General features: G+C 41.6%; 1 protein-coding gene across 1 annotated transcript; it reads left to right on the top strand.

Annotated features, from left to right (window-relative positions):
- Positions 1-66,140: 66,140 nt before the first annotated feature.
- On the top strand, positions 66,141-231,392 carry nxph2a (neurexophilin 2a). Its single transcript, XM_059969131.1, has 3 exons — positions 66,141-66,256; positions 66,427-66,584; positions 230,643-231,392. The coding sequence occupies exons 2-3, from the start codon at positions 66,528-66,530 to the stop codon at positions 231,390-231,392; spliced, it is 807 nt and encodes a 268-aa protein (XP_059825114.1). The 5' UTR covers positions 66,141-66,256; positions 66,427-66,527.
- Positions 231,393-288,358: the final 56,966 nt, after the last annotated feature.

The following is a 288,358-nucleotide window of genomic DNA, read 5'->3' as shown; positions in this document are numbered from 1 at the left end:
TGAACCTTGACTGTGCTTTCTCCTGTATGACACACGGATATGAACCATGACTATGCTTTTCCCTGTATGACACATGGATATGAACCTTGACTGTGCATCCCCTGTATGACACATGGATATGAACCTTGGCAGTGCTTCCCCCTGCATGACACACGGATAAGAACCTTGGCAGTGCTTCCCCCTGCATGACACAGGGATATGACCCTTGGCTGTCCTTTCTCCTGTATGACACACGGAGATGAACCTTGGCTGTGCACACCCCTGTATTACACACGGATATGAACCTTGGCTGTGCATCCCCTGTATGACACACGGATATGAACCTTGGCAGTGCTTCCCCCTGCATGACACACGGATATGACCCTTGGCTGTCCTTCCTCCTGTATGACACACGGATATGAACCTTGACTGTGCTTTCTCCTGTATGTCACATGGATATGGACCTAGTCTGTGCTTTCACCTGTATGACACTCCGATATGAACCTTGACCGTGCTTTCCCCTGTATGAGACACAGATATGAACCTTGACTGTGCATTCCCCTGTATGACACACGGATATGAACCTTGGCTGTGCTCTCCCCTGTATGACCCACAGATATGAACCTTGGCTGTGCTTTCCCCTGTATGACACACGGATATGAACCTTGACTGTTCTCTCCCCGTATGACACACGGATATGAACCTTGACTGTGCTTTCTCCTGTATGACACACAGATATGAACCTTGGCTGTGCGTTCTCCTGTATGACACACAAGGATATGAACCTTGACTGTGCTTTCTCCTGTATGACACATGGATATGAACCTCGACTGTGCTTTCTCCTGTATGACACACGGAGATGAACCTTGGCTGTGCTCACCCCTGTATTACACACGGATATGAACCTTGGCTGTTCATCCCCTGTATGACACATGGATATGAACCTTGGCAGTGCTTCCCCCTGCATGACACATGGATATGACCCTTGGCTGTGCTTCCTCCTGTACGACACACGGATATGAATCTTGACTGTGCTTTCTCCTGTATGTCACACGGAGATGAACCTTGGCTGTGCTTCCCCCTGTATGACAGACGGATATTAACCTTGGCAGTGCTTTCCCCTGTATGACACACGGATATGAACCTTGACTGTGCTTTCCCCTGTATGACACACGGATATGAACCTTGGCTGTGCTCTCCCCTGTATGACCCACAGATATGAACCTTGGCTGTGCTTTCCCCTGTATGACACACGGATATGAACCTTGACTGTTCTCTCCCCGTATGACACACGGATATGAACCTTGACTGTGCTTTCTCCTGTATGACACACGGATATGAACCTTGGCTGTGCGTTGTCCTGTATTGCACACAGATATGAACCTTGGCTGTGATTTTTCATGTATGACACACTGATATGAACCTTGGCTGTGCTCTCCCCTGTATGACACACGGATATGAACCGTGACTGTGCTTTCTCCTGTTTGACACATGGATATGAGCCTTGGCTGTGCTTCCCCCTGTATGACACACGGATATGAACCTTGGCTGTGCTTTCCACTGTATGACACACGTATATGAACCTTGGCTGTGCTTTCCCCGGTATGACACATGGATATGAACCTTGACTGTGCTCTCCCCTGTATGACACACAGATATGAACCTTGACAGTGCTCTCCCCTGTATGACACTCGGAATTGAACCTTGACTGTGCTTTCCCCTGTATGACACACGGATATGAACCTTGGCTGTGCATTCCCCTGTTTGACACACGGATATGAACCTTGGCTGTGCTTTCCCCTGTTTGACACACGGATATGAACCTTGGCTGTGCTTTCTCCTGTATGACACTCGGATATGAACCTTGACTGTGCTTTCCCCTGTATGACAGACGGATATTAACCTTGGCTGTGCTTTCCCCTGTATGACACACGTATATGAACCTTGGCTGTGCTCTCCCCTGTATGACACATGGATATGAACCTTGACTGTGCTCTCCCCTGTATGACGCACAAATATGAACCTTGACAGTGCTCTCCCCTGTATGACACTCGGAATTGAACCTTGACTGTGCTTTCCCCTGTATGACACACGGTTATGAACCTTGGCTGTGCTTTCCCCTGTTTGACACACGGATATGAACCTTGGCTGAGTCTTCTCCTGTATGGCACACGGATATGAACCTAGACTGTGTTTTCTCCTGTATGACACACGGATATGAACCTTGACTGTGCGTTCTCCTGTATGGCACACGGATATGAACCTTGACTGTGCTTTCTCCTGTATGACACACGGATATGAACCTTGACTGTGCTTTCTCCTGTATGACACACGGAGATGAACCTTGGCTGTGCTCACCCCTGTATGACAGAGGGATATTAACCTTGGCTGTGCTTTCCCCTGTATGACACACGGATATGAACCTTGACTGTGCATTCCCCTGTATGACACACGGATATGAACCTTGGCTGTGCGTTCTCCTGTATGGCACACGGATATGAACCTTGACTGTGCTTTCTCCTGTATGACACACGGATATGAACCTTGACTATGCTTTCTCCTGTATGACACACGGATATGAACCATGACTATGCTTTTCCCTGTATGACACATGGATATGAACCTTGACTGTGCATCCCCTGTATGACACATGGATATGAACCTTGGCAGTGCTTCCCCCTGCATGACACACGGATATGACCCTTGGCTGTCCTTCCTCCTGTATGACAGAGGGATATTAACCTTGGCTGTGCTTTCCCCTGTATGACACACGGATATGAACCTTGATAGTGCATTCCCCTGTATGACACACGGATATGAACCTAGGCTGTGCGTTCTCCTGTATGGCACACGGATATGAACCTTGACTGTGCTTTCTCCTGTATGACACATGGATATGAACCTTGACTGTGCTTTCTCCTGTATGACACACGGATATGAACCATGACTATGCTTTTCCCTGTATGACACATGGATATGAACCTTGACTGTGCATCCCCTGTATGACACATGGATATGAACCTTGGCAGTGCTTCCCCCTGCATGACACACGGATAAGAACCTTGGCAGTGCTTCCCCCTGCATGACACATGGATATGACCCTTGGCTGTCCTTTCTCCTGTATGACACACGGAGATGAACCTTGGCTGTGCACACCCCTGTATTACACACGGATATGAACCTTGGCTGTGCATCCCCTGTATGACACATGGATATGAACCTTGGCAGTGCTTCCCCCTGCATGACACACGGATATGACCCTTGGCTGTCCTTCCTCCTGTATGACACACGGATATGAACCTTGACTGTGCTTTCTCCTGTATGTCACATGGATATGGACCTAGTCTGTGCTTTCACCTGTATGACACTCCGATATGAACCTTGACCGTGCTTTCCCCTGTATGACACTCCGATATGAACCTTGACCGTGCTTTCCCCTGTATGAGACACAGATATGAACCTTGACTGTGCAATCCCCTGTATGACACACGGATATGAACCTTGGCTGTGCTCTCCCCTGTATGACCCACAGATATGAACCTTGGCTGTGCTTTCCCCTGTATGACACACGGATATGAACCTTGACTGTTCTCTCCCCGTATGACACACGGATATGAACCTTGACTGTGCTTTCTCCTGTATGACACAGAGATATGAACCTTGGCTGTGCGTTCTCCTGTATGACACACAAGGATATGAACCTTGACTGTGCTTTCTCCTGTATGACACATGGATATGAACCTCGACTGTGCTTTCTCCTGTATGACACACGGAGATGAACCTTGGCTGTGCTCACCCCTGTATGACACATGGATATGAACCTTGGCTGTGCTTCCCCCTGCATGACACATGGATATGACCCTTGGCTGTGCCTCCTCCTGTACGACACACGGATATGAATCTTGACTGTGCTTTCTCCTGTATGTCACACGGAGATGAACCTTGGCTGTGCTTCCCCCTGTATGACAGACGGATATTAACCTTGGCAGTGCTTTCCCCTGTATGACACACGGATATGAACCTTGACTGTGCTTTCCCCTGTATGTCACACGGATATGAACCTTGGCTGTGCTCTCCCCTGTATGACCCACAGATATGAACCTTGGCTGTGCTTTCCCCTGTATGACACACGGATATGAACCTTGACTGTTCTCTCCCCGTATGACACATGGATATGAACCTTGACTGTGCTTTCTCCTGTATGACACACAGATATGTACCTTGGCTGTGCGTTCTCCTGTATGGCACACGGATATGTACCATGACTCTGCTTTCTCCTGTATGACACACGGATATGAACCTTGACTGTGCTTTCTCCTGTATGACACACGGATATGAACCATGAATATGCTTTTCCCTGTATGACACATGGATATGAACCTTGACTGTGCTTTCTCCTGTATGACACACGGCTATGAACACTTGGCTGTGCTTTCTCCTGTATGAGACACGGATATGCGCCTTGGCTGTGCTTACCCAGTGTATGACCCACGGATATGAACCTTGGCTGTGCTTCCCCCTGTATGACACACGGATATGAGCATTGGCTGTGATCCCCCTGTATGACACACGGATATGAACCTTTACTGTGCTTTCTCCTGTACGAAACATGGATATGAACTTTGACTGTGCTTTCTCCTGTATGACACTCCGATATGAACCTTGACTGTGGTTTCCCCTGTATGACACACGGATGTGAACCTTGACTGCTTTCTCCTGTAGGACACACGGATATGAACCTTGGCTGTGCATCCCCTGTATGACACTCCGATATGAACCTTGTCTGTGCTTTCCCCTGTATGACACACGGATATGAACCTCAGCTGTGCTTTCCCCTGTATGACAAACGGATATGAACCTTGCCTGTGCTTTCCCCTGTATGACACACGGATGTGAACCTTGACTGCTTTCTCCTGTAGGACACACGGATATGAACCTTGACTGTGCTTTATCGTGTATGACACACGGATACGAACCTTGGCATTGCTTCCCCCTGTATGACACACGGATATGAACATTGACTGTGCGTTCTCCTGTATGGCACACGGATATGAACCTTGACTGTGCTTTCTCCTGTATGACACACGGATATGAACCTTGACTGTGCTTTCTCCTGTATGACACACGGAGATGAACCTTGGCTGTGCTCACCCCTGTATAACACACGGATATGAACCTTGGCTGTACTTTCTCCTGTATGACACTCTGATATGAACCTTGGCTGTGCATCCCCTGTATGACATACGGATATGAACCTTGGCTGTGCTTTCCCCTGTATGACACACAGATATGAACCTTGGCTGTGCATCCCCTGTATGACACATGGATATGAACCTTGGCTGTACTTTCTCCTGTATGACACTCTGATATGAACCTTGGCTGTGCATCCCCTGTATGACATACGGATATGAACCTTGGCTGTGCTTTCTCCTGTGTGACACATGGATATGAACCTTGGCTGTGCTTTCTCCTGTATGACACACGGATATGAACCTTGGCTGTGCTTCCACCTGTATGAAACATGGATATAAATCTTGAATGTGATTTCTCCTGTATGACACACTGATATAAACCTTGACTGTGCTCTCCCCTGTATGACACACGGATATGAACCTTAGCTGTGCTTCCTCCTGTATGACACACGGATATGAACCTTGACTGTGCTTTCTCCTGTATGACACACGGATATGAACATTGACTGTGCTTTCTCCTGTATGATACACGGATATGAACCTTGGCTGTGCTCTCCCTTGTATGACACATGGATATGAACCTTGGCTGTTGCTTTCTCCTGTATGACACTCGGATATGAACCTTGGCTGTGCTTTCCCCTCTATGACACACGGATATGAACCTTGGCTGTGCTTTCCCCTGTATGACACACGGATATGAACCTTGGCTGTGCTTTCCCCTGTATGACACACGGATATGAAACTTGGCTGTGCTTTCCCCTGTTTGACACACGGATATGAACCTTGGCTGTGCTTTCCCCTGTTTGACACACGGATATGAACCTTGGCTGTGCTTCCCCCTGTATGACACACGGATATGAACCTTGACTGCTTTCTCCTGTAGGACACACGGATATGAACCTTGGCTGTGCATCCCCTGTATGACACTCCCATATGAACCTTGTCTGTGCTTTCCCCTGTATGACACACGGATATGAACCTCAGCTGTGCTTTCCCCTGTATGACAAACGGATATGAACCTTGCCTGTGCTTTCCCCTGTATGACACACGGATGTGAACCTTGACTGCTTTCTCCTGTAGGACACACGGATATGAACCTTGACTGTGCTTTATCGTGTATGACACACGGATACGAACCTTGGCAGTGCTTCCCCCTGTATGACACACGGATATGAACATTGACTGTGCGTTCTCCTGTATGGCACACGGATATGAACCTTGACTGTGCTTTCTCCTGTATGACACACGGATATGAACCTTGACTGTGCTTTGTCCTGTATGACATACGGATATGAAGCATGACTGTGCTTTTCCGTTTGACACATGGATATGAACCTTGACTGTGCTTTCTCCTGTATGACACACGGAGATGAACCTTGGCTGTGCTCACCCCTGTATAACACACGGATATGAACCTTGGCTGTACTTTCTCCTGTATGACACTCTGATATGAACCTTGGCTGTGCATCCCCTGTATGACATACGGATATGAACCTTGGCTGTGCTTTCCCCTGTATGACACACAGATATGAACCTTGGCTGTGCATCCCCTGTATGACACATGGATATGAACCTTGGCTGTACTTTCTCCTGTATGACACTCTGATATGAACCTTGGCTGTGCATCCCCTGTATGACATACGGATATGAACCTTGGCTGTGCTTTCTCCTGTGTGACACATGGATATGAACCTTGGCTGTGCTTTCTCCTGTATGACACACGGATATGAACCTTGGCTGTGCTTCCACCTGTATGAAACATGGATATAAATCTTGAATGTGATTTCTCCTGTATGACACACTGATATAAACCTTGACTGTGCTCTCCCCTGTATGACACACGGATATGAACCTTAGCTGTGCTTCCTCCTGTATGACACACGGATATGAACCTTGACTGTGCTTTCTCCTGTATGACACACGGATATGAACATTGACTGTGCTTTCTCCTGTATGATACACGGATATGAACCTTGGCTGTGCTCTCCCTTGTATGACACATGGATATGAACCTTGGCTGTTGCTTTCTCCTGTATGACACTCGGATATGAACCTTGGCTGTGCTTTCCCCTCTATGACACACGGATATGAACCTTGGCTGTGCTTTCCCCTGTATGACACACGGATATGAACCTTGGCTGTGCTTTCCCTTGTATGACACACGGATATGAAACTTGGCTGTGCTTTCCCCTGTTTGACACACGGATATGAACCTTGGCTGTGCTTTCCCCTGTTTGACACACGGATATGAACCTTGGCTGTGCTTCCCCCTGTATGACACACGGATATGAACCTTGGCTGTGCTCTCCCATGTATGACACACGGATATGAACATTGGCTGTGCTTTCCCCTGTATGACACATGGATATGAACCTTGGCTGTGCTTCCCCCTGTATGACACACGGATATGAACCTTGACTGTGCTTTCTCCTGTATGACACACGGATATGAACCTTGACAGTGCATTCCCCTCTATGACACATGGATATGAACCTTGACTGTGCATCCCCTGTATGACACATGGATATGAACCTTGGCAGTGCTTCCCCCTGCATGACACACGAATATGATCCTTGGCAGTGCTTCCCCCTGCATGACACACGGATATGACCCTTGGCTGTCCTTTCTCCTGTATGACACACGGAGATGAACCTTGGCTGTGCACACCCCTGTATTACACACGGATATGAACCTTGGCTGTGCATCCCCTGTATGACACATGGATATGAACCTTGACCGTGCTTTCCCCTGTATGAGACACAGATATGAACCTTGACTGTGCATTCCCCTGTATGACACACGGATATGAACCTTGACTGTTCTCTCCCCGTATGACACACGGATATGAACCTTGACTGTGCTTTCTCCTGTATGACACACAGATATGAACCTTGGCTGTGCGTTCTCCGGTATGACACACAAGGATATGAACCTTGACTCTGCTTTCTCCTGTATGACACATGGATATGAACCTCGACTGTGCTTTCTCCTGTATGACACACGGAGATGAACCTTGGCTGTGCTCACCCCTGTATTACACACGGATATGAACCTTGGCTGTTCATCCCCGGTATGACACATGGATATGAACCTTGGCAGTGCTTCCCCCTGCATGAAACATGGATATGACCCTTGGCTGTGCTTCCTCCTGTATGACACACGGATATGAATCTTGACTGTGCTTTCTCCTGTATGTCACACGGAGATGAACCTTGGCTGTGCTTTCCCCTGTACGACAGACGGATATTAACCTTGGCAGTGCTTTTCCCTGTATGACACACGGATATGAACCTTGACTGTGCTTTCCCCTGTATGACACACGGATATGAACCTTGGCTGTGCTCTCCCCTGTATGACCCACAGATATGAAACTTGGCTGTGCTTTCCCCTGTATGACACACGGATATGAACCTTGACTGTTCTCTCCCCGTATGACACACGGATATGAACCTTGACTGTGCTTTCCCCTGTATGACACACGGATATGAAACTTGGCTGTGCATCCCCTGTATGACACTTGGATATGAACCTTGACTGTGCGTTCCCCTGTATGACACACAGATATGAACCTTGGCTGTGCATCCCCTGTATGACACATGGATATGAACCTTGGCTGTACTTTCTCCTGTATGACACTCTGATATGAACCTTGGCTGTGCATCCCCTGTATGACACACGGATATGAACCTTGGCTGTGCTTCCTGCTGTATGACACATGGATATGAACCTTGGCTGTTCTTCCCCCTGTATGACACACGGATATGAACCTTGGCAGTGCTTCCCCCTGCATGACACACGGATATGACCCTTGGCTGTGCTTCCTCCTGTATGAGACACGGATATGAACCTTGGCTGTGCTTTCCCCTGTATGACACACTGATATTATCCTTGGCTGTGCTTTCTCCTGTATGACACACGGATAGAAATCTTGAATGTGCTTTCCCCTGTATGACACATGGATATGAACCTTGACTGTGCTTTCTCCTGTATGACACACGGATATGAACCTAGGCTGTGCTTTCCCCTGTATGACACACGGATATGAACCTTGACTGCTTTCTCCTGTAGGACACACGGATATGAACCTTGACTGTGCTTTCTCCTGTATGACACACGTATACGATCCTTGACTGTGCTTTCTCCTGTATGCCACACGGATATGAACACTTGACTGTGCTTTCTCCTGTATGACACACGGATATGAACCTTGACTGTGCTTTCTCCTGTATGACACACGGATATGAACATTGACTGTGCTTTCTCCTGTATGACACACGGATATGAACCTTGGCTGTGCTTTCCCCTGTATGACACACGGATATGAAACTTGGCTGTGCTTTCCCCTGTTTGACACACGGATATGAACCTTGGCTGTGCTTTCCCCTGTTTGACACACGGATATGAACCTTGGCTGTGCTTCCCCCTGTATGACACACGGATATGAACCTTGGCTGTGCTCTCCCCTGTATGACACACGGATATGAACATTGGCTGTGCTTTCCCCTGTATGACACATGGATATGAACCTTGGCTGTGCTTCCCCCTGTATGACACACGGATATGAACCTTGGCTGTTCTTCCCCCTGTATGACACATGGATATGAACCTTGGCTGTGCTCTCCCCTGTATGACACTCGGATATAAATCTTGAATGTGCTTTCTCCTGTATGACACATGGATATGAGCCTTGGCTGTGCTTCCCCAGTGTATGACCCACAGATATGAACCTTGGCTGTGCTTCCCCCTGTATGACACACGGATATGAACATTGGCTGTGATCCCCCTGTATGACACACGGATATGAACCTTTACTGTGCTTTCTCCTGTATGACACATGGATATGAACCTTGACTGTGCTTTCTCCTGTATGACACACGGATATGAACCATGACTATGCTTTTCCCTGTATGACACCTGGATATGAACCTTGACTCTGCTTTCTCCTGTATGACACACGGATATGAACCTTGACTGTGCTTTCTCCTGTATGACACACGGATATGAACCATGACTATGCTTTTCCCTGTATGACACCTGGATATGAACCTTGACTGTGCATCCCCTGTATGACACATGGATATGAACCTTGGCAGTGCTTCCCCCTGCATGACACACGGATATGACCCTTGGCTGTCCTTCCTCCTGTATGACAGAGGGATATTAACCTTGGCTGTACTTTCCCCTGTATGACACACGGATATGAACCTTGACTGTGCATTCCCCTGTATGACACACGGATATGAACCTTGGCTGTGCGTTCTCCTGTATGGCAGACGGATATGAACCTTGACTGTGCTTTCTCCTGTATGACACACGGATATGAACCTTGACTGTGCTTTCTCCTGTATGACACACGGATATGAACCATGACTATGCTTTTCCCTGTATGACACATGGATATGAACCTTGACTGTGCATCCCCTGTATGACACATGGATATGAACCTTGGCAGTGCTTCCCCCTGCATGACACACGGATATGAACCTTGGCAGTGCTTCCCCCTGCATGACACACGGATATGACCCTTGGCTGTCCTTTCTCCTGTATGACACACGGAGATGAACCTTGGCTGTGCACACCCCTGTATTACACACGGATATGAACCTTGGATGTGCATCCCCTGTATGACACATGGATATGAACCTTGGCAGTGCTTCCCACTGCATGACACACGGATATGACCCTTGGCTGTCCTTCCTCCTGTATGACACACGGATATGAACCTTGACTGTGCTTTCTCCTGTATGTCACATGGATATGGACCTAGTCTGTGCTTTCACCTGTATGACACTCCGATATGAACCTTGACCGTGCTTTCCCCTGTATGAGACACAGATATGAACCTAGACGGTGCATTCCCCTGTATGACACACGGATATGAACCTTGGCTGTGCTCTCCCCTGTATGACCCACAGATATGAACCTTGGCTGTGCTTTCCCCTGTATGACACACGGATATGAACCTTGACTGTTCTCTCCCCGTATGACACACGGATATGAACCTTGACTGTGCTTTCTCCTGTATGACACACAGATATGAACCTTGGCTGTGCGTTCTCCTGTAAGACACACATGGATATGAACCTCGACTGTGCTTTCTCCTGTATGACACACGGATATGAACCTTGGCTGTGCTCTCCCCTGTATGACACACGGATATGAACATTGGCTGTGCTTTCCCCTGTATGACACATGGATATGAACATTGACTGTGCTCTCCCCTGTATGACACTCGGATATAAATCTTGAATGTGCTTTCTCCTGTATGACACATGGATATGAGCCTTGGCTGTGCTTCCCCAGTGTATGACCCACGGATATGAACCTTGGCTGTGCTTCCCCCTGTATGACACACGGATATGAACATTGGCTGTGATCCCCCTGTATGACACACGGATATGAACCTTTACTGTGCTTTCTCCTGTATGACACATGGATATGAACCTTGACTGTGCTTTCTCCTGTATGACACTCCGATATGAACCTTGACTGTGCTTTCCCCTGTATGACACACGGATATGAACCTTGACTCTGCTTTCTCCTGTATGACACACGGATATGAACCTTGACTGTGCTTTCTCCTGTATGACACACGGATATGAACCATGACTATGCTTTTCCCTGTATGACACCTGGATATGAACCTTGACTGTGCATCCCCTGTATGACACATGGATATGAACCTTGGCAGTGCTTCCCCCTGCATGACACACGGATATGACCCTTGGCTGTCCTTCCTCCTGTATGACAGAGGGATATTAACCTTGGCTGTACTTTCCCCTGTATGACACACGGATATGAACCTTGACTGTGCATTCCCCTGTATGACACACGGATATGAACCTTGGCTGTGCGTTCTCCTGTATGGCAGACGGATATGAACCTTGACTGTGCTTTCTCCTGTATGACACACGGATATGAACCTTGACTGTGCTTTCTCCTGTATGACACACGGATATGAACCATGACTATGCTTTTCCCTGTATGACACACGGATATGACCCTTGGCTGTCCTTTCTCCTGTATGACACACGGAGATGAACCTTGGCTGTGCACACCCCTGTATTACACACGGATATGAACCTTGGCTGTGCATCCCCTGTATGACACATGGATATGAACCTTGGCAGTGCTTCCCCCTGCATGACACACGGATATGACCCTTGGCTGTCCTTCCTCCTGTATGACACACGGATATGAACCTTGACTGTGCTTTCTCCTGTATGTCACATGGATATGGACCTAGTCTGTGCTTTCACCTGTATGACACTCCGATATGAACCTTGACCGTGCTTTCCCCTGTATGAGACACAGATATGAACCTTGACGGTGCATTCCCCTGTATGACACACGGATATGAACCTTGGCTGTGCTCTCCCCTGTATGACCCACAGATATGAAACTTGGCTGTGCTTTCCCCTGTATGACACACGGATATGAACCTTGACTGTTCTCTCCCCGTATGACACACGGATATGAACCTTGACTGTGCTTTCTCCTGTATGACACACAGATATGAACCTTGGCTGTGCGTTCTCCTGTATGACACACAAGGATATGAACATTGACTGTGCTTTCTCCTGTATGACACATGGATATGAACCTCGACTGTGCTTTCTCCTGTATGACACACGGAGATGAACCTTGGCTGTGCTCACCCCTGTATTACACTCGGATATGAACCATGACTATGCTTTTCCCTGTATGACACATGGATATGAACCTTGACTGTGCTTTCTCCTGTATGACACACGGAGATGAACCTTGGCTGTGCTCACCCCTGTATTACACATGGATATGAACTTTGGCTGTGCTTCCTGCTGTATGACACATGGATATGAACCTTGGCTGTTCTTCCCCCTGTATGACACACGGATATGAACCTTGGCAGTGCTTCCCCCTGCATGACACACGGATATGACCCTTGGCTGTGCTTCCTCCTGTATGACACACGGATATGAACCTTGGCTGTGCTTTCCCCTGTATGACACACTGATATTATCCTTGGCTGTGCTTTCTCCTGTATGACACACGGATAGAAATCTTGAATGTGCTTTCTCCTGTATGACACACGGATATGAACACTTGGCTGTGCTTTCTCCTGTATGAGACACGGATATGCGCCTTGGCTGTGCTTCCCCAGTGTATGACCCACGGATATGATCCTTGGCTGTGCTTCCCCCTGTATGACACACGGATATGAGCATTGGCTGTGATCCCCCTGTATGACACACGGATATGAACCTTTACTGTGCTTTCTCCTGTATGACACTCCGATATGAACCTTGTCTGTGCTTTCTCCTGTATGACACACGGATATGAACCTTGCCTGTGCTCTCCCCTGTATGACACACGGATATGAACCTTGCCTGTGCTTTCCCCTGTATGACACACGGATGTGAACCTTGACTGCTTTCTCCTGTAGGACACACGGATATGAACCTTGACTGTGCTTTATCGTGTATGACACATGGATATGAACCTTGACTGTGCTTTCTCCTGTATGACACACGGATACGAACCTTGGCAGTGCTTCCCCCTGTATGACACACGGTTATGAACCTTGACTGTGCGTTCTCCTGTATGGCACACGGATATGAACCTTGACTGTGCTTTCTCCTGTATGACACACGGATATGAACCTTGACTGTGCTTTCTCCTGTATGACATACGGATATGAACCATGACTGTGCTTTTCCCTGTATGACACATGGATATGAACCTTGACTGTGCTTTCTCCTGTATGACACACGGAGATGAACATTGGCTGTGCTCACCCCTGTATAACACACGGATATGAACCTTGGCTGTGCATCCCCTGTATGACACACTGTTATGAACCTTGGCTGTGCATCCCCTGTATGACACACGGAGATGAACCTTGGCTGTGCTCACCCCTGTATAACACACGGATATGAACCTTGGCTGTGCATCCCCTGTATGACACTTGGATATGAACCTTGACTGTGCTTTCCCCTGTATGACACACAGATATGAACCTTGGCTGTGCATCCCCTGTATGACACATGGATATGAACCTTGGCTGTACTTTCTCCTGTATGACACTCTGATATGAACCTTGGCTGTGCATCCCCTGTATGACACATGGATATGAACCTTGGCTGGGCTTTCTCCTGTATGACACACGGATATGAACCATGGCTGTGCTTCCACCTGTATGAAACATGGATATAAATCTTGAATGTGATTTCTCCTGTATGACACACTGATATGAACCTTGACTGTGCTCTCCCCTGTATGACACACGGATATGAACCTTAGCTGTGCTTCCTCCTGTATGAGACACGGATATGAACCTTGACTGTGCTTTCTCCTCTATGATACACGGATATGAACCTTGGCTGTGCTCTCCCCTGTATGACACACGGATATGAACCTTGGCTGTTGCTTTCTCCTGTATGACACTCGGATATGAACCTTGGCTGTGCTTTCCTCTCTATGACACACGGATATGAACCTTGGCTGTGCTTTCCCCTGTATGACACACGGATATGAACCTTGGCTGTGCTTTCCCCTGTATGACACACGGATATGAAACTTGGCTGTGCTTTCCCCTGTTTGACACACGGATATGAACCTTGGCTGTGCTTTCCCCTGTTTGACACACGGATATGAACCTTGGCTGTGCTTCCCCCTGTATGACACACGGATATGAACCTTGGCTGTGCTCTCCCCTGTATGACACACGGATATGAACATTGGCTGTGCTTTCCCCTGTATGACACATGGATATGAACCTTGGCTGTGCTTCCCCCTGTATGACACACGGATATGAACCTTGGCTGTGCTTCCCCCTGTATGACACATGGATATGAACCTTGGCTGTGCTCTCCCCTGTATGACACTCGGATATAAATCTTGAATGTGCTTTCTCCTGTATGACACATGGATATGAGCCTTGGCTGTGCTTCCCCAGTGTATGACCCACGGATAAGAACCTTGGCTGTGCTTCCCCCTGTATGACACATAGAAATGAAACCTGACTGTGCTTTACCCTGTTTGACACATGGATATGAACCTTGGCTGTGCTTCCTCCTGTCTGACACTCGGATATGAACCTTGGCTGTGTTTTCCCCTGTATGACACACGGATATGAACCTTGGCTGTGCTTTCGGTTATGACGTTTGTATGTTCTTAAGCATGACCAGGTATGATGAATGTACTTTAGCAAAGATCAGTTTGTGTTCTTTGAGCATTTACATTTATCCATCGATCATATCCTAATGGTGGAAGGTTTTAAATGCTCAGAAACATTATGCATATTTAAATTGCCAATATCTTTCAGTCTTGACCAAACTAAGACCTCAAAGAATGATTTAAATAGGTTAGAGGAAGAGGGATTGGAAATAAAGCAAGCAAATTGCTAGATATCTGAAATAATACAATAAATCATTGGAAAAACTCTGCAGGTCAGGAAGCATCTTTGCCAAGTGTAACACAATTAATGTTTCCTGTCAATTAATCTTCATTAAAACTTGACGTAGCTTTCTGTTTTTCATTTTCAAGTTAGAAACACCCATGGCCTTAGCTCCCTCAAAGTTGCTGCGTAAGTTGATGGGATGTTTAGGATGGTGTGTGGCCTGTTGTCCTTTATTAGGCAGAAGATTGAGTCAAGAGCCATAAGGATAATGTTTCAGCTTTATAAAACTCTGGTTAGGCCACACTCAGAGTATTGCGATCAACTGTAGTTCAGGTGAATTTAGTAGGATAATGTCTGGATCAGAGAGCGTCTTATGAGGAACAGTTGAGCAAGCTAAGGCTTTACACTTCGGAGCAAAAGAGGATAATAAGTGATTGAATAGAGGTGTATAAGATGATAAGAGGCATAGGTCAAGTGGAGTACCACAGACATGTTCCCATGATGGAAATGGCTGATATGAGGGGGCATATTTTGTGGTGTTTGGAGGAAAACATAAGGGGTTGTCAGAGGTATGTTTTTAAATTCAGGGAATAATGAGTGGGTAGAATGTGCTGCTAGAGATAGTAACATTAGGGACATTAAAGGGATTCTTAGATAGGAAAATGGATGAAAGAAAAATGGAAGGTTATGGGGGAGGGAAAGGTTAGATTCATGGCTTGAAGGACCTGTACTATGCTGTAGTAGATCAGGGATCATAAGACATAGGGGCAGAATTAGGCCATTCTGTCCATTGGCTTTGCTCCACCATTCCACCATGGCTGATTTATTACCCCTCTCAACCCCATTCTTCTGCGATATCCCTATAACATTTGACATCTTTTCAGCCCTAGCTGAAAAGGGTGCCCTTACTTTGAAGAGGTCTGCTGGGTTGGAAGATGAGGTTGTTTCAGCCCGCGGGGTTGAGTTTACTCCGGAAGGGAGTTGCCCAGAGAGTAGCTGGGAGAATCAGGGGAATTTAGAATTTGGACCGGGTACGGGTATTGAAAGCCTGAAAGAGGCAAATGTCCTGTTTGAGTGTGTCCAAGATGTGGATGCACGTGGTACTGAACCTAGTAATGGAGCTCAGAAAAAGTCTGAGGTATTTGATTCAGCTGAAAAGGAAGGCCGTCCTTGTGGGTAAGATAGACTTGGTTCAGTGAAGAAAGGGTTAACCTTGGTAATAGTGGGAAGTGAGAGTTCCCAGGTGTTTGTGCTCGACGGTGTGTTAAAAGTTAATGCGCAGATCAAAAGTGGGGAGGTGAATATTATTATTGAAGGAAATGGGAAATATGTAGTTCCCAAATCGAATGAAGAAAATTTAAAGCCTGCGGATCGCTTACAGATTGAGTTGGAAGATGACAGGGCCCCCCATGCTATTGTTATTCCAGAGTGTAGTGTGAAAAGGCAGAATTTGAAATGCTGCTTGAACCAAGAGTTCGAACTGAAAACTAATAGCCTGAAGGATCCTGAAGAGAAAGCTAGCAACTTGTGTAAAATTAAAGAATTGGGTGGAAATTCAGAAGACGGTCTAAGTTTGGGACACAGTGTTGATAAAATAACTCCTATGAAAGAAGCGGGTGAAAGCCTATTTCGCCAGGGTACCCAAGCTCCCCACGTGGGGATTAACCGGAAAAGAGGCGAGGGTTAATGGGGACGCCATTTTTAAATAGCAAAAGCCGGTTCTACAGGATTTCGACAAAGCATGTGAATAATAAAGACAACCCCATGGAAGCCTGCCTGTTAAGTTTGAAAGCAACAGAAAGATTAGTATTTGCATGAACTTTTGTAGTATACATGTAAGCTAAGATCACAACTCTTTAGTTTTTGTTTGCTGAAGGAAAGAAATAAAAAATAGGTGGTTATTAAATTGAAGTCTGATGCTACAAGACTTTAGTAAGGTACAAGATGTTAAGGTATTAAAGGAAGTGACACTGTAATTGTTAACTGTTTAGATGCTGAATTGAATGTATAACTGTATTACTCTGTAGTGAAAAGGAAAAGCTTTTGTATTGGGTTAGATTCTACAATCCTGTAAGACTCTGTATTACTTCATTTTCACCGGTGGTGAAAACGCATTGAAGAAAGGGGGTGTTACGCCTGCAGCCCCCTCCTTTTTGAGAATCGCAGGATCGCTATTGATTTTAGTCAGGAGACCCAGGAAATGAGAGAGAGACGTTCGGAATGTCTTGACCCCCCCCCCCACCCCGGCGATATAAAGCTACTGGAAACGGCCATTGTCTCTTGGAGACGAACTTGTGTATTGCAATACTGTGCTACGTGGAAGCCCTCAGGCAAAGTGGGCTGGTTGAGGGAGGGATTGCATCATCCCAACCTGATTGACATCTGAGACCCTGTGAGTCAGGATAAAAGAGCGTCTGTGGGAACAGCCCCTCAGACGCACCAGAAGAAACGCTAGCGATCCCGTAATAGCAGAAGCCAGTGGGGAGGCCACGTGCGTTCGGTTCCATTTGCCCCAGAACCGGTGTCCTTTACCACGGAAGAACGGTTTTTAGCTAACAATGGGGAAACCAACTCCCAATGACTCTCGAAGGATTGACATCATGAAAGGACTGGGCAAGTTTTAACCCGTCTTTCTCTCAAACCAAAACGCTGCAGCTTGAACGAACTAACAATGACTTTTATATTTCCATTGGACCATACATTATCCCCTAGACAACGATAAAGCTATTTCTTATTGATTATTATTATACCCGCGCTTTTAGATTTAGTATTGACGACGTATATTATCTGTATGTTTGCATTGATATTATTTTGTGTATTTTTATCAATAAATACTGTTAAAATAGTACCATCAGACTTCAACGGACCTCCCTATCTTTGCTGGTAAGTGACCCAGTTACGGGGTTTGTAACACTAATCAAGAAACTATCAATCTTTTCTTTAAATATGCCCACTGATTTGGCCTCCACAGCCAACTGCAGCAATTAATTCTACAGATTCATCACCCTCTGGCTAAAGGAATTCCTTCTCATTTCTGTTTTAAATGAATATTCCTCTTCTGAAACTGTGCCCTCTGGTCCTAGACACACCCATTATAGGAAACATCCTCTCCATATCCATTTTCTCTGGGCTGTTCAATGGGAGACTCCTTCTTTCAACAAAACTCCAAAAAGTACAGAGCCATCAAACACTCCTCATATGTTAATCCTTTCATTCTTGGAGTCATCCTCATGAACCTGTGGACCCTCTCCAAAGATTTTCTTCACCACTGAATGGACATTCTGTAAGAACAATCAGAAAAACAAAGAATTTGTAAAAATATGTACAATAGTTTTCCTTTTGAATGAAATCAATAGGGAATCTGTGTATATGTTTTTTTATGAATCAGTATATAATTCACTGCAAACTAGGTAGTCTTTCACATTCTACTGTGCTCATTAATGGCATCTGTCCTTTATTGTACCTGGGTTTAAGATCTAGCACATCCTACCCAAAATACCTTTATCAGAAGGAATGCTGTTATTCACAAAGGTCATTCACTACCATTCTCTGAGGGATAATTATATATATGTAAAGTACTAAAAGGATGATATAGCCAGTTAGTTTGGCTTAATAAATGAGAAGGTTACATTAACCTTTCAATAAGTAATAGTAATATTGCAATAATCTGCATCAAAGCTACGAATGATAAAGACCATAAGACATATGAGCAGAATAAGGCCATGTGGCCTATCAAAACTTCTCCTCCACTCCATCATCACTGATATATTAACCTTCTCAATCCCATTCTCCTTCCTTCTCCCAATAATCTTTGACACTCTGACTAATCAAGAACTTACCAACTCCACTTTAAATATACTCAATGATTTGTCCTCCACAGCCTTCCGTGGCAATGAATTCCACTGATTCAACATCCTCAAGTTAACAAAATTTCTTCTCATATCTGTTCTAAAGGGATGTCCTTCTATTCTGAGGCTGTGCCCTCTAGTCCTACACGACTATAATACAGGAAATATCCTCTCCAATTCCACTCTTTTGAGGCCTTTTAATATTTGAAAGGTTTCAAAAAGATCCCTCATTCTTCTAAACTCCAATGAATACAGGCCCAGAGCCATGAAGCGTCTCTCTTACGTTAACCTTTTCATTCACAGAATTATTCTCACGAACCTCCTCTGGATCCTCTCCAATTCCTGCACCTCTTTTCTTCAAAAAGAGGCCCCAAACTGCTCACAACACTCCAAATACAGCCTGACCAATGCCTTATAAAGCCTCAGCATTACATCCTTGCCTTTATATTCTGGTCATCTAGAAATGAATGCTAACTTTGTATTTGTCTTCCATACCACTGACTCAGCCTTAACCTTCAGGGATCCTGCACGAGGACTCTCAAGTACCTTTACACCTCGGATTTCTGATTTTTATCCCCTGTTAGAGAATAGTCTATGCCTTTATTTCTTCTCCCAACGTGTATGACCATACCATTTCCTACATTACATTCCATCTGCCACTTCTTTGCCCATTCTCCAAATCTGTCCAAGTCCTTCTGCAGACTGTCTGCTTCCTCAAAAGTACCTGTCCCTTCACCTGTCCCCCAAAGCAGCAAGTCCATCATCCAAATCATTGACATGTAAGGTGAAGGGAAGTAGTTCCAACACCAGTCCCTTTCGAACACACTTGTCACCAGCAGCCAACCAGAAAGACTCCCTTTATTCCCACTCTTTGCCTTATGCCAAGCTGCCAATCTTCTACCCCTGCTAGTATCTTTTCTGTAATACCATGGTGTCTTACCATGTTTAGCAAGCTCATGTGTGGCACCTCGTCAAAGACCTTCTGAAAATCCAAGTAAACAATATCCATTGACTCTCCTTTGTCTATCCTGCCTGTTATTTCCTCAAAGAATTCCAACAGATTTGTCAGGCAAGATTTCCTCTTAAGGAAAATATATTGACTTTTGGCATCTGTCCCAAGTACCCTGAAACCTCATCCATAATAAAGGACTGCAACATCTTCCCATCCACGGAAATCAGGAAAAACGGGCCTATAATTTTATTTCTTTTCCCGCCCTCTCTTCTCAGAGTGGAGTGACATTTGTAACTCCTCTATATTCTATATTCCAAATAAGACTTTTTTTCTCAAATGAGGAACAGATATTGGCAAAATTAAATATGTTCTAAAATATATTAACAATACAAGTAAGAACAAAAATAACATCCATCTCCTTACAACATTAATTAAATCATTTTTATTTCTGGTAAAAAAAAACCTGTAGTTGTTCAAAATTAGAAAAAAGAACTTCAGGTAGCTAGAAAGAACAACATTGGCCAGGATATGAGGAAACTTTCCTAAATTTTGAAAATTGCCTTCAACTCTTTTATGCATGTCTTAGGTAACTGGCTGATCTTGCTGAAAAACAATACACAATTATATTTTGAAATTGCTATATACTTTGATGAAATACACCATATACCTCTAGTGTATGCATATGTAAACTCTAACTACAAAAACTTCATCTGCTTCCCTCCTGCAATTTTCAACCACTTGAGGGCACTAGTTAGTTGATTCTTAACTCTACAGCCCTTTACAGAATCTGATGCTATAGTTCTCTCTCTCAGAATGATGGTAATTTCTGACAGGAGAGCATGTCAAAGCAGAACTGTATTGCATGATGTTTTTCTATTGAAAAAAAAAAGTCAGATTTTGTCTGATCTTTCTGATCTTGTTCTTTTGCCAACTCATTCTGATTCAAGTAGATTTCTTGCCACGCTTACATACAGTTCTCAATATTTAAACAGAGATTGGAGTTCAACAATAATTGGTTTTGTCTCTTCCCTACTCAAACAATGTGGATACCTCGACTTTTTCACCTGCTCTCACTCGGTGTCCGTTGGAAATCAAATCACTTAGTAGAGATGTTGTGGTTAAACTTTAATGTTGGTTACCAGCAGTTGGAAGAGAATGATGTGTGTGTCTTGGATTAAAAAAAATAAGGGTGAAAGAAGCAGAAGCAGAAATAAGCCATTTAGCCTCTCAATTCTGCTCTTCCATTTAAGTTATACTTCTCTCCCAACATCATTTCCATAAAACCATAAGACATAGAGGCAGAATTAGTCTATTTGACCCATCGAGTCTGCTCTGCCATTCAATCATGGCTGGTCATTTTTCTCATCTCCTCAGTCCCACTCCCCAGACTTCTCCCTGTAACCTTTGATGCCATGTCCAATCAAGTACTTAACAAGCTCTGCCTTAAATACATCCAATGACCTGGCCTGTGGTAGTAAGTTCAACAAATTCACCATCCTCTGGCTAAAGAAATCTCTCCACAACTTTGTTTTAAATAGACAACCCTCTATCCTGAAGCAGTGCCCTCTTGTCCTAGACTCTCCCACCATGGGAAGCACCCTTTCCACATCTACTCTGTCTAGGTCTTCAACATGCGAAAGGTTGCAATGACATACCCTCCATCCTTCTAAATTTCAAAGAGTACAGACCCAGAGCCATCAAACATCCCTTGAATGATAACCTTTTCATTCCTGGAATCATCCTTGTGAACATCCCATGAACCCTCTCCAATGCCAGCATATCTTTTCTTAGACGAGGAGCCCAAAACTGTTCATAATGCTCCAGGTGAGGCCTCACCAGCGAAGCCCCAGCATCGCATCCCTGCTCTTGTATTCTAGACCTCTTGAACTGATTGCCTTCATCATCACCGACTCTAACTGCAAGTGTTCTGCATAAGGACTCCCAAGTCCTTTTCCATCTCAGATTTTTGGATTTTGATAGGGAGAAAGTAAAGTATGACATAGCAGTATTTCAGTGGTGTAAAGGAAATTACAATGGTGAGAGAGAGGAGTTGGCCAAAGTGAGTTGGAAGGAGAGGCTGGCAGGGATGATAGCAGAGCAGCAATGGCTTGAGTTTCTGGGAAATGAAGAGGGTGCAGGAGAGATGTATTCGAAAAACAAAGCATTACTCAAATGGCAAAATAGTACAATCATGGCAGACAAGGGGAGTCAAAACTAATTATTAGCAAAAGAGAGCATACAACAAAGTAAAAATTAGTGAGAAGACAGAGGAATGGAAAACTTCTACGTTAAGCTCCCTAACCATCTCCAGTTCATTACATAACACCCAATCCGGTATAGCTGATCCCCTAGTAGGCTCAATGACAAACTGCTCTGAAAAGCCATCTTGTAGGCATTCAACAAACTCACACTTTTGGGATCCATTTCCAATCTGCTTTTCCAATCAACTGGCATGTTGAAATATCCCATGACTACCATAACATTGCCCGTTTGACTCGCCTTTTCTATTTCCCATTGTAATCTGTGGTCCACATCCCAGCTACTATTGGGAGGCCTGTATGTAACTGCCATCAGGGCCCTTTTACCCTTCTAGTTTCTTAACTCAACCCACAAGAATTCAGCATCTTCCAATCCTATGTCACTTCGTTCCACTGATTTGATGGCATCGTTTACCAGCAGAGCCACACCACCCCCTCTGCAGACCTTCTTATCCCTCCGATACAATGTGTAACCTTCGATATTCAGCTCCCAACTACAGCCATCCTTCAGCCACGATCAGTGATGGCCACAAAATCATATCCGACAATCTATAATCGTGCATCAAGATCATCCACCTTATTTCTTATTCTCCGTGCATTGAGATATAACACTCTGAGTACTGTATTTGCTCCCTTTTTGATTCTGCATCCCTAATGCTCTGAGATCCACTCTGCTGGCTACATTTATGTCCTATCATCTGCCAGCCCTTCCTGACAGTCTGATTGCATGCTATCTTTGCTTTTTTGCTATCTATCCCATCCTTAGTCCCTTCACCCTGGTTTTCAGCCCTATCTCTTGGTACCGCTAATATAAAAAAATCTACCATCAACATGAACACCTACAGAAGCTGGCAAACCACACAGCATTGATAGAAATGAATAAACCGTCAACGTTTCAGACCGAGAGTCTTCCACTGTCAATCTGTTTTGAACGCATTCCATGGCTGAGCCTTGGCAGCTCTGTTGAGTTGAGAAAATCAAAGATTGACCAATCTCTGAATAAAGAAATTCCTCCTCATCTCATCACAAATAGCCTAGTTTTTGTTATTTCATGACCATGACCAGAATTTCTAGACAGTTTAGCCATCTCCTGGCGACACCCATGCCCCTCACCATACCACCTCCAGCCCATGATCATCCACAATTTTGATTCCTCTTTAATATTTATGCCATTTGCATTCCGTACTTTGTATTTTGCTCTAATTACATCTAGTGAGATTATGAATGACCCATACTAGCCAGAGTAAAACTTAAAACAGATGAATCACCACTGCATATTTAATTCTGCACAACTTGGGAAAATTACTTCTGCATAGTATGTAATATCATACTCATTTTTTTCTGTTTTATTGCTTTAACAATTATTTATGACTAGACATTGAAGTAGCCTAATAGCACTTGTTCTTCCTTCCAGAAACAAGTAGGAATTGAATATTATTTTTTTGAAATTGTTAACTTTGAGAATGTTAGCTTGAGAACTGGTGGACTCACGAGGGAACAAAAAGCCTAAGTCTGAATGTGGGGAACACCAAAGAAATGATTGTGGGCTTTAGGAAGGTGCAGATGAATCATCGCCTCTGCACATATATGGCTTCTCTATAGAGAGAGTCAGTGCTCTAAGTTCCTGGGAGTTCACGTCACAGACAGCTTCACCTGGTTGCTCAATATTGCCTCCTTAAATAAGAAGGCAGAGCAGCATCCCAAATTCCTGAGGAGATTGAGGCAAGTGAGGCTCCAACACCATCTTAACAGAATTTTACAAGAGCACCATTGGGAACATCCTGACAAACTGCATCTCCATCTGGTATAGGAGCAACAGAGCATCTGACGAGAAATCCCTACAAAGGAATGTGAGAGCAGCCGAGAGCATTATAGTGGTCTCCCTGCTACCCTTTGGGGACATTTATCAATAGCTTTGCATACACAGGGCCCTTGGTATTATCCAGGATTTCACCCATCTATCCAGCATCCTCTTTAACATTTTACCATCAGGCAGGAGACCTCGATGCATAAAGACAGGTATGATCAGGATGGAAAACAGCTTCTTTTCTCAGGCTATAAGGCTTTTGAGCTCTCTGCTACATTGCACTCGAAGTGTCACCTGATAATTTGTACTGTACACTACAATATTTAATTTTTGCACTTTCCTTTGTTTATCTATGTGTAGTTCATTTTATTCTTACTTTCCTAAGTTATTGTGTGTTATGTATACGACAGTAGAGGTGTGCTACACGCAGCGCTGAAATAATGACACGGAGTCAGTGAGCTGCAGTTACAAAAGAGGTTTATTCAAACTTTGCGGCCTCGCTTTAAAGCCTTTCTGATCCCACCCTCCCCAGGCGGGAATGCTGTAGGGGGCACGTATTCACAGTCCCGTCCCGCACATGGGCTTTTCCCCTTGCTGGTGAAGCAGGCTTGGCGCCCTCTTTGGGTCCAGCCTCAATGCCGGCGCGCGCCACTTTGTGAGCCGGTTCGAGTGCGCTGGGAAGTGGGTCGCCACATAAACCACCCCCCCCAGAACCGGCAATACACCCCCCCAATGTCCACAGTCTGGGCCGGATTCTGTTTGGGAGGTCTGCCTCCGCGCCACGGTGCCGGAATCTCGACCGGCTGCGCCAAGTCCACATGGGCCGGTTTGAGTCAGTCCACCGTGAAAACCTCCTCTCTCCCCCCAATGTCCAGCATGAATGTGGACCCGTTGCTTCTGATCACTGTAAACGACCCCTTGTAGGGCCGCTGTAGTGGTGCCCGATGTCTGCCCCATCGTACAAAAACTAACTTACAGTTCTGCAGGTCTTTGGGTACACAGGTTGGGTTCTGCCCATGCTGTGAAGTGGGTATGGGGGCCAGGTTACCAAGCCTCTCGTGTAGTCTGCCCAGGACTGCTGCGGGTTCTTCCTCTTGCCCCCTTGGGGCTGGTATGAACTCTCCTGGAACGACCAGGGGTGCGCCGTACACCAACTTGGTCGACGAGATGTGCAGATCCTCTTTGGGCACCATGCGGATTCCGAGCAGGACCCAGGGAAGCTCGTCCACCCAGTTAGGCCCTGTGAGGCGGGCCACAAGAGCTGACTTCAGGTGACAGTGGAAACGCTCCACTAGTCCGTTAGACTGTGGGTGGTAGGCTGTTGTGTAGTGCAGCTGTGTCCCCAAAAGGCTGGCCATAGCTGACCACAGGCTGGAGGTGAACTGGGCGCCTCTGTCAGAGGTAATGTGGGTCGGTACACCAAAGCGAGATACCCAGGTGGCAATCAATGCCCGGGCCCAATATTCGGAGGTGGTGTCGGTGAGCGGGACCGCCTCTGGCCATCTTGTGAACTGGTCCACGATAGTCAGGAGGTGCCGCGCTCCTTGTGACACTGGCCCATGATATCCATATGAATGTGGTCGAAACGCCGGTGGGTGGGGTGGAACTGCTGCGGCAGAGCTTTGGTGTGCCGCTGCACCTTGACTGTTTGGCATTGCATGCACGTTTTGGCCCATTCACTGACCTGCTTGCGGAGTCCGTGCCAAATGAACCTGTTGGCTACCATCCACACGGTTGTCCTGATGGAAGGGTGTGCTAAGTTGTGAATGGAGTTGAAAGCGTGCCGCCGCCAGGCTGCCGTGATGACGGGATGGGGTTGGCCAGTGGTGATGTCATAGAGTGGGGTCCTCTCACCTGGGCCTACGGGGAAGTCCTGGAGCTGCAAACCAGAGACTGCAGTCCTGTAGCTAGGGATCTCCTCGTCTGCCTGCTGCGCCTCCGCCAGTGTTTCATAGTCTACCCCCTGGGACAGGGCTTGGATGTTAGGGTGGGAGAGAGCATCCGCCACAACATTGTCCTTTTCCGAGACATGCCGGACATCCGTCATGTACTCGGAGATGTAGGACAGATGTCGCTGCTGGCGGGACGACCAGGGGTCGGATACTTTCGTGAAAGCAAAGGTAAGTGGTTTGTGGTCTGTGAATGCGGTGAAGGGCCTACCTTCTAAGAAGTACCTGAAATGCCGGATTGCCAGGTATAGCGCCAACAGTTCCCAGTCGAAAGCACTGTATTTGAGCTCGGGTGGTTGTAGGTGTTTGCTGAAAAACGCCAGGGGTTGCCAGCGACCCTCGATGAGTTGTTCCAGCACCACCGACTGCCATGTCAGATGCGTCCACTGTGAGGGTGGTAGGGACGTCCGTTCTGGGGCGCAGTAGCATCATGGCGTTTGTCAAGGCTTCTTTCGTTGTAATGAAACTGGCGGTGGACTCCTCATCCCAGGTAATGTCCTTGCCCTTACCCAACATCAGGGCAAACAGGGCGCACATGATTCGGGCAGCTGAAGGGAGGAAGCGGTGGTAGAAATTCACCATACCCACAAATTCCTGAAGGCCTTTGATTGTATTGGGTCTGGGGAAATGGCAGACCGTCTACTTTAGCGGGCAGAGGGGTTGCCCCGTCTTTAGTAATCCTGTGGCCCAGGAAGTCGATGGAGTCGAGCCCGAACTGGCATTTGGCCAGGTTGATTGTCAGGCCGTATTCATTCAGTCGGGCATAGAGTTGACGGAGGTGGGACAGATGCTCCTGATGACTGCTGCTGGCTATGAGGATGTCGTCCAGATAGATGAAAGCAAAGTCCAGGTTGCATCCCACCGCGTCCATTAACCGCTGGAATGTCTGTGCGGCATTCTTTAGGCCAAATGGCATGTGGAGGAACTCGAAAAGGCCGAACAGGGTGATGAGTGCCGTTTCGGGGACGTCGTCCGGATGCATCATGATTTGATGGTATCCCGGGACGAAGTCTACCTTGGAGAAGATCTGTGCGCAGTGCAGGTTTGCTGCAAGGTCCTGAATGTGTGGCATAGGGTAGCGGTCCGGTGTGGTAGCCTCGTTCAGCCTGCGGTAGTCGCCGCACGGTCTCCAGCCCCCTGTCACTTTGGGCACCATGTGCAGGGGTGAGGCCCAAGGGCTGTCGGACCGCCGTATGATCCCCAATTCCTCCATCCTCTTGAACTCCTCCTTCGCCAGCCGGAGCTTGTCCAGGGGAAGCCTTCGAGCATGGGCGTGGAGGGATGGTCCTTGTGTTGGGATGTGGTGCTGTACGCTGTGTCTGGGCATGGCTGCCATGAACTGCAGTGCCAGAACTGATGGGAAATCTGCCAGGACTCTGGTGAAGTCATTGTCGGACAGCGTGATGGAGTCTAGGTATGGGGCTGGCAACTGGGCTTCACCCAGGGAGAATGTTTGAAAAGTCTCGGCGTGGACCAGTCTCTTCCTGGGCAGGTCGACCAGTAGGCTGTGAGCTCGCAAAAAATCCGCACCCAGGAGCAGTTGGGCTACGGCGGCCAGTGTGAAGTCCCATGTGAACTGGCTGGAGCCGAACTGTAGCCGTATGGGTGCCGTAGGTCCTTACTGTGCTGCCGTTCGCGGCCCTCAGGGTGGGACCTGGTGCCCTGTTGTGGGTGTCGTAACTTGTCGGAGGTAAGACGCTGATCTCAGCTCCAGTGTCAACCAAAAAACGGCGTCCCGACTGCTTGTCCCAGACATACAGGAGGCTATCCCGATGGCCAGCCGCCGTAGCCATCAGCGGTGGCTGGCCCTGGCGTTTCCCGGGAACTTGCAGGGCGGGCTACAGTGGCAGGATTCTGCGCCCCACCACTGGTGGTAGAAGCACCATTGTTTGTTGGTCTCCTCACCCTTGCCTCTGGGGTTAGCGGGCTCTGCGGCTGGGCCTGGTCTGGTTTGCTGCCGGGAGCGTGGCCTGGTGATCTGTGTGACAGACGCCCCACTCCCCTTCTTGGCTTTCCACAGCACATCCGCCCGGGACGCCACCTTCCGGGGGTCGCTGAAATCCACGTTGGACAAGGAGCAGGCGTATATCCTCGGGCAGCTGCTCCAGGAATGCTTGCTCAAACCTCCGGCCAGGAACAGTATCTCGTTCATCAAAGCCGACGGTGGCCTGTCCCCCAAACCATCGAGGTGCAGTAAGCGGGCATCTCGCTCGCGCCGTGAGAGTCCGAAAGTCCTTGTGAGCAGGGCTTTGAATACTGTGTATTTGCTGTCCACTGGGGGAGATTGTATGAACACCTCAACCTGGGCAGCTGTCTCCTGGTCGAGGGAGCTCACCACGTAGTAGTAATGTGTGGCATCCGAGGTTATCTGCCGAATGTGGAATTGGGCTTCTGCTTGCTGGAACCAGAGGTGAGGTCGCAGCGTCCAGAAGCTTGGCAGTTTTAATGAAACTGCATGAACAGATGCGGCGTCATTCATCTCCGTTCCAAATATCGTTTGGGCCGTCGGGGTCACCAATTGTAGTGGTGCGCTACACGCAGCGCTGCAATAATGACACGGAGTCGGTGAGCTGCAGTTACAAAGAGGTTTATTCAAACTTGGCGGCCTCACTTTAAAGCCTTCCTGATCCCGCCCTCCCTGGGCGGGAATGCTGTAGGGGCTGCGTATTCACAGTCCTGTCCCGCGCGCGGGCTTTTCCCCTTGCTGGTGAAGCAGACTTGGCGCCCTCTTTGGGACCCGCCTCAATGCTGGCGCGCGCCGCTTTGTGAGCCGGTTCGAGTGCGCTGGGAAATGGGTTGCCACACTACCATACTTTAAACCCTGGTCCAGAGAAATGTTTTCTTATTTGGCAGCAGACTCCTATATTGAAAAATGACAATAAACTTGACTTGACTTGAATTGACTTCCTCTGTCTTGTGTGTGGAGTTCAGAGGTAAATACAGGGTTTGTCGAAACAGGATATTTGCAGCATGGTACACTTTACAGTACAGGCGACCAAGGTTCAATTCCTGTCGCTGCCTGTAGGGGTTTTGTAGGTTCTTCCTGTGACCATGTGGGTTTTCTCCAGGTGCTCCGGTTTCCTGCCACAGTCCAAAGGCGGACCAATTGGCAGATTAATTGGTCATTGTAAATTGTCCCGTGATTAGACTAAGATTAAATCGTGGGAGTGCTGAATGGCGGAAAGGCATATTCTTTGCTGTATCTCAATAAGTAAATTAAAGAATGCTGTCAGACTTGGAAGGTGACCTGTAGGTGGTGATGTTTACATATATCTGCTGCCCTTGGCCTTCCTACTGTGGCACAGGTTTGGGAGATGGTATCCTAAGTAGCTTAGCCTGGTGACTTGAGAGCACTAAATAGCTGATACATGCCGCAGCTAAGAAGTAATTGTAGGACTTCAGTACCAGTGTTAACTGCTTAGGCTAACAAAATGGCTTTTCTGTATTGTAATAATGAAATGGCTTCTCTGTAATGTTATTTAATGCTGTAATGGGTTTCTGTGTCTGGAATGTTTGGGTTATGACTGCTAATAAGGGGGGAACTAACCGATGGAAAATTGTTATGCTATCTTGTATCTGTGAGCTGAGTGGGAGTTTGCGGTCTTTTTCGGAGGAGAGCGAGGAGGACGGACGTGTGAGGAGCGGACAGCGGTTCCAGGGCGGAGGATACTGGATGTCTGCGGTTCGGACGGTGGCCGAAGGCTTGGAAGATCATTGTGGATGGAACCAGAGGCATGAGCTCCAATGTATTAAAATATTATGTGCACAAATTGATAAACTTACTGATTTGGTGCCTTTAGGTTATCTGTTTCTACTAACCCATCACTCAGAAATAACTATAAAGTTGCAATTATTTACTCGCCTTTGGTGTATTGTCTGATATTTGTGTTGTGAGCATGTACTGGAGGGGTGGGGCATTACACCGTACTTACAATGAAGTATTGCACTGTTGGCTGGGTGACAGCGGGGTGACCCTAGGCGAATGGGGGTAAATTGAGGGCATGGATGCTACATAAAGATGATGGAGTGAATTAATGTGTACATTGGCACCAATCAAGCAAGTTACTTTGTCTGACTTCTGGAGTGTTACCAAAGTTGTGCACATTCATAGGTGTGGACTGTTCCATCAGAATCTCCCAACTTCTGCCTCGTGGATGGTGAAACGACTTTGATGTCAGAAAGTGAGCTACTCAACGCAGGATACCCATTTTCTGACCTTCTTGATGCTGCAATACAACTTAAATTTTCTGAGCTGGCTAGTTCATCTGACCCACGTGACCTAAACTGCTCTGTAAATGAAATGGTTGATTCTTTCAACAATAACTTGACAATTATATTACACACAGCTGCCCTTCTTAGGGTTAAAAAGAAACCATTTTTTTTTTGTAAAGCATTTCCATGGTTAAACAATTCAGTTCGCTAACTCAAGAGAACATGCAGAGTAGCTGGGAGAAAATGGTGGAAGCACAAGCTTGAAGTCCACAGTAACATTTTCAAGGAAAAACTAACCTCTTTTAATGCTGCTATACATTCTGCAAGAAGAGCCCATTTTTCCAAAATTATTACAGAGAATATTGGTGATTCAAGAATATTGTTCTCAATTATAAACTGATTGTTGAACGCTGCTCCAACCAATAGTGTCCTCAGTCAAGCATCTGCCACAAAATGTGAGGAGTTTGCAACAAAATTACTTCCATTAGGGAGAGCATAACTACAGATGCTGGTAACCTCTACAGCAAATCTCTTAAAAAGATGGCAACCATATCAAAATTTACAAACATTTCTGCTTCAGAACTCTGTAAGATTTTAACTAAGAGTAAGCCATCTATTTGCTTCTCAACCCTGTCCCTACAACATTTTAAGGTACTCTTCTAACAGTGTTTTTAATTCTGTTAGAAAAATTATGAACACATCCCTTAAAACTAGAGGTTTTTTCCCAGATGCCTTCAAAAGTGCAGCTGTTGGAAACCTACTTAAACAGCCAAACTTTGACAGTGAGGTTCTAGCTAACAACGGGCCTATGTCAAATCTTCCCCCAGCCCCGAGCAATATTCTTGTGAAAGTCTCTTTCAACCACCTCAACAACTCTCTGAATGAGAACAATATTCTAGAAATGTTTCAGTCAGGTTTTACAGCAAACCACAACACAAAATTGTCAGGGTCTTATGCCCAGCACTGATGCCAACAGGGTTCTAATTCTCCAAGATCTAAGTGCTGTCTTTGACCCAATTGACCACAGCTTTCTCCTAGATTGCCTTGAGAACTGGGTTGGTCTCTCTGTAAGTGCCCCCAATTGGTTTTGCTTGTATATCTTAGAGAGAATTTTTTTTCATCTATCTTGATGAATTTTCTAAGATGTATCTTTTGGCTTTGCTCAAATAAGCTCTCTTGGTCCCCTACTCTACTCCTTATACAAACTTCCCTTAGGAGACATTATCAGAGATCATGAACTTGATTTCCACAGTTAGGCAGATGGCACACAATTGTCTTTCTCAGTTGCCCTAATGATAACACTCTATCTTCTCTGACTTCTGGTTTGGCTGTAATAAACAAATGGATGAGCAATTATTTCCTAAAACTAAATGAAGATAAAACTGAAATGGTCCCAAAGCCAAAAGGGATAAGTTTCTGGATAAACTTGGGAACTTGTAAAACAGAAGAAACAACACTGGGTGCTATCGATGATTCAGATTTGAATGTTAAATTCCACATAAAGTAAATTACCAAAAGCAGCATTTCTACACTTAAGAAATATTGCAAAGGTATATCCATTTCTGTCATGTAACAATGCTGAAAAACTAATTTGTGCCTTAAATTGAATAGCCTAGATTACTGCAGTGCACTTTTTTACTGGTCCTCCAAACCAATCTATTGACAAAGTTCAGCTTATTCAGAATGTCACCACTAGATTGTTAACCAAAACCAGGATGAGGGAACATATTACTCCCATACTAGCTACCCTGTATTGAACTCCTGTATCTTTTAGAGCTGATATTACGATTCTCTTACTTGGGACCAGAGAACCATTGTATAATCATTGTATAATCCTACTTGAGCTCTCAGGTCTTCTTCCACAGATCTCTTAAATTTAAACAGTTTCCCAAAAAAAGCAGGTCAGCTTTTTTGAACTATGCTCCTAAACTGTGAAACTCAATGTTTAAAAGTATAAGGGATGCAGACTCAATCGACAGTTTTAAACATCAGCTCAAACCTATTTATTTAGACTTGCTCTTAACTAGCATCCTTTTTGACTTTTATTTTCATATTTGCTCTTTAGCCCTTTATAAAGCACTTTGAGTTTGTATGAAGAGTGCTGTATAAATAGATCTATGAATAGTAGAATTCTGCTTGCAGCCACAGTATTACGTAGCTGATGCAGTATTCCTTCTGGGTATTGCTGACTCCAAAAATATTGACGGTGGACAAATCAGCAATTTTAATACCATTGAATGTCTAAAGAATGTTCAAGTGAACTCCCTTGTTGGCAATGGATATTTTTTGCTGTTTTTGTTTGGACTGCACATGTCACCTACCTGCAAAATTAAGCCATGCTAGAATATTGTTTGGATCTTGCAGGCACGGATTGCTTCATTTGGTGAGGAACTGAATCAGGTTGATCATTATGTGATCATCAGTGAAATTGTTTACTTCTGAACTTATAAAGGAAAGGAAGTCTTATAAAGGAAGGAAGGTGATTGGGCATAGTACATTGCCCTGAAGAATTCCTGCAACAATGTTCAGTGATTGGGATGAATTATCTCCAATAGTCACCACCATCATTTTTATTTATCAGAGATTGACTCCAGTCATTGGCACATTATCTCCTTTGATTTTAGTGGTACCACGATTCCTTGATGCAACACTACATCACTCTTACCAAACCTCTGAAACTGAGCTCCTTGATCCAAGTTTTGACCAAATTGGTCTGGACCCATTCGGTCCAGAAAAAAACTCAAAGTGGCCAACTGTGAGCAGATAATACATGAATAAGGAATGCTGATAACACTGTCAATAACACTTTGCTGATGACTGAGAAAACATGACTTCGATAGTAGTCAACTGGAATGGGATTTTTCTGTTAAAGTAATTGGTACCTAGGACATCATTACTTGTCACGATGTTGTTACAATGAGCATAGTAATAAATTTGTTAAGCATTTATCAGTTTGACAACAATATTTTCCAGATGTTCACACTAACTAGTACAGGCTAAGTAACTTAATTGATCTGCTTTTCCTAGTATGAATCCAAACATTATGGTAGTCACCTCACTGAAGATTTATTGAAGTTTTTAAAAGGTCATTTATTTTTATGCACTAACCTAGACATAAGGATAGGGGAAGGAAGAGAAATATGAGGTGATAGTTTTTTCTCTCAGGGGGTCATGATTGAATATGTTTAGTTAGTCAATTTCAGTATCAACATTGCTACCTCAGAAGGGGATTTGTACATAAAGATCAATGAACGAGATTGGACGTTCTTTGAACAAATCCGCACATGGGCACCCTGATCTTTTGTAAAATTAATGATAGGCTGGATAGTTAGATTTATTCTAATGCTCAGCACTTACAAATTCTCTATCTGTTATAGATTACTTCAGTTGATTGCCAAATATCGAAATTATCACCACTCAAATCTGACTTCATGGCTGTGATGTGGAGTAAACATTAACCTCCTAATCTCTGAGTTTTCAAGCTCAATCAGCCAAATATTATTCAAATAAAGGGTCAGTCATTCAGTACTGAATTAGAAAATAGGTCTTTGTGAAGTGGTGAGTGAATCACAGGGCTTCTGTACTCAAAAGGGGTGAGGAAGATTGGTTGCTGTCTATATTTACGACAGGGATCAGTAGATTTTTGAACATCAACAGAATCAAGGTACATAGAGTAATTCTAAGAATGTAATCCTGAGGTAAAAGACCAGCTTTGTACTTACTGAATGGCTGAGCAGACGTTAAAGTCAAAATGGCCTATTTCTGGTTTTACTTACTATATTCTTATGTTATGTTCTTAGATCCCAGGGGTCTACATTTCAAATTATTTAGGTATTTTTTACCTCACTTTTGACTTGTTGCTCCTTGTTATTATAATTTAGACTGCAATCTAAAATTGAACCAAGCCTACAGTGGGACTTAGATCTTGATATACTGTAGCACGTATGGCAAATCTGTAAATTGGCCAGAGCACGAGAAAACAGACTGCTGGGTTTATTCATTTATAAAATGTGAGCTGCATAAACCCAGGTGAAACCAGATTTAACTGGCCCCGACTGAAATGAGGATTTTACACTGGAAAATGTTGAGGGAGGGCTGCTGCATCCTAAGCATTGGCTCCTGACGTTCACAGCTACATTTGGTTTGAATAATAGATATTCTTTATTCAAACTGGAAAGAGTTATTTTTTACAAGCAATCATTCAAGACCTGATCTTCAAATGCTATTCAAGACTCAAGATTGTTTAATGTCATTTCCAGTTCACAAGCGTAAAAAAGAATGGAATAATTGTTACTCCAGATCCGATGCAGCACAAAAAAAGAATACAATAAGATAAAGGACACATTAATAATAAAAACCATAGCAAATATAAATTCATGAGCTAACTTATATACATAGATGATGCCAGCTCATCTCTTCATCTCCTGTTCTCAATATTTACTCCATATTTCTTTTAAATTTATTTTTTCTTTTGTACGTATTTGCACAGTTTATTGAATTTTGCGCATTGGTTGTTTGCCTATCCTGTTGTGTGGTCTTTCATCGATTCTATTGTATTTCTTGGATTTACTGTGCATGCCCACAAGAAAAAGAATCTCAAGGTTGTACATGGTGGCATATAGTTTGATAACACTGGACAACAAAAATTTTGCTTCCTGTATACTCTTGGATGTATCTAATGCTGACTGTGAAAATTATCATGAAACTTCCCTATCTACTCACCATGTTTTTGAAATCACCTATATTAGTTATTTCAATTCATTAGTCACATAAATTAAAATATTGCCCACAATGTAAGCTAAAAAGTTTTCTATCTTGTCCAGGAATACCTGGGTATGCTTAGGCAGGGTGGATGCTGCATGGTGGGACAGGTTTTAGCCAGGCTATAAAAGCAACTCACACACACCATTCTATGCATTGTGTTCACGTGTGTAGCAGTTTGTCATCACATTGATGGTCTATCTGCATAGCAAATTGTGTATAACTCATTATAGTAAAGTAGCTGTATTTTCAGGAGTATTTGTGATAGCAAAATGTCTTGCCAATGCTGCAACAGCTGTGATTCTCTCTGCTATATTTGTGATTGAATATACATTTAAATCTCAAAGAGCATAACTCCTCATATTAAGAAAGCCTATGAGTTGGGGGTAAAATTGGTGACCAAGACAAAGCCTAATCTCCTCACAGCACAACATGCACTGTCGATCTTAGAACTTGGCTGAGTGGTACTCAGAAGTTAATGTAATTCACTGTCCCAATGATAAGGTGGGTGCAGAAGAGCCATGAGACAGACTGCTACTTCTGTCTGAGTAGTATGTCTGGTTTCTCCGTTAAAAACAAGAAATCCATTGAAAACCCCAAATTCCCTTCAGCTATGAAGCCTGTACAATACATGACAATCGTCTTCCAGTACTGAAGCCATCAGAGACTTGGAGTCCAGAGGAGGCAGATGAAGATGCCATGATGCACAAGCCAGAAATGGAAAACAATATGGATACTGATACAGATTTTGAATCCATTAGGATGAGTGAGCCTCATCTGATAACTCAGTCTAAGTTAAATGACCTGGTCAGAGCTTTGGGTTTGTCAAAAGCATAAGCAGAATCACTGGGTTCAAGACTGAAAGGATGGAATATGCTGTCACCAGGCACAAAAATTTCAGTGAAGGCTTTCAATACTTGAGACAGATGTTCCCCAGAACAAGAGGCAAAGATTAAGGAAGGCATTTTTTTGTTGATCCACAAATCAAACAGGTCACCAATGACGAGCAAGTCAAAGTTCTAGTGGGACCGGAGAAAGTTACAAGGAAGGCATTTAAGGATGTTCTTGAACATTTCCTTAGCAACTACAGAGCACCAAACTACATGCATATAGTGATAGCATACTTCAAGCATAAAAAACCATGAAGTGCAACATGTCAATAAAGATACATTTGCTGCATTCCCAACTAGATTTCTTCCCTGCAAACCTGTTAGCGATGAGCATGGGGAAGGGTTTCAGCAGGACATTATGGTAATTGGGAAATGGCATCAGGGCAACTGGAATGCATCAATACTGATTATTGTTGGACAATTAAGTGGGAAGCTTCAGACACTGAGTACAAACAAAAATCATCAACAAAACATTTTTAGTTAAGTTGAACGATTGCACCATTATATAATTATGCAATTAAACACATTATATTCAATAAAAGTTAATTTCTTGTTTCTACACGTTTCTCCATGTTACAAGTAGTCTGAAATTATACTTGTGTTCAGCCTCAAGCGGTCTACCATACCCAAAAAAAAGTTCCAGAGAAAGAAGCACTTTCAAAAAAAATTGCTGTCTAGAGCAATAAATTTACTTTAAACTTTCTCTGTGAAGTGAGTGACAGGAAATGATAAAGTAGTGTTGAATGGGGGTTTATTGTGATGGGTTACTGAATGGAGGAAGTGATTAGTTTTTCTGCTTGGGAAAGTAACAGCTTTTGAATTTGGTGGTCCTGGCATGGATGCTATTTGCCTCCATCCTGATGGGAGTGGGGCAAACAGTCCATAAGCAGGTGAGTGGGATCCTTTATGATGCTACTGGCTCTTTTCTGGCACCTTTCTGTATATATGTCCTTGATGGTAGGTAGGTTGATGCCAATGTTGCATTGGGCAGCTTTGACTACTCGTTGTTGAGCCTTTCTCTCTGCTGCAGTACCAGGCAATGATGCAGCTTGTTAGGATGCTCTCTACTCCACTTCTGTAGAATGATATGCATATGGATGTACAACTGCATTTGCAATGTTTTATCCTTCATTTAATCAGAAGTAAAATAGTATTTATCTTCTTTCCACATGCACACATACTGAGTGTAGATTTTTTCCATCACATGGGGTTTCGGGAAGCAAATATAATTTAAGTCTGGAAACAAAATGGCAGACAGAACTTGTGAAGTTTAAAATTGCGAGGATAGTTTGATTCTATTTGCTATCCTATTTTACTTAGCTCTGTATTTAAATAGGAAGATGTTATAATCAGTCTTTAATGAATCTCATAGAATATTGAAAGATTCATCTATTTCTTAGGGTATTCCTATATCCCTATAATGACAACAACTCTTTCCACCTATCACTGAAACCTCATCTACACCATAACTTTGTTATTTTAGCTGTGATTATTCCAATGCAAACTTGGTCAGTTTCCCACAGTCCACCCTCCATAAACTTAAGGTCAGTCATAATGCCACTGTTCTGTTGTACCAAACTCATCACACATCAAGTATGTGCTCACTAACCAGCATTATCTTCCAATTAAGCAATATCTTAACTTAAAAGTTTCCATCCATTGTTTAGAAATCCCTGTAAATTTGTCCAAAGCAGTACTTATCCAATATCGTACACTTGTTCATTACGTATACTTATTCAAAGTAGTACACTTTTTCATTACAGTACACTTACCCAATACAGATTATTTTTTGAAGCAATTCCTTTGATGAAGCTTTGAGTCCTTTCTCTAATACACTCTTATATACAGTAGCTCTGTGACAAATATATTTGATAATTCTCCTATGAATAGCTCGGGAATGTTTAACTACTTTAGAGTTGGTGTTATATAAAAGTGGATTCAAAACATTGAATGATTACTTCCATATATTTCAGATGCTGCTTGGCATTTCAAGAGTTGAACTTAATTGTATTTTATATATTGGGTTATTGAGATAGTTGAATTACTTTTCCATTACATTCAGAAAAACAAGTCTTTAAGGTACCGTGATCAATCCTCCATAGGTTGTGAGCACTAGACTAATTCAATATCACGGACAAGAGAAAATCTGCAGTTGCCAAGAATCCAAGCAACACACACAAAATGCTGGAGGAACTCAGCAGGCCAGGCAGCATCTATGGAAAAAAGTACAGTTGATGTTTTGAGCTGAGCTGAGACCCTTGTGTTGCTTCAATATCACAGTCCAGACCATCACAGGTAAAGCTCTCCCCACCACTGAGCACATCTGCAAAGAACGCTGCCACAAGAAAGCAGCACCCATCATCAAAGACTACCCCCATCCAGGCCATGCTCTCTTCCCACTGCTGCCACTGGGATGGAGGTAAAGGAGCCTTAAGTCCCACAACAGCAAATGATTATTACCTTTCAACAATCAGGCTCCCTGATTATGGATATCAATCCACTCCCAATCAGTGTGGATAACTTCACTCGACATTGAACTGATTCCACAACCTATGGTCCTAATGAGGGGCATCTGCCCTAAACCTTGACTGTTTATTCCATTCCATAGATGCTGTCTGACCTGCTGAGCTCCTCCAGCATTTTGTATATGTTACCTATCCCACAACCTCACTTTCATGGATGCCACAACTCATGTTCTTAATATTATTTAATTTCTCATATATTTATTATTACTTTTGTTTCTTTAACATTGCAGTTTACCTTCTTTCACATATTGGTTGGTCATCAATCTTTGTATGTAGTTTTTCGGTGATTCTATTGTACTTTGTTCCACTGTGAATGCCTGGAAGGAAAAGGATTTCAAGGCAGGATGTGGGGTCGTGTAGTTACTTTGATAATAAATTTGCTTTGAACTTACTTTGAACATTTATGTTATAGTCAAAATGAACACCATAAATACAGAGTTATCACATTCAATAATCAAGGAAGTAGTAGCACAGGAAATGAAACACAGCAAACATAAATAACCTCAGTATCATAAATTAGCTTCTAAAAATTTAAAATTATAATGAACTCAATTAAACATAGCATTAGTAACAATGGTGAAAGACCTAGATAGTTGTGTAAGAGAAGCAGATAGAAAAACAAGCACACTTGATCTATTATTTGACCGTTTACTTCTGGCATTGTGCCATGAGCAAATGGCTTTTGACATCTTAGTTGAAGGGTGACAAACAATCTGTCATGCTTCCAAACAGCATGCACAGAATGTACCCATAAGGAGGATGAAGATAGATCCTTATCAAATTATGCTGAACCCCTTTGAAGAGCATATCAGTGTTCCCTGACCAGCCTTGTTCAGCCATTAACATGGGAGGGGGATGTAGTGGTGGAGTGTAGGCATCAACTATTTCCATTAACTTTCACTACCCTCCACTCCAATCCTACAGCCTCACTCAAACCACTGCCCTTCTCTCCACTCACCCCCAGGAATAAAAAAAAACATCTTTAGGCCCTGATTGCAACTTAGAACAGGGGTAGCAAGGTTCCAGATGCTGTTTTACACTTCAAAAACCTAGGAAGAATAGGCCTTTCCTCTATATTTAACCTCAGAGCCAGGTTAAAATATTTGTATATTCCAACACAAAAAGATGGCTAGTGACACTAATGGCACCAAGCAGCAGGCCAGGCAGAAAGGAGAGAATGGATTCAAAGGCCCAGAAGTAAATAGCGCTTCATGGACATCATAAGGGGAACAATTATGAGCATTGGAGAAGGGCAGAATCAAAATGGTACAGGGAAGCAGGAGTTTACTTTTCCTTTGTCTTTCTACCTACATATTTCCAACATGTCCAATATGATGCCACCATCAGACACATCTTCCCTCTTCTTAACCATTCCAGGTTCAGTCTCAACCAATTACATCACCCCTTCCCGTACAGTCAGGTGAAACCCCACATCGGCCTTTTTTATTTCCTTCTTTCCTACCAACCAGTGTCTCAAACATTCTCTGCAAGCAAAGCAATGATTCCATTTTGTTTGTTTGAGATTAAGGAGATATTCGTCATGATCCTTCAAGAATCACTAGAGTCAGGAATGGTTGCGCAGCACTCGAAAATCACAAATGTCACTCCTCTCTTTAAGAGAATGAGGCAAAAAACTGAGAAAGTATAGGCCAGTTAGCCTGACTTCAGTGATTGATAGGATGTTGGAGTCCATTATTAAGATGAAGTTTTGTGGTTCTTGGAGCCACATGATAAAATAGGCTGGAGTTACACAAGAGCGTAAGGAGAATGAAGTGATCGCTGCTCCGGATCTGATGTATTACAACAAAAACACACACACACAAAAGATAAAGAACGCAATAATGATAATTAAAAAACACACCATAAATATAAACATATAAGATAACATATATACATAGATTGATTGTATGTCCCAGAAGTGAAGCTAGGTAGTGATAGATGGGAAATAATAAAGTAGTTAAGCAGCTAGTGGGTAGTGGTGTTGATCAGCCTTCCCGCTTGAGGAAAGTAACCGTTCTGAGTCTGGTGGTCTTGACGTAGGTGCGATGTGGCCTCCACCTTGACGGGAATGGGACAAACAGTCCATAAGCAGGGTGAGTGGGATCCTTTATGATGCTTCTGGCCCTTTCCCGTCACCTTTCTGTATATACATCTTTGAAGGCAGGTAGGCTTGTGCCAGAGATGTGCTGAGAAATTCTGACTACCTGTTGTAGAGCTTTCCTGCCCACCGCAGTGCAGTTTCAGTACCAGGCAGTGATGCAGCTTGTGAGGATGCTCTGTACTGTGCAATGACCTGAGTATGGATGTGCAAAGTCCAGCTCCCCTCAGCCTACTCAGAAGTATATTTGTCAGTAAGCTTCCTGATTTGTGTAGGGTGTGTTCTGGGACCATGAGAGGTTGTGTGTTTTGAGCACACCCAGAGGTTTGAAATTGCCTGCAGTTTCATCTGCTGTGCCACCGATTTAACGGTGGTGCGAGTTCTCCTGAAGTTAGTAACCATCTCCTTTGTCTTGTTGACATTAAGGATGAGGATATTTGCCTGTCACCAGGCCTTGAACTCTTCCACCATCTCTCTGCAGGCCAACTTAACACTGTTGGGAATGAGCCCCACCACTGGCATGTCATCAGTGAACTTGACAATGTGGGCATGATTTCTCTAAGGGGAAATCTTGCCTGCCAGATTTGATAGAAGTCTTCGATGAAAAAATAAGCAGAACAGACAAAGGAGAGTCACTGGATGGTGCTTACTTTGATTTTCAGAAGTCTGCACTTAAGGCTGCTAAACTGGATAAGAGACCAGATATTGAAATCAAAGAAACTAGCATGGATAGAGCATTGTCTGATCGGCAGGAAGCAAAGAGTGGTAATAAAGGGGGGCCTTTCTGTTTGGCTGCTTGTGACTAGTGTTCCACATGTGTTGGCATTGGACTACTTCTTTTCTTGTTATACCATATGTCAATGATCTGAATGATGGAATTAATGGGTTTGTGGTCAAATTTGTGAATGATACAAAGTCAGGTGGAGGGGCAGGTTGCATTGAGGAAGCAGGGAGTCTACAGAAGGACTTACGTAGATTAGAACAGGCAAAGAAGATGGAATTAAGTATGGGGAAGTATATGGCTGTGCACTCTGATAGAAGGAATCGATTTGTAGACTATTTTCTAAACAGTGAGCTAATTCCCGAAATCTTACTATGGCAGTTACAATGGTTGGTTGGCAGAAAGAACAAATAAATCATCTGCTCGAGCAGAAATGATCCTGTACCCTATAGGAGGAGCAATCTTATTTTCTGTAACAACCCATTGGGAACTTTATAGAGCCCCTTATCTATGAAAAGATGTGCTAGCATTGGAGAGGGTCCAGAGGAGGATCCTGGGAATGAAAGTGTTAATGTATAAGGAACGTTTGATGGCTCTAGGCCTATACTCACTGGAGTTTAGAAGAATGAGGAGTAAATCTCGGTGAAACCAACAGAATATTAAAAGGCCTAGCTAGAGTGGATGTGGTGAGGATGTTTCCTATTGCAGGGGAATCTAGGACCAAAGGGTTAAACCTCAGAATACAGGGATGTCTATCCCTTTAGAGTGGAGATTAGGAGGAGTTTCTTTAACCAGAATGTGGTGAATCTATGAAATTTACTGCCACAGAGAGTGGTGGAGGCCATGTTATTGGGTATATTTAAAGTGGAGGTTGTTAAGTTCTTGGTAAGTAAGGGTGTCAAAGATTATGGAGAGAAAGAAGGAGAACGGGGTTGAGCAGGAAAATAAATCAGCCATGATTGAATGGTGGAGCAGATTCATGGTCCAAATGGCCTAATCCTGCTTCCATGTCTTGAGGTTTTATCTGAGATATGTTATTTGTTGTTATTACATAATCTCCTTAACAATGGGAACACAAAATATAGAATGGGTGATTGCCTTGCAGAACACTTCATTTCATTTGGAAGGACAACCCAGAGCTTCCTGTCTCCTGTTACTCATGATTCTTTGTGGAGTTTATCTGCCAAGCTTTGTGTGACTGCAGACCACCAAGATGGTTGACTCTAAAGTAGTCTAACAAGCCCATCAATTCATGGACAACAGTAAAACCTCACGGACAACAGTAAAACCTTGGCAGAGATATAGAAATTCTGAAAAATGAATAATAAAAGAACATAGAAAAGGAAGAAAGAGTAGGCCATTCTGCCCTTGTGTCATGCAACTTTCATATAATGACCTCATGTCCTTTGATTCCTTCAAAGCTAAATGTCTCTTGGTATTTGTCTAAAATATCATCAGTAACTGAGCTTTCATAGCCTTCCTGGGTGGAGAATTATAAATATTTACAAACCCATAAGCAAAGAAATTTATTTCCATTCCACTCCTGAATGTGACTGGTTTTATTTTGTCATGCTCAACTATTGACTTCATGCCAAGCATAAATCCAAAACACATCCATATTTATTAGGTCTGACACAGCATTCAGGTATCTGAAGAGTTTAATTCCTTGCTTGTCCCAAAACAACATTTGCTCTGTTTGGTTTACAAACAATAGAAACTTGTTCAGAATCCCAAAATTTCCACTGCTTGTTGTACAATCACTTATACTTTTGTCAAGATGTTTTTGGCAATTATGAGCATATTTCTGGGTTAATGCCTAATTGAGTAACTTGCTCTTCTAGAATATAAGTGCAAAATATATATTACAGATCATTCAGATTACAGAAACTCACCCTTACAGATCACTACTAAATCACAAATCACTACTAAAAATCCTAGTTAAGGAATAAAATTCACTTTTCCAGAATTTGTAGGGGGAAATATAAACACAAAGTATGAAAGAAACAACATTATTTTTGGTATGGTTCACTTTGCTCTCAAGTAGCTTTTTCTTCTGAAGGGTTTTCCTTATTAATTATCCTGAAGATGTCCAAAACATGGATAGCAAGTTTAAGTACAGATTGTAAACCTGATGAGCATTGTTCTTTGTTGTGAGTTATATCACTAAACTATCTTACAATTTAAAATGCCCGTTTAAGGATGTCTCTATGTAAATTGGAGGCTAGAATATTACAATGGTCTGCAGGCACTTGAGTCTTCAAACACAGCTGCTCGCCACTTAAGAGATTGCCTTGTCAGTTTCCAGGATGATCCCTTAACTGCACCCCCCAGGGTGAACCAGCTGCTCTCCTCATCATTACTGTTGAGAGAAAACATCCTGTAGGAATGCATCTCCACTTATAACATGGAATTCAACGGGAAACATGGTTTCGGGTTACAGAAGGTCACGATACAGATGGTTTTCTGAGAATGCAATCTTTAAGAATACCAGGGTTGTTGCCTGTACATGAGTACATTTATATAATACAATGTGACTTAGGCAGCTATCTCATTTTGTTTGATAATAGGCACAGCTATCCATTGCCATTCATAATTTTCCTAAATTATATATCCAATTCCATTTTTAAATTCATCCCTTATTGCTTTCTCATAATAAAGTGTGACTCTTTTTACTGTTTAGTTAACTTGCCCTGATATATAAATGGATTTTCTCTATATCTAGTCCATTCTATGCAGCCCAGCTACGACCTAAATCTGGAATGAATGTTCCCAGGCATGAATGCACTGAAATATTTCCCTCTCTGCTTCCCAAGATGTTTTAGCACACAGTTAAAAAACTAATCCCTCCTTATTTGAGCACTGGTTTAGCCTAATCTACATAATGATTATTGTACCCTCTCCAAGGTAATGACATACTTATTAAATCAATTACAGCAGTAAATTTCAATTTTGAACAGATGACTTGATATGTGACCTATTAGTTGGTCCATTTATAAAGTAAGCTCCATCAAACATTGTTTCTTCGGTCTGAGTTAATTGTATTAGAGGACCTGATAGAATCTGAAAAATTGCTGTTTACCATAAAGTTGATCAACATGATGTGTGCATGTAGTCCAATTCCAACAGTTATACTGTCACGGTAACTCTGATAGATGAGGACGAAGGAAGCCACGAAGACTGTATGTACTTTTCTTTTGTGAAGAATGTCCTGCAGGACTGTTGTAGTTTTAAAATCTAAGGATATCTCCTCCCCACTGCACTTCTCGGATAAAGGGCACTTTGGAATTATCTTTGGAAATGTAATGTGATATAGGAAGATGCAGAAAACCTTCCTGAGAAGAAAGGGAGAAATCACTAAAGATTGAGTCACTATTTACCTTCCTGATGCAGAAAGAATGTATCATCATCCTATGCATATCTAATGTCCACATTCCCATTGTGGATGAATTGGTGCAATTGCCCAGATACATTGAGGGAGCAAGAAACTCAATGTCATCAATTTCTTTTGGATCTGGAAGAGCAAGAACCAAGTCAAGTTCACATAGAAATTTACTGAGATGAGACCATCTTCTATCCACTCAATATTTTCACATTTGGAGGAAAATGTGACTACATTGTTAATTTAGGATGACTCAGACTGTATCATAGAAATACAAAAGGTTGCAGATGCTGGAATATGGAACAAAAACAAACTGCTTGTGGAACTCACTGAATCAAGCAGTAAAGGGGCAGTTGAAATTTCAGGTTGAGAGCCTGTATCAGGAGAGTGTTTCTGAGAGTGTACTGTAGATAAGGAGGTGAGAGAAATGGTGAGACAGGCCTGGCAGGAGATAAGTTGGCATGATGGGCAGATGGATCCAGATGGTGAAAGGAGTTAAGGAAATTAGAGATAGGCTAACGGTGATAAATAGAAACAGATAAGGGATGGGATGATCGGCAGATAGAACCAGGTGGGGATAGGGGTAGCTGAAAGAAAAGCCAAAGAAGAAACTCAAAGTGTACAATAACTGCAGTAAACCAGGGCAAAAGCCATTCTGATGCAGTAAGCTCACCTGGAAAAGTTGCAAGTAGCAATGCCCTCACGCCAAAAAATGCATTGACATTAGGTGCTGCAAGCTGTAGGGAACTAGCTCAAACATTCCTGAACTTACACCAAACTAATCCTCCACAAAAAGGGACACTTCCTCTTTCCATAGTGAGTTCCAGCAAAGAATGTTCCCAAGGAAATGAAGTAGCGTCCAATACTGACAAACTGATAAGCCCCTATCAGTGCTCAGCCTTTCAGTGTCACTATCAGTGCTTAGCCTTTTCCCTAAAGACAGAATCAGTGAAGAAGAAGACCATAGGGGAACAAGTGAGGAAATGGTAGGTGGTGAAGAGAAAGAAATTGCAGCAAACAACTTCCAGAAGGCAAGTGACCCTTAGAGAACATCAAAGTGAGTAGAAAATCTAAGAGGTCAGCAATTTCTACTTGTCTATAGATTAGCAGATAAACACTACAGACAGAAATGTCTGAACAGAATAGACGGAACTCAGAAATCCAAGAACATGTGAGGGATGGATTCTGCCCAGTGATCACCAGCTGTGGAAGATCAGAAGCAGTACCGTACCTAGTACCACCCAGGTCTCGGGGAGACCAAGGATGCCAACAAAGAGCAGAAACAGATTGTGTCAATGGTGATGGTCTCCCCTTAAACACAGTGGAACCCAAACTGTAACTTAGCCTGGAACATATGCTACAGTTTAGACAAACCTGGGGCATGTCCAGGACAATTGATCAAGGAAATACGACTTTAGGCTGTTCTGCATTAAATAGGATCTGTGGCAGACCACAAGTGCACTGAGCTTCTATTGGTACCTGGGATTATAAAGAATGAGCCTGACTGTTCCATTCTGTGGAGCTTGTTAGACTTCCTGTCCTCTGTAAAACTGTTACTGTGAGGAATCAGATTTGACCTTATGCTCTCCAAACACGGGTCAGCACGGAGTGTTCTGGAGGCACTTGGGGAGAAGACAAAGGATCCTGTAGGATGGTTGCCGAGCAGACTGTCAATATAATTCATCACAATGCTTCTTCTCCATAGATCATAAACAAGCACCAAGAACTTTCTAGTGCAGTCTGAACCTCAGTCCCACCACTGGCTGACCTCAGGCAGAACAATAGTTGGACTGCGTGTTTCACTCACAGACTGTGTGTCAAGTAGGACGAGAAGTGGTGTTGGCACATTGTACAGGAATATTTTGATTTGCCGTCACAATAACTATAAAAAAGGCATGCCACCTTTAACTTTGGACATTACGAATAAGGTGTATTTTGTGGGAAAAAATAACCTATCAATTTGTTGCTGGATCAAACAAACAATACCATCAAATAACAGAAAATCTATTACACAATGTAAGGCTTTTGGTGCTATTGATTTATCTGCTCATACATATTACTTTTAGTATTTTTAGTCATTAATGGTGTGTTGACCACTACCAGTGCCAAACTCTAATATCCTTCTTTCTTCCAATCTTGACTATCTCTCACTAAGGCTTCTTGTCACCACTTTTGGCAAACTACCTTGTGTTGGGGTAACCATTCTCACAGCACCTCTGGAATTCATCTCTTTTGTCCCTATAAAACCACAATGGAAGCTCCAATGCCAATGGTTCTTGTGGAACCGATTAGCTCTGGATAATTGTTATTATAACTACAATGTTACTACTAACAGAAATAGAGAGGTATGGCAAGTTATTGGATCTTGACTTGTTTGTCATTAACCCCACATGATACTCTTCCAAGCTATTAAGCCGAAATAAACTAATTGTATTTGTTTCTTCATTATAAAATTTTCAATTCACTAATCCATTAATTTATCTCATTTGCCACTCACAATCAATATAATACCAAACCCAGCTCATAATTTACACCAACGCTGTTTGCCTTTTAAGAAAGAAAACAGATGTTAATAGATAGCAACTAGTCTACCTAAGTTCCTACAATGTCACTGTGCAATTATTATTTCCCAAGCTCAGGACCGCATTCATGCCTATGGCTGGCCCCTCATATCCCAATCACTCTCACTCAGCTCTTCTAGCCTTCATATCCCAACATGGAATATAAAGGATTCATTATTTCAAAAGACATTTATGGAAACTTAGAATATTTACAAGAATACATAGGTGGATATCAATTAATTAGTTTAATCGATCTTATTTGTCTCTTGGGCTTCTGTTTCAGGCCAATATTTGATAGCCCAGTTTCTAGACATTCTCTTACATAATGCATGGATGTTGCTTCAGGTGCAATGAAGATTTCTCATATTTTCTTTAGACACAGAAAGAGGTGATTTGGTCTATCAACCCTGTGGCAAATCACAAACGCACTCTCACGCTTCTATTGGCTTACACTTTTTAAACAATCTCAGACTATCTGTGGGCATCTTTCTGCCTTTTCTTTTGCCTTTCCTGCAATCGTACTGGGTGCTATTCTTGTGCCTGGTTTGTAGTTCCTCCTTTTCTCGTTTTCTCTGCCAGCTCATCCTTACTGTCAGTCAATCCTGGCCCAAGTGTGGTTTCGTTAATCACTTCAATGCAGCAACATAAATTGAGAAAACAAATAACAGCAGCAAATCACATCCAGAGGATATATAATCTGCTGACCTTAATCCTGTCTGCAGAAATTCTCAAAGAATATATTTCCATAGATCTGGAAATGCTAACATGTTATAGCTTTCCATTAGATTTATTTCCATTAGCAAATCATTACAATATTTGTACCTGTTGAAAACATACTGACTGCTTTTATGTTATCTTCATATTTCTAGATTGAAGATACAGTTAAAATGACCACATGATAAAATGAAATGGCCAAGCCTATTAGTTTCTCCACCCTCGTTAGTTTAACCATTTACAAGCATTGGTCATGCTCCGACCTTCCTGTCAAAGCATTAAGTTATCACCTTTGTATTCTAAATACGTCTATTTTAAATACAATCTGCAGATTACCTAAAAACAAGGATGATTGTTCTTCCTTTGCTTGCCCTTCCCCTCCCTCTACAGCTGGAACCATTGTCTCAGTCTTCCCCAAAACAACTAAAACTAAGATGAATTGATATTTTGTTGTGGGACTGAGTTACTACATTTACCTGTATAATAAAAGTGAATATATTTCATTGAACAGAGAGCATTTGGAAATCTCATGGGTGAGGTTGCTAAATATGCGGTAACATTTCTGTCTCTGTCAAGATAGAATTTATTGATTGGATAACACTTTGGTACAACCTGATGCTGTGATAAGGTACTGAATTAATGTAAGCCTTCCTTTCTTTAAGAATAATCTTATTTCTCTCAATCACCATATTAAATAAAAAAATTCCCCAGATTTCCCTGCAGTTCAGCAGAAATTAAATGAAACATTATTGAAGTGAGATAGTATGATTTTATTTTGCGTATTATTTTCAGCACCTCACAATTTTGGTAATTCCTGAAATAATATGTAGTTGGTAGTGTTAACTCAATTTTCCAGTTGTAAATAGCAGATAAATATTTATTTGGTGAAATACAAACATGATAAATAAATTGCGAGCTAGTCACCTTCACAGGATTTCCAATTCATGCTTTTGGTATGGCTAATACTTAAAAATTACCACTGTAATCACCACTATATTGCTGTACATTTCAATATATTTTGTTATCTTAATCCAAATTTCTGATTTTTTCAATTTTATCTCCTATTCAATATATTCGAGTAACAATGTAAATTATAAATCATCAATCCAAAACTACAAATTACAATATGTCATGAATAATAGAATAGGTCTTAAATGATAACCATTTTATTGTCAATTAATATACCCATTACATTGTATCCCAAGGGTGATATTCTGTTCAATACCACTTAACATTCATTGACAGCTGGTTAAAAGCAAGTGTTAATTTAACTATTATTTTGGGAACAGTAGCTTGAATTACTACCATTTTGCAAAAACAATGAATACATTACTTGAGGAAAATGCAATACTTTTCATTTCAGAAAAGCTCTTCTTTGTCTCGGATAAAATCTTGCTTATTAATTTCCTTCCTTCTCAAGAGAATTGCACCTACTCCACAAACTTCAGTACAAAAGAAATGAGATTTTCATGAAAATGTAATTCAAACAATAATCTTCAACAAAAAACTCTCAATAAAATAAAAACAATTGAGCTGAATGTTACGTATGATATTGCAGATAGAAGTTCTTTAACCTTTTGGTGTAATATTTAATTACAATCTGTTGAAATATTTAATTAGAATCTGTTCATTATATTGCACTCTAGTAAATTGTCTTTATTCTCTATTTTTCCCCAATGGTTAGGCACATATTCACACTGACAACGACCTAAGATTAATATCTAGCACGTAGCACTGCAGTTGGAAAGTACCTGCATTAATCTGAAATCACCATTAATATGACAGAACACCGGTGGTGATGTATTTATTCCTTAACATTTTTTTCCTTTAAAAGCTTGGTGCTTAAGTTGAAGAATGTGAACATAGGGAACTGAACGCTCTTTTCAGTGTCTTGTGGCAGTATCAGCATCAAACACTGTGACGTTTACACAAAAATAGAAAATAGTGAAGGACTCAGCAGGTCAGACAACATCAGAGGGAAATAAAACAGTCAATATTCCAGGTCAAGGTCTCTTTCTCAGAAATGGTGAAGTGAGAATTCATGGTTTTTTTAAGTTGCAGAGAGGAAAGAAGTGGTGAAAATAAAGGGAATAGCTGTGATAGGGTGTGGACAGAAGTTGTCAGTGTAGCAATTACTTTTAAAACTGGCAGTTAGAGACAAATTGAAACAGAAACAAGTTAAAACAGAAGGAAACTATAGCCGGGTCCATAGAGAGAGTGGAAAATAAGTAGCTACCTGAAATTGCTACATACAATATTATTCCTGAGGGCTTCAACAACCCTCAAAAAGAGATGCAATTGGGCAACACTGGAGAAACGTGAGGTCAAAGATAGAGAGTAAGAACAGCTGATTATTTTTTCTTGACTTACTTTGGACTGTGGCTCGAAGCCTCCACCCAACTCCAAACTGATCTTCCAGGAATTTTGAAGTTTATAAAGTTTGGCCCAGAGATGGAATGCAGCAATTCCTAACCAAAGTAACTCATCAAAACTCCAAAAAACTCTCAATTGCCCTTCTTATGCGAAGACTCCTGAAGCACAAGGGTAAAATGGTTATTTTAGTGATTATGTTAGTCATATTGTTCATTTCCAATTCCAAAATATTAATTGCATCCTAGAGTACAGATGGCCACATAAGTATATTGAAAGTTATTTCTTCCATAATGTTGAAACTAACCTTGGTCATTACGATGCGACATGAAAATAATTTACAGCCTTATAGATGATATTTTCCTCACGATTATATCCATTTTCTATCAGTCAACTTGCCAGAGGCAACAATACTAAAACTATCCAAGTATTCTATCATTGTAATTATTGCACATTATTTTCAGAACTGTACTTGGATGCCTAAATGTCATCCAAAACCAATGGTTATAATAACATTTAAGAGGGTGATGGTAGATTTTTTATTCTCCATAACTTAAACCCCTGGTCCCATGCAGGACCCACTTTCTTGTCAACCTTTCAATTTTTCTCTTCCCTTTCTGAACAGGGTTACAGATCCTCCAAGAGCTTGTCCAATTGACCATTAGTCACATTTCAGTCTGGACAGGTTTCTGAATGCCTCACTCGGACATCATCTCTTAATTGAGATGTGATACTGGTGTCTGCTCAATTAAAAAAGTAAGTAATCGAATCATCAAATTCAAACTTCATGACTGCCATTTTTCATAAGTCCATCTTAATTCAGTGTTCTCTTTCCACTCCCTCCATCCTGAGTGTCCAGGCATACCAACTACACTGCCAGTGTCATGCAGAAATATACACTGTCATGATAGCAGAAACCACCTCACTATTTTGGCTGCTATCACTTCCAGCAGGGTGCCACAAAGCACACCATGAATTGCCAAAAATAAATGAAGCTATTACATGTAGCAAGCAATAATCTAACCTATTTCTAGATTAGACCCTGACAGGTTCACTGTGATTAGCTGTTTGGGAACCTCTTGCTGAAAAAATCTCACAACCTGGACCCTGAACCACTAAATGCAGACAAGAATAAAAGTGATAAAATAGAAGTATAATATATTCAAAACACTCAGAAGATCTGCTTTATGAATAGTGAGAGAAAAACAGAGTTCAAGTTAGATTACTTTAGACTAGAATAAATAATAGTTCCTCATAAAAGCTAGAAATATGTTAAGTAAAGTTTATAATGGCTGGAGAAACTTTGCAAAGTGTGTTCCCCCAAACAACTTTCAAAGAAGAAGTGACACACTGAATCCTGGAGAAGCTCCACATGTCAGGCCGTATCAGTGGAAGCAAATGAATAGTCAATGGTTTGCACTGAGATTCTTTATCAGACCTTACATTTCTAATATGTACACTATGAACTAAGATTCTTAGTATTTCAACCTTACTACTATAAACCTGAGTGTCTGACAAAGAGGTCAAAAGTGAAATAGCGTCTGAGCCTGCGAGAAAAATGGGAGCAGTCCTGTTTAAAGTTTTAAAAAAAACAATCTAAAGAGAAGCATTCATTATATTTTTGGTAGCACCGAGATGATGATGTGAAAAAAATCGGGATTTCAACAAAATTGGAGAAGAAATCCTTATCAGTTAATTGGAGTTAGGATTTGAGCTGACGACCGGTTTGGGGGTGAATTCTGTGGATGTACAGTGGAGACACAAAGGGGAAAGATAAAGTTTGGATGACAAGTATTGGATTTATCTTACCGCAGACACAGCTTAGGATTGTACCAGGAAAGCATAGTTGTCGTTGGTAGGGTTATGTAGGCATCTCTTGACTTGCCACCAAAATCTTATCACTGCCGACTGAATTTCCAGACTGACACAAAAATGAGTCAGAAATAGTCATCCACTAAACTTTAATCCATCTAAAGTGTCTTTTTAATTGTGTTGTGTTGAAAGAAACGGGACTGCATGATATTATTTCCAGGTCACACACATTTAACAAAATTCTGATCAGATTTCCAATGGACTCCAGCACATGCAAACAACAAAAGTTACACAAAGGATGCAGGGCACAGGAGTTTACATTCTGTATTTTTGTATGACAAAAAGGTAACTTTTTGCGAGAGTGGGAGTTGAGCCACTATATGAAGCCATTTATTCATTTTAATCCTGCAATTGATGAAATGGCATTACTACTTCTTTATATAGTGGTTCCAGACACACAATATCAAGAAGAGTACGTACATTTTATTAAGCAATTGAATTAAACTGGTGGACTTACAGGAAGTATAGGGGAGGAGAAGCATGTCTGCAGCCCCATCAGTAAACAGAGAAGGAACAGGCAGAAAATGTGAGTCAGGAGGCTTCCGTTGGTCAGAATCGACCATGAATGTTGTGGCCTGGCTGACTAGGTATAGCGAGAAAGCTGTTGCCCATGTAGCAAGCTCACCATCTCCACACATCTGATGAACCCAAAGGAACGGCGGAGACCGATAGAGCTTGGCACTAACAGTATTGCAGGAGTTGCCAGTCAGTGTTGAACTTAATGTTGGACTGCCTTAGGGACTCCAGCTCTAGACTTTTCCCTGGCGGGTTTATTCTTGAAGCACTCCCCGTGAGTGGGTATAGCTGCAAGGCAGTGGAGGCTTGAGACCAGAGTTTTCCTTCTCCTAGATCAGCTGCCAACCATGGCTGACAAGTTCCAGCTGCCCAAAGTGATTGACTTTAAGGCCTTTGCTCCTCCTGTCAATAGAATCTGTTTTGCTGGGCTTAGTAGCTAAGCCACATGTGAAGGCCAGGAGCTGGACACGGTTGTCAGAGGCTATTTGAGGTGAACGCCACGGGGAGCATTTAATAGGTAGTAGGAGCTTATCCCCATTACCACCCCTAGTTATAACAACCTTAAGGAATCTGAGTCACATGTACTGGGACAAACAGCATGCAGGCACTTCAACCTTGTGAGCTATATCACGTCTTTCCACACAAAGAAAATTCTACTGCTTAAAAGAACATGTAGAAAAATTTTGAAGTTAAACTAAAATAAAATATCATCTTACAAACAGTACTATTGAAACATACATACAAGATAGAAATTGATAATATCTTTCAAGTCTGCAACTGTCAAGAGGTACATTCACAAAATGCTGAAGGAACTCAGCAAGTCAGGTAGTATCTATGGAGGGGAATAAATAAACACTCAGGCTGAGATCCTTTGTCAGGGCTGGAAAGGCAGGGGCAGAAGCCAGAATGAGAAGGTGTGGGAGGCGGGAGTACAAATTCAGAATCAGAATCATGCATCTGTCATGAAATTTGTTAAGTTAGCAGCAGCAGTTCAATGCAATACATAATATAGAAGGAAAAAAAATCAGTAAATCAATTATAATATATGTATATTGAATAAATTTAAAATTGTTCAAAAGCAGAAATAATATATATTTAAAAAGTGAGGTATTGTTCATGGGTTCAATGTCCATTTAGGAATCAGATGGCAGAGGGGAAGAAGCTGTTCCTGAATCACTGAGTGTGTGCCTTCAGGCTTCTGTACCTCCTCCCCGATGGCAACAGTGAGAAAAGAGCATGCATCCCGAATCTCTTCTTTAATAATGGACACTTTCTTTCTGAGACACTGCTCCTCGAAGATGTCCTGGGTACTTTGTAGGCTAGTACCCAAGATGGAGCCAACTAAATTTATGACCCTCTGCAGCTTGTAGCTTGCAGTTGGTAGATATAAGTCAGATCAGGTGAGAAGGAAGGTTGTTGGGTGGAAGAATGGAGAAGTGAGAAGCTGGGTGGAAGAGGTAAATGGCTAAAGTAAAAGGAATCTAATGGGTGAGGGAAAAGGAAGGAGGAGGAGATCCGGAGGGAGGGAATGGACAGGTGAGGAGAAGAGAAGGGGTGAGAGTACAACCAAATCAGGGAATGGAAAAAGAGAGAAGATGGGAGAGGGGAGTAATTACTGAAAAATAGATTAATTGATGCTCATACTATCCGATTAGAGGTTACCTTGACAGTAAAAGAGGCATTGGACAGGCACGTAGGAATGGGAATGGCAAGTGAAATTGAAATGGGTAGCTTCTGCCAGATGGAGCGAAAAGGCTCAATGAAGTGGTCCCTTAATCTCTGTTGGGTCTCCTGTATGTAGAAGAAGCCACTCTGGAAGAACTGGATCGAATAGATGACCCTAGCAGACTCATGGGTGAAGAGGCATCTCACTTGAAAAGACTTGACCCTGAATGGTGGTGAGGGATGAGATGTCGGGGTAGATGTAGCACACATCACACTTGCAGAGGTAATTCCTCCAACATTTTGTGTGTGTGTTACTCAAGATTTCCAGCACCTGCAGGATCTCTTGTGTTTAGGAGTTGATATTTATTGCTTTGGAAGATGGTGACAGATTAGTTGGTGCTCCAGCCTGTACTTAAGAAGTGGCCTCAGTCTCAGAATGTGGTTTCTGGACAGATCACCAGCATTAATAAACTCTTAGCAATTCCTAGAATGCAAGGTGTTTCTGACTTCACATCACAATTTCTATACTCCACCAGGTGTACATGTTCCAATGGTTCAATTATCTCAGTTAGGTTCTTTCATCTAAACTTTGCTATCATGTGGTTGTGGTTAAAGTACTCAAACACACCTGGTGGAATAATACTGCTGGCATCATTTCATGTCAGCAAACACCCTATTGTCTTCTGTGATCAAATATCAAAGGTACAAAGAATAATGGCCTGCATTCTAGGAGGTTTAGACTGGTCAAGACTGGTACCTCCACTTTCATTCAACGCCATATTTCAATCTAATAAAGCCAGAGGCTCCTGCCGACTGGGCTTGCAAAGAATCTTTTCATGACATTAATGGATTCTTGGATTTGCTACAGGATTCCAGTTGTGCAAAAATGTTGTTATGCAATCTCCATTTCTTGCCAAACCCTCAGTACGTAAGTCATATACCACCTGGCATTACTAGAACACATTCCAGCCATTTCCAGTGGTAAATGAATTGACACTGCTAATTTGACAATTACCACAGGAGTGACACAGAACTAACAGGAAGCAGTAATTTTGGTCAGTGAGAATCACCAAAACGAAGAAAACTTTGTGTCCCAGAAATCTAGGAAACTGAAGAGAAAACTACCACATCTTGTAAAGCATTACTGTGAAAATCTTGGACAAATGGTGGTTGTTGCAAACTCTATAGACACAATTTTTTTAACCAATACATGCGGAATGAGCCGTTGATGTTAATTCCTCATGCAATACAGCTGGTACCACAAGTTGCTGTCCCTTGTTTACAAAATCCCCTTGGACAGTTCATTCAGTGAGGTGGAGAGATTCAGGTACTTCTGCCTTGATCCTGGACCAGCCTAGATGAATGATTAAACACAGCTGCTCCTAAACCAGATGATCAGCTGTAACATAATTAAATTGTTGCCACTGGGGTTCTTCAACAAGAAGTGATTTGCTTTAATTTCTTTCTCATGTGTAAAACTATAGATATATGACAGATGTTCTCTACTGAATGTATCCGCCACGACCACTTCTCCCCTTTTATATGAAACTCACAGATTGGATGTTTTAACCACACATTAGAGGGGAAAGTTCACGCTGGAGTAGTATAAAAACCCTAGCTCGGTCTCAACTCGAGTACTGGAAACATTTCTGATCATTGAGAGTAAGTGTCCGGCACGGACTAGAAGGGCCGAGATGGCCTGTTTCCGTGCTGTAATTGTTATATGGTTATTGCAACACAGAGAAGATGCAATTTCAATGCAGAGGCAGCAGAAAAGATTTGTAAGAAAGTTGCTAAGGTTACAGAATAATAGATTTACCAGGGTAGGGTTATTTTCTTCATAACAGAGAAGATTGGGAAGAGATCTAATTAAGATGTAAAACATTGTAAGGGCTCTGAGCAGGATAAACAGATAGGATATATTCTCCTCAGCAGTGAATTTTATAACTTAAGAGTCCCAGATTTTAGTTAATTGGTGGAGGGATCAGCGGGTAGTTAAGAAAGAAAAAGAATCACCTAAAATGTTGATGGTCTCTAAAAACCACTCCCATAAAGGGTAGAAGAGCCAGAAATCCTCTATACATTTATAAAGTGCTTCGATGAACATTTGAAGGCAAATAACTTGCAAGGCAAATGCCATTTTTAGCCAACAGCAACTGAATGGTTTTCCACTGAGTACATTCACAATGAGTGCTGCCACAAGAACGCAACATCCATCATCAAGAACACCGCCATGCACAATCCCTGCTGCTGCCATCAGCAAGGGGGAAGAGGAGCCTTAGGTCACACACCACCAGGTTCAGGATCAGTTATTACCCTTCAGCAATCAGGCTTCAGAACCAGCGTGGATAACTTTACTCATCTTAACTCTGAATGGATTCCGTAAACGTTATTGAGCTCACAACTCGTCCATTGATTGATTGATTGATTGATCAATTAAACTATTTATTTATTTACTTACTTGCACAGTTTGTCTTCTTTTTTCAGTCTTTATATTTGATCTTCATTGATTCTATTGTATATCTCTTTTCTACAGTGAATGCCTGCAAAAAAACTAATCTCAGTGTAGTAAATCTAGTGGGTTTTCCCCCCCCTGAATATCAAACAAATCTGATGTGTTTTTTTCCTAAAACACTTCTTCTTCTTTTGTGATAAATTTATGACTTGTTTGCTATGTTTGACAGATACAGGAAAGTGTACTCAGTGCTGAGTAATCTAATCACATGCACTGTTTTGAATCAATCAACTCCTAGTGGCTTCTTCAACATTGCTTTAATTTGGGCTCGATCAACACAATGACAAAATATTAGAAAAGATACGTTTCTTCCATACATAATTCAGTTTTGACCTATGTTCATCATCCTTTAGAGGCATTGCATCAATGTAAAAAAAATTCTTTTATGTTTGTCATGGTTTCAATTTGTTACTTAAAGACCTATTTTTTCTGAAAACCAAGCATTGAAAAAAGCATGAGGGATGGATTACTAAACTCAAAGGAGACCAATATTCTTGCAGGTAGTTTTGCTAGAGCTGTTCAGAAGGGTTTGAACTTATTTACCAGGGGGACGGGAACTGGAGTGATAGGGCTGAGAATGGGGCAGTTTGTTGACAAACAGAGGCTGTGTGTAGTGAGAATGCTAGCAAGGAGAAGCTGGTGAAAGGGCAAAATTGCAGTCAATAGGATGGGTTGCAATGTAAAAGGGGGACAAAATTAAAAAGGGTGATGTACACAGGACTGAACGTGTTAATATTTGAATACATGCAGTATAAGTAATAAGGTAGATGAACCTGTAGCACTTTTACAAACTGGCATGTATGATGGTGTGGGCCTCACTGAATTGAAAGAAGATTATAGCTGGGAGCTTAATGACCATGGAGGTACTTCGTATTGAAAGTGCAGGCAAGTAGGCAGAGGGTTGGGTTGGATCTGTTTTTTTTTAAATTAAATCAAATCAATAGAAAGAGGTGATATAGAATTGGAAGCTGTTGAATCATTGTGGGTAGGACTAAGAAACTGTTGGGGTAAAATATCCTTAATGAAGTTATATACACACCTTCAAACAGTAGCAAAGATATGGTCTACAAATTACAACAGAAGCTTGAAGATGAACGTCAAAAGGGAAATGTTATGATAGTCCTGGGGCATTTCAATATGAAGATAGAGAGGGAAATTCAGATTGGTGCTGGATCCCAAGAGCAGGAGCTAGTAGAAGGCCTATGAGATGGTCTTTGGAGCAGATCATGGTCGAGCCCACGAGGAAATCAGCCATTCTGAATTGGGTGTTGTACAGTGAATCAGAATTGATTAGAGAGCTTAAGGTAAATGAACCCTTAGGGTGAGTGATCACAATAAGTCACCCCACAATTTGAAAAGGAGAAGCTTAAGTCAAATGTATCAGACTACAGTGGAGTAAATGGAACTTAGAGGCATGAGAGAGGAACTGGCTAAAATTGGATTGAAGGGAACACTAGCAGGGATGATGGCAGAGCAGCAATGACTGGAGTTTCTGGGAGCAACTCATGAGGCACAGGATAGTTACATCAAAAATGAAGTATGCTAAATGCAGGATGCATCAACTGTGGCTGATAAGAGAAATTAAAGCCAACATAAAAACCAAAGAGCGGGCATATAATAGAGCAAAAATTAGTGGGAAATTAGAGAATAGTGAAAGGCATAAAGAAGGAAAAGATAGAATATGAAGGTAAGTTCGTCAATAATACTAAAGAGGATACCAAATTTCTACTGATATATAAAGTGTAAACGAGATGCAAGAGTAGATATTGGAGCACTGGAAAATGACATTGGAGAGGTAGTAATGGGGGACAAGGAAACGGCAGATGAGATGAGTAAGTATTTTACATCACTGTAGAAGACACTAGCAGTCTGCTAGAAATTCAAGAGTGGTGGGGGCAGTAGTAAGTGAATTTATCCTTCTAGGGTTCTGAAAGAGGTAGCTAAAAAGATTTTGGAGGCATTAGTAATGATCTTTCCAGAATCAATAGATTCTGGCATGGTTACAGAGGACTATAAAGATGTAAATGTCACTCCTCTCTTCAAGAATGGAGAGAGGCAGAAGAAGGGAAGTTATAGGCCAGTTAGTTTGGACCTCAGTGGTTGGAAAGATGTTGGAGTCAATCGTTAAGAATGAGGTTTTGGGGTACTTGGAGGTACATGATAAAATTGGCTGAAGTCAGCATGGTTTCCTTAAGGGAAAATCATGTCTAAGAAATCTGTTGGAGTTCTTTGAAGAAATAACAAACAGGATAGACAAAAGATAATCAGTGGATGTTGTGTACTTGGATTTTCAGAAGGCCTTTGACAGAGTGTCACATATAGGGCCATAAGACATAGAAGCAGAATTAGGCCATCTGGCCTTTCGAGTCTGCTCCACCATTCAATCATGGTTGATCCATTTTTTTTCCTCCTCCTCAACTCCAGTTCCCAGCCTTCTCCCCACAACCTTTGATACCATGTCCATTCAAGAACTTATCAATCTCTGCCTTAAATACACACAACGATCTGACCTCCACAGCTGCATGTGGCAACAAATTCCACAAATTCACCACCCTTGGGATAAAGAAATTTCTCTGCATCTCTGTTTTGAAAGGGCGCCCTTTATCCTGAAGTACTGCCCTCCTGTCCTGGTCTCTCCACCATGGGAAACATTCTTTCTACATCTACTCTGTCTAGGCCTTTCAACATTCAAAAGGTTTCAATTAGATCCCCTACATCCTTCTAAGTTCCAGCGAGTACAGACACAGAGCCATCAAACGTTCCTTGTATGATAACCCTTTTATCCCTGGAATCATTCTTGTGAACCTCCTCTGGATCCTTTCCAATGCCAGCACATCTTTTCTAAGATGAGGGGCTCAAAAGTGTTCACAATACTCAAAGTGAAGCCTCACCAGTGCCTTATAAAGCCTCAGCATCACTTTCTTGCTGTTGTATTCTAGACCTCTTGAAATGAATGTTAACATGGCATTTGCCTTCCTCACTAACAACTCAACCTGCAAGTTAACCTTTAGGGTGTTCTGCACATGGACTCCCAAGACCCTTTGCATCACAGATTTTTGGATTTTCTCCCCATTAAGAAAATAATCCACATATTTATTTCTACTACCAAAGTGCATGACTATGCATTTTCTGATATTGTATTTCATTTGCTACTTTCTTGTCCATTCTCCTAATCTGTCTAAGTCCCTTTGCATCTACCTGTTTCGTCAACACTATCTGGCCCTCCATCAATCTTCGTATCATCTGCAAACTTGGCAATAATGCCATCTATTCCATCATCTAAATCATTTATATACAGCACTAAAAAAAAACAATCCCAACACCGACCCCTGCTGAACACTACTAGTCTCTGGCAGCCAACCAGAAAAGGATTATTTTATTCCCACTCACTGCCTCCTACCAATCAGCCAATGCTGTAACCATGTTAGTAACTTCCCTGTAATACCATGGGCTCTTAACATAGTAAGCAGCGTCATGTGTGGCACCGAGTCAAAGACCTTCTTAAAGTCCAAATATACACCATCCACTGTATCCCATTTATCTATCCTACTTGTAATCTCCTCAAAGAATTCCAACAGGTTCATCAAGCAGGATTTTCCCTGAAGGAAATCATGCTGACTTCATGCTATCTTGTCCTATGTCACCAAGTTCTCCATCACCTCAACCTTTACAATTGACTCCAGCATCTTCCCAACTACTGAGATCGGGCTAACTGGTCTACAATTTCCGTTCTGCTGCCTTCCCTCTTTCTTAAAGAGAGGAGTAACATTTGTAATTTTCCAGTCCTCTGGCACCATGCCAGAGTCCAATGATTTTTGAAAGATCATTTCTAATGCCACCACAATCTCTAACGCTACCTCTTTCAGAATCCTGGGGTGCAGTTTCAGCTTTTTGAGCACCTTCTCTCTTGTAATAGTAACTGCACTCACTTCTCTTCCTTCACACACTATATCATCAGGCATACTACTAGTGTCTTCCACAGCGAAGGCTGATGCAAAATACTCATTCAGTTCATCAGCCATCTCCTTATCTCCTGTTATTATTTCTCCAGCGTCATTTTCTAGCTGTCTTAATCCACACTCAACTCTTTTACAATATTTTTAACATATTTGAAAAATCTTTTACAATCCACTTTGATATTATTTGTTAACTTGCTTTTATGTTTTCTCTTTTCCCTTCTAATGATATTTTAGTTGCTCTCTATAGGTTTTTATAAACTTCCCAATCCCCACAATCCTCTTATCTTCCCACTAATTTTTGTTTGCTGTATGCCCTTTCTTTTGCTTTTACAATAGCTTTGACTTCCCTTGTCAGCCATCATTGTACTATTTTACCATTTGAGTCTTTCTTCATTTTTGGAATACAGATGTCATGCGCCTTCCTCATTTTTCCCTGACGTACACATCATCGCTGCTCTGTTGACATTCCTGCCAGCAGCTTCTTCCATTTTACTTCAGCCAACTCCTCTCTCATACCACTGTAATTTCCCTTACTCCACTGAAATACTGCAACATCAGACTTTACGTTCTCCCTATCAAATTTCAAGTTAAACTCAATCATATTGTGCTCACTGGTTCCGAAGGATTCTTTTACCTTAAGCTCACAAATCCCCTCTGGTTCATTACATTACACTCAATCCAGTATAGCTGATCCCCTAGTAGGCTAAATGACAAACTGCTCTAAAAAGCCATCTCTTCAACAAACTCACTCTCTTGAGATCCATTACCAACCTGATTTTCCCAATCGACCTGCATGTTAACATCTCCCATGACTAACATAACATTGAAAGAGATGGCTGACAAGATTGTGGAGGCATTAGTAATGATCTTTCCAGAATCAATGGATTCTGACATGATTCTGGAAGCTGCTTAGCAAGATAAGTGCCCATGGTATTACAGAAAATATAGAGCATTGCCTGATAGGCAGGAGGAAAAGAGTGGGAATAAATTGAGCCTTTTCTAGTTGGCTGCCAGTTACTAGTGGTGTTCCACACAGGGGCTGTATTGGGGCCACTTTTTCTTATGTCAATGATTTGGATGATGTATGCTTGGTGGCATGCTTGTGTGGATGATACTAAGACAAGTGGAAGGGCAGGTGGTTTCTAGGAAGCAGAGAGACTACAGAAGGACTTAGACAGATTAAGAGAATAAGCAATGAAGTGGCAGATGGAATACAATGTCGGGAAGTGTACGGTCATGCACTTTGGTAGATGAAATAAAAGTGTAGACTGTTTTTTTAAAGGAAAGGAAATTCAAAATTAGAGGTGCAAAGGACTTGGGTGTCCTCATGTAAGATTCCCTGAAGGTTAATTTGCAGGTTGAATCCATGATGAGGAAGGCAAATGCAATGTTAGCATTCATTTCAAGAGGATTACTCTATAAAAGCAAGAATGTAATGTTATGTTCAATTTATAAGGCACTGGAGAGGATTCACTTGGATTACTGTGAATAGTTTTGGGCACCTTATCTAAGAAAGGATGTGCTGATATTGGAAAGGGTTCAAAGGACGTTCACAAAAAATGATTCTGGGATTGAAAGACATCAAATGAGAAGTGTTTGAGACTCGGGGACTGTACTCACCAGAATTCAGAAGAATGGGAGGGGGGTGGTGTGGTCTGATTGAAACCTGTTGAATGTTGAAAGACTTTAATACAGTGGATGTGGAGAAAATGTTTCCCATGGAGGAGGAGTCTAAGAACAGACCCTCAGAATGGAGGGACATCCTTTTAGAACAGAGATGAGGAGGAATTTCTTTAGCCAGAAAGTGGTGAATCTATGGAATTCACTGTCATAGGCAGCTGTGGAATCCAAGTCATTGGGTATATTTAAGGCAGAGGTTGATAGATACTTGGTTAGTCAGAGCATGAAGGGATATGGGGAGAAGGCAGGAGATTGCTGAGAGTGAAGTGGTGGTGCAGATTCATTAGACTAAATGGCCTAATTCTGCTCCTCTATCTCATGGCCGTATGGTCTTGTGGTCTTAAGTTTTTCTATTAATGCAGAGATTAGTGCTGGAAGGCCTCTGATTTTAACATGTGAAGGTTTTGAATGTTGGCATCCAAAACGTAAGTGGAATGTGACTTGCTATGACTGGCAAAATCAAATGCAGACTTCAAGAACAAAGGCTTTAAGATTAAGTCAAAGATAATACTTCTGGTTGGCAGTCTTTGTTGGAACCTAAGCTGCTGAACGTGATTAGTAATTGTGATTTTCATTACAAGTAAGCATAGCAAATCACCATCAAGCTGAGCTAGAAGCTCAACGTTGCTACATGTCCCTGGTGTCCTTTAGTTTGTCCCTTAAAGCTGCAGGTTTTCATTGTAGGACATATTGTATTGGGTCTGTTGAAATGTTGGACCTGACTTGGTACTCTCGCTCAGCTTATCCTTTCCATTACTGAGTACTCTAACAAATTTCAGTGGTAAACCATCCTTGGCTAGAAGCTTGTAATCACTGATCATGTGTACTATTGAACCTGAGGGATATTGTATTAATTTTACTGAGCCAAATTGTTCTTGCTTTATGCTGCCAGTTCCAAAGCGAATCATCAGCTATGTGCTCCTCACAGCTTAGCAGGGCTGTGACTGTACAAAGGAATACCAAAGTCAGAAGCAAGCTACAGGTCAGATGCCAGCAGATTTGATCTCCCCCTCTTACTGCAGGATTCACCACAGTGCCCAATGTTAGAGCATTAACAGTGAGCTGATACGCTCCTCAAGCTGCCCCTTGGCTTTACGCCAGCCATGGGTATCTTGTAAAAGCACTTCAATTTCAAGCCTGTATGTAGAACAAATAATATCTGTGGAGAGAGAAATATAGTGAAAGCTTCAGGTTGATGGGCTTTTATTACAGCTCAGTAATTCAGGTATTTTCTGTTTCTCTCAATTCTCGCACCTTAGTTATCTTTTTAATCTAAGCAACAGAGACTAAATGCTGGAGGAACTCAGCAGGCCAGGCAGCATTTATGAAGAAGAGTAAAGGGTTGACGTTTCCGGCCCAGACCCATCATCAGGATAGATTTCCAGCATCTACAGATTTTCTGGTGTTTGCTATTTTTATCTAGGTTGACTCAAGGAAATAAACCACATTTATTTCTGTTTAATTATTTCAGTTAAAACCATCTCGTTTTATAATTGGCGTGAACCAGCTTAATTTTTTCTGAAGGAGGTTTTCAAGATATTTCCCAACCAATCACAAAAACAGGATTCAGACCCAGACGTTCATGTGATCTGCTAAGGATTATTGAGGCGCTTTGCACGGCATAATGCTCCTCAATGCAGTTGAATGTAAACAAATTATTTGTATAATTAAGCATATGTTGTCCATAATGCTAACGTGAAACCTTGGAGCATTGAATTTTTCGATTCCACATGAAATCCCTTGCTATCGACTGAGTTATGGCTATAATGTGTCTGGTCTTCTTTATCGGGGATTTACTGAAATTCAGTTAGATACTCTGCGGTTCTCCGCTGAATAGGCTCTATTCATCAGAGCACAACGACATAAATAAAAAAAAAATTGCAGAATCAACAAAAAAAGTCCGTAATAAATTTCTCCGACTGGCCAGCGAAAGTCAAAATGAATGTAAAGCATAACTTGATATGACCACTAGAATGCGCTGATGGAATACCTTCTGTTATCAAGGACGTTTTCTGCCCGGTTGAATTAACAATTCCCAATCCCACCATACTTTCTCTTTAAAATATAGTGGTTTTGCTGGGCTGGGTGTCTGAGTTCGAGGCATTTGCAACGTCCAAATCTGTGATGAAGGTTTGATTTAGATAAACGAACCCTCTGTAGCGTTTCACATCATTAACATGATATGCAATAGCAGGAGGCAAGAAAGTTTGTGCTGAGTAGCACCGGCTTCTAAATTGCCGGAGATTTAGGGAATGCAGATTTTCTTCTTCATTTCTTGGAGAGCTCAATGCCAGTTGGACGGATAAATAACACTATCTTCGGATGACTTTTATACTTTCCTAACCGGACGGATATTTAGTACGGTGAATTTGACGTCCACGTTGCAAATTTGAAATATTAAACCCATAAAAGCTCGCATACGTTTAGTAAGCTTAAAGCATTCCGACAGTGCGCGTCCGAGAAACTACTCAAAGAACGTTGCACAGATCCGGACGGATGGACAGACAAGAACTTCCTTGTGGTCAATAAAAGATCCCAGACGAACACCTGAGTCAGGGACGGAGGAATCGCGCGAGGAAAATTGTGGGTCCGCAAACTGAGTCAAGTGTTTATGCTTCTTTTTTATTTTGTAATAACGTGAAGTAGGAAGTCTCATTCGGATTAGGAGATTCTATGGGAGTATTTGAGGAGTTTCCTTTTGCTCCGAGGAATATCATAGACTGTTTGTTTAATGGAGAGATTTTATAAACAATGACTTTCCGCGCTTCCTCTCCCTCTTTTTATTTGCAACACTCTGCTCACCTTTTGAGACCTTCATTCTAGTGGAGTGAATCGGTACTTTCAGCACTTAAAGCGCAGGCGAACAGGAAGATTTGCTGGGAGCCTTGGCCGGCAGACCACCGCCGATCGCCGATTAACGTCCCTTCCACACATTTTATGCATAGATATCATTTATATTTTATGGGCGGGCTGGCAAAATGCTTCGTGGGTCAGGTTAAACTGCAGGGGTCATAAATCATTCGATTCGAGCCGTTGTGCCGGCGTGCAGCGGGACTTGGAAGACTCGTGGAAGGAGCTGAAGTAAGGGAAGCTTTCATTTTTATTTGGTATCTGATCAATTTCAGCCGACCACGTGGCGTGTTTCAAAGCCTCTAAAGCGCAAGTGGGAATCGGCAACATCTGCGGGCTACACGGAGACGGTCGCATGGACAAACTCAACCTACGCTGCCTGAGTCCAAGTGAGGGCGGGGGGGGGGGCGTTTGAAAACATAAGCCTACTCTCAGTCCGCCTAGTGCATAGTTAAATAAAAGCGAAACTGCGCGGGGTGGCCAGATGCGACTAGCTAACTTGTTGGATCGCGAAGAGCGGGGGCAAAGATTTAAAATCTGGGGGGATATTCACGTCCTCAAGCGCACTTAAAGGCAGAACATTTTTCAAATTGGAAGTGACGGTAAGGTTGCCAAGGAGTTACATTTGTGTTAAAAAAAAGTAATCCTCCATTGCTATTAATGAAGCTTTAGACTCCAGTCGTTTCAGGGGAAGCCGAGAAATGTGTGGTGTTATTCGTAATGTTTGATGCTCTCCCCTGCTCTTTCACATTCTTCCATTTACTCTACGCAGGGCCGTGTTCGGAGTTCGCTTCTTTTGCCCCAATCCATCCCCAACACTGGATATATGCGAGAGCCAAGTGAGAGGAGTCGCTTCATAGAAAACAAGCCAGGATGAGGTACTCATTTCATCCGCTCCTTCTTGTTCTGCTGCAATGCCTTCTGCACACGGTGAGTGGGCATTTATGTATTGTTTCTCTTTAGGAACTTTTTGATTAGTGTGAAAAGAGCATCACTCTCCGCAGCCTGGCCGAAGCTCGGGGCGAGCAGATTGCCGGAGGTGCATCCGAACGTCGTTCATGCAGATTTCGTCGCTTTGTTAAATACTTCACTGAAATAATAGCGGTTGGGGTCTCGGGCTCGCTGTTAGACGAATTTCACCCCACTTTGCTTAGTTGTGTCGGGTACAGTTAACGTTAAGAGGCCAAGTCATCACTGAAGTCTCGGCACGTTGATTTGGCTGAATATTATAGAACGAGCATACATACAATATTGCAGAATGGGCGAAATCCGCTTTTTTTTGCGTTTAATGTGTACTACTGGGTTGCAGGGATTTGCTGAAAGTTAGGATCACGGTGAAGTGTTCTCTCTCTTGAGTCAACGTTGTTTAATTATGCGGGATTCGAAAAGGGTAAATAAATTAATAGTCTGAATATATTCGCGAACTTAATTTCAATCCCTGGAGACTTCTCCAATGCAACGTTTTCTTCTGAACAGAACACGCTCGGTGGTAATTCAGTAATACAACTTGCGAAGATTAAGCACTCCACTTAAGCACTAGCTTCTGATGTTACAGCAAGGAGTTGATTGATTAGTTTTTGAGTAAGCTTGTGTCAGAATCTAATCCGTTTTCGGATTGTGTCAGTGTTGTAATGTTTTCAACTGTGGTGCTTTATCATTGCAATGAATTACAGAGCTGCAGCGGGGAGATAAGACATTCAATGCTTCACACCATGCCCTTCCTTTCAACGAGCCATCCCTTTGTTCCATCCTGTTCCACACCAAAGTTTCAAATCGCATAGCTTTAAATTATAAGCAGATTTATGGAGACCAAAAATAAAGCCTAATTTAAAAGATTTTCATTTTGATAATTGACATGAAGTACATGCAGATTTAAACCACGGCTGGTCTCAGAATGCAGACGTCTGTCACCTTAATTCCGCAGCCAGAAGCGTTCCGAAACTGGGCCTATACTGTGCCCAAATTTAAACGGAGTCCATCCTGGATGATATATGATTGAGTCTACATAAATGCAAAAAGTGCCAGCATTATTCATTAGCTTCAGGCATCACAACCCTTCCAAGTGATCGTCCCGGAACGATTTGAATCAGAAAAAAGAACAGATTAAACAGTTAAGTTTTTTTAGTGTAACCAACCACTAACTTCTAATGAGTCTTAATGATTGTAGGGCTACTTAGAACTTATAGGCTAAATTCTTGCTTTCAAGTCAAACCTTGAGAAGGGTAGTTGTTGTACCATTTCGCAAATACATTTCATCAGATCAATTAAGAGAAAGGTGCACTGGTGCCTCAGTCACTACCCAACATGCATTGTACTCCAATGCATTCATTACTTCACTCTTAATTAAAAATCACGGCTGAAAATATAAAATTTGCATTATTAAATTTTAAATTGCAACCAATATAATACCTGTGAAAAACTAAGTCTCCCACAGTGATGTCATGAAGATCAGAATGTCTAAAAGTCACATATTCCTCAAAGCAAGACAGTTTTCATTAAAGGATAGGCCCCATAACCCCTCAAGTCTGCTCTGTCATTGTGTAAGATCGCAACTGATTCTCTGCCTCAATAATTCTGCTGCTTAATTCAGATTCGCTAATTCCGCCTCTGTGAAATAGATGAACTCCAGCTATGCTTCTGGTTTAGCTCATCATCAGTCCCACTCCCAGCAACTGAGCTCACACCAAGCCTTGATCCCTACACTTACTGCCTGTGGCGGTTCATTTCGGGGAGATTCTGACTATTAGGTTTTCAAGTCTCTCTGAAGGCTCACCTCTCCATCACTGAAATTTCCTCCAAATCTACAAACTGGTGAGATGAGCAGAAGAGTTCCAAATGGCTGGAGATCCAAAAATAAAAACGACAATGATGGAGGTGCTCAGGAGAAAGAAGCAAAGCTGATGTGTCATCTACTGTGGTGAAACTTTCTGAAATACTTGTGTTCCTCTAAATCTGGCATTTAAATGTCTTTTAAGATCTGACAGTTCCTTTCTTTCTATTCTCTTGCATGCCTCCCCCTCATTAGAACTTCTTTCTTTGAAAATGTTTGCTTGGGAATGTGCCCTCCTCTATGGTTTAGTACTGGTTTCATAATACTCTGCTGGTATTCCCTGTGTGAAAGGCACTTTATAAATACAGATTTTATTGTTGTTGATCTCCAGATTCTTTGAATCACCAGAGATCATCTATTCCTGAACATCCACATATTCTGGGGTCAAACATTCCACAGTTTCACGAGGCACTGCCTCTTCTTAGTCCTCACTGATGAAGCACTAATTCTTAAATCAGCTATCCACTCCTTGAGTTCCAGATCTTCTCACCAGCGCAAAGAAGCTCCCACTATCTCACCTGCCAAACCTTCGTAGCATCTTACGTATTTCAATGAGATCTTAGTCTTTCATGAGAATACTCACATCCCATTTAATTTATCCCACCCCAGCCCTCCACCCTTACTATAAGATAATGCTCACACCAAGGATCATTCCACCCTGCCTTCTGTTGTACAAATTCTATGTTAACATATTCATCCTGTTTAGAGTGAGCAGAACTGTTAATGTAGGTTCAATTGCAGCAAGATTTGTTTACTCTCTTGCATCAGTACCCTTGAAGTACTTTTGTCTCTCTGTGACCTTCTAGGAACCTCTTGCTGTGATGGACGACAGAGTAGAGTGTGTATAGTGATAGGTGTGGCCTGTTCACCAGTTATGGTTGAGTACCAGCAAGACCTACATGCATGAGGCATATCACTGGGGGATGATGCTGACAAATATTTCTTAGTCCTTCCAGTGGATTTGATCATTTTGTAGAGGTAACAGTTAAAGTGCTTTTCCAATGCTTTGAGATATGAGAGAATAGGTCTTACAATAAATATTCAGAAGGCAACAATTAGCTACCAACCTGCAACAACCACACCGTACTGCCCATGATCCACAATGACGCCCTGGAAAATGCGAACCGACTTTTATGTCTCAGAAGTCACCCATCAGCAAACATAGACATTGATGGTGGACCTCAGCTTCATCCTCAGATAGCACAGCCTTCATGCCTTCAACTAAAGAAGCAACAGTTTGCTCAAAGACCCTTACTTGAGGAAATGGACAGCCTGCTGCATAATTCCTCCCAAAGTGAGTAATTTCATCTAAAACGAAAAATGATGGAAGCATATATCCATGGAGGCTTTATGACCTGCTGAGTATCCAGCATCTGTAGAATATTGCTTCTGAATATATTTCCTCACATTATACTCTATCTGCATTTTCTTACCAATTCACTTAACCCATCTTTATCTAGTTACAGATCACATAGAATGATGGAAAGTACAGCACAGTACAGGCCAGTTCATCCATGATGTTGTGTCGACCATATAACCTACACTAATATCAACCTAACTCTTCCCTCCTCCATAGCCCTCCATATTTTTGTCATCCATGTGCCAGATTCTTTGCATTCTTACCACACCATAATGCCCCACTTGGCTATATTATATCAAATGATCAGTTAATTGATTCTTTGTTCCATCATCTAAGTTCCTACAATGAAATGTTAAAAATTAAAATCCCATTATTGAAAATAAAATATAGCAGATGCTGGGCATCTGAAACAAAATCAGAGAACGCTGGAAACGCTGAGCAGCTCAGGCAACATCTGCAGAGAAGTGATCTGGTCAACTCTCAAGAAGCCCAGTTAGTACACTGGTAATGCGGTCCAGAAACCTGAAAATTGAACATTTATTTGTTTTTCTTCCATTCGCTACTCAAGCTAATATATTACTCTTAAACCTAACCAAGAACACCTATGTTTGTGTAAGACTTCATCAAATTCAAAATCCATATGGATTCAATTCATTGGTTTTCATTAGACATAACTGGAAAGAAAACTTCATTAGAATTATTAAATGTGATTTCTCTTTCATTAAAACCATGTTATCTCTGCTTAATCATATTATAATTATTTTAAGTAGATTGTAACCTTAAATAATTGCGAGTATTCTCCATGACTGATGCCATGCTAATTGATCTATAATTTCTTATTTTATCTCTTTTGAATAGTGGTGCTACAGTTCCAGTCTTCCTGTCCACTGCAATCTATATAGAATATGGGGAATTTTGTAAAATCATGTCCACTATCTCTACAGCTGTCTTTCTCTTGGAACCAAAGGTTATAAGCTATCTTTTTCTGGACAACATTTACCTTCTATTACTATTATTCATTCTATATTTTTAGACCATATGACCATAAGATATAGGAACAGAGATAGGCCATTTGGCCCATTGAGTCTGCTCTGCCATTTAATCAAGGCCTGATCCAATTCTTCCAGTCATCCCCACTCCCCTGCTTTCACCCCATACCTTTTGATGCCCTGGCTAAACAAGGGCCTGTCTATCTCTGCCTTAAATACACCCAATGACTTGGCCTCCACAGCCGCTCGTGGCAACAAGTTCCTCAGACTTACCACCCTTTGACTAAAGTAATTTCTCTGCATCTCAATTCTAAAAGGATGTCCTTCAATTCTGAAGTCATGCCCTCTTGTCCTAGAATACCTGACCATGGGAAATAACTTTGCCATTTCTAATCTGTTCAGGCCTTTTAACATTCGGAATGTTTCTGTGAGATCCCCCCTCATGCTCCTGAACTCCAGGGAATACAGCCCAAGAGCTGCCAGACATTCCTGATACGGTAACCCTTTCATCCCTGGAATCATTCTTTTGAATCTTCTCTGAACCGTCTCCAATGTCAGTATATCCTTTCTAAAATAAGGAGCCTAAAACAGTACACAATACTCCAAGTGTGGTCGCAGAGGTGCCTTATAAAGCCTCAACATCACATCCCTGCTGTTATATTTTATACCTCTAGAAATGAATGCCAACATTGTATTTGCCGTCTTCACTACCGACTCAACCTGGTGGTTAACCTTTAAGGTATCCTGCACAAGGACTTACAAGTCCCTTTGCATCTCTGCATTTTGAATTCTCGCCCATCAAAATGCTGGTAGAACACAGCAGGCCAGGCAGCATCTATAGGGAGAAGCGCTGTCGATGTTTCGGGCCGAGACCCTTCGACTGCCTGTTTATTTCTGCCACTAAAGTGCATGACCATACATTTTCCAGCATCGTTTTTCATTTGCCACTTCTTTACCTATTCTCCTAAACAATCTAAGTCTCTCCATAGGCTCTCTGTTTCCTCAACACTACCCGCTCCTCCACCTATCTTTGTATCATTGATAAATTTTAGCGACAAATCCATTAATACGGTAGTCCAGATCATTGACATTCATCACAAAAAGCAGCGGTTCCAACTTTGACCTTTGTGGAACTCCACTGGTAACCAGCAGCCAGCCAGAATAGGATCCCTTTATTTCCACTTTCTGTTTTCTGCCGACCAGCCAACGCTCCATCCACACTAGTAACTTCACTGTAATTCCATGGGCTCTTATCTTGCTAGGTAGCCTCATGTGCGGTACTTTGTCAAAGGCCTTCTGAAAATCCAAGTATGCCATGTCTACTGCATCTTCTTTGTCTACCCTGCTTGTAATTTCCTCATTGCAGTAGATTTGTCAGGCAGGATTTTCCTTTCAGGAAACCATACTGGCTTTGGTCTATCTTGACATGTGCCTCCAGGTACTCCGTAATCTCATCCTTAGCAATCAATTCCAACAACTTCCTAACCACTGATGTCAGGTTAACAGGTCTATAGTTTCCTTTCTGCTGCCTCCCACCCTTCTTAAATAGCAGAGTAACATTTGCAATTTTCCAGTCATTCGGTACAATGCCGGAATCTATTGATTCTTGCAAGATCTTTGTTAATGCCTTCACAATCTCTCCAGCTATCTCCTTCAAAACCTGAGGGTGCATTCCATCAGGTCCAGGAGATTTATCCACCCTCGGACCATTCAGCTTCCTGAGCACCTACTCAGTCGTAATTCTCACTGCACAAACTTCACTTCCCTGACACTATTGAAAATCCAGTATTCTGCAGATGTCTTCCGCTCTGAAGACTGATGCAAGATATGCATTCAGTTCCTCTGCCACCTCTGCATCTCTCATTAAAACTGAAAAGGAATATACATATAATATCTTTCACTATATCATTACAATATCTTTCACTATTTGTAAAGTTTTTTTTTAATGTTCTTCACTCCCTTTAGGCCTTTGTATACATATTTGTATGTGTATTTCTTGTTACGTGGAATACAGAATTCAGCTACTTTATAATTTCTCCTGTGACTGCACCTAAGAGATTTTCAAATTGTTTTCTTTCCTCTTCAGTTTTAAGAATTTCAGCACTTTGCAAATATATAATACATTGAATGGCCTGTCCTGATGTTAACACCAAGAAAATGCAATATTCCTATGATGGATATCAGCAGTGTTTAACAATTTTGGAACTAACCCATCAATGACATGGCTACACTCGTTTTTCCCCACACCATCTCCTCGACTCACCAAAAGAAGATCAATGGTGAACTTCTCTGGTGAGCTATGCAAGTTTCGTGAGACTTATGAAACTGCTCCAGCACAAGGGCCATAACTTTCTTTTCCACATAAGGAGAGCCTGCTTGACTAAAAAGAAACATAAAAACTGAAAGTCTGCTCATTCGATCAATAGCTTAATGGCTCATGTAATTAAGTCACTCTCCTGCTTGATCTCCAGAACCCTTGGCTTCCTAATTGAACTAGAAACTTTCTTGGACTTGAATATGTTCTGGGATTCAGCTTCCATAGCTCTCTGGAATGATGGAATCCAAAGTGTAAGTCACCTGAATGGAGCAATTCTTTCACACCTCTGCCACAAATGGATGATGCTGTATTCTGAAACTATATACTTCTCAATTCTCCCAAGAGGGGAAATATTATTTCACCATTTACTTTGTCAAGCTGTGTAAGAGCACTTTATACTATACAGGTTTCCCTTGCTATCCGAAGGTAGAACATTCCTGTGAAACCTTTCGTAAGTTGAAATGACGTAAGGCAAAGAAGCAATTACCGTTAATTTATATGGGAAAAAATTTTTGAGCGTTCCCAGACTCAAAAAATAACCTACCAAATCATACCAAATAGCACATAAAACCTAATATAACACTAACATATAGTAAAAGCAGGAATGATATGATAAATAGACAGCCTATATAAAGTAGAAATAATGTATGTACAGTGTAGTTTCACTTATCAGAATCGGGATGATTTAGCCAAAACTGAATTGTAGGAAAAAATCGGCAGGTACACACCTGCGCACATACCTGCCCCGTGCAAGGCTTCAAAGTCATGGTAGTCTTTCTTGGGGTAAACACAAGTTTAAAGCGGGCGCCTTTTTTCGTAAAAGCAAAAATCCTCTTTGGATTTCTTTTGGTTAGTGAAAACAGGTACTAATGTAGGTATAAAAGCGAAGTGTTGTAAAGTGAACTTTCATAAAGCGGGGGTACCTGTATTTCATTGAGATGAATTCTCACTTTTATAAACTTTGCATCCTTGTTTTCCAAGCCATCATCTTTTCTGGCTTTTGTACACTCAGTCACTATCGTTTATAAACTGACAAGAAAGCAACACTGATCATTGTAACACTACAGTTGTTTGTCAACCTGGAGAATACTCCTTTATTTTGATTCATTGATTCAGTTGACAACCATTCCTTTTCGTATCTTACCCTCAGTAGAGTGGTCTTTTAACATCTGATTAAATAAACACTCATCATAATAAAATGACTGGCTTTTCCAACCTACCAAAAACAGGACAACTGAATAACCTCAACCTATGCACCATCAATGGGTATGAGGAAAGTAAACGCATTGATTGGTTCTTCCAAACATTGGGGATGATTTTCAATTGTCTTCATCAGTAGCTCCATTTAAACCAGGGGTTCCCAACCTTTTTTATGCCATGGAACAATACCATTAAGCAAGGGGCCCATGGTCCATAGGTTGCAAACCCTTGATTTAAGCACATCCAATCATGCAGAGTCACTGGCCATCATACATACAATGTTACTAGTTCCTTTTGTGGAGCATCAAGATGAACTTGTACTTCATGTTGGTTGAGTATCTGAGATCCATTCACTGCAAGGCAAAGTAGACTGAAAACTTAGGCAATCTGTTGCTATGGCAATGGCATTCTTCTTATTTATTTAACTGAAATTTCTGTTTTAAATTTCCCTCTTATGCATTCCATTTCTGTGAGTTTCTCCCCCTGAAGGCAGCACCTTATATGGTGCTTTGCGGGCTGAAGAAATAATATTCTTTTAAACTCAAAGATTCTTCAGATGCTGGAAATCTAATGTAATACACACAAAATGCTGGAGGAACTCAGCAAGTCAGGCAGCATCTATGGGGAGGAATAAACAGTCAATGATTCAGGCCAAGGCTCTTCATCAGGACTGGAAAAGAAGGGGCAGAAGCCAGAATAAGAAGGGGGGTGGGGAGGAGAACAAGCTCACAGCTGATAGGTGAGACCAGGTGAGGGGTAGCTGAGTAGGTGGGGGGGGGGGGGATGAACTAAGAAACTGGGAGGTGATAGATGGAAGAGGTAAAGGCCTGAAGAAGATGGAATCTAATAGGAATGGACATGGAGGAAAGGGAAGGAGGAGGGGATCCAGAGAGGGGTGATGGGTAGCTGAGGAGAAGAGAAGGGGTAACTGGAATGAGAAATGGAAAAAAGAGAGAAGAATGGAGGAGGAGAAATTACTGGAAGTTAGAGAAATCAATCTCCCATGTACCTTTCCTCAAATATTTGATGGATATGCACAATTTACTTTCTGTGCTGACAGATAGTAATCAACTCTGGCAATACCATATTTTCTCACCTGCAATCAGTAACTCAACACGAAGCAGGTTCTTTAAGGGAGATGGGTCACGTCCCTTCTAGCATTATTACAAACAATCTATATTTTATATTCCAAAAATGTTCATCCCCGAGTATACAGTTCACATTGTATTTGTCAGCTTCAAGCTGCGATGAAGAGTCTTTCAAATTCCACCTGGCTGTGTCCAAATGCATGTCTACTTGTTACTATTATTTTAAAATCTGTGAGACTTAGCTGCAAGTTTATTCAACACTGCAGGCTAGTCGGTTGCTTATCTTTCAATATTAGAAATATTGCACAATTTAATGACCAATTTTGCAAGATTAATCTTTGAACACTATATCAATTAATGTAAATCTGTAGTAAGAGTGCTGTTTCGTGTTTGTGCTCAATGGTTGATCGTCACATGTCAATGTGATTTAAAATGATCACATGATATAAAAATATTTATCAAGAAATAAATGCATTTATTGCAAAAATACCAGGCAAAAATGAATCCTCATGCTATCTAATAAATTAATAATTACCAATCTAAGAGTTTTGATGCCGAAATTTTGACGTTATATCTGAGAAATAGTTTGGAGTAAAATATAAAAAAACACATATGCTTTCAATTCATCCCTATTATTTTGCAAAGGAACAAGGCAACTAAAAATAAGGAAGGTTGAAAATAATAAAGTACAGATTTTTTCAATACAGTAATCAAAACTAGCGATCAAAAATCATGAGTGAATTTTATGATAAGGTACTCGGCTTAAGCAGAAAATTCTGGGATTGTTGCATCATATATATATGTATTTATATTTATGCACTAAATTACAAAGTTATAGTTGTTTGCTTTTAGTGTAAGGATAAAGAAAAATGTGTTTGCAGTACCAGATTCTGAAATAATTCAGCAACAATGAGCTGAAAAGATGAGTTGATATTCATAGGTTGTAGCACCCAAGGGAATTGTTGTTAGACAAGGAAAAGCCAACAGTAAAAATGGACCCTGCTGCACAAAAACATGGATAATTGCATGCCTTTGAAGTGGCTCATTATGGATTTGTGGTATTTTACATTTACTGATAGAATTTTGCATTCATTTTGCATTGAGGATTAATTGCTATCTTTTAACTTTACCGTAGCAGTTCGGATATAGAACAATGAGATACACTAAGTCTGAATGAAATAGACTATTTGTCACTTTTTTAATGGTTGTCATCCAATCGGAACCTTCCTCTTAGGCCACCTTTAAGCTAAGTCTGTAGTCATTTCATTCAGGGATAATAACCATTTGTGATGCATTCCAATTCTGAAAGCAGTCCTTTACCTTTTGCTCCTAACAGCATTTCTGTTTACAGTTAACTGTTTTGACTGCTGAAAATGAATACAAGTGAAGGTTTCTCCTAGAACTATTACTCGTTTAATATAGGACCACGGAAATATTGTCAGTTGTGATGACAAAATAATGACAAATTTGTTCTAAATGATTTCAAATATTTTTAAAAACAATGTAACTTATTTTTGATCTGATGCAGAAGATATTTTGATATCTTTTGGAAAAATATCTTGTTATTAATTGAGAATTGTACAAGAAAAGCTTTTGGGCATTTTTGAAATTACTGGGACCATAATCAAAAATATGATGTTAAAAGGAAAATACTTCAAATCAGAAATGAAGAGATGGTAAAGAGTTTTCAGTATATATAAACAAAATCACAGCACGAATTATCTTCCTTGATCTCTTGAAATTGGGATGACAAAATGATGGCTAATGTTACAGTACAAAGCCAGCTTTTTTACCCGAGATGATTTATATCTTGCTGAATTTTCTTGTATAATAAATGTATTCTGATGGCTTTTTATTATCTCTTGTAGATGAAAGGCAAACACTGCAATACCAATTATTTTAAATAGCAACCAGAAATTTGAACAGTTGTGTATTTTTAAAAGGATATGTCAGACAATATTTGGTTTTGTTTCAATTATCTTCTATATTTGCAGACATCTATATTTTGGGTTGTGTGTTAGGTATAGAAAATAAATTATGAAATCTTTAGTAAATAAGCTTTAGTGAACTATGTTTGTTAAATCATCTCTTCACTTGTGGAGTAATATTAAACTCAGTGTCAGGATCGCTGTTATACATATGTCAGTATACCCATCGACACTCTAAAATGTACACTTTGTAGACTCTCTGTATTCTCTTCTGGCCACAAAACCATTTCTAATTTTATAATAATTTGTATGTGCAGAAGATCATTTTTTGAAGTACTCTTTGGATTATTTGCCTCATTCTAATACCCCACTCTATAATTCTAATCCTTTGAATTTTTTATATACATTTGTCTACGTCCAGTGAAACCATTGTAAAAATAATGATTTAACATTGTGAACCTAAAAACGACAAACTTATCAGAGATTGTTTACATTGCTGTTTCATTCCTATGGACTCCAGTAGCAGGCATTCCACAGATTTGACTGTTTGCATTTTGTAGTTAGATTATCAACCATCCAAGACAAAATTGAATGTGGACTTGTTTGGGTCTGAATCTTCTTGATTGTGATTGAATAAAACCTACCTTTCCTGAACGAAAATTTGCTGCATCTGTTTGTACATATATTTGACAATCAAGCTCTTCTAAAATACACCTTAAATTTCTTTATTTAAAGCTGGTACTGAGGAATTATTACAAATCTTTCGGAGGGTTTGTGATGGTGAAACTGCCTCAAAAACGATCACTGTAATAATGGGTGGTTTTTCTGACATGTCCATGTTCAACATAGAAGTGACTTCTCTTTTGGGACTTCCTGTATGATTTAAGAGAAAATTGCATCCTTTCCCTGCTATTCTTGCTCCTCTTCAAAAGTGGTGCCAATACTGTTTTGTGGTGATTGGCAGCCTTCTGTGTCTTGCTCAAGTGATCATTCTTCCTGTATAAATCCGGAGACTAATAAGTGTCAGCAAGCATTTTGACCCTCTGTCACAATACAGCTGAGCTTAAGCATATCATTTGCTGGTATCCATGGTCGGACGTTTTGCAGCAGACAGCTGTCACAGGAAAATCGTCAGAAACAGGAATGCTAGCTGAATATTCTTTCTCAGCCTCTCCTAGTGCTTGGCTGCAGAGGTTACTGCTCTTACTGAGATTATCTAACAGAAAAAGACAGTGCAGTTATTGAAAATACTAAGTGGAATTAGAACTAATTACAAATATTCTTATTTCAGATTTTGGCAAGAAAAATGGTCACAAATGTGGTAAATTTAACTCTTACCTATCAACAGACATAAGTATTCAATCAAATTCCATGGAATGTATGGCTTTGATGCCAGAGCAACATGGATAACCTGCCAGGAAGAGGCAGTTCGTTCAAATATAGAAGTATGCCTTCAATCAGTCACAGCCGAAAGAGATTGTAGAAAGACAAAACTGAAAGATCCCTATCTGAATGAGGAAATTGTAACGTCTAGTGAATTAATGGCACAACTAAACATAAATAAGTAGAGTATAATGGTCATGATCGAGATGGGGTTGCAAAGAAACCAAAAATGAAAATTAAATGCTACATGTCAGTGTTTACTAAGAATAACAAAAGAGGAAAGTGAAGCGGGATAGCCTTGATATTAATGAAAGGGATAAGGGCTGTAGAGTGGAAGGATCTTGGTTGAGAAAATTATCTGCTCAGGTGGAGTTAACAGTAGCAAGAAGCAGAAAGCGTTGGTGGTGGCTGTATATATGATTTCAATACAAAATAAGGCACAGAATAAATCGGGAAACTAGAGTTGCATATTAACAAGGATAATACATGGGAGACTGTAATCTGGACAAAACAATTTAGCAGTAATAGTGTGGCTGATTAATGGAGTGTGTAAGACATGGCTTTTGAGTACAGTATTGTTGATAAACCCAGTGAGGGAACAGACTATGTTAGATCTAATATTGTGTAATGAGATGAATTAATTGAGAAAGCTGTAACTGAAGGATATTAAAGGAACATCGATCACAAGAAGGTAGAAGATTGAAAGTGATTTAGTTCATATTGAAACCAGGTCTTAAATCTGAATAAAACAAACAACAAAGACTAAAAGCATGGTAGTAGATTGAAAACTACATTAAAAAGTATGACACTAAATGTGCAATGGTTAGCATTAAAGAATCAATACATTATTTAATATCTATCCCTGTAGGAATTAGTAGGAAATGTGATCCAGCCGTGGATATCAAGAGAAATTATTAGATCTAAGAAAGAAACATAAAACTACTGAAGAAAGGCAGCAAGTCAGAGGATCGGGGACCGTTCTGCATTTAATTCAGGATTAGCACTTTTATGAAAGGGAAAGTAGATTATAAGAGTAGACTAGCAAGAAACATTAAAAATTGTGAGGGATTCTATGGCTATGTAAAAAGGAAAATATACCTATTAATTTGGGTTCCTTACACACTAGGTCAGAAAAAATTATATTGTGGGGACTAAGGAATTTGCATGAAAATTAAATTTAGCAGAGAAAATACAGAAAAATAATCCCAGAAATAATAGAGGATGACAGATCAAGAGTAAATTCAGAGCTCTAATAAATAAATATTAGTTAAAAAATACATGGTTTTGGAGAAATTTATTCAGTGAGATACAGCGTGGAACAGGCCTTTCTGGCCCTATGAGCCTCACTGCCCAGCATTCCCCTGATTTAATCCTAGCCTAATTACAGGACAATTTACAGTGACCAATTAACCTATCAAATAGTATGTCTTCGGACTGAGGGAGGAAACTGGAGCACCCGAAGGAAACCAACGTGGGTACAAATTCCTTACAGGCAGCAACGGGAACTGAACCCAGATCGTCTGTACTGAAAAGCGTTGTGCTGACTGTTATGCTACCATTCCACCAATTTATGGCTCGAACAGGTGATAAATTTCCAAGATGCAATGACCTGCATTTTGGGGTGTGAAAGAGGTGACAATAGGAATAATGGATACACTGGATGTCATCTTTAAAAACACAATAGATTCTGGGATGGTTCTAATGGACTGAATAGATCAAAAATAACTGCATGATTTAAGAAAGGAGAGAGAGAAAACAAAAAACATAATTAAAAAAGGAAAGTATGAAATTTATTCATAAGGAAGTAGCAGGGCACGTGGAAAACAATGATGGTTTTGAGTAGCATCAATGTGGTTTTATGAAAGGAAAATCATGTTTGATAAACTTGTTGATATCTTATGAAGTTGTGACTAGTAAAATAGCTTAGGGTATATGATTCATGTCATGTAGCTGGACTTTCAGAAACTTTTGATAAGGTGTCTCACAGAAGATTGTTAAAGCAAATTGGGGTGTAGGGAACTGGGAGAAGCTGAATGGCATGGATTGAGGATAGGTTAACAGACAGAAGACAAAGAGATTGGTGTTTGAACAATGGAGGACAATGGGATCAACGCTGGAGCCCCCAACTGTTCACAATGTATATTAATAATTACATTGTTATTATAATGTAATATAATAATTAGATTATATAATAATAAAGGAGACCTGGTGTAATATATCAAGGTTTGCTAATGATAAAGTACTAGACGGCAGTTAGTGTACAGAGAAGCTTCCTGGGATGTGCTAAATGATACCAATCTGATAGAATATAATGCAGAAAATGTGAGCTCATTCATTTTGGTAAAAAAAATAGAAAGGTGAGAGTGGTGAGAGAGTAAGAAGTATTGGTGCACCAAGGAATCTAAGTCCCCTTGTACGAAATGACAGAAAATCAGTAGACAGATATAGGAAACAACTAAGGTGGCAAACGATAGGTTGATATTTATTACACAAGTATATTTTGCTTTAATAGTATTTGGCTCTAGTGAGATTCCATCTGGATTTATATGTACAGTATGTGTGATCTTTATATTTGACATAGGATATACTTATGAAAAAGACAGTGAAACAAAGGTTCACCTGACTGATTCTGTGATGGATGGCTCGTTATATCTGGATAGATTGAGTACTCTGAGTCTGTACTCTGTGGAATTTAGAGGGGTGATCTTGGTGAAATGTATAAAATTCTTACTGTACTTTCTAGAGTTCTCAGTTCCCCTCCTTAGGGGCCAAGAATCAAACGGAAAGTTTCAAAATGGCCATTTAAGGCTGGGGTAAAAAGAAATGCTCTCACTGAGCGAGGAAATAAGAAAGGTAGGAGATTGGGTATAATGTTAAATCGTGTAAGGGGTCAAATGACATAACTGTGGCTTCTGACCAACATGGGTGTGAATTTTCCCCATGGCTATTTTGCTACCATTCTGCGTCTTAACTCAATAGTTTGTAATTAAACAAAAAACTGTGATGAATAAAAGTCTATGTGTTGGTTATTTGAACCAATTTAAATTCAAACAGATGAAAGAAACGGATTATTTATTGCTGCCTTTCTTGAATGGCAATGGAAGAAAATAGTTTTGAGGGCAAAGATGTATAGAAAGTTGATCCGCATGGGTAGACAGGAGTGCAGAATTGAGGTTACAGTAAGATTAATGATGATTATATTAAAAGGCAAAGAAGGCTTAGGGGCTGGATGGCCTATTCCAGCTCCTAATTTATATATTTATGTCATCATAAACATTAACTATGCTCCTGATAAAAACAATTTTTGATTTTTCAGATACTGTTTATGCAACAAAATCTAAAGATCCCATTAGAAGCGTAATTACACTGAATTTTTCCTTTCTAGTTGGCCAACAGAGCAATATTTCCAATTTGAATTCCATGGAACACTGAAGTCTATATTTTTTTAAATTACTGCATGTTGTGTTCATAAGCATGTGATGAGCTTTGAAGGAGTTCAGATCATATTACTTAATACACCAGTAATATAAAGCTGTTAGTACCAAATGGCTGTAAATGATAGTTGCAGTTTTCAAATTACAGCTTGAATATTCCTAAACCGTTCACCTGCATATCTGATTCATTTCTTTAAAACAAAAATCTAAACTTGTCACGACACAATATGGTAATGATAATAAACCGTTCAACGTGAAGACTAACCAAAACTGGGTGGGACCAGCATCATTTGTGAGTCAGCAGTTAATGTATCTAATTTAATACACAGCAATCGTTATCTCAAATGTATATTTTAAGTTGTCTATTGAAACAGTCTATCTTTGAAAAAGTTTCCTTAAATTTCCTTAAAACAACACTCCAGTTTGAAACATTGAATAAGAAACCTCACTTTTCTGTACTCTCTTCAGCTGGTTGCTGTATGTCTATTAGTCTAATAATGAAAATTTATGGGCTATTCGATTATCATGGGCTATACAGTAAGACCAATACTCTCTCTATGATTCACGATTACACCTGCTAGAGAATTACTTGATTACACAGAAGTACTTTGACAAATTTCCTGATCTTTAATCTGAGGTTTGGTGGGGGGGGGGGGGGGGGGGGAGGAGTCAATGTTCTTGTTACATTTTTGTTAGTCTTTTGTGTGGAAGATGGGGGTTTGGGGGCCAATGTTCTTCTTGTGTTTTGTGCAGGTGGGGGAGGATTTGGGGGCTGATATCTCATGCATTTTGTGCAGGGGATGGGGGTTTGGGGGCCAATGTTCTGTTCCGTATTGTGCAGAGGAGGGGGGATTTTGGGACTTGATGATCGTGTTACTGTTCTGCTTTTTGTGTGTGGGAGGTGGGTGGGTTTTGCTGTTTCTCTTTGAACTTCCAATGTTTTCTTTGTTTCGTGGTTATCTGGAGAAGATAAACCTCAGAGTTGTATATTGCATGCATACTTTGATAATAAATGAACATATGAACTTTTGAATGTTTGAGGCAGTGTTAATTATAGGACCTTAATTCAGTCACTCAGTGGTAGAATTGGGATCCTACAATTAACAGTGTTCTTCTTTCATCTCCTTGATGTTAGTACTCTTTAGAAGCTTTGAAGTTTTACTTTATCTTTGTTACCTTCGTTGTTCATGTTAGCATAACCTTATTCACATTCACTCTTGCAATTAGTGTTCTCCTACAGATGGTTGGTCCTCATGGAGATGATGGTTGGAGTTGGGAGACAGTGTGGAATGTTGACATTTCCTTTTGCCCCACAGATGTTGCTCAACTTGCTGAGTTCCTCCAGCTGGTTATTTGCTCTTGTGTCTCTGTTTTAACTAAATTGAAAGGGGCACGTATTAATAAAACAAAGAGGACAAAGTGCAGAAAGGTATGACAGTATTGAACATATGAGGGAAGTAAGCACTAACCTAGTAAATAGGAGCAGACTAAGAAGAATTATGAACATGTGATGTGCTCAGAATGTTTATACGTAAGCATATAGAGAGGTGCGTGGCAGATGAAGAATGGGGAAGAGGATAGAACATGGAAGGAGCAGGGAGAAGTGTGAAGGTGTAGATAGCTGCTGGAGAGTGATAAGATGGAATACAACATGTTCTAGTGCTGGAATCGTATAAATAAGGAAAGTGACAGTGGGAGAGCTGTAAAGCAAATGGAGTTGAGTGAAATGTGTAGGTGGAACTGAGAAGGGAAGGGCACAAAAAAAGAGTTAAGCTGAGCTGAAGGAGCGGTATGGATAGGGGACAAAAGTGCTGCATTAAGGACCCTCCTGAGTCATACTCTTGAACTTCTTCTCAAACATATTGGTCCTGGTCCCATCAAAGGGCAACCATTTTCTTTTGAATTGGTGTGACCTACCTCAGGAGCTGCCCCTCTATTACCGCTTACTAGATCATTATTTTTCTACTTGTACACTTCTGCCTGGCAATGTAGAGAAGGATTGAAAAGTTAAACTGTTTGGGTTCTATTTTCAACATCTTTACAGTTCTTGAAAGTTTCAATGAAATATCTGAACGCCTACTGTCTCTCTGTTGTTGTATCCACAACCTCTGGATCTCTCCCTTCCTCCAGAGTGCTATGTTTACTTTCCATGCTGTTTTGTTCCCCTGCATCAAGGAGTTGGAGCACCAGATGGGAATCACTATGACAGTTACAGAAACACTTACCTGCACCCTAACTGTAGAACCTCTTATCGTTATTACATTTTTACGCTTTGCTCTGTCCCCTTGTGTCAGCTGGGATTGTGGTCTGGGTCGCACTCTTTGGAAGTGTTGTCAACCTAAGTAATATCCGATGCCGATTACTGGTTTTCTTTTCAAATCTTTTTATTACTATTATTATTCAAAAATAGCACAAGTACATCGAAGTAACAACACTTACAATGCCTCAAAAAAGAAGAAATTATCTTAAAGATTGAAAATTTTTGTGAATAAAAAAAACCCTGCTAAGCAAGAAAAGTGAGAAAAAAAGAAACCCGTTGGGGGCACAACCCCGGAGCCCTGCGTCATACAGAAAGCTTCTAAAAATAAACATTAAACCGCCAACAAGAAAGATATATCAAAACAAAATTTACATTTAGATCGTGGAGGAAATCTATCAGTTAGCTGAAATGATAATAATGAGCAAATGAGCCCCATCCCTTCTCAAAATCAAATAAAGGTTCAAAGGTTTGGCATAATTTTCTCCAAACTGAGACACAGAATCACTTGAGAGAACCGTTGTGACGAAGTAGGAGCTGATATATCCTTCCATTTCAACAAAATGGCCCTCCTAGCTATCAATGTAACAAACGCAATAACATGTTGGTCAGACACAGAAATACCATGGATATTTTGAGGAATTATTTCAAAAAGCACAGTCAATTTATTAGGTTGTAAGCTGATTCTGAGTGCTTTAGAAATAGTCAAAAAGACTGACTTCCAAAACTGTTTTAATATAGAACATGAGCAGACCATATGTGTCAGTGTAGCTATCTCAGTTTTACATCTATCACAATACTTGTCAACATTGGGAAATGTTTTAGAAAGTCTCTCCTTCATCAAGTGATAACGATGTACAATTTTAAATTGAATCAGCGAATGACTAGCACAGATCAAAGAAGAGTTAACCAGCTTTAGAATCCACGTCCAATCCTCCCATATAAAAGTCAAATTTAGTTCCTTCTCCCAATCCTGTTTAATCTTAAGTAAAGGACTCTTATCCCATTGTAATAATAAATTATAAATTCTTCCAATAGAACCTTTCATCGAGGGGATCATATTCATAGTAGTATCTAATAAGTCAGCCTCCAATATGAAGGAAAATTACTTAAATATTTTTGTAAAAAATCTCTAACTTGAAGATATTGTAAGAAGTGTGAATATGAGAGAGAATACTTATCGACTAATTGTTCAAAAGACATCAATCTGCCTTCTTTAAATAAATCCAAAAATGAATTAATACCTTTATTTATCCAAAGAAAAAAAAATTGGATCACTCTAAGAAGGTTTAAAGTAATTATGATAAATTATACTACAAAGTTAAAGTTTTTTAAGATTAAAAAAATTGCGGAACTGGAGCCAAATTTGTAAAGAGTGCTTAACCACAGGATATAGGTTTAAATTAGCAACTTTAGCTAATTGTATAGGTGAAGCAACTCCTAATAATGAAGTTAAATAAAACTGTTTCACAGTTCTCAGTTCCAGGTCTACCCAGATTGGCCGATGATTACTGGTTTGAAGGGGCACACACTCTCAACACTCCAGTGTTTCCTACCTCTTCCTGATTTTCAAGATTTCTACTCATTCATTAATTATCCTGAACCCTTTGTCAGTGAGGAAGGCCACATTCTGGGAATCATAATCCAGGAAATTCAGTCTTCCTAATACTCCATTCCAACTCCCAGTGCTCCTCAGTCCTGGAGCTCAGGCTGCTGGAGACACAGGGGCCCTTTGACACATGAAATGCCTGAGGATTCAAGGACTGCAAGCAACAAATCTCTATTAGCACTTCGACACGGTTAAACTATTTGCTTAAAATTTCATGTTAATTAACACCTCTTGATGTTAGTTCTCAGGCTTGACAATCCCCTGATCTCTCGCAGTTTGCTGTTTATTTTATAAAGCAACGAAGAACATCCTCTTCCCTGAGCAACAGATTTACCACTAACCATATTACCACCTACTGTGTTCTGTGTTTAACACTGAGTGGAGCTCTACTCCATACTATCTCGCTCGTTCATTATGTGCATGTTTTGTGACATGGGTGATTGTGATTAATCCATGACTATGATTGTTCTTGGCAATTTTTACTACAGAAGTGGCTTGGCGTTACAAGACAGGAAACCACAGCTATTATCAATAGTCTTTAGCGTTTGCCTGCCTGGTGTTAGCAGTCACATAACCAGGAATTGTGATATGCACCAGCTGCTCCCATGGACTTATGTGACCCTGATCGGGGGGCTAAGCAGGTGCTACACCTTGCCAAGGGTGACCTATAGGCTAACACCTTCTTTGGTAGAGACGTATCTCCGACCTGCCACCATCCCCTCCCCCCCACCACTTGCTATTCTGTGGATTACCAAAAGTCTCCTGTGTATATTCCAGAAAAAATTCCAAAGGACTTTGTAGATAAGCTTACTTTTTAGGCAAATATTTATACATACCATGCACTATTTTAATTAAACTGTTTAAAAATATTAACCATTTTTGTGCTAGTAGCCAATAAGTTAATTACACTTGGTTAGTAATGTAAAGGAGTAATAATACATAATGTAACATTTATTAATAAGCAAATTAATTTTGCTGGAGGAAAGGTAAGTATTATTTCACTGCCAATCCCTTTACCACTCACTCCATATACAAATTTGCAAAATCTTTGCACTCACAATTTGAAGAAAAAGATATGGAAACAGTCCATCTGCTGATGACCAGACTTTTGGTTCAGATGGTTCTGTTTATTATCAGAGTATGTATACAGTACACAATCTAAAATGCTTGTCTTCGCAGACATCCATGAAAAACAGAACCCCGAAAGAATGAACGACACAAAAATGTTGGAACCCCAAAGCCCACTCTTCCCCTCCCCTGTGCAAGCAGCAGCAAGCATCAACCTCCCCCCCACCCATTTCAGCAGAAAGTGTCAGTGCCCACCACCCAGCAAATAACAGCAGAGCTCCCAATGAGAGACCATGATCTGCGTCAACAAAAACTATTGTTTACCCGATAGACCCACAGACTCTCTCTCTCTTACTAACAAGGCACAGAGAGATATCACCCGTTTTCACAGCGAAAGGGAGACCAACAGTTGCTGTTGCGATATCACAATCTGCTGGATTGCTTTTTATTCCGAGATTCTCTGACTTGAGAATCAGCATCACCGTCAAGGAAAAGAGAGGGAGAGAGAGAGACTAGTTGACCAGAGCGACCATCGTCCATACATCAACCATAGCAAAATCCTGATTTCCATCACCCACGAGTACCTCAGTCAGCAACACCAGCCTGGAATCAGTCATCCACAGGGCTACATCCCAGAGGCACCATCTTTCAAGCCGCCCCTGGAGAAGATCAGAAAACTGTCAGCCGGTGAGCTCTAGGAATGAGTGAGACTTGAGCTCCAGGAACTCATTGGCCATAAAAAGCAGTTTGAGTGCCACTTGCAGATCAGGGCCTCAATAGAACCCTGACCACCCTGAAAAGGGAAACGAGACATTAAAGAGAGGAATTTAAACTGTTTCCGCAGATGAGCTTGAAGAGGCAGACACCTGACTCCATGTTAACTCTGCCTCGTTGTCATCAAGTCTCACTCATTTGGAACGAGTTGCTATCATTTTGATTTGTTCATGCAAAATATGTTAATGCTTATAGTAGTTCCTGTGTTTGAATAGGTTTCTGATCATAATATTCTCTGATTCTGACTGTGATACAACAGTGAATTTGCAAACAGTAGTCCAAACATATTAGGAGATCCACAATCTAAGGGAATGCAGCAAAAATAATAAAAACTGAAACTCTATTGCTTCAGTCATTTCATTTTCATTTATTTAGGAGATTATTTTAATCAATAATTCAAAGTCAGAGCTGCTATAAATATGAGTGAAATGAAACTCATTGTTAACTTGACTGGCACCTTAAACCATTCATTATTAAATTATCATTATTAACAGACTAAAATGCTTTTTATTATTAATTATCATTAATCACAGATTAAAATGATTTACAGAATTTTAATAGCTTGGAGGCATGAGATAACTCATGGTTAGGTAGATCTTATACGACGAAGTTTCTTTCCCCTGTAAGCTGTAGATAATGACAGGAAGGGAGCAACAGGCATCTCCCAACTTGGTGAAGAATAAACCCAAATATCCTGGTCCTTATCTCATGCAATTTAAGGATTTAAATGTAAGATGTAGGAAGAGTGGTAGAAAAAGTGATTTAGAATGGATGACTCCAATGTCAAATTGGTTATAGGAAGCGGAAAAAAAGAGGGAAGCTCAAATTGAGTAAGGAATTATTAAATAAACATTCATGTCTTTTAAAAAATTTCCAAGCAACAATTGACAAACTGAAAGAATGAATCTTCTTTGTCATGACGGATTTTGACCAGGACAGTTGATTGGCAGTCATTAACAATGACCACATAATTAAATGTTGCTTGTGGTATGTATCTCTGTACATATTTAATGTTTTTGTGAATGATTTATTTATGGTGATCCACAAATTAACAGGGGGTCTTTTGAACTCCATAATTTGTTAGCTAACTTTCACAATAATGATGGTGTGTGTTTGAAAGCTCTTATTTTTCAAGATCTTCTTGCCCAGTGGATTAATTTCTTAAATTTATTGGTAAATGGGTAGGAATGACTAAATTTAGTTCTGAAGTTCAAAGATTCAAAGTATATTTGTTATCAACCTTGTATGCAGTATACAACCCTGAGATTCGCCCTCCTGCAGGCAGACAGAAAACAAAGAAACACCATGGAACCCCATTTCTAGAAAATATCAAGTTCCCAATTCATGAAAAAAGAACAAATCATGCAAACAGCAAAAAGCAAGCAACTAACACACAGAATATTAAACATCAAACCACAGAGTCCTCAAAAAAGTCGAAGAGTGTTCAGTTCAATTCAGTTCAGTTTAGCATTTGTTGTTTGTTGGCTGCAGTTTGCAGAGCCAGCCCATGCCAATGTGTCCCAATGAAGTTGCACAAAATAGCAACAAGGAAGAAAACTGCAGAGTCCTCCACAAAAGTGTTCATAACCACAAGCAGTGCCTATCAGCCCTTATAGCATAAGACCCAAGACTCCTGCACATTCCTCTGGATAGTGAGTAACAGGGAGCGGAAGACTGGGCGAATGCAGGCAGATGGCGCTGAACATCCACTCACCTTACAAAATATGCTGAAGGGCGGTGAAGTTAATTTCACTTTTTTTCTCTTAACTACATCAGAGACTCGCTGGTTTCTTTTACTGTGATCTTCTTCAGAGATTTGTATTTCACGTCTGCTTCCAGTCTCATGCTTTCTATGTCATGGGAATCCTGAATACAGTAGTTCTGGCTCTTTTTTTGTGAATGAGTCCTTTGGCTTAGCCTCAAAAGCTTTTTACTTTGGTTTGATGGGGGGGGAGCAGGAGCCGTGAAAATCATGTAAACACATGGCTTAATGATGCTTTGGCCCCACTCAAGGTCTGAGGGACAAGCCCTTCTGCTGCTGCAAACTTGCTATCTGGATAGTTTCTCCTTTAGCTGCACCACACCAACAGGTTAGAAACCTCTTACCTGTATAACCACACAGGCTCATAGAATGTGTTTAAAAAACAGTTCCAGTACAGTTAACCAAATTGTAGGTTGTTTTTTATGACTTTATGTCCACAATATTCATAGGATAACTCTCACAATTAGCAGAAAGTTATAAATAGGACACCCATCCCCCAAAATATCTCTGAAAGTTCCGTTTGCTGCTAATGTTTCTTCTTCGGATTTAGCAATTCTATTTTGTCTAGTTGTTTCTAATGGTGTGAATACATTATGTATGTTCTGTCTGTAACAGTAAACATTGGATCTTCACTAATTGCTTGATTTGTGGAATTCCTGCTTCAAATTCCACTTCTTATTCACTTTTTATTCTTGGCTGCAAGACAGGTTTAGCTTGCACTACAAATGTTCAATGAGATTCAGTGAGAAGCAGCCAAAATTTGATTTGTCAAATATTACAGCTCATTACCATTATTGCAAAATAGTGCATGTGTGTGTGTGTGTGTGTGTGTGTGTGTGTGTGTGTGTGTGTGTGTGTGTGTGTGTGTGTGTGTGTGTGTGTGTGTGTGTGTGTGTGTGTGCGCGTGCGTGCGTGCGTGCGTGTGTAAATCTGTCCAGGAACCTTTCAGAATAAAGCTGCATAAAAGTCCTATAGTTATGATTGGAGACACCATAGCAGGTGCCTGAGTAATAAAAGAAGATCCAGAACTTTACCTTCAGTGTTTTCATCATTATTTTTTTTTGTCTTGAGAATTCAGTTATTTTTATTGCTTTATGCTGCTTACCATATAAAATATGAAGGCTTGTTATTAAGTAGTGATTTTGTTTCTGACAGAAGTATTTAGGAAAATGTCACACTATTTGTGGTATTTTATTTGTTATCCATGGTATTTTATCCCTTATCCACTAACCATAGTGGAAAGTACTGTGGTCAGTGAGGTCTATGCCCGTCCTAACTTGAGGCACCAATACTGATCCACACATTGCTGGACCTTCTTTTTGTACATCTAACAATCCCTTTAAAGTGATTCAAGTAGACGATAATTATACTGGCTCTACTCCAAACTGCTAAAGAGGAGCTTCCTTGTTTAACTTAAGCATCAACTTCTTGTTTAATGCATTTCATAATGCATAATCAGTCACTAGAAGATATATCATATAAAATAATGTGATAATTATGAAAGAAAATAACAGCACAATAATGCTTCAGTGGAAAGCTTTTCATTGGTTCTGCTAATATTGGAAACAAATACAATAGTAAATGTGCTCCAATGAACCACTAAGAGGTCCATAAAGGTGTAAATTAATGAATTATTTCACTCCTGGCTCCCTAATGCTTTTCCATGATGTGCAAATTACAAGTCGGGGGGCATGATGGAATTCTTCCACTTACTTAGATGAGCACAGTTCCAAAACCATTCTTGATGCTTGAGCAAAGGAATGAGATGCAGACTCCCTCCACCAAAACATTTATTCCCTCGACCAGCAGGTCAGAATAGCCACATTATGTGCTATCTGCAAAATGTGCTTCAAGGATCTACTAAGGCTTCTCCCATTGCACCTCTCAGACTAGTAACCTCTATCATCTGATGTAGGGTCTCAACTGTAAGTGTCAGCCACCTCTTTTCCTCCACAGTTTCTGCTCAACCTGCTGAGTTCCTCCGGCTGTTTGTCTCTTTTTTTTTCACTCCAGATACCAGCATCTGCTGTCTTTTTTTGTCTCTATTTTACCACTCCATTCTGAATTCTCAAAAAGGCATGCTGACTTTGAAGAAGAAGTCTAGCAGGTGTTCTGAGATTCCATCGCTCACTGCTCTCCCATTATCGTTCCTTATGCTATTTTTCTCTTTGAAAATGTTCTTTCCAAGACTTGGTACTACAGTCATGTGTTCTTCCTTGGTAACTGTTCATTGATACCTTATTCCATATGATTTCCACCTGTTTTGATGCAGGGTCTCAATCATCCTTTTACATCTACAGATTCTGCCTTACCCCACTGAGTTCCTCCTGCAAGTTGTTTTCTTGTTCCAGATTCCAGCATCTGAAGTCTCTTATGACTCCAACCTCTATCACCTTGAAGGAGAAGAACAGCTGCATGTGAACACTACTACCTGTGTGTTTTCCACCAAGGTGCAAACAAATCTGCCTTGAAAATACTGTATATTGGCATTCTTTTGCTAAATTCCTGGCACCCTTAAATAACGCTGCAGGGGTTCACAAAGGCAACACGTGTCAAGGAAAGGAAAATTGATGTTTGATTTGTCAGTGACAACTATTTTCTGTGGATTAATAAGAGAATGTTTTCCCAATTTAAAATTATGCGAAATGTCATGATATGCACTGGCAATGTCGGAACCGAAGTGCTGAGGAATGACAGACTCCCAATGTAGAGATGGCAACAAGAGTTTATTCAGAGGAATTCCAACAGAACACTGGTAGCTCTGCTGAGCGACACCGAGAGACGCAGCTTTCTAAGAACTAGGACCCCCGCAAGAAGCACTGATTGGTTGTCTGCTTAATTAGTACAAGTAACACGGAATTCCCAGAGCCTCTCTAAATAAACTTAACAGTTTAAACCAAACGCACCAGAAGATAGCATTGCAAAGTGCAAGTCATGCGAGAAAAAATGCAAGGAACGCTAAATAATCGTCGCCTTCTGTAAAACAACAATTGACAAATTCGGGTGCTCTAAACATGTCAGTGCTCTCTGGGTCCCCATACAGGTCTGAAGGGCTCATTAGAGTGAAACATGGAAGAGTTTACTGTGGAACTCACCTGTACAAACCCATTAATGAAAGAATGTTAGCCATGTTTAAAATGATATGAAATATCACAAAGTGTGACGTGTGCTGGGAATCTTGGAACCCACGTGTGGAGGAAAGATAGACTCCCAATGTACAGGTGGTGACCAGAGATTTTTCCTAAGAATTTCACCAGAACATCGGCGGCTCAGCTGAGCAACACCGCGAGACCTAACTGCGAGATTCCAGTATTGGTCTTGACCTTAAGCTAGTGATGGCATCATCCAGCCCTGCTACAGCTAATCATGGCAGCCATTGTGTCTCTTCAGTGAATGTCAGATGGAGTTTCAGTGGATGGATTTTTTTTTTATTTCCAGCGCAAAAGATGCTATTCTTTAATAGTATTTTTTTTTTATTTTCTACCCTGACCTAGGTGCTACTAAAATCACAAGTATTCATTGGGCTGATCACACTGACAGCATTGGGACCCTGTTAGTTGGAGAGGAAAGGTTATAGGAGCCAGAGGTTACGGGGTCTCACTGACTGCTGGAGCTGTTGTGTGAGTCCGGGAAGCTGTCCATACTGCACACCATCACAGAGCGATAGTGCAGTGCTGGTCCTGCGGAGGCATGGTCACCATAACAAGCGATTTTTGTGTACTTTCTACTTGCAGACAAAAATCAATTTATGGATAGAAGTCAGAATGGAACCTCCTTGTTATGCAGAGATGGCCTTTACTCAGTTTTGTTCACTGTTTGTACAAGTGTAGATAAATGTCTATATCAAACTGAACATTCATTACAGTTAAAAGACCTTAATATAAAGAAAATCATTGGTGCAGGACTATAAACATTTACTCATAGTGTCATTCGCTATTTGTTCAATCTTATGTTCTGGTTTGATCGGATACTGGGTAATTTTGATGCCGAGCAGATTGTCAACAGGCTTCTGCGACAGTCCGTGATGATTGTCACATTGAAGGATTAGCAATTGTATGTTATGCATTTGCAAATACATATTAAACAAAGATTTCCTTTAGCAATCAACCGCTGATTCTTTCTCAGTAATCATTCTTTATGTAAATGACACTGAAATCAAGGTCGCAAAATAAAGAAACAGCTGGCAATTTTGTTAAGTGACACTGAGTAATAGTACGTAAATGAACTCAAAATGGAAAATTACTATTAATACAACCACCATTAATAGCCTGTCTTCACCAATATGACAACAAGTCAAAGGATGTACATTTACCTTAAACTGGACTAGTAGTGTGAATGCATGGCTGAGGAACTGGTGCAAGGGGCATGCTTTCAGATTTTTGGATCTCTCTTGGTATCACTTGCACAAAAAGGGCAGGTTACACCTGAACCCGAGGGGGACCAATATCCTTGTTGGCAGGTTTGTTAGAGCTGTTGGGGAGGGTTTAATATAATTTGGCTGCGGGATGGCAATCAGAGGGATAGGGCTGAGGTATACAAATAAATACAGTGTGTAGTAAGACTAATGATTAGTCTAATGATTAATGAAAATCAGACTAATGATTGCAGTCAGTGGGATGAGTTGAAGTGCGACATGGGGGCAAAATCAAAAAGGATAATGAATACAGGACTAAATACGTTATATTGGAATGCACACAGTGTGCGGAATAAAGGTAGATGATCTTGTAGTGCGGTTACAGATTGGCAGGTATGACATTGTGGGCCTCACTGAATCATGGCTGAAAGAAGGTTATAGTTCAGAGCTTAACATCCAAGGATACACAATGTATCAAAAGGACGGGTGGGTAGACAAAGGGGTGGAGTGGCTCTGAAGTCAAATCCTCAGAAAGAGGAACATGGGGTCAGGAGATGTAGAGTCCTTGTGGGTAGAATTAAGAAACTGCAAGGGTTAAAAGACTCTGATAGAAATTTGGTCTCTGAACAGTAGCCAGGATGTGGGTTTTAAATTACAACAGGAGATAGAAAATGCATGTAAAAAGGCAATATTACAAAGCTCATGTGGGAATTAATTTACTACAGTATTCACTATGGAAAAGGATCTTTGTGATTATATTGATGACTTGCAGTGGACTGCAAAGCTTGAGCATGTAGATATTAAGAAAGTGGCTATAATGGAGCTTTTGGAAAGCATCAAATTGGATATGTCGCTGGGACTGGAAGAGATGTAGGATGCGAGGGAGCAGATTGCTGAGCCTCTGGCGATGATCTTTGCATCATCAATGGGGACAGGAGAGGTTCCAGAGGATTGGAGGGTTGCGTATGTTGTTCCATTATTCAAGAAAGGGAGTAGAGATAGGCCAGGAAATTATAGACCAGTGAATCTTACATCAATGGTTGGTATGTTGATGAAGAAGATCGTGAGAGGCAGGATTTATGAACATTTGGAGAGGTATAATAAGATTACAAATAGTCAGCATGGCTTTGTCAAGGGCAGGTCATGCCTTACAAATCTGATTGAATTTTTTGAGGATGTGACTGAACACATTGGTGAAGGAAGAGCAGTAGATGTAGTGTATATGGATTTCAGCAAGACATTTGATAAGGTACCCCATGAAAGGCTTATTGAGAATGTAAGGAGGCATGGGATCCAAGGGGGCATTGCTTTGTGGATGCAAAACTGGCTTGCCCACAGAAGACAAAGAGTGGTTGTAGACGGGTCATATTCTGTATGGAGGTTGGTGACCAGTGGAGTGCCTCAGGGATCTGTTCTGGGACTCCTACTCTTTGTGATTGTTATAAATGACCTGGATGAGGAAGTGGAAGGATGGTTTAGTAAGTTTGCTGGTGACACAAAGAATGGGAGTGTTGAGGATAGTGTGGAGGACTGTCAGAGTTTATGGTGGGACTTTGATAGGATGCAAAACTGGGCTGAGAAGTGGCAGATGGAGTTCAACCCAGATAAGTCTGAGGTGGTTCATTTTGGTAGGTCAAATATGATAACAGAATATAATATTAATGGTAAAACTCTTGGCAGTGTGGAGGATCAGAGGGATCTTGGGGTCAGAGCAGCTGTGCAGGTCGACTTTGTGGTTAGGAAGACATATGGTGTTTTGGTCGCCTCACTACAGGAAGATTGTGGAAACCATGGAAAGTGTGCAGAGGAGATTTACAAGGATGTTTTTACAAAGATGTTGCCTGGATTGGGGAGCATGCCTTATGAAAACAGGTTGAGTGAACTCGGCCTTTTCTCCTTGGAGCGACGGAGGATGAGAGGTGACCTGATAGAAGTGTATAAGATGATGAGAGGCATTGATCATGTGGTTAGTCAGAAGCTTTTTCCCAGGGCTGAAATGGTTACCACAAGAGGGCACAGGTTTAAGGTGCTGGGGTGTAGGTACAGAGGAGATGTCAGGGGTAAGTTTTTTTTACGCAGAGTGTGGTGAATGCATGGAACGGGCTGCTGGCAACGGTGGTGGAGACGGATACGATAGGGTCTTTTAGGAGACTTTTGGATAGCTACATGGAGCTTAGAAAAATAGAGGGCTATGTGTAACCCTAGTAATTTCTAATGTCAGGACATGTTCGGCAGAACTTTGTGGGCCAAAAGGCCTGTATTGTGCTGTAGGTTTTCTGTGTTTCTATGTTTTCTAATTCACCGTGCAGGTAGACTGGAAAAGTTAATGCTGGATCCCAAGAGAAGGATTTTATAGAATGCTTATGGGATGGTTTTTTAGTGTCCACAAGGGAAAATGTAATTCTGTAATAGATGTTGTGTAGTGAACGAGATTTGATTAGGGAGCTTATGGTAAAGGAGACAGTGATGATAAGATGATAGAATGCACCCTAAAGTTTGAGAGGGAGAAGATAATGTCAGATGTATCAGTATCACAGTGGAGTAAAGGGGTACAGAGGCATGAGAGAACAGCCTGCCAAAGTTGATGGGAATGAGGTGATGACAGTATAACTATGGCTGGAGTTTCTGGGGAAATTTCGGAGGTGCAGTATAGATACATCCCAAGGATGAGGAAGTATTCTAAGGGGAGGCTGAGGCGACCATAGCTAATAATGGAAGTCAAAGACAGCGTAAAAGGGAAAGAGAGGACATATAATACAGCAAAAAAATTAGTTGAAAGAGATTTGGGAAGCTTTTAAAAAAAACAACAGAAAGCAACGAAAAAGCTATAAGGAGAGAAAGATGGAATATGATGGCAAGCTAGCCGATTACATAAAGAGGTAAAATTACGTAAAAGATTTTTCAGATATATGAAAGACTAAAAGAGAGGTGAGAGTAGATATCTACTGGTGGAAAATGGTGCCAGAAAGGTAGTAATGGGGGACAAGGAAATGGCGAATGAACTGAATAAGTACTTTGCATCAGTCTTCACTGTGTAAAACATGAGCAGTATGCCAGGGGTTTCAGAGTGTAGGGGAGCAGGAGTGTAGTTGCAATTACTAAGGAGAAGGTGCTTGAGAAGCTGAAAGGTCTGAAGGTAGAAAAGTCACCTGGACTAGATGGACTACAATCAGAGTTCTGAAAGAGGTGGCTGAAGAGATTGTGGAGGCATTATTAATGATTCTTCAAGAATCACATGATTCTGGAATTGTTCTTGAGCACTGGAAAATTGGAAATGTCACTCCACTCTTTAAGGAGGGAGGGAGGCAGAAGAAAAGAAATTATAGGCAAGTTAGCCTAATTTCAGTTGTTGGGAAGATGTTGAAGTCCATTATTAAGGATGAGGTTTCGGGGTAATTGGAGGCACATGATAAAGTATGCCAAAGTCAGCATGGTTTCCTTAAGGGGAGGTCATGGACAATGAACCTGTTGGAACTCTTTGAAGAATTGACAAGCAGGATAGATAAAGAAGAGTCAGTGGATATTGTTTACTTTGATTTTCAGAAGGCCTTTGACAGGTTGCTGTACATGCAGCTACTTTACAAGATAAGAATCCATATCCATGGTATTATAAGAAAGATAAAAGATTGGCTGACTGGGAGGAGGCAAACATGAGAATAGAGGGTGACTTTTCTGGTTGGCTGCCAATCACTAGTGGTGTTCCACAGGGGTCAGTATTGGTACTCTTTCTTTTCACATATATCAATGATTTGGAAGATGGAATTATTGACTTTGTGGACAGTTTTGTGGATGATACGAAGATCAGTGGAGGGGCAGAGAGTGGGCAAAGAAGTGGCAGATGGAATGTAGTGTAGGAAAGTGCATGGTCATGCACATTGGTAGAAGGAATAAAGGCATAAACTATTTTCTAAATGGAGAGAAAATTCAAAAGTCAGGGGTGCAAAGGGACTTGGGAGCCCTCATGCAGGGTGCCTTAAAAATTAACTTGCAGGTTGATTTGGTGGTGAGGAAGGCAAATGCAATGTTAGCATTCATTTCAAGAGGATGAGAACATAAAAGTAAGGATGTAATGCTGAGGAGATGTGCTGGCAATGGAGAGGGTCCAGAGGATGTCCGCAAGAATGATTCCAGTAATGAAGGAGTTAATGTACGAAGAGCATCTTATAGCTCTGTATTCTATAACATTTAGAAGAATGAGGGGGAATCTCATTGAAACCAATCAAATATCGAATGATCTAGGTAGAATGGATGTGGAAAGGATATTTCTTATAGTGGGACAAGAGGGCAGGGCTTCAGACTAGAGGGACATTCATTTAGAACAAAGATTAGGAGGAGTTTCTTAGCTAGAGGGTAGTGAATCTGCGGAATTCATTGCCATAGATGGTTGTGGAGGCCAAATCATTAAGAATATTTAAAGCAGAAGTTGTTGGGTTCTTCATTAGTAAGAGTGTCAAAGGTTACAGGAAGAAGGCAGGAGAATGGGGTTGAGAGGGATAACAAAACTCCCATGATAGAATGGCTGAATGAGCTCAATGGGCTGAATAGCCTTATTCTGCTCCTATGTCCTATGGTCTTTTTGATGTTCCAATTGTCTATGAAATCAGTTTTATGCATGTTTCAGTATGTTTGTACCCATTTGCAGTTGAAGTCCCATTGAAAAACTGAACCAAGCACTTTCTGACATAATTCAACCTCGCAGCACTGTAATCTTCCCAGTATTATTCTCATTTGTTACGATGAAATCAATGTCTGCAAAAGTTCATCTCTCTTACAGAAATTGGTTAATTATGTGCAGCCTACAACCTTTGTTTTTAACTTCCTGTGAAATCAGGGGCAGAGCCTGCAGAAAGTTGTCAGGCAAACATACATTTTCCTAACACCAAAATCCTTGTATACTTCTGCACAGTTCTGTACAATGCAAAGCTCATTGCTGAATCTCACAGTCCCTCATGACTGTAATCTGCAGATTTATTCACCTGTGTATTGAGTCTTAGAGCAAGTTGCTTAATGGAACTTGGTTGACGCTCGCAGCGAGGGAGGGATAGTGGATGTGTCCTGAAGCTTTCTGGTCAGATGCCTGCCCTATCGCTCTCTCCACCTCATTTCTTTGTCACAGGGAGTGTAGATTTAGATGCTTTCGTACAGTTCGTGTAGCTTCAAGCTCTCAGTACCACTGCTATCAAGAAACAGATAGGAAGCACATTAACCAAAGAATGACTTTTACTAATTTGATGATTACGTTGTGGGTGCCCTGCTTGAGCACTAGAGCTAAATGCAATATCCAATTATTTTTTCAAAAATGGATGTAATCCATTTTTTAGGTATGAGTGTACTTTGTGATGTGGTTCCCAAGTCAGTGAATCATTGAGTTTGTTTACTTGAATTTTTTGGAAGGGGATTGGTGGGGGTTGGGGTGGAGGGTAATGGTATTTTTAGGTTTTGAGAAGGGAGCAAAAATTGGGGCCTTCACTGCAGCAACTATTCATATTATTGAATATCTCCTGCATTCTTGAGGCTGTCTTATAAAGTAGTTTTATTCAATCACTTTTTTAGATGTGGCTTTAACATTTCTTGCTCATCATAACTTCCTCTTAAGAAGATGGTAAACTGCTGAAATCCTTCTGAAGGATATTGCATTTTACTATTGGATAAAAGATAGGGGAATTTAGACCTAGAAAGATTGAATGAATAACAAAACATTTTTAAGACCATAAGTCATAGGAGCTGAATTAGGCTATTTGGTCCATTGAGTCTGTTCTACCATTTCATCAAGGCTGATCCATTTCCTTCTCAGCCCCAATCTCCTGTCCTCTCCCTGTATCGCTTCATGCCCTGACTAAACAAGAACATACCAACCTCTGCCTCAAATATACACAATGACTTGGCCCCCACAGCTGCCTGCGGCAACATATTCTACAGATTCACCACCCTCTGGCTAAAGAAATTCCTCTTCATCTCTGTTCTAGATAGACGCCCCTCTGTTCTGAGGCTGTGCCCTCTGGTCCGAGACTCCCCCATCATTGGAAACATCCTTTGCACATCCACTCTATCGAGGCCTTTCAGCATTTGATAAAATTCCTGGAATCATTCTTGTGAACCTCCTCTGAACCCTCTCCGACGTCAGCATGTCCATTCTTCGATAAGGGATCTGAAACTGCTCACAGTACTCCAATTGAGGCCACACCAGTGCCTTATAAAGCCTCAACATTACATCCTTGCTTTGATATACTCGTCCTCTAGATTGGAAAGCTAACATTGCAACATTAAGTGCAGCTGATGTGCAAATTGGAGGAGAATGTGCAGATGTTGATGGATGTCCTTGATGGAAGAGCATTGTGGTTTGAGGAGGTATTTTCTGAATCATGTTTGTGAGCAACTCCAGTGCATTTTGCAGATGGTATACACTACAGCCAGAATGAATGGAATAAATAGCTGAAGTGGCAGATGTGGCATCTACAAAGCAAACTGCTTTGTCCTGAATGGTGTCAATTTCAGAGAGTTAGGTTTATATCTGTGCTCTAGTGCTCTGTGACTATAACCAGAACCACCTTCTTTATGTGAGATACGATTACAACTACTGGAGCATTTTGCCTTTGATGCCAATTGACTTAGAATTTACCTGAGAGTAACATTCAAAGGCAATAACTCCCATCTACTCTACAAGATAAAGTACATGTCCCTGTTACCTAGATAAGGTTACCATCCTTGGTTTGCTCTTCTTCATTTCTAATCCTCTACTCAAGAACAGAGGGTAGAGGTCATAATAACCTACAAGAACAGCACATTCAGCACAGTTCACACAAGACTGATTTCTCCCAATTTCTATTGCATTCAAGAAGTTTCATAACATGTCAAGCCACATTTTGAGGTGAACTTTAGACAAAATATTTTAACCAAAACAATCTTTGACAGGATACCCAGAATTCTACTTAATTCTGGGCTAATGGCACGGCACCTCAGCAGATGGTGCTTCTATTCTATACAATCAGTTCATTATGCTCCGTAACCACATATATAAAATAACTATGCCACGTGAACTGTGGGCCTAGTTGAAATTTTATGTTATTGTGTAAAGGGTCACATAATTTGTTCATCTTTTACTATTTAACTGTAAGACAAATCAGCTGTCAAGAACCTTAAAGCAAAACAAATAATTTTTATATACTTAAAATTGAAGTTGCACAATCAGAATCTAAAACCAATTAAAATAGGTGAAGTGGGCTTTTTACTAACAAGGCTGCTTTGAACAGCTGATATTTCCTCTTTCATGAAATATTATTAACAAAGATTGAAGAGATCACGCATCTTAGAATAGATTATTCATTCAACCTCGGTTTTCGAAAACAAATTGCAATATTCATTAATATCAGGCAAGAATTCATTTAAATGTTATTTCATAAGAAAGGTCTGAAGCAAAGCAAAGTTTGATTGGCAACCATTGCAATTAAGTAAATATCACCCTGTTCTCCACTAATTAGAGCACTTTTTTAATATTACCAAAAATGCTCTGTTAATGCTAAGAGGTGTGTACAGGTTAGGACATTAAAAAGAGCACTCTGATCGCAACAAGCTTGCATATATTCCTCCTCATTATTTTTCTGTTGCACTAGATTCTTATTAACCCTTATGCTGCCAACTCCTATAGGGTTTTGATCAATTTAGTTCTGCTCTGTCCATGTTCCCATTCCCCTTTTCTCAATTTTCTTTACCTGCTTTCTTCTCATCTGAGCCCTTCCTGCCCCACTCCGTTTCTATGCTCTTATCCTTACCTCCTACTCTGCCACTACGATATCCTCGACTTCCTCTTATCATCACCTCTACTCTGTTCCCACACACTTCTTCATCCCTCTCTTTTCTCAAATTATTTCCACATGGCCCTCTTGTCTCTCCCATCTTCCATTTACCTCTATATCCCATCTTTCTCTTCTCAGCTGGTTTCCTTGTCTGATCACCTTCTTTTATCTCTTCGTGCCCCTTTGGTCTTCCAACCTGGGGTCCATGCTCAATGGTATTGATATTTGTCCCTGGCATAAAAAAGGTTGGGAGCCCCTGTTGTAATGCTGAATGCCAATAAAGTGTGATGTGCCAATATGCAGCATTACCAAAGGGAAATTGGAATATAAATCACACCCTGAGCACATACCAAACCGTTCTGAAACCTACCTGAGAATCTCATTGTGTGGTCCATTTGCATAATGTAAAACCTGCTCTGTTTTGTATATTCCATTAATAGCCAGAATACCAATTAATAATTTATCAAGGCCCAAGGATAATTCTAGCTGTTACATTGAATGCTTTAAGGACTTCTGATACATATCTTGTTCTGTGCCAAGTATTCACACAGGTATTTATTAAAGTGACCTATTAAAATAGAATCACATTCATATCACTTTTGACATTTAGGTGCCATTTGACTGACATCCAATTCTTTTCACTGAATATTGGGCAGAGTATTCAATTTTGACCATTGGATTTTACCATTTATTTTCTTTTTAAATGTCAAAGTGCATGCCGAGGTTTTCCTAATAAAATGCAAATTTGTTACCTTGGTATATCTTGGTTACGGGTTTTCCAGGTGATCTTGTACGGTTGTCAAATACATTGGTACTTCTTTTTAGATTTGCACTACCAGTTTTCTTCTCAGTCTGGACAGTTAACTTCCAGACTAAGATGTGATGATATCCGATAAGTTGAAATCAGCAGAAATGGTAGAACATGAAGGAATGAACATCAAATTAATTGTATCACTTCATTTGTTTATTCTCCTTTTTATCAATACAAATCGTATTTATACTGGAATATTTGGAGTGAATATTTTTTGGAATAAAATCTGATTAAATCTTAGAACTCATTTTAGTTATAACTGTATTTATTGAGCTTTAAAACATTTTGGCTGCTGAAGTAATCATAATGATTGACTGGAAACCCTATGACCACTTGACAGAGCTGGATTATCCACAGCAGAGACTCATTTATTAATCCAGGCTGATCAGTGACCCCTCAGTTATGCGCTTGCTCTTTCCACTCCTTTAGAGAATGACTTCTCCACTGACATTATTAAAATAAAAATATGCCAAAATGACAGTTAGAAAGGATGCTGTAAATAAAAAATATATTTTATTGTTTGACTTAAAATATGCAGTCAATATGATGCAATAGGTTAATGTTATTTTAGTTGGAGATCTAGCATTGCATCCTTCAAAAGCAAGCTTTTATATACGTGAGAAAGTCTGCAGATGCTGGAAATGCAAAGTAACACAAAATGTTGGAGGAACTCAGCAGGACAGGCCATGAAAAAGAGCTTTTACATAGATGGTCAAATATTAGGGTTGTGCACAATTTTGAAATATTCTCCAATGCAGTTGCAGTCCATTTCACTTTGAAGTAGAAATGAACAATGTCTAATAGGTTGATTTTGGTTCTTTTACACAATTGCTGAAAGTCACAATTATTCGTTGCAAAAGCCCTGCGAGAATGTATATGTTTCCCTCCTTAAAGAGGTCTATACTGGAAAAAAAAACCTTACTGGTTTGGCTTTAAATTGCTGAAGAGAAAGATTTCCTGCTATAATCTTCCTTTATGCACAGTTCAATTTAGCTGTGGAAGTTGGAATTTGCTAAACACATTAAACACATTGTGAATAGATGAGTTACAGCTGTGCTCGATCATTCACATCTTTATGCATAGAACTGTCTTCACATAGAACAAAACCAGCCTAACTGTTCCATCATATTCAGAGTTATGACTGTGCAAATTACACAATTCATCTGAAATCCACATGAGGTTTGACTATACATACTAGAACATGAAATGAATTTCACATAAATCCTTCTGCAATCATTTGTGACTTCTATTTGATTTCTATGTGATCACTGCCAAGGACATTTAGATTCCAGAAAACATCTTTTATAGGCCTGGCATTTTAGTAAATAAAACATTCATTTCACAACTAAATGTGGTTCTGTTAATGTCAAACTGAAGGAAAAATAAATCTTTCGGCATGAATCACAGATAAAACTACCTTTACAATACTGTGTACTGTTTCTACTTTAGGAAGCTGTCATTGATTTCTCTCAGCTGAAGGGAAACAGCAAAATTCTGACTTTTTGTTACATTTTCCATTACATGGCTGCTATCTACTTTTCTGATGGCATACAGCTGGTATATTGCAAGCAGGCGTCATCTTTATAAACAATCAAATGAATAAATGCCATAGAGATGGCAAAGTTACTGGTTAACTTTCTCTGTTGACCAATAGCAATATAGGACACAGAATACACTGGAACACAAAGATTTTGCTTCCTGAATACAGTTGGGTGCTTCTTTGGGCTGCTGATCATGAAAATCATCATAAAATTTCCCTACCATGCACCATTTTTTAAAAATTCATCTATATTTGTTATTTCAGCTCATAATTCAAGTCAGAATAACTGATGCCAAGATTAAGGAAGGCATTTTTGTTGGTCCACAAATCAAACAGGTCAACACTGACAGGTAATTCACAGAAGTTCTAGAGGGGCTGGAGAAAATTGCATGGAAGGAATTCAAGGATGTTGTTGAAAAATTTCTTGGTAACTACAGAGCACCAAATTATGTGCTGCTGGTTGACAACATGCTTCAAGCATACAAAACCATGAAGTGCAACATTTCACTAAAGATTCATTTTCTGCATTCCCATTTAGACTCATTCACTGCAAATCTTGGCACTGTCAGTGAGGAGCACGGTGAAAGGTTTCACCAGGACATTGTGATCATGGAGAAACAGTATCAGGGCAACTGGGATCCATAAATCCTGGCTGATTGTTGTTGGTCTCTTACAGCAAGAAGTCTCAGACACTGAATACAAATGAAAATCATCAACAAAATATCTTTAGCTTAGTGAACTATTGCAGTGTTATGCAATTAAACATATTATTTTCAATAAAAGTTAATTTCTTGTTTATCCCAATTCCTATGTGATACAAGTAGTCTGAAATTATATTTCCGTTCAGCTTCAAGTGGACTATCATAAACAAAAACCAAAAATTCTGAGGAAGCAACAATTTTGAAAATAATCGTTGTCCAGTGATATAGAACATTGAGCATTTCAGCACAGTACTGGGCCCTTTGCCCCATGGTGTTCTGCTGACCTTTTAATCTACTCTAAAATTAATCTAAACCTTCCCTCCAACATAACCTTCCATTTTTCTATCATTCATGTGTCTATCTAAGAGATCCTTAAATGCCCCTAATGTACCTGCCTCCCACCTCGGCAAAACATACCACGTACTCAAAGACATTTAAAAATAAAAGCTTGCCCGATCAGCACTAAAACAGTAATGCTTAGGAGGCATTAAAATATTCGTATTATCCTCCCACTGCAGCAGAGTATACACTTTATTAGGCACAGGAGTGCAACACGGTGTGGTCTTCTGCTGTTGCTGCCCATCCACTTTAAGGTTCATTATGCTCTGCATTCAGAGATGCTCTTCTGCAAACCACTGTTGCAATGTGTGGTTATATGAGTGACTGACAGTCTGCTGTCAGCTTGAACCAGTCTGACATTCTCCTCTGACCTGTCTCCTCAACACAGCATTTTCGGCCTCAGAGCTGTTGCTCAATCAATGGAGATATTTTTGCTTTTCACTCCGTTACCTGTAAACTTTAGAGACAGTTGTGCATCAAAATCCCAGGAGATCAGCAGTTTCTGAGATACTCAACTCACCCATTCTAGCACCATCAATCATTCCGGGGTTACTGTCACAGGTCACATTTCTTCCCCATTCTGATATTTGGTCTGAACCACAACTGAACCTCTTGACCGTGTTTGCATGCTTTTAAGCATTGAGTTGCTGCCACATGACTGGCTGATTAGATTATTTGCTTTAATGAGAAGGTGTACCTAATAAAGTGGCCTCTGAATGTTCACTTCTGTGCTGGATCACTTAAACTTAGACCGCTGTTAATTAACATTGTATTTATGTACCCTTTTCACATAATGCAGTAGATAGCTTGAAGCTTGCTTATGCAGAAGCCATATGTCAATTTCATCTTCTCCCATCGAGCAAAGCTATTTCTTCATTGCAGGTAGTTCTATATTGATTGTGGCTATTATAAGGGCACTTAATAAATCACAACAGCTTCAACTGCAAAGTAGTTACCAGACATTTCCCTAGAACTTTTCTTATTAGCTTGTCTTATTTTGACTGATTCTTTCCATGATTAAGCATTCACCCAGGAGAAATAGAAAGTCGCTGTCAGCCCATCTAGCATGTTCTATTTGGCCCATTCATTTAATAATATTTTTATTGAAAAAGCTATTTGCTTTAGGAGCCAAGGCTATTTTTCATAGGGGAGAGTAATGCTGCTCTAAGCATATGCTTAGACAATAACACCACAAAAGGTCCTACCTCAAAGAGTGCCATGGTATTGTAGCTGTTGCTGCAATACCGTTACAACTCAGGGCATTTTGGAGTGTGGAGTTCAATTCCAGTGCCATTCTGTAAGGAGTCTCTGTAGGTCCTCCCAGTGGAATACGCAGCTATTCCCCAGGTCCTCTGCATTCCTTCCGAAGTCCAACGCCACAGCGGGTAGGTTAATTGGTTGTTGCAGATTGTCCCATAATTACATTAGGGTTCATCGGGTTTGACAGGGGTTGCTGGGGTGGTGTGTCTCGAAGGCCCAGAAGGACCCACTCTGTGCTGGGTAGAACAAACTTTCATCCTCCACCCCACCTCAATGGGCCAACAAACTAAAGAAGCCAAACCTCTGTGTGAACTTTATGCAAGCACCCCACAGAGAAAATTCCAATTCTCCATTCATTGCAATAATTCAGAATGTAGAAATTGCTGTGTTTCGTAAGATCAGAAGTTTATTTCTTTATTGTACTTGCACATTTATTTTTTGAGCTAATCCATTTCATGAGAAAAGACACAGGCTGCCTTGTCCTAAAACGTATAGAGTTCTGACTTTCCTTTAGTTGGAAACATTTTGTTATTCTCACCTGGATGAATTTTACCCTGAACTTAGTGCTGTCTGATCAACTATATCTGGTATATTATGTTAGGAAAACTAAATGCAATGAGAAAGGAAAAAAAAATGTTTAATAGTAGGGATCCTGTGCTGTAGTTTTAGCATGATATTTCACCCTAGGTAAATGAATAGGGATTTTCTTGCATAAATGGATCATATTAATATTTCGATCAATACATGCATCATTTCCAGCAGATCAGTCATTGATCGGTTGGCTACTTATGAATTGATTTGTATCCAATAGGAATGTTTGCAAAACATATTTTGCATCATTAGATTAATTAATTTGACAATAATTTGAATCACATTGGCCAAAATTGACTTGTGATTTTGGGGGAATATAAGGTACAATTCCATTCTGGGATAAAGGATATTTATAATCTTGGTAACTTTGATATAATTTTGTCTTTATTTGTAAAATATTGTTTATTTGATAAAAATTAGCAAGGTTTTGTGTCAATATCTGATTTGATGAACCATTCGGTATACAATTACTTACCTGTGGACATATCTGTATGTGTGCCATCATACTTAATCACTTGCTGAGAGTTACGTATGTATTGACGGAAAACTAATAATGGTTCCTCCAGATATAAAAATTCCTACACCTTAGCCATGGATGAAGTCTCAGTAATATCATTTATATTATTATTCTTATTATTATTCTATAGACAAAATCCAATATAGTGACAACTGCACATTGCCCCCTGCTGCTGAAACTCATTTCAGTTAAAGTCATCGGTACAGATTTTTGTATCAAAGATCAATGTGCAAGTGCTATGATAATGATTATTTAATATGTACACACAGACACACAAACAAAAACTCTGTTGTCATATGGCTATCATCTTCACCTCAACTGTTTTCAGAGTTTGTATCTTCATGTTAAGGATAAGTTTTATTGGACCAATTTCTGATAACTTTTGAATGAGGCAGTGGAAACAATTAATAAAGCAAATCTGATTGATGTAGTCTAGGAGGACTATAGGGGGCTTATGTTAAGATGTTGCATTAAACATGTTTCAGGAAAGTTAATATAGTGCATGAAATTCACATTGGTAGCATGGACATAAAGCTGGCTAAGTAGCAGGCAACAGAGATATGAGACAAAGGGTTGCTTTTTCATCTAGAGGAAAAAGAATACTGGCATTTGGTTAAATCAGTACTAATGATCATGGCTTAGAGGCTCTGAGTTTGCAAATGGCATAAAAGAAGGGAGTTTTCAATAGTGCACAAGGGTACAAAGAGGTTCTTGGAGGCACACAAAATTCTGACGTTTATCAAATGATATGGGATACATACATTGGGAAATCAGGGTGAACCTTTATAAAACAGTAGGAGTATTGTACAATTTCTTCATTTATTTAGCAGTACAGTGTGGAGTAGGCCCTTCTGGCCCTGTGGAGCAGCTGCCGGGGTAAACACATGTATTCCACGGGGAGGACGTACAGAAACTCCTTAAAAAGATGCTGGAATCAAACTCCAATCTCCAGAATTGCCTCGAGCTATAAGAACGTGACACTAACCGCCGTGATACTGTGGCGCCATAGAAGGTCATATGCCATATAAGAAGCATGTACAGGCATTGCAGATGGTCTAGTGGAGATTTATAAAAAAGATTCACAGTATGAAGATCTATGATTGCAAAGTAGGTTGTAAAAGTTGAATCACATATCTACAGTGGGAGACACCTCTGAATTCTTAAACATCCTGCTGACAAAGAAATTGACATCAATATTCAAAGTACATTTATCATCAAAGAATGCTTGAATTATACAACCATGACATTTGTTTTCTTACAGGCAGTTGCAAAGGAAGGAACCTGAAAAAAAAACAATAAATAAAGACCAACCCCCAATGTTCACAGAGAAAAAGAAAAAAAACAAATCATGCAAACCTTAGAAGTGAACAACAACGGCATTCTGAGCCAGATTGAGTCCTTCGATCCAAATCCCCAGGGCAGCCAGAGTAGGCCCAAAGCCTTGGTATTCAGTTCATCATTTTAGCAGGGCGAACTGCTGCAAAGTTCACAGAGGTGAAGCATAGCAGAGCGGGGGGCAGTCTTATAGCATTGCGGAGGGAGGAGCCCAAAGTCTATCTGGACCAGTGTTTAACTTGTCCGAACAGCAGATCGTAATTTGCATTAGGACCCAGGCTCCACTACAGCAAATTGTTCCGGGCCTAGATTTCACTGCCAAAGAAGCCGTTCCTGACCTCTCCAAGTTGTTTGGGCACCCAGAGTGATACAACCTTGCCCAACTCTCAACATCCTACCTTTCCAGACGATCTGACCCTGCATTTAAATTGTCCAAACTGCAGATCATGCCTAGCATTAGGACCAGGCTCTGCCACAGGAACCACTCCAGGCCTAGTACGTGCCACCCAGCGATTTGCTTTGGATCTAGATTTTACTGCTGAAGAAACCATTCATGTCTTCTCCAAACTGTCTCAGCACTTAGAGAGATTCAGCCTCACATAGGGGTTAGTTGGATGGGCATCCAAACTCCTCTGCCTTGTCTTCTCCTCTCTGAATTATTCACTTCCACTAGCGTGGCTCCAACTCAAAGTGCGTCAATTTTGCAGCACACTAGCAGGGCACATCTCTCAACTTCACCTTGCCTTTGCTTGCTTCTTCATTGTTTGCAAAGATAGTTCCTAAAAACTTCTGAAGACAGAGAGCCGTGGCCTAAAGGATTGGTATTTGATTCAGGCCAATTAAAACAACCCCATTGTCTTAACATTTGGCTGATGCATATACAAATGTCTCATGGCCTCACTTTTGCAAAGATGAGCTTTTAACATCAATGTATTGCTTGCAATTTACAATGCTGGTTCTTGTTTGAGTTAATTTCCTATGTTCACGTAACTCCAGGATGCTCCCAAACAGGCTTATTATTCCTTTAAGTGTTGCACCTCAGAGCCAGTTGTAGAATACTCCTTCTGGTGCTACTTGGACACATCCTCAGTGATGAAACTAGGGTCGTAGGATGTTACGGGTCTTTAATCATCAGACACCCTCGCCTGGTCGACCCAGCTGGCGGTGATCAGCCCCCGACTTGTGTCCAAGTGGCGTACTAATCCACGGATCCCCCTCCGGATCCACAGCTACCGCGACGCCTTTTCAGCAGCCTCCATAATGTTCTTGGTGGCTCTTCTGCACTGTAGTCCTTTTACTCCAAGGAGTTTAAGAGCCCGCTGTAATGAATAGCCAGCAAAGCCCCAGCACTCAACTTCGACTGGCTCACAGCGAGCTCTCCGGCCATTGCACCCAGCTTCGACTGGCTCACAGCAAGCTCTCCAGCCATTGCACCCAGCTTCGACTGGCTCACAGCGAGCTCTCCGCCCATTGCACCCAGCTTCGACTGGCTCACAGCAAGCTCTCCAGCCATTGCACCCAGCTTCGACTGGCTCACAGCGAGCTCTCCGGCCATTGCACCCAGCTTCGACTGGCTCACAGCGAGCTCTCCGCCCATTGCACCCAGCTTCGACTGGCTCACAGCGAGCTCTCCGCCCATTGCACCCAGCTTCGACTGACTCACAGTGAGCTCTCCGGCCATTGCACCCAGCTTCGACTGGCTCACAGTGAGCTGTCCAGCCATTGCACCCAGCTTCGACTGGCTCACAGCGAGCTCTCCGGCCATTGCACCCAGCTTCGACTGGCTCACAGTGAGCTCTCCGGCCATTGCACCCAGCTTCGACTGGCTCACAGTGAGCTGTCCAGCCATTGCACCCAGCTTCGACTGGCTCACAGTGAGCTCTCCGGCCATTGCACCCAGCTTCGACTGGCTCACAGCGAGCTCTCCGCCCATTGCACCCAGCTTCGACTGGCTCACAGCAAGCTCTCCAGCCATTGCACCCAGCTTCGACTGGCTCACAGCGAGCTGTCCAGCCATTGCACCCAGCTTCGACTGGCTCACAGCGAGCTGTCCAGCCATTGCACCCAGCTTCGACTGGCTCACAGCGAGCTCTCCGCCCATTGCACCCAGCTTCGACTGGCTCACAGCGAGCTCTCCGCCCATTGCACCCAGCTTCGACTGGCTCACAGCGAGCTCTCTGGCCATTGCACCCAGCTTCGACTGACTCACAGTGAGCTCTCCGGCCATTGCACCCAGCTTCGACTGGCTCACAGCAAGCTGTCCAGCCATTGCACCCAGCTTCGACTGGCTCACAGTGAGCTCTCCGGCCATTGCACCCAGCTTCGACTGGCTCACAGCGAGCTGTCCAGCCATTGCACCCAGCTTCGACTGGCTCACAGTGAGCTCTCCGGCCATTGCACCCAGCTTCGACTGGCTCACAGTGAGCTGTCCGGCCATTGCACCCAGCTTCGACTGGCTCACAGTGAGCTGTCCAGCCATTGCACCCAGCTTCGACTGGCTCACAGCGAGCTCTCCGGCCATTGCACCCAGCTTCGACTGGCTCACAGTGAGCTCTCCGGCCATTGCACCCAGCTTCGACTGGCTCACAGCGAGCTGTCCAGCCATTGCACCCAGCTTCGACTGGCTCACAGCGAGCTCTCCGGCCATTGCACCCAGCTTCGACTGGCTCACAGCGAGCTCTCCAGCCATTGCACCCAGCTTCGACTGGCTCACAGCGAGCTCTCCAGCCATTGCACCCAGCTTCGACTGGCTCACAGCGAGCTCTCCGGCCATTGCACCCAGCTTCGACTGGCTCACAGCGAGCTCTCCGGTCATTGCACCCAGCTTCGACTGGCTCACAGCGAGCTCTCCGCCCATTGCACCCAGCTTCGACTGACTCACAGTGAGCTCTCCGCCCATTGCACCCAGCTTCGACTGGCTCACAGCGAGCTCTCCGGCCATTGCACCCAGCTTCGACTGGCTCACAGCAAGCTCTCCGGCCATTGCACCCAGCTTCGACTGGCTCACAGCGAGCTCTCCGGCCATTGCACCCAGCTTCGACTGGCTCACAGCAAGCTCTCCGCCCATTGCACCCAGCTTCGACTGGCTCACAGCGAGCTGTCCAGCCATTGCACCCAGCTTCGACTGGCTCACAGCGAGCTCTCCGGCCATTGCACCCAGCTTCGACTGGCTCACAGCGAGCTCTCCGCCCTTTGCACCCAGCTTCGACTGGCTCACAGCGAGCTCTCCGGCCATTGCATCCAGCTTTGACTGGCTCACAGCGAGCTCTCCGGCCATTGCTCTAGCATTCCGCCACAGGATCTGCGTATCTAGCCCTCTTGCGCTCGTTGGCCTCTTCAATCTGGTCTTCCCAGGGGACAGTGATTTCCAGCAGGACTACTTGCTTTGTGGACTCCGATATTAACATAATGTCCAGGTGGAGCGGAGTGACTGCAATTATCTCTGGGAACTTGAGCTGCCTCCCTAGGTTGATCTGGAGGTGCCAGACTTGTGCAGTGGCAAGACGCCCTCTGGAGGAGCTAGGCCAATGATAAGCCTTCTCCCCACTCTAGTAAATGTGACGGACTGTTTGGAAGCATGCTGATTTTTGCTGTCTTGAATCGCTGTGCTGATTGCGTCTGCCATAGACCTTAAGACTTGGTCATGGCACCAGTGGTATCGATCTTCCCCGAACACCTTCAGGCAGTAACTGAGGATATGCTCCCAAGTGCCCCTGTTCTGGCACAGTTGGCATGCTGGAGTTAAGGGTTTTTTTAAGTTAAAAAATTATCTTTTGCACAGTGTTATTTTTAATTTTTCCTTTGTCGAAATGTGGAAAATTCTTAAATCAAAGTAAGTACATATTTGCATGAAAATGTATACTACAGATCATCCCATTTTCTGTAAGACAGGTCTCAGCATCTAGAACTGCAAATACTTGGAGTCAACAAATAACAACAAAGCCCCATTCTCTCTTCTCCCCCCACCCACACAAATATTTCATATAAAGAATTCTAAGATATTAAATATAAACAGAAATTGCTGGAAATACTTCATAGGTCAAGCAGAAACTGTGTTCTGAAAGAAGTATTAATGTTTCACACCAGTGACCTTTCATCAAAATGACTTAGAAATGTTTGTCATATTACTCACCTGAATGTAACTTAGGCTCCAATCCTCCAGCAAATGTTTTCTTGTTATTATAAACGTTTTACTAAAGTCGGGAAAATTCAATAGTTGTTTTAGAAAATGTTGTTGAGAAGATTTTTTGTTTAAAAAATGCTTATCATTGATTGAGAAGTATTTTAATACATGTGTTTTAATCCCAAAAAATGATGCTTACCTCTTCCATCAAAGATATAAATGCATCTTGGAGATGTCATCATTAATTCCTCTTTGATCAAGTTGGCAGGAAGATTTAACTTATCATTGTTGAGCATTAAACTAGTATTTGAAAGGTCGTGGATATATGCAGAAATTGTTGATGGGAGTAGCAACAATGAGAAACAGATTTTACACAATTTTCCAGTGTTTTCTCGTTGGTGGAGATGACGGCTGGACAGACCACCATATTACTGGCATAGCCAAAAGTCTCAGAACTTGTTCTTGAGAAGTCAAAAAAACATGACTTTAAGAAGATTCTTCATTCAGAAAGCCACTTGAGTATTCATGTGAAATATCTGTAATTTGCCATAACATCTAAATATGTGCTCTGGATTACAATTGTCAAATTTCCATGTCTGTGAGGCCAGAGAAATAGAGATGTGTGCAGTACTGAAGGAGGCCATTTGGCCCTTCCTGCAAGTGCAGAATGCCAAAAATAAGCTACGCAACCAACTTTACTTTTCCCTCCTTTGGTCTATGTAGACCTTCTAGATTACAGCACATCAAGCATACTTTTGGATATTCTTTAAATGTGACAAATCATTCTACCTCATTAATTTTTTTAGGTAATCTGTTCCAGATCCTCAACTGTTTTTGGGTGAAAAGAAAAGACTCCTGAGTTTGTTTTTCCTCGGGTCCATTCAGGAATGTAGATACTATAGTAGCAGTTTCCATTGAGGTCTTAAAGAGGACTTGGATAAATATATTATGAAGAAAATTTCTATGTGCCATGCTTTGCATTTAGTATATATCTCAGCATTAGTCACTGGAGGAGTACTTGATAGTATGAGCATTCCTATGATTCTGATTGGAGAGTGGAATAACTGTTGCACTCTACATGGGATGTGTTGGAGGCAGATACATTTACTAAGGGAAGAGATGTGGCTGTGGAAGTGAGTTTTGTTCTTTGGTCTTTGATCTATCAAAATGTCTTTTTGTAGATAAGAGAAATTGAAGGAGAACAAATTAGCTATGGTTTAATAAGTTTCCTTTTGCACTTCTAGTATAACATCTCAGCCCATTGATGTTATGCCTTGACCTCTATTAATTTATCTAATTCTTTTGTTACAGTATGAGCAGTTTTGAGCCCTGTGTTTAAGAAAGGATGTGCTGGCAGTGATGGTTCAAGGGAATGATCCTGGGACTTAAAAGGACTAAATATAAGGAGAGTTTGATGGTTATGGGTCTGTACTTTGCTGGGGTTTAGAAGAATGAGGGGAGATCTCATTGAAACCTCCCAGAGACTGGAGTGTCTAGATAGAATGGACATGAAGAGAGTGTTTCCAGTAGTGGGAGAGTCAAAGACCAGAGGGCGTAGCCTTAGAACAGACGGAAGTCCCTTTAGAACAGAGATGTGGAGCAATTTCTTCAGCCAGAGAGTCCTGAATCTGTTGAATTCATAGCCACAAAAGGCAGAGGATGCCAATTCATTTGGTATATATATCACAAGGAGGTTGATGGGTACTTAATTAATAGGTGTGTCAAAGGTTACAGGAAGAAGGCAAGAGAATGGGGTGGAGAGGGAAAGTAAATAAGCCATGACAGAATGCCAGAGCAGACTCCAGGCTATATGGCGTAATTCTCCATCTACGTCTTATTTGGGACTTTTTGGAGCTGTATTACAAGGTTACACAATTTCTACTTAGCATGTTGCTTAGCAATATCACAAAAATCAAGGCCCACCAATGGAATCCATGAGGTCTAGCGGATTCAGCACCTTAATTTGTCAGCTTGTGCTCGACTTAGTTTGGATATCTGGTAATGCCACGCTACAGCCAGCAAGCTTCAGCCTGTTATCTCACTCTTCTGATTGAATTCCATTTATCTTCACACTGGACTGTTGCTGGCAACTTCGAATGTTTTCAAAATTATCAGCCATGCATTTAAATTTATAATATCTGTAAACTTAATTATGATCTTATACTTATATCTTCAATGTACAGTATATAATTAAAAACTAAGGCTTGTGGAACCCTAAAAGTAATTAGCTTCTAACCACAGCAACTGTCAACCATTATACTTCGTCACTGAGCTAGTTACTGGATGTTATCAGTTCCCTTAGATCCTATGCACGTTTACAGATTGTGTAAAATCTTGAAAAACTCTGCTAAAATCCATGTAGGGCATGTTAATCATTTCCCTCATCACTCCTTACTACCTCATGAAAAGAATATTAAATTGTTTGTCAGGCACAACAATTACTTTAACAATGATATGTACACCATTGAGTTTAGGCTAATCATCCAGAAATCACCACAGATATAAGTTCTATAACTGCAGTACAATAGTAACAGTTCTCTAATCTTCTAACATGTAGCTAAGATTGCAAAATAATGATGAATCTCCAGCACTCTTCCCTTGCTCCTTTTATTATTGTGCAATAGATTTTTTTCCAAGCTAGTAAATTACTGAACCTGTTAATATTTCCTCTCTCATTATATTCATTTCATCCATTATTTTACAACTCCCCTTCCTTGATCACAACATTTGCATTGTTCTCCAGATGCACGTCAAGGTTTACGTTCATTAGAAAAGATTCTGGCTGCCCAGTATCTTTTCACTGAGTTAGCAAAGCAAAGAAAACTGTGACTAAATCTTACAAAAAGTGATCTGAAATTTCAGTTTCCTTAGCCGAAAAGTTGTGAACTAACCTCATCAATCAGCCCCCAAGGAAATTTGTATTGCTGTCAGCTGAGCTAGTCCTCAACATATTTTTTAAAATGGGAACATCTTTAAAATTGTAATCAGAAAATGTGTTCATGAAAACCTGACTTGTTTTGGATCCAGTTTTCAATTTATGTTAAAGAAAATGGTTGAAATGATCTGACAATTCAAATTTAATCCACAAATGCAATGTATAGCTGGGAATAAAGTCAATATATAACAATATCAGCTGCAAAGCTGCAATAAAATCAGTTGTTTGAGATTACTATTGTGTTTTGATTGATCACTTCCATGAAACATACAGGCAGTAAGCAATATTGTAGCTCTGATGTTTTAAAGAGGACTTCAGTAAAAAGAGCAAAACAGAAAACAGATATGTTTATGCATGCACATTCTTCTTTAAATGTCTGAACAACCTTATTCATGGTAGGTATCTTATATTAAGAGAATCTCACTACTATTGTGTTCAGGGTTCCTCTTTCTGCATCACCAGGAAGTACATGGACAAACTACTTTGAAAGTAAAATAAAGAACAGTACAGCACAGTTACAGCCCCATCGAGCCCACCATGTACCAACCATGATCAGGATCAGAATCAGGTTGAATATCACCAGAATGTGTCATGAAATATGTTGTTGTGCAGCAGTAGTACATAGAATTCATAAATTAAAAAACTGTAAATTACAGTAAGATAACTTAAGATAAATAAATAGTGCAAAAAGACAAAAAAAATTGCGGTAGTAAACACAAAGTACACTGCAGATGCTGTTGTCAAATCAACATGTACAAACAAGCTGGATGAACTCAGCAGGTCGGGCAGCATCCGTTGAAATGAGCAGTCAACGTTTTGGGCCAAGACTCTTCGTCAGGACTGAAGAAGAAGGGGGCAGGGGCCCTATAAAGAAGGTGGGGGGAGGGGGGAAGGTGTCAGAGGAAAGATCAAGGGGTGGGGGAGGGGAAGCAGGGAGGGGATAGGATGGAGAAGTGAAGAAGAAATTTAAGGGGAAAGCACTATGGGTAGCAGAAGAAGGCAGAATCATGAGAGAGGTGATAGGCAGCTAGAAGAGGAGGCAGAGTGAAAGTGTGATGGGGAAGGGAGAGGGAGGGAATTACCGGGAGTTGGAGAATTCGATGTTCATACCAAGGGGCTGGAGACTACCCAGACGGTATATGAGGTGTTGAAAATTGAGGTAGTGTTCATGGGTTTGATGACCATTCGGAAATCTGATATGGGAGGGGAAGAAGCTGTTCCTGAATCATTGAGTGTGTACCTTCAGGGTCCTCTATCTCCTCCTTAATGGTATCAAAGAGAAGAGGACATGTCCTGGGTGATGGGGATCCTTAATGATGGCTGTCACCTTTTTGAGGCCTTGTTCCTTGAAGGTGTCCAAGATGCTGGGGAGGCTAGTGCCATGATAGAGCTGATTGCCAATCTAATTAATCTCATCTTCCTGCACACAGTCCTCATCCATCCATTCCCTTCCTGTTCATGTGTCTATCTAAATGTCTTTTAAATATTGCTACTGCATATGCTTGTGCACCTCGCCTGGTAGTGCAAGACAGGCATTTACTGGACTTGCTTTGCAAGTTTCCTTTAAACCTGTCCCCCGCCTGTAACTTGAACCTGTGCCCTTTGGTATTTGCTATCTCCATCCTGGGAAAATGACTGATTATCTACCCTATCTATGCCTTCCTATAGCTTATGTTTTTATCAGGATGTCCTTGAACCTCTGATGCTTCAAAGTATTAGATGTCATGTCGAATCTGCACAAACTTCTAAGAAAGTAGAAGCCCTGCTGTGCTTTCTTCATAATGGCACTTACGTGCTGGATCCAGGACAGATCCTTTGAAAAGATAACACTGAGAAATTTAAAGTTGCTGGTGCTCTCCATCTTTGAGGACTGGCTCATGGACCTCCAATTTCCTCCTCCTGAACTCAATAATTAGCTCCCTGGTCTAACTGACATTGAGTAAGTGGTTGTTGTTGTGGCACCACTCAGCCAGATTTTCAATCATCTTCCTATATACTGATTCTTCACCACCGATGATTTGGCATACGGCTGTGGTGTCATCAGCAAACTTAAATATGGCTTTGGAGCTGTTCTTAGACACATAGTCAGTAGAGCATGGGGCCAAGCATTTGATTATGTCGCTCCAGAAGATCCCTCCATGTTTTGAGGGTCAAAGCGAGCATAGAAAACATAGCACTTATCTGGAAGTGAAGCCTTGATTGCACTGTGTAAGAGGTATTAGCAATGAAGTTATTACCTCTTACAAAACTATCAAGGTGGTGTAGGTGAACCATGGTGACTTTCTGTGGGCTGCTTACAAAACTTTACATAGCTACAACTTAATTTCCAAACCTTTATACTCAATGTCCCAATGGATAAGAGCAAGCACACTGTGTGTCTTCTCTCCACTTGTTATCCACTTTATGGGAACTATGGATTTGCAATCCAAGATACCTCTGTACATGAATGATCCTAAGATCCTGCCATTTACTGCTCCCTTTCCACCTTCATTTGATCATCCAAAATGCATTATCTCACAGTTAACCCGATTAAGTGCCATTTTCCTTTACTCCACCCAAATTTCCAAATGATCAATAGGGTTTTGTATCCTTCGACAAGCCTTCACCCTTATCCATAAGTCCATTGATTCTTATGTTGTCTACAAACTTACTAATTAGCCCACTACATTTTCATTCAAAGATTCCATCAAGTGCTGCAAAGACAGGAACTCAGCACATTAAGCAGGAACAGGGACAGGAAGAAATTGCTAACGTTTGAGGTTAAGATCCTGCTCAGGCATGACATGATGCATGTGTTTGACCTGAAATATTGCCAATTCTTTGTTACTCAGCCCACTGAGTTCCTCCCACATGTTGTTTGTCACTACACCTTTGTCCAAATCATTTAGCTATGTTATAAGAAAAGGTGACCATGGAAAAGCTCAGAATAGAGTGTGAGCAGAAAAACAGCATTGTCAATCCGTTCTGACATTGCCAGGCTTTCTCCTGCCAATGTACTGCGTACAACTCCGTATCTTTTTTGATTGCCAACAGAGAGATGAAAATCTTCCCTCTTCTTCCATCAGTACAATAATATGTCCCCTTGAGTACACCCATCAGAGAGATTTCCATCAGGAGCTGAGGCATCACTGAAGACAACAAGCCACAGTGAGCTATCTTTTCCAAGCTGTTGAAACTTAAGGATTTTTTTTTCAGATTGAATTATGTGCCTCATTTAAAGTTCATACTGTGGCATTTTTTGTGCTGGATACAAGGTACAGGCATCAAACATGGTGTCAGGTCTGCTCTGCCTGGCCATCCATAGAGTCTGACCCATCTTTGACCTGAGCTGCTCAGCTTCAGCTTCACTCATCGTGCTGTATAGCACTTGGGGATTCTGTGTGGATTGTCTGAAGATTCCTGAGGAAGCTTCCTTGTTGCAGTTGTGCTGTTCCATCAACAGCAAGGATGTCTATCCCTGTATAGCAGAATCTGTCACGTTCCTCCTGTCCAAGCTGAAAGTCTGACCTTAGCTGAGGGATGACTGTTGTGGCAAAGTTTTGTGAGCCTTCACATATGAAGTTATCTACATAACAGTCAAGTACTCCAATCACATTTTATCCTGAATTTCGCCTGTAAAACTAACAGCTGAGTCCACTTGGGACATTATCCACCTGTTTTCAGCATTACTTCCTTGAACTTTTTTACCAGTAGAGTGATGCACCCGCTGGACCATACACACTCTTTTTTGAGTTTACACGCCATTTCTTTGCTTCTGGCTTCAGGCGGGGCTTGAATGTAAATGTCACGTGACAGCTCCATTCTCTGTCAGAACGTAGATTTTATGTCCATGAAATGGGGTTGCCAATGCTTTTGACTTGTCACCGAGAGGAGTAGTTGGAAAGACTCTGATGCACATGTTGGAGAGTCTTTTTGGAGTCCTTCTGTGATCAGTTCCTCAAAACTTCTAGCCACCAGGTGTGCTTTTGGTATAATTCCTGTTGAGGTTTCTTTCGGGGTGCACACTCATCTTGTAGACACTGAATACTGGCTGATGTCTCTGGCTTCCTCAAACACTCCACTATTTCTCCAACAATTGATTTTATCCAGTTTTGCAGACTCAAATGACACCTCCTTAGTTACTAAGACATCTTCATCTTGATATTTCTCAGATGATCCAGCCTGATTATGAAATCTTTCTAAACATGGTATGTCTACTGAGCTTGCTGTGCCAGTGACTGTGACTGGCTCCAGCTAATTCAATTTGTACAAATTTTGTTTCTCCCTGTGGCTTTGCCTGCTTACCATCAGGCTTCAACTTTGTATGAGGTACCAGTGTCCTGGTCTACAAATCTCACAGTCTGCCCTGTTCTGAGACTGAAACTTCCTTGTCATCTTGGCACTTGTGATCATTTCTGTTCAGGGAAGTCAGTTGAGTTCTCAACTAAGTTCTCTTCAGCACTATCTGTGTCACTGTTGAGCAGCTCCGTTGGGTCCTCAGCTGCAGACTCCTCATCCCTGTCTGTGCTCTGTGACCATGTGCCAGGTAAGTGCTTTTCAGTTTTTGTGTCACTCACCATAGAATTCTAATGGTCTTCAGTTTGTGCTTTACGTAGTTTGGAATGATGTACTCTCACATATATACCTCCATGTCTCATGAATACCACAGCTCCATCCTAACCAATGGCAGCTCCAGGACAATTTCTATTCTGTACAATCTGCCCTTTTGTAATACACTTTGTCCTTTGTCTCATATTTTTCATCTGTAGGATGGAACTGTGCCCTCAGTGCTCGTCAAATTTTCTCTGAACACTCTGCTTCAGTGAAAACCTTTCTTGAACTACATTTCCCAACCCACTCACTCCTTGCAGTGCCCTCTGGAGTCAGCCCGTACAGAGGGAAGGTTAGGATTGTGGCTGCAAACCGATTGATATGGCCTATCGCCATGTACATTGTGCATGGTATTCTTCACAATAAGGGCCTAGTCCAGGGCTGTGTTCCAATCACAGCATTTGCTTTCCTTTACCTTCAGCATTATTTGAGCAAGCATTTGTTTGTGTCGCTCCAGTAGTCCACTACTCCAAGGACAATATGACACTGCTGTCTTTGTTTCTCTGCCATATCTCTGAATTCATGATTATAACTTACCATCATTATCACTGAATATTTTACATGGTGGGTTATTTGCTTTTATCCAGAAATGGATGAAGTATTTTTCTCTATCTCTGAGGGTCTCTTTGTACTTACAATGCTACCCGCACTGAAACGTGCGAACTCATCAATGATGTGGAGATACCACATGCCTGTGGTGATATCACATGCAATGATGTGCCAGTACATGATTGGACAGAACACTGAGCATGCACGGGATTGCCAGAATGTTCCAGCACGTGGCTGGGTTAAGACGTGTTTGTTTATTACCGTAAATGAATGTTCTCTTAATTCTTCCAGAATATGATTCTTCATTGTTAACCCATGGTATATTTAAACAGAAGTAACATAACGTGGTGTCAGGAGTGGTTCTGGAAGAATAATACGGGAGAATCGAAGATAATCGGGAAAAAAAAAGAAAAAAGTTCGAACTGTAAACAGTGAAATAGAAGGTTTACAACCTTCACCAAAATTTCAGCTGACTGGCAATGTAGCTGAGAATTGGAGGATATTCAAGCAACAGTTTGAACTGTACTTATCAGTGATCGATTATGAAGAAAAATCAGAAAAAAGCAAAGCTGCGCTTTTGCTCCATGTAATCGGGAATGATGCAGTAGAGGTATATAATAATTTTGTCTTTGAAGATGGAGATAATTTCAATTTACAGTCAATAATGGACAGAATTGAAGTATTTTGTATACATAAGCGTAATTAACGTATGAACAATATAAATTCTTCACATGTGCACAGAGAACTGGTGAAACAATTGATCAGTAAGTTACTGAGTTAAGAAAGTGTAGTAGAATGTGTGAGTTTTGGATTGCTCATGGAATCTCTCATTAAAGGTAGAATTGTTTGTGGCATTCAGAATCAGAATCAGACTTTAATCGCCAAGTACCTGTACACATACCAGGAATTTGCTTCCGGCAGATGTTGTCTCTCTGCTCATAACAGATGATAAATATAAATGAAAATATAGATTATACATACAAGTAGTGCAATCCAAGTAATAGTTAGCCGACAGTTAACCAGCATTTAACTGTTCAGCAAAGTGACCGCAGTAGGGAAAAAACTTCTCCAGTGCCTATTAGTCTTAGTCTGGAGGGATCTGAAGCGCCTACCAGATGGAAGCAGTTCAAACAGTCCATGCGCAGGATGGGAGGAGTCCTTTATGATGTTCCCTGCCCTCTTCTTCAACCTGGAAGAGTACAGGTCCACAATAGAGGGCAGGGAGGCTCCAATGATGCGCTCGGCAGTCCTCACTGTGCGCTGTAGTCTGGTTCTATCCTGCTTGGTGTCGGCTCCAAGCCACACAGTGATGGAGGTGCACAGGGCAGACTCAGTGACTGCAGTATAGAACTGCAGCAGCAATTCCTGAGGCAGACCATATTTCCTCAAGAGCCGCAGGAAGTCCATCCGCTGCTGGGCCTTCTTCAGGATGGAGATAATGCTCTGAGAGAAAGACTGTTGAGAGAGCAAGATTTAAATTTTGAAAAAGCTTTGGTGCTTTGCAAAGCTTCTGAGACCGTGACATTGAAGGCTGAAGAGCTTTTTGTCGAAAACTGCAATGTAAACGCTGTAAAAAAGTGTGAATACATCAAGAAATATAATTATACGTCAAAGAAACCAACCAAGAGTTAGACGGCATTTGAAAGAAAAAGGTCATGTGATTGCTGTGCGCGGGAGTATCGTCCAAATCAGTGTCCTGCATATAGCAAAATTTGCAATGGCTGCGGTGAGATTAATCATTTTTCACGCTGTTGTAAAGGTAGAAAGAAGGAAAATATAATGAAACAAGTAAATGCTGTGCTTGAAGATGAATGTGAGGAAATTTACATCGATATGCTTTGTGAAAATAAACAAAGTAAGAATGACTGGACTATTCCATTGCAAGTGAATCAAAACAATATTCTGTTTAAATATGATACTGGAGTGCAAGTAAATGTTCTTGCAAAATCTAAGTTTAAAGTTTTAAAGCCAAGACCGAAGTTACATCAGACGAATATAAAAGTGACTGAGTGTTCAGGTGCAGACATTCCAGTTAAAGGAACTTGCGTGGTAAAAGTATCACACGAAAATATCCTGCACACGCTTTCATTTGTGATTGCGCCAAAAAATGTACAGTCAATTCTGGGTTTACCTGCCTGTGAAAGACTTAATTTGGTGAAAAGAGTTTTAGTCTTGGATGGTGACACAGAGCTGAAGAGACAGAATGTTGCATTTCAGTCGGCAGAAGGTGATGTAATTCGACTGCAGGGCCAGTTCATGGAGGCAAATGCTGACATGGAGAATATAAAAACAGTAGCTGCAGTGTCTGAGACAACCAAACAGGAGGCAATTGATGATATGAAAAAGCAATGACAGGAGGAGGTTGCTTCAATGCAAGCAATAATGAAAGAGACACTGAGAGAATATGACATTCAGTTTCATCACCATTTAGAGTAAGAACGCTCACAGTGGGCACAGTATAAGGAAGAAGTGAAAGCACAAGTGAAGGAATTGGGAAGTTTTATTGAAATGATAAAGTCTCAGCATAAAAAAGAGATTACACAGTTAATGAATGAAAGAGATGAAGAAAAGAAGATCCGTATTTCATTACAAATGGAAGTGGAACATGAATTGACTGATCTAAGGAGACGTTTGTCTGAAGGACAAGGAGACAAAGTGAGGACCCAAGATAAAATGAACGCATGGACACAGAGCAGATCATACATGGTCCAAACAGAGGAGGGAGCAGTGTTAAGAAGAAATCGCAAAGACCTTAAGAAAGAGCCAACTTCAGAGTTTCAGTTATTTGATATAGATGCGTTTTGAATAACGTTAATTGTTTTTCTTTTTACGGAAAGGAAGATGTGATGATATCACGTGCAATGATGTGCCAGTACATGGTTGGACAGAGCACTGAGCATGCACGGGATTGCCAGAATGTTCCAGCACGTGACTGGGTTAAGACATGTTTGTTTATTACTGTAAATAAAAGTTCTCTAATTCTTCCAGAATATGATTCTTCATTGTTAACCCACAGTACCTTTAAACAGAAGTAACATAACAACTCCTTGCTCCGGTTCATATAGGCCTACGGTTACTGTTTCAGTGTATTTAGGTGCTAGTGGCAGACTAACTGTAGACTTGAGTTTGGGCTTTCCAAACATCTGGCATGTCTCCCAGCTGTCAATTATCTGCTTTAGAATGGAAAAATAATCTGTATCTTTGTTTCCTGAACTCCTGAGCAGTTTCTGAAGTATACCAATTGAAGTGTGTCCAAACTGCTTGTGAAGTTTTAGCAGCACATTGCATTTCTCATCTATATTCACATTATGTGAGACAGTTAGTAGTTCATCCTCACATTGATTCTCAGTAAAGTCTTTATATAGAATGGTCACACAGTAATGTCCAGAGTTGGTGAGCTCAAGAGACACTTACTGTTGAAACATCTTTGGTCATTCTCCATATCCAGAACTGCTCCTGCTTTCTTTAGGGAAGACTTACTCAAAAGTAATGGAATGATCACTGGTACCACCTCCGTTTCAATGTAACTTTTTGTCTCGAACATCCAGTAATGCCCCCCGCCCCCCCTTCACCATTCCCCATCCCCTTTTCCTTCTCTCACCTTTTCTCCTTACCTGCCCATCACCTCTCTCTGGTGCTCTTCCCCCTTTTCTTTCTTCCATGGCCTTCTGTCTTCTTCTATTAGATCCCCTCCTTTTCCAGCCCTGTATCTCTTTCACCAATCAACTTCCCACCTCTTTACTTCACCGCTCTCCTCCCCTCGCAGTTTTACCCGTCACCTTGTGTTTCTCCTTTCCCTCTGACCACATTTCAAATCCACTTCTCATCTTTTTCTCTTCAGTCCTGCTGAAGGGTCTCAGCCCAAAATATCGACTTTTTTCCATAGATGCTGCCTAGTCTGCTGAGCTCCTCCAGCATTTTGTGTGTGTTGCTTGAATTTGCAGCATCTGCAGATTTTCTCTTGTTTAACATTGTGTCTGCCCTGTATTTTTGCAGGAATTTTCACTGTTGGTGGAATGTACAATCTTTCCATCTCCAAATTTGAATGCTTTGTATATCTGTATTCACCAATTTCTGCACTTCATTCTGGTTCAGTTCACTTACGTAGTTTTCAAGCCATTTTTCTCCACATACTGTGCATACACATGCTGTATCAATAACAGTAAATCCTAGAGATTCTATCATCAAAATCACTACCTCAGATGTCTCTGCATTAGTAAGTGGTATGGCACTATTCTACATCTTCAGATTTCTTATTTTCTTCAGTTAGCCTTATTTGTTCATTTCTGTGCAGACAATTTCTTGCCCAGTGGTAAATACTTTGATGTACTGCACATTCCAATCTCCTGCCATACTTGTATATTGGATACGTGCCTGGTAATAGTACCTTTGTCCAGTCCCTCTGAGATCTACACTTGCTATCCTTTCGTTTCTGCTCAGTGAAGTATGCTGTTTCCTGAGTCAAACTAGTTCTCACTGTTGTCTTAGAGCCCTTTTCTCTGAAAATCCTCTTCAGTTCTGATTTCATAGATGCAAATATAAATTCTGTACATGCAGTTAATGCTAACTATCTGTCCTTTAAGTCTAGACGCACAATATCCAACAATTTAATACATCTAGTACAGCATCAGTACGTTCAGTTCACACGTTCACACACATGCGAGTGTACTTTTGTTCAAAATCAATATTATTATTAGCCATATTTTTAGAATTGTCTCTGTAAATTTTGTCAAAGTCAGAATATGCTTCATAAATCCAATTCTTTTCTTCCTTCAACAAAAAACAGAGTCAAGTGTATTTATTAGCATATTCATATCAACTTTGTTCAAGTCTTCCACCGAAATTCCCATCCTGGCCTCTCTGGTTCTTCCCGAAAGTGACGACACAACAGCCAAGACTTGCTTCATCTTCTCCAGTTCTGTAATATGAGTGCATATTCCAATTTCATTTTTCCAGCTTTCGTAAGGCTTACTCTTGTCAAATGCCAGCTGGATTCTATGATCGGAAACCATCCTCTGCTACCATTACATGGTTAATGCTCAACCAACAAGGTCACATTTTTCTTTTGTTTAGACAACCTTACTTTTAATATCTCAGCTCAGTACCTTAGGACCGCCCTTTACATCCCACAATTCCCCCTTCTCCTCCTGCATGCACATACATAACAGGGAGAGTGTGCATCTGTACTGAATACTTACACAGCCCAAATGAACAGAACTCAACACCCTCTGGTGTACTTGTCTTGAATATGAACGAAGAGGAGATGTTATTACTGATCTGTACTACCTATGGTCTCCCAATGAGGAATTTGCAGAGGGAGGTACATGAAACATTTGTGGAAAGAGAAACCAGTTAACTTTTCAGCTCAGTGATCTTTCCTCAGAAGCCAACCTAGGGACTGTCTCATATCTGTAACTTCACATCCCAGCGGAGCAGAGAAGACTGGCAATAATTTTAGCACCTACAGAACACACCAATTATCAGCTGGAAGATATCAGCTGGCAAAAGGAAGTCCCTTTACATCCTTTCATGGGGTGCACAGAATGCACCAATGCTTCAATTAATACAAATCCTTGCAACAACATTTCATTGTTCCCTGAAAAGAAATATCAATCTGAGATTATTGTCACTCCACTGGCCTCCTCCTTCCATCAACATGATGTAGGTACTTCTCTGATATGGTGAACTTCCTGGCATACAGTATAACTTATTTACCAGGATGTGCATCTCTCCCCCCACCCCTCTCTCCCTTTCCCTCTCCCTCCCCTCCCCCCACTCTGTCCCCCTCTCTCCTCCTTCCCCCCTCTCTTTCTCCTCTCCACTGCCCCTCCCTCCCTCCCTCCTTCTCTTATTCTTGCTCTCATTCTCTAGCTCTCTAATATATACATACTATATATTAGTATAATACCTGTATAAAGAGGAGGGAGAAGAGGTGAGACAGAGACTGGTTGGTGATAGATGGAACAAGGATGGTGAGGAATTACAGGTAGATGGAACCAGGTGATAGAGGAGGAGAGACAGTTGTGATAGGTGGAAGCTGACAAAGGAAAACAAAGAGAAACAATAATCCTCCATTCACAGATCCCTATCATCCATTTCTGTTCCTCTCTGCTTCCTGGTTCCATCCACCTATACCCAGACACTTCACCCAATGATCTCCCCTATCTAGTGCCATTAATCTTGCTTATCAGATTCCAGCGCTCGGAGTCTTTATGTTCTAACTGATCACACACCAGCTCCTGTCTCCGCCTTCACCCATCTCTCCGTTTGTCGCCATCTGCCCATCACTCTCCTCAGTCCATCTCCCACCTACCAACCCCATCACACCCCTCTCATTCTTTTCTTTATAATGGCTACTTTTCCACTCCACTCTCAGTTCTGATGCAGGGCCCCCTTCATAGATGCTGCTTGATTCAATGCCGCAGTTTGGTTTTTTTAACTTTATAAAATATTGGGTGCTTTATAGCTAGACTGTCGCATCAATTATAGATCACCATGCTTTCATAAAGATCCCAGAGAAGAGCAGAGTGATTGACTTCTAGGAAGAGAGATTCGAGTATGTACATACAACGAAAAAACATAATGGCATTTAAAATAAAGACAGAAATGCAGCATGTAACCCCTTTCACCGGCTTTGTCATTTAATCAGAATATGGCGAACCTTTTTACTTCAGCAGCACTTTCCTGCACTAATTTTCTATCCTCTGATTTGCATCATAACTCATAACACATCATTTTTTTTCTGGAGTAGAGAACATCAAAGATTCTGTACCCACTGTGTAAGGAAATGTCTCCTTATCTCTTTCCTGAGTAGATGACCCCTATTTTGAGATAGCGACCAAGTCCTACGCACCATATCTGGATCTGTTGGGCATTTGCAGCTTTCTGCTTTTGAATGAGTTCCTCTCTGTAAAACCAATTGGGATTCTTCTGGATTGCAATAACTCTGTACTTACGTGCTTTCAGTGTTGCCATTTCAAGTACTTGCAGGAAGCATGTATATTAAAGTGGATAATTACAGGAAATAACGAATGCAAGATAAAGCAAAACTGAAGATTAAGAGCAAAGAAAATTTATATTTCTGAGAAAGGCTAAGCGTCACTGATGGATATAGAACACCCAGCAGCAGATTGCAGGCAGGCTCCTTCAATACAGATGGTATTGCCTGTAAGGGACCTAAATTAAATGTACGTAAAATGCAAATGAGCTTTGTGCTTGGTGGTAATACTGCTTCACTGGAACCCCGATAGGCACTGGTTGTAAAGCTTTGTTCAATGCAAATTAGACACACACAGTCACAGGGCTAATTTAGTGATGCCTGCCCTTTCCAGCAAAGCTTAAGATAATCAGATCTAGTCTGCCTTTTGGAGATGATTTCTGGGTAAATTGTTGTGCAGTGAATGAAAGCAGTTTAAGTTCATTTGTGTTCGCCTCGCAAAAGGTATGAAAGTCAGAATGGAATGATGTTGCCACTTTCATCAATTAAAAAGGGATTCTGTTACTAAACAGGGAAAGATCAATTGGAACACGAGTGAATCTGCGGATGCTGGCAATAATTACAAACACAAAATGCTGGCAGGACTCAGCCGGCCAGACAGCATCTATGGGAGGAGGTAGTGACGACGTTTCAGGCCAAAACCCTTCATCAGGAGTTCAATTGGAATGCAATTTTTGACTTTTAGAAATAATAAATTATATATAAACATGTAGATTATTCACACATGTTAAACATGCAAGATTTATGTGAGATTTTCATGCTAATCATATCAAACCTGACAACAGCAAGAGAATATATCATTGATGGTTGATTTCAAAATTTTGCTTCTATGATCATATTGCTACTGTTTATCATTTAGAACTACTTTTTTCTTTGTGATTTTAATAAAATTCAAAACTATTCCACAAAATTGCGTTGGGTAAAGGGAAACTTCCACTTTCATGGCCTTTCAGTTGAAATGACAGAAAATGACAAGATGTGTCTGTATGCCTGAAGCTTCAGTGTATAACAAGTGACAGCAAACCAGAATTGACAATAAAATGGTGACTTGTCAGATCAGAAATGAATGAGGATTATATTACGAGAAGAATCAGAACTTGATAAAGGAAAGATGACAGTAGACAGGCCGCAGTAATAAGGGATGGCAGTCGTTCTACTAGCCTGCATGGAGGGACCAAAGTCAGCTTCACTTTCTCTGTAGACTGTCATAAGCAACATGACTGTCGACTACATCATCTGTGAATTCATTTTAATATATATGCTTGGAATGCCATTTTTCCTTAAGATTTTCTACTGTCAAACCTTGTAGTGCTGGGTTTTATTTGATCAATTATCGAGTCAACTGTGGAAAATCCTGGCTTTCAATGATTTTGGGAAATAGGAAAAATGGATTGTCATACAGCAGAGAAACTAACAGCAGTCTCCCAACCAATTCACTTATGGTAGTCTTTCTCTAATTTCCTTATTTTCTCCTCATATTCCCATCAACTACACTCATATACTGTTGTGCTTGTTATTGAGGCATAGTGCAGAGCACTTCAGGATGCCAGCATGTAGGATACTATATAGTACGTGAATGTCTCCCATGTGGGAGTGGCTAACTGAGTGGCTTAGGAATAACACTATTAACTACTACTACATTTACTTAGTAGGGGAGATTTACAGTGGCACGTTGACAGCATCAGTGGACAGGTTCCAGTGGTTGTTAGGGCATTGTGATGGTATTGGGTCTGCTGGCTGCGAAGTACTCAACTCAAAGGAAAACCTTATGCCCTAGCGAATATAAATAGCTGTGGATACTCTCACAAAGAGATGTTATACTGTAACTGTCCTATCCTCAAAGACCAGTTTACTTCCATGTATATGCTCCATGGCAAGGTTAATGACCTATACCCACTATTTGAGTGGTGAGTCCTCTCTCCCTATGAAGGAGAAGATAACTAACAAAGTGGTTTAAAATGCAGTTCATTTATTTTTAGTGATACATGTTTGTATCCACAATTCCCAAAACACATCTCAAACTCGCAGAGGATTTCCATCTTAAACATTTCCCAAATCCCCTCTGAGGATTTCTAAACCACAAAACATTTCCAAAGAATAAAGTGCAAAAGATTTCAAAAACAGGTGCAATTCCTATAAACCAGAAAAAAATACCAAAGAGTTGCAAATAGACAAGTTGTCTATTGGAGACACCAAAGCTGGAGAAATGCACTCACTCCATGTTTCTTCCAGGTTTCTACTTGATGTTCCTTATCCCATTTGTAATAAGCCTGAATGACTCTCTATATTTATATCCCATTTCTCCAACTTGGGTGACTTCATACACGTGTGATGTTTCTCAGATATTCTTTTAACACAAATGGTCAAAAAGCATCTTTTGAAGATATGCATCTCAGTTTAGTGTTCGTAGTTCATAATTAATGCTGGAAAGCTAACATCTTTGAGTGTATAAAACTCTCAACTATAAACACATCTCTTATTGATATGTTAAATTATATTATCCATTTATTCTGCAAGCTTCCTTAAACAAAACAACTTGGAGTCAGCTTGTCTGTTTGAAACAGCCCAAATTAAACAACCCATTGGTTTATACTGCATTTCAAGCAGTAATAACTCTTTGTACAGTATACTATAGTGCAGTGACTCTTTACAGACAGAGCTTCTTCAAATTACAGAGCGTGTTTGCAAAGCTGTGCTTTTAACATCAAGCTGATTACTGCTTAACATTTACATTTTTTTTAAACTGAAGACTGACTTCCGCTTATGACCAGAAACCAAACAGACTGTTGGTTGGAGGTTTACTTACATCTGTTTTTGATCTGTGGCAGCTGCTGTGTGTTTAGAAAGCAAGTTTATCAAATATGAGACCACCTGTCCCAGGACAGTGAAGATCCATCACACCAACAAATTGTGCCATTTACCACCACAATGTGTTATGGGTTGAAGTGAATCAGAACATCTTCAAAAAAGAAAATGAATCTCAGGGTTGTATATGGTGACATACAGTATATGTACTTTAATAATAAATTTGCTTTGAACTTCTGAACTTTGGCATCAAGGCTTTGATGGCACACTTGACCAAATGTAGAATCAAGAGAATTGTTGAAACAGAAATTGATAGGGAAAGAATACAGATGACTCTGCTAGTTAGAAGTCAATGATCCCAGCCCCGGGTCATCATTGCAAGACAACATTTTAGTCCCAATTATCTTTAGCTGCTCCGTTAATGACCTTCCCTTATTGTTGTGTATGTTCAATTCATTTTCAGCTCATTGTAGGAATGAACAGATCTGGAGTCAGTCATGATCTGTTTCAGTGGTGCAGAAGGCACACGGGGAAATTGTTCACACTTGCTTCTTTTTCTTATGTTTTCACATTCTTAGCAAATGAAGCAGTGTATACCTGCATGCAGCAAGACCTGGACAATAATCAGGCATGGAACAAAAAATTGCAAGTAATGTTTGTATCAGAAAATTTCCAGACTATGATCAGTCACAACAAGAGAGAATTTAACCATCTGTCTTTTTCATTCAATAATATTACCATCACCAATTTTTTTTCCCCATGTGTGTATATTTTCCCCATAGAGGGGATCACAAGGTGGGAGTGACAATCTGACTCGGCTGAGAAAGATGCATAAATATTGTGGAGATCTCAGATGTAGAGATGAAACACTCGGTAATGATTCTTAATAAAACTATTTGTTATAACCCAGCAATAGTCCACTATAACAAAACAACAGAAATTGGATCTAAATAAATAGTTAAAAACACTCAACAGCTTAAAAACTGCAAATGCAGAAATTACTCAGCAGTAGCTGTGGAGAAATAAACAGAATTTACATTAAGGACCGGAGCTCCTATTATATACTTTGATTAAAAGACTATTCAAAATTATACTTCATGCAATTTAAAATATTGTCAATATTGATTTTAGCATTCATTTTAATTCATTAATGAAGTTACTTATAATATTTTAATAAATTTATTCCAGGAAATATCTTAGTCAGAATTTTGTGTGAACATGACCATTCTGAGCCCTTGGAAGTATATGCACTTCTCATTGTCAATGGGACGATTCAAATATAGAACAGTAGCTATCCTCATGAAAAATAAGGAGTTTGAAACAATGTGTTTTGAAGGATGAAATAATTAAATGTATGAAATTTATCATACATTTATCAAATATGAATTCATATTTGTATTGCAGTTAATCAAATTCTAAGAACCAATTGTGCAAAGCCACAATTACTTGTGAGAAAATATACTAGCTAATTTACCTGAAAATTATTCTACAATTAGCAATTGAATTCCAGGGCTTTGATGTTTTAGAAAAGATAGGGAGGTCAAAGAGAGTGGGAAAGAGGTGTACTACTAATCGGGGACAGTATTACAGCCACACTCCAAGGGGACTTAATGCAATGCTCTCTATTATCTATACCACAGACTCCTAATAGCCATTGGGATATTGAGTAACAGGAATGCAGATTAAGGAAAGGTACAAAAACAATAGGATCATTGTATTGAGGACTTCAACTTCCCTAATATAAACTGGGGCATTTTTAGTGCAAATGGGTTAGATGGGTAGAATTGGTTAAATCAATATGTAGATAGTCTAACAAGAGGAGGGGCTGTACTGGAACTAGTGTTGTGTGATGAACCTGGACAGATGACTTATTTTTGATGGGTGAGCAGTTAGAAAACAGTGACCACAGCTCCTTATGTTTTAAGGTAGCTATGTATAAGGGTAAGTATGGACTTTGTGGGAGAGAATCAAATTGGAGCAGGGAATTAGGCAAGAACTTGGAGATCAAGCTATGAAAGTATTAGGCAAGAATTAGGGAGAGTTAATTGGGATTGGTTCTTTTAGGGCAAGTCCACACCTGACATGTGGAAGGTGCTTAAAGACCAACTGCACAGAGTACAGGGCCAGTATGTTCCAGTCAGAAGGATGACAAGGTAAGAGACCTTTGGATGTCAAAAGAGGTGATGAATTTAGTCAAGAATAAAATGGAAAAGTATGTAAATCTTGGGAAGCTAGAATCAAACAGAGCCCCTGAGGATTATAAAGAAACCAAAAAAGAACTCAAGATCAGAATTAGGAAAACAGGAGTGGCCATGACATGTCTTTGGCAAGTAGGATTAAAGAGAATCCCAAGGTATTCTATACATAAATTAGGAGTAACTCAAGAATGAAACTGGGGGTGGGGGGGAAGCATTTGTTTGAATGTGAAGGATGTTGGTTAAATTCTTAATGAGTACTTTAAATCACTATTTACCAAGGAGAGGGATGTGGAGGATAGAGAGATCAGTGATAAGAGAATTAACATACTAGGGCATTTCAAAGTTAAGGAGAAGGTAGTGTTGGGTCTCTTGAAGATCATTAATGTGGATGTCCGCAGGTTACTGAGGGAAGTGAGTGAAGAGATTGTTGGCGCTTTGATCAATATATTTGTGTTCTCTCTAGTCACAGGCAAAATCCTGGAGGACTGGCGTGCAGCTAATGTTTTTCCATTACTCATGAAGGGAACAAGGAATAATCTTAGAAACTATAGACAAGTGAGTCACATGTCAGTTGTAGGGAAATTATTGGAGAGAATTCTTAGGGGTAGGATTTGGAGAACCATGGCCTAATTGGAGAAAGCCAGCATAGCTTTGTGCGGGTAAGTTATATCGTACTAACTTGATTGAGTTTTCTATTGAGGTGATGAGGGTGATATGGGAAGGTTGAGCTATGGGCATTATCAACACGGATTTTAGTAAAGCATTTGATGAGATGCGTCATGGGAGGCTCATCCAGAAGATTAAGATGCAAGGGATCAACGGTGAATTGGCCGTTTGGATTGAGACCTGGCTTGTTCATAGACGACAGAGGGTAGTGGTCAAAGTGACTTATTCTAGCTGAAGGTCTGTGATTATTGTTATTCTGCAGGGATCTGCACTGGGATCTCTTCTGTTTGTAAGGTATAACAATGACCTGAATGAAAATGTCAATGGGTAAGTTTGCAGATGATACAAAGATGGATGGTGCTGTGAATAACAAAGCTGACTGGCAAAGAATACAGTGGGATATAGATCAATTGCAATATGGTTGAGGGTGGGGGGAGTGTGGGAATGGCAGGTGGAATATAACCCAGCCAAATGTGATGCATTCCACCTTGGTAGGTCAAATGTAAAGCGACAGTATACCCTCAAGGAAAAATCCTTAACAGTGTTGAAGATGTAGGGGCAAAGTTCATAGCACCCTGAAAGAGGCTACACCTGATGGTAGGATGGTTAACAAAGCATATGGCGTGTTTGTCTTTACTAGTTGAGGAAATGAGTTTAAAGATCAGGAAGCTATGTTGCAACATATAACATTAGTTAGGTCATATTGACTATTGCACACAGTTCAGGTCACCCTATTTTTAGGAAGATGTTGAGGCTTTGGAGAGAGTGCTGAAGAGGTTCACCAGGATACTGTCTGGATTAGAGGGCATGTGCTAAAACAAGAGGTTGGACAACTTTTGGGTTGCTTTCTCTGGAGCAGCAGAGGTTGATGGGAGATCTGATAGAAGTTTATAAAATTATGAGAGGCATGCAGTAGATAGAGTAGACAGACAGCATCATTTTCCCAGGGTTGAAATGTCTAATACAGAGGGTAAAGGGTATACATTTAAGGTGAGGGTCAGTAAGTTCAAAGGAGATGTGAAGGGCAAGTGGTGGGTATCTGGAATGCATGTCTGGGTTGGTGGTAGAAGCAGATACTTGAGAGACTTTTATGAGATTTTTATATAGGCTCATGAATCTGAGGGTGTGCTCCTGTGGTGTGCTGTTCTATGAATGAAAAGTTTGTATTAGTAGGGGGAGGAACATGGTCTATAGACTTACTAGTCTGCAATAGCACAATAGAATCTTCCCAATCACCCAAGTAACAAACATCAGTTCACATTGATTCAGAACACCACCAGACAGCAATACTTCACTACTGTAATTAAGTCTCAGTCAAAATTTTGTGGCCATGCGCTGGAAAAGGATTTCAGCTTTGAACTTTTTAACTCAGAAAACACTACCATCAATGAAGCTAAATTGAAACAAAGTGTTTAACAAAACCAGTCTCAGTTTTGAACATGAGCCTCTGTTGAAGTTTTTTGGTTAGGAATTAATTATTAAGAAGAAACCATTCATATACAGCAATAGCCTCTTCATGTGATAATAATTAAAAGTCAAATTAGATGTTGAAGTCATCACATTATCTGATTCATAAAAACATCTGTGTTTACATGTGTTTTATTTTAAATCAAAACATTTACATCTATAAGAGAAGAAGCAGTCACTTAAAATGTTTATTTCACTCATGTTCCACTAAAGAGAGGCATAAACGATAATTCACTTGCCTCAAAGTTTTTCGTATCGAAATTACTTGTGGAATCTACACTATGGACTAGAAATTTGTTTCCACAAGTTTAAACAAATGGTGCTCTGCTGTTGAAATTGAATTAACCAAAAGTGGAGTATTATAGTGCTTGTGTCTTGGCATCTATCCTCATTTTTCAACAGGATTTTCATTCTCTTTTTATTAAATATAAGACTCCTCCAAATGGCACCAATGACAGTGGGCAACTTAAATTAATTTGCAGTAAAATTTTCACATTCAATCTTATTACTTGCAGACCAATCCGATTTTACTAACCATACTTTCCATTGGAAGGTGCTATTGTGACATGAGCACCCAAGCTTCATTCTGTGTCCTCACTGAGGTCTATGACTTGCTGTGGAATCACGGTAGTGTAGTTGTTAGCACAATGTTATTACAGCTTGCAGCTCAGCTTGCAATTCTGGCATCCTCCGTAAGGACTCTCTGTAGATCCGCCCTCATGGAATGCGTGGGTTGTTCCTGGGTGTGTCTCTTTTTCTCCCACTGTCCAGAGACGTACTGGGTAGTTTAATTAGTCATTGTAAATTGTCCCATGATCAGGGTTGTCAGGAGTTGCTGGGGTTGCTTAGCGCAGCTCGAAAGACCAGAAGGGCCTACTCCATGCTGCAGCTCTGAAATAAAGTAAGGAATTAGCTGATGCTGTGTTTTCACTAGTTTGCCAATGGAGATCAGGGTCAGGCTAAATCTAACCTTCCTGGGCAGAGGGTCATACCAGGCTATTGATAGTGACCTCTGCCACGTAACACCTTTGCTTCTCCATACTCAACCTTCATACTCAGCAATTCCATTCAGATCTTCGCAACAAATGATGCAGTCCCTGTTTGTATGAATCAAGATCCAATAAGTATACAAGTGTGGGCTAATAAATGACAAGTAACATTGACGCCACACTAGTGCCAGGCAAAAGACCATCTCCAACGTTAGAATCTAACTGCTTATGCTTGGCATTCGGTGACATCACAATAACTAGGATTTATCATCACAATAACTAGGGCAGAACAAGGAAACTGCAGCAATCTTCTGGTGTTATTAAATTGTTATCATTACCTTTTTTTAGGAATAAGCGAGGTAAGTGATCAATATTTTAAGTTTGAAACGTATGTTTTAAATGTCATGTTCCAGTACAGTGGACAGCAGGTTGACAAGATTTTCAGCTGGACCAGCAGTATTAATCGTGTACCTTCCAAGAGTAGGTCAGAGTTTTGATGTCTTACTGTGAGTGATTCAGCCCTTGACACTCCAGAGCCTATCCACCATCTACAGGTCACAGAGCAGGCATGTGATGGAGTACGCCAACTATCGAAATAAGCTTCGACACCATTCAGAAGAAAGCAGCCCACTTGATGGGTACCGAATCGACTACCTTAAAATTTATTTGTCTTCCTCACAGTGGTTTAGTGTGTTCCAATTTCAATTCGCACTGCACTTCATCTCCAGTCTACTCCAAAAGCGCCTCACAAATCTTCAATCACTACCACCATTGAGTACATGGACAGCAGGAGCAAGGGGACCCCTCCCCCTGCTGGTGCCTCTGGAAGTTCATGGCATAGCTTTGAAAATATATTGCCATTCCCTCATCAATGCTGGGTCTCAATCCTGAACCTCCGTAACCTACGACATTGTGTGGGTATCCTCAGATGAAGTGCTGTGGCAGTTCAAGATGGTGCTCATCATCTCCTCAGTGTTGTTAGATATGGGAAATAAACACTTGTTATGTCAGCACACAGGCTGGTCCCAAACAAGTGAGGAGAACTATTATAGAAAGAATTGGTGCTCTGTCATTGTTCTGAATAATTTCTTCCTCCATATATTAATCATTATAAATCTCATCAGTATAATTAACTCCAAATGAAAGACACCATTGAGACTCAGGGTAATATGGTAAACCTGCTGCCCCTGTGGTGACAATTAGATTCCATAATGAATTATTAACAATATTTTCATGATGATCTTCTGTCTTCCTATAAAGTATATTTGTAATGTGCTGGGTTTAGCTTCTTCTTAATGAGCAGGTAATATCATTGACAGTATTTTATTCCAATGCACTAGGGTGATAAAAATTAATATTTCATTGCCAGCTCACAGCGTTCATTTGAATGTCATAAACAAAAGATAACAGGAGCTGAGAAGGTGGACCTTTTGCACACATATTTTATGTGCAAATCATCCATAAAAGTAGTCATTCTGGGATTTGACCATGCTGGCTATCATAACTTGCTCAAATAGCACTCATTGGGAAATTGGATTAGGCAATTCTGTGCATGTTTACCTTAATGTATATAATAGTCACAGTGGTCACAAATCTAATGATTCATGCAGAGAGACCATTTCCGTGGTTATTGGCATGATGCACAGAATTGCAACTTAAATCTTTTGTTTATTAGTCACAAGAAAACAATGCAGCAGATCAGATTAGAAGAGATTGGAATTAAAGGGGCCCCCATGTGATACCAAATTTTGGCTCACACCATCTGCCAGGCTCACTTTCTGTGCTCAATATAAACGCAGAATCAACACTATTTATTCCCTTGCTTACTGCAACAATTTCATGTTAGCACATTAAGTGGTGCTACAATGTTGGTACTTTTCAGTGATATGGGGCTACTCACAGCACAGGACTCTATCAGAGCATGGGGAGGGGAAGCAGTGAGTAGAAACTGTTGGGAGTGCAGAGGCATAGCAGACAGCACTGTTGCCCCAAAGCCCCTTAGGTGTTTTTTATGTGGAGTTTGCATGTTCTTCCCAGGGACTGCATGGGCTTCCTACACTTGTCAAAGACTTGCTTGACAGTGAGGTAGGTGGCAGGTATGTTCGAGGATGGGTGAGACAGAATAGCAATGTAAGATGTGAAAAAATGGTATTAGTGAAGAAGCGTGCTTGATGTTAAATCTGAATACCCTGGACAGAAAGATTTGTTTCCATGCTGTGTGTCACTATATAAGGATGAAATTCACAATGCTTTATCCAATCACTCTGCTCCCTTTCTCTTTTCTTCATCTTTCCAATAGTCAGTTGCTTAATGTAGATGTATTAATCAGCATATTACCTAATTGTTCAGCTCTTATTTTTACTGATACCATTAGAATTCTTTTCAGTGAATCCGAATATACAAATTAATGCTCTGGTTGTCATGACTTGTTAATTGTTAGGTGCCTGTAGTCATCATTCTCCTATTTAAATTACAACTATTCATAAGTGGGATCTGGTTTGGATTGTCTAAATCATTTTCAATCAATTTTAATTCTTTAACTCTTAAGTCCATCTATTTGTTAGTTTTTATATGAACCATTCTTCGAAAATCTCTGTCCAATGCCTTCCAATGCAAAATGTAATTGAAATTATTACATCTTCATTTGACATTCAGTTGAATTTCTGGAATTTTAAATAAATTCAATAGGCACAGCCTTCCTTCAATTAATCCATCATTTCTTCCATTCATTGTGTGAAAATCTGAACTATTTTAATAGACATCCATTACTTTGAATTCCTGGTACTTTAATCAGTTTTTGTTATTAAATTTTAGGTTTTTAACCTAATAAAACCAAAGGAGCAAATGGCTTCAACTAATGCCACTTACACTAGGACAAATTTATTTTTTTAACTGAGAAAAGTTAAATTATAAACATGAGAAATTCTGCAAATGCTGAAAATCCAAAGCAACACACAAAATACTGGAGAAACTCAACAGGTCCGGCGGCATCTATGGAAACACATAAATTGCTGACATTTTGAGCCAAGACCCCTCTTCCGAACTGTGTTTCTTTTTATATGATACAAGCTGCTTAAAATATATCATGTACACCGGAGTTTCTACAGATCCTGAGCAACAGCAAAATGTTGGAGGAACTAAGCAAGTTAGGCAGCATCTGTGGAGAGGAATAAACAGCTGATGTTTCAGGTCAAGACTCTTTTTCATGTACATTGGAATATTATAACATTAGAAAGGTTTTTGAAAAGAACAGGCCATTCAGCCCAACAAAGCCAGCCAAATTACTATTTTCATAATGTTGTGAAATAACTATCAAGTTTAGATTTGAAAATCTCTTCGCATCCCTCACAAAATATGGATACAGAAACGGTATTTAGTACCCAAGACGTTGCCTCACAAGCACATTATATAGCTTAAGGAGAATGTCTCTGGACTTGAACTCCACTGAATGCATAATATAGCCCAACATTCTATTAGCATTCATAATCACTTATGTGCATTGTCCAGATGTTGCTAGTGATAAATCCACCAAGACACCCAAATCCTTCTCTTACAGTACACTTTCTAACTCAAGACCCCCCCCCCCCCATTGTATATTTATATGACTGGAAAAGAAGGAAAGAGCAGCCAGAACAAGAGGGTGAAACGGGGAAGAAGTATAAGCTGGCAAGTGATAGGTGAAAGAATACGTACACAATACTGGAAGAACTCAGCTGGCCAGGCAGCATCCATGAGAAAAGAGGAGCCAACACTTCCCCCCATTCCTGATGAAGGGTCTTGGCCCGAAACGTTGGCTACTCTTTTATCACAGATGCTGCCTGGCCTGCTGAGTTCTTCCAGCGTTGTGTACGTATTCTTTGATCCCCAGCATCTGCAGTTGTATTTTTGAGGTGATAGGTGAAAGCAGCTGAGGGGGAAGATGTGTGGGTGGGGAGGGTGGATGAAGTGAGAAGCTGGGAGGTGATAGGTGGAGGAGATAATGGTTGGAAAAAGGAGGAAACTGATAGGAGAGGACAGAGATCTATGGAAGAAAGGGAAAGAGGGGAACCTGTAGGGAAAATGAGGAGAAGGAACGAAGGAATGAGAGGAGAATCTGAATGTGGAATAGAAAGTTGAAAATTGGGTAGGGGGGAGATATTATTGGAAGTTAGAAATATCAATACTTATGCCATCAGATTGGAGGTTGCCTAGAATGGAATATGAGGTGTTACTCCTCCCAGCTGAGTGTGGCCTCTTCATCACAGTAGAGGAGACCATGGAGAGACATGTCGAAATGGAAATAGGAAGACAAATTGAAATGGATAACCATGAAAATACTTGTCTTTTCTGGCAGATGGAATGAAGGTTCTCGAAGGAGCTCTCTGCCATCTCTCTGATGTAGAGGAGGCCACCCCAATACAATAGATGATCCCAATAAATTGTTGCCTCACTGGGAAAGGCTCTGTGGGGCCCTGAGTGGTGGTGAGAGAGGAGGAGTAGGGGCAGGTACAGCACTTGTCCGGCTAGAAGGGCTAAGTGCCAGGAGGGAGATCAGTGGGGAGGGATGAGTGGACAAGGGAGTTCCTTAGTGAGTGATCCCTACTGAAAGCAGAGAGTGGTAGGGGAGGGTAAGATGTACTTAGTGATTGGATCCTGTTGTAGAACAGAGAATGATCTGTATAGAAGGTGTATGGTGACTCATGGGATGGTAGATAAGGACCAGGGGAACCCAATCACTGTTAAGAAAGGTGGAAGAAGGACTGCAGGTAGTTGTGTGGGAAATGGTGGAGATGCTGATAAGGACAGCATTGATAGTTGATAAACCATATTGAATCGAATTGGATTTATTACTTACATCCTTCATATACATGAAGAGTAAAAATCTTTACATTACATCTCTGTCTAAGTGTGCAATGTGCAATTTATAGTAATTTATAATTAATAGTATGTACAACAGGACAGTCAATATAACGTAGAAATACAATTGTATCAGCATGAATTAAGCAGTCTGATGGCCTTGTGGTAAAAGCTGTCCCAGAGCCTGTTGGTCCTAGGTTTTGTGCTATGGTACCATTTCCAGGATGGTAGCAGCTGGAATAGTTTGTGGTTGGGGTGACTCGGGTCCCCAATGATCCTTTGGGCCCTTTTTACACACCTGTCTTTGTAAATGTCCTGAATAGTGGGAAGTTCACAACGACAGATGAGCTGGGCTGTCTGCACCACTCTCTGCAGAGTCCTGAGATTCAGAGAAGTGCAGTTCCCCTACCAGGCAGTAATGCAGCCTGTCAGGATGCTCCCAATTGTGCCCCTATAGAAAGTTCTTAGGATTTGGGAGCCCATACCAAATTTCCTCAACCATCTGAGGTAAAAGAGGTGCTATTGTGCTTTTTTCACCATACGGCTGGTATGTACAGATCAAGTGAGATCCTCAGTGATGTGGATGCCGAGGAACTTAAAGCTGTTCACCCTCTCAACCCCAGATCCATTGATGACTATAGGCATTGGCCTATCTCCATTCCTCCTGTAGTGTAATATATTTCAACTGTTTATTTGGACTTTTCCATTTACTTACAGAAATATTATTTTAAACGCAAACCTTACTTATTCTTGATTGATACTACTGGACATGTTAAATAATTGTGTCAATACATAATTTTCTACCTCAAAACTTCTTTCTATCTGTAGGGAGAATATAACACACACACACACACACATTTTAGTACCACTGACCATAGATGAGTTTCTCAGTTTTGAGCATATACAAACCAGACTTCAATACAACAAAGCTCAAAATCAATAAGAAGGGGCTTTTTGCATAAATATTTAATTGACTACCAGGGAACAATATGTTCTAACTAATTAAAATTACTTTACATAATATTTTAGCGCATACTTTCCTATGGTAAAATAAATAGAATCACCAACATATAATAACTCCAAATTCATTTTCCAGTAGTGTTGCAACACATCTATTGTATAAGACAAGTTTCCTTTCCTTTCATTCCCATACACTTTGCTTGGAAATAGAAGAAAACAATAAAGGTTCTAACCCACTAGAAGATAAAAAAAAACCTTCTAATTTTAAACACTGCTAATCTTTTAAAGAAAACTAAAGATTACAAGATAGGGAAATACTTGTTAGTTTGCAGAACACTAGAATTCTCAATCTCTCAGTCTAGAAAGTGAAAAATACAAAAACAGACATAAAATCAGTAATCTGTAAATTTAACTGTGCAAGATGCCAGGGTCTCAGGCATCCTAGGTCATGTCCACAGTATTCCTAGGGGAGGGGGTGGCAGCCAGAAGTCGTCCTACCGACTACTTCCCACCGACAACATAGGTAGGAAAAGATGTGAGGTCCTGAAGAGAGAATATAGGAAGCTGGTTTGGAAGCTGAAAAGCAGGCAGTCAAGATTAGTAATCTCTGGAATACTACCTGTGCAGTGCACCAGTGATTAAGAATAGAATGATGTGCCAGATGAATGTGTGGTTGAAGAATTGGTGCAGGGGGCAGGGTTTCAGACTTGTGGATCCTTTCTGGGGAAGGTATGACCAGCGCAGTTATAGGTGAACTCAAGGGGGACAAGTATCAGGTTTGCTAGAGCTATTGGAGAGGTTTAAACTAATTTGGCAGGTGATGAGAATGAGAGTGATAAGTCTGAGGATGGGGCAATTGGTCTAAAGGTAGATACAGCATATAGAGAGACTGGGAGGAAGGATAGGGAGTGGATAGGGCAAAATCAAAGTCAGTTGGATCAGCTAAAGTGTCTATTTTAACATAAGAAGCATCAAAGATGATGAAGTTTGAGAATGTGTCAATACATGAGCTTCAATGTTGTGGCCACTACAGAGACATGGCTGTCACAAGGGCAGGAATGGCTGGTGTTCATTCCAGGGTTTAGACGTTTCAAATGGGACAGTTGAGGAAGATAAAAGAGTGATAAAAGAGAGTTATAAGAGTAAACCTAGCAATTATAGGCCTATCAGTTTGACGTCAGTGGTGGGTAAATTAATGGAAACTATTCTTAGAGATGGTATATATAATTATCTGGATAGACAGGGTCTGATTAGGAACAATCAGCATGGATTTGTGCATGGAAGGTCATGTTTGACAAATCTTACTGAATTTTTTGAAGAGGTTACAAGGAAAGTTGACGAGGGTAAAGCAGTGGATGTTGTCTATATGGACTTCAGTAAGGCCTTTGACAAGGCTCCGCATGGAAGGTTAGTTAGGAAGGTTCAATCGTTAGGTATTAATATTGAAGTAGTAAAATGGATTCAACAGTGGCTGGATGGGAGATGCCAGAGAGTAGTGGTGGATAACTGTCTGTCAGGTTAGAGACCAGTGACTAGTGGTGTGCCTCAGGGATCTGTACTGGGTCCAGTGTTGTTTGTCATATACATTAATGATCTGGATGATGGGGTTGTAAATTGGATTAGTAAGTATGCAGATGATATTAAGGTAGGTGGCATTATTGATAATGAAGTTGGTTTTCAAAGCTTGCAGAGAGATTTAGGCCAGTTAGAAGAGTGGGCTGAACAATGGCAGATGGATTTTAATGCTGATAAATGTGAGGTGCTACATTTTGTTAGGAATAATCCAAATAGGACATACATGGTAAATGGTAGGGCATTGAAGAATGCTGTAGAACAGAGTGATCTAGGAATAATGGTGCATAGTTCCCTGAAGGTAGAATCTCATGTGGATAGGGTAGTGAAGAAAGCTTTTGGTTTGCTGGCCTTTATAAATCAGAGCATTGAGTATAGGAGTTGGAATGTAATGTTAAAATTGTACAAGGCATTGGTAAGGCCGAATTTGGAGTATTGTGTACAGTTCAGGTCACTGAGTTATCAAAATAGAGAGAGTACAGAGAAGATTTACTAGAATGTTACTTGGGTTTTAGCACCCAAGTTACAGGGAAAGGTTGAAAAAGTTACGTCTTCATTCTTTGGAGCATAGAAGGTTGAGGGGGGACTTAATAGAGGTATATAAAATTATGAGGGGGATAGATAGAGTTGATGTGGATAGGCTTTTTCCATTGAGAATAGGGGAGATTCAAACAAGAGGACATGAGTTGACAGTTAGGGGGCAAAAGTTTAAGGGTAACATGAGGGGGAATTTCTTTACTCAGAGAGTGGTAGTTGTGTGGAACGAGCTTCCAGTAGAAGTGGTAGAGGCAGGATCGGTATTGTCATTTGAAGTAAAATTGGATAGGTATATGGACAGGAAAGGAATGGAGGGCTATGGGCTGAGTGCGGGCCAGTGGGACTAGGTGAGATTAAGCGTTTGGCACAGACTAGAAGGGCCGAGATGGCCTGTTTCTGTGCTGTAATTGTTATATGGTTATATGTTATATAGTTGGAGAGAGGCAATGCTAATCAGGATTAGTATCACAGCTGCAGAAACGAGGGCATCATAGAGCGATCATCCATTGAGTCAGTATGATTGGAAGTCAGAAACAGGAAGGGAGCGAAATCACTCTTGGGCGTATTCTATAGCCACCACCCTCCTCACCTCTCAAAGGTAACAGAGACACTGAGGAGCAGATCGGGAGGCAATTTTGGAAAGGTGCAACAATAACATAATTGTTGTCATGAGTGACTTCAATTTTACTATTATTGATTGGCAGCTCCTTAGTGCAAAGTATTTAAATGGGACAGAATTTGTTAGATGAGTCTTGGAAGGATTCCTGTCACAGTATGAAGATTGGCTGACTAGAGGAGAGGCCAGACTGGAACTGGTACTAGACAATGAACCTGATCAGGTGATGGATCTCTCGGTTAGTGAGCATTTCAGAGACAGTTACCACACTCCCTGACTTTACCATAGCCTTGGACAGGGATAGGAGCATTTATTTTGGAGAGGGGGAACTAGGTGTTATTAGGCAGGAACTTGGGAGCATAGATTGCAAATGGATGTTGTCAAGAGAAATGTGAAGGTTGTTCTTGGAGCACTAGCATGGGGTTCTGGATAGATTTGTCCCATTGAGCAGGGAAAGGGTGGTAGGGTGAAGAAGCGATGGTTGACAAGAGATGTGGAACATGTAGTCAAGATGAAGAAGGAAGCTTACTTAAGGTTTAAGAAGCAAGGATCAAACAAGGCTCTAGAAAGGTACAAAGTATCCAAGAAGGAGCTGAAGAATGGACTCTGGAGAGTTAGAAAGGGGCATACCAAGGCTATGGCAAGTGGGACAAAGGAAAACCCCTTCTACACGTATGTGCACAAGAGGAAATTGACCAGAGTGAGAGTAGGACTAATCAGGGATAGAAGATACGGGGCATTGATAGGACACTGAACTGGGCTGAGAAAGGCAAATGGAGTTCCATCTGGGAAATGGTGAAGTGATTCATTTTGGATGAATTTGATTGCAGAGTACAAGGCTAAAAACAGTGTGGAGAAACAGAGGGATCTTTGGGTTCTTCTCCATAGATCTATCAAAAGTGTCATGCAGTTCACAGTGTTGTTAAGAAGGCATATGGTGTGTTGGCTTTTATTAGTTGTGAGATTGAGTTGCAACTCTATAAAAGTGTGGTCAGACCATACATGGAATAATGTGTTCATTTCTGTTTGCCTCATTTATAGAAAGGAAGTGGAAGCTTTAAACAGGGTGCGGAGGAAATTTACTAGTGTACTGCATGGATCGGAAAGCATGTCTTATGAGGATATGTTAAGCAACTAGGGATTTTCTTTTTGGAGCAAGGGAGGATGAGAGGTGATCTCATAGAGGAGTCAAAGATTGAGTCATGGATCAAGTGGACACTCAGAGTCTTCTTCCCAGGATGGAATTAGTTAATATGAGAGGCGATAATTTGATTGGACGAGAGTATATGGGGGATATTCAGAAGTAGGTTCTTTTCTCATGTGGAGATTGGAAGGTGCATGGAGCACCCTCGCTGATAGTAGGGGCAGATGAATACTTTAGGGACATTTTCGAGGCACATGGATGAAAGAAAAAAGGGAAGGATGATGTAAGAGGGAAGGGTTAGGTTGATCTTAGAGTAGGTTAAAAGGTCAGCATAATATTGTGGGACAAAGAGCTTGTACAGTTCTATGTTGTATTTTCCATATTGATGGGTTAAGCGAAGAATGTTGGCCAGATATTGAGTGCTGTCTGCCCCTTCAAGTGTCATGAAGCTTTTGGAAATAACTTTACCTTTACCCCTTCCCTAACAAAATAAGAATGTTTTATTCACTCCAGTGGTTAAAAAGTTAGAAATCTTAAACAGAAAGCCAAACCCAGTCTTGCTGCAGCAGGGTCGCAGAGCAAAATGAAGATTCTATTTGCCAGGGAAAGCCTGCAGGGAAGAAAAGAATCCATGAGTTAAGTTTGTGGTGGGAAGAATCCATCCTTCATGCCCAAAAAAGCATTTAGTATATCTCCACTCCACCACCTATCAGCTTTCCACCTTCATGATGAGACAAAACCCCACCCTAACTGCTATCTCCTCCCCTTACTATGAATATCTGCTTCTCAAATGCTTCGATCACCTTAGGCAAAGGGAATCATACTATGTAATACAGTTGTTTATCCAGTAATACTATGGTCACTATTACTCACAGTACATCTACAACCTTGTTTAATTAACTGAATTTAAATTCCCTAGATGCTATGATAAGATTCCAATTCAAGACTTGAATATTAGCTCATCCCTCTGGATGCACAATTTGCAAATTAAATCACAGTCCCTGATAGATTCCCAGTAATTAGGAACCAGAATGGGATCATGAGATTCAAGCCTTTACCACTGTGTGGAATAAAAGATTGGTACTGTTTTATTTGTCAACCAATCTGCAGATAATATTCAATCTTATAGGGCTTAAAGCAGTTATTACAACCATTGAGATGACAGAGTGACAGAGCTAATATAGCCCCTGGTTTCCAGTGTCGGAGACTCCATTCAATGTGACCTCAGCTGCTGTCTTTGTGGAGATTTATTATTTTCTTTTTGATTGCATGCTTGACTCTGGTAGGATCCACTTTCTTTCCATGTCCCTAAGACATGGATTGTTAGGTTAAATGGCCACTGTAAATGCTCCTGAGTGACAGAATCTGGGAAAAATTGATGAAAAATAATTGGGTAGTTGACCCAATTTTGTGGACTAGTTGGGCCAAAGTTCTTGCTTCAGTGACTCTCTGATATTTCACTATGTCTGCTACAATGGAGTAAAATATTAAGTAATATTGCAGTATGAGAACAGTCAGTTATACCTTTCACAACTGCTTCCAGTTCTTTTTTACCAAGATCCAGTATAAGTTCAAGTTCGTTTAATTGTCATTCACCCAACATAAATACGCATGAATACAGGCAAACTAAATGGCGTTACTCCAGGGCCAAGGTGCAAAACACAATACCAACAGACATATACAGCACAAAGCACATACAGACATCCGTTAGTCTCGCGAGACCATGGATTTGCGCCTTGGAAAGTTTCCAGGGAGCAAGCCTGGGCAGGGTTGTATGGGAAACCAACAGCTGCCCATGTTGCAAGTCTCCCCTCTCCACGTCACCAATGTTGTCCAAGGGAAGGGCAAGGCTTGGCACCGGTGTCGTTGCAGAGCAATATGTGGTTAAGTGCCTTGCTCAAGGACACAACACGCTGCCTTAGCTGAGGCTTGAACTAGCAACCTTCAGTTCACTTAACCACTTGGCCATGCACCAACACATATTATAGCACATATAGTATAGCAGTAAATTTAGAGTCACACAAAAAAATTTATACTATATCTCAAGTCCCTGAATCCATGAATGCTGTTAGCAAAAGCAATCCTGCAGTAGTCTGCAGGTTAATGTAATCCAGCTTATCTTCCACCAAGTGTACTCTGGAAGGCAGAACCAATGCCAGCATGGATGACATGCCGCAGTGCCTTCAGAGGCCCCTCTCCTGCAGACAGGTGAGGCTGCAGCTTGAGGCCTAGTCCACACTACAACCGAGGCCACGCACTTCCCCCACCATCAGTCATACTGGGTCTTGCATTCACAAGAAAAGCAACTGAGACAAATCACTCGCTGTTAGACTGCGCACCACCTTCACGCACTATGTCTGCCGCCTCTCTGTAGCAAGCAGCAACACTGTCCACATCAAGTCCAGCTCCTCCGCCAACATGCAGCTCACAGATGGGGTAGATCTGCAGTACTTGTAGTTACCGATATCCAGCAGTGTCTCGCAATTGTAAAAAAAAAATTTAGAAGAAAATAACACCTTTGGTTTTAAAAAGAAAATAATACCAAGCGTGCCGCCATCTTACCAGAAAATCTGTCATCTGTATCTCCACATGACGTGATTATGGCATGAAAATATCCCCTGCCCTAGATTTACTGTGCGAAAATAAGAAAACTATGGCCAGTTGCAAGAAATAAGTTAAAATATTTAAAGCAACACCCAAAAATATACCGTATAGGCAATCAGGAGTTCAAGCATACTTGTTCATCGAGACTTTCACAGTCTTCTTTGTTTAATGCTAAAATCATCACCTCTGTATTTGATGAATTAATACTGACTCAATATATTATGTATTTTCTGCACTGCATTTGAATCTGGAGATATCATTTTTGCAAGCTGTGGAATAATTAGAAAAGCAACATATGCTGGTTTGAGTCCCCATGTTCTTCCTTCACATGTATGCAGCTCTAATAGTGGCATTTATCCAGAGATGCAAGCTGGTGATAACCACAGAGTGAAGCACAGCCGTAATCAGTTACAGGAATCTATTGTTCAGCAGGTATTAGTTTCAAGCCAACGGCATTACTGTTAGCAGCTGTTAGCAAAAATGTTCTCAGGAGATGAATTCTTTGCAGGAATCATTTTATTGCCTAACTTCAATGCACAATAAAATTTCAGCTATGCAAAGGATTTATCTGCAGTTATAACTTGTCACATGATATGACCAATGAGATAAAAAATGACATAATTCGTGAAAATAATTCTAAATTAGATAAAAACAAAATTTTTTGGATAGAGTACTTCAGCATGCTGCTCTGTGATTTCTATTCACTGAATATTAACTAAAGAGCCTATTAACTGGAAGAATGAGTTGATTTTGTTAAATGAAGCCTCAGGATAAATAATAAGCCCTTTTATAAGCATAAAATAATAAGCATGAGACTTTTTCATAACTGTTCAAAGCATTCCCATTGGGTGCTACAGAAAACGATCTGTTAAAACTCAGCTTCAAAGATACCCACCTCCAGCTTATATTAGAAGATCTAATTCAGATTAGATATGGTGATAATAATTGCATATATTTAATAATAATGTAATTCAGTAAACAGTAATTCAAAAAACAAGTCTCTAAATTCTGAACCATTTCTAGCATTTAACTGTCTCACTGGTGGTGACAAATTGGAATATAGGAGTAAGATCGAAACTTTGGTTGAATGGTGCCATAACAACCACCTCTCAGTCAACGTCAGCAAAACCAAACAGCTGATTAAAGTCTGCAGGAGGAAGAAACCAGAGATCAAGGAGCCAGTGGGTGGAGAGGGTAATTAACTTAAAATTCCTTGGTGTTATCGTTTCAGAGGATTTGTCCTTGGTCCAGTACCCAAGTGCCATTTAAAGGAAAGTGCAGAAGCATCTCTACTTTCATAGAAATTTGCATAAATTCAGCTTGTCATCTAAAGCGTTGACGGGTTTCTATAGAGGCTCAGTGGAGAGTATGCTGGCTGTTTGCATCACAGGCTGGTATGGAAACGCCAATGCTCAAGAATGGAAAAGCCTACAGAAAGTGGTAGATACAGGCCTGTCCATCACAGGAAAAACCCTCCCCACGACTGAGCAAATTTACAAGGAGCGCTGTCGCAGGAAAACAGCATCCATCATCAGGGATCTCCACCATCCAGACCATGCTCTCTTCTCACTGCTGCCATTGGGAAGCAGTTTGAGGAACCTTAGGTCCCACACCACCTGATTCAGGAACGATTATTTCCCTCTAACCATCAGGCTCCTGAACCAGCGGTGATAACTTCACACCTCAAATTTGTACAGATTCCACAACTTATGGACTCATTTTCAAGGACTCTACAACTCATGTTCTCAATATTATTTGTTTATTTATTTATTTATTTATTTTAGTATTTGCGCTGTATCTTTTAGTATTTCTTTTTGACATTACTTGTTTGTCAGGCTTTTCTGTGTGTGTTTATTGATTCCATTGTATTTCTTTGTTTCACTGTAAATGTCTGCAAAAAAAATCTCAGGGTAGTATACAGTGACATATACTTCAATAAACAATTTATTTTGAACTTTGAAGATAGAGTATGGAGAAAACATAATTGTTATGAAGTTATCAAATCTTACTGTACACAAGGAGACACTATCTTGTTAGTTCATATCCCTTTAAATTTTTTCTTATGCATTTTATCTGGACATGTTGCTCCTGTATCTACCTGTCCGGTCACAACAATTTAATGTAAAAATATTACATTATCTCTTTTTCCATATTTATCTGCCATTCTTTATAAATCTGTGCATTTGGGTATCAGTTCTGTTAATGGAAACTACTTCTCTTTGTCGAGTCTTACTAAAATCTTTATGGTTTTGAACTCATCCCTTAAATTTCCCTTTTTACATTCCCCAAGCTAAAGCAAACAATCCCAGTTTATGTTTCCTCATTTATGAAATGTCTATTATCCCAAACCAAGGCAACCGCATTTCTGTTCTTTCCAATATTCTTCTAACATGTCGCCCCAAAAATAGGCAGTACTCCAGCTGAAACCTAATTAATGCAAACAAATGTGTAAATTGATTACAGCTGCCATTTCACTGACTATGTTGTTCCCGTTCAATGTGCTTTTACACTTTTTGATTCAGCTTTTTCCTCAGTGACGGTCGCTATATAGTTTTTATTAGATTGTTTATATTAGACTTCAAAGTTCAAAGTAAATTTATTATTGAAGTACCTTGAGATTAATTTTCTTGCAGCATTTACAGGAAAAAATAACAATGAAATTTTGTGAAATCGATACATAACCAAACAAAGACTGAGAACCACAACCAATGTGCAAAGAAGGCAAAATGCAAACAGAAATAATTCTGAATGAGTTTTAAAGAGTCCTTGAAAACGAGTGCAGAATCAGTTCAGAGTAAGATGATAACAGGTATGGATTGAGTGGACCGCGTGCAACTTCTTCCCGGGATGGGAATGCCTCATACAAGTGGGCATAATTGTATGGTGATTACAGGAAAGTATAGGGACGATATCAGGAGTAGTTTTTTTACAGAGAGAGTGTTAGTGGCCTTAGACCCATGGCTTGGATGGTAGTGGTCTTTGATGGTGAATGTTGCTTTTTTTTGTGGCAGTGCTCCATGATAATGTACTCAGTGGTGGGGAGGGCTTTGTTTATGATGGACTGAGATGTGTTCTTCGCCTCCTGTAGCCTTTTCTTTTCCTGAGTATGTGTGATTCAATACCAGGCCATGAAACAACTAGGTAAAATTATCTCTACTGTGCATCTATAGAAGTTCATCCGTTTTCAATTACACGACAAATGTATGTAAATTTTTAAGAAAGTAGAGGTGCTATCGTACCTTCTTTGTGGTGACACTTATGTGCTGGTCCCAAGACAGGGATCCAGGACACAATATTTTGATACGTTAATGCCAAGGAATTTAAAGCCATTGACGCTCTCCTAATGGGGACAGTTTCATAGAAATCTGGCTTCTTCCTCCGATAGTCGATGATCAGCTCTTTGGTTTTGCTGACATTGAGTGAGAAGTCGTTGTTGTGATACTGCTCTGTCAGATTTTCAATCGCCCTCCTGTATGCCAGTTCATCACCACATAACACATTTGACATGTATTACGTTCACTGAGTGATTTTTCAATAAGTTCAATCATATTAATTCATTGTGCATTATTTCTATTAGGTGATCTGAATTGTGCTGCCAGAGTATCAGATTTTGCCATGAGAGGAAAATACAGGTTAAGTTAGTTTGTCCCTTTAAGACCATTGCTCAGAATCACATGGGAGGAGAATAATTTAAATAAGCAACTTCTTGAAAACGGAGAATAATTTTTTATATACTTCAGCAGCTGTTTATCCTTGGTAGCTGCCCTTTGGGAAAAGTTAATAAAGATGAACAGGAAACTACTTATTTCTTTGCAATACTTTTCAGAAACAGAAATTTTATGAATGAATTGGGAAAAACAGATGTTACTCACTAAAAAAAATGTTTATAGCTACCAGTTTTTATTTGCTAATTAGAATTGTTTTGGTAATCTGAAGTGGGTTGGCAAAGTACTCTCTGATCCTTTTAATTAACATAAACTAAATATCTCTCAAAATGTTACTAACAGTCACTGGAGGCTTGGAAATTAACTTTTATTGATGATCATGGAATGAATTTAGGAGTATATTTTAGTACAGCAATACTTGATTTATCTGAAAATTGAATACAAACAATATATCGGCTCTGAAAATGCTACCTCAGCTTGTGTTGATCTTTTGTGGCTAGCATCTAATACTGCTGTGGATTTCTGTAATCCCAGCAGTAAGTCTGTAAGTAATAGGATGTAGAAACACCATCTTAAATAAAGCAGCACATAACCATGTCTGCAGTGCAATGTTTTTACCATTATTACGTATGATGCAAATCACATCCGTAAAAGATGCAGCTTTACTTTTTGATTAAATTACAATTCAACTAGTTAGTGCCAGGTAGAATATTTATAATATGATAATATGTACAAAAAATCAGAATTTCCAAAATTGGATAATAAAATCTGTGCTGTCATCAAATTGACATAATTAAAACCAGAGTATCCTGGAAGCAACAATCTCAACTGAGGAAGAGGAGTGCAGGTTAACAGCTTCAGTGTTCATTTGTGGTGGGCATAGGATGGCTGGTTTGCTTGGCAGCTGAATGAATTGGTCAAAGCACCAGTACTATGCCCAAAATATTTTCACAATGGAGACCAATAAACTCCATTTTTCAAAAAATGTCATTTGTTCTATTTTTCAAATAAATGGAGCAGAAGGTGGATAGAAACTAACCCCAATAGATCAGGTGGAGGTCTAGGTCAAATTGCTATTTTTTTAACATACTGTACATTTCTAAAGTTTCCTACCTTTTAAGCATAATCACAGAAATAAACTCGTTAAGTTTCTGAAATCTACTACAACTCATTACTATTATCAAAATAGGAATTGGACAATATCCCCAAAGGAAACAACATTTGCAAACATGATAAAAGGCAGAGAAAACAGATGGTCCTTTGCTCTACATGGAATTACTTGCTCTTTCCATTAAGGCTTCCTGACTCCATGAACTTCCGACCTGCTGAGTTCATCCAGCTTTTTTGTACGTCATGATTTGACCACAGCATCTGCAGTGTACTTTGTGTTTCCATTCCCCTTTCCCCTCAAACCATGGAATTTTGCTTTTGAAAAGGAGAGAAACCAGAAAACATTTATTCTAATTTGCACATGCACAGGCAGACACATACATATACATAAGCAAATTGAAACATAAATTAAATGCTATTTGTTGATTACCTTACATAATTTATTGGTTACATAGGTTATTAATAAAGTACACAAGTTAAATTGTCAGTCTTTTAAGACATTCTATGTTTGCTATTAATTCATTTACAAACAAATAATTCTGAGTAGGGCGGCTAACATTCACTGTCCTTCAAAATGAATGGCTGCTCATGGCCGTAGTGTCGGTGAGGGCATCTGACATTCTTTTGGGTCTGCACTATTGTAATTCCATTACTAGGAATGAGGTGGAGGCTTTGGAAAGGCTGCAGAAGAGGTTTATCAGGATGCTGTCAAGGAGAAGATGAGATTGTGATCAATGAGGAGAAGTTGGACAAACCTCTGTTGTTTTCTCTAGAGTGTTGAAGGCTGAAGGGTGACCTGAGATAAGTTTATAAAGTTATGAAAGGCCACATAGGTAGACATTCAGAACCTTTTTCCCAGAGTAGAAATGTCAACTACTAACGGACATGCATTTAAGGCAGGGGTTCCCAATTCGGGGCCCACAGACCCCTTGCTGAATAGTATTGGTCCATGGCATAAGAATAAGGTTAGGAACCCCTGATTTAAAGTGATTGAGGTAAAATATAAAAGGAATGTGGGACATTTTTTTAAAGAGTAGTAGATGAAACTGGTTGCTGGGGGGAGTGATAACCGCAGATATGGTAGTGGCATTTAAGAGACTATTTGTTGGGCAATGTGGGCAATGGAGGGATTGGGTCATGTACAGGCAGAATAGATTTAGTGTAATTCAACATCTATGTTCTACAAGTCACATAAACATCAGACGGGTGAGAGGGAGATATGTCATTTTTAAAGTGTGCTATTAAACAAGATGATTTTTTAAGTATATGATAATCAGCAGCTTAGAGCAACTCAGAATATTCTAAAGTGATGAAAACTTGAGATAAATCCATATTTTTCATTGTAAGAGTCTGAAATTTTGGGGATTATTATAATAAAGGCAAAACTAACACTTGGAAATGCTTTCTGATGTTGCTATGACAATTTGCAACACCTTTGCATGGCTATGTGTAATAATCTTATCACTGGTCGAGTTTATTTTCTTGCACCAACATTAATAAATCAGGGGGAAATCATAAGGAAAATTATTGATTTTGACTATTTAACAAGATGTTGTACTTGATGCTTTTAACACATACCATTAAGTTATATGGAAAATTATTTCACAGAAATTGATGTTATATATTGGCCAATATTTGCTGCAGTGACATTTAGGCATATAATTCTAATTGTAATGGTGTAGCGATGTGCTACACACAGCGCTGAAATAATGACACACAGTCGGTAAGTCGTTTCGAGACTAGTGTATTCAAAATTCTCGGTGCTGGCATTTAATCCCTAGCCACCCACCCTCTCCAGGCGGAAATGACGTCAGAGGTGCATTACCAAAGTCTCTCCCCGCGCGCTGGCTATTTGTGAGCTGGTTCGCCTGAGCAGAATGTGGGTCGCCACCTACCGCTCCCCCCAGAACCGGTGATACACCCCCCAATGTCCACAGTCTGGATCGGCCTCTGTTTGGGAGGTCTGCCTCCGCGCCGCGGTGCCTGAAGCTCGACCGGCTGCGCCAAGTCCACATGGGCTGGTTTGAGTCGGTCCACCGTGAAAACCTCCTCTTTCTCCCCAATGTCCAGAACATACGTGGACCCGTTGTTGTTGATCACCTTGAATGGCCCCTCGTATGGCCACTGTAGTGGTGCCCGGTGTCCATCCCTTCGCACAAACACAAACTTACAGTTCTGCAGGTCTTTGGGTACATGTGTTGGGGTCCGTCCGTGCTGTGAAGTCAGTACGGGGGCCAGGTTGCCGAGCCTCTCGCGTAGTCCGTCCAGGACTGCTGCGGGTTCTTCCTCTTGCCCCCTTGGAGCTGGTATGAACTCACCTGGGACGGCCAGGGGTGCGCCGTACACCAACTCGGCCAACGAGGTGTGCAGATCCTCTTTGGGCGCAGTGAGAATTCCAAGCAGGACCCAGGGAAGCTTGTCCACCCATTTAGGACCTCTCAGGCGGGCCATGAGAGCCGACTTCAAGTGACGGTGGAAGCATTCCACTAGTCCATTCGACTGTGGGTGGTAGGCAGTTGTGTGGTGTAGCTGCGTTCCCAACAGGCTGGCCACAGCTGACCACAGGCTGGAGGTGAACTGGGAGCCTCTGTCAGAGGTAATGTGGGCCGGTACCCCGAAGCGTGCTACCCAGGTTGCGATCAGTGCTCGGGCGCAGGAATCGGCAGATGTGTCAGTGAGTGGGACCGCCTCTGGCCACCTCGTGAACTGGTCTACCACCGTTAGGAGGTACCGCGCTCCTCGGGACACTGGTAGGGGACCCATGATATCCACATGAATGTGGTCGAACCTCCGGTGGGTGGGTTCGAACTGCTGCGGCAGGGCTTTAGTGTGCCGTTGCACCTTGGCTGTTTGGCACTGCGCGCACGTTCTGGCCCATTCACTGACCTGCTTGTGAAGTCCATGCCACGCGAACTTGCTGGAGACCAGCAGGACGGTTGTCCTGATAGATGGGAGTGCCAAACCGTGTATGGAGTCGAAAGCTTGCCGCCTCCAGGCTGCTGGGACGATGGGGCGAGGTTGGCCGGTAGCCACGTCGCACAGGAGGGTCCTCTCACCTCGGCCTATGAGAAAGTCCTGCAGCTGCAAACCCGAGACTGCGGTCCTGTAGCTGGGCATCTCGTCATCCGCCTGCTGCACCTCCGCCAGTGCTGCATAGTCCACCCCCAGGGACAGGGCCGGGACAGCTGGTCTGGAGAGTGCGTCCGCCACGACGTTGTCCTTTCCCGAGACCTGCTGGATGTCCGCCGTGTACTCGGAGAGATAGGATAAATGTCGCTGCTGGCGAGCCGACCAGGGATCGGACACCTTTGTGAACGTGAAGGTCAACAGTTTGTGGTCCTTGAACGCGGTGAACAGCCTGCCTGCTAAGAAGTACCTGAAATGCCGGATTGCCAGATACAGTGCCAACAGCTCCCGGTCTAAAGCACTGTACTTAAGTTCAGGTGGTCGTAGGTGCTTGCTGAAGAATGCCAGGGGTTGCCAGTGCCCCTCAATGAGCTGCTGCAACACCCCACCGACTGCTGTGTCGGACGCATCCACTGTGAGGGCGGTTGGAACGTCCGTTCTGGGGTGCACCAGCCTCGCGGCATCTGCCAAGGCTTCCTTGGCTTTAATGAAAGTGGCCGCGGCCTCCTCGTCCCAAGTAATGTCCTTGCCTTTACCTGACATCAGGGTGTACAAAGGGCGCATGATACGGGCTGCTGAGGGGAGGAAACGGTGGTAGAAGTTCACCATACCAATGAACTCCTGTAGGCCTTTGATCGTGTTGGGGCGGGCAAAGTGGCGGATCGCGTCTACCTTGTCAGGCAGAGGTGTTGCCCCATCTTTGGTAATTCTGTGGCCCAGGAAGTCGATGGTATCGAGACCAAACTGGCATTTGGCCGGGTTGATTGTGAGGACGAAATCACACAGGCAGGAGTAGAGCTGGCGGAGGTGGGACAGATGCTCCTGATGACTACTGCTGGCTAGAAAGATGTCATCCAAATAGATGAGCGCAAAGTCCAGGTCACGTCCCACCGCATCCATTAGCCACTGGAACATCTTTGCGGCATTCTTCAGGCCAAATGGGGTGATGAGAGCAGTTTTGGAGATGTCTTCAGGGTGCACCGGGATTTGATGGTACCCCCGGACGAGGTCTACTTTGGAAAAGATTCTTGCCCCGTGCAGGTTTGCTGCAAAGTCCTGTATGTGTGGCACGGGGTAGCAGTCTGGAGATGTAGCCTCGTTCAGTCTGCGGTAGTCGCCGCATGGTCTCCAACCCCCGGCTGCTTTTGGCACCATATGCAGGGGTGAGGCCCATGGGCTGTCGGACCGTACGATCCCCAATTCCTCCATCTTCTTGAACTCCTCCTTCGCCAGGCGGAGCTTGTCCGGGGGGAAGCCTTCGTGCGCGGGAGTGGAGGGGTGGTCCCTGGGTCGGGATGTGGTGCTGTACCCCATGTCTGGGCATGGCTGCCGTGAACTGCAGTGCCAGAATTGATGGAAAGTCTGCCAGGATTCTGGTGAATTCATTGTCCGACAGCGTGATGGAGTCCAGGTGTGGGGCCGATAACTGGGCTTCATCCAGGGAGAACGTCTGGAAAGTCTCGGCATGTACCAGTCTTTTCCCTTGCAAGTTGACCAGCAGGCTGTGAGCTCACAAGAAGTCCACCCCCAGGAGTGGTTGGGCACCGCGGCCAGTGTGAAGTCCCACGTGAACCGGCTGGCGCCGAACTGCAGCTGCACTGTGCGGGTGCCATAGGTCCGTATCGTGCTGCTGTTTGCGGCCCTCAGGGTGGGTCCTGGCTTCCTGTTGCGGGTGCCGTACCCCGTCGGGGGCAAGACGCTGATTTCCGCTCCGGTGTCGACCAAGAAGCGGCATCCAGACTGTTTGTCCCAGACGTACAAGAGGCTGTCCCGTTGGCCAGCTGCCATAGTCATTAGCGGCAGCTGGCTCTGGCCCTGGCCCTTATAGGGCAGGAGACAACGGCGGGCTTCTGTGCTCCACCGCTGGTGGTAGAAAGAGCACTGTTCACTGGCCTCCTCACTCCTGCCTCTGTGTTGTGTGTGCCCCCTGCCGGGCCTGGTCTGGTCTGCTGTTGGGCACGTGGCCTGGTAATCTGACCGACGGACGCCACTCTCTCCCTCTTGGCTTTTCACAGCACGTCTGCCTGGGCAGCCACCTTCCGGAGGTCACTGAAATCTGCGTCGGCCAGCAGCAGATGTATGTCCTCGGGCAGCTGCTCTAGGAATGCTTACTCAAACATGAGGCAGGGCTTGTGTCCGTCAGCCAGGGCCAGCATCTCGTTCATCAATGCTGATGGCAGCCTGTCTCCCAAACCGTCCAGGTGAAGCAGGTGAGCACCCCACTCAAGCCGCAAGAGGCCAAAGGTCCCAATGAGCAGCACTTTGAATGCTTCATATTTGCCTTCTTCCAGGGGCAACTGTATGAAATCTGCAACCTGGGCGGCCGTCTCCTGGTCAAGGGTGCTCACCACGTGATAGTAATGTGTGGAATCAGAGGATATCTGCCGAATCTGGAACTGGGCTTCTGCTTGGCTAAACCACATGCGTGGTCGCAGCGTCCAGAAAGTCGGCAGTTTTAGCAAAACTGCGTGAACAGATGAAGAGTCGGTCATCTTTGGTCCAAATCCCATTTGGACCGTCGGGGTCACCAATGTAGCGATGTACTACGCACAGCGCTGAAATAATGACACGCAGTCGGTAAGTCGTTTCGAGACTAGTTTATTCAAACTTTGCGGCGCTGGCATTTAATCCCTAGCGTCCACCCTCTCCGGGCGGAAATGACATCAGAGGTGCATTACCAAAGTCTCTCCCTGCGCGCTGGCTATCTGTGAGCCGGTTTGCCTGCGCAGAAAGTGGGTCGCCACAATGGCACGTATTCTCGGATTTATTTTGCATTCCTCAGCATTATTTGCTTGGCAGTAAAAAATGTTCAAAACAGAAATTATGCCTTGTATGATAAAATGGTGCCCATTACAACTCATATACTCAGCGAGAAATGGGGAAAGCCAAATATATTTTAATCATTACTGATCTGCTTATAGAAGCCCTGAGCAACATTCTTTTGAATTCTTTAGTTCTGAGGGTGTCCTAATTTTAGGCTAGTGTGACAGTTCTGACCCAATTCAGTTGAGTTCACATGACGTCCCAGCCTGGGTGCTGTCTATTTGTGCTCTAAAACTAGTTACACTTCTCCAGATTATTGGCAAGGATTCTCAGAGACAGGAGCATTTGGAGAAACATAGTCTTATTAGGGATTGTCAGCATGATTTTGTGAGGAGCAAGTAATGCACCTCGAGCTTGATTAAATTACTTGAGAATGTGACTTAGCACATTGATAAAGCTAATGCAGCGGATGTCATGTGTATGGATTTTAGTAAGGCAATTGAAAAGATTTCTCAGGGTAGTCTTACTCAAAAAGTCAGGAGGCATGGAATCCTGGGAAATTTGGCTGTGTGGATTCAGAATTGGCTTGCCAATAGAAAGCAGAGGGTGGTGGTAGAGGCATATGAAGTAGGAGCATTTGAGTAACTCTTAGATAGGCACATGAATGATAGAAGAGGGGGAGGGCTATTATGTGGGAAGGGTTAGATTCATCTTAAAATAGGTTAAAAGATCAGTACAACATTGTTGGTTGAAGGGCTTGTTCTAACCAAGCCATTATAGCACAGTTACAACAGAGATATTTACCCAAACCAAAAATCAAAAACATAATATCCAGGAGTAGGCCTTAGCATCTCGAACTGAATTTGCGATTCAGTAAAATCATGCATGATCTGACATTGATCGCTACTGCTTTTTCAGTGATGTCTTTCATAACCCGTGAATGCACTACCAACGTAAGCTCTATACTAGTTTTAGGGAAAGTGAATAACTCACTCTCCACAACTCAATTGAATAGAAAGTTTCAGCCTCCGCAGAAGATATTCCTTGTCTTCTCTGTCTTGAAAGGCAAACCAAACATTGAAAACAGATTGTCACACATGGTAAACTGGGGAGGGTTGGGGAAGCAGTCTTTCAGTATCTATCTGTCAACTCTCCTCAGAATCTCATACTTTCCAGTAGGATCTTACGTTTTTCTGAATTTAACTGAGAATAGGTCAAGTCTGTGCAATCATCCCTGATTCAAAAACCCTTCCATCCCAGGAAGTAACCTGGTGAAACTTAATCAACGTAAACATATTCACCTTCAGTATTGAAACCAAATCCAACTGCTCCATTTGCAGTCTCGTTAATGCTCTGTATGCTTGGAGGAAGACCCCTGTGCTTCAATAAAATTATATATTCCATGTGCTTCCTAATTACTTGCCATACTTACAGTGCCTATCAAAAGTATCCACTCCCCTTGGAAGTTTTCATGTTTTACTGTTTTACAACTTTGAATCCGGTGGTTTTAATTTGGCTTTTTGGCACTGATCAACAGAAAAAGACTCGTTCCTGTCAATGTCAAAACAGATCTCTACAAAGTGATCTAAATTAATTACAAATACAAAACACAAAATAATTGATTGTATAGGTATTCAGCCTCTACAAGTCAGTATCTAGTAAATACACCTTTGCCAGCAATTATAGCTTTGAATCTGTGTGGATAGATCTCCATCAGCTTTGCACATCTGGACACTGCTATTTTTCCCCATTCTTCTTCACAAAACTACTCAAACCCTATCATATTGCATGGGGATCGTGAGTGAACAGTCCTTTTCAATTCCAGCCACAAATTCTCAATTGGATTGAGGTCTGGACTCTGACTTGATCACAGCAGGACATAGTTGTTTTTTAAGCCACTTCTGTGTAGCTTTGACTTTATACTTGGGTCATTTTCTTGCTGGAATACAAATCTTCTCCAAAGTCACAGCTGTCTTGCAGACTGCATCGGGTTTAACCTGCATTCATTTTACTCTCTACCTTCATCAGCCTTTCAGGGCCTGCTGCAGCGAAAATTCCCCATAATGCAACCACAACCATGCTTCACGGTAGGGATGGTGTGCTTTTGATGATGTGTAGTATTTAGCTTATGCCAAACATAGTATATAGTCTGATGGCCAAAATGCTCAATTTTGGTTTCATCAGACCATAGAACCTTATTCCAGCTGACTTCAGAGTCTCCCACATCCCTTCTGGCAAACTCTAATTGAAATTTTCAGTGAGTTTTTTCCCTCCCAACAGTGGCTTTCTCTTTGCCACTCTCCCATAAAGTTGTGACTGGTGAAGCATTTGGGCAACAGTTGTTGTATGCAACCAACACACACAAAATGCTGGTGGATCACAACAGGCCAGGCAGCATCTATAAGAGAAGCACTGTCGACAATTCGGGCCAAGACCCTTCATCAGGACTGTTGTATGCACAGTTTCTCCCATTTCAGCCACTGAAGCTTGTAATTCCTCCAGAGTTGTCATAGGCTTCTTGGTGTTCTCCCTCACGGGCACTCAGTTTTTGAGGAGTGACTGCTCTAGGCAGATTTACAGTTGTGCCATATTCTTTCCGTTTCTTGATGATTGATTTAACTGTACTCCAAGGGTTGTTCAGTGACTTGTGCATTTTGAGAATCTTTTCACAGAGTAGCTTGGAATGTTCTTTTGTCTTCATGGTACAATTTTTGCCAGGATACTGACTCACCAGCAGTTGGAACTTCCAGATGCACGTGTATTTATACCACAATGGATTGAAGCACCTTGACTGCACATGGGAGATCTCCAGTTACCTAATTATGTGACTTATAAAATCAATTGGCTGCACCAGTGATAATTTGCTGTGTCATAATAAAGGAGGATGAATACTTATGTGATCAATTATTTTATATTTGAAATTTGTAATTAATTTAAATTACTTTGTAGAGATCTGTTTTCACTTTGACACAAAAGAGTTTTTCGGTCAATTAGTGTCAAAAAAAGCCAAATTGCATTCACTGTGATTCAATGTTGTAAAACAATAAAAGATGAAAACTTTCAAAGGAGGTTATAAGCATTGTATGTTTTCCTCTCAATGAGGACATCCAGGTTGCTCAGTTGGACAACAAAAAATTGTAGATGCTGTGAGATTGTAATAAAAATAGGAATTGCTTGATTCATCTGTGGTGAGAAGACAGAGTTAATACTTTGCCGATGATCGATGCCCACTGATTTGAAATGCTCATTGTTTTACTTTCTATTCTGCTCTTCTATTGTTCATCTCCATCTTGCTTGCAATAAAGCAAGACAATCCAATCTGGCTAGCTACCACCCAATCACCCTGCTTCCAATTATTGGCAAAGTAATGAAAGACATCACCAATAGTTCTATGAAGTATTTTCTATCTGTTCAATGATATTCCTGAGATTGATCGGGTACCCTCTCCTTCAGACCTCATTACAGCATTGGTATAAATATGGATAAAAGACCTGAATTCTGGAGCTGTATTAAGATAGAATAATCTCCATTTGCTTATTAAAATCCCAACAATTCTCAAAAAACAACGTCCTCAATTAACTTCTTATTACTATCATAATAATTTTCTCCACTATCTTTACATAACCTGTAATTCTTGCTATCTGCAAAGACACTGCATTTATTGACCCAGGCTGACCTAATACCATCTCCCAAATCTATATCACTATTTCAAGGAAAAGGACAGCGGCCTTAAGTTACCAAGAACCAATGTAAAATAGTTATTAAAGATGTCTGTATATATATATATAAACACAAATTTTGGTATCTCGTGGAACTTTTTTTGCTGCCCTTTTTTAATCTCACATTCTCAATATCTGCTCTGATGAAAGCTTACTGACCTGAAACATTAACTCTATTTCTCCCTTCCGTGGAGCTACCTGACCTACTGAGTCTCGCCAGATAATTTTATTTTATCTCAGATTTCCTGCACGTACAAACTTTAACTAAATAAAATCTTTACTTGCCTTTTCATTTACATTTTATTTTATCTATCTTATCACTTACTTTATGGCAACTGTTTTTTGGCGGAAGATGTTTTGGCCTGCAATGTTATAACATAGAGCTGTTACACTTTCAATGGATCTTTCTACTTATTGTGTACACATTTTCACTCTCACTGTGACTGTTCGCATCTCATCTCTAGGAGATTAGCTTTACCTAAATCTCACAGGTCAAAGTAAATTTATTGTCATTGTACATAAATATCACCGTATACTGCTTTGAGATTTATTTTCTTACAGACATTTACAGGAATATAAAGAAATACAAAAGAATTTTGAAAAACTATAAATAACAAAAACTGACAAACAACCCATGTGTAAAAGAACACAACTTGTACAAATAATAATAAAAAAATGAATGAGTAATACTGAGTTGTAGAGTCCTTGACAGTGAGTCAGTTCAGCATTGAGATGACTGAGTTAACCATGCTGGTTAGGAGCCTGATGTTTGTGTGGTAATAACTGTTCTTGAACCTGGTGGTGTGTGTCCTTTAGCTGCTGTACCTCCTGCCTGATGATAGTAGTGAGAAGAGAGCATGGCCGGATGATGCTTTTCTGCGGCAGCAGTCCTTGTAAATTTGCTCAGTGATGGGGAATGGTTTTGCCTGTGATGGACTGATCTGTTTCCACCACTTTCTGTAAACTTTTCCATTCCTGGTCACTGGTGTTTCTATACCAGTGTGTGATGCAACCAGCCTGGGTACTCTCAAGTCTGTTAAAATTGCAGGTGACATGCTGAATCTGTGCAAACTTCTCTGAAGTAGAAGTGTTGTAGAGGTGCTGTCATGCCCTGCCTTCTTTGTAATGGCACTTACATGCTGGTACCAGAACAGATTCTCTGATATGAGAATGCCCAGGAATTTAAAGCTTACAGACCCTCTCCACCTCTGATCCCCTCATAGTGACTTGCTCCTGGGCCTTCGGCTTCTCCCTCGCGTAGTGAATATTTAGCTCCTTGGTTTTGCTGATGTTGAGTGAGAGGTTGTTGTGGCACCAGTCAACCAGAATTTCAATCTCTTTCCTACATGCCGATTTATCACCACCTTTGTTTCAGCCAATAGCAGTGATGTCATCAGCAAACTTAAATATGACATTGGGATTGTTCTTCACCACACATTCATAGGTATGAAGTGAGTAGAGCTGGGGGGGTGGTCTAACTACACAGAATCTAGAGCAGTGTCAGCTCTTTCTCATTTTTCCCTTTCTGATATTATGATTGCTATTAAATAAATGTTCAAACACTATTAGGCTATTAACAAAATCTAATTAATTACTCATCATTAGTTCTAATATGATCTGCTGCTCTGCTGTTGGCTCCAGCAATCATTACAGGGATTACTCTTCTAAATTTCTTAAAAGAAATCTCCAGCTGTTTTGGCATTTGTCGGCTGGTTTCGTCTAATCTGTGCCGGCTGGTGGTGTAGTGGCATTCGCACCGGACTTCAAGGCACGTGGTGCCAGCTTCAAACCTGGCCAGCTACTTGCACACTTCCGTCTGCATAGGGCTGAGCATCAAGCTAACAACTCGGCCACAAGGAACAGACAAGTGCAAAAGAAATGGCAGTGTTGCCACCCAATGCACAGGGAGGAACTTTCTCCTAATCTCAGTGAAAGCTAGTATCCCTCATTAAAACTTTCATACCTTTGCCAGAGTCTTGTCTAATTGTAATATTTCACAGCTGCTGCAGGAAGTCTAAACAACTCCCTCTACAATCTTAAATATTCTTCATAATTCTACCCTAAAGCCTTCACGGGCTGCTTACTTTTCATTATGTCATCTCTCAGCTGTGAAGTGATTTCATCATTAATCTTTTTGTATACCATTTTCCCTATTGCTTCCTGTACACCAAATAACCTATTCCATTTAATTCCCTATCCTGATATTTTAAAGTAAGTTTTTCATTACACATTGTTTGAAAAACTTTGTCTGAAAAAGACAAATCTTATCGATTTGGCACAGGATTTATGGGTCACAAATGGGCAGATCAGGCTAGCTTGATGGGCAACACAGTCAACATGGAGGAGTTGGGCAGACAGGCTAGTAACCATGCTGTAAGACTCTATATTCCTGGAGGTCTGTGCTACCTAGGTTCTCCAGTATCATGCTCTTCACCTCACCAAAAAAGCTGAAAGTGTCAGAAATACATATCAACTTGGGCAGCAAAGTAGTATCAGAAACAGAGACATTTACTATTAAACATAATTAAGCAGAACTGAAGCAATAACTCTGATTTTCTCTCCATTGCTGTGTATTACAAACATTTTGCATTTTGGATTTCCAGCCCTGAGAGGTGTGTGTGTGTGTGTGTGTGTGTGTGTGTGTGTGTGTGTGTGTGTGTGTGTGTGTGTGTGTGTGTGTGTGTTTTATATGTTTTGCCTACCTGAGCATGCAAACCTAATCCAAGCATCTGCAAACCATGATGCCTGGGAGATATGGATATCACCAGGCTGGTGATAAGGTCAGGCCTTCGCTGCCATTCAATCCAATCCTGACTGGTCAGCTGCCTCAATACATATTCCTGCCCTTTACCCATACCGCTTCCTGTTTTTGGTGACAGATATCCATCTGTTCTCATATTTCATATTCTTGTATTTTTCATAACAATAGGAGGCCATCCAATGTTAGCCAACTCTCAGAACAATCCCATCAATCCATTCCCTCTTTCTTCTTTGTAACCTATTCTCCCTTACACATTAACATTAAACCACTCTGACTCTGCTACACGAGGGCTGATTTACAGTGGCCAAATAGACACCCAGCCCGTGGGATTTGGGACGAAACTGGAGCAGTCAGAAGGAACCCAAGTGGTTGCTGGGAGAATATGTAAATGATTTATAAACAGCACTGGATGTTAAGATTTGAGCCGAATTTATGTAGCAGCATTACCCACTGCGCCACTATCCCATCCTGCTGGACGGCTTTCTGTCTCCTTAAGTACGTTCAGCAACATGACTACCGTAGTCCTTTGTGGTAGACAATCAGGCAATCAAAAGGTCCACCACCCTCTGAGTGATTAACAATTTCTCTTTGTTTGAGTCCGAAATTTTTTAGTTGTATCCTGAGAATCTGACCTTTGACCGAGATCAGGGGTTCCCAACTTAGGGTCTAGAGACCCCTTAGCCAATGGTAGAGGTTTTTTGCATAAAAAAAGGTTGAGAACCCCTGAGCTAGAATCTAACCAGGAGGACTATCTTCTTTACACTCAGCCTGCTGAAACCAGTCAGAATCTTGACCATTCCGGTTTAAGATGGCACTATTGAAGCCGTGCAAAAGATTACTGGTAGTTCGAAAGCAAAGAAATTCTATTAAAAAACATTACTTTCTTTGAAATAAATTGTGGTAAGCTATCACCACAAACAATGAAGGCAAAGCAAATTCTTTCTTTTTCATTTTGAATCTTTTTATTAATTTTCAAATACATAGGCATAATAACAATAGTAGTACTGAGAGATTGGGATTACATTGTCGGTTAACAGTATATACGAGTATGAGCAATAGATAACACAAATGTAGTAAGCCTCCCAAACTCTTAATGTAGTTAACATGATAGAAAAACCTATTAAAAAAATTAGAAATTAAAAAAAAACTGAACTAAACTAAACAAAGCTGGGCTATTATATTACATCGGGTACAATCAATAACGTCGACAACTCCACTCCTCTATCCAAATATTTAAGGATAATAAAAAGGATTCAGAAAAGGTCAAGTTACATCATATGAAAGTGTTGAATAAATAGCCTTCAAGTTTCTTCGAATTTAACTGAAGGGTCAAAAGTGACACTTCCAATTTTTTCTAAATGTAAACAAGATATAGTTTGGGAAAACCATTGGAAGGTAGTAGGAGGATTAATCTCTTTCCAATTCAATAAAATGGATCTTCTAGCCATTAATGTAACAAATGCAATCATCTGACGAGCTGGAGAGGATAAATAACTATGTTCCACCATTGGTAAGCCAAAAATTGCAATAATAGGATGAGGATGTAAAGCAAATTCAAGATATATCCCCTACTGGTGCCCTCCAAAATGAACGCATTTGGAATTGGAGCCATGCTGGTTGGAGTGAGTGATTCAGAGAGGAGAAGCTGAGGCAGAGCAGTTTCGATCCCTGTCCAACTAACCTGGGCATGAGGGTGGATCGCTCTAAGCTCTGAGCAGATTTGGAGAGGTCGAGAATGGCTTACACAGCAGCAAAATCTGGGCCCGAAGTGAATTTCTGGGCCGCTTGCTCTAGGTCCAGAGCAATTCACCATGGCAGGGCCCGAGTCCTGATATGAGGCACAATTCACTGTTTGGACAATTGCCTCGCCAGCCCAAATAGACTGGGCTCTGTCTCTGCGACACCAAGGCTGTGAGAATGCCTGTGGCTGGTATACTCCGAGTCTGAACTTTGCAGTGATTTGCTACGCTAATATGATGAACTGAATACCAAGGCTTTGGGCCTACTTTGGGCTGTCCTGGGGATTTGAATCGAAGGACTCAATTTGGTTCTGAATGCTATTGTTGTTTCTCTCTTTTATTGCTTACATGATTTGTATTTTTGTTCTCTTTCCCTGTATGTATTTGGGATTGGTCTTCATTTTATTTTAAATTGGGTTCTTTCAGGTTTCCTGCTTTGCGGCTGCCTGGAAGCAAACAAATCTCAAGGTTGTGTAATTGATACATTTTTTGACAATAAATGTACTTCGAATCTTTGAATTTCAGTTAAATCCCCCCCTTATTCTTCTAAATGTTAATGATTACAAGGCCCAATTTCTTCATATACAACAATCTATTCTTTCACCTGACCAGGAAGGGTAGCAAGACTCGCTGTGAAAAATTTTGCGACCCATGGCTACAGCTGGCCTGTGACTGTTTGTGGAACTAATAAAGAAGACATGTATTCTACATGAGCAAAGAATGGCAGAACTTCCATAGTCTGTACTTGACATTCTCTGATGCCTTGACAAAGATTGCAATAAATATAGGAACAGTTTCTTAAAAGATTTCTGAAAGATCTATAAACTCATAGACAATAGACAATAGGTGCAGAAGTAGACCATTCGGCCCTTCGAGCCTGCACCGACATTTTGAGATCATGGCTGATCATCTACTATCAATACCCGGTTCCTGCCTTGTCCCCAAATCCCTTGATTCCCCTATCCATAAGATACCAATCTAGCTCCTTCTTGAAAGCATCCAGAGAATTGGCCTCCACTGCCTTCCGAGGCAGTGCATTCCAGACCCCCACAACTCTCTGGGAGAAGACGTTTTTCCTTAACTCTGACCTAAATGACCTACCCCTTATTCTCAAACCATGCCCTCTGGTACTGGACTCTCCCAGCATCTGGAACATATTTCCTGCCTCTATCTTGTCCAATCCCTTAATAATCTTATATGTTGCAATCAGATCCCCTCTCAATCTCCTTAATTCCAGCGTGTACAAGCCCAGTCTCTCTAACCTCTCTGCGTAAGACAGTCCGGACATCCCAGGAATTAACCTTGTGAATCTACGCTGCACTTCCCCTATAGCCAGGATGTCCTTCCTTAACCCTGGAGACCAAAACTGTACAGAATACTCCAGGTGTGGTCTCACCAGGGCTCTGTACAAATGCAAGAGGATTTCCTTGCTCTTGTACTCAATTCCCTTTGTAATAAATGCCAACATTCCATTAGCCTTCTTCACTGCCTGCTGCACTTGCTCATTCACTTTCAGTGACTGATGAACAAGGACTCCTAGATCTCTTTGTATTTCTCCCTTACCTAACTTTACACCGTTCAGATAATAATCTGCCTCCTGTTCTTACTCCCAAAGTGGATAACCTCATGCTTATTCACATTAAACGTCATCTGCCAAGTATCTGCCCACTCACCCAGCCTATCCAAGTCACCCTGAATTCTCCTAACATCCTCATCACATGTCACAGTGCCACCCAGCTTAGTATCATCAGCAAACTTGCTGACGTTATTCTCAATGCCTTCATCTAAATCGTTGACGTAAATCGTGAACAGCTGTGGTCCCAATACCATGCCCCGTGGCACCCCACTAGTCACCACCTGCCATTCCAAGAAACACCCATTCACCGCTACCCTTTGCTTTCTATCTGCCAACCAGTTTTCTATCCATGTCAATGTCTTACCCCCAATGCCATGAGTTTTGATTTTACCCACCGATCTCCTATGTGGGACCTTATCAAATGCCTTCTGAAAATCGAGGTACACTACATCCACTGGATCTCCCTTGTCTAACTTCCTGGTTACATCCTCGGAAAAACTCCAATAGATTAGTCAAGCATGATTTACCCTTGGTAAATCCATGCTGGCTCAGCCCAATCCTATCACTGCTATCTAGATATGCCACTATTTCATCTTTAATAATGAACTCTAGCATCTTCCCCTCTACTGATGTTAGGCTGACAGGTCGATAGATCTCTGTTTTCTCCCTCCCTCCTTTCTTAAAAAGGAGCACTACCTCATTATTTCCTTGTTTTGGACTATTAATTTATTTTTGTAACATATAGGTCTTTATGTACTTGCATAGTATGCCTACTGTTGCCACAAAACAACAATATTTCACAACATATGTCAGTGACAATAAGACCATAAGACATGGGAGCTGATTAGGCCATTGGTCTCATTGAGTCTGCCCCACCATTTGATCATGGATGATTTATTTGTCCCTCTTAACCGCATTCCCTTGCGTCCTTCCTCATGACCTTTGACCCTTACTAATCAAGAAAAAAACATAGAAACATAGAAAATAGGTGCAGGAGTAAGCCATTCGGCCCTTCGAGCCTGCACCGCCATTCAGTATGATCATGGCTGATCATCCAACTCAGAACCCTGTACTTGCTTTCTCTCCATACCCCCTGATCCCTTTAGCCACAAGGGCCTTATCTAACTTCCTTTTAAATATAGCCAATGAACCGGCCTCAACTGTTTCCTGTGGCAGAGAGTTCCATAGATTCACCACTCTCTATGTGAAGAACCCTAATTTCATTTTAAATATACACATTGATTTGCTTCCAAAGGCATCTGTGACAATAAATTCTACCCATTCATCATGTTCTGGCTAAAGAAAGACTTCCTCATCTCAGTTCTAAAGGGATGTTCTTTTATTCTGGCACGGTGCTCTCTGGTCCTAGACTCTCCATTTACAGTCAATGCAGGCCTTTCAATATGAGAAGGCTTCAGTGAGATTTCCCACATCCTTCTAAGCTCCAGTGAGTGCGGGCCCATACACATCAAATGCTCCTCGCGTGTTAACTCTTTCATCCCTGGGATAATTTTTGTAAATGTCCCCTGGATCTTCCTCCAATGCCCGCACATCCTTTCTTAAATATGGGGTCCAAAACTGCTTACATTACTCCCAAGTGTGCTCTGAGTAACGCCGTATAAAAATTCAGCATTACATCCTTGTTTTTATATTCTAGTCCTCTCAAAATGAATGCCAACATTGCCTTTACATTTCTATTTCGGACTCAACCTTTAGGAAATGCTGCACTAGGACTCCCAAGTCCCTTCGCACCTTTGATTTCTGAATTTTCTCCCCATTTAGAAAATATATCTACATCTTTATTCCTTCTACCAAATTTCATGACTATACACTTCCCTATCATGTATTAATTTGCCCCATTGTCTCAACCTATTCAAGTCTTTCTGCAGAGTCTCTGTTTCCTCAGCACAAGGTGGTGATGCACTCAGTCAGAATGCTCTCCACGGTACAGCTGTAACAAAAATCTAGAGTCTTGAATAACATACCTAATCTCCCCAAACTCATAATGAAGTAGAGCCACTTGTGTGCCTTCTTTATGATTGCATTGATGTGTTGAGTCCCAAGATAGATCCTCCTAAATGTTGATACCTTGGAACATGAAGCTGCTCACCTTTTCCATTCTCAATTCTCAATGAAGTCCACTGCTTGTTCTCCAATTTCTCTGTCCTCAAGTATACAGTCCCTTGGTCTGGCTAATGTTGAGTGCAAGGTTGTCATTATGACACCACTCAACCAGCTGATCTACTCACTTCCATATTGTTATTAACACATCATTATCCTTGTTAGAATGAATTTCACTGAAACTCCTGCTACTCTGCAAACGCAAGATACGCTTAAGTGTGAAAATGTGGCTTTACGAACTTCGAGCCAGCACTGTGCTGATAACAGCAGGATTATCTGCAGGATGAGTGATGGACTACCTTATCTGGATTGGAAAACTGAGTTAATGCTCTACAATTTGTGACATTTGTTGAAAAACATTTTTCCCATTCCATCATATCTTGAGAGGATCAAGCTTCAAAAGATTCTGAGTGTAGGCAGTGAAAGTGAGAAACAGAACCTTAGTAAGGAGTTGATGAGTCTGGGCAGCCGCATTATTTTTGATACAAAGAAATTGCTGAAACTCTTATACCTGTGTTTTGCTCTAATAAACACTGAGAAATTAAGACTTACAAGAATTGCTTGCATAAATGTGATAATGCTTTTAGCTTGGTTTAACAGATAGAAGTTGTACTGAGACAGGATTCTACTGAGACAGTACTTGTACTGAGAAAAGGTTTGTATTGCATTGAGATGACAGGTGCACTGAGACGGGCTGCAGTCATGTCAGTGAACTGGTCAATCACAAGCACAAAGGATTCTGCAGATGCCGGAAATCCAAAGAGGACATAAAATGCTGGAGGAATGCAGCAGGTAAGGCACCATCTATAGAGAGGAATTAAAAAGTCGATGTTTCAGACCTGACCTACAGCATTTTTGTGGATTTCTCTACTGGGTAAGGAACATCCTGGGCCCAACAAATTGATGCAATCACGAAGAAGGCACACCAGCAGCTATAGGAGCTTGAGGAGATGTGGAATATCACCAAGGACTCTAGGAAACTTCTACAGATATTCTGTGGAAAACATTATGACTGGTTCCTTGACTGCCTGGTGTGGAGACTCCAATGCACAGGATCACAAGAGGCTTCAGAGAGTTGTAGGCTCTGTCAGCTCGACCACAGGCACATAACTGCCCACCATAAAAGGCAGCACCTCAAGAAGGTGCCATCCATCGTTAAGTACTTTGCCATCCGGACAAGCCCTCTTCTCATCACTGCCATCAGGGATGAGGTACAGGAGTCTGAAATTGCACACTCCCCAATGTTTTGTGCATCAAAGGCTTAGGAGCAGCATCTTCCCCTCTGGCTTCAGACTTCTGTTCCATGAGCACTACCTTGTTATCCTCTTTTGTATTGTTTATATATTTTTGTACTGTAGCTTAAGGTAATTCTTTGTATCTTGCATTGTATTGGTGCTGCAAAACAACAACTTTCATATGTCTGATGCTGATTCTGGTTTATTCTCATTTACTAGAATTCTCTGGTCAGGAGTTTTGGCTTAGCTGACAGGATGGTTGTGCTGCAGTTATTATTACTGTCTCATATCTCCATGGATCTGGGTTCAGTTCCAGCCAGAGGTGCTGTCTGCTTGGAGGCTGAAAATCCTTCTTATAAACAAGTGGTGTTCTTCCATTCCTTTCCACATTCCAAAGTCATGGATATGTTAATTAGCTACTGTAAAAGGTTCCATCATGTAGGAAAGTGGCAAAGCAATAGAAGAGAAGGTTGCTACACATAGAAGAGTGAATATATTGCAGTGGAATAAGATGAAGAGAAGTGGGAATGATGGGATTTCTTCCCTAGGCACTGGCGTGAATTTGAAGGGCCAAAATGGCCTCCTTCAGATCATGTTAGAAGCATAGTAATATAGTATTTAATCATTTTACTGGCCCATTGTAAATGTAGAATGCAGAAGAAGGTTGCATTTCTCCATTACAAGGAATTTTAGACCCCTGCTGAGACATGCAACTTTCTATACAATTAATTAAAATTGTTCTGTAAGATTGTTATAGCCAAGGGTGGTAATGGGACAAGCTCCCACTACCTATTAAATGCTCCCAATGGCGTGCACCTCAAATAGCCTCTCACAACCAAGTCCAACTCCTGGCCTTCACGTGTGGCTTAGCTACCAAATCTTGTGGAACCGTTTCTACTGACAGGAGAAGGGGCAATGGCGGGTTACTGGCACCTTAAAGCCAGTCACTTCGGACAGATGGGGCTCACCGGCCGTGGTTGGCAGCTCATGTAGGAGAAGGAAAACTCTGATCTGAAACCTCTGCTGCCTTACAGCTGTACCCACTCACGGAGAAGACTTCAGAGGTAACCCCAAGGGAAAAATGCGGAGCTGGATCCCCTAAGGCAGTCCTACATTGAGTTCAACACTGACTGGGAACTCCTGCGATGCTGCAGGTACAAAATTGTATCGGTCTCTGCCGTTCTCTTGGGCTCATCGGATGCGTGAAAAGGGGGATCTTCCTGTATGGACAACGGCTTGCTCTCCATATCGTATTGTCCAGGCTTGTGTATCTAGATAGCTGGGATGCAATATCCACGGTCAACTCTGACTGATGGAGGCCCTCAATTTACAGTATTTGCTAACTATACATGGATGTGTTGGTTGTATGCTATACTTACTTTAATCACCAGTCAGGATAAAGCTGGCATGCTTTTTTTTACATCATAAGGAACAGGCTCAGTTTTATTCCACCTCTCAATGATCTAAACTGTTGTTTTCGGCTGGTTTTGAATGTCGATTCCAGTCCATGGCGACCTGTCACGTCTCTCATGGAAGTTCATTTAGGTGTTTCTGTGATCGTTTGATCTGCTGCTGTTAGGATGATTTACTTCGGTGTGAGTGAGTGGGAGCAGTTAGCTGAATTAGCTTTGAGAGAGTCTGGCTCCTGCAGAGTTAAAAAATACAAGAACAGAAACATCCAGAGTAAATTAGGGTAAAAATGACAGTGAGATGACAGTCTTTAGCTTAATGTGGGAATTATGTTTACTACTTTTCCTCAGCAGCATGCATTTAACAAAAGTAGTCATTGGCTTTAATAGTAGAAAACTTTATGCAGAAAAAGGGTGGGACATATCTGTGTAAGCTAATGTATTTCCTGTAATGGGGAGGGATAATTCTGTAAATGATGTAAATGATACACACTTTTATAAGTAGATGTTGGGCAATGGAAGCTGTTACTTAGAATTAAGTAGACTTCTGTTATACTGGTTTTTTGTGGTTATAGAACAGACATCTGCTGGCTACTTTATTTAGTACACCTGCCAATTAATGCAAATATCTCATTTAATATTAAAAACAGATTTGAAATTAATCAAAGTTCCATCAAATTTTATGAATGCCTGCAAATAATATTGGCAATATTAACAGTTATAAAATAGAGTGATTTGTTTGCGATCACCTGCAGTCTCCAAAATAGGTTGTTACAGAAGATGCACACACTGAGTGGCCACTTTATTAGGTACACATACTCATCAATGCAAATATCTAATCAGCCAATCACGTGGCTGCAACTCAATGCATAAAAGCATACAGGCATAGTCCAGAAGTTCAATTGCCGTGCAGACCAAACATTAGAATGGGGAAGAAATTTGATCGAAGTGACTTTGACCATGGAATGATTGTTGATGCCAGACAGGATGGTCTGAGTATCTCAGAAACTGCTGATCTTGTGGGATTTTCACACAGTTTTCAGTGAATGGTGTGAAAAACAAAAAGCATATAGTGAGTGGCAGATCTGTGGGTAAAAATCCCTTGAACATGAGAGAAGTTAGAGGAGAATGGTCATTCTGGTTCAAGTAGACAGGAAGGTGACTCAAATTACCATGTTTTTAAAATAGTGGTGTGCAGCAGAGCATCTTTGAATGCACAGCATGTCAAACCTTGAAGTGGGTGCACTACAGCAGCAGAGAACTACATCAGGATCTACTCTTGTACCTGATAAAGTGGCCACTGAGTGTGTGTTACACCATGCCCATTTTTCTTTTGAATCTGTACAGAAAAACTGATGAAACCCATCCTCTTCTATGAACTAATGCTCTATACAGTGAAACTTAATTTAGATGGAGTTATGTATTCATTAATTTTACATTGGTGGAGCTTGCACAGTCCCTTTTTATGACAGGATTCTGTTTCCAAGAATTGTTCGTAGGCCAAGCTGCTGATTGTTTGGAAATAAACTAAAGAAGTGAGTGGGAGAGGATTACAGAATCAGCATGAAAGGAGAACAAGTAGGCACAGGAAGAGTGGCCACCTAACCCCATCCATCCTGCTGCTCTCACAGATGCTCATTCACACTTAAGGGCGTCCATAGGTTGGGTCTTTGTAACCCAGGAAGGGCTGAGAAAAAAATAATCTTGTTGTAAGAACTTAAAAGCTAGGAGCAAGAGTAGTCCAAATGACCCCTCACAACTTCTATCATTTAATAGAATTACAGTGAATCCTCGTCTATTTCCCTGCCTGGTCCCTGTACTTATAATTAAAATTTCTACAAGCTCTAGAGGAAGCTTCCTGCAGGGAGATTGGATTTCCTCAGACAATAGTCTCAGGAAGGTTATATGAACTCAACAGGTTCTCAAAGAAAGCACGAGTAAAAAATATGCTTTTGAAAAAAAAAGTAATTAGTGCTGTAGCACTGATAAATGTAGAAATTTGTTGTGCTACTAGTCTTATTTCCTACTCTAACCTCATACCAAAATGGAGAAACTGGATGTGGTATAGAAATACTTGGAGTGATTTGGATTGCAAATTATTGGATTGCTCATTGCTTGTTATTTAAGGAGGATTTCGTTTAACTTCGTTATTGTCACCTTGTGATTGCTGGTAATGGCTTCCTGATTAGTCAATGCAAGTTGTTTCTGTTTCCTAAGAGGAACAAAACAAAAATGTCAATGCAGAACAATAAGTTTACCAGGGATGGATAGCCTAAGGCACCCGTGCCCAGCTGGCACACATACAAAAATTTTGCTGGCACATGGCATGTAATGTTCCCTAAGCCCCAACCATAATAAAAAGATACGTAATGATTATCTTTTCTGCCAAATGAATCAGTGAATGACCTTTCACTGTCCGAGAGCAGTGAGATCTTTTCTTAGGAAATGTCTCATGTGGCTTTGTGCCAGCTAGACAGTTGAGAGCTCACTGACAGTAAATGAAATGTTTTGAAATACTTGCAGATCCCTTCAGTTTTTGGATAGTAAGTGGTTGCAATAACCATTGTATTTGGAAATGATAGTAGTTTTCAATTGTCTTTTTAAAAGATTAATAGTAATTTTTGAACAGGTTCTAGTGTGCTTCATTTATTTCAATCTATTTCTGATATACTTTTATTAATAGTAATAAAAATGAATCGGTGTAAATAAGCAACAGGTTTCACCCTTTTCCTTTAAAATGTCAACAGTTACGGTTACTACACCATTAATGATAACTTAAAATGGCAGGAGATTTTTTTAAGAGGATGATCAGCAATCTGGGCATACGCTGACAAAATGGTTTGCCGCTCCTTTAGTCTGATGATTCAGCATCCATTTAGAAATTATTTATGTGGACCTGATGGGGCTAATCATCTTCTGCTGAAACATACGGTGGACATTTTTGGGAACGGAAATGATTAAGAGGCCTGCTGTGGCTATTTTATTACCTACTGTGGCGGCTCATTTCCTAGCGTATCCGAACCGACTCACAATTAGATAGCCTACGGGGGTTTGCGAGCACAGAGCTTTGGAGCCTCTTCGCCATGGGGGGCCGGTTGACGGAGGCTTAAAAGTGAGGCTGAAGTTTTCGAATAAAGTTTTTCCTTCGACTGCAGTTACCGACTCCGTGTCGTAATTTTAGCGCTGCTTGTAGCACGCCGCTACAATTGGTGACCCCGACGGTCCAAACGATTTTTGGACCAGAAATGACCGACACCGCCTCTGTTCATGCGGTTTCGTTGACACTGCCGGGTTTCTGGACACAGCGCCCGGACCTATGGTTCCAGCAAGCCGAAGCCCAATTCCACGTTCGCCGGATCACCTCAGAAGACACCCGCTACTACTACGTGGTGGGCTCCCTCGACCAGGACACAGCTGCCCAGGTCGCGGAGTTCGTACAGTCGCCCCCGGCAGACGGCAAGTACACGGAATTCAAAGCCCTGCTCCTCAGGACTTTCGGACTCTCACGGCGCGAGCGGGCTGCCCGTTTACTGCACCTGGATGGCTTGGGCGACAGACCTCCATCGGCTTTAATGAACGAGATGTTGTCTCTGGCCGAGGGACACACAGGCCTCATGTTTGAGCAGGCATTCCTGGAGCAGCTGCCCGAGGACATACGCCTGCTGCTGTCCGACGCGGATTTCAGTGACCCCCGGAAGGTGGCAGCCCGGGCGGACTTGCTGTGGAATGCCAAAAAGGTGAGCGGGGCGTCCATCGCACAGATCTCCCAGCCACGCTCCCGGCAGCAAACCAGTCCAGGCCCGGCCGCAGAGCCCACTAACCCCCGGCCCAATGACCACTGGTGCTTCTACCACCAGCGGTGGGGCGCAGAAGCCCGCCGTTGTCGCCCGCCCTGCAAGTTCCCGGGAAACGCCAGGGCCAGCCGCCGCTGATGGCTACGGCGGCTGGCCATCGGGATAGCCTCCTGTATGTGTGGGATAGAAGGTCGGGACGCCGGTTTTTGGTCGATACTGGGGCTGAGATCAGCGTTTTACCTCCGACAAGTTACGACACTCGCAGCAGGGCACCGGGTCCCCCCCTGAGGGCCGTGAATGGCAGCACAGTAAGGACCTATGGCACCCGTCAGGTGCAGCTACAGTTCGGCTCCAGCCAGTTCACGTGGGACTTCACACTGGCCGCTGTAGCCCAACCGCTTCTGGGTGCGGATTTTTTGCGAGCTCACAGCCTGCTGGTTGACCTGCCCAGGAAGAGACTGGTACACGCCGAGACCTTTCAGACGTTCTCCCTGGGCGCGGCCCAGTTGCCAGCCCCTCACCCCGGCTCCATCACGCTGTCCGACAACGACTTCACCAGGGTCCTGGCAGAGTTCCCATCGGTTCTGGCACCGCAGTTCACAGCAGCCATGCCCAGGCACGGCGTACAGCACCACATCCCGACACAGGGACCACCCCTCCATGCCCGTGCTCGGCGGCTTCCCCCGGACAAGCTCCGACTGGCGAAGGAGGAGTTCCAGAGAATGGAGGAATTGGGGATCATCCGGCGGTCCGACAGCCCCTGGGCTTCCCCCCTGCACATGGTGCCCAAAGCGACGGGGGGCTGGAGACCGTGCGGCGACTACCGCAGGCTGAACGAGGCTACCACACCGGACCGCTACCCTGTGCCGCACATTCAGGACTTTGCGGCAAACCTGCACGGCGCCCGGATCTTCTCCAAGGTCGACCTTGTCCGAGGGTACCATCAAATCCCGATGCATCCTGACGACGTCCCCAAGACGGCTCTCATCACCCCGTTTGGCCTCTTCGAGTTCCTCCGCATGCCGTTCGGCCTGAAGAATGCCGCACAGACGTTCCAGCGGTTAATGGACGCGGCGGGACGGGACCTGGACTTCGCGTTCATCTATTTGGATGACATCCTCATAGCCAGCGGCAGTCGTCAGGAGCATCTGTCCCACCTCCGTCAACTCTGCGCCCGACTGAGTGAGTACGGTCTTACAATCAACCCTGCCAAATGCCAGTTCGGACTTGATACCATTGACTTCCTGGGCCACAGGATTACTAAAGACGGGGCAACCCCTCTGCCCGCTAAGGTAGATGCGGTCCGCCACTTCCCCCGACCCACCACGATCAAAGGCCTTCAGGAATTCGTAGGTATGGTCAATTTCTACCGCCGCTTCCTCCCTTCAGCTGCCCGGATCATGCGCCCCCTGTTCGCCCTGATGTCGGGTCCGAGCAAGGACATTACCTGGGACGAGGAGTCCGCCGCCGCTTTCGTTCAAACGAAGGAAGCTTTGGCTGACGCCGCAATGCTAGTACATCCCAGAATGGACACCCCTACCGCCCTCACAGTGGACGCATCAAACACGGCAGTCGGTGGGGTGCTGGAGCAGCTCATCGCAGGTCGCTGGCAACCCCTGGCGTTTTTCAGCAAACACCTGCGGCCACCCGAGCTCAAGTACAGTGCTTTTGACCGGGAACTGTTGGCGCTCTACCTGGCAATCCGGCATTTCAGGTACTTCCTAGAAGGTCGGCCCTTCACCGCGTTCACGGACCACAAACCGCTTACCTTTGCGTTTACGAAAGCATCCGACCCCTGGTCATCCCGCCAGCAACGCCACCTGTCCTACATCTCTGAATACACAACGGATGTCCGGCACGTCTCGGGTAAGGACAATGTCGTGGCGGATGCGCTCTCTCGCCCTACCGTTCATGCCCTTTCCCAAGGGGTAGACTTTGAGGCACTGGCAGAGGCACAGCAGGTAGATGAGGAGATTCCGAGTTACAGGACTGCAGTCTCTGGTTTGCAGCTCCAGGACCTCCCCGTGGGCCCAGGTGAGAGGACCCTACTCTGTGACGTCGCCACCAGCCTGCCCCGTCCGGTCGTCCCCGCAGCCTGGCGGCGACGTGTTTTCGACTCCATTCATAACTTGGCGCATCCCTCCATCCGGACAACTGTCCGGATGGTTTCCAGCAGGTTCGTTTGGCACGGACTCCGCAAACAGGTCAGTGAATGGGCCAGGACGTGCATGCACTGCCAGACGGCCAAGGTTCAGCGGCACACCAAAGCCCCACCGCAGCAGTTCCATCCCGCCCACCGGCGTTTCGACCACATTCATGTGGATATCGTGGGCCCCCTGCCAGTGTCGCGCGGAGCGCGTTACCTCCTGACTATCGTGGACCGGTTCACAAGATGGCCAGAGGCGGTCCCGCTCACCGACACCACCTCCGAATCTTGCGCCCGAGCCCTGATCGCCACCTGGATATCCCGCTTTGGTGTACCAGCCCACATTACCTCCGACAGAGGCGCCCAGTTCACCTCCAGCCTGTGGTCAGCTATGGCCAGCCTTTTGGGGACTCAGCTGCACCACACCACTGCCTACCACCCACAGTCGAACGGGCTAGTGGAGCGTTTCCACCGTCACCTGAAGTCGGCCCTCATGGCCCGCCTGCGAGGAGCCAACTGGGCGGACGAGCTTCCCTGGGTCCTTCTCGGCATCCGCACAGCGCCCAAGGACGACCTGCACGCCTCGTCGGCCGAGTTGGTATACGGCGCGCCCCTGGCCGTCCCCGGGGAGTTCCTACCAGCCCCGAGGGGGCAAGAGGAAGAACCCGCTGCAGTCCTGGGCAGACTTCGCGAGAAGCTCGGTAACCTGGCCCCCATACCCACTTCACAGCATGGGCGGCACCCGACCTGCGTACCCAAAGACCTACGGAACTGTAAGTTTGTGTTTGTCCGAAGGGGCGGGCATCGGCCACCGCTGCAGCGGCCATACGAGGGGCCGTTTACGGTGCTCCGCAACAACGGGTCCACGTTCGTGCTGGACGTTGGGGGGAAGGAGGAGGTTTTCACGGTGGACCGCCTCAAGCCGGCCCATGTGGACCTGGCGCAACCGGCCGAGTTTCCGGCGCCTCGGCGCAGAGGCCGACCTCCCAAGCAGGTTCTGGTCCAGGCTGTGGACATTGGGGGGTGTATCGCCGGTTCTGGGGGGGGGTTATGTGGCGGCTCATTTCCTAGCGTATGCGAACCGACTCACAATTAGATAGCCTACGGGGGTTTGAGAGCACAGAGCTTTGGAGCCTCTTCGCCATGGGGGGCCGGTTGACAGAGGCTTAAAAGTGAGGCTGAAGTTTTCGAATAAAGTTTTTCCTTCGACTGCAGTTACCGACTCCGTGTCGTAATTTTAGCGCTGCTTGTAGCACGCCGCTACACTACCTTCATATTTCTGGTCATGGATCAAACCTGGAGAAGGATCCTACAACTTCAAGGTAGAGTATGGGAGCTGCATAAAAATGGCCTCTCCAACACGGCGTGAAGAACAATATTATTAATAACACCAGTATTACCTGTACAGTGTCTGTTTTGCTTGGCTGCAATTACGACACTTCGTGCTCAATGGAGACAGACCTTTGAATCTAAAGTGGAAAAATGACTTTGGAAATGTTGGGGTGTTGCACAGTTCGAAGTGTTCTGTATGGCTGATCTGAATTGCACCACAAGCTTTTCAATTGCTTTTTCACATGGTTTCACTCACAGATTTACAGAATGGAAAGCGAGAAAACCTGTGCGTCCAGAAAAGAGAGACACCTTTATAGGGGGACCCTGCACCTAAATCTGTTCCAGATATTTTATGTAACCCCCTGTGTCGCCTCAGGCTCGCTCAGCTCGTTCTCGTCTAGGGGGAGCAGCCTTCGGCCCTGCCAAACTGGGTAATCAGCTGGTGTGGATGCTGTGTGATGTCCCCGCCTCGCCCAAAACCAGACAGTACACCATATGCGATTAAATGAATACAATTTATAAAGGTTACTATAACTAAGTGATTAATAACGATACAGTATATATGAAGAGAAAATTAAAGAAAAGGCGCCAAACTTATCAAAGTCCAAACCACTTCGTGCACAACCGTTGGAGCTCAATTACTGAAGTCTTCTGGCCACCATTCGATCCCCTCCGAACTCCTCGACTCGCAGCTCAGGACCCTCCGAACTCCTCGACTCTCCAAACAGCTCAGGACCCTCCGAGTGGTCAACCAAGCACATCTAGCTTCATCCCCCCCCCCCTCGGAGAATCTCCCGGCTTCTGACCCCCCTTTGGGGTCCGATCCTCGCCCAGCTTAGAGCATGGCATCCTCTCTCTCGGCCCCCTCGCGCCGATCTGCCCAAAAGCCCGTCAACAAAAGCTTACAGACTCAGAAGAAAGAACATTAATCCCCATTTGGTTTACAAAGGAATACCATTCTCGTTATCAGTAAATTAGCATTCCTGCTAGTTAACAAAAGGAAACCCTTTCCCAACAAAAGAAAAAAAAGAAACCCCCTTTACATTTAGATAATCACAGGCAGGTGGCAGGGTCCCTATGTTAAGAGCCAATCCTCATAATATGCTGAATATCTCCCATTTCTTGCTTTTATTACAGATTTTCAGTATTTGCAGTGTTTTTTTCCCTTCTTCCTCAGTGGGAAAGCTGGATCAGTTTCAAAAGAAAAAGAACTTCGAATGATTTGGTTTGTTAACTTGTTTTGTAAACAGCTGCAGCAGATTGCTCATTTATATTTGTCAGTTTCTTTAAATTTTCAGGTTACTTGCACCTTGCAATTGCTGATTGGTATCTCTACAGTCCCAATAAAGGTGACAAGTGTTTTATTTGTTGTTTGCCTCAGGCACTTTCCAGGGAGTATATGAAGCATCAGAAGCATTAATCTTTTCTGCATTGCTGCACAAGACAGTTGGAAAAGTTTTGCTTGAGATGGTACCAAGATGCATCCCTTTCCTCATTAGTATATTTTGTTGCAGAACAGATCCATAATTTCTTTTTGAATGGCAGAATTCCAAAAAGACCATTATGCTAGAGGAATTAACCAAGTCGTCCTGCAGAAATACCACATGTACAGTCAGTGTCCACTTCAGTCGGTACCTACCGCCTGTACCTATAAGAGTGGTAACTCAGTATGTGTTCGTGGCCCTCTGATTCTGCTTCGGCATGTTGTGTGCTCAAAGGTGCTGTTACTTGAATTACTGTCACCTTCTTGACAGTTTTAAACAATTTGTTCTAATACGTGGTTATTTGAGTTACTATCACCTTCCTGTCAGCTTGAACCAGTTGGGTCATAATCCTCTGACCTCTCTCCTTAAAAAGGTGTTTTTGCACACAGTACTGCTGGTCACTGGATGCTGCTAGTTTTTTTTGCATCATTCTTTGTAAACTCTAAAGACTGTATCAAAATCCCAAGAGGTCAGCAGTTTCTGAGATACTCAAACAGCTCCAGCTGGCACCAACAATCATTCCACAATCAAAGTCACTAGGACCACATTTCTGTCCCCTCGGATGCTTAGTCTGAACAACAATTGAACCTCTTGATCATGTCTGCATGCTTTTTATGCTTTGAGTTGCTGCCAAATGATTAGCCGATTAGATATTTCCATTAATGAGGTGTACCTAATAAACTGGCCACTGTGTATATAGATTGTGTGTAGCGACCTACTTTGGGGACTGCAGGAGATGGCAGACAAATTACTCCATTTTATAACTTACTGGTGCTAACATTATTTGCAGACATTCAGCAAATCTGACAGAACTTTGATTATATTCAAATCTAAAATATTAGCATGTACAAATTTTAAAGATTATTCTAATAATCATATTAAAAGTCAAAGGATTCAATGCTTCGAAGAACACTTATTATCAACATATGGATGCAGTATGCATCATCTGAGAGTCATCTTCCCACTGACATTCATGAAACAAAGAACCATGGAACCCATTCAAAGAGAAAAACATTAAACACCCTTCCTCCCATGCACAAAAAAAAATCATGCAAAAGGCACCAAGAAATAAACGAGTGAAAACACAGGGTATAAAAAACAAAATCCAAAGGCATGTTTCAGTTGAGCTCAGTGCTCATTATCTGCAGGCTGACCCCGTTCAAAATTCCCCAAACTAGCAACGAAAGGAAAGAAACTATCAGAAACTTGAACACGTCATAAAACTTGAATTAGTGTCCACAATCCACAAACTGCTTCGATTAAATATTGCTCTGGCACCGTCCTCTGACAGCATCGAGGGAGAGAGAGATCATTTGAGCACAAGGACCTTCCTTCAGGAGCAGCGTGTGAGAAGGAGAGAGGAGAGAGAAGGTGAGAAGGAGTTACACGCAGGCGCCTTCCTCCTGCTGCCGGGTATGAGAGGCTGGTAGATGGCGCTGAACACTCGCTCACCTCCGGACCCACCTTGATAACTTCCTCAGCACATTAAACAACAAGATCTGCAGAAGATGAAAAATGAAATGATAACAAGATAACATAATTTCTGTAGGGATTAAAAGCGATCTCTTTTCTTTTTTGTATGGATACACTATTGAAATATCATTAGGCTATGGCTAACCAAAGTATTCAATACCATTTATACTTATTTGGATAGAACCTCATTGTACTTCATTATTCTTACCATAAGAGGGAGCTTCATGTTTGTGCTACATCATGATCAGTGGTGTTGACTGAAAGCTGTTGGGCCATTTAGACATGACCATTTTTTCAACATATTTAACTTTTCTAATATAGTGAAAAAGTGGGGTTCAGTGTTTAATGGATTGTTTGTTTACACACAATTTTTATTGATTTCTGAAACATCCCAATGGATTTCAGGTCAAATTGGAATAGACATCTTGAACACTAAAGATCAATTGCTTATTCAGCAAAGTGATGAAAGTTATTCTCAACAATATGCTTCAATAGATATTGTTCACCAACTGACTGTTACAAAGTTAAGGTTCAGCTGGGATCACTGAGCCCCAAAGCTCATTACAACCTTGAAACATGGAGGAAAGAACTGGATTCCAGTGATAGCTGAGAATGTGTTACTAGTCTGAATAAACTCCAACTACTTTTTCTATATAAATTTATAAGCATTAAATACTTTAATTAAGTATTAAGGAGGGACATTTATATTGCATCTATTATTGAAGTCTGATAAAAGGATCTAAGATTGATTTGAAGAAATTTTATATATTTACAGATTTAATGTATTATTGCTGTTACAGGGCTATAAAAAGTGTTCAGTAATCAGAATATTATCAAAATTGCTGAACATCTATAAATAATGTTTATATAGTGAATACAGGTGGTGGGGTGAAGTTACATCTCTACCAATAGACAATAGATACAGGAGTTGGCCCTTTGAGCCAGCACTGCCATTCACTGTGATCATGGCTGATCATCCACAATCAGTATCCCGTTCCTGCCTTCTCCCCATATCCCTTGACTCCTCTGTCTTTAAGAGCTCTATCTAACTCTTCCTTGAAAGCATCCAGAGAATTGGCCTGCTCTGCTTTCTGAGGCAGAGCATTTCATAGATCTACAACTCTCTGGGTGAAAAAGTTTTTCCTCAACTCCATTCTAAATGGCCTACCCCTTATTCTTAAAATGTGGCCTCTGGTTCTGGACTACCCCAACATCAGGAACATGTTTCCTGCCTCTAGCATGTCCAATCCCTTAATAATCTTATATGTTTCAATCAGATCCCCTCTCATCCTTCTAAATTCCAGTGTATACAAGCCCAGTCACTCCAATCTTTCAAAATATGACTGTCCTGTAATCCCAGGAATTAACCTCGTGAACCTACGCTGCACTCCCTCAATAGTAAGAATGTTCTTCCTCAAATTTGGAGACCAAAACTGCACACAGTGTTCCAGGTGTTGTCTCACCAGGGCCCTGTACAACTGCAGAAGGACCTCTTTGCTCCTATACTCAAGTTATGAAGGCCAACATGCCATTAGCTTTCTTCACTGCCTGCTGTACCTGCATGCTTACTTTCAGTGACTGATGAACACCTAGAACTCGCTATACTTCCCCTTTTCCTAACTTGACACCATTCAGACAGTAATCTGCCTTCCTATTCTTGCCACCAAAGTGGATAACCTCACATTTATCCACACTAAACTGCATCTGCCATACATTTGCCCACTCACCCAACCTGTCCAAGTCACCCTGCATTCTCATATCATCCTCCTCACATTTCACACCGCCACCCAGCTTTGTGTCACCTGCAAATTTGCTAATGTTACTTTTAATCCCTTCATCTAAATCATTAATGTATATTGTAAATAGCTGCGGTCCCAGCACCGAGCCTTGCGGTACCCCATTAGTCACTGCTTGCCATTCTGAAAGGGACCTGTTAATCCCTACTCTTTGTTTCCTGTCTGCCAACCAATTTTCTATCCATGTCAGTACCCTACCCCCAATACCATGTGCTCTAATTTTGCCCACTAATCTCCTATGTGGGACCTTATCAAAGGCTTTCTGAAAGTCCGGGTACACTACATCCACTGGCTCTCCCTTGTCCATTTTCATAGTTACATCCTCAAAAAATTCCAGAAGGGTAGTCAAGCATGATTTCCCCTTCATAAATTCATGCTGACTGAGACTGATCCTGTTACTGCTATCCAAATGTGCCACTATTTCATCTTTTATAATTGACTCTAGCACTTTCCCCACCACTGATGTCAGGCTAACTGGTCTATAATTCCCTGTTTGCTCTCTCCCTCCTTTCTTAAAAAGTGGGATAACATTAGCTACTCTCCAATCCACAGGAACTGATCCTGAATCTTTAGAACATTGGAAAATGATTACCAATGCGCCCACAATTTCTAGAGCCACCTCCTTAAGTACCCTGGGATGCAGACCATCAGGCCCTGGGGATTTATCAGCCTTCAGCCCCATCAGTCTACCCAACACCATTTTCTGCCTAATTATAATTTCCTTCCATTCCTCCATTACCCTAGGTCATCTGGCCACTATTACATCTGGGAAATTGTTTGTGCCTTCCCTAGTGAAGACAGGTCCAAAGTACCTGTTCAACTCATCTGTCATTTCCTTGTTCCCCATAACAAATTCACCCATTTCTGTCTTCAAGGGCCCAACTTTGCTCTTAACTAATGTTTCCTCCTTCACATGCCTAAAGAAGCTTTTACTATCCTTCTTTATATTTTTGGCTAGCTTACCTTCTTCATACCTCATCTTTCATCTTTTCTCCCCAAAGGAGATGCAAGGTGCACCTTCCCTCCGCTAGCCTGCAAGTCATCCTTGGGCAGGGTATAGCGTCTGTTTAGCCACCCCCGCCCCCGCCACCCCTATCAGGATCACGTGAAGTTGTAAGAGCAGGTTGAGGATGGTCCTATGAACAGCTGGAGTATATCACATGACAAGCCCTGGTTACTCAACTACTGACACCAGGCAGACAATCTCTCAAGAGTATCGTGTCTTGTAAAGACACTACACAGAAGAAGACAATGGTAAATCACTTCTGTAGAAAACAATCATAGTCAAAAGACCATGATCGTCTTGGACACGTGACACAACACACAATGATAATGATGATGACAATATTGCAAATAAAATAATATAAAATAGAATGCTATGTCTGCATTGCTGACGTATCTGGTATTGCTGCTAAGTCAACATTTGGCCAAATGCGGCATCATAGAGCAAGAAAAATTGATGCCAGTTGTTATCAAGCAAGACGAAATGCCAGTGGATTGGAGTTATATGCCTACCACATAGCACATAGCTGTGATTGTTGGCGAGTACTCTCACCAGCACCAGAACATTCCTGCATGAATTCCTTAGTATCATGTGCAGGGCCCAACCATCTTCAACTGTTTCATCAAAGGCATTCCATCCATCATCAGGCCAACATTTTCCAATGTTTACATAACATTTAAGTCAATTAACAGCTCCTCAGCAAATGAAGATCTGCATGCCTGGTAAGAGGCAAAGTGCATATGTACCGTAGGAGTGATACAGACATTATTAACACCAAGTCCCCCACCATCAGCATCCTGCAGAGCAGTGCGGGAGCATGATTATCATTGACTGGAAACTGCTGTCTTTATTCCTCATGGGGACAGTGATTGGGAATTTAAGAGTAACATGTGCAAGTGACTATTATGCTTTTTTTTGAACATGATTCTTAGTCCCAGCATTGCAGAACAGTGGTGGAGGGAATAAATGTTCCAAATACAGTCGGCCCTCCTTATCTGCGGGGGATTGGTTCTGGGACACCTCGTGGATACCAAAATTTGCAGATGCTCAAGTCCCTTATTCAACCTGTGTCAATCCAGTGGACCTTAGGACCCAGCGGAACCCCAGACCTTATTTAACCTGTCTCAGAGCGATGGACATTAGGACCTGGCGCCAGAGCTCTGAATGCGCAGTGTTTTTGTTCACAAAAGTAATCAGGATATCACGATTGAAAATAAAGTGGAAATAATAAAGCGATCGGAAAGAGGTGAAACGCCATCGGTCATTGGAAAAGCCTTAGGCTACAGTCGGTCAACGATCGGAACGATTTTAAAGGATAGAGTGAGAAAGGCTGTGCCCCGACGAAAACCACAATTATTACTAAGCTACGCAACGGTTTAATTATTAGGTTTTAGGTTTTGAGTTTATGATCCTCCACATCATCTCAGCACGGTGGAGAGTGCACTAGGGAGCGATCTGTCCCGAGTCCCGAGAACTTCCGTTCCCGAGCCCGGCACTGAAACACACGTTCTTAAGTGTTTTATATGCATAGAAAGGTAAAATATATACTATATACTAAGACAAACGTTTGACTAACTGACGCTAAATACTGGATGTACCTGTTCCGACTTACTTAGTAAGAGAACTTACGATTTTTTTTCGATTCCGATGCACCGTAATCCACGCACATCCACCCGTATAATTTAAATCATCTCTAGATTACTTATAATACCTGATACAATGTAAATGTTATGTAAAATGTTGTTATACTGCATTGTTTAGGAAATAATGACAAGAAAAAAATGTCTGTACATGCTCGAACAACAAGTGCTGGAAGAGCACTTCCAGGTTTTCACGATTCGCGGTTGGTTGAATTCGCGGATAAGGAGGGCTGGCTGTAGTCGAAAACATACCATTCATTTGGGAAGCTTTGACCTGCTTCATGAGAATTGTCAGCAGTGCACCTGTCCATTGCGCTGATTTGTGCCCAGTAGACGGTGGAAGGATCTTGGGGTGGCAGGGTATGAGTGTTCCTGTAGGAGATCCAGCTGCTGACTTGTCTTCCAGACAGTTTTATATGGCTAATCCAGCTGATTTTCTGGTCATTACTGACCTCTGGAACTTCGATGATTAGAGACTCAAGGACAATAATGCCATTCATTAAATGTCAAGACTGGATTCTCTTGAACGAGAAGTTGACATTACCTGGTACTTTTTGGCATATTTGTTACATATCAACCCGAATGTTGCCTAGGTCCAACTCCATGCAGGAATAGGCTCTTTCACTTTTCTGAGGAGCTGCAAATGCTATCAAATATTGTGCAATCACCAGCGAACATTCCTGCTTCTGACATTATAATAGGGAAAATTATTGATGAAACTGCAGACATAGGGTACTGCCTGAGGAAATTTCAACAGTGATTATTAGTATTGGAAAAAACAACCTCTAACAGTCACAACGCCTTCTAGGAGCCTGTTACTGGAGTATTTTCTCCTTGAACCCCAGTTCTTCAATTTCACTAGGACAAATGTCGTTCTATCAAGAAAATCTCTCTTGCCTCTTCTTTAGCATTCAATCCTTTGTTAGACGTTTAGACCAAGGCTGTGAAGGGGCTAAAGGCAAGTAGTCCTAGCAAACCACTAAATGGGTATAAGTGAATTGTTTAATGGTGAGCAAACATCGCTTGCTGAAAATGCTAGAGTCAGTTATCAAAGATGTGATAACAGCACATTTGGAAAGCGGTGAAATCATTAGACAAAGTCAGTATGGATTTGTGAAAGGAAAATCATGTCTGACGAATCTTATAGAATTTTTTGAAGATGTAACTAGTAGAGTAGATAGGGGAGAGCCAGTGGATGTGGCATATTTAAATTTTCAAAAGGCTTTTGGCAAGGTCCCATACAGGAGATTAGTGTGCAAACTTAAAGCACACTGTATTGGGGGTATGGTATTGATGTGGGTAGAGAATTGGTTGGCAGACAGGAAGCAAAGAGTGGGAGTAAACGGGACCTTTTCAGAATGGCAGGCAGTGATTAGTGGGGTACCGCAAGGCTCAGTGCTGGGACCCAGTTGTTTACAGTATATATTAATGATTTAGACGAGGGAATTAAATGCAGCATCTCCAAGTTTGCGGATGACACGAAGCTGGGCGGCGGTGTTAACTGTGAGGAGGATGCAGGATGACTTGGATAGGTTAGGTGAGTGAGCTAATTCATGGCAGATGCAATTTAATGTGGATAAATGTGAGGTTATCCACTTTGGTTGCAAGAACAGGAAAACAGATTATTATCTGAATGCTGGCTGATTAGGAAAAGGGGAGATGCAACGAGACCTGAGTGTCATTGTACACCAGTCATTGAAGGTGGGCATGCAGGTACAGCAGGCGGTGAAAAAGGCAAATGGTATGTTGGCATTCATAGCAAAAGAATTTGAGTACAGGAGCAGGGAGGTTCTACTGCAGTTGTACAAGGCCTTGGTGAGACCGCACCTAGAGTATTGTGTGCAGTTTTGGTCCCCTAATCTGAGAAAAGACATTCTTGCCATAGAGGGAGTACAGAGAAGGTTCACCAGATTGATTGCTGGGATGGCAGGACTTTCATATGAAGAAAGACTGGATTGTCTAGGGTTATACTCACTCAATGAAAATCATTAAAGATTCAAAGGCAAAGATTCGAAGTTTATTTATCATCGAAGTATGTATGCAGTATACAACCTTGAGTTCAGTTCAGCTTATCAATGTGTCAATTGTTGACTGCAGGCACAGAGCCAGTCCACATCAAGATCACACAAAATAGCAATAAAAACAGGAATAACCAGAAACATAAACTGTAAAGTCTAATCCACAAATTAAACCACTCCCTAGGCCCAAGACCCCAGCAGCAGAGAGCAAGTGGGATCAAGTGCAGGCACTCTGGCAGCAGTGAGAGAAAGAGGCCTGTTACATACAGGCAGACAGCACTAAATACCCTCTTCTGCTCTCCTTCTCATTGGGTTCAATCTTGCTCAATGCTTGAATCGGCGAGATCGGTGAGAAATGGAATCGATCATGGGTTCGCGCCCTGCCTCCACTCTAAACCTCACTGAAATCCTTGGAGGACAGTAAAGCCCAAGATTACTCAAACAGACCAAAAACATACCATCAAAATGCAAAACACACTTAGTAGCAGTATTATATTTGAAAGAAGAAGTAAATTAAGTAGTTTCTTGAACTGTCTGAGGGACGTCACTATTGGCCGCATTGTTTGCTGGTGCCATCTTCTTCAACAAAGTTTTACTAACATTTGAAGGAGATTTTGTTTAAAGATATTTGATTAAAACAGCTTTTTTACTGAGCATTTGATCTTAGATGTGGTTTTTAACAAATGCAAATTGTTCTGTGGTATTAGTTGTCCAGAATTATTAAATTATAACAAGTTATTATAATCATAATAAATTATATATAAGATTATAATATATATCTTCAACTTGATGGTAGTCAACCATTTCAAACAAACCTAATCTCTTTTTACACATTAATTGCTGATGAATCGTGTGTTATTCAGAGACAGTTGCAGTGTCTATGTATAACTAAAAACGAAAAAGTCAATATCTGATCCAGACAAATTGAATCCTGAACTTCACAAATGATCATAAAAAACATGATTGCAAGTTTAAATGTAATTTATTGATAAAATTCTCTCACCTTCTTTGAAGCTTGATCTAATTCCACCCAGATAGGACCAACACAAATAAATGGAAAATCAGCCACGTTTTCCCTTTCGCACATTGTGTGATGAAATAAATTTTAACTAAATTTGAAATTTTGGAAGACCTGATTTGCAAGCAGTGAATATTTCACTTAACATCGCAAGCAATCACAATAGGGAGCAGCATTTCAAATTAAAATTTCCTGTGCTGATTTCCAGATGCATCAATCTACCAAGTTCAATTTGTAAAAGCTTGCACAATGATACATATTCACTAATTCAGAAATGCCAAACTACATTTTCATCCAAATAGAATCTCAGGCTTTTGCTGTCAACTCTCCCAACAAACCTTCATGTTCCATTTCTAAGGTGTAATGGTATTCCCCATGGCTTTTATATCAATGATAATATCCTCCAGACTGTTAGCTTTGGGAAAGAATCAGGATTTAATTTCTAACAAAATTCAATATCAAATAATCATGTTGAATTAGGTCAAACTGCAGCAGATCCCTATTTGCTGGAAAAGACAGCATTAAATGCAACACCATATTTTATTAGAAGTAAGTTTGTCTCTTTAATTAGAAAATACAAGAAACAAGGGAATTAGGGAAGCCAGGAGGGGGCATGAAAAGTCCTTGGTAAGGAACATTAAAGAGAATATTAACAAAGTTCATATATGTTACCACATACAATCCTGAAATTGACTTTTTGTAGGCATACTCAATAAATACAGAGGATGATAACCATAACAGAATCAATGAAAGACCACACCAATTTGGGTGTTCAACCAGTGTGCAAAAGACAACAAACTGTGCAAATACAAAAAGAAAGAAAGAATAATAATAGTAATAAATAAATATCAAGAACACGAGATGAAGCATCCTTGCAAGTGAGTCTATTGATTGTCAGAAAATTTCAATAATGGGGCAAATGAAGTTGAGGCCCTGTTATTCAAGAGCCTGATGGCTGTGAGGTAATAACTGTTCCTGAACCTAGCCGTGTGAGTCCTGAGGCTCTTGTATTTTCTTCTAGATGTCCTAGGTGTTAAAGGGCCCTGATGATGGATACTGCTATTAATCCCAAAGTAATCTATATATCCCTCAAGAACAAGTGGAAAACTACAGAGTGGGTAGGATCACCTAAGGAGAGAATATGTTCTTGGAGGTGAGATGTAGGGGAAGTCTTAAATGAGTATTTTGCATCAGTGTTTACTAAAAAAAAGGACATGGAAGATAGGAAGATCACTGTGGAGTGTGCTAATTTGCTAGGGTATTTCAAGATAAAGAAGGAGGTGGTGCTGGGTCTCTTAAAGAACATTAAAATGGCTAGATCCCCAGGGCCTAATGGGATATAGTCCAGGTTACTGAGAAAAGCAAGAGATTAGATTGTTGAGGCTCTCTAGACACAGGCGAGGTCACAGAGAACTGGTGAGTAGCTAATGTTATTTCTTTATTCAAGAAGGGAAATAGGGATAATCCTGAAAAATACAGACCTTTGAGTATTACGTCATTGGTAAGGAAGTTACTGGAGAGGATTTTAAGAGATAGGAATTATAGATGTCTGGAAAACCATAGTCAAATTAGGGACAGGCAGCATGTCATTGAGTGGTGAAGCCATATGTTACTAATTTGATTGATCTTTTCAAGGAGGTGATGAAGATAGAGTACATGGATTTTAGTAAAGTGTTTGACAAGGTGCCTCATGGGAGCTATATTCACAAGATTAACATTCATGGGGTCCATAGTGACTTGGCCATTCGGACTCAAAATTAGCTTGCCTATAGAATACTGAAAGTAGTGATTGATGGGACTTAGGCTACATCCACACTAGACCGGATAATTTTGAAAAGGCCTGTTTCGCGTAAAAACAATAGGTGTCCACACTATGCATTTTTGAAAATATCTCTATCCACACTGAAATGGAGATTTTGGTGAATCTCCTCCTCCTGCGCATGCGCAGGATACATCTACCGTAAACAAGCAACATGTTTGGTGTCGAATCTCACCGTAAAAGTGCGCGTTTGTATAGTTACAGACTAGAAAAAACTTAAAAAGATGGACAGCTGTTGGCTCTTGCGCAGGAGAACTTAAAACTAAAAAAAAACAAATACTGGAGCGTACGGCAGCAACCGACAGTGAGTTCACGGACAGTATGACCCACCTGACGACGAACATTGAAAAACTGACTAACTCTGTTGCATTAATAAAGCACCTTGTTAAATGTATAAAAAATGTCTGCATCAGTGTTATCTTGTATTTCCATACAATGTTACATTAGGCTGTTACACATCTATTGTCAGAGAAGTACTTGCATAAATAGGTAAACCATCTTCATACAAGCAAGGACAGAAAACAGGGCAAAGTGAGTACAGTATACTTATTTATTCAGTAAGTTATAGATCAAAGTATTCGGTGAGTACATTTCTAATTCTTCTGGCTTCAGTCTTGTTGCCGTCTGTTCTGAAATTGTTAGGTTGCGTTCAAGAATACAATGAAATAGTACGCTGCCGTCTGACAGCGTTTTCAAAAATCTCCAGTTACCCTGTCCACACTCATCTGCCCGAGCAGCGTTTTCAAAAATACCCACCCTGGAAAGCATTTCTGAAAAGCTCCAGTTTCAGGGGACGCTGTTTAAGTTTGGACGGAGGGTAAAAACAAAGAGAAAAAGCTTCGGTTACGGACATTTCCGACGTAAACTGGATGTAGTCCTAGTTTGTCTGAAGATCTGTGACTGCAGTTTGTAATGTATGTAAATGACCTGGAAGAAAAAGTACATGGATGAGTTAGTAAGTTTGCAGATGATATGGAGTTTGGTGGTGTTTTAGGTAACACAGAGGCCATAAAAGATACAGTGGAATATACAATAGTTTGGTTGTAATATGAGCATAGAAATGGCAGGTGCATTTTAACCTGGCCAAATATAAAGTTTAGTTCAATGTTCAAAGTATGTATACATTGTCCAACCTCGAGATTTGTCTACTTACAGACAGCCACAAAACAAAGAAAGAATCCATAAAAGAAGAAATGGCTGTCAAACACCCAATGTGCAGAGATAAAAACATATTGTGCAAACAATGAAACAAAGCAAATAGCATTCATAATGATAGTAAGTCCACAGACACAAAGCCCAGAGGAGTCAGAGCAAGCCTCAGCCTCAGTTCATTGTAGAGCAAAGTAAACGTTGTGGAGCAGTGTGCAGAACTGGCCTGACTCTCGCCTCTGGTCCTGACACCCTACCTTCTCAATCTGGATGGGCATTTAGATCATCCAGACACTGGGTCGTTCTTCGCCCTAGCACCTGAACCCTGTCATTTCGATACGCTCTGGACCTGTATCCCTTGCCACATTTCACCCCATACCCATCCTTTCCAAACCAGTTTGGCACTTAAATCGATCAAACACTGTGGGAGATCAAATGTAAAGGAACACCAATCTCTTAATGGAAACACCCTTAACTTTGATCTAGAACATAGAACATAGAATATTACAGCACATTACAGGCCCTTTGGCTCACAATGTTGTGCCGACCTTTAAACCCTGCTTCCCATATATCCTCCCACCTTAAATTCTTCCATATACCTGTCTAGTAGTCTCTTAAATTTCACTAGTGTATCTGCCTCCACCACAGACTCAGGCAGTGCATTCCACGCACCAACCACTCTCTGAGTAAAAAAAACTTCCTCTAATATCCCCTTTGAACTTCCCTCCCCTTACCTTAAAGCCATGTCCTCTTGTATTGAGCAGTGGTGCCCTGGGGAAGAGGTGCTGGCTGTCCACTCTGTCTATTCCTCTTAATATCTTGTATACCTCTATCATGTCTCCTCTCATCCTCCTTCTCTCCAAAGAGTAAAGCCCTAGCTCCCTTAATCTCTGATCATAATCCATACTCTCTAAACTTGGCAGCATCTCTGTACCCTTTCCAATGCTTCCACATCCTTCCTATAGTGAGGCGACCAGAACTGGACACGGTTCTCCAAGCGTGGCCTAACCAGAGTTTTATAGAGCTGCATCATTTCCTCGCGACTCTTAAACTCTATCTCTTGACTTATGAAAGCTAACACCCCATAAGCTTTCTTAACTACCCAATCTACCTGTGAGGCAACTTTCAGGGATCTGTAGACATGTACCCCCCAGATCCCTCTGCTCCTCCACACTACCAAGTATCCTGCCATTTACTTTGTACTCTGCCTTGGAGTTTGTCTTTCCAAAGAGTACCACTTCACACTTTTCCGGGTTGAACTCCATCTGCCACTTCTCAGCCCACTTCTGCATCCTATCAATGTCTCTCTGCAATCTTCGACAATCCTCTACACTATCCACAACACCACCAACCTTTGATCCATCTGCAAACTTGCCAACCCACCCTTCTAACCCCACATCCAGGTCGTTAATAAAAATCACAAAAAGTAGGGGTCCCAGAACCGATCCTTGTGGGACAACACGAGTCACAACCCTCTAATCTGAATGTACTCCCTCCACCAAGACCCTCTGCTTTCTGCAGACAAACCAATTCTGAATCCACCTGGCCAAACTTCCCTGGATCCCATGCCTTCTGACTTCCTGAATAAGCCTACCGTGTGGAACCTTATCAAATGCCTTACTAAAATCCATGTAGATCACATCCACTACACTACCCTCATCTATATGCCTGGTCACCTCCTCAAAGAATTCTATCAGGCTTATTAGACATGATCTGCCACTCACAAAGCCATGCTGACTGTCCCTGATCAGATCATGATTCTCTAAATGCCCATAGATCCTACCTCTAAGAATCTTTTCCGATAGCTTTCCCACCACAGACATAAGGCTCACTGGTCTATAATTACCCAGACTATCCCTACTAACTTTTTTGAACATGGGGACAACATTCACCTCCCTCCAATCCACTGGTACCATTCCTGTGGACAACGAGGACATAAAGACCCTAGCCAGAGGCTCTGCAATCCCTTCCCTCACCTCATGGAGCAGCCTGGAGAATATTCCGTCAGGCCCCGGGGACTTATCCGTCCTAATGTATTTTGTCAACTCCAACACCTCCTCTCCCTTAATATCAACATGCTCCAGAACATCAACCTCACTCATATTGTCCTCACCATCATCAAGTTCCCTCTCAGTGGTGAATACCGAAGAGAAGTATTCATTTAGGACCTCGCTCACTTCCACAGCCTCCAGGCACATTTTCCCACCTTTATCTCTAATCGGTCCTACCTTCACTCTTGTTATCCTTTTGTTCTTCACATAATTGAAGAATGCCTTGGGGTTTTCCTATACCCTACTCGCCAAGGCCTTCTCATGCCCTCTTCTTGCTCCCCTCAGCCCCTTCTTTTCCTTTCTTGCTGCCATATATTGCTCAATAGCCCCATCTGATCCTTGCTTCCTGAACCTCATGTATGCTGCCTTCTTCCACCTGACTAGATTTTCCACCTCACTTGTCACCCATGGTTCTTTCACCCTACCATTCTTTATCTTCCTCACCAGGAGAAATTTATCCTTAACATCCTGCAAGATATCACTAAACATCAACCACATGTCCATAGTATATTTCACTGCAAAAACATAATCTCAATTCACACCCACAAGTTCTAGCCTTATAGCCTCATAATTTGCCCTTCCTCAATTAAAAATTTTCCTGTCCTCTCTGATTCTATCCTTTTCCATGATAATGCTAAAGGCCAGAGAGCAGTGGTCACTGTCCCCCAGATGCTCACCCACTGACAGATCTCTGACCTGACCCAGTTTGTTACTTAATACTAGATCTAGTTTGGCATTCCCCCAGTTGGCCTTTCAACATTCTGTGACAGGAATCTGTCCTGGACACACTTAACAAATTCTGCCCTGTCTAAACCCTTGGAACTAATCAAGTGCCAATCAATATTAGGGAAGATAAAGTCACCCATGATAACAACCTTGTTATTTTTGCACCTTTCTGAAATCTGCCTTCCAATCTGCTCTTCGGTATTTCTGCTGCTACCAGGGGGCCTATAGAATACTCACAATAGAGTAATTACTCCCTTCCTGTTCCTGATTCCACCCATACTGACTCAAAAGAGGATCCTGCTACATTACCCACCCTTTCTGGAGCTGTAATAGTATCCCTGACCAGTAATGCCACACCTCCTCCCCTTTCTCCCCTCTCTATCCCTTTTAAAACACTGAAATCCAGGAATATTGAGAATCCAATCCTGCCCTGGTGCCAGCCAAGTCTCTGTAATGGCCACTACATCATAATTCCATCTACCTATCCAAGCTCTCAGTTCATCACCTTTGTTCCTGATGCTTCTTGCATTGAAATACACACACTTTAGCCCTTCTACCTTACTACCTTTACACCCTTTATTCTGCTGCTCTTTCCTCAAAGCCTCTTTATATGTTAGATCTGGCTTTACTCCATGCACTATACTGGCAGTTCTCATATGACCTTTATCCTCCTCCACCTCACTATCTGCTCTAACTCTCTGGTTCCCCTCCCCCTGCAAATCTAGTTTAAATCCTCCAGAGCAGCACTAGCAAACCTTCCTGCAAAGATATTAATCCCCCTCCAATTCAGGTGCAACCCACCCTGTCGGAACAGGGTGTCCCACCTTCCCTGGAAGAAAGCCCAATTGTCCAGAAACATGAAGCCTTCCCTCCTGCACCAACCCCTTAGCCACATATTTAGCTGCATTATCTTCCTCCTATTTCTAGCCTCACTAGCACATGGCACGGGTAGCAATCCTGAGATTGCAACCCTGGAGGTCCTGTCCTTCAACTTTGCACCTACAGAGCCATTTTGTGGTTCAAGTGCATAGTTCATTCGAAGCGGCTACACAGATTAATAGGGTAGTTAAAAAGGCATCAGAAAATCTGAACCAGATTTATTATCACTGATATATGTTGTGACAACAGTACAAGGCAAAGCATAAAATTTTACAATAAGTTACAACATAAATAAATAAAGAGGAAATCTCAAGGTCCTGTTCATGGGTCCATAGACCATTCAGAGATCTGTTGGCTGAGAGGAAGAAGCTGTTTCTAAAACAATAAGTGTAGGTCTTTAGGCTCCTGTACCTCCTCTCCATTAGTAGTAACAAGAAGAAGCCATGTCCCAGGTGGTGAGGGTCCTCAATGATGAATGCCATTTTGTTGAGGTACCGCCTCTTAGAGATATCCTCGATGGTAGCCCATGTTGGAGCTGGCTGTATCAGCAACTTCTGAGTGGAGATCTCAAAGAGTCTGATGGGCTGGTTTATAAGATTATGAGAGGTATAGATGGAATACACAGCCAGTATCATTGTCCCGGGTTTGAAATATCTTATACCAGAAGGCATGTATTTAAGGTGAGAGGAAATAAGTTCAAAAGGTATGTGCAGAGCAAATCCTTTATACCAAGAGTTGTGGGCACCTGGAATGCACTGTGTGGGGTGGTGGTTCGGCAAAATTGTAAAAGGTGTTCAAGAGGCTCTTCGATAGGCACAGGAAATGAGAGGTTCTGGGTACTATGTAGGGAGAAGGGATTAGTTGGGCTTTGGATTACACCGGACAGCAAATTTTCTGGAAGTGTTGCTTTGTTAATTTTTATTTTTGTTTATGATAGACTGCTTGTTGAACACAGATATAATTTCAGAACACTTTTATCTGCCAGAATTGGTGGATTCCAGTTGCCCTGATGCTGTTTCTCCAAGACTGCAATGTCCTGGTGAAACCTTTCACCATGCTCGTCGCTGACAGCACCAAGATTTGCAAGGTAGTAGTCCAAATGGGAATGCAGAAAATTAATCTTTAGTGACTGTTGCACTTAATGGTTTTGTATGCTTGAAGCATGTTGTCAACCAGCTACACGTATTGAATTGAACTGTCTTTATTACTTAACATCCTTCATATACACGAGGAGTAAAAATCTTTGCATTATGTCTCCGTCTAAATGCGCAATGTGCAATTTATAATAAATAGTATGTACAACAGGATGGTTAATATAACATAGAAATACAATTGTATCAGCATGAATTAATCAGTCTGATGGCCTGGTGGAAGAAGCTGTCCCAGAGCCTGTTGGTCTTGGCTATATTGCTGTGGTACCATTTCCCAGATTTTAGCAACTGGAACAGTTTGTGTTTGGGGTGACTCAGATCCCCAATGATCCTTCAGGCTCTTATACACACCTGTCTTTGTAAATGTCCCGAATAGTGGGAAGTTCACATCTACAGGTGCACTGAGCTGTCTGCACCACTCTCTGCAGAGTCCTGCGATTGAGAGAAGAACAGTCCCCATACCAGGCAGTGATGCAGCCAGTCAGGATGCTCTCAATTGTGCCCCTGTAGAAAGTTCTTAGGATTTGGGGGCCCATACCATACTTCCTCAACTGTCCGAGGTGAAAGAGGCACTGTTGTGCCTTTTTCACAACACAGCTGGTATGTACGGACCATGTGAGATCCTCGGTGAAGTTTATACCAAGGAACTTATAGCTCTTCACCCTCTCAGTCCCAGATCCATTGCTGTTAATAGGGGTTAGCCTGTCTCTAGTCCTCCTGTAGTCCACAACCATCTCTTTTGATTTTGCGATTTTGAGGGAGAGGTTGCTTTCTTAACACCACTGTGTCAGGGTGGTGACTTCTCCTCTGTAGGCTGCCTCATTATTATTTGAGCTTAGGCCAATCAATGGAGTGCCGTCAATAAATGTAATTAGCAGATTTGAGCTGTGGATGGCGACACCGTCATGGGTACACAGAGAGTAAAGAAGGGGGCTTAGGACACAACCCTGAGGGCCACCTGTGTAGAGGGGCAGAAATGAAGGAGCCCACTCTTACCACCTGCCGGCAAACTGACAGAAAGTCCAGGATCCAGCTACACAAGGTCGGGTGAAGGTTGAGGTCTTTGAGCTTCTCGTCGAGCCTGGAGGGAATTATGGTGTTGAATACTAAACTGTAGTCCAAGTCCTTCTTCTCCAGATGTGTAAGGATGGTGTGTAGAGCTCTGACTATTGCGTCATCTGATGATCAGTTATGTCAGTAGACAAATTGTAGCGGGTCCAGTTTGGGTGGAAGCATGCTGCAGATGTTATCCTTGACCAGCCTTTCAAAGCATTTGCTTATTATTGAGGTGAGTGCGACAGGACGCCAGGTGTTCCAACACGTTATGTTGGTCTTTTTAGGCATAGGGACAATGGTGGATGTTTTGAAGCAGGAGGACACTCTACACTGGGAGAGGGAGAGATTAAAAATGTCTTTAAACACACCTGCCAGTTGTGCTGCACACACTCTGAGTACCTGCCTTGAGATGCCATCCTGTCCACTCGTTGGAAGCCTCAGAGATGACCAAGGTACCGGTCGCATCAGTGGCTCTCTTCAGGGACTCAGTATTGGCAACATCGAATTGATCATAATAATATTTTAGCTCATCTGGATATGTAGTTTGGTGCTCTGTAGTTACAAAGAAACTTTTGAATAACATGCTTGAATTCCTTCCATGCGATCTTCTTTGGTCCCAGTAGAATTTCTTTGAATTGCCTGTCATTGATGACCTTTTTGATTTGTAGACCAACAAAAATGCCTTTCTTGATTTTAGTATCAGTTATTCCGACAAATTATGAATTGAAATAACAAATACAGGCAATTTCAAAAAAAATGGTGTGTGGTAGGGAAATTTCCTGGCCACTTTCGTGATCAGCAGCCCAAAATCCTTAAGGTATACCCATAAGTATTTAGGGAGCAAAATCTTTGTTGTCCTATGTTACTGAAATTTAATGAGTTTGGCAAAGCATTGTGGACTGAAGGGCGCTGTCCTCTGAAGGACTGTTCGGTGTTCTGTATGCAGTTGCTAGGATCTGGAGCAAAAGTCAAACTGCTGGAGGAAATCAGAGGGTAAGGCAGCATGTGTAGAGGGAAAAGGACAGTTGATGTCTTGGGCGGGAAGCTTTATATGGACTGAAGAAAGTATTTAGTTGAAGGTGCTCAACCAAAACACCAGCTTGTTCTTTGCTTTCTCTTTAATTATCATGGTTTACATTGGAGAAGAAGCTGCTGAACAACTGCTGAAGTTAATGACAGTGCAAGAGTCGATTTGGGACTGTGATTGGTAATTTTAAAATTTGATTTATTTTGACAAATGAATTGTGATACTATCACAATGAGTTATTTGAGTTTTTGCAAGACAACTGCCAAAGCACTTAAATGACTATTATCCAGGAAATGTGTACTGAGCATAATATTTTCAACCACAGTAGCTTGATAAACATTCCAGCATGTCTTTCCCGAAATAGAGGATTAACATCTGCTTTAAGGCATGATCAGACCATGTTTTCAGTCAGACTAGCAAACTGCTGACATGTGTATTAGTGTACCGAGGGACATCATTTAACTTCTCCACATTTGCAAAGATTTGTTGCTGTTCATCTGACATGCTTCAAGCACAATGAATAACTTCATAAATGTCAACTGGGTCCAGTTGTTTGAACTCCCACTTCTAATTCCACAACTTTATAGGGTCAGGTCCCATTTCAGAACCTGAGTATATGCTGACACATCAGCTTTGAAAAGAGGACCTACATCTATGTGGCACCTTTCAGAGCTCAAGGGAGCCCGAAGAATATTACAGCCAATGAATAACTCTTAATGTGCTGAAACTGCTGTGATAAACAAAGTACAGCAGTCAATCCAGGCTGAGCAAACTCCCATAAACAGCAGTTTGTTCCAGTAAAGCTGTCTGTGAGATGCAGACTTGTAATGATTTTTTTGTATTTCTTCTGAATAAGACTGAATGCTGGTTCATTAACAAAGGTGCTATCTTTCAGCTGAGGTGAGAAACCAGTGTCCTTCTTCCTGATCGATTAGATGTAAGAGGTGCTGGGACAGTGGCACGGACGTGTAGGTGTAGGCACAGCGCTTTTCAGTACAGGCAACCTGAGTTCAAATCCCACCGGTTCCTGTAAGGAGCTTGTACGTTCTCCCCCTGACTGCGTGGGTTTCCTCCACATGCTCTGGTTTCCTCCCACAGCCCAAAATGTACTGGTTGATATGTTAATTGGTCATTGTAAATTGTGCCGTGATTAGGGGGTTGATGGGTGGCATGGCTGGAAGGGGCTGGCATCTCCCATCCAGCCACTGTTGAATCCATTTCACTACTTCAATATTAATACCTAACGATTGAACCTTCCATGTGGAACCTTGTCAAAGGCCTTACTGAAGTCCATATAGACAACATCCACTGCTTTACCCTCATCAACTTTCCTAGTAACCTCTTCAAAAAATTCAATTAAGATTTGTCAAACATGACCTTCCATGCACAAATCCATGTTGACTATTCCTAATCAGACCCTGTCTATCCAGATAATTATATATACCTTCTCTAAGAATACTTTCCATTAATTTACCCACCACTGACCGCACTGTTCTGCATTGTATCTCAATAATAATAATACCAACAAATACAGAGATAATGAACTTCTGCTCTAATACCTAGTCAAAAAGGGTGGGACACAATCAAGAATCCAGCTGGATTAGGGAGGAAAAAGTATGTACACAAATGATTGAAGAAAAGCAGATACCTGAAGTTACAATGGATATGCTGAAAGAGGTTATAGAAAAAATGCCCACAACTGGAAAAGTATTGGAAGTGATAATATCCATAATTATTGCTATAAGAATTAATTTGACTTCATCCCTACCTATTAATCCAGTACTTCCTTAAAAATACTGAAAAAGTGCCTCAATTTTTGACAGAAGGTAAAACATATCTTTTACCTGAAGGGGAAATCACAAAAGATCCATCAAAATATCATCCTATTAATTGTTTGCAAACTATATATAAAATTGTAACATCATGTATCTCGCAACAGATCAACACTCACTTAGATAACCAGAATGTACTTACAGAAGAGTAGAAAGGATGCTGTAAGGGTATGAAAAGATGTAAAGAACTACTGATAATAGATTCCGTAATTCTAAATCAAGCCTGGCAGAAAAGCAGAAATCTGTCATGTTGCTATATTGACTACCAAAAGGCATTTGATTCTGTCATGGTTAGTAGAATTTCTCAATATGTATAAACTACAACCAATACTTGTGAAATTATTGCAACATCTGATGAAGCATTGATATACAGTAATCACCGTATCGATTAACAACCAATAAAGAACAACCACTGCGATCAAAATAAACCAAAACATTTTCCAAGACTACTCTCTAAGTCTGCTGTGATTCTGATGAACCCTGATGAATGGTCTCAGCCCAAAATGTCGACTGTGCTCTTTTCCATAGATGCTGCCTGACCTGCTGAGTTCCTCCAGCATTTTGTGGGTGTTGCTTGGATTTCCAGCATCTTCAGATTTTCTCGTTTGTGGTTCTGTCTCGCTTTAAACCCGCTCTCTAATTTACTGAATTGGACAAAAATTGGGTATTGAATCAGAAAAAATGCAATGAGCAGCACCTTAACACATGGATAATTTGAAATTATACGCTCCTTCATCAGTTAACTAAAGCAACTAATTCAAATAGTGGAACTATTTTTGAAGGGTAGAAACATGAACTTCAGACTGGATAAGTGCAGAACAGTAAACATAAAGAAAGGTACAATAGAGCTAATGGAATACAAAACAGAGCGACAGGATACAGCACAACTGATGGATGAATATGAAACATATTAATTGTCTACGATATCAACTAGGAGAGAAAACAGATCACAGTGCGATAAAGGAAAAACTTTTGACAGAATTTACTTTAAGGCTGAAGAACATATGCCAAAGAGAGCTGAACAGTAAAAATGTAACAAAGGTAATAAATACCTTTGCTACACTTATGTTAATGTATTCTTTTGGCGTAATATCTTGGTCCAAAACAGATCTGGAAAAGTTACAAAGAAAAATAAGAACTAACATGACAAACTTCAGAAAACTTTATGTACCTTAACACTACCTAGGACAGAAGGAGGAAAAGGAATTACAGACATGAAAAATCTACACGACAGTCAGATAAAACTTCTAAGGATATACTTCCATCAATGAAAACATGCAAGCATATGCAATTCCAACAGGACACCGCTAAACTTAAGTGAGAGTACAACCCAGAAAAATGAAGATATTATCACTATCGGAGAAAAAGTTAACCATTGGAAGAGCATGGCCCTCCATGGAAGACATCCCCACGATCTGAGCAGACTGGGTGTCAACAAGGAAGTGTTGAACACCTGGCTCAGAGTTGGAGACCTCTTCCCAGAAACAGAGGGTTCCTTGTGGCAATACAGGACCAGGTGGTTAACACAAAAATGATCAAAAATATGTAATAAAAGACAAACAATTCAAGATGATACATGTACAAAATGCAAAGAAAAAGCAGACATTACAGGATCCTGTAGCAGCTTAACAGAATCTGATTACTATACAGGCACAATTAGGCGGCAAACATTATTCATCAAAATCTTGCTTTAAAATACAAACTCATAAATGAAATCACACTTTACTATAAATACAAGCCTGATCCAGTTTTAGAGTTAGAATACCACAAATTATATTATGACCGATCAGTTATTACAGATCGGACAATCCATAATAATAAGAATAAGAACTAAAATGACAAATTTCAGAAAATTTTATGTACTTTGCAATCTGCTTATTAGATTTCAATTTGTCAGAGTAACAGGAAACCTCTCTATTCTTTCATTGTTTATTCTTATTTTAATTTATATTTTCTCAGCTCATTCAGTTTACTTGCCGTTCATGAGACTATTCTATCTAAACATTCAATAAGGCAGAAGTTAATGAAACTATCTTTTAGTTTGTTAAATAAATTAAAATGCCCTGATGTCATGACAAGGCTGAACTTAAATTTCCTTTTTCAAGTATTGCTTCTTAATGGTCCTTTTAGAACGAGAAGCTTAATTCTCATGCAACAACCAAGGGTAGCATTAACCCTCAAAACCACGCACCCTGGAGGCAGCAACACACACTCTGACTGCCATGGAAGGGAAGGAATGTGCAGAGGAGAGAAGTAAAACTTCCACATTCACCAACATCCTAGTAATGTAATGCGTAACAGGAAGAAGGTTTCAACATGCCAAGCCCACCATAAAAAGAGACTGCCAGCAGGTGGCTACAATAGACTCCAGGATACACATGACCCACACAGTGAAATGGCCTTGAAAATGGTAGGTTTGAACATAGTAATCAACGGGTCTGTTTCTGTATTCCATGACTTTATGTCCAAGACTAAACATATAGCCATACTGCTAATTAGTTGTAGAGAATTCCTGAACAGACCAGGATTCAGGCCAGGCATTCCATCAGATCACAGCTGACCTGTGAACTTATCACACATATACATACATTTAATCCATGATCTTTAATACTCTTGGGAAACTACTTCTCAGATTTAAAAGTAATGACTGGTAAAAACTGCACTTTCATCCAGATGTACTCTTGTGCTGTATTCTTTGTTCTCAAACATCCTGCAGACCTTCATATTCATTCTAAAGGGTACTGACCTATTCCCTAAGGTGTCTATATCAATGATAAAATCAGAAGGGATTTCTGTTTTGCTGAACAACACAAAGCATAACAATCCTTCTAACCACTCCAGAAAGATTTACTGCTCTTTGAACTCTCCAATTCACAAAAATTACTTTTCTAGCAAATTGGTATCAGAGTGCAGATACATCTCTAGCAAAGGAGGTGTATGTTACTCCTTCCCTCCGCTGGTCTGCAGGTCACCTTTGGGCAAGGTGTAGCACCAGCTTAGCCCCTCCAATCCGAGTTATGTGAAACCTTGGGAACAGTGATGGATGGTCGTATGAGCAGCTAGCTGGTGCATTTCACAAGTCCTGGTTATGCGACCACTGATGCCAGGCAGACAGTCTCTGAAGAGTATTGATAATGGCTAGAGTCACCTGTCCCATAAAGACACTGGCCAGAAGAAAGCAATGGCAAACCACTTCTGCAGAAAAATTTGACAAGAATCATGGTCATGAAAGGATCATGCTGACTCACATCGTACATGGCACTTTAATCCATGAGATCCAGGAAGTATTTCAGTCAATTTACAGTGAAGCTAAAGTACCTTCCGTAATTGAGTGTCTAGAACTGCTTACAGTAACTGAGCTTTGTTCTAAACAGACTTTAGTAAAATGATAGCACAATTTGTATCCTTTTATGCTCTAAAGACTAACAATCCATCAGCACTTTTAATTTATTTTTCTAACAGTCCATGACATTTTCATGATCTTTGTATCTGGGAATTCAAAGCTTAAAGCATGATTAATTAATAACCTTATAATAATGGAAGCTCTGGGAGAAAGTGATCATAAATTAATAGAATTTTATATTGACAAGTTATATCTGAAATTAGTAAAGCAAACTATATATATAGGCATGTTGTCCACATTATTTCAAAACATGGCTTTGAAAATTATGTCGGCAGATAAACAATTTAAATGGATTATAAATATTTAAATAGATTACTCATAATTTGAGATGAACATATATTCCTTTCATGAGTCAAAGCCTCTTGGGAAAGGTGTTCTAAAGCTATCCAACAGGTCTTATAAAGCATAGTATTATTATAGGAAGAAGCTTATAATTTTGGTATCCCGAACAGTAAAGCTGAGAAATTGGAAAATATTGGAGTTCAGCAATAGATAGCAAGGGATTGATAAAATGTGATAGAGTGAAATATGAGAAAATGGCAAGAAAGGTGAAAGGCTTGATAGAGTAGACGTGGAGAGGATGTTTCCTATGGTGGGAGTGTCTAAGACCAGATGACCCAGCCTTAGAATAGAGGGATGTCCTTTTGTAATAGAGCTGAGGAGGAATATCTTTAGACAGAGAGTGGTAAATCTGTGGAATTCATTACCACAAGCAGCTGTGGAGGCCATGTATATTTAGGCAAAGGTTGATAGATTCATAATATGTCAGGGCATGAAGGGATATGGGGAGAAGGCTGCGGCTTCTTGCGGCTGAGAGGAAAATTGGATCAGCCTTGATGAAATGTTGGAGCAGACTCAATGGGCCAAATGGCCTAATTCTGCTCCTATATATTATGGTCTTATGGTCTGAAAAAGATGAAGAGACTGTAAAATCTTAACCTGGTGTGTATAAAGGTAGAAATTAGTGTAAGTAAACATCACGGTGACACAGACAGGAAGGTGATAAAAGCCTATGGCATGCTTGTCTTCAATGGCCGTAACACTGAGTTCAAAGTTGGGAAGCCATGTTAAAAAAGCATTGGTTGGACTATGTTTATGTGTGTGTTCTGTATTTAACATACTAGTTTTATTTGAATAATCCCATAAATATGTTTTTTGATTAAGCATTCTTTTTTGTTTAACTAATTTATTACTAGTTATGTGTAGAATTACATTAATTGCATGTGTTGTCATGCTATCACATGATATGTGTGTGCCTCCCTTAAAGTAAACTTAAAGTTACACCCGTATTGTCAGATTCCCAACTTCATTTGAATTCATTCAATGTTCTGAAGTTAGAAAACATAATATTGATGACAAGGTATTTTTAAAGCAAACCTGAGGCATTTCAAGCACAGTGAAACAGTCAAACAAAAAAAAAAATGCAGGGGAACATCGAGTAAATAGCAGAGTGTAAAAGAAACAGCACAACACATGAAGAGATGGTCAAGTTTAAAGCAAAAGAAGCCAGCATATGTTCTTCAGAAGGGAAGACACAACTGAGTTTTCAAAAAAGGCCATAAGTGGAAGAATTCAGGTTTCATAAATAGTGAACAGTGGAAATCGCTGAATCAATGGAAACAGCAGACAAAGACGCCATTGAGTTACAGTCAGGAGTGAAATTGAATGTGAATAAAATTGGAACATCTGAAGAGAAACCAGCCTGGCCAAACAAATTCCGTTACCATTGTGGTGTGGGCTCACATACACCAGACCATTGCAGGTTTAATTTGGAGCTGGCAGAAAAATGCAGCAAATGCATACGAAGAGCATATTGGACAAACAAAAATAAATGGACTGCACAGAGAAGAGAAAAAGATAAAAAGTCGTTACAGTTTCAAAAACAGCATTAATCTGCATTATGTTGATGAAAAATCTGATAATGACGTGAGTCACACAGGAATGACTAGCTTTGAGATTTACAATATGAAAATTAATATAGACAAACAATATGGCTTATGACAGAAGTGAATGACAAATAATTAAAATGGAACTGGACACTGGCTCGACTGTTTCAGTCGTTCCACAAAGTAAGTTTAGAAGGCACTTCAAAGATACCAAACTGAAGTGTGCAGATATCCAGTAAGAACTTATACTGGAGAAAAGATAACTCCTATGGGAATGGCATCTGTAGCTGTGAAATTCAACAACCAACAAGCCACAGTAAGCTTGTATGTGGTAGAAACAGAAGGACCAGTAGTCTGGTGGTGTGATTGATTAGCTGAAACAACTACAATTTGATTGGAGATCCATCTACCACTTGCATGCCACATTTCCTGCAATGAAGCCAACTGAAAGCTAATTAGGAAAGTTACTGGATGATGCCACTACTATTTCCATGCTGAACACCATGAACTGTCAGCCAAAAGAGGACAAACAGGTGTTGGTGCCAACCTCAGTGCCTGTAGTTGAAAGCATCTTGGACAAACGAAGGACCGTGCTGCTCAGAGGAAGCATGAAAGTGATGAAAGCAGTGGTCTGACTACGTTTTCAAAGGCAATGTATCTGCGACAGCTTCTGGTATGTTGATCAGGTAGCTGATTGTGAAATGTGGCTTGGTTTTAAGCTGGAACAACATTCAAAGACCTTCAGGAAAGTTGCAGGCATTCAGCTTTTGTGAGCATATAGAACCAGAATCTATTCTGCGTGCGTTAAGGTTAATGCATGAACTTCAAGTGGGAGACAAAAAGCTGCTTGTAAAAGTAGATGCAAAGACCAAAGCCCAGCAGGAAAAGTAGAAAGCCAAAAAGAAGAGAGTGAATGGAGGTATGAAAGCAGAGAACCTGTCAGATGATGTTGTGGATGAGGAAACCAAGAGGAGAGATCAAATTCTAAAGAGACCAATAGAAGGATTAACAAAAGAATATTCCAGTGAACTAAATGGACCTTCCCAAAATCAAGATGCACAAACTAGAAGAAGAAAAAGCACAGAAGCGATGGAGAAAATGAATGTGAGCAGAAAGAATTGTGTGTATAAGGGAGCAAAGTAGATCCAGAGAGCGGAAGGTGGAAAGAGCTGTCAGAACCACTTCCTGCAGTCTCAGAGTCAACTCCTACTAATCAGTAAGAAGGAGGCGCTGAAACACGAGATTGTTTCACAGCCACCAGTCTCACCTGCCTAGCAGAGTGATTCCCCCTTGTCAGGAAAGATGTTGTCCCACAAGAGTAAGAAATCCTCCACAGCAATTGAATCTTTAGCCCTGAATGGAATCATATAAAATTTGATTTATGGCATGTATGTCTTTATATGATAATTGTATTTTATAGTATACTGTGCCCAGTGTCAAAATACATTCTCTATTGATTTGGGGTTTATAGCTAAGCAGGCAGGAGTTTTATGTATTTAATATTTCAGTTATGTTTGAGTAATCCTCTCAATATGTTGTTTGATTAAGCATTCTTGTTCGGTTAAATAGTTAGTTTTATGTTATATGTAAAAACGTGTTAATTGTACACGTCATCACACTACCACATGGTACATGCATGCCTCACTTAAATAAAACTCAAAGTTAAGACCATAAGATCGAGGAGAAGAAGTAGGCCATTTGACCCATCAAGTCTGCTCCGCCATTCAATCATGGGCTGATCCAATTCTTCCAGTCATCCCCACTCCCCTGCCTTCTCCCCATACCCCTTGTTGCCCTATCTATCTATGCCTTAAATACACCCAATGACTTGGCCTCCACAGCCACTCGTGGCAACAAATTCCACAGATATACTACCCCCTAACTAAAGTAATTTCTCTGAATCTCTGTTCTAAATGGACATCCTTCAATTCTGAAATCGTGCCCCTTGTCTTAGACTCCCCTACCATGGGAAATAATTTTGCCATACCCAATCTGATCAGGCCTTTTAACATTTGGAATGTTTCTATGAGATCCCCCTCATTTTCCTGCACTCCAGGAAATACAGCCCAAGAGCTGCCAGACATTCCTCATACGATAACCCTTTCATTCCTGGAATCATTCTTGTGAAACTTCTCTGAACCCTCTCTGTCAGTATATCCTTTCTAAAATAAGGAACCCAAAACTGCAGACAATATTCCCAAGTGTGGTCTCATGAGTGCCTTATAGAGCCTCAACATCACATCCTTGCTCTTCCATACTTCTAGAAATGAATGCCAACATTGCATTCGCCTTCTTCACCACTGACTCAAACTGGAAGTTAACCTTTAGGGTATCCTGCACAAGGACTCCCATGTCCCTTTGCATCTCCTCATTTTGAATTCTTTATCCACCTAAATAATAGTCTGCCCATTTATTTCTTCCACCAAAGTGCAACATTGTACAGGTTGTCTCCGAGTTACGAAAGTCCGACTTACGGACAACTCATACTTACGAACCGAGGAAGGAGAACGTTGTCCGCCATTTTAAGTCGGATCACGACGCCGTCCACCATTTTAAGTTGTTGCCGTTGACACTGTGTTGAGTGTTTAACTTTGTATTTGGCTTAAACTTTTCTTAGTAAGATTCACCCTGACTCTCCCCCCCCCCCCACCCCCTTCCGGTCGGCTGGTGGCACAGTGAGATCAGCACTGTGCTGGAGAACGGAGGTTCCTGAGTTCAATTTAGTGACAGACCGCTCCCGTGCCAGGTTGATGTCGATCCAGTGACTCCTGTACCATCCATACCGGGATGATGTCAAGCTCGCAACTCGACCTCGTAAAAAACAAACATTGCCACCTCCAGTTTAAATTCCCACACAGAATATTGTGGAGGATCAAATACACAAACCCAGCACAGCCCCCACTTGTCCCATTTAGCCTGTCTCAGTGTGGTCCCAGGGAATTCAGTGCGGTGGTCCTTAGGGCCCAGCAGAGCTTGGGACCCAGCGCCCACAGTGTTTCTGTTCCATTGACAGGAAGCGATCATGATTGAAAATAAAGTGGAAGTAATAAAGTGTTTGGAAAGAGATGAAAGACCATCGGTCATTGAAAAAGTGTTAGGCTACAGTCAGTCAACGATCGGAACAATTTTAAAGGATAAAGTGAGAATAATGGAGCATGTGAAAGGCCTTGCCCCGATGAAAGCAACAATTATTATTAAGCAACACAGTTAATTATTGGAAAACATACGTTTCTTAAGTGTCTTATATGCATAGAAAGGTAAAGTATATACTATATACTAAGACAAACATTTGACTAACTGACGCTAAATAATACTGGATGTACTTGTTCTGACTTACGTCCAAATCTGACTTAAAGACAGACTCAGGAACGGAACTCGTATGTAACCCAGGAACTGCCTGTATTTCATTTGCCACTTCTTTGCCCATATCCCTAAACTATCTAAGTATATCTGCAGGCTCTCTGTTTCCACAACACAACCCGCTCCTCCACCTATCTTTGTAACATCAGCAAACTTAGCCACAAAACCATTAATACCATAGTCCAAATCATTAACATACATCATAAAAAGCAGTGGTCCCAACACCGACCCTTGTGGATCTCCACTAGTAACTGGCAGCCAGTCAGAATAGGATCCCTTTATTCCCACTCTCTGTTTTCTGCTGATCAGCCAATGCTCCACCCATGCTAGTAACTTCCCTGTAATTCTATGGGCTCTTATCTTGCTAAGCAGCCTCATGTGTGGCACCTTGTCAAAGGCCTTCTGAAAATCCAAGTACACCACGTTTACTGCATCTCCTTTGTCTACCCTGCTTGTAATTTCCTCAAAAAATTGCAGTGGGTTTCTCAGGCAGGATTTTCCTTTCAGGAAACCATGCTGGCTCTGGTCTATCTTGTCATGCGTCTCCAGGTGTACCTTTCTGCTACCTCCCACCTTTCTTAAGTAGCAGAGTAGCATTTGCAGTTTTCCAGTCATCTGGTACCATGCCAGAATCTATCAATTCTTGAAAGATCATTGTTAATGTCTCCGCAATCTCTCCAGCTACTTCCTTTAGAACCTGAAGGTGCATTTTATCAGGTCCAGGAGATTTATCCACCCTCAGCCCATTAAACTTCATGAGCACCTTCTCAGTTGTAATTTTCACTGCACAATCTTCACTTCACTGACACTCTTGAATGTCCAGTATACTGCAGATATCTTCCACTGTGAAGACTAATGTAAAGTACGCACTCAGTTTCTCTGTCATTTACACCCATATTTTTGAATTCTTGTCTTCATTTGAATTAATTTAATATTCTGAAGTTACAAATCATAACTGTGTGCAGTTCCGGGTACCAAACTACAGAAAGGATGTGTCTGGAGAGGGTACAGAAATGATTCACAAAGATTTTGAAGGGACTACAGTATAAGGCTTGAGTTACAAGGGAAGTTTGGATAGACAGGGACTGTTTTTCCTAAAGCAAAGTTGGCTGATGGGTGACTGTATATTGGTTTATAAAATCATAACAGTCATAGATTAAATAGTCATTGGCTTTTTCTAGGACATTGGAGAGTGAAACTGGAAGGCAGAGGTTTAGGGTCAGAAAGGAAAGATTTAAAGGGGATCTGATGAACCAGTTTTTCCACACAGTGGGTAGGGGATGTTGTAATTGTGACTAAGTCTCTAGAGAAATTGGTGAAATTGTAGATATGAAAGTCTTTATTCATCACAACAGACATTTTCATGGACACCCTCTCAGTAGAGTCCCCCAAAAAGCAAAGTACATCACATTCTTATCAATCAATAGTAATAATAGGTGATTCAATGCAATTTCAATAGTTACAATTACATAATTTACTTCAATAATATGAGTTGACAATGTTTCCTTTGAATTACATATCTACAGTGGGAGACACTTCTGAATGTTCAAACACCCCTGATGACATAAATACTTTAAAAATCTTCGGAAGAACAGAGAGCTAGATGCTAGAGTACACAATATATCAGCCATTGATTGCAACTATGCCTGTGGCCATGGTTGATATGCTAAATGACAACATCAGCCTGTTCTGCCAGCTTGAACTCTGTCACAATGGTGCAAACATCTTAGCCATGTCGCCTGGTTTCATGCAAGCCATTTAACACAACCCCATTGCTTTATGTTTGGCTGTTGCATATGCAAATGTCTCATGGTCACCATTTTACAAACTCTATCTCTTAGGCTGTGGGCAGCCACAAACACAGCAAATGCATGCTTTTAACCTCAAATAACTGCTTGCAGTTGACAATCCACATTGAGAACTGAAGAATGACTCTGTATTAACATCTGCCATATTCACGTTACTCCAGAATACTCTCTAACAGTGGCTATATGGAATGAATAAAGGAAGTAGTAGTTACAGTTACACCTTTTAAAAGATATTTGGACAAGAACATGAATAGGAAAGGTTCAGAGGGATATGGGTTAAAAACAGGCAAATAGGACTAGGTTCAATGGGCATTTCAGTCAAGATGGACAAGTTGGACTTCAGGAACTGTTTCCATGCTCTATAACTGTTTGAGTCTTTGCATGTAAATCAGAGCCCAAATATGTCTGTAGTATAACCATAGGTTTACCAACTTTTAATAATCAGAATCATGTTTAATATCACTGGTATATGTCATGAACTTTGTTGTTATGCTTCAGCAATACATTATAGATATATATATATATATATATGATAAATTAAATAATTAGTGCAAAAAGAGGAAAACAAAAAAAAGTAGTGAGGTTGTGTTCATGGGTTCAATATCTCTTCAGAAATCTGATGGCAGAGGGAAAGAAGCTAATCCCAAATTGTTAAGTGTGTGCCTTCAGACTCTTTTACCTCCTCCATGATGGTAGCAATGAGAAGAGGGCATACTCTGGGTGATGAGGGTCCTTAATGATGGATGCCACCTTTTTGAGGCATCGCTCCTTGAAGATATCCTGGGTGCAGGGGAGGCTAGTGCCCATGATGGCTTTCTTGGTTGAATATAATCAACAGCACTGTGCAAATTATCTGGAAAAATTCTGAGGGATTGTGTAAATTAGCATTTAGAGAGACAGAGAGGTTAATCAAAGACAAGGTGCATGAATTTGTTAAGTCTAGATCATGTCCAAAAATGTAATTTTTGATGAAGTAACAAGAATAGTCAATGAGGGAAGCATATTCAATGTAGTCCAGATGGATTTTACAAAAAGATATTTTGACAATTCACTGGAAGAAAGCCAACAAGCATAATCAAGGAGAATTTTAATAATGAGAGGGCTGTGAACACTGGGTTTCTTAGAGCTAAGCTAGGACACTTTTTTCATAAAATATGTTGGTAGCTTGGATATGCAGTAAAAGTTCGAAGCAAATTTATTTTCAAAGTACATACACTGTATGTCACCATATACAACCTTAAGATTCATTTTCCTGTGGGCATTTACAGTGAGTACAAAGATAAAAAAATAATAAATAATAAATTAATATCAAGAACGTGAAATGAAGAGTCCTTGAAAGTGAGTCTATAGGTTGTGGGAACAGATCATTGCTGGGTGGGTGAAGTGGTCCCCTCTGGTTCAAGGGTATTAACTGTTCCTGAGTGTGGTGCTGTGGGATCTGAAACTCCTTCTCGATGGCACCACTGAGGTGTGAGCATGGCCTGGATGGTGGGAGTCCTGCTTTCCTGCAACAGCGCTCCATGTAGTTATGCTCAGTGGTGTGAGGGCTTTACCTGTGATGGACTGAGCTGTATCCAGTACTTTTTATTGAATTTTCCATTCAAGGGCATCGGTATTTCCATACCAAGCTGTGATGCACCCAGTCAATAAACTCTCCACCACACATCTACAGAAGTTTGTCAGAGTTTTAGAGACAAACTGAATGGCACTAATGTGCTAGACCCAGGACAGATCCTCTGAAATAACAACACTGAGAGGTTTAAAGTTGCTGACATTCTCTGCCTCCGATCCCCCAATGAGGACAAGCTTATGGATCTCCAGTTTCCTCTTCCTGTAGTCAATAATCTGCTCCTTGATCTTGCTGTCATTGAGTGAGAGGTTGTTGTGGCGCCATTCTGCGAAATTTTCGGTCTCCCTCCTATATGCTGATTCATTCCCAACTTTAACACCACCAGCGACAGTGGCGCCATCAGAAAATCTAAATAGGGCACAGGAGCTGTGCTTCGCCTCACAGTAGTGAATAAAGCAGTGTACTAAGCACATGGTCTTGTGGCACACTTGTGCTGATGGTGATTGTGGTGTTGTTGCCAATCCAAGTGAGGAAATTGAGGATACAGTTGCACAAGGAGGTACTGAGGCCTGGATCATCTAGATCATTGGTTTAGAGGGGATGATAATATCCGTAGTCAGAGAGCATTCTTATGTATACACCTTCACTATCCAGATGTTCTAAGTTTGAGTGAAGAGCAAGTGAATTGGCAACTGCTGTTGACCTGATGTGATGGTAGGCAAACTGGAGCTGAACCAAATCTCTCCTCAGGCAGTTTCTTCACCAACCTTCCAAAACACTTCATCACTGTGGATGTAAGTGCGATTGGACAACAGTCTCTGAGGCAGATTATCAGGTTCTTCTTGGGCTCCAGTATAATTGAAGCCTTCTGAAGCAAGAGGTCAAAGGCATCAGGGAAAACTCCAGCCAGTTGATCAGCATAGGTCTTGGGAGTAGTCTGAGTCAGAGTGATAAGGTTTTGGCTCAACAGGGCTTCAACAAGAACAAGCAATGTAAGTGGGTAAGTTCATTCCTTATTTCTTATTTCGTTTTTTTAATTTAACTCTTGAGAGAATAGGGGGTATGTCTATAGGGGTAGTGTTCTGTTCTGAGTGACAGATGTGGGATATTCAGGAGACAACCAGCCTCCCCACTGGCCACATCTGCACCAGGTACATCGAGGTGCAGCTCCTTAGAGACAGTTCTAAAGAACTGCTTCTGCAGCTCAGTGATATTGTTGAGGGCAGTGAAGAGGTGAGTGGGAAGTTGGATGATTGGGAATCTTTTAAAATCCAACAAAAAGGCAACTATAAAGGCTATAAGAAGAGAAAAAAATGAAATATGAGGGCAAACTAGCCAATAATATAAAGCAAGATACCAAAAGTTTTTTTTTCAGTTATATAAAGAGTAAAAGGGAAGTGAGAATTGACATTGGACCACTGGAAAATTATGCTGGTGAGATACCAATGGGGGACAAAGAAATGGCAGATGAACTTAATGGGTACTTTGCATCAACCTTCACTGTAGAAGACACTAGCAGTGCACCAGAGGTCTGTGAGTGTCAGGGATCAGGAGAGAGTGCCATTGTCATTACAAAGGAAAAATTGGTAGGCAAACTCAAACATCTTAAGGTCGATATGTCACCTGGACCAGATGGACTACATCCTAGAGTCTTGAGAGAGTTTGCTGAAGAGATAACAGATGCATTGGTCATGGTCTTTCAAGAATCACTTGATTCTGGCATGGTCCTGGAGGACTGGAAGATTGCAAATGTCACTCCACTCTTTAAGAAGGGAGGAAGGCAAAAAAGAAAGGAAATTATAGGCCAGTTAGCCAAACCTCAGTGGTTGGGGAAGTGTTGGAGTCCATTATTAAGGATGAGGTTTAGGGGTACTTGGAGACTAATAATAAAGTCAGTCGAAGTCAGCATAGTTTCTGTAAAGGAAAATCTTTCCTGACAAACCTGTCAAGAGTTCTACAAGGAAGTAGCAAGTAGAGTGGACAAAGGAAAGGCAATGAATGTCATTTACTTGGATTTTCAGAAGGCATTTGATAAAGAACTACACATGAGGCTGCTTAACACGATGAAATCCTATGGCGCTACAGGAAAGATATTAGAATGGAAAGTGGAATGGTTGACAGGCTGTGAATTCAAATTAAGGGAGCCTTTCCTGGTTGGCTGCCAGTGAATAGTGGAGTTCCTCAGGGGTCAGTGTTGGGACCACTACTTTTCACATTGTTTGTCAGTGATTTAGATAATTAATGATTTTGTGGCAAACTTTGCAGATTATACGAAGATAGGTGGAGGGGTAGATAGTGCTGTGGAAGCAATGTGATTGCAGCAAGACTTAGACAAATTGGAAGAATGGGGGGAAATGTGGTAAATAGAATACAGTGTTGAGAAATGTATGATAGTGTGTTTTAGTAAAAGGGAAAACAGTGTGGAATATTATCTAAATGGGGAGAAGGTTCAAACATGAGAGGTGCAGAGGAACTTAAAGAGTCCTCGTGCAAGACTCCCAGAAGGTTAGTTTACAGGTTGAGACTGTGGTAAAGAAGGCAAATGCAATGTGAACATTTATCTTAAGGGGAATAGAACATAAAGGCAAGGAGATAACGCTGAGCCTTTATAAGATCCTAGTCAGGACACACTTGGAGTATTGTCAACAGTTTTGGGCCCCATATCTCAGAAAGGATGTGTTGTTATTGGAGAGCGTCCAAAGGAGGTTCACAAGGGTGATTCTGGGAATGAATGGGGTTAACATATGAGGAGCACTTGGCAGCTTTGGGCCTGTGCCCACTAGAATTTGGAAGAATGTGGGGGAATTTCATTGAAACCTACCGAATGTTGAAAGGACTAGATAGGGTGGATGTAGAGAGGACGTTTCCTATGGTGGAGGTATCCGGAAATAGAGGGCACAGCCTGAAAATTGAGGGGTGACCTTTTAGAACAGAGTCAAGAAGGTAAGGAGTGAGATTTTAAGCCACAATGTAGTGAATCTGTGGAATGTTCTGCCACAGACTGCGGTGAAGGCTAAGTCCGTGGGTATATTTAAGGTGAATATATTTAAATTTCCTAATCAATCAGGGCATCAAAGGATATGGCAAGAAAGCAGATGAATGGGGTTGAGTGGGATCTGAGATTAGCCTTGATGAAATGGCAGAGCAGGCTCGGTGTGCTGAATGGTTTAATTCTGCTCCTATGTCTTAAGGTCTCATGGTGTTTAATACTCGGTCAGGTAACGTGTCTGGGCTGGAGGCTTCCTATGTGTTCACCTCCTATAGGATGGTGTCATATCGGCCTCAGGAGACTGAAATTACAAGACTGTTGAGGTCTGTGGGAGTTCGGGAAGGTGCTTTCATGTTCTGACAGTCAAAGTGACCATAAAAGGCATTGATCTCATCTGGGAACAAAACCTTGTCACTTATATCACTCGGTTTCACCTTGTAGGAGGTGATAACATTCAAGCCCTGTCACAGCTGTTAAGCATCCCTCAGTGATTCAGGTTTAGTCCAGAATTGCTACTTCACAAGTAAGATAGCTTTCTAAAGGTCATACCTGGACCTCTTGTGCTTTACTTGGCTACCAGAGCTCAATGCCACTGATCTGGCCCTCAGCCAATTCCAGATCTCTTGGTTCATCCAGGACTTCTGGTTAGAGAAGAGTGTGAATGAATTTATGGGGACACTCTCGTCTACGACTGCTTTTATAAAGTGTGTGACACCCTTGTGCTGCAGATCACACTGTATGTTGATGACAGTTGCCAGCGATTTCTTCAAGCAAACTTAATTGAAGTCCCGACAATGATTTCAAAGGCATCAGGGTAGACTGTTTCTTCTATGCTAATTGCTGCACTCAAAACCTGCTTAACACACCCAGTAAAAGTAAGAACGTAAGGAGTAGAAGCTGATGAAGTCCCGCACCACTATTCAATGAGACCATAGCTGATAATTTACCTCAGCCCCACTTTCTTGAACTAATGCAATAAATCCAATGTGTTTGTCTTGAATATAGTCAGCAACTAACCCTCTAGACTCCATTTGGTATGCTCTAGGAGCTTGAAATTTGTTGCATTCACTGTTTGTGTTGATTGCAGCTTATTAGCTCTAGGTCACTTTCCCCAGAACCAATTAGTTACAACACAGTCAGACAAAATGGCTATGGATAATAGCACACTCCTTGGACAGGAATAAAACAGTGTTCCACTGGGACCTACTGGCACACTTCTATTTGCTATGTGCACAAATTAAATGACTTTGGGAATCCAAGGAAGATATTATATTTGCTGGCAAAACAAATGTATAGTGGATTACAATGAGTACTATTGAACACTACAGGAGGGTATAAATAGGCAGCCAGAGGACATTACTATGTTAGCAGCAAGGATTGATATATGGTAGACAACCGTTTGATGCATTAACGTGTTGGACAACACACTTTAATTGATGAGATAGTATATGAAATCTTTGAGCTGGGAACAGGATGTAGAATTATTATGGTGGCAGAGAAGTAGATGAAAAAATTCTGCATAAATTAAATCATAGCTGGGATTTGGATTTAGACACTTAAATCTACAAACTGGAGGAAATGCAGAACATGTAAAATATTTTAAGTGTGTACTCTTGGACTTTCTATTATAGAAACTACAGAGTAGAAAACAGAGCATGAATTTATGATGTCTTATTGTCAGCCCAGGATCTTCTTCTATTGCCTGGGGCCTCGTCTGTTATAGTATCGAAGTGGCTGGCGTTTTGTGGCAGAATCCCGAAGATTACAATTGTAGTTTGAATTATTGATGACATGCTACTTATATTTGTTTTCATCATTTATTTTATGTGTCTTACTGGTGTCTTCTTTAAGAAAGTTACATTAATAGTGTTGCTGCCCCTCTCTCTGACTTCCACCCGAATATTTGTGGTACCTCTTGTCAGTGCTACCATCAGAAAGGAAGTACAGGAGCCTGAAGACACACACACAATGTTTTGGGAGATTCTTCACCTCTAGCATCAGATTGCAGAACGGTCTATGAACCCATGAACACTAATGCACTAGTCATCTTTTGCACTGCTTATTTAGTTATTTTTATTTTAACATAGTGATTTGTTATGCCTGCACTGTACTGCTGCTACAAATCAACAAATTTACCAATGAGTATCAGAGACAATAAACCTGATTCTGATTCTGACATGCTCCTCTCTTAAATACCTCTCTATCCATGAAGTCAAAGTGTTTGAAAGAGAGAAGTTATTTTCTTCACAGCATAACTTAAGCAATAGTTGCAAGCTATACTGATTTTTCTCTTTGAATAAGTCATTATTATTCATAATGAAGATTTAAAAAACTGCAAGTATTGGAAATCTGAAATTTAACAGAAATACTGTAAGCAATCATCAGATCAGATAGCATTTGCTGAGAAAGAAGCAAAGTTGGTGTGGGAGCAGAGTAGATGGTGGAACTTTATATTTTTGCATAATGAAGTGGCAGCTTATGAATTGTAACACAAATCAGAAGTTAATACGTCTCACTACACTGACTATAATGCAGAATGTATATTGGCTTGTTGGAAGTCTAAGCTAAGTAGTAGTCACCCAGATGCTTTTCAGTCATAGGGTCATAGAACACTACAGCACAGAAACTGAAACTTTGGCCCACCTTCATTCAGTCTGTGCTGAACAATTAATCTGTCTAGTCCTGTTAACCTGCACTCAGATAATAGCTCTCCATGCCCCGCCCATCCATGTGCCCCCAGGACTGCAAACACCTCCTCTTCTGTAATCTGTAGGACTGGAGAACAAAAGATGAGGAGGCAGTTAGAAGGTGGAGAGGGGGAGGAAGAAACACAAGGTGATAGGTGAAACTGGGAGGGGGGGAGGAGTGAAGTAAAGAGCTGGGAAGTTGATTAATGAAAGAGATAGAGGCTCTATCCCATCCAGTCCTTTTACAATACAGGAGTCCGAGTAAATATGTGGAAAGTTAATATCACCTACTATCAAAACCTTATGTTTCTTGCAACAGTCTGCAATCTCTTTGCAAATTTGCTCCTCTAAATCCTGCAGACTGTTGGGTGGTCTATAATATCCCATTAATGTAGTCATAACTTTCTTATTCTTCAGTTCTACCCATAAAGCCTCACTAGACAAGTTGTCCGGTCCCTCCTGACTGAGCACTGCTGTGACATTTTCCCTTACTGGCATAGCCACCACTCCCCCTTAAATCCCTCCTGTTCTATCATGTCTAAAATAACAGTACACTGGAACATTACACTAGCAATCGTTACGCTGATGGACACAATGTCATGATTACATGTGCTAATCCATGCTCTAAGCTCACCAGCCTTTCCTACAATACTCCATGCATTGAAATATATACAGTCCTATGAGCATGCAGAGCATTAGTTCCATGATGCTCAACCTTTTGATTCCTGACATTGTATGTAGGTTTAGCAACATCTTTCTCCACAACAACTCCACTATCTGCTCTGTTGCTCTGGTTCCCATCTCCCTGAAACTCTAGTCTAAACAACCTCCCACCCCCATGCAGCACTAGCAAGCCTTCTCATGAGGAAATCAGTCTTCCCTGGAAGAGAGCCCAATGATCCAAAAATCTGAAGCCCTCCTTCCTGCACCAACACCTTACCACCCACTAAACTGTATGATCTTCCTATTTGGGGCCTCACTTGCAACCCTGAGATCACAATCTTGGAGTCCTATCCTGTAACTTAGAACCTAACACCCTGAACTCACTTTGCAGGACCTCATCACCCAAACTACCATCTCTTTGGTACAAACATGGACAACGACCTCTGGCTGCTCATCCTCACAGTTAAGAATTCTGTGGACTTAAACCAAGATCGAGCATTCGAGGACAACAAACCATCCTGGAAACTTACTCTTGCCCACAGAAGTTCCTTTCTGTTTCCCATCTAATGAACCTCTTATCACTACTTCTAGCCTATTCTTCCCCCACACTGCTCTCTTCACTTCTGAGTCACAGAAACCTACTCAGTGCAGCTTCTCCCTGGTAGGTCATCCCCCACATCAATATTTAAAGTGGTATACTTATCATTTTGGGCAGGTGGGGCTCATCAGCCTTGGGTGGCAGCCCGCCAAAGAGAGGGAAAGCTCTGATTTTAACCCTCCCCTGCCTTGCGGCCATACCCACCTATGGGAAAGGCTTTGGGAGTAAACCCCGAGGAAGAAGTCCAGAGCCGGGCTTCCTGAGGCAGTTTGATGTTGTTTACAACTTCACTCTGGCAATCTCTGTGATGACACCAGTGCCAAGCTGTACAAGCACTTGCCCTTCTCTTGGATTACAACAGTGACGTGGAGACGGGAACCTGCTGCATGGGCAACAGCCGGTTCTTCAAATCTTCCCACCCAGCTTTGTGCCCTGGAAAGGACACAGTCCACCAGAGGCACAGATCCATGATCCCCTGGGATTGACGGTTGCCTACACATACTTATTATTAAGGATACTATCCACAGAGGTACCCTGCACTGGCAGCCTGTTCTCTTTCCCTCTCTGACAGTCACCCAGGTACCTGCCTCCTGCAATTTAAAGGTGACTACTTCCCACATCTCACACAAGGAACATGCTGCTATGGACCTATTCTCAGCGCACTATCTATGTACTGACAGAAAATAAAAGCTGGCTGGAAACCTACTTAGAGCCCGCATCTATGCTTAACAAAACTGAACCACTCTAACACTGCCCCACTCCAACAATTGATTTGGGTTAAATTGTTTTTGACCAACCCATCCCTTGCATTTGTCTCCTGATGGACCTCTGAGAAAATACCTTTTTTTCTGGCTCTGTAGCTCTCAAGTTATCAAGGCCTCAATTTAAATACATGCCCTCTTGGTATTATGCATTTCTACTCTTGGGAAAAGATACCAACTATCTACTCTATCAACTTATGAACACACTTATGTTCTGTGGAGATTAATGTAAATTAGGCATCATTAGCTTAATTAATTCAGCACATATCTGAACTAAAGGCCTGTTCCTAAAACATACTATTCTATACTCCATCTTCTAAGCCACTCATTTTTATCGGATCTCCACTCAGCCTCTGCTGCACCAGAGAAAACAACCTTATTTTTCCCAATCTCTCATTACAGCTCATGGGCTGTAATCTGGGCAGCATCCTGGTAAATCTCTTCTTCACCTGCCCTAAGCCTCCACATCCTTCCTGTAATGAGGTGCAACATCACATCCTGACTATCAAACTCAGTGCCTTGACTAGCAATGGCAAGCATGCATTATGCTTTCTGTACCATCCTGTCTATTGGTGCACCCACTTTCAACGAGCTACAGACTTGGATCCCAAGATCCCTGTGTTCAGTGATGTTAACTAAAATAAAATAAGCAAAAACCCAAATGAAAAAGATTGTCATTTATACACCAGCGGTGGTTGGCATAGAGCTGAGAGTCAGGTATAGTGTATCCAGTCCCTCAGATCAGTGAGGTAAGGAACCATCCTTGGGACTCAGTGGTTCAAAGGAATAGAGTTGCCAACCTTCACTAAGGTAAATTAATCTACATGTTTTTGTTACATTAATTAACCTGAATATTTTTAATTACAATGGTGAGTTGAAATACTCTGGTGTCTGATCTCCAGTGCATTTCCTTCTTTAATAATGCAGTGAACAGATGTGGAGATCAGATCTTCTGATGCACATCTGACTGTGTTTCTGGCCATAACCACCAACTAGACTTCAGTGTAATGCAATCTTTTATTGTGTTAATGCTTCAATAATATTGGCCCAAAGTAGTTGATCTAAATATCAAAAGCAAATACAGTGCACCTGTGTTTCTTTAAGGCATTCATTTAGTTTATTATATTTTTGCTTTAGTAATTCGTTTGTAATCATTTTCTAGTTAAAGTTAAGGTTGTTGAAAGTAAATTCGTTGTCTGTGATATATCGCGGCATGCGATGACGTCACACCCAGTTTTGCCACGTCTTGTGGGAAAATACTGGTTTGGAGAAACGGGAAGGAGGGGGTTTGTGTGTGCAGGATCAGCGCGAGAAAAGTTTTCTTTCTGCGCACTAGAAACATCATAGAAGCAACGCCGTAAGTTCATAAGATAATCGATATGTTGAAGTAAAAATGTTAACACTGATTCTGTTAAAAGTAATGACGATTGAGAGCAAGCGGTGGGCCATCATGTTTAGCTGCATGAGTTCAAGAACGGTACACATTGAGGTCATCGAATCTTTGGATACATCCAGCTGCATTAATGCTCTCAGGCACTTCTTTGCACTAAGAGGCCCTGCAAAACAGTTAAGGTCTGATTGCGGCAGGAACTTTGTTGGAGCATCCAAGGAGCTGGGGATGGACAAAACGGTGCAAAGGTACCTCAGTCAGCAGGGATGCAACCAGGAGTTTAACACACCACACGCCTCTCACATGGGAGGCTCATGGGAGCAGATGATTGGTATCGCCAGAAGAATTCTTGATTCAATGTTTCTGCAGCAACGCACCTGACTGACCCACGAGGTACTGTGCATACTAATAGCAGAGGTCACAGCCATTATAAATGCACGAGCACTCCTACCTGTGTCTTCTGACCAGGAAAACCCCTTCATACTCTCACCATCAATGCTCCTTACGCAGAAGGTAGGAGCTCCCCCTCCACCTGGGGACTTCTCCGATAAGGATTTGTACACAAAGCAATAGAGATAGGTTCAGGCTCTTGCAAATCGGTTCTGGTCTTGTTGGAGACCTGAATATCTACCTTTGTTGCAACTGTTACGAAACCCCGTAACTGGGTCACTTACCAGCCAAGATAGAGAGGTTCGTTGAAGTCTGATGGTACTATTTTTAACTGTATTTATTGATAAAGGGGCACAAAAATAAGATTAATGCAAACATACAGATAATATACATCATCAATACTAAATCTAAAAGCACGGGTATAATAATAATCAATAAGAAATAGCTCTATCATTGTCAAGGGGATAATGTATTGTCTGATGGAAATATAAAAGTCACTGTTAGTTCGTTCAACCTGCAGCATTTTTGGGTTTTAGAGAGAGGCGGTTTAAACTTGCCCAGGTCTTTTATGATGCCAATCCTTTGAGTTGTGGGGAGTTGGTTTCCCCGTTGTTAGCTGAAAGCCGTTTTCCGTGGTACAAGCCACCAGTTCCAGGCAAAAGGAACCGAACGCACGTGGCCTCCTTCCAATGGCTTCCGCTATTACGGGATCGCTAACGTTTCTTCTGGTGCGTCTGAGGGGCTGTTTCCACAGACCCTCTTTTATCCTGACTCACAGGGTCTCAGATGTCAATCAGGTTGGGGTGAGGCAATCCCTCCCTCAACCAGCCTACTTTGCCTGAGGGCTTCCACGTAGCAGAGTATTGCAATACACAAGTTCGTTTCCAAGAGACAATGGCCGTTTCCCGTAGCTTTATATCGCCGGGGGGGGAAACAAGACATTCCGCACGTCTCTCTCTCATTTCCTGGGTCTCCTGACCCAACTCAATAGTGATCTTGCAATTCTCACAAAGGAGGGGGCTGCAGGCATAACACCCCCTTTCTTCAATGCGTTTTCACAAGCGGTTAAAGTGAAGTAGTACTGAGTCTTACAGGATTGTAGAATCTAACACAATACAAAAGCTTTTCCTTTTCATTACAGAGTAATACAGTTATACATTCAATTCAGCATCCAAACAGTTAACGATTATAGTGTCACTTCCTTTAATATCTTAACATCTTGTACCTTACTAAGATCTTGTAGCATCAGACTTCAATTTAATAACCACCTATTTTTATTTCTTTCCTTCAGCTAAAAAACTAAGGAGTTGTGATCTTAGCTTACGTGTATCTACAAAAGTTCATGCAAATACTAATCTTTCTGTTGTTTTCAAACTTAACAGGCAGGCTTCTGTGGGGTTGTCTTTATTATTCACATGCTTTGTCGAAATCCTGTACAACTGGCTTTTGCTATTTAAAACTGGCGTCCCCATTAACCCTCGCCTCTTTTCTGGCTAGTTCCCACCGGGGGAGCTTGGGTACCTTGGCGAAATAAACTCTCGCCTGCCTCTTTCATAGGGGATATTTTATCAACACCGTGTCCCAAACTTAGACCATCTTCTGAATTTCCACCCAATTCTTTAATTTTACACAGGTGGCTAGCCCTCTCGTCAGGACCCTTCAGGCTATGTGTTTTCAGTTCGAACTCTTTGTTCAAGCAGCATTTCAAATTCTGCCTTTTCACACCACACTCTGGAATAACAATAGCACAGGGGGCCCCCCGTCATCTCCCGACTTAATCTGTAAGCGATCCGCAGGTTTTAAAATTTCTTCATTCGATTCGGGAACTACATATTTCCCATTTACTTCAATAATAATATTTATCTCCCCATTTTTGAGCTCCGCATTAACTTTTAACACACCTTCGAGCACAAACACCTGGGAACTCTCACTTCCCACTATTACCAAGGTTAACCCTTTCTTCACTGAACCAAGTCTATCTGACCCACAAGGGCGGCCGTCCCCTTCAACTGAATCAAATACCCCAGACTTTTTCTGAGCTCCGTTACTAGGTTCAGTACCACGTGCATCCCCATCTTGGACACACTCAAACTGGACATTTGCCTCTTTCAGGCTTTCAATACCCGTACCCGGTCCAAATTCTAAATTCCCCTGATTCTCCCAGCTACTCTCTGGGCAACTCCCTTCCAGAGTAAACTCAACCCCACGGGCTGAAACAACCTCATCTGCCAACCCAGCAGACCTCTTCAAGGTAATGGCATCCTTTTCATCTAGGACTGCCCTCATTTCATTATCGGGAACACCTCTAGCATTTTCAATTTCTTCAAACAGTTCTGCCAACCCAGACAGATCATCCAGGTCCAACCCTGGACCTTTTAACAGCTCTAGCTGTTTCTCATCTTTATCTTCTGCCTCTAAAGCTTTTCTCCTCGCTAAGGGCGGGTCTACCTCCTCTCCCTTACCCTCTTTCACTTTACTACTCTTCATTTTACCACCCTCTAAACCCTCATGGTACAGGGTCAGTAGAAACATCTTGGCCAAATCGAAACTGGCCGGATTTAAACTGCTCTCGTTCTCAGCTGCCTCTCTCGACATGCTGCGAGTGACCGTGCATGCGGGGTAGATCTTGCAATCTAGGGGCGGGGCCACAACACTCACCGGTCGGCTGGCCATCATCATGGCTGCCCATCGTCATGGCTGCCCAAACCTTACCACCTGATAAATCGTTACCGAGAAGGACGTCCACGTCAGTTCTCGGGAACTCTGATCGCACCCCTATTTCAACTGGTCCAGATACCAGCTCACAATCCATAATGTCCTTATGTAAGGGCACCATTTCTGTCCCTTTGCCTATTCCTTTCACAGCTACCATTCTCGTCTTGCGACCAAAATCTAGTACCTTACCGCTGATCAACGACAGCTCAACCCCCGTGTCTGTCCAGATCCATACGGGAACTGGTATGTCTCCCTCCCTCACAGACACAGTTCCGTGTGATAGACAAGTCTTAGACCCTTCTCGTACTCTGTCTACCCGGGGCTCTCTTGTCGGTTTACTGATTACCACGCCACATCCGATAGGGACTGCTGCTTTCCCTATTCCTGTCTCTTTCCTCGGAGCAACGCACCGAGATGCAGTATGCCCCCCCTTTCCACAATTAAAACAGGTCAAGCCCGGAAATCTCTGGCCGTCTGGCCTTTCCCCCTCAACCTTACCAGTAGCTCCTGGCAGGACCTCTGCCTCATCCGGCGGACTTTCTCGATCGTTCCCATGGTCTCTCTGGGAACTTTTATTCGAAGAAAACTTTGTCTTGTGGGTTAGGGCATATTCATCTGCGAACCTAGCAAATTCGGAGATGGACTTGTTCGGCTTCTCATTCAAATACATCCGGATATCCTACGAAACACAACCTTTAAATTCCTCAATCAGAATTAACTCCCTGAGATGCCAGTAATCCAACCCCACTATCTCTGCTGTGCACCAACAGTCCATGAGCACCCCCTTCTCATAGGCAAACTCGGTATACGTCTGATTCCACCCTTTCTTTAAATTTCTAAACTTTTGTCTATACGCCTCAGGTACTAGCTCATAACTCCGGAGAATGGCCGCCTTTACTTTGTCATAACTCTTCTCCTCTCCTTCCTCCATGGCCAATGCCATATATGCTGTGCCTTCCCTTTTAACACACTTTGTAAAAGCGCCACCCACTGGGCCACTTCTGATTCACTGCCACCTTTTCAAAAAGCAAGAAATAACTATCAACATCCGTCTCCTCGAATGGAGGTACTACCTCAACTCTCGACTAACATTGAACCGCTCCTCTCGGTCTGACCCCGGAACTCGTGGCTCTTGCCGTAACTTCTCCATCTCCAAGTCATGTTTCCTCTGTTTCTCTGCCTCCCTCTCCTTCTCAGCTCTCTCTTTCTCAGCTGCTTCCAGCTGTTTTAACCGAAGTTCATGCTCTCTTTGTTTCTCAGCTCTTTCCTGCTCCCGTTTCACCTCTAACTCATTTAGCTGGAGCGCACGCTCCCTCTCTTTCTCTCTCTCGGCCCTTTCATTCTCCTTCTCAGCTGCCTCCAGCTGCTTTAACTTAATTGCATGTTCCAACTTTAATTTCTCCAACTCTAACTGACCCGTCCCACTAGCTTGTATCTTTTCAGGGGTATTTTCCAATACCTCAGCTGTAAACACATTCTTCCCAATATAATACTGAGTTATTGCCCTTCACACCTCCTGCTTTTTCATTGACAACCACACCTCTGCAAGGTTTAACCCCTTTGCCAAACTTATCAAGTCTGATTTGGTGGCCGCCTCTAGTGCCTCCAGAGTCGGGTTTTCTATAAATTCACCCACGTCCATCTTTGCTGGTTTCCCGTCTGGCTACCCGCGTAACCAGATCCAAGTTTTGGACTTACAAGCCCGATTTACTGGCCTCCTAATTTGGTGTCAAATCCCGAGATGAGAACTCCACTTTTGTTACGAAACCCTGTAACTGGGTCACTTCCAGCAAAGATAGAGAGGTTCATTGAAGTCTGATGGTACTATTTTTAACTGTATTTATTGATAAAGGGGCACAAAAATAAGATTAATGCAAACATACAGATAATATACGTCGTCAATACTAAATCTGAAAGCGCGGGTATAATAATAATCAATAAGAAATAGCTCTATCGTTGTCTAGAGGATAATGTATTGTCCGATGGAAATATAAAAATCACTGTTAGTTCGTTCAAGCTGCAGCGTTTTTGGGTTTAGAGAGAGGCGGGTTAAACTTGCCCAGGTCTTTTATGATGCCAATCCTTTGAGTTGTGGGGAGTTGGTTTCCCCGTTGTTAGTTAAAAGCTGTTTTCCGTGGTACAAGCCACCAGTTCCAGGCAAACAGAACCAAATGCACGTGGCCTCCTTCCAATGGCTTCCGCTATTATGGGATCGCTAGTGTTTCTTCTGATGCGCCTGAGGGGCTCTTTTATCCTGACTCACAGGGTCGTAGATGTCAATCAGGTTGGGGGTGATGCAATCCCTCCCTCAACCAGCCCACTTTGCCTGAGGGCTTCCACGTAGCACAGTATTTCAATCCACAAGTTCGTCTCCAAGAGACAATGGCCGTGTCCCGTAGCTTTATATCACCGGGGGAATGAGACATTCCACTCGTCTGTCTCTCTCATTTCCTGGGTCTCCTGACCCAACCCAATAGTGATCTTGCGATTCTCACAAAGGAGGGGGCTGCAGGCGTAACACAACACAGACAAAAGTGGACAGAACCTCGCAGGAATCTTCAAGTTGGAGATTTAGTCCTGCTCAGGGACAACCAAATCGCCCGCAACAGCTGGCCAGTGGCCAGAATCGCTGCCGCATTCCCTGGTAGGGATGGACATGTCAGGAAGGTTGAGTTGAAAACTTCTGACCAAGGTGTTGTGAAAACTTACCAAAGGCCAGTTGCAGAAGTTGTTCTACTCCTACCTAAGGACTGATTTAGAGACTGAAGTTTGTATTATGTTCATTGTGACCTTACGAAGGTCAGGCGGGGAGTGTGTTGCCTTAAGGTATTCATTTAGTTTATTATATTTTTGCTTTAGTAGTTCGTTTGTAATCATTTTCTAGTTAAAGTTAAGGTTGTAGAAAGTAAATTCGTTGTCTGTGATATATCGCGGCATGCGATGACGTCACACCCAGTTTTGCCACGTCTTGTGGGAAAATACTGGTTTGGAGAAACGGGAAGGAGGGGGTTTGTGTGTGCAGGATCGGCGCGAGAAAAGTTTTCTTTCTACGCACTAGAAACATCAGAGAAGCAACGCCGTAAGTTCATAAGATATAAGTTTTATCAACAGTTTTCACCATACGTTAATGTGGAAGAGTGAACAGTAAATGGTTAATCTTACTGGGATCGCGCCTCATTGACTGGTTTACACTTGGTGTTTAGTTCAGAGTTTTTACACCTGTGCAAGAACACTACAGCACCTGACAGTATAGTTTGACTTTGTAGAGATAATTTACACCTACTGTACCTGTCTATTAATCCTTTGTTTTATTTTATTCTAGATCAGTTCCCATGAGAATCGGTTAGGAGGAAGACTGGAACTCTTGGAATTACAAGACAAGGCAACCGGTCCAACATTTGCTAATAATTTGGCTATTCCGCAGAGAGTAAATCCTTTGCGGCTGTTTGTGAAGGAGATTCCAAAGGCGAAATTGGACATCACTCATACCCCACGGATAAAAATTTCTGATGACTTATGGGCATGGTTAAACAACCTAACAGATAGTCGAGAATCTCATTCACGGACCAAACGCAGACCCATTGTTAAAACAGGAAAGTTCAAAAAAATGTTCGGCTGGGGTGACTTCCATTCTAACATCAAAACTGTTAAACTGAATCTTCTCATTACTGGGAAGATAGTTGACCATGGGAATGGGACTTTCAGTGTGTACTTCAGGCACAACTCAACTGGTCTCGGCAATGTGTCTGTAAGCCTGGTTCCACCATCCAAGGTTGTGGAATTTGACTTCTCTCAGCAGTCAACGCTGGAAACCAAGGAGTCCAAAACATTCAACTGTCGAATCGAGTATGAGAAAACAGACAGGGCAAAGAAGACTGCGCTGTGTAATTATGATCCTTCAAAGATATGTTATCAGGAGCAGACCCAAAGTCATGTTTCTTGGTTGTGTTCCAAACCATTCAAGGTTATATGCATATATATAGCTTTCTACAGTGTAGACTATAAACTTGTGCAAAAAGTTTGTCCTGATTACAATTATCACAGTGAAACCCCTTATTATTCATCTGGTTAACAAAATAACCATGGCATGATAGGTGAAGACTTGTCATTCTGTATGTAACTTATTTATAACATAGTCAATGTCATGGATTAATAATGATAGTAACTGTTTAAGACAGGCATATCTGGTTTAGTGCAGCTGCTACCTCAAAGGGAGCATCTGAGACTGGGATTGCATGATAAGCATTCATAGAATGAAGAGTCTGTTCTAAACAGTCCTCATAGCAAGAAGAAAATTAATATAATATGCAGATATAAAAACTAAACTTTGTCTGAAACAATCACCTAAGGCTGAACAGCATATTTGTATTTTGACTGCAGCTCCCTATACAAGAATGAATAAATTCCTAAATGTTAAATTTGCACATTAGTTCATGAACACAGTTCCTATAGGGTTTTTTTTTGAGGGGGGGCAGTTAAAAAGTATTGCAAGGTAGTTTCATCAATTAGCCAAAACATAATATAGGATTGTAAAAATTGGTTGAATACATTTTAATGTATAAATATAGTGTGTTTTTGGAAATGTGGTCCTGTAAAACTGCTTCTTTATAAAAGACTGTGTATGTGTCAATAACATATAAAAAACTGAGAATAAAGTAGAAGACACGAAGAAAGCAACATACAAATCAAATACTTGGTCCTCCCTTTGTTGTGCATCCTTCAATAAACCATCACAGAAACATTTCACTGTGTGGCTGTATTTCATGCATTTTTAAGTTAAAAAGGATACACCAATAGGAATGTACTGAATCACAACAGACATTTACAAAGTGGAGCCTTTTCATCTGTCAGCCATTTCACATAATGATTTCTACTAATAACTTATTTGAAACCAACCAAGTGCAAAAACTACTGTTGACAATAGTTTTGATTTTTTTAAATCAATGATCAAAATAACATTTGCTTTTCAGCAGTACACTTGTCCTTGCTCAATTAAAGCTATTTATTCACATTTTATTATTATGCTAATTTGAGAAAACTTTAATTTACAAATACACCAGCTGCCGAGATCTTCCTGTTCTTTAGGTTTTGCTTCTGTTTTCATCATAACTCTTGGTTCAAAAAACACTAATATTTACTGTAGCATCGCTCATGGCACCTCAGTCTTCAGGTTTTTCAAACAAAGACCACAGTGCATCCTAGGCAAACATGTTTAACTTCCAGGATCGTTTAATATCATTTCCAGTAGACAAATATTAAGGAGAATAAAAAAGTCTTACTCCAAATCTGATGCAGCACAAAATCTACAATTAAGATAAAGAACATGATAATACTAATAAAAAATCATAATATACATCAATATGTAAGGTAGCTTACATACATTGAGTGTATGTCCACCAAAGTTATGTACAGGAGTGTCTGACAAGAAATGATAAAGTAGTGGTGGTAGGGGATGTCAAAGGGTGGGCTAGTGGGTGGAGGTGTTGATCAACCTTACTGCTTGGAGAAAGTAACTTTTTAAATCTGGTAGTTACATAGCCTCCTCCAGTGGGACAAGTAGTCCATGAGCAGGGTGGGTGAGATCCTGCCCTTCCACTTTCCTGTACTATATATACATATTGGTTTATTAGAAGAAATACAGTACTTGAAAGACACAAGAATTACGTGTGATCTTCACATGAGAATTCTGAAGTTGACATAGATCTGGCTAATGCGCAAGTTTTGCAATTTTAAGCATTGCCCACATTTTATCTGGAAAATGCATCCACAGTGAATTTTGTTATTGGGCCTTTTATGCATACATGTATTTCTGGGTTAAATTTCAGTCACTTTTATGCTCAATAATCTTGTGCACTGAACTTTGTTTAATTATTTTTAATACAAACAGAGAATTCAAAATGGCTGGACTACAAAAATTCATTATTATGTGCATTAAAGGTATAAAATATAAAAAACTTAATAATTTATTTAAATCTCTCAAACAGCTAAATAAGTACATTAGATAATTATAGTATTTATTGACACATACAGTCCAAGTGTGCTTCCTGATTACAGAAAAATATGAGTTCTTTTTATAAGTAAGCATGTAAAACTTATCCTCTGAATGCAAATATATTACATCAGTTAAATACATTGCAGCTGTGTAACTTATGCATAAGGAGATGCACAAAATTAAGGAAAACTGAGTCAACTTTAAAGTAATAAAATGCATGAAAACACTTTTAGAGAAATCTTTAATAAATAACTTAAATCATAAAACGGTATCTATGATACTGCTCTTCTTCCACCTGGTCATTTATTTTGCTGTCACACAAGCTGAGAGGTTATAGCTGAATTGTATTAAACAGAGGAGGTATGCAACCAACATACATCCTCATTTATTCAGAATGTCCTTCTGTCAAGAACAGCTGAGATCTCCAACCAGCAGAGCATTTTGTTTCTGAAGTTTTCCCCCTCACCCCCGACCCACTTGTTTATTTCTAGCAAGAAAGGAACATTACTCAGCTTAATATCTTCTGTTCTTTTCTTCCAGCATGCAACTTTTTTTCATTTGGTCAATATTTAATTGATGTAATTCCATTCCTCATTCCCCGATACCTTAACCAAAATGTTCACATCTCAGCATTGATAGTGAGGGCTAAGATACTAGTTGACTAATTGTCTGGAGGTACACAGGCTAACCTGATTCATTCCTTTTACGGATTCAAACATATTGACAAGTATATTGGTGGTCAATAATCAGAAAGTTAGCTATGGTTGATATTTCCACTGAATCAGAAAGGAGAAACATCAGAAACCAACAATAAACAACAGAAGGACTGCAGTTGCTGGTGGCCCAAAGCAACAAGCACAAAATGCTGGAGGAACTCGCAAGTCAGGCAGCATCTATGGAAATGAATAAACTAGGTGACTCTTTGGGCAGAGAGCCTTCTTCAGGACTGGAAAAGAACCATAAGACACCAGAATAAAAAGGTGGGGGAAGGGAAGGAGGATAGCTAGAAGGATAAAGAAGCCAGCTGGATAAAAAAAGATAAAGGAGGAATCTGATAGAAAAGGAGAGTGGACCATAGGAGAAATGGTAGGAGGAAGTAATCCAGGAGGAGGTGATGGCTAGGTCTGGAAGAGGAAATGCCAGAATGGAGAATAGAAAAGTGGAGGAGGAAGGTATTTTATTTTAACAGAAGGAGAAATTGAAATTCATGCCATCGGTTGGAGGCTACCTAGATGGAAACCAACTAATGCTTGTTAATTAATCCACCTCTTCACACACAAGGAGTAGTGGTGATTTTCCTCAGGTTTTTATTTAATTGGATAAATTTACTGAGCTACCAAGGGAGGTCACAGCCCAGCCATGGCTAGCTGCTCAAAATCAGTGCTTCAGTCTCCAGATTCCCATCCTTACCACAGTCAAATGCGAAGGGCCTGCCCTGCTGACCCAAAGATCCCCAGAGGCCAACAGTGTTGTCTCAGTAGCAGAGGGTCTCCATTTGTGTGCCAAGGATGCCCTGGGCCTAAAACATGTCAACCAATGAAGACCCAACCCCAGATTTGCATAGACTTAAAACAGAATCTCATTTAAAAATTTGTATATGTCCACATATTTAGAGATGTAAAAATTATAAAAATCAATAAAAGCCCAAAAAGTTGACAATTAGAAACATCAAGGGCAATTTTTAAAAGAAGAATATGCTTCCTATTTTTGCTTTATGTTCATAGCCATACTGACCTCATTGGAATTATTGGTTTAGCAGATTTTATGCCAGGTCTAACTGGGCATAGGATCTCACAAGTAGAATCATGGCACTCTGCAAGATGAACTGTGTGGGGCACAGCAGTGGAGGGGAGTGGACAGACAGATCGAGCATCAGAGTTTGCAAATTCTGTTCCTCACATTGTCAGTGCACGAATCTCATATTTGCTTCCAATTAAACTGATAAATGCAGTAGCTCTGCTGGGAATCATCGGCATTCACCAGCAATATCGGCACCCTCTGTTCAGTAGATCTGTTCTTCGGTAAAGTGAGATGCTGACATTTACACTGTCAGAATCAGTTTTTATATCATGTCCAATGTCGTGAAATTTGTTGTTTTACGGTAGCAGGGTAGCTCAACATATAAAAACAAAGTATAAATTACAAGATATATATATATATAAAAAATTAAATAACTAGTGCAAATAGGGAGCAAAAACAGTGAGGTGGTGTTCATGGGTTGGTTCATAGTCTACTGAGAAATCTGGTGGTACAGGGGGAGAAGCTTTCTCTAAAACATTGAGTGCGTGTATTATATTTTCTTTCTGATGGTAGCAATGAGAAGTGAGCATTTCATGGATGATAGGGGTGCTTAATAAATGATGTCACCTTTTTGAGGCAACACCTTTTAAAGATGCCCTCGATGCTTGGAGGCTAGTGTCCATGATGGAGCTGGCTAAGTTTGCAGCCCTCTGCAGATTTTTTTTCAGCCTGTGTAGTGGCCCCTCCATACCGAATAGTGAGGCAACCAGTTACAATGCTCTCCGCAGTACATCTGTAGAAATTTGCAAGTGACTTTGGTAACATAGTAAACTCATAATGTAACAAACTTCACCACTAATTACACCTCACAAAATCAGTAATGAGGAAAGAAACCATTTTAAGAAATACATTGGTATTCCTCTAGCACTCAGCTACAGATAAAATAACTAAACATTTGGTTTTAATATCTGAGTTAGACCCTCCATTGATATTGCCTTGTAGTTGTCTATGTTATAGGGAAGCCAGGGCAATACGATTTGGAGAGCAAGCTGTTTTAATATGTAATGGTGTAGGTTCAACATCATCAAGCAATCACTCATACTGGACACACAATGACAGTAAGTTTTGATTAGGTCCTGTCATTCTTTGCTGAAAGAACAAAGGGTTAAACAAGGACAGCAGTGAACTGAAAACGCAAGAGAGACTGCAGATGCTAGAAATCTGGATCAACACACACAAAATGCTAGAGAAACACAAAAGGTCAGTCAGGGTCTAAGGAAGAAAGTGAACAGTTAAAGTTCCCCGCCAAACTCTTCATTAGACCTGGAAAGGAGGGGTCTTCTGCTCCTTTCCTTCCCATTCCTGATGAAAGGTCTTGGCCTGAAGTGTCAATTATTCACTCTCCTCCATAGGTCTTTCCTGTGCTCTCTCCGATGTGTACCATTTCCACATTAGAATCGAGGTCTGAGCCGATCTTACCCCAGGAGCAGGCGGGAAGCTCTTTCTCAGGCAGTCTGCACCAGGTCATGGGGTTGGATTCTTTCCTTGACCCCAGTGACATGGGGATGGTACCATGTTTCTGCCACAGGCCACAAAGGTTTCATTTTCCTGCACCATCGCATAAGATGCTGATGAGCCAGCATCTGTGGAAAGAAATGCACAGTCGCTGTTTCAAGCTGAGACCCTTCATCGGAATGGAAATAAATGGAAGCAGAAACTAGAATAAGGAGGTGGGCCCAACACCTGTAATTCAAATGGCATATCAGTCCCTCACAGTGCGAGTGACAGGGTCTGGACCATCAAATGCTTTTCCTCCTGGGAGGTTTTTTGTTATTCAGGCCCCCATTCAAATTTAGCTCCCTTCCTATCTGTAGCATATGGAAGCCAGAGCAGGATTGTTAGGGAGGATTTGTGCTGTTGTCAGAAACCAAACAAACCAAAAGATTTCTGCACTTCTATCTTACTGCTGGCAGTCACAGCATTAAGTATATTATTCTTGGCTACGTCTGGTATGGTTCCCTGACCTGAGCCCCAGCTAATGTCCAACCACTGACCTGCTCCATTCTAGGGTTGATGGCCCATCCATAATGTGTTACGTGTTCCTTTAGAGGGCCTAAACCACTTCTTCTCTGTGTCTCCACAATAAAATATCATCCATGAGAAGTGCAGCCTGTATTTTGGGCAAGATGGGACATTGCTCCAGGTTCCAGACCACTGAGGGTTGGGCTGTGTACCCATGTGGAAGTCTGGTAAATGTGCACTGTTTTCCCTCCCAAATGATTCTGAAAACTCACGTCTCAAAGAGTGAAGAAAAAGGCATCAGACAGGTCAGTCATTCATGCCACTCACTTCCATTCTCAGACATGTTTTCATCAGAGTAATATCTGGTTGGCATTGCTGAGGCTAGCATTGGTGCCTGCTTGTTCAACTGCCAGCAGTTAATGGTCTTGCACCAGCTCCCATCCAACTTCCTTACTGGCTGTACTGAGTAGTTGCACTGTGATGTGGCTGTTCTTACCACCCGTGTGATTCCAATGCCCTGACAGTTTCCATAATTTCTTTGTATTTCCCCCGCTCCTTGGATTCTGTAGTGTTTTTGAAAAGCCACCTGTTTGGTGAAGTAACCTGCAACTGCTCCCATCAGGCCCTTTCCATCATTAAGAATTGGAGCATAGGCTTTCCTGCATTTGTCTGAGCAATCATACTCTTGAGGTAATCATTCCCAAAATCATGTTGGGCAGCTGGAACACCGGTATTCACATTAGACTCCAGGCTCACATTATTCACCACTGACGCTACCTACACTTCTGTCACTAGTGTCATTTCTCCTCCAGATCCCTCTTCCCACCTCACATTTCCCTTATAGGCTTTGGGCCCCCTGGAATCCAACAGTACTCAGCACCAGTGCCCAATAATGCCATCTGCATCTGTTTCCCTTCTACCCCAAAAATTTAGTAACTGGCAAAAACAGTCTTGATTTCCACAGCGGAGCTCTGGAAATTGTGTACACAGTCAGGGTGCCCTGGTCATCTTCCTTGAGAGCGGTCCAACTGGACTTCCGTTTGCTGTTAACTTACACAATGCTATGCAAAAGCACATATCTATAGCTAGGGTACCTAAAACTTTTGCACAGTTCTGTATTAATTTTATGTATTGCCCTATTCTTCTGCCACAAAAAAGCAAATTTTATGATAGGTATGAGTAATGATAAACCTGATTCTGATATAGGTGTCTGTTGTGGGCTGAGAGTAGGAAGGGGGCAGGGAGAGGGATAGAGGGGGAAAGGGGAAGGGAGAGGGAAGGAGTGGGAAGAACCAGAGAGACATTCAGTAATGATCAATAAACCAATTGCTTGAAATCAAACAGCCTTGCCTGGTGTCTCAGGGCAGGGCATGTCCCCACTCCACCACTCTTTCTCTGCCACCTGTCCCACACCCCTCCCACAGCACTCCTTCCTCGCCATTCCCAACACCCCTTGCTCCAGTCAGATTTACAAACTTACTCTCTGCTTGATGTTGACAAATATAGCTCTGTGCAAAACTCATAGGCACTCTAGCTAAATTTAGTAGCTGCTGCTCGCTCCAATTTCTGAACAATCTTTCCCCACCACACGGCATGCAGTGCAGCAACAGTAATGTCACTTACCTTCTTTCTGGCACGCCTCCTTTATCAGTGAGTCAGTCCTGTTACGTTTTGTAACTCAAGAAATTAATCAAAAGAAAAACACAGGAGATGGAATAGCTTGTCTACTTAGTTGTACTTTTGGCGAGGCGCGCACATATGACGTCGTAGGGTAATGACATTTGTCATTCACGTACTTCTTATATAGTGCACTTCTGGCAGAGGTTGTCCCTGTGGCTCAGAAGAGAAGAGAATTGAAGAGGACGGCGGTGGTGATAGGAGACCCCATAGTCAAAGAGACACCCAGATGGTATGTTGCCTCCTAGCTGCTGGGGTCAAGGACATCTCAGATTGGATCCATGGCTTTCTCAAGGGTGAGGGTGTGCAACCAGATGTTTTGGTACATATTGGCACCAATAACATAGGTATGAAAGGTGAGGAGGTTCAAAAGAGAAATTTTAGGAAGCTAGGTAGAAAGCTAAAAAAAGACCTTCAAGGCAGTAATCTCTGGATTGTCACCAGTGAGGCGAAGAACAGGATAATTTGTCAGATTAATATGTGGCTGAGGAACAGGTGCAGGGGGTAGGGCTTCAGGTTTCTGGAACATTGCAATCTCTTTTAGGGAAGGTACGACCTGTACAAAAGGTATGGGTTACACCGGAACCCAAGGGGGTCTAATATCAAGGGGGTCTCAGCCCGAAACATCGACAGTGCTTCTCCTATAGATGCTGCCTGGCCTGCTGTGTTCCACCAGCATTTTATGTGTGTTGTTTGAATTTCCAGCATCTGCAGATTTCCTCATGTGTGGGTTCTAATATCCTTAAGGCCACATTTACTAGAGCTGTTCAGAAGGATTTACACTAATTTGGCAGGGGATGGGAACCGGAATGATAGGGCTCAAGATGGGGTAGTTGGTTTACAAACGTAGGCAGTGAACAGTGATACCGCTAGCAAGGAGAGGCTGATAATAAAGCAAAATTGTAGTCAACTGGATGAACCGCAATGTAAAAGGTGGACAAAATCAAAAAGGGTGGACATAGGACTAAAGGTGTTATATTTGAATGTGCACAGTATACGGAATAAGGTAGATGAACTTGTAGCACAATTACAAATTGTCATGTATAAGGCTGTGGGTATCACTGAATCGTGGCTGAAAGATTATTATTAGCTGGGAGCTTAATGTCCAAGGAAACACATTGTAGCAAAAGCACAGGCAGGGAGGCAGAGAGGTGGCATGGCTCAGCTGGTAAGAAATGAAATCAGGGTGACATCGGGTCAAAAGTGTTGAATTGTTGTGGGTATAACTAAGGAACTTCAAGAGTAAAAAGTTACCGATGGGAGTTCTATACAGACCCCCAAACTGTAGTAAAGTTGTGGTCTAGAAAATACAATGAGAGATAGAAAATGTATGCCAAAAAGGCAATGTTCCAATCGTCATGGGGAATTTCGGTATACAGGTAGATGGGGAAATCAGGTTGGTGCTAGACTGCAAGACGGAGAATCTCTAGAATGCCCAAGAGGTGGCTTTTTAGGGGATCAGCCATTCTGGATTGGGTGTTGTGCAGTGCACTCAAATTGATTAAAGAGCTTAAGATAAAGGAACCCTTAGGGGACCGTGATCATAATATAATAGTATTCACCCTGCAAATTGTGAAGGAAAGGCTAAAGTTAGACGTATCAGTAAAGGGAATTACAGAAGTAATACAGGGGAGCTGGCAAAAATTAATTGAAAGGGAATATGAGCAGGGAAGATGGCAGAGCAGCAATGGCTGAAGTTTCTGGAAGCAATTCAGAAGACACAGGATAGATGCATCCCAATGAATAAGTATTTTAAAGATAGTATGATGCAGTCGTGGCTGGCAAGAGAAGTCAAAGCCAACATAAAAGCCAAAGAAAGGGCATATAATAAAGCAAATATTGGTGGGAAGTTAGAGCATTGGGAAGCATTTAAAAACCAACAGAAGACAACTAAAAAGTCATAAAGAAGGAAATCATGGAATATGAAGGTAAGATGGTCAATAATATTAAAGAGCATACCAAAGGTTTCTTCAGATACATGAAATGTAAAAGAGAGGCAAGAGTGGATATCAGACTGCTGGAAAATTATGTCAGAGAGAGAATATTTGAGGACAAAGAAATGGCAGACCAACTGAATAAGTATTTTGCATCTGCCTTCACTGTAAAAGACTCCAGCAGTATTCCCAAAGTTTGAGAGGGTCAGGGTGCAGAGGTTTGTGATGTTGCCATTACTAGGGAGAAGGTTTTTGGGAAGCTGACAAGTCTGAAGCTAGATAGTCACCAGAACCAGATGGTATACATCCCAGGTTTCTGAAAGAGATGGCTGAAGAGATTGTGGGGGCAACATTAATGATCTTTCAAGAATCAATTGAATCTGACATGGCTCAAGTGGAATGGAAAATAGCAAATGTCACTCCACTCTTCACAAAGAGAGAGAGTCAGAAGAAAAGAAGCTTTAGGCTTGTTAGTCTGACCTCAGTGGTTTGGAAGATGTTGGAGATGATTACCAAGGATGTGGTATTGGGTACTTGATAAAATAGGCCGTTGTCAGTATGGTATCATTAAGGGAAAATTTTGCTGATAAACCTATTGGAAATCTTTGAAAAAATACCAAGCAGGATAGACTAAGGAGAATTGGTGGATGTTGTGTAGTTGGCTTTTCAGAAGGCCTTTAACAAGATGCCACACATGAGACTGCCGAACAAGTTAAGAGCCCAGGGTAATACTATAAGGTACTAGCATGGATAAAGCATCGGCTGATAGGCAGGAGGAACAGAGTGAGAATAAAGGGAGCCTTTTCTGGTTGCCTGCCAGTGACTAATGGTTCATAGGAGTCTGTGTTGAAACTGCTTCTTTTTGTGTTGTATGTCAATGACTTGGATCACAGAATTGTTGGTTTTTTGGCCCAGTTTGCAGACAATATGTAGATATGTGGAAGGGCAGGTATTTTGGAGGAAGCAGAGAGGCTACAGAAGGACTTAGACAGATTAAGAGAATGGGCAAAGAAGTGGCAGACGGAATACAGTGTTGGGAAGTGAATGGTCATGCACTTTGGTAGAAGAAATAAAAGGATAGACTATTTTCTAAATGGAGTATATATATTTAAGAAAAAGTTGGATAGATTTTTGCATTATAGGGGAATTAAGGGCTATGGGGAAAAGGCAAGTAGGTGGGATGACTCCATGGAGAGATCGGCCATGATCCTATTGAATGACAGAGTAGGCTCCATGGGCCTGAGAGCCTATTCCTGCTCCCATTTCTTATATTCTTATCAGAGAAAATTATAAAAATCTGAGATGCAAAGGGACCTGGGAGTCCTTGTGCAGAATTTCCTAAACAATTATTTTCAGGTTAAGTTGGTGGTGAGGAAAGCAAATGCAATGTTCGCATTCATTTCGAGTGGACTAGAATATAAAAGCAGGAACGTAATGTTGAGACTTTATAAAGCACTGCTGAGGCCTCACTTGGAGCATAGTGAGCAGATTTGGGTCTCTTATCTAAGAAAGGTTGTGCTGACATGGGAGAGGGTTCAAAGGAGGTTCACAAAATGATTCCATGATTGAAAGACTCATTATATGAAGAGGTTATGATGGCTCTCGGCATGTACTCACTAGATTTCAGAAGAATGATGAGTCATCTCATGGAAACCTATCAAATGTTGAAAGGCCTCAACAAAGTGGATTTGGAGAGGATGTTTCCTCTGGTGAGGGAGTCTAAGACCAGAGGATATGACATCAGAACAGAGGGATGTCTATTTAGAACGAAGGTAAGAGAGGTATTTCTTTAGCCAGAGAGAAATTAACTTGTGGGATACATTGCCATAGGCAGCTGTGGAGGCCAAGTCATTGGGTATTTTAAAGGCAGAGGTTGATAGATTCCTAATTAGTCAGGCCATGAAGGGATACAGGGAGAAGGCAGGAGATTGCGGCTGAGAGGGAAAATGGATCAGCCATAATGAAATGGTGGAGCAGACTCAATGGGAAAATGGCCTAATTCTGCTGCTATATCTTATGGCATTATGGTAATGAATTATATAAACAAAAGTTCTTAATCAAGGTATTTACAATATTACTCAAATATTACTGAAATATTGATTACACTACACTCCTTCCTGTTTAGATATAAACTCCAACTCAATATAGAATGTATCTCAACTCAAATATTTAACTAATTGCTCTCTAGTCAGTGGTGTATGGGATGGCGAGAAAGGAGTAGTACCTTTGGTGAAGGGGCTTGTTGTGTCCAGTCTGGTGTGGTTCACTCACCTTTGCAGGGGATGTAGCATAAAAAAGGTGGATAAATCTCCGGTCAACTTGTAGTTGTCTCAGCCAGTCATGGCCCCATAATGCTTGCTCTCCTGTTTTTAATCACATACAAGCCCAGTGTGGCTTGTGGATTGCTGTATATCACTGTTACAAATGTCATTCCCACAGGAGTAAACTTTTCTCCAGTATAAGTAGAATATCTGCAGGCTTTATTTCAGTATCTTTCAAATGCTGTTCAAACTGATTTTGCAGAATGATTGATCGAGCCAAACTAGAGTCCAATTCTGTACTAATAAGTTTGCCATTCACTTCTGGTGTAAGCCATTTTGCTGGTCTCTTGTTAATTTTCACATTGCAAATCTCAATGCTATCCAGACCTATGTCATGCTCTTCCTCATCAGAGGCTTTATCAACAGCATTCAGATTAGTGCTCTTTTTGAAACTGCATTTTTTCTCTTCCCTGTGCAGTACATTTATCTTTGTCTGCCCACCATGTTCTTTGTATGTGTTCTACTTTGTTGCATTTTCTGCAAGTTTTGCCTTTGAACCTGCTTTGCTCTGGTGTATATGAGCCCCTGCCACAATGGTAAAACAATTTGTTTGGCCAGGCAGGTTTCTGTTTAAACATTGCAATTTTGTTTGTGCTTATCTTAATTCCTGACTGCAACTCAATTGCGTCTCCGCTGTGTCCATTGATACAGTGACTTCAACAGCTCTTTTAAATGTGAGTTATGCCTCAGCTAGGAGCCATTTTTGAATACTTTCTTGTAAGATTCCACAAACTAAACGAGCTCTCAATGCATTGTTAAGCACATCACTGAACTGACAATAGTTAGACAGTTTTGGTTCTAAACATTCCTGAATTATATTCACAATAAGAGCAAAGCTCATTTTGGCCAGTTTGGTTGTACCAGTCAAACAACTGAGCAAACTGCTTTTCACCTATTGCACTCAGCAGCTGCCACTCATTTCTCATTGGCTAGTTTTAAAATACTGCTCAATTCATTCAGTACGTATCGTCCAGTCATCTTTTGTGCAATTCAATATGTCTATTTTTTGATGTAGCCAGCCAAATCTATTTTTATTTATTGTCATTCAGTATCCACTGTTTATGAACACATGAAGTCCATCCATTTACTGACTTCTTTTTAAACTTGACCATTTTTCTCCTCTTCTGAAGAAATATGTTGCATTTTGTTTTAAAACACAAATGTCTTTCCCTCCTTCCAAAGAAAAATGTGCTGTGCTTCAACAGGTAGCTTCTCACCTTGGACTTGTTTGAAAGCTTTCTCATCACAACTGTTATTTTTGAAATTAATCAAAAGGAAAAACACAGGAGCCTGGGATAGATTGTCTTTTGATAACATGCATATATGACATGGTGGTGCAATGACATATCCCACTTATTTTCTTAGGGATTATTTGTAAGAAGTATATATGTAAAGAACCAAATGCTTAATCAAACAAGATATTTACAACATTACTCAAATATTACTGAAATATCGCCTATACTGCAAGTCCCAGGGGTGGTCTGGTAGTTTTCCAAACTTTAACCTGTCACTGCCCTTTTGCTTCCTGGGTGTGTTTCCCTAATAGGTTGTATCTTGCTCCTCCTCTCTAGCATATTTTCAAAGACTCTCATGGAAAATGTCATTATCCTTAGCGAAATTCCTAGAAAACGGAAGCCAGTGCTAGCACCATCCCTCTTAAAGAACTGGCAGTCAGTTGTACCAGCCTTGTTTGGATCATCTAAGCTTATTGATTGGTTTTCATATACGGTTCCTTAAAAAGTTGAGCAAAATTTACAAACAACACCATTGTATTTTGCACAGTGTATCATTTCCCACAAGAGCTACTTGAGTTCACCGCTAACAAATCTGGTATTCTTCAATAGATAACCAGATAGATAAATGAGGGTAGGGCATTGGATGTTGTTTGCATTGACTTTGACAAGATCCTTCTCGGCATGTTAGTTTGAAAGGTTACATAAAAACATAAGACACAGGAGCAGGAGTAGGTTATCTGGGCTGTCGAGCCTGCTCCACCGTTCAATAAGATCATTGCAGATCTGGCCATGGACTCATTTCCACCTGCCTGCTTTTCCTCATAACCCTTAATTCCCTTACTCTGCAAAAATCTATCCAACCTCATCTTAAATATATTTACTGAGGTAGCTTCCACTGCTTCACTGGGCAGAGAATACCACAGATTCACACCCTCCTCCAGGAAAAGCAGTTCCTCCTTATCTCTGTCCTAAGTCTACTCCCCCGAACCTTGAGGCAATGATCCCTGGTTCTAGTAAAGATTGCACTGTGATCCAAGCAAGATGCCAGATTGGATCCATAATTGGCTCAGTGCTAGGAAGCAGAGGGGATTGGTCTAGGGTTGGGTCTTGGACTGAAGGCCTACATCTATTGACATACTACAGAAGTCAGTGCTGGGACCTTTTCTGTTTGTCATTTAGATAATTATTTGGATGTGCATCCACAAAGCATGGTTGGTAAGTTTGCAGATGATACTCTAATAGCTGGCATTGTAAATAGAGTAGGTTATGAAAACTGTCAGGGGGATCTTGAGCAGCGAGGTATATGGACTGAGGTTTATCAAATGGTTTTTAATCTTGCTAAATCTGAAGTGTTGTATTTTGGGAGCTCAAACTACGGCTAGAATTATACAGAGAATAGTGGTGTCCAGGGTGAGTGGCAGTGTGGAGGTTTGTCTCTAACAAAGCAGGTGTAAGATGCTCCTTACCTTTGACAACCTGCAGGTCACCCTTGGGCAAGTTGTAGCATCTGCTTAGCCCCCGATCGGGGTCATGTGAAGCCATGGAAGCAGATGCTGGATAGTTGATTGATCGGCGTGTTAACCGTAACAAGTCCTGGCTATGTGACGACTGACACAGGGTAGACAATCTCCAAAGTGGGTTGATAATGGCTGGGGTCATCCATTCTGCAAGGACACTGACCAAAAGAAGGCAATGGCAAACGTCTTCTGTAGAAAAATCATGGTCATAGTTAGACCTTGATCAGCTGTATCATAAAACACAGTATGTTATGATAATGATGATGAACAGCTAAGGGAATATTATAGAACAGAAGGTAGGTGGCATTTAGCATACTCGCCTTTACCATCAGGGCATTGAGTATAGCAGTTGGGAAGTTATGTTGAAGTTGTATACAACACTGGTGAGGCCACACTTGAAGAGTTGTGTTCAGTGTTGGTCACTTTATTACAGGAAATATATTATTAAACTAAAAAGAGTGCGGAAAAGATTTTCCAGGTTACCTGGTCTTGGGAGCTTACTTAACAAAGAGATGTTGCATACACTTGGATTTTCTATCAGATCACCCATCAAACTCCCTAAAACATAGGAGATGAGGGGTGACCCAATAGAGGTGTGCAAGATCATGAAAGGTGAAGGCAGGGTGATAATCACAGATTTTTTTCCCAAGGAGGGACTATTATAAATGAGGGGGCATGGGTTTAAGATCAGAGGTGAGTGACTTAAAAAGGACATCAGTGGTCGCCTCATTGTATGAAGAGCGGGACGCATTTGGAATAAGCTGTCAGAAATTGTGGATAAGGCAGATACATTAGCAATATTTAAAAGACATTTAGATAAATGCTGTGTAGGAGAGGTTTGAAGGGCTACAGGCCCAAAACAAGCTGATGGGACTAGCTTGCTGGGTAACATAGTCAGTGTGATCTGATGGGCCAAAAGGCCTCTTTCAATGCCATATGATTTTTATACTCTATTTCTGTACTGTGCCAGCCCACCAGAAGCAGCAGTAGACAGTCAAGAGCTTAGGCATAGAAGGCCTCCAAGATGACCACAACATTGTTGTGATTTAGAGGCTTGCATGCCTCATTGACCCAAAGAGCTATGCTGGCAGGAGTTATGCCTTTGTGCATTTGCTCTTGATAGGGTCACCTATGACAAAAAGGTCAAAGGTTAGAGGTCAGACTGAGAATGGTCCATCAGTCCTCCAGTTTTGGAGGATCAGCACAGAGCTAACAATAAAATTGTTATGGAAAAAGCAATGAAGAATCCTTCTGCATCTGAGTCCTAATACTCCTGAGTCTCCAACTGGGACTTGTATGACTGATGGTAGTGAAAACTGAGAGGAAGCCACTAACATGGCGAAGGAAGACTTGAACACCGCCAGAGATGTAGAACCATCATTGCTGCATTAAACACCAGCAGCGTAATGGGCAGTAAACAAGTAGCCACAGTACAGCTACATGAAAGGCTGCCATGGATACGGGGTAGGGGAGAAAGGGAACCTCTCTCATATCTGTCCAACAACTGCAAAATAACTTTCCTGATTAAATTTCATGCTATGTTGCTCCATACCTTTGTGAGGTACACAGTGTGGAAAGCCAGAAATCACAGCATTCATCTCAACTGTAATTTGTACAAAACGGCTGCAAAAATGCCAGCCTGTGAAGGGATGACCGGAGATGCAGCTCCCATTAATCTAGGCACTGAATATTGAGGCCTCCAGATGCCATGTGCCAGATACCACTCTGCAGTACAGACCTTTTAATTGATATTCCAATAGTGATGCCGGTACAATATGTTGCTCATTTTTCTCTGAATGTTCGGCAAAGGCTGCAGATTGTTCCTACGAGTTCTAAGATACGTTGGTGAGGCAGGACAAGTGTGGTGCTTGAAATGTAATGACACTGTGTGTGCGAATCATGCCAGAAAAATGTCAGCTGGAATAAGATGAAATGTGCACAGAAGTGCTCAGACTAATATCCCCATGGGGACAATTTCACCTGGAAATGATCACTTCAGCAGTCTCCCCAGGATAAAATTACTTCCTTCGTGCAATTTGTACTTGAAAAATGTGTAAAAATAGATCCAATTTCTACCTTAGAACTCCCAAAGTCTTGGTTTATGGATATAGATATCTATACATTTATAGATCATTAAAATGTTACAGCTTGTTACAGAAAACAGTCATGAAGATTAATTCACTAATAGTCTTTTTAAGTGGAAGACTGTAGTTTGAGGATATGGATATTAATGCACATTTATATGAAGCCTCTAATTAGAATACACAAACTGATTTAGGCAGTTCTAGTGATATGTGGGAATAGTATATAAGCCTTGGAGAGAGTGTAGTGCAAAACAGGATTTCAAGGATTAAATCATGATGAAAATTACACAAATTAGTTTTTCTTAATTTGTATAGTTAAGGGTGATTTAATAATTTTTTTATATTTTGGAGAAACTGGTAGGATAGAAAGTAAAAATCTTTCTTTTCTGCTAGTTGAACTCCAGGATCTACAGTGCATGGTAATAATGATATACAGCACAAAAACAGGCCCTTCAGCCCATCATATCTCTACAGCTCTTTCACTTCTCTACTCTAATCTCTTATCTATTCGCATTGATTTGTGCTTCACCCTGCCATGCTCGGGCCCCTCCCACTCACCCTGCTCTCCCAACTTCATGTTGCCACCGATCACTGCTGCAATGTTTGTTCAGTTGCTCCTTTATTCTGACAACCTCTGCTCCTGGCTCCCGCTACATGATCCTTTAGGGTAAAGACCCTAACTAGCTATGCCCAGGCAACACCATGACTTCTCCCTCCCAGGTCTACTTGAGGTCCAGTCGGCTGGTTTCCCTCCTTGTCCACATGCTACCCTCTCCCTTTCACATCCTCTGCCATTCCCACTACAAAGCAAATGAACCTGTTGTGCTGGATCATCACCTTCTGTGTCCCACTTCCAGTCATCTTGTTCTCATTGCTACCATCAGGGAAGAGGTACAGCACCCTAAAGGCACACACTCAACGATTCAGGAACAACTTCTTCCTTTCTGTTATTTGATTTCTGAATGGACATTGAACCAGTGAACTGTGAATTAAAGTAAATATATACACATACACATTTACATTAATTCAGTTTTCTCTGTATTATGTATTGCATTGAACTGCTGCCACAAAGACGACAAATTTCATGACATACGCTGGTGCTATTAAATCCAATTCTGATTTACCTTGTGCTCCCAGTAGCCATTCACTATGGTGCCTCCGACATTTGTTTACCCTTCGGTCTATTCGTCCAGATTCCCTTTTCATTCCATAACGTCCACTTGAGCTTCAACATACCATTTTCCTTATAGGCTCATCAGAACTCCAAACTGCATTCTCCCTTTCACATCAGCTTAAGTCACACTCTATTTGCCATTTTTACTACAACTTTCATTTTCAACTGGTGCACGAGCTGGTCCATTGCGAACTTCTTTACTTTCCTCTGTCGACTTCCAGCATTAGATTCCTATTGTGCCTTCCCTGCTCAGTTGCCCCATTCACCTGCATGTCATTCACAATACAGTCTTCTTCAGTCACACCCCGTCATCTCACTTTCAAATTGGCTTGAGCCACATCCTGCCTTTCAGGTCCGTTGGAGCAATACCCTGAACTTCCTTGCAGGCCCACCCGCTTGCTCCCAGCTGGCCATTTCAACAATGGAAACTCCTGCTACCTCTGTGCTTTCCCCTACCACCCACAACATCTGGGCCTTCGAAGTTCATTCTTACCATGTTCAGTCTTCTCATGCTGTTTATATGTCATCCAACCTGATGCCCTAGTTCATTGCCCTGTACCTCTTTACTTGAGGTGAACCAGTGCCATTCAGCCCTCTCTTTCCACTTCAATCAGCAGCCAGCCACTGCTGCTCCCTCCATCCATGCTTACCTCTGGCTCTTTTTACACGGTCCACTTGAGTTCCTGCCACCTTCCTTTCAGGGTCCCTTAGGCTACACACTGGCTTCTCACTTTCACTATTTCAAATACAAAAACATTCTCCTATCTGATGTGCTGACCTACCAACCTGTACTTCTTCAGCTCCCACAGCCTGCCTTCAGTTTCCCTGCCTGACCCACATCACTCGGTGACTGATCCCCATTATACATTTCCTTGCTTAGTTGCCTATTGTTCCCGTCATCCCTCTGTCTGATTCACACTGAACAGGAGTTCCCCTTCCCATTCACCTACTAGGCTCAGGCAGCACAGAGAATGAGAGTGTTAACAGATCCACTGGTCAAATATCATTCACCGTTGGACGTGAGAGCTTTGGACAATTTTGATCTAATGTGTGAAGGATTGTGCAAACTTGACCATAATTTATTTTGCATGCATTGCTTGGCTTGGCATAATCTGAAGTTTGTTCTTCCTCCTTGATGGTTCTGATGGAATGAATAACTCGAGTTTTTAAGGACAAAGCTCATACAAGTTTCTGTTGGATTCTATGATGGTACTTTCAGAAGTCTGGAAAGAGGCATAAAACTTATTGCTTCATGATCATTTTATTAAACGTTGATAAAGCAAAGAGAGATTGAAATGAACAATGATAAATGTTTACAAATTGAAGAAAGCTAAAATCCAAGATGGTGCTGACCTTGCGGTGCAGTTCTTTTATACCCATTCAAATTTGTGGATAAGAGTTAACCAATGATTCAGTACCAAGAGAATATTCCAGAATTATATGAATATAACCAACAGGGGAACACACTGAACTTGCTTATACTCAGCATATTGTGGGAAGCAAACTAGGCAGAATCTTGTATACAATTAATTATATAAAATACAAGCAGGAGGAGGAAACCAGACATCCATGAGCAAGCTCTCAGCAGAGAAGGGTCAGCAACTTGAAATTCCTTGGTGTTAACATTGCAGGGGAACTCTCTGGGGCCCAGCACATAAGGGCAATTACAAAGAAAGCATGCCAGCGCCCTCCTTCCTTCGGAGTTTGTGAAGATTCAGCACGACATCTAAAACTTTGCAAAACTTCTATAGATGTGCAGTGGAGAGTACATTGATACGGAATCCTGCAAAGGGTGGTGGATACAGTCTAAGCCATCGCACTAAAGCCCATCCCACCATTGAGCACATCTATATGAAGTGTTGTTGCAGGAAAATAGCATCCATCATTAGGGACTCCCACCACCCAGCTCATGCTCTTTTTTCACTGCTGCACTTGGGAATGTACAGGAGCCCCAAGACTCTCGCCACCAGGTTCAAGAATAGTTATTACCTCTCGACCATCAAACTCTTGAAGCAAAGGGCATAACTCCACTCAAGCTTATTTGCCCCATCATTGAAATGTTCCAGGAACCTATGGAGTCAATTTTTGAATTTTTTTCCCTCTACGTTTCATAGAAACATAGAAAACCTACAGCACAATACAGGCCCTTCAGCCCACAAAGCTGTGCTTTCTTTGTAATTGCCTTAGAAATTTCCTAGGGTTACCCATAGCCTTCTATTTTTATGAGCTCCATGTACCTGTCCAGGAGTCTCTGTAAAAACCCTATCATATCCACCTCCACCACCGTCACCAGTAGCCCATTCCACACACTCACCACTCTGTAAAAATACTTACCCCTGACATCTCCTCTGTACCTACTTCCAAGCAACTTAGAACTGGACCCTTTCCTGCTAGCCATTTCAGCCCTGGGAAAAGTCTCTGACTATCCACACAATCAATGCCTCTCATCATCTTATACACCTCTATCAGGTCACCTCTCATCCTCTGTCACTCCAAGGAAAAAAGGCCAAGTTCACTCTTAACTATTCTCATAAGGCATGCTCCCCAATCCAGGCAACATCCTTGTAAATCTCCTCTGCACCTTTTCTATGGTTTCCACATTCTTCCAGTAGTGAGGCAACCAGAACTGAGCACAGTACTCCAAGTGAGGTCTGACCAGAGTCCTATATAGCTGCAACATTACCTCTTGGCCCCTAAACTCAACACACGATTGATGAAAGCCAATGCACCGTAAGCTTTCATAACTACAGAGTCAACCTGCGCAGCAGCTTTGAGAGTCCTATGGACTCAGACCCCAAGATCCCTCTGATCCTCCACACCGTCAAGAGTCTCACCATTAATGCTATACTGCCATCATATTTGACCTCCCAAAATGAACCACCTCACACTTACCTGGGGCAAACATAAGGAAATCTATAGATGCTGGAAATTCAAACAACACACACAAAATGCTGGTGGAATACAGCAGACCGGGCAGCATCTATTGGGAGAAGCACTGTCGACATTTCGTGCCGAGATCCTTCGTCCTTCGACAGTGCTTCTCCCTATAGATGCTGCCTGGCCTGCTGTGTTCCACCAGCATTTTGTGTGTGTTGTTCACACTTATCTAGGTTGAACTCCAGCTGCCACTTCTCAGCCCAGTTTTGCATCCTATCAATGTCCCTTTGTATCCTCTGACAGCCCACCACACTATCCACAACACCTCCAAACTTTGTGTCATCAGCAAATTTACTAACCCATCCCTCCACTTCCTCATCCAGATCATTTATAAAGGTCACAAAGCGTAGGGGTCCCAGAACAGATCCCTGAGGCACACCACTCATGACCCATATACAACCATTCTTTGCCTTCTGTGGGCAAGCCAGTTCTGGATCCACAAAGCAACATCCCCTTGGATCCCATGCCTCCTTACTTTCTCAATAAGCCTTGCATGGGGTACCTTTTTAAATACCTTGCTGAAATCCAGATACGCTACATCTACTGCTCTTCCTGCATCAATGTGTTTAGTCAAATCCTCAAAAAATTCAATCAGGCTCGTAAGGCACAACCTGCCCTTGATGTAGCCATGCTGACTATTCCTAATCAAATGATGCATCTCCAAATGTTCATAAATCCTGCCTCTCAGGATCTTCTCCATCAACTTACCAACCACTGAAGTAAGACTCACTGGTTTATAATTTCCTGGGCTATTTCTACCCCCTTTCTTGATTAAGGGAACAACATCCGCAAACCTCCAATCCTCTGGAACCTCTCCTGTCCCCATTGATGATGCAAAGATCATTGTCAGGGGCTCAGCAATCTGCTCCCTCACCTCTCACAGTAGCCTGGGGTATATCTTGTCTGGTCCTGGTGACTTATCCAACTTGATGCTTTCCAAAAGCTCCAGCACATCCTCTTTCTTAAAATCTACATGCTCAAGCTTTTCAGTCCGCTGTAAGTCACCCCTACAATCGCCAAGATTCCTTTCCATAGGGAATATTGAAACAAAGTACTCATTAAGTACCTCCGCTATCTCCTCTGGCGAGCAAACTTTTCCATACACACTTTTCCTCTGTCACACTTGATTGGTCCTATTCTCCCACATCCTATCCTTTTGTTCTTCACATACTTGTAGAATGCCTTGGGGTTTTCCTTAATCCTGCTCACCAGGGCCTTCTCATGGCCCTTTCTGGATCTCCTAATTTCAATCTTAAGCTCCTTCCTGCTAGCCTTATGATTTTCTAGACCTCTATCTTTACCTAGTTTTTTGAACCTTTCATAAGCTCTTTGCTTCTTGACTAGATTTACAACGTACACCACAGTTCCCGTACCCTACCATCCTTTCCGTCTCATTGGAATTTGCCCATGCAGAACTCCACGAAAATATCCCCTTAACATTTGCCACATTTCTTCCATGCATTTCCCTGAGAACATCTTTTCTCAATTTATGCTTCCAAATTTCTGCCTGAGAACCTCATATTTCCCCTTACTCCAATTAAACGCTTTTCTAACTAGTCTGTTCCCATCCCTCTCCAATGCTATGGTAAAGGAGATAGCATTGTGATCACTATCTTCAAAATGCTCTCCCACTGAGAGATCTGACACCTGACCAGGTTCATTACCCAGTACCAGATGAAGTACAGCCTCTCCTCTTGTAGACTTATCCACATACTGTGTTAAGAAATCTTCCTGAACACACCTATCAAACTTCACCCCATCTAAACACCTTACTCTAGGAACATGCTAATCAATATTTGGGAAATTAAAATTTCCCACCACAACATCCCTGTTATTATTACACCTTTCCAGAATCTGTCTCTCTATCTGCTCTTCAATGTCCCTGTTACTATTGGGTGAATTATAAAAAACACCCCTTCCTGTTCCTAACTTCCACCCACAGAGACTCCGCAGACAATCCCTCCATGTTTTCCCTCCTTTTCTGCAGCCATGACACTATCTCTGATCAGCAGTGCCACACCCTCACCTCTTGTGCTTCCCTCCCTGTCCTTTCTGAAACATCTGAAACCTGGCACTCAAAGTAACCATTCCTGCCCCGAGTCATCCAAGTCTCTGTTTTAGCCATAATATTACAGCTCCAAGAACTAATTCACACTCTAAGCTCATCCGCTTGGTTCATAATACTCCTTGCATTAAAATAGACACATCTCAAACAATCGGTCAGAGCGCATCCCTTCTCTATCACCTGTCTATCCTCCCTTTCGCACTGTCTTCAAGCTTTCTCTACTTGAAAGCCAACCTCCCCCTTCCTCTGTCTCTTCAGTTTGTTTCTGACCCCCCAGCAATCCGAGTTTAAACTCTCCCCAACAGCCTTAGCAATCTTCCCTGCCAGGATATTGGTCTCCCTGGGATTCAAGTGCAACCCATCCTTTTTGTACTGGTCACTCCTGCCCCAAAAGAGGTCCCAACGATCCAGAAATCTGACAGGATAGGAGAAAGCACAATTGACACAGCAAAGTTTGCTCGCCTAAAGTAAGTTATCTGCTGACATAAGCACATGATCCCGACACAGCAGGAAACCATTGACCATCTGCTCAGCTCTCTCTTCTAACTCTGACTCGATACAGCTACCCAACAACAATCCACACAACTGCAAGATCAACCTCCTCCCGGGGACCACCCATCCCCAAGTTCTTCTTTCCTCCTGAGACCCAAGCCATGAATGATTACATTATTGAAGTGCTACAGCATGGCTTCATTTGGCCATCCCAATCCCCAGCTTGTGCAGGAGATTCTTTGTCAAAATGAAAGGTAGGGGTCTCCAACCCTGCATCAATAACTGTGGACATCTTTAAAAACTGCTACTTTATCTTGTTGAAATTTGAAACACACTGCAGGGTCAAGATCTTCACCCAAACTTGATCTACAGAGCACATACAACCTGATACACATCTTCCGGGGTTATGAGTGAAAGATGGCATTCATAACACCCACTGCCCACTACGATTACTTGGTGACACCTTTTAGAGTTTCTGAAAGTCCAGCCGTTTTCAAACCTTCATTCATGAGACCTTCTGAAATATGTTATGCTGGTATGCGCTCATCTACCTCAACAACATCCTCATCTTTTCCAAGGACTACCAAGACCACATCTATCACGTCTGCTCAGTCCTTCAATGACACCTCAAAAACCAACTTTACGGCAAGTTAGAGAAATACCAGTTCCACATCCCACCTATTTGTTTCCTTGAATTCATTTCCATCATTGAATGTCACTGACTGCGCTCACTCAAACAACACTTCTCCAATATGCCTACAGCTATTTTTCAGGAACTAGAGCCAAATCACTCACCTCCCTCACAAATAACTTGGTCTGCTGCTGCAGACCGCACTTTCAAGGAGCTCAACAGGTGCTTCACCACGGCTCCCATTCTCCACCATCTGAACGCCTCTGGGCCTTTTGTGGTAGAGGTAGGCCCATGCTTCCCCAGTGTGGACCAAATGGGAAGACACACCCTTGCACTTTCTTTTTGAACAAGTTCAACTCTACACAGTGCTGTTATGAAGTAGGAGTCAGGGAGCTACTGGCCTTTTAAAGGGCTTTGGAAGAGTGGAGACATTCCTACAAGGTGGAGGTTCAATCTGCCAGGGCCCTGGTTTCTACTGTTGGAATGGTTGAAAGAGGGCACCAAGAGCCGTCCTGGCTGCCAACCATGCCTACAGCTGCCAGGACAATCGCCAGCAGCTCCCATCCAGACTTCTCTGACTGTCCAGTCAAGACCTACACCCACACACCAACTCTTGCCCTGGTCCACTGGTCCCTTCAAGATCACCCATTGCTTCAGTCCAGTCACTTACTGTCTGCAGCCGCCACTGTCCCTCAGGATCACACCTACCTTCCACATGTCCTGCCTCAAGCCTGTTGTCGCAGAACTCATACCTGTGGAACCTAGGATGTGGAAGGTGATCCAGTACACAGGGCTCACTGCTAATGGATTCACACTGTTGTAGATGGGATGTGTAGTGCCTGGTCAACTGGGATGGGTGTGGTCCAGAGGAGTGTGCTTGGTACCGTCTGATTTCATCTTCAATCTATTGCTCATCAAGGGTTCCACCTGACCTATCTAGATTGTTCTGGCCATTGGGTGCCGGCCTCAGAAGTGGGGGGGGGGGGGGGGGGCAGGAGTCCTGTCAGGCCTACACAGGCAGGCTCCTCCCAATCTCCACCCAGCTGCTATTAGTCACCTGTCACTCATCTCCAACTCATCACCTGCAGCTTACTTACATCCAGCTCTCATCCCCAATCCTTGTTCACTCATCAGATCAACTGGCCTCAACAATTTGCCCCTGGCCTTCAGATAGATTGTTGCCTTGTTGTATTAAGTATTCATTCTCTATTGTTTTGTGGTCCCCCGTGGCTTGTTATTTTGCAGTTTATTATTAAAGTTATCACTCACCACTAAATCATCTCCACTGCTACAAATTTGGGTCTCTACATTTCCTGACAGCCAGGGAGTAGCAAGTAATAAGCACAAGGCTTCCTTTCCCATTATTGCCATATTTCAGACTACTGACTTGAGACTGTAAGAGACTGAAAGTCAATATTATAGGAATTTCAGCTCATGTTGCTTCCAAATGTTCCGTACAAGCTGTATGTATTGCAAAGACATACAGTCTGCTCTGAGTTCAACAGAAACATATTCATTCGGTTGATCTTTCATCATGAAGAGGATGGCGGAGACCTGTATAACTTATCTACATTTTTCCTTATTTCATGCCATTTTGCTGGTTTCAGTATCATTGTTTGGGTGCACAGGCCTTCTATTATTTGATGCTTTCTACCAAACGCACTGGTTAAAGACTTCCTGGATCCCTTTCCCAGAAATCTAGAATCTGTTGCCTGTATGCACTTGTCACTTAATGCAAATCAACATCACCTCATGGACTTATCAAGCAAAGACATCCGGCCAAATGAGCAAATGTCAGTCAGCTTACATCAATTTATGGATGATATTTGAACACTGCTTACCCAACTAATGCACAAGTTGATAACCTGCTGATAAGGGGGGAGCTGTTGTAGTCTAGCGTACTGGCCCCTACCTGGCTGAGGCACAGCGACAACTCTTTGATACCTCCTCTTATTTATCCCTTGATCATGACCCCACTAAGGAGCACCAGGCCACTGTCTCCTATACGATCACCAACCTTATCAGCTCTGGGGATCTCCCATCCACCGCCACCAACCTCATAGTTCCCACACTTCCTGTTTCTACCTCCTACTCAAGATCCACAAACCTGCCTGTCCATGTAGACCCATTGTCTCAGCTTGCTCCTGACCCACCAAACTCATTTCTGCATACCTTGACACTGTTTTATCCCCCTTTGTTCAATCCCTTCCCACCTATGTTCCTGACACTTCTCATGCTTTGAATTTTTTCAATGATTTTAAGTTCCCTAGCCCCCACCGCCTTATTTTCACCATGGATGTCCAGTCCATATGTACCTCCATCCCCCACCAGAAAGGTCTCAAAGCTCTCCACTTCTTTTTGGATTCCAGACCTGACCAGTTCCCGTCTACCACCACTCTCCTTCGTCTAGATCAGGGGTCAGCAACCCTTACCACTGAAAGAGCCACTTGGACCCGTTTCCCACAGGAAAGAAAACACTGGGAGCCGTAAAACCCGTTTGACACTTAAAATGAAATAACACTGCATACAACGTTTTGTTTTGCCTTTATGCTATGTATGAACAAACTATAATGTGTTGCATTTATGAAATTGATGAACTCCTGCAGAGAAAACGAAATTACATTTCTGCATGCAACAAAAACATTTTGAACTCCGAAAAAAAGACGTTGGGTTGAAGGTTACTTTTAAGTAAAATACTCAACGTCTATTTGAGTCCTTCTTGTATTTATGAAAAACGCCAAACTTAAATTTGCCGCCAGCAGCAAACCAAAAATAACGTCAGCCGGCTGTCAACCTGAAAAATAAAAGGACTATTTCACTGAACAATGAAAACATATGAATATACGTAAAATAATAGGCAATTAAAATATTTATCATACTTGGTCAGGTTGACTCACACCTGACAATGCAGTCGTATTCAGTAGGGATGGATCGATGCTTAGGGGAGTGCCCGGGAAGGATAATGTGTTTTTTTCCTCTCTGAACTCACAGAAGCGTTTCCCAAATTTTGTTTTCATTGCGGTGATTGCAGAATGTAAATACTCCGAATTTATCATGTCGTGACCTTGTTTGAACTCTCTCAAATTGGGGAAGTGAGACAAAGTGCCTTTCTGTAAATCTCTGGCAAGCAACGTCAACTTGCGCTCGAATGCCAAAACATCCTCCAACATGTGCAGAGCTGTACGTCCTTACCCCGTTGAAGAGCTGTGTTCAGCGTGTTCAGGTGCGCTGTCATGTCTACCATGAAGTGTAGCTTTTCCAGCCACTCTGGCTGTTCCAGCTCAGGAAAGGTGAGCCCTTTGCTGCCCAGGAAAGTTTTCACTTCTTCCAGACACGCGACAAAGTGTTTCAGCACCTCCCCTCTGGACAGCCAGCGATAAAAACACGTTGTAGCGGTGTGCTACATGCAGTCAGTAAACTGCAGTCAAAGATAGCTTTATTCGAACTAAACAGCCTTGCTTTTAAGCCTCCCTCAACCCGCCCCCCATGTGCGCGGATGCTCCAAAAGACACGTACTCACAAACCCCCGTAGGCTATCTCCCTTAGCCTGAACGCTGGCTAATTGTGAGCCGGTTCGGATGTGTCAGGAAATGGGTCGCCACAACGTCTTATTTAGATTGTACAAGATCACCATAATCTTCAAATTTAGATTTACATTTCAAAAACTAACAAACTAACATAAAATACATTTTAATTAAATACTGACCATGTAGCGGTGTGCTACACGCAGCGCTAAAATTACGACACGGAGTCGGTAACTGCAGTCGAAGGAAAAAACTTTATTCGAAATCTTCTGCCTCACTTTTAAGCCTCCCTCAACCTGCCCCCCATGGCGCAGAGGCTCCAAAGCTCTGTGCTCGCAAACCCCCGTAGGCTATCTAATTGTGAGTCGGTTCGGATGTGCCAGGAAAAGGATCGCCACAACCAATTATTTACCAAAGCAACAGGGAGCCGCAGCACAGACGTAAAAGAGCCACATGTGGCTCCGGAGCCGCGGGTTGCCGACCCCCGGTCTAGCGGAATTAGTTCTTACTCTTAATAATTTCTCCTTTGACTCCTCCAACTTCCTCCATACCAAAGGTGTTGCCATGGGCACCAGCATGGGCCCCAGTTATGCCTGCCTTTTTGTTGGAACAGTCCACGTTCCAAGTCTATAAGGGTATTCGTCCCTCCCTTTTTCTTCACTACATCGACGACTGCATTGGCGCTGCCTCCTGCACGCATGCTGAGCTCATTGACTTCATTAACTTTGCCTCCAACTTTCACCCGGCCCTCAAATTTACCTGGACCATTTCCAACACATCCCTCCCCTTTCTTGATCTTTCTGCCTCCAACTCTGGAGACAGCTTATCTATTGATATCTACTATAAGTCTACAGACTCTCACAGTTACCTGGACTATTCCTCTTCCCACTCTGTCTCTTGCAAAAAGGCTATCCCCTTCTCACAATCCCTCCATCTCTGCCACATCTGCTCTCAGGATGAGGCTTTTCATTCCAGGATGAAGGAGATGTCTTCCTTTTTTAAACAAAGGGGCTTCCCTTCTTCCACCATCAACTCTGCTCTCAAACGCATCTCTCCCATTTCCCGCACATCGGCCCTCACCCCATCCGCCCACCACCCCATTCAGGATAGGGTTCCCCTTGTCCTCACCTACCACCCCACCAGCCTCTGGGTCCAATGAATAATTCTCCGTAACTTCTGCCACCTCCAACGGGATCCCACTACCAAGCACATCTTTCCCTCCTCCCCTCTTTCTGCTTTCCGCAGGGATCGCTCCCTACGTGACTCCTTTGTCCATTCGTCCCCCCCATCCCTTCCCACTGATCTCCCTCCTGGCACTTATCCTTGTAAGTGGAACAAGTGCTACACCTGCCCTTACACTTCCTCCCTCACCACCATTCAGGACCCCAGACAGTCCTTCCAGGTGAGGCGACACTACACCTGTGAGTCGGCTGGTGTCGTATACTGTGTCCGGTGCTCCCGGTGTGGCCTTTTATATATTGGAGAGGCCCGACGCAGACTGGGAGACTATTTCGCTGAACACCTATGCTCGGTCCAACAGAGAAAGCAGGATCTCTCAGTGGCCACACATTTTATTTCCACATCCTATTCCCATTCTGATATGTCTATCCATGGCCTCCTCTACTGTCAAGATGAAGCCGCACTCAGATTGGAGAAACAATATCTTATAAACCGGCTGGGTAGCCTCCAACCTGATGGCATGAACATTGACTTCCCTAACTTCTGTTAATGCCCCTGCTCCCCTTCTTACCCCATCCCTGATATATTTAGTTCTTTCCCCCTCCTTTTTTTTCTCTTTCTGCCCATCACTCTGCCTGTTCTCCATCTCCCTCTGGTGTTCCCCTCCCCCTTTCTTTCACCCTGGGCCTCCTGTCCCATGATCCTTTCCCTTCTCCAGCTCTGTATCCCTTTTGCCAATCACCTTTCCAGCTCTCAGCTTCATCCCACCCCCTCTGGTCTTCTCCTGTCATTTCGCATTTTCCCCTCCCCCTCCTACTTTCAAATCTCTTACCATCTTTCCTTTCAGTTAGTCCTGACGAAGGGTCTCAGCCTGAAACATCGACAGCGCTTCTCCCTGTAGATGCTAACTGGCCCGCTGCGATCCACCAGCATTTTATGTGCGTTGCTAATGCACAAGTTGACCACGTGTCCACTCTACAGCAAAAATCCTGACCGTGACATCAAATGTTGCAAAACATGAGAATCAGTTACATAGTCTATACTCAGGCTATGATATTTTTGGTTCATTGATCTTTTACCCAGTCGTGTTGCCAGTGTAGTCCATGATCTTGCTCTCCAAATGCATCATGAAGCAAGACATTCTTGCACATACTTAGAAATGAGGTCAAACATCTGCACCAACACTAAAACATTCAATTATAACCAATGCAAGACAAAAAAGTTTAATGATCTATCACTTCTGAAATGATCCTTGCATGATCTATTTTGCTTGTGGTTGGCATTTCTCAAAGGACAATGGGTGATAATGATCATCACTACAAGCCTGGGTAGAAGGTATGGAGATCCTGAGATGCCCATTTTTCAAGAACCCTCTCTTGACCTCACCAGTGTAGTTCAAAGGAAAGCTTGTGAAGCAATATGTTTGGAACCAGCTTGGCTGCAGGAACTATCAGAAGGATGTTCAAGGGTGTCCGGCTGTTTTTGGGGCTGCACTCCGGATACGTTGTCTGGGTTCATCTCTCCCAAGGTTGCACACACAGAAGTGGGATTATTTACCCATAGCTGGGGATCTGGTTCACGAGCACCAGGGTGTGTCCACACACTGGTGGGCCTGCATGCCATGTGTGCAGGGGCCAGACCCTTTTGTTTGAAGACCCTTCCATTTGATCAGAGTTTGGTGGTATCAAACTGAGTTCAGTTAATAACCTGGTTAAAACGGTGAAGGTATTAGGAACAGACCAGCTATCTCTAGTTAGCAGTTTCCTCAAAGGTCTTCCCGCATCTCTCATCTTCCCTTTATTTGTATAGATGAGTCAGATTTGTCTGGTGAGATAGAACTGCACTTCTGTCAATATGCTATGTTTCTAAAATATAACATTCAAGTTTGCACTTCAGTCTATATATCTGCATGCATAAAACCACTTCAGTAAAACTGCCTCTGGAACAAAGTCATCCCAGGATGGTGATGGAGAATTTCTTGACCAGTCTGGAGCAGATCTGCCAATTTAGGCACAGTTTCCTAATATTTTTGCACAGGATCAAATGGGTTGGATATATCACTTGGTTTTAACAAATTGCATAGTAATTCTGATCTTGGCTAATATTCCAAATTTATTCTCATTGTACTTCGGTATTGTGACTGAAAGACTTGTGTCACTTCAGAGAGCAATTAAGTCTCAGTCACATTTCCATATAATTAGATTACTGATGGGACAAATATCTCCATTTATTTTTAATCACTTTGTTACTCATGTTTATTTCCCTTCGGCAGCTAATGCCCTCCAAAGAGAAATAAAGAGTGGAATAACCCACAAGGAGGTAATGATGTATGGTACTCGATTTTAAATGGCTGATTCTGAAAGTTTTCCCCAGGTTGTGTTAGGGTTCACATCTCCATCATTTTCTCCTATGATAATTCAATAGAGCAAAAATCCAAAGAACAGAACTCAGCACTGTGTGCAATCCTGTTAAATTTTATCCCCATTGATTCAGGGCTCCAAATAAGCGAAAGATATTCTAGCACAGTAGAGTGAGGAGTTATTTGAATGTTGAAGAAGCCTATTAATTGAGTATGATTAACATTCTATAAGGAGCGACTTTAAGGCTTGTGCAAAGCCTTTTATTTTAAAAATGCATAAATACTCCATGCTCTAAAATATAACCTTTCAAAATAATTACTTTCCCCAGCCCCACCTCCCAAAAACCTTTCCATCGAAAAATGGTCAAAGATCACGAAGTGTGACTCTAGCTGATAAGAAGTAATCAGATTCTGGTGCCAAGTAGATTATTCACCGCTTTATACACAAGAGGCAGCTTGGTTAACTATCACCAAATAAATAAGTGCTGGTAAAAGATTGAACCTGTTCTAAATGGCAGGCATCCCTATATAATGGCAGGCATCCTGAATCTGAAGTACACAGTGCTAACACTGTACTTTTGTTCTTAAACTCTCTCTTCCATTGGCATTTAGTTTAAAGATATCAAGCAGGAAAGACCAAAGCAAGAAAAAACAAAAGGACAGAAGAAACAAAAAGGTGGTTCAAAGAACATTGCTAGTTTAAAATTCAAGAATTTTATGTACTAGTCCTACCATGTGTTGTTAAAAAAAAGACAATATACTTCTGTCCAGAATGAAATGCTTTGCATTAATGAGCATGAAATTGAAATTATCTACCCTTGAAAAATTAAAAATATAATGCTAAAGATATATTGCCTAAATATGCTGTATGCTTCTAAAAGCTTTTAAATTCAATTTAGGCCTTTAAGACAGGGAAATAAGTGCAATTATGATTTACATTATTACTCCTTTTTCATAAAACAGAAGATTTCTAGAAGTTGTTTAGTTTAGGACAGCATCAATTGGCAAGATGTTTATTGGACTGATAAACAAATATAATTTGAGCTTTATTTCATTTAAATTCTACTACACTGATTGATTAGAAACTGGGACCAGAACATATATTGAGGAGTCATTCTGTTCCCAGAGATCTGAGTCACACTGCTATCAATTTGACAAATCTATTGGTAAGAGCATAATAATTTTAAAAAACTTGCAAATACTAGAAATCTGAGATTAAAAAGATTAGCCCTTTCATAATGACTCATCTGAACCATCAAGACAAATTCACAGACTGAAAGCACAGAGCACAATTCTTCCCTAGCATCATGAACAATCCCTTGTAAGTGTCGTACCTGTAGGATTGCCATCTTCCATGCAGGGAGATGTTAACAGCTCAATTCATTTGAATGCTTTCATTTCTATTTATGTGAAATGGCTTTTATATTATATTTTATTTCTCCCTTACCCCTCCTCTGTGGCTGTGCTATCATCTTCAAATATAGCCTTCCACATTGAAGCCCAAAGCCCAAATTATTATTATTACATACGCCTAAAACATAATACTGAGGCTTATGGAATATTACTGGCAATACACAACCTGTCACTAAAATGCCCATCAACCACAAATCAGCTTTCTGACTCTGAGTTGCACTTGGATATAATTTGTCACTCATTCTCTAATTGGGATTTTATTTTATTGATCAGTCTAGCCTTTACATAAATAGAGAAGATCGTGTTCAAAAACCTTGTAAAAGTCTGCATGAACTAAACCTCATCATTGCTTCAAAAAAATTCAGTCAAGTTAGTAAACATGACCATCCTGAAATAAATGCATGTTGATTGTTAATGAGTAATTTGTGTCTTTCTAAATGATAGTTTATACATTCATTTTAATTTTTTTTTATTATTGAAATACAGGGCTGGAAGGTCCAGCAATTCCCTAATTTAATCCTCGCCTAATCACAGTACAATTTACAGTGACCAACCAACTGGTACATCTTTGGATTGTGGGAGGAAACCAAGGCACTCAGGAAATCCACATGGTCACAAGGTGAATGTACAAACTCCTTACAGTCAGTGGTGGTAATTGAACCCAGGTCACCAGTGTTAACCACTACACTACTGTGTCTCCTGCATGCATTCCTTAGAATGTATCCTGGCAATTTGGCTATCACTGAAGCTAAACTGACCAATCAGAAATTATACAGTTTATGCTTTCCTCCCTTATTTGAGAAGGGAATGACACGAGCTGTCCTCTAATCTTTAGCACTATTCATATCACCAGAGATGATTGAAAAATGATAGTCAGAACCTCTGCAATTTCCTCCCCTGTTCCTCTTAACAGTCAGGTCTCTGTGATTTATCTACTTTTCCAGATGCTAGATCTTTTAATACTTCTGTTATTATTATACTTAATCCATTCAATATTTCCTCAATGACAATATCCCTGAGCCCATCTTCAGTGCCAGCACAGAAAGTGTTTATGAAGAGACCTAGCCCGCAGCATACTCTGAGTTCGACTGCTTCTTGCCACCCAGCAGCACAGTGAAGTGGCTAGTGTAATGCTATCACGGCAGCAATGCCCCGTGTTCAATTCCACTGCTGTCAGAAGTTTGCACCTTCTCCCCACGACCCCAGGGGTTTCTTTTGAGTGCTCCGGTTTCCTCCAACATTCTAAAGACCTGTGGGTTAGCAAGTTATGGGCCTGACATGTTAGCGTCTGAAGCATCTGTGGGTTCCCCTGAGCACATCCTAAGATTCTGTTGCTTTTTGATGCAAAGAAGTACTTTCACTATGTTTTGATGTACATGTGAAAATTAAAACTATTCTCTACCTTTCTCCGGTGTGCAGCAATGAAACTGGAAGATTATAGGTAGCAAAGGACCTGCTAACAGCCAGCAGGATGTTCAGATTCACTGCACTCTGACTGTAGGATTTTTGTATCATTAACACTTCCTGATAAGATTAAGTTTTAAATGTAACCTTTAACCTGTCTGTGGTGAACTATGTGCCTGTCGGGACACGCCCCTGCTGACTGCTCCTGTGGCTCCTCCCACAGGCCCCTGTATAAAGGAGATCTGCGGCCTGACGCTCGGCCTCAGTCTCCACGACATTGTATGATAGACACTCACTCCTGGTTCCTTCTTCCAGTCAATAAAAGCCGATATCTCGCCTTACGTCTCAGTGTGAGTTATTGATGGTGCATCACTGTCAAAAGTTTGTATACAGGTCATTTAAAATAAGACATTAAAATTATAGCATCAGAATTACGCCAATCGACATTTCATCATGGCTGACCCAATTCCCTCTCGGCCCCAAGCTCCTGCCTTCTCCCCGTAACCCTTCATGCCCTGACTAATTAAGAACCCATCAACCTCTGCCTTAAATATATCCAATGTCTTAGCCCCCACAGTCACCTGTGGCAATGAATTCCACAGATTCACCACTCTCTGGCAAAAGGAATTTCTCCTCATCTCTATTCTAAATGGATGTTCCTCTATTCTGAGGCTATGTCCTCTGGTCTTAGACTCTCTCACAATAGGAAACATCCTCTTCATATTCACTCTAGTGAGGCCTTTCACCATTCAATAAGTTTCAATGAGATTCCCCCCTTTATTCTTCTGAATTCGAGTGAATACAGACCCAAAGCCATCAAATGCTTCTCATATGATGAGGCTTTCAGTCCCAGAATCATTTTCATGAACCTCCTTTGAACCTTCTCCAATATCAACACATCCTTTCTTAGCTATGGATCCAAAACTGCTCACAATACTCCAAGTGAGGCCTCACCAGGGGTTTATAAAGCCTCAACATTATATTGTTGTTTTTATAGAGTGGTCCTTGCGAAATGAATGCTAGCATTGTATTTGATTATTTCACCACTGACTCAACCTGCAAATTAACCTTTAGGAAGTCCTGTGTGATGACTCCCAAATCCCTCTGCTCCTCATAGTTTTGAATTTTCTCCCTATTTAGAAAATTGTTTATGCTTTTCATAATCATACAATTCTGAACACAATTTCATCTGCCTCTTCTTTGCCCTTTCTCCTAATCCAAGTCCTTCTGCAGCCTCTCTGCTTCCTCAACACCACTTTCTCCTCCACCGATCTTCATTTTGTCTGCAAACTTGGGCACAAAGCCATCAATTCAGTCATCCAACTCATTCACATATAACGTACAGGAAGCAGTCCCAACACAGACCCCTGTGGAATATCACTAGTCACCAGCAGCCAACTAGAAAAAGGCTCCCTTTATTCTCACTCTTTGCCTCCTGCCAATCAGCCAATGCTCTACTCATGCTAGTATCTTTCCTGAAGTACCATGGGCTCTTAACTTCTGAAGCAGCCTAATGTATGGCACCTTGTCCAAAGCCTTCTGGAAATCCAAGTACACCACATCTTTGTTATACTACTTGTTATTTCTTGTTTAGTCATGCAAGATTTTCCCAGAAGGAAGCCATGCTAACTTCAGCCTATTTTATCATCCACCTCCAAGTATCCCAAAACCACATCTTTAGCAATCGACTCCAACATCTTCCCAAGCATTGTGGTCAGACTAACTGGCCTATAATTTTCTTTCTTCTGCCTCTCTCCCTTTTTGAAGAGTGGAGTAACATTTGCAAATTTTCCAGTCCCACAGAATCAGGCTGGAATCTATTGATCCCTGAAAGATCATTACTAATATCTCTACAATCTCTTCAGCCACCTCTTGTAGAACCCTGGGCTGTAAACCATCTGGTCAGAATAATTTATCTACCTTCAGATCTTTCCTTTTCCCAAGCACTTTCTTTCTAGTAATCTCAACTTCACTCACTTCTGTCCTCTGACACTTTTGAATTTCTAGCATACTGTTAATGTCCTCCACAGTGAAAACTAATGCAAAATACATATTCAGTTCATCTGCCATTTTATTTAACCCTATTAGTACCTCTCCTGCAGCATTTTTCAATGGTCCAATATCTACTCTTGCCTCTCTTCTACTCTTTATATATCTGAAGAAACCTTTGGTATCTTCTTTAATATTACTGGCTAGCTTAATTTTGTGTTCCATTATATCATTCTTTATGACTTTTTAAGCTCCTTCTGTTGGTTTTTAAAAGCTTCCTAAACCTCTAACTTCTAATTTTTTCTCCACTATATGCCCTCTTTACTTTTATGTTGGCTTTGCTTTCCCTTGACAGTCATGGATACGTTATCCTGCCGTCTGGGAAAAGGCACCGAATCATTCAGGCTCTCAACAGACTATGCAACAGTTTCTTCCCCCAAGCTATCAGACTCCTGAATACGCAGAGCCTAGGCTGACACCTTACTGCCCTATTGTCCTGTTTATTATTTATTGTAATGCCTGCACTGTTTTGTGCACTTTATGCAGTCCTGGGTGGGTCTGTAGTCTAGTGTAGTTGTGTGTGTTTTTTTTTCTCTCTCTCTCTGTTGTTTTTTTTTACATAGTTCAGTCTAGTTTTTGTACTGTGTCATGTAACACCATGGTCCTGAAAAACATTGTCTCATTTTTACTATGTACTGTATCAGCAGTTATGGTCGAAATGACAATAAATGTGACTTGAATTTAGAATACTACTTCTTTGGGATGCATCTATCCTGTGCTTCCAAATTGCCCTCAGAAACTCCAACCAATGCTGCTCTGCTGTCATCCCTGCTAGTGTCCCCTTACAGTCAACTTTGGCCATCTCCTCTCTCATGCTTCTGAAATTCCCTTTACTTCACTATAATACTGGTATATCTGACTTTAGCTTTTCCTTCTCACATTGAAGGATGAATTCTATCGTATTATTTTCAGGCTCATGGGGGCTAATTTACCCCCTTACCCCCTAATTTACTCTCTTATCAAATCATAATTTTGCCATTTTGACATGCATTTTCTATCTCCCATTGTAATTTATAGACCAGATCTTTACTACTGTTCAGGGGTCTGTATTTAATGCTCATCAGGGTCTTTTTACACTTGCAGTTCCTTAGCTCTACCCAAATGATTCTATACTGTCCAATCCTATATCACCACTTTTGAAGAATTTGATTTCTTTTTTAAAAACCAGCAGGGCCACACCATCACCTCCGCCTACCTGTCTGTCATGTTGATGCAATGGTAATCTTGGAGGTTAAGCTCCCAGCTTTCAGCCACGATTCCACAACGTCAGCCCACAACATCATAATGTCCATCTCTAACTGTGCTACAAGTTCATCTACCTCATTCTGTATACTGCATGCATTGAAATATAACACCTCAGTCCTGATTTATCAACCTTTTACATTGCAGCTCATCCCATTGACTGCAATTTTGCCCTATCATCGACCTGACCTCGCTAGCAATCTCACTGCATACTGCCTCTGCTCGTAAACCAATTACCCTAGCATTCTGGTTCAATCCCACTGCCTCACCAGTATAAACCCTCCCAAACAGCTCTAGCAAACCTTCCAACAAGAATATTGGTTCCCTCAGGTTCCGGTGTAACCCATCCCTTTTGCACAGGTTGTAACTTCCCCAGAGGAGGTCACACTGATCCAGAAATCTGAACCCCCACCCCCGCACCAGTTTCTCAGCTACGCATATGCCATGTGCTCCTATTCTTACCAGCTCTGACACAAAATGGAGGACAATATCGTTCCTGAATATGTAGAATCTTGAATCCACACTTAGCACTGTACAAAAGTCTTAGATCCAACATAAAATTTAGGTCATCTTACATTCACCCTAAAAGATACAATCTAAGATAATGGGGTTGCTGAGCCTTGTCCAGCAGTCCCTAAGCCATAATCCAAAGAACAGAAAATGTTGGAATCAGTCAGCAAGTCAGGCAGCATCTTTGGAGAGAGAAACAGGGCTAGAATCAGGATGCTGAATGGATGTTTCCTGGTGGAGGGGGTGGTACTTAGAGGCAGAAGGCATATATTCAGCATAAATAAGAGCACGTGTTTAAGGTAGGGAGGCAGAATTTCTTCTCACAAAAAAAAACATGAATCTTTGGAATTCATCATCCCATAGAGATTTGGAAGTGGTATTGTTGAATTACTAATGAGTAGCATGACAGATGTTTAAAGTACAAGAGAGATAAAGCACAGAGAGAGAGAGAGCAAGACAAGAATAAAATGCCAAGACTGACTTACATCATTTTCTTGAATGGTAGACCAGGCCTAAAGTACCAAAAGGCAAGAAGATCCTGAAAGAACCTAAAGACACACTCTCAATGTTTCAGGAACAGCCTCATCCTCTTTGCAATCAGATTTCTGAATGGACAATGAACCTATGAACTCTACCCCCATTAATGTTTCCTTTCCTTTTTATCTACATCCTTCTTAATGCAATTTATAGTTCTAATTATGTACTGCAAAGTACTCCTGCCACAAAACAACAAATTTTACAACATATGCCAGTGACCTGATTCTCCATCCCACTTTCAAATTTACCTGAACTATTTCTGACATTTCGCTTCCATTTTAGGATCTGTCTGCAACCCAGGAGACAAGCTATCCATTGACAATTACTACAAACTCAAAGAATTCTACTGTTACCCCATCTAGACATTCTCCCATCTCTTGAAAGAGTGCCATCTCTTTCTCCCAGTTCCTTTGTCTCCACTGTATCTACTCTCAAGAAGAAGTATTCCAATTTAGAACATCCGAAATGTTGTCCATTTTCAGTAAACATGGCTTCCCTTCTACTGTGGGTAATGGATCATTCTCACATTACTAGTCTCACCTCACTGCTAACAGGATAGAGACAGAGTTCCCCTAAGCCCTCCCTTTTACCTTACCAGCCTCCACATCCACCGTATTTCCCTTATCATTTCTGCCAGCTCTCGTGGGGTCATCACTTACCACATCATCTTCCCAGCCATTTCTATCTTTCACAGGGGCCAGTCATTCTGTGACTTGCTGGTGGTCTGCTCCATTTGCTATTTTGTCCCTTGTCGTCTTCTTCTACCCATCACTCACCTGCCCTGTCTTCCAATTCTATGACCTCTTCATCACTTGGCTCCTTCTGTCCATCATCTTTCACCCTTCCTTGGTCTACCTACCACACACCAGTTTTCTACTGCCTTCTCCATTCTCAGTCCTGATGTATGGTCTCAACTCAAGTCATCAACAATTCCTTTTGTCCACGCACTCCGTCCTCTGCAGAAGTTGCTTGACCTGCTAAGGTCCTCTAACATTATTTTGCTCTATTCCTGCTTTTGCTTTCAATGGTGCTATATGCACCTTCAGGTGGCATGTTCCGTTTTATGTTATGCCATGTTGTTCTTGTTTATTTCTAGCACCGAAATAGTTTTAAGTAAATTTACTGTAGTTTTTCTTTATTACTTAATCCCTTTTCAAAAGAGGATTTGAAAACAAACTGGAAAACTTTTGATGCTAGTGTGCTGACTATAGACCTTCAGGCCAGTTTACGGTGTGAAACCTTAAGACCTGTCACCTAGGTAAGCAAAGGTTTACTAAATTATGAGTATAGATAGGGTAAATGAAAGCAAGGTTGGGTGAGACTAGAATTAGAGGCCATGGGTTGGGGGTGAAAGGTGAAATTCTTAAGGGAACGTGAGGGGGAATTCCTTCACAAAAAGCGTGCTGAAAGTATGCCACAGGCTGCTAACAGAAGTGGTCAATTCCAGCATTTAAGAGAAATTTGGATAGGTACATGGATGGGAGGGGTATGAAGGGCTATGGTTCTGGTGCAAGTCGATTGGACTATTCATTTAGGCCAGGGTCCTCTTTGCTTTTTTGCCAAGCTTAGTTTTTGAAACATAACTGACTCTTCTAAAGAGCAAAGAGTTGTTTTTCAATTGTTATGTACCCCGTAACTGGGTCACTTACCAGCAAAGATAGAGAGGTCCGTTGAAGTCTGATGGTACTATTTTTAACAGATTTATTGATAAAAATACACAAAAATAATATCAATGCAAACATACAGATCATATACGTCATCAATACTAAGTCTAAAAGCACAGGTATAATAATAATAATCACTAAGAAATAGCTCTGTTGTTGACTAGGGGATAATGTATTGTCCGATGGAAATATAAAAGTCACTCAAGTTCATGCAGGCTGCAGCCTTTGGTTGGAGTCAAGAGAGAGAGTTTAAAACTTGCCCATTCCTTTTATGATGTCAATCCTTCGAGAGTCGTTGGGGCTGATTTCTCCTTTGTTTTAGCTAAAGCCGTTCTTCCGTGGTAAGGCCCACCAATTCCGAGGCAAATGGAAAAGGACGCACGTGGGCTTTCCACCTGCTGTCGCTGTTACACTGTTACAGGATTTCTAGCGTTTCTTCTGGTGCGTCTAAAGGGGCTATTCCCCAGTCCCTCTTTTATCCCCACTCACGGGGTCTCAGATGTCAATCAGGTTGGAAGGATGCCACCCCTCAACCAGCCCACTTTTGGTCATTCCCTGAGGGCTTCAAATAAATAGCACAGTACTCAATACACAATTCCATCTCCAAGAGACAATGGCCGTTTCCCGTGGCTTTGTATCGCTGAGGGGCCAGGACATTCCAAACATCTCCCTCTCATTTCCTGGGTCTGCTGACCTGAATTAATAGCGATCTTGCAATTCTCAAAAAGGAGGGGGCTACTTTGGACCCTTCAGCCCCTCAGAGTTGAGGGCACAGGCGTAACACAATAAGTTAAATTTCCAACCAATAATCTTTGTTTAGTTTCTGGTCATAAACAGTAGCCAGTCTCAGTTCTTAATGTAACTAGAAAGAAGTAATCAGTTTGAAGTTTTAAAAAAGCACCTGGTCTAAATGTTCAAGAGACATAGCACATGTCAATAGATTACTTAAGTTGGCTTGCTTCAAATCAGAAAACATTGGCTGAAATACTTAGTTCAAGCAAGGTTGAAAACTAAATTGATATTATCAATTAATGTACAAATAGCTGATTTATTAATAAATTGGAAGTTTGTGTGCTCAAAGAGACAGCTTCACAACATTATTTATGCGTAGCTGGGAACATTCCCAAGAAGCTTTTAGATCACTTGTGCTGAAAGGAAATTGAGAAAGATATCACATGTGTATGAAGTCAACCAAGTGGAAAAGAAATAGTATAAGTTTAGAGAGCAGTTCAGGATTTTTAGGAATGGTATAGGAACATCAAGAAGAATGACAGTGAATTAGAATCCATTCCTCAGCCTTTGCTTTTGGTGATGGACGACTGGTTTGTTAATGACTCATGTGTATGTCTGTTTAGCTTTTAGGGACTGTACATGTGTTTTGGAAATCTTTTGTGTTTTAGAAATGGTTTGAGATTTGGAAGTCTTTTATAAGATAGAAATCGTCTGAGTTTTAAATGTGTTTTAAGAATGCTGTTTGAATTTAAACATGTACCACTGAAAATAAATGAATTGTGTTTAAACTACTTAGTTAGCTGAAGTACCTTCTCGGTAGGAAGGGGAGACCCAACAATCAAATAGTCAGCATTGGCAGCCAAACTAGCCATGGAAGCTAAAAAGTGAACTAGTCTCTAAAGATTGGATAGTACAGTATACCCTCCCTTTAGTAAGGGTATTCATGACTATTTATATTAGATAGGGGTTAAGCTCTTTACTCGAATCAGCAAACAAATACCATCACAGCAGAATAATAGTTTGGCATGGACGAAGGGGTCTGATACTGTGCTCTAGTATTCTATGACTCTAGTGCCTAAACCTTGCATACACCCAGTTTTAATGCAGACCACAGCTGCTGAGAGTCACAAAAAATTATGTCCATACAAAGGAATAGCATGAGGAGAGAGCATGAACAGAGGTCCAATCAAACACAATCTGGCTTATTACACTTCCTGAAACAAAAAAATAATCATTACCTTAAATCGGAAACAAGTGAACAATTGTCAATTGTTCAAATATTTCTAAGGACAATTAGATACCAATATTTAGACAATCCGTCAATGAGCTGAGATCAGAAGCGATTAACCTCTCACACAACTCACTGAAAGGTATTTCACCCTTCAGCTTACCTGGTTTCATCTTTACTTGTCTAGAGAATATCCTGCAGCAGCTTTGATTCTTATAACCACACCATCACCTCTTGCATTTCCCAGAAGCTTTTCCAGACTTTCTCTCATTTGCAACACTACCCAAGAATGTGGCATCAAACACTACTAAGCATTCATAAATTCCCACGCACACTGAGTACACACAGTTTACTCTCACCTCCATTTTTTTCTCGAACACTGCTATATTGCAGTTGCTTTTCCACAGTATTACTGACGCATTATAGGTGAAGGATATTCCAGCTACTGAACCATTGCTCTTTGTTCTTTGTAGAACTGTCCTAGATCCCATTCCACTGCCAATAAATCATACTATCTGGTATTTCTAGGACACTGAAAGACCACTCACCCTGATTTGTCAAAGCTTCTTTTTATACTTGCCAACAATCTGGTCTGCAAAAGGACTCTGTGATTTTTATTTTAGACTGCATTTATAAAAATAGCTTTAACAAGGTGAATTAAATAGCAGAATTAAATGACACTGAAATGAAAACTTAAAATACTCTCCTGTGAGGGAAACAGAGTTATTACTTCAGTTTGCTAAGCTTTGGCCCAGAGCCTCAAAGGGAAACACAAGGACAAAGAAGTAGGTAGGGTCTTTAGGAAAGAGATAGGAAAGCAGCTGAGGAAATGAATCACAGAGTTAGAATCTAGATGCAGCAAACATGGTCATTTGTGCAGTAATCTAAATCAATATGGATAGGAGGCCTGAGTTGGGAGAACAGTTCAAAAGCCCTTTTTAGCTGCACCTTTCCCTTTTTCAGCTATCTCTACCAACTCTACAATATTCTTCAAAATGTCCTCAGTCTGGGACTCTTAGTCAACTCAGAATTCAAGCATTTTATCATTGATGAATGTGCCTTCAGCTGGAACTTTTAACTTCCTTAACTCACTTTTCTCCCTTAGCTGCAGTTGGATTAACCTGCTAACAAGTTGTCTTGGATCGTGTCCTTGGCATTCTCAAGGGTGAGAGTAAGCATCCAGAAGTCTTGGTACTTATTGGCACCAATGACATATGAGGGGTGATTGATATGTTTGTGGCCTAAGGTAGATGTCAATTTTAGAAAACCTAGCACATTTATTTTTCAACATAGTCCCCTCCGACATTGACACACTTAGTCCAGTGGCCATGAAGCATACGGATCTTAAACCTCCAGAAAGTGTCCACAGTAGGGGTGATTGACAAGTTTGTGGCCTATGGTAGAAGGAGATGAGTTATTAACTTCAAACTTTCTGCATAATTACTGAAAGAGTTGAACTGCATTTCCTTCTACCTTGGGCCATGAACTTATCAATCACCCCTGCTGTGGACATTTTTTGGAGGTCTAAGAACCATATGCTCCATGATTACTGGACTAAGTGTGTAATTGTAGCAGGGGACTATGTTGAAAAATAAATGTGCGAGGTTATCTAAAACTAACTCTTTCTACCTTAGACAACAAACATATCAATCACCCCTTGTAAGTCAACTAAGTGAGGAGGTCCTGAAGACAGATTTTAGGAGGCTAGGTAGAAAGCTGGATAAATAGGACCTCCAGATAGCAGTCTCTGGATTGCTACCTGTGCCACATGCTAATGAAGGTAAAAATAAGAAGACTTAGCAGGTAAATGTGCAGCTGAGTGCAGAGGTTCAGATTTATGGATCATTGGAATCTCTACTAGGGAAAGTATGACTTATACAAAAGGGATTGGTTACACCTGAACCCGAGCGGGACAATATCCTCATGGGCAGTTTGGCTAGAGTTGTTCAAGTGGGTTTAAATTTGTTTGGCGGGGGAGGGGGGATGCGAACTGGCATGATAGTGCTACAGATGAGGTAGTTGGTTTCCAAACAGGGGCAATGTACAAACGTATAGTGAAACTCCTAGCAAAGAGGGGCTGAGGGTAGGGCAAAATTACAGTTAACAGAATAAGTTGTAATGTAAAAAGGTGGACAAAATCAAAAAAGGTGAATACAGAACTAAAGGTGTTATATTTGAATGTATGCAGTACACAGAATAAGGTAGATGAACTTGTAGCACAGTTACTGATTGACAAGTATGATGTTGTATCATGGCTAAAAGAAGATTATAGCTGGGAGCTTAATGTCAAAGGATAAACATTGTATCGAAAGGATAGGCAGGCTGGTACGGGATTCCAAGATGAGAATTTCTAGAATAGCTACAAGATGGCTTCTTAGAGCAGCTCACGGTGGAGCCCTCTAGTGGATCAGCTATCGTATAATGAACCAAAATTGATTAGAAAGCTTAAGGTAAAAGAACTCTTTGGAGCAAGTGATCATAATATGATGGAATTCACCCTGAAATTTGAGAAGGAGAAGCTAAAGTCAGATGTATCAGTATTACAGAGGAATAAAGGAAATTAGAGGCATGAGGGGGGAGTTGGCCACAATTGATTAGAAAAGAAAATTAGCAGAGATCTGTGTTGGAAACAATTCTTTTGTATGTTTTATGTCATTGATTTGGATGACGGAATTGATGGCTTTGTTGCAAGGTTTGCAGATGATACAAAGATAGGTGGAGGGGTGGGAAGTTTTGAGGAAATAGGAAAGGCAGACTAGGAGAATGGCAAAGAAGTGACAGATGGAATACAATGTAGGGAAGACCAGAAGACACAGCCTCAAAATAGATGGGCATCTCCATTCTAAAAGGATAAGGAAGAATTTCTTTAGCCAGAGAGCGGTGAATCTGTAGAATTCGTTACCACAGGCAGCTGTGGAAGCCAAGTCTTTATGTATATTTAAGGCAGAGGTTGATAGATTCTTTATTGGTCAGGGCAGGAAGGGATATAGGTGGGGTGAGAGAGAAGATTGTGGCTGAGGGAAAAAATGGATCAGCCATGATGAAATGGCAAAAAGATTCAATGGGCCAAATGGCCTAATTCTATTCCTCTATCTTATAGTCTCACTGACACCTGCAGTATTTCACTTTTTATTAATAATTTTAACCCTGCAATAGGCAATAGACGTTTATAGTTTCAATAGCAATAAAATAGAACGGAAGCTTATGCTCCACAAGGAAGCTAAAGGTCAAGAACTTCATGTCAATCTACAGGTCATTCCATCTATCAATACAAAGCCAGTTTAAATTAACTATGTTCTGTGCAGGCATGATCTCAAATAGATTCCTAAAGATTTCCCCCTCATCAGAAACCTTAAAGATAGATACACTTACACTATGTAAATGTATGGTAATTCACCATAATCTGAACTGCTCACTCCTCTGCTACTTCCAGAATGCATTTTCTTTCTAACCACTTAGCCCGAGAGTCCAATTCTACACCTCATTTTCTGCTCCCTTGATCTATTTAGAAAAAAATAATAGCCTATGAATATTCTATTTGATATGGTGCTTTTGAGAAGGCTGTATGTTGGCTATACGTAGCAGAGATTGTCATATTACTTGCTTTAATATGATCACTTCTTTTCTAGTAATGAAGTATGAACAAGTGAACCAGTAGGCAAAGTTGTTCCCAATATCTTAATTGTTACAGATATTTGCTGCTTCCAGATGTTTCTTTAAATAAATGCTTCATTTATTTGTTGTTTTAATCGCTGTTTAATTTTCTGTTTTAGCACTTAAGTTTCAAATCTGTCAACTTTTATGGGTGCACACCTGTAGCTTGAGTCAGTCTGGCAATCATGCCAGTGAGTGTCCTACTGTGTGCAAAATTGAAAGTATGCAGAGGACAATGAAGTTATTAATTTGGATCACAATAACTCAATAACAAATGTATGCTAACAGAACAGGTAAATTCATATCTAAAAATAGGAAAGAACCACAACAAACTTCTCAAGTATTAGTTGTTAAACGATTTCTTCTCATTGTTGCTTTAGATGCATTGCTGTGTTTTTTGTTTCCTGGAGTCTTGGCTGTCCGCTGCTTTTCTGGGTGCAGCAAAACAAATTGCTGGCTTCACGGTTCACTGCCAAGGTAGGACTGCTGAATTTTTCAAAGGCAGAGGAGGTGGAGTATGCTTGATGATCATAAATGTGGTAGTACTGTTCCAGTCCTGTTCACTCATCCTAGAGCATCTAGCAAACAAATGTCATCCATTTTATCTTCCACGGGAGTTTCAACCATCTTGGTAGCAGCGTATATTCCACATCAGGCCTATGTCAAACAGGCTTAGGATGAACTGATCAATACAATCAATAGGCATGAAATGGAACACCCAGGTATCCTTCCCATCATTTTGGAGGATTTTAACAGGGCCAGCTTGAAAAAGTCCTTAAATAATTATCACCAATATGTTGGCCAGAAAGAATGACAGTCTACAAGTCAGTGAATTCAAATGAATCAAGGACAGTGGAAGCAGACAGACTAATTGACTTTGTTCTTGCTGCATGCTTGGGGATGGAGGCTGCCATTTTGTGAAGACACTTTATTCTCCATTTTGTGAGCTAGACAGGCTGGGCTTGATAAATGTTTTAAAGACACAATGATACTTCTGGTGATCTGCTGGACTGGAGATCATTTCCAAGTAAGTTATTTGTGAGGTGCTCTATGGTTGGATATAATAAACAGGTTTGTAAATGTTGAGGTTGCTGCCTGCCTGGAGTGATTCCAGTTCTTTGCTGATTGAGAGCAAAGAGCCATAAATTATTGTCTGTTACTTGATGGGAGGAGGGCAATAAATGGATGCTGGCTTGGAGCAGAGCTAATAACAAGATGTTAAAGGACAGACACATGACCTGTGGCCAATGACATTGGAAAGCGATATTTAAATTGATAAGGAATGGATATAAAGGTGGATGCTTTGTGTGCGCTGGTCGCGATAACTTTGAAGAATAACCATTGCAGATACTAGCGTAAGCAACCCTGCATGGAACACGTAGTAAGTGAACTGGGACAATGAGGAACACCTGGCCGTTGTAAACTCCTTTGCCCAGGTAATACCTTTGCTATTCTTTAACTGTTCAGGAGGGTCAGGGATACTTAACAGGTGTGCACACAAGGTACTTAATGTATGAATTCACATTTTTGTTAGTTTAAACAATAAAGGTACTTTTCAGTAAATACAGATCTCTCTGTGCCTGACCAATCAGCATTATAAAAAGTAGTTTTTTATATAACAAACATATCACTTGTGAAACCACAGGAGCCAACTCACTGCACCACTATTACACTACCATCAAGAATTCTTACAATGTCATCACACACCTACACTTTGGAAAATCTAATCACCTGGTGTACTTCTACTCCCCAAGTACAGCAGAGTATGAAAACTGCAGCACCAGTATAAAGGACCAAGAGAGTAAAGTGAGTCAGCTCCATCATGGGCACTAGCCTTCCTAGCATCCAGGACATCTTCAAGTAGTGATCCCTCAAAATGGTGGCATCCATCATTAAGGACCCCTGGACATGTCCTCTTCTCAGTACTATCATCAGGGAGGAGGTACCGGAGCCTGAACCACACATTCAAGGATTCAGGAACAGTTTCTTCCCCTTTGCAATCAGATTTCTGAATGGACATTGAACCCATGAACACTGCTGCACTTATTCTTTTTTTTTCCTTTTGCACCACTTATTTAATTTAACTTCTTTTAAATACACACACACAAATATACTTATTGTAGTCTATAGATTTAACCATGTATTGCAATGTAGGGCTACCGCATAACAACAAATTTCATGCCATATGTCAAAGATATTAAACCTGATTCTGATTATAAAATATTTTGATTTCTGGAATAAATAGAGAACGTTTTGGTTGGGAGTCACCTTGGAGAGCTTCATTCCAAGATGACGCCTATGATCATTGGTGACTACCTGTGGGCTGCCAAAAACTGTTCCAAACTTCCTCTTAAGTATCTTACTTTTGAATAACTTTCACTGCAATCTGCAGCATGTAAATTTCCTCTTAACAATGGACTTCTAAATCACATCAGAGATCTTCAGATCTCACCGTCAATGAAAGAATCTGGACCAGTCAGTTGTGGTGCCTTTAAGGGTTATCACCATGGCCAGGTGCCAGGAGAGGGGGAATCCAAGCCAGGCTGAAATACAAAGGGATGAGGCCTCTTCTACCCAGCTTCTTGTTGGCACATGCGCTGTCACTGGAGAATAAAACCGACAATCTGAGGGAAATACTGCTGTATCAGAGGCAGATGAAAAATATCTCAACGGTTTGCTGCTGCATCAAGACTTGGTTACCTGCAACTATGCCAGACACAGCAGTCAGACCAGAAGGATTTATAATATTCAGAATGGTCCGAACTGGGACAAGAAACATGCTGACAAGAAACAACCCATCCTGACGCATTTCAAATTATAGAAACTTCAACCAAGTCTGGTTGAAGAAAGTGTTACCAGCAAATAAACCTGTCGTACCAGAGTCCCAACATACTGGACCACTACTGCACCAAGATAAGGAATGCCTACTGTTCCTTGCCCAGACCGTATTTTGGCAAATTGGATCTTGTGACTGTCCTCCTCCTACTCACATACAGGCAGAGCCTTAAAAGCAAGGCTCCAGAGATCAAGACAATTAAGAGGTTGTCACAGGAGGCAGAGGAACAATTGCAGGTTTGCTTTGAGCTTATAGACTGGGCTGTGTTCAAGCACTCATCTAGAGATCTGACCCTGGTTGTAGTGGACTTTATTAAAACAGTTGTAGATGGGATCCCCCCCCCCCCCGCCCACTAAATCATTCAGAATGTTCCCCATTCAGAAGCCCTGGATGAACATAGAAACATAGAAAATAGGTGCAGGAGTAGGCCATTCGGCCCTTCGAGCCTGCACCGCCATTCAGTATGATCCTGGCTGATCATCCAACTCAGAACCCTGTACCTGCTTTCTCTCCATAGCCCCTGATCCCTTTAGCCACAAGAGCCATATCTAAGTTCCTCTTAAATATAGTCAATGAACCAAACTCAACTGTTTCCCATGGCAGAGAATTTCACAGATTCACCGCTCTCTCTGTGAAGAAGTTTTTCCTCATCTCGGTCCTAAAAGGCTTCCCCTTTATGCTTAAACTGTGACCCCTCGTTCTGGACTTCCCCAACATCGGAAATAATCTTCCTGCATCTAGCCTGTCCAATCCCTTTAGAATGTTATACGTTTAAATAAGATCCCCCCTCAATCTTCTAAATTCCAGTGAGTATAAGCCTAGACGATCCAGTCTTTCTTCATATGAAAGTGCTGCCATCCCAGGGATCAATTTGGTAAACCTTCTCTGTACTCCCTCTATGGCAAGAATGTCTTTCCACAGATTAGGGGACCAAAACTGCACACAATATTCTAGGTACAGTCTCACCAAGGCCTTGTATAACTGCAGTAGAACTTCCCTGCTCCTGTACTCAAATCCTTTTGCTATGAATGCCAACATACCATTTGCCTTTTTCACCGCCTGCTGTACCTGCATGCCCACCTTCAATGACTGGTGTACAATGACACCCAGGTCTCGTTGCATCTCCCCTTTTTCTAATCGGCCACCGTTCAGATAATAATCTGTTTTCCTGTTCTTGCAACCAAAGTGAATAACCTCACATTTATCCACATTATATTGCATCTGCCATGAATTTGCCCACTCACCTAACCATTCCAAGTCACCCTGCATCCTCTTAGCATCCTCCTCACAGCTAACACTGCCGCCCAGCTTCGTGTCATCCGCAAACTTGGAGATGCTGCATTTAATTCCCTCGTCTAAATCATTAATATATATTGTAAACAACTAGGGTCTCAGCACTGAGCCTTGCGGTACCCCACTAGTCACTGCCTGCCATTCTGAAAAGGTCCCGTTTGCTCCCACTCTTTGCTTCCTGTCTGCCAACTAATTCTCTATCCACATCAATACTATACCCCCAATATTGTGTGCTTTAAGTTTGCACACTAATCTCCTGTGTGGGACCTTGCCAAAAGCCTTTTGAAAATCTAAATATACCACATCCACTGGCTCTCCCCTATCCACTCTGCTAGTTACATCTTCAAAAAATTCTATAAGGTTCGTCAGACATGATTTTCCTTTCACAAATCCATGCTGACTTTGTCCAATGATTTCACCTCTTTCCAAATGTGTTGTTATCACATCTTTGATAACCTACTCTAGCATTTTCCCCACCACCAGTGCCAGTCTATAATTCCCTGGTTTCTCTCTCCCTCCTTTTTTAAAAAGTGGGGTTACATTAGCCACCCTCCAATCCTCAGGAACTAATCCAGAATCTAATGAGTTTTGAAAAATTATCACTAATGCATCCACTATTTCTTGGGCTACTTCATTAAGCACTCTGGGATGCAGACCATCTGGCCCTGGGGATTTATCTGCCTTTAATCCCTTTAATTTACCTAACACCACTTCCCTACTAACATGTATTTCCCTCAGTTCCTCCATCTCACTAGACCCTCGGTCCCTTACTATTTCCGGAAGATTATTTATGTCCTCCTTAGCGAAGACAGAACCAAAGTAGTTATTCAATTGGTCTGCCACGTCTTTGTTCCCTATGATCAATTCAGCTGTATCTGACTATAAAGGACCTACATTTGTCTTGACCAATCTTTTTCTTTTCACGTATCTGTAAAAGCTTTTACGGTCAGTTTTTATGTTCCCTGCCAGCTTTCTCTCATAATCTTTTTTCCCTTTCCTAATTAAGCCCTTTGTCCTCCTCTGCTGGACTCTGAATTTCTCCCAGTCCTCAGGTGTGCTGCTTTTTCGATTCCCCATCCTCCAGGCTAATGTCCTTCATTTCTATTGTGTTAATCTCCTCTCTAACCAGCAATGCTACCCCACCTCCTTTTCTTTCCTGTCTATCCCTCCTGAATATTGAATATCCCTGAATGTTGAGCTCCCATCCTTGGTCACCCTGGAGCCATGTCTCTGTGATCCCAACTACATCATATTCATTAATCACTATCTGCACATTCAATTCATCCACCTTGTTACGAATGCTCCTCGCAGTGACACACAAATCCTTCAGGCTTGTTTTTACAACACTCCTAGACCTTATACAATTATGTTGAAAAGTGGCTCTTTTTGCTTTTTGCCCTGGATTTGCCTGCCTGCCACTTTTACTTTTCACCTTACTACTTTTTGCTTCTACCCTCATTTTACACCCCTCTGTCTCTCTGCACTTGTTCCCATATCCCCCTGCCACATTAGTTTAAAGCCTCCTGAACAGCAGTAGCAAATGCACCCCCTAGGTTATTGGTTCCAGTCCAGCCCAGGTACACTGTGTTGTTTATACCGGTCCCACCTCCCCCAGAACTGGTTCCAATGCCCCAGAAACTTGAATCCCTCCCCCTTGCAACATTTTTCAAGCCACATATTCATCTGAAATATCCTCCTATTTCAACTCTGACTAGCACGTGGCACTGGTAGTAATCCAGAGATTATTACCTTTGTGGTCCTACTTTTTAGTTTATCTCCTAACTCCCTAAATTCACCTTGTAGGACCTCATCCCATTTTTAACCTATATCGTTGAAACTTATAAGTATATCATTACCTATATCTATTTCAGAACCATGAGATCTGAAATTTACTGAGGGCCAGATCAGAAGCATTCAAGTCTGGACACTAAGAAAGTTACAACAGGTGCAGTTATGATCTTTGGAAAGCAATCTCACAGGCAATACAGAGTTTCTGGACCTACCTGGAACCAACAAGGGATGTTCAACAACTGTGGCTGACATTTCCTACAAAGTTAAATCAAGTGACATGCGGGACAGAAGAGCTTTGCTGCCAGATGACCTCAAGACCTCTATGTTCTCTTTGACCATCAGGAACTACCACAAACCCCCACATCTCTCAATGGTCTTCCATTCTCAGTATCTGAAGCTGCCTTCAGAGGGCGAATCAAAGGAAAGCATCTGGAACGGATGGGCTACCTGGCCACGTACGAAAGACCTGTGCTGATCAACTGGCTGGTGCGCTTACTGTTATCTTTACCCTCTCACTTCAGAAGAGTGTGGTACCCATCGGCTTCAATTATACTGGTACCCAAGAAGAGCATCGTGTCCCGCATCGATGACCATCACCCAATGGCACTTACATCCACAGTGATGAAATACTTTGAGAGGCTGGTGATGAAACACATCAGCTCCTGCCTGAGAGGCAACTTGAATCCACTCCAATTTGCCTACCGGAGCAACAGGTCCACAGCAGATACCACCTCATTGACTCTTCACACAACCCTGGATCATCTGGACCACAAGGATGCATACACGAGGATACTGTTCATCGTTTAGAGCTCAGCATTTAATACCATCGTTCTCCTCAAGACTAATCAATAAGCTCCAAGACCTTAGTCTCAATACCTTCTTATGCAATGGGATCCTGGATTTCCTCACTTTCCTCACAATGATTTCAATCAATTCAGATTGGCAACAATATCTCCTCCATAATCTCCATCAGCACAGGTGAACCACAGGGATGTGTGCTTAGCCCCCTGTTCTACTCACTTTACAATTATGACTGTGTTGCTAAGCACAGCTCCAACCACGTTCAAATTTGCTGATTAAACCACTGTTGTGGGCTGAATCAAAGGTGGTGATGAATTTGCATACAGGAGAGAGATTGAAAATTTGACTGAGTGGTGTAATAACGACAACCTCTCACTCAACGCCAGCAACTGATTATTGACTTAAGCAGGAAGAAACCAAATGTCTATGAGACAGTCCTGAGAGGATCAGAGGTAGAGGGGGTTAGCCGCTTTAAATTCCTGGGTGTTACTATTTCAGAGGACCTGTCGTGGACCCAGCACACAAGTGCAATTGCGAAGAACATACAGCAGCACCTCTACTTGCTTAGGAGTGTGTGGAGATTTGGCGTGACATCTAAAACATTGACAAACCTCTGCAGGTGTGTGGTTGAGAGTGTATTGACTGGTTGCATCACAGCCTTGTATGGAGACACCAAAGCCTTTGAATGAAAAATATTACATAAGGTAGTAGATTCAGCCCTGTACATCACAGGTAAAGCCCTCCCAACCATTGAGCATATCTATGTGAAATGCTGATGTAGGAAAGCAGCATCCATCATCAGAGAGCATCACCACCCGGGTCATGCTCTTTTCTCACTGTTGCCATCAGGTAGAAGGTACAAGTGCCTCAGGACTAACACCACCAAGTTCAAAAACAGTTACTACCCCACAGCCATCAGACTCCTGAACAAAAGGGGATAACTACACTCTTACCCATCCATTGAGGTGTTCCCACTACCAATGATCTCACTTTAAGGACTCTTTATTTTGTTATTTCATGCTCTCATTATTTATCGCTATTTATTTATATTTGCATTTGCACTGTTTGTTACCTCCTGCCCTTTAATGGATTTTTCATTGATCCTGTTATAGTTACTATTCTATAGATGTGCTGACTATGCCCACGCAAAAATGAATCTCAGGGTTGTATATGGTGACATATGTACTCTGATAATAAAATTTACTTTGAAGTTTGAAACTGAGCAAAGCCATGCAGAAAATGTCAAGCTCATGGAAGAAGAAATAAGTGGGGAGAAAGTCCCTCATTCAATAGTTGCATCACTTTAGATGCTCAGAAACCAATGCTCCTACCTTATACACTGTGTGTGTGATGTAGCTACATTGCAGTATAGCATTCTCACTAAAATATACCACCCACTCAGCTACAACAACAATGCAAAGGCCGGACTGAAATGCTAATGGATAACAAGGGCACAATGACCTTGAATCTTTGTGTATTATAAACCTCCCAGAAAGAAACTGAAAAAAGTTGATATAGGAAGTTGAAGTTGAGCCTATTGTCATATACACAAGTACATGGAACACTTGCTTGCAGCAGTATCACAGGCACATGTTGTAGCGTCTTACAGTACTGTGCAAAATTCTTAGCTGTGTGTGTATACATATATATAGCTAAGGTGCCTAAGTTATTGCACACTGCTGTATTTGTCAACGTGGAGCGGAGAGTGAGTTTCTAAATCTGGCAGGAACGAAGGATTTGGGAATATTGGGAATAGGAAGGCTGGAGCATGACAGGTGGTTCGTTTGACAGGTGGCAGAGATTGCATGTTGGGACAGAGCTTGGTGTGGATGCAAACCCAATGTTATTTAATTCCAAACAATCAGTTTATTGATCAAATCATCAAGTATATTTAAAGCGAAGAGTGATAGGTTCTTGGTTAGTCCGGGAATCAAAAGCTTATGGGGAAAAGCCAAGAAAATGGGTTCGAGAGGGGTAAGATATCAGCCATGATAGAATGATGGCATAGACCAGATGGCTGAATGGCTTACTTCTGTTCCAACATCTTATAATCTTATCACAGAAAATTTCTGATTCTTCACATTCCCTTTCCCCTTATCCCAACCATGATTCCCTTCTCCCTGCCCCCTTCCCACTCAGTCCTCAATAGAGACCCATATCAGAATTAACTTTATCTTCAGTCACATATGACATGAAATCTGTTTTGCAGCAGTACAATGCAATACATAAAATTAATGCAGTATTGTACAAAAGTCTTAAGACACCTCAGCTCTCTGTACATCTCAAAATTTTCCACAGTATTGCATAGGTAGCATTCAAAAGGAAAAGCATAAATTTAGCATTAATTATACACAACTTTTACAAGAAGGTAATAAGAACAAAAAAAAAGTCCATTTTTAGGCAAAGTAATCAGAGTAGTCATTGTTGTGCTGAACAAAAATGATATGTGAAAACAGAAGTTTACTTTAAAGTTTGTATCAATCCATCCCATTACATTATTTAGACTAATGATTACATTAGTCATGATTTACATTAATGATTTAGTTGAAGGGATTAAAAGTAACATTAGAAAATTTGCTGATGACACAAAGCTGGGTGGCAGTGTGAAATGTCAGGAGGATGTAATGAGAATGCAGGGTGACTTGGACAGGTTGGGTGAGTGGGCAAATGTATGGCAGATGCAGTTTAATGTGGATAAATGTGAGATTATCCACTTTGGTGGCAAGAACAGGAAGGCAGATTACTATCTAAATGGAGTCACGTTAGGAAAAGGGGAAGTACAACAAGATCTAGGTGTTCTTGTACATCAGTCAATGAAAGCAAGCATGCATGTACAGCAGGCAGTGAAGAAAGCTAATGGCATGCTGGCTTTTATAACAAGAAGAATTGAGTATAGGAGTAAAGAGGTCCTTCTGCAGCTGTACAGGGCCCTGGTGAAACCCCACCTGGAGCATTGTGTGCAGTTTTGGTCTCCAAATTTGAGGAAGGACATTCTTGCTATTGAGGGAGTGCAGCGTAGGTTCACAAGGTTAATTCCCAGAATGGCATGTGTTGAAAGATTGGAGCGACTGGGCTTGTATAAACTGGAATTTAGAAGGATGAGAGGGGATCTGATTGAAACATATAAGATTATTAAGGGATTGGACACACTGGAGGCAGGAAGCATGTTCCCGCTGATGGGTGAGTCCAGAACTAGAGGCCACAGTTTAAGAATAAGGGGTAGGCCATTTAGAACAGAGATGCGGAAAAACTTTTTCACCCAGAGAGTGGTGAATATGTGGAATCTGCCCCAGAAGGCAATGGGGGCCAAGTCTCTGGATGCATTCAAGAGAGAGTTAGATAGAGCTCTTATAGATAGTGGGATCAAGAGACATGGGGAGAGGGCATGAATGGGGTACTGATTGTGTATGATCAGCCATGATCACAGTGAATGGTGGTACTGGCTAGGAGGGCCGAATGACCTACTCCTGCACCTACTGTCTATTGACACTTCCACAGGAGCTGGAGAAACCTGACATGATGTATGGGTACTTCGCTTATTCAGTGCTGTACTGCATTTTTTCCATTATTTTCTCTGGGCTATTTTGGCCTCCAAATGCTTAGGTTTATGCTTAAGGTATATTCCTACTCTATATTGGCTGGTCATGGCTCAGAATTTTCCAGGAACCATTGGTGTTTCCCCACCATACCCAAGGAAGCTTAAAGCACATCCAAGATCCTGTTTTTCAAATGCCTTTATCCTCAAATGACCAAAGACTATGCTGGCTCATTGAACACTGTGCTAAATTTTCCATCGATCTTTGCCTTTGCTGTGAGGTGGCTCCCAAGATAAGAGAACTAGTCCACATTTTCCATGTTCTCAGTATGAACCCTTATTGATTCTGGAGTGCAGTCACCACAAATTAGACAGGTTTCTCTTCAGTTCTGAAGATTAGCTGCAATCCCATGGGAAATTTGTCAATGATAAGGTAGAGCAAGAAAGAATGAAAAAATATTGGGGTAACAACACAGCCTTATTTTACACTGGAAATCTCTGAGATTGGACCTATCACTGACCTATTGGTTAGGAGCATGGTGTGCATGATAACAAAACAAATGCAAAATGGAGACAAATTTCTGTGCCTGTCAAATTTGAGAAGAGTAGTCCACAGTCCTTTCAGGGGACTCTTGTGTACTCTCTTGAAGATGTCATTCAATGAATATCTTGTCAACCATGCCATGATGATAGCTACAGTATATAAATGCTGGCTGATTCACGGTCAATCGAAGCAATATCATTTGACAAACCTTTTAGTAATGTCAGCTTGCACATGGTTTATAGAACAGATACACATGCCGAGTGATTTTTTTTTAAACTAAGCTTTAGTTGTACTTACTTAAATCACATCACTGTCAGAAATAGGAGATATTCATTCATCATTTCATTCTTGAAGTAACAAAAGCGCTTCATCTCTTTAAAAATAATTTAAGTGAGAAGAAATCATTTTTCATCTATTTCCACAGAGACATTATTTCAAATATCTGATCTGCAGTCACTGTTTTGGTTTAAAATAAGATTATTTAATCAGACGTATTTTAGTTTACCAAAAAATACTGCAAATCTACTTCCATGATCTTACTCCAGTGTAATGTAATCTTTGTGAAACAAACTCCCCCTAATGTTGAATAAGTAAGCAGGCTTCAAATCTTGTAAAGCAAAATCAATGTGAAAAGCTCAATTCTGTAGTGATTAATAATCGGGCGTCTCTAGGTTCTTTTAAAATTTGTCACAGTTCATCAACATCTGGAATCAGCAGAGAACATGAAGGGTTCAGCAGATGTCACGGAGATGTCACTGTTTGCAAAATTGTAAAATATCCAAAAATTAATTCAGTATAGTTTGAAACCAATTAAAGCAGGCCATGTTCCAAGCATCTGAAGTTAGCTCTTAGCACATCTCCTCTGAACTGGAGATAAACATCAGGGTGGAGGCTACCATTAACTTCCATTTGATTAAATTCA

This window comes from Hypanus sabinus, chromosome 5, assembly GCF_030144855.1.
Source record: "Hypanus sabinus isolate sHypSab1 chromosome 5, sHypSab1.hap1, whole genome shotgun sequence".
Lineage (NCBI taxonomy): Eukaryota > Metazoa > Chordata > Chondrichthyes > Myliobatiformes > Dasyatidae > Hypanus > Hypanus sabinus.
The sequence above is the reverse complement of the archived record's forward strand: the minus strand, read 5'-3'. Positions and strand labels throughout refer to the sequence as shown.

Bases quoted from the DNA above. Each gene is read 5' to 3' on its own strand.
- nxph2a (XM_059969131.1), top strand. From the start codon at position 66,528: ATGAGGTACTCATTTCATCCGCTCCTTCTTGTTCTGCTGCAATGCCTT. The intron at 66,585-230,642 runs GTGAGTGGGCAT...ATTTTATTCTAG, and splicing joins TGCAATGCCTTCTGCACACG to ATCAGTTCCCATGAGAATCG.